The sequence below is a fragment of the Rissa tridactyla genome, chromosome 3 (assembly GCF_028500815.1).
Source record: "Rissa tridactyla isolate bRisTri1 chromosome 3, bRisTri1.patW.cur.20221130, whole genome shotgun sequence".
NCBI classification, from domain to species: domain Eukaryota; kingdom Metazoa; phylum Chordata; class Aves; order Charadriiformes; family Laridae; genus Rissa; species Rissa tridactyla.
Window position 1 is genome coordinate 75,153,368 of NC_071468.1, and position 243,793 is coordinate 75,397,160.

The window sequence follows — 243,793 nt, forward strand, 5'->3', positions numbered from 1 at the left end:
AACATCCACTGCCTGCTCTTACACCACTTCATTTGTTTTCTCTGCACCCACGAATAAGACTTAAAATATAAAGATCATACCTAATTATTTTTAAATGATTGGGTTTTTTCTCTGTCTTTCAAAACAATTATGAAAGCTTCTTTTTTTTTCTGGTTTGGATTCTATTTCAAGTCATGTAATAATCCTTCAATGTAAAAATCCTTATGCCCAAACTTTGAAAGGGATACAAAGGATCATATCTCACTGACTTTCAGTGTAAGTTCAGACACCAAATAACTCCAAAGGTTTGGGTCTTTTTCTGTGCACTCTCTTTATATCTGCATGGCTCTATCCTACATCTGCTCTGGAAACAGGAAAAGCAGCACAAAATCTTGGAGCACATTCAGGAGGTGGGAAGCACAGGCATCTGAGAGAATGCACCATATCCTCAAATCACAGAGCCTCAGCGCTGTCCCTGGCCCATCTGCACGTCCCTCCTTATGGTCTTGTTCCCAAGCATCTCCTCTGGGAACCATACTCCTGCTGGCTGACTTGGTTTGCAGCTGCAGAAACACAGCCCTGGGAAGGGGTTTTGGCGAGTTACCGACTGCTGTTGTTAATTCCCAGGGTAGCCAAGAGGCTGCCTACAATGACCTGAGCTGAATAGTCCATGAGCAGCATCTGTTCTCCATGGCAATGTCCTTCTCCAACCTGCAATACCAAGGAAAGAACAGATAGGATGGAGCTGGAGCGGGTAGGCTCAGGGAAAACAAGTGGAGCAGATAGGCTAAGTGGCAGGCAACGTTTGTAAAATTCATGTGGTTGAGTCCCATCCTACATGCCCTGCAGGTAGGCCGGTACCTCAAACACAGCACAGTCACCCAGCTTCTCTCTGCCACAACACAGTGGAGTCGTGATGCCCTGACTGGCCGCACTTTGAAGCTGGGGCTCACAGGGCAGACGGGGTCACTGATTTTCAGAGCTGCCAGGGATAAGGCACCTCGCACGTCTCACATAGGTGACCCCCCCAGGTGTCATGCTTCCCTTGCACCCCTTCCGCTCTCACGTGCCCAGATCTGCCAGGCATATCCTGCCAGCACAGTGCCAGCCATAGGAAAAAAACAGTCTTTGAGCGATCTGCCTGGGAGTGCCGATTTCTCATTTTTTCAAAGAGAGTAAAACAAGGATGGTAAATGCAGGGGATTTCTTATTGCTGGTTGCAACACACTTCAGATATTTTTAGGTGAAACACAGGCCTCAGTCTCCCGGAAGATGAGCCACATTGTCAGTTGGTTTATTTGTTTAAAAAGCAGCAATACCAAAATCTCATCTGAGAAAAGCAATTTGGCATCAAAATCTTAGAAAGCAGGAGGAGGCAGAAGAAAATGCACCAGAAAACTTGTTTAATTTTTCTCCATTGACTTAATTGATTGCAATAACTGTTTGATTCTGATGTAGAGTTTTCTATCCACATAGCTAAAGCATTTTATAAAATAGGGCCATATATAAGATGAAATGACTTTTTCTTCTTGTGGTAGATGGCTTAAACCCCAGTTAATTCCTACCCTAAGGCCCTATTCTCTGTGACTTGGTCTTAACAGAAGTACGTGTTGCCCTCCTCTCCATCTCCATGAAGTTGAAAAAGACTTTACCCGGGTTGCCCAGCAGATCCATGCTCGGTTTTGTACAAGCCCTGATTCACTCTGCCCCGAGTCATCAGGTGTTGCAGTTGCACATCGTTGTCCGGCCAGGCAGGATGTGCTCAGCTATGCATTTGGAGCATTGCACAGATCTGAATTTTTCTGCATTGAAAACAGACTTTCTCGTGATCTGAGGGGCGGAGCGACCCTGCAAAAGTTGGATGATCTTCTTTATTTATATAGAAATATAGTAAGCTGCTTACCAGATGGACTTGTTTGCAAGCTTGCCCACTTCTGACATGAATCAATTAATTTACAGGGAGATTTTCTGGAAACCAGTAAACCCAAAAAAAAGAAAACCAATGTGATACCAGTACTGCCACCTCGTGTAGGCTTTGACCATTGCAGGTGTTTTCTACAGGAGCTTTACATTTTAGTAGCATTGAGTAACGCAGAAGTTATTAACAGAGCAAATACTTTAGATGGCTGCACACAATATAAAGGATAATATTACCCTGTTACCCTTCCAGACCCTGTCCTTTGAACTAAGCATCTGCAGGAGCAGAAGTACTCTTGGGTCTGATTTATAAGTGGACTTCCCTATCATATAGTCACAACCTCAGTGTCAAATCGTAATGCCTTATTGGAAATGAAGAAATGAAACTAAACGCTGCAGGAAAATGGGGAAGACAAGGAGCTTTAGGGAGTGAGTGGTTCCCCCGGAGAAGAATGCCCGAGGCAAAAGGGGCAGAAAGCTAAAGCAGCAGGCAAGATCACCAGGCAAATGCACAAGCAAGATCAGCAAGTTCAAACCATACAAAATATCATACAAAAGGAAAATGGGAAAAAGCTTGAAAATTGCTTCATGTTACCTTTTGTTACTCGGGGGTCGACCTAGGCATTATTTTCTGCACTCAAGTAACACCCCTAAATTTTTGTTGCATTGTCTCTAACAGCAGAGATGATGATCAACAGTTAGTTGATCTTCCAAACGAAACGTCTGAAGACTTGTTTGCAAGGCCGAGCGCTGCCAAGGGAGACAAGAGGGCTGTGTCATTGTGTGGCCAGGGACATGCAATCCACATCAGGACGAGAAGGTCTGCAACCCTCCCACTCTCTCCCTGCCCTCTTCACCCACCCCACACACGCACAGGGGTGGGGATAACCATGAGCTCATGGAAGCTAGGCTCACCGCCAGCGTGGGGCTCTCTGGAGTACTGCTAGAACAGTGTAATCCTCTGTTTTGAGCATATCACACCAAAATTGAAACAGGCATAACCAATTGAAGAACTAGGGAACACCAGACCATGTTAGTAGGATCAGTGAAAACAGAAACCAATGAATCGCTCTGTCAAAGGATATTCAAAGTTTACAGGAGTTCAAGGGCAGACTGGAAAATATGGCAAGAAAAATCCCCAGAAATAACCAGAGACACAGGAAACATGCAGGACATGTGCGGCTTAGCAAAGCGAGTTATCACCCGTTCTCCATCTCAGCCAGTCCAACACTTTGACTCCAGCAATGTATAGGTGCCTTAAGCAGAACTCCCAGAAAGCCTAGCAGAAATCAACAACTAGAATCCAGCCAGTCAGTCCTCAAAAAAAATTAAGATGAATTTAAATTTATTTGACTTAACAGACACATGTTTTGTTCATGGGCTAATCTTTCCCATAAAATTCAACACAACCATCATAGAAGAACTGACTTTTTTCACTATGCTATTTCTGAATAGAAACTGTGAAAATTTTTTTCAGAAAATGAACCACTCTACCATACTTTCACAAAGCCTGGCTTGGGTCAAGCTTCCCAAAACTTCGTACGGATTGTGCCTGGAACCATCTCACCCTCCCAGGAACATCACATGCGGACAGCTGCTCTTCTCCCCCTTTCCATCCACCAGTCAAACCCAAGCGGCAGAGTTTGGGCAGCAACTGCCTTCCACTGCAGCTACAAACGTGATGCAACGCTCCTGCTGGCTGTGCGGACGCCAGTGTAGAAACAAAGAGTGAGAATCGTGACACCTGCAGTCATACACAAGGCTCAGACACCCAACAGTCACTCTTCTGCATGTCCTCGGGCAACAGCAAAAAAAAGCTAGGGGAAGCTCTCCGTTATCACAGGTTTAGCTTTCAAACCTGCTTTTTCGTCCTGTCATTGTGAAACAAATTCTTTTCTCTTTCACTGTGGGTCTTTTTTTTCTTACTACATTCAGTGTAATAATGATCCCCGTCACTTCAGTTTTGATTGATTCATGCTTTTATATCACGGTGCAGAATTTAATTTAAGCAAAGTTGTCGTGTTAGGTCTGTCAACATAATACATGGAGGCAAGGCTAACTGCCTGGCAAGCCTTAAAGCAGGCTTTTTCAACAATTTTGTTTTACCATACTTTTCTGTGGAAACCAAGGGAAACATTTTATCAGATAACGCATGGAAAACAGAAAATTGGGTAGAGAGAAAAACAGAGACCTACTAAATATCAGTAAGTGGCTTTGACCACAGCCCTTCAATTATGTTTATCTACATTGTCTATATCTCTGTCATTTCTGTTTAACAATAAAAGATAAAAGCTATTCTGGAAACAATGAAAAATCGTGCTTCGAGTTTAAACAAGTGTACTTCGTGTACATGTGTACAGGACACACATGACAGTGCTGTCCAGGGACATATGTTTGAATGACTCTTTACATTTATAAAATTATGGAAATTGATATATTTATTGCAAATGCTTATTTGTTGAGTGCTATTTGACATGTAGAGTTATAGTTCACATCGATTTGTTCAGCATCACTAATGTGTCCTGTGTATACGTTACCTGCAGAGCTCCTAGATCCATATAATGTAGCTGCATCAGTGGGCAGTGGATTAAGGAAACGAGATTAGCTAGATGCTAATTCTCAGTGTCTAAATAAATGACTTCAGCTTCAAGACATCAGATGAGATAACATCCCAGCCAAATTACATCACACTACAGTATCTGGCAGGCTTTTTATTGTAGGATATAAAAGGAAACAGATGACTATAGTAATACAATCTAAAAATCTCCGAACATCTATTCTTTAAAAATTGAATTAGTACCTCGTTTTCCCATTAATCAGTATGTCATATCTCTTTCTGATCCTATAAATCAGGTGAACAGTCAGACACGTTTCCAGATGTCTCTATCGCAAACACCTTTTTCTGTGGGAAATGCAGACATATTTTTCTCTCCATCACAGTCTGTCTTTAGAAATACCCTTGCACCATGTGGAATTACTTTTGTTTAAATTAGACATGCCAGTGCAGGGAAATACAAACACTACAAGCATCCGCTATGTATCAGCTAAATCTGATTGAACCATCATGATCAAAAAGAGAAAGGCATCCCGTACAGGTCTCAGTCATGTAATCAAAAACATCTTTAGGGGCACATCTTAAAGTGAGAGCTTCACAAAGCCAGTGCAGACTGAAGTATAATATAAAGGACCACTCACATTCTTTGCCGTTCCATCCAAGGAGCTAAGACCACTGCAAGAAGTAAAATTCAATCATTAGAGTACCACATTTGCATTATTCTTTCACCTCTCTATCTCCAGTTCTCAGGCACCTTTTGTGCCTCCTCACGCAATTTAAAACCCTATTAACACAAACAATTGCTGCAGCCTTATCCTAGGAGGATGGCATGTGAACCCGCTGCTACACCTGTATTATAATCAGCAAGCCAGCAGGCTGTGACTTAAACCAGCCCCCTGAGAAAAGGGTTTGCCTGTGGGTCTGTAGCCCACAGCTTCCAGCAGGATCAACTGGAGCTCTGTGTCTGTGCAGCCAGGGATGGAGAACGCTCTGAGTACTCTTCCTCTTGCCTAATTTTGGTTGTCCAAAAAGGAGACATTGAGTCTGAAGTTACTTTCCTAAGCTGCTTCTATAACCAGTGGAGAAGGACAGGCAATGTCAGAGGATGCTCCACCTCATCCTAAAGTGGAGGTTTGCTGTAAGTGACATCAACAGCTCTGTGGAGGTTGCTACTCTGACTATGGAGGAAGCTGAAGGCATTGTCTCAGATCAAGACTCTAACCCTTAGGATAAGGTGAGATACACCTTCTTCCTCCTGCTCAGCTGCCCCACCAGGACCTGCTCCTCCTGAAAAGAAGAAAAAGTTATCTACAAAGAAGTAAATTAAAAAGTGATGATAAACCTGCTAGACCTGCAGATCCTCATAACTTCCATTAGTAGGGTTGTATTTTTTTACTCTAGCTAAGGCTTGGTGATATATGCCTGACTGAGAAATGGCATTGCATCACGTGACTGTTTGAAAATTACTACATGAGCATTATCTATCTGTCAGTTTACCCTTTGGTTCCCTTTGGAACTGTTTATTTATGTCCTGTAAAACCCCACACAATGGATGGAAATACAGACTCACAAGTCCAAGCCTACAAAACATCCCAAGAGATGCCATTGGCTCCTGAAGTATTGTTACCAAATCGGTGCAGTTCTGCCCTGAATTCATTTTCTCTATGGAAAACCAGGGCTTGTTAACTGAGGCATAGTGGTAGGCAGAAACAACTCTTCCATGTTTTGGATTGAGATAACATCTCTCGGTATTGCACCGGATGGTTGTACACACACGTCTCATGTTAGATCCGGTATGAGTACATTTTTCTTTATTATAATGTGTAGAATTGCCCCTTGAAAGCCAGGATTTCCTTAGAAAAAAACCAAACCAGGGCTTGTGTCCAAGCAGTGCTGTATTTGAAGTCCTGCATATATATATTCTTCATAAGGAATACAGATGTAAAAATCATTAAATTGTGAAGATGTGAATTCTTAGGGAACAGAAGAATTTTTGTAGCTCACAGCAAACACTCTCCGGGTTCAGCCATCTTACTTAAATGTGTGCTTTAATTTAAAAAAAAAAAATATGTAAAACTAAATGCAAATTCATAGCAGGGAAACCAGATTAATGTTGCTACAAGAGAGCAGGGAGTCGTAGGAGAGGACAGGGAAGGAATGCATGATGGCAGACTGAGACACCACGCAGGCACTGCTGTGTTAGCTGGCTGCCAAGTGTTGCAGGGGAAAAGCAAAGGGAAGAAGTTGCTTCTGGCCCATCAAGCCACCAAGAAGGAGCCACGTCTGTGTAGCATGAGTGCAAAAAAAGCTGATGCTATAGGCAAGTTGTCAAAGGGTTATTAATTATTATGGCAACTGTTGGATCCACATAGCCTGAAACGGGGAATTAAAGCTCTGTTTTGTCTCCTGTGAAGGTAATTAGCAACCGCTACAGAATTCATCGCTCTCCTTTCTTCAGCCCCATTCCAGGCAGCACTGCATACGTTGCTGTGACTGAGCAGATACAGGGCCAGTGAAGAATAAATATAGTCAATACCTGAAGTCTTTGAATAACCAGCACTTCAGGAGCTGGCATCTGGAGCTGGAGCTTGTGCTTATATGTGACATCTTGTGACTGTAATGTCTACAGTTTCAGTCAAAGGACTCAGCCCAGATCTCACAAGGTATTTAAGTATCTAAATACTCCTATCATTAAAAATGCGAGACTTTGGCCCTCTGCCTATCTGCTCTAACAACCCCAACAACGTCCTGCAGGGACCTCTTATTACAGGAGAGCAAAGACTAACACTCCCTTTGCATAATATTCATGGAACAGTTTGTGAGAGCACAGGATCTGAAAAATACCAGGGAAAAGCTTGAAGCGGTCATTTAGCTCGCAGAGCAAATCTGTATGGCTTCTGGACTGCATGTTTCACAAACTTCTCAGGCTGTCCCCTAGATTTGAAAACACAGCCTTTGATTTTGTAATCTGGTCCTGGCACTTGCACAAATATTGGAGTAGCTTGGCAAAACATTAAGCATAGCACCATATAGTCAAAAGAACAGTTTCTAAATTAGCTCGTCTGCTCTGTCGAAATCTGCTGCTTCGCTGAAGTAAACATGGTTATTCCATGGATGGTACCTACATACCATTCTGCTGAAGCAGGTCTTCCTGTTAGAGGCTGAAGTAGAAGGCGGCACATCGTTACACACGTTGCACTTTCATCAGTTGAAGGTTACTGCAGAAACGGCAGTATATAAAATGTGTGTGACTTACTAATATTACTAAGTAATATAGATAATAGTAAGTCATGATATCAGGGAAAAATTGAACTTTACAGAATTACCAGAGCCCTTGGCACGCAAGTTTTAAATCCATAATTACATCCCACAGAACATCCTACATGGTGTTGGTGCATGAAGACCTAACAGATGTTAAGTTAAGCTATTAAACAGTTGATACGGTTAGTTACATGTCACAAAACTCGTAATTATTACTTGCTCTGCCAATGAAGTACAAGGGAGAGAAAATGACAAATTGAAATTAAAAAATCAGCAGGCATGTGAATTATGCATGTCTGGAAGGGAGACAGAGTGAATTCCCCTTCAGGCAGTGCTAATGCTGCTCAGGTTCTGTTATTCAGATTGTGTTGTCTCCTAACGTCAGCAGCACAATCCTTCCGTGTCAGATTACAATATTTTTAACTTCTTTTGACTCTTTACCCTCCTCTTCACCTTCATTTCCATCTGTTGTTGAGCAAGCACGTCCAAGTTAGAACTGCCCTGGAGATGACAGAGGGAGGAACACAGCAGACTGGAGAGATGCTTCCCTGGTGGGAGCGGAGCTATGCTGGCCCTGAGACCGACGCTCACGGTTCTGGCACTGGCTCTGACTGGCAGACGTTACGTAGCTACAGCTACAGAGGTGTTACACAGACACAGTTTTGGTGTCCAATCCACAGTCTAAAATAAAATAAAAATCACTGAGCCACTAATACTCCAAGGGCACAGACTTGCTCCTGTGTGTTTTGTGAAATGCTGAGAGAATTAAAATTCTAGTAGACAGGTTAGAATTATAAATGAAGTAAAAAATGATGGTGATGAGGTCATTCGTTATACCAAGAATATGTATGAAACTCTTATCTCACATTATTTCGCAGAGAGAAAGAGGACAAAGCTCAGGTGGTTTTGAATGAATACTTAAAATTTTTTGGTGTATTTCTGTTTTACACTAGTAAAAAGGTTCAAGGAGTTCTTCATTAAGTTAGCTTCAAACTTACTTTTGTTCATCTGCCTCGGACTTGTTCACCAGAATGCAAGAGCTTTGATCTCCTGATTGTTTCTAAATCCTACCAGGTGTTGAGATGGGGGAACTGAAGTCAAATCACAGCAAAAAAGCAAAGGTGTGGGTACCGCATTGTCAAATATGGTGAATAGCCCTGCTGCCCTTAGCCAGTCCAAGGAAAATCAAAGTTCGCAATCAGTGAAAACAGGAATAACCAAGGGGGGAGAAGAAGCAGGAATGATTCCCTTAAATTGCAACAGCGGCATTCCAGTGACCAAAAAAAACCCAAATTCAGGTCCACAAGTTGTTTGACTATCTAAAGCCTACCAGAACTGGTTTGAGGTCTGTGATTAGAGACCTAAATAACTTTACAGATTAAATTTTTGATCTTGTTCTCTAATTTTAATTATCCTTTGTACATTTTGACCGAGGATGTCATCTATGTATTTACTAGTGTCCTTCCTACAGAGCTTTTCAGTGCGAACGTGTGTGTGTGTGTACCCAGGTCTCTAGAAATGGGTACACTAATGTACTCTCTCTACACTAATGCTCCCTGTCACTGTTTTCTTAGTAGTTAGTTTGGCTGTGGATTCTTCATTGTCCTCAAGTTTCCTCCATCATTAATTTACAATACTTTCAAAAACACACAAAATGGATTCTGCACACACGCAACTGCAGCAATCTTATGCCTTCTGAAAGATCAAAGATAATTTTACATGGAAGGTTTGCAGCTGTCCTGGTTCCGGTGGGGATAGGGTTAATTTTTCCTGGTATTCCATGCCATGTGAGCCACGCCCACCCTGAGCTGCCGGGGGAGGGGGCAGGAAGTTGCCGCTTAAAAGCGGGCTGGGGCGTCCCGGGTCCGGCCGGCGAGCGGCGGCGAGCGGCGGGGGAGCGGCGGTTCCGTAATCGTGTTTGTATATTCCCCTGTCCGTGTTGTTGTTGTTGTTGTTTGCCTGTTCCCTTTGCTGTTCTGTTAAACTGCCTTTGTCTCAACCCAAGAGTCTTGCCTTTTCTTACGATTCTTCCTGTATTAGGAAGGCGCGAGCGAGCGGCACGTGGTTCTTTGTTGCCGTTTGAGGCTAAACCACGACAGCAGCTAAATTGCTTCCCTTCCAAATCCATGCTTATATACTTCACACTATTTTGACCATCATTTAAATATGATAGATATAAATTTCCTTTTGTTCTTACGATATGATCAGAGTGAAAAAATGCCCTTGGAAGAGATGTAATTCCAGAAGCAGTTAGACTGCACTCCTAAGCAGCTAGAAATGCACATACAAACATCCTATAATTATAAACTAGAAATGATAACATGAGTTATTTTTTACCAAAAAATACAACTTACGTTGAAAAATAAATGAATTATCTCTATGTCTAAATAGACACTATATACATCCATAAAATCCAGCAAAATGCATGTTCCCTGTCTGGATATCAACACTGCAGAAGTAATGAATAGTTCTTATATAGCCTGCAGCATGCTGAATCTGAGCAAATCTGACTTTATTCCTTTAAGGAATATAGCTTGACTTGGCTGTGAACAGGTGTCTTTCACACCTGCTCTGAAACAGAGCCTACACACAGCAAAATTAAAAAGTAATTTCTCAGCTAGAATTGCAGTGGCATCTTTGGAAAGTTACAGAAGGTCAGCTTGGGCCTTTTTCCAGAGTTCAGGAGCTCCTAGATTTCCTACCAAGCCCATCCCAGAACGCACAATGCTTTTTATCCCATCTTTTTTATCTCATCTTAGTAGGAGCTGGGGCTCTTAGCTCCTAAACACCTTTCTCTGAACTTCCTGGTGAGAGAACGTGTAAGGACATAGTTTGAGGTAGAATTTTTGCATTGTCTGCACTGTAGAATACAGACAGACTTGTTATCGCGTGAAGCCATCATGTCTTTTCAAATGTGCCTTAGTTCTGTTCTTCAGGGTGTAGAGGGTTCTCAGCTGTCTTAAGTTGGACAAGAGGCAGAACCAGGTATTTCTAGATGATATTTGTGAAGGCATTTTGGGGTAAGCAGCAAGACAAGGGACTGTTCAGAGGGGCTGCAGGGGAATTTCTGTGGGTGCTAGCAATATGCAAGTAGGCATGACTCCATTTTGCATGCGGCAGCTCTTCCTCACTTTGTTATGAAATTCAAACTGCAATGCTGTGCAGAAGTGGCTTGCACGAGAGAAGGGGGGACTGATGAGTATCTTGGCTGAAAGAACCTCCCTTTAAATTGCCCTGGACCTGCACAACTGCGAGTTGCATGGTGGCGTTTATGCGTGTTTACTTTGTCTGACATCACATTGTAAATTACAGGGAGCTGATGGGCAGCTCAGTCAAGAAGAAATGAATCACCATCAAAAAAAGTACAATAAATTTGCAAGCAATGAGCACAGACTTTTCCGAGTCTGGTTGTTAGTGACACTTATTTCTCAGGTTCATATTATGTTTGGAATATATGGTTAAAACCTACGTAAATTACCTTTTTATAGTGGTAATGGGAGAAAAATTGAATGAGTTTCGAATTAATGTCTCCGTGCATTAATTGCCACATGTGTCAGGCTTCTAGTTTTTCCTAGCTATAAAATGTTTTATGGTTGAGAGAGTACAGATTGATTGTTTTTGTTGTTTAGCTGACTAAAACAGAGTGGGAACATGGCATTTTTTCCTTTTATTTTTATAAAATTAAAAAGAAACACTGATGCTTCTTTTGGCACATTTGTTTCTTTTAATGATTCAAATTCTATTCAGGGATAGTTAAATTCTGTGACCTCGTATTGTGTTTGAAGTACCTTCCCACTGCTTGTTGATAAAGCTCCTGATGAAAGAAAAGCCCAGTACTAGTCATATCTATTGTTATCAAGGAAAAAGAGGGGGAACAATGACAAATGAAATACCAGATCTTATCAGTCAGAGACTTTATTTCCCATTGATACAGCTGAATGCATTAGTCTACCTGATCCTATAAAAGTCTGCCTATGATTCTAACCGCAGCATTCTTTATTGCCATTGCTGGAAAATATGGATTCACAACCTGAACCACAGATCCTGATTCAACAAAGCAAGTTAACACATGTTAGAAAACTGGAGTAAGTCTTTCTTAAAGATGGTCCTTTGCTGGAAAGTAAGGGCTTAAGTCATACGGTAAGCAGCAGAGCTGCATGCTCAAAATCAGACATTTCCAACAAAGAACAACTGAACTGATAAACCAGTGCCAAAGATTAGAGCCCTCCTTACTTTTACACAGGTGTCCTTGGCACAAGAAATTCAGTATCCTAAATGACAGGGAAAGAGTAAGAGTTACCTCACAACCAAACAGCTGCTCCAATCCATTTACAAAAAATACCTAAATCTCGGTGTCATGTTTCAAACACAACTTATATTCCTGTTCTCCAACAAATGTAACATTTAAAGAATTTAGCAGACAACTAAGATGTTATCAAATCTAATACATTTCTCTTTCTTCCACTCCCAAAAAATTTGCTATGAAAAAAAGCAGCAGAGAAAGAGAAACTACTCTTCTTCTGAAAACATTCATGCCCAACCACTTTTGTAGGTGCAGATGCTGGTACTGTTGGAAAATGTTGTCTCTCTTCTTCTTTGTCCTCTGAACTCCTATTCCTCAACCTATTTTTCAAACTTAAAGATGTCACACATTTCTTATAAAGTTTAAGGGTGGTTGGAAGGCATTACCTAATGAAATGGGCCTTCTAAAGATGGCACTGATTTTATATTATAAAAGTATTATTGTGTTTCTACCTGCTAGATGAATGACTCCAGGTTGTAGATGTGCTAAATATTATTTATATACTAAAAGAGTGTGTGCGAGTTTTATTTTAGGAAATATAAATTGAAAATAGAATACATATGCTCGGCTAAAATTGCAAAGCTTCAAAATATGCATAAAAGGAAGTGTGATACCAAAACTGAGGGAACTGAAAAGCCACGGAATTGAGATTCTTCCCAGTTCATGAATCATTCACAGATTATTTCTAACTGAGACGCATGGAGCCATACACTAGGAAGATACCTATTCACCGAGTAGCTTGGGTGGGTGCTTGTCAGCCAGCAGCACAGCAGGGGTGGTGGTACTTATTTGGTCATGGGACACGCTCTCTGTTCCTCAGCTGGAAAACTGAGGCTGTAATGGGAGTGAGGAATGGCAAAGGAAAAAGAAACACTCATAAATTTTGTCATCACGCTTCAGTGGATCAAATGGGGACCCCTTATAGGGTTCAGTGTTGCTGGGCCTGGTTCATTTGTGACCTTTTCAGTCTCACCTCCCTTCAGCATCTGTCATTCAGCCTGTTCTGATCTCGTCAAATTATCCGGGGTAGGAAAATTAGTACAGGAAGAAACATAATCCCTCATGCTGGATTCCACAAGGGTAACACACTGCAGGCCAGTGATGAAAAATAGGTATATATCACACACATCCCAGGAAAACTTCTTTGTCAGTAAAGTTGGTGGAACATTTTGACTAATGAGGTAGTTATGGCACAGGCACTCAGTAGCTTTAAGGAAAGGTCAGATGCCCACAATGAACCGAGTACCACAGGGTCCTCCCCTCCTCAATGCAAGGGGCTGGATGCGAGTAATGCCTTGATCCTTTCAATCCCATCATCTGTGATTTATCATTAAAAAGGCTTCCTCCCAGAGAGCTGACAGAACAGAAGTCCAGTTTTGTATGCAGGAGGAGCTGCAGGGACTGAGCTGTTATTGTTCTGTTATTGTCTAAGAAGCCTCTGTGTGCCAGTAGATATTTATAATCTGGTATGTTTTAGAATCAGTGTGTTATCTCCCAGAGAACAGCATGTTTGATATAATTCTAGTGGGATATGCGAAACACAAGTTTCACGTGCCAGGGGAGGTATGTGACAAGCCGCGTTTGCTACGCTCAGTCTGCTCAGAAATATGCTAGAGAAAACAACCAAACCGCCACCTTGATTGGATCTCTCCCTGCTAACAAATTAAACAAATAGAAATGAGAACATTAAATAGAGCTTTCTGGATGCCATGAATTGTGAGAGCACTAGTGTGCCTGTACACGCACATGAGTGTTTGCAGTAGCAGAATCGAGGCAGCTTAGTCAGGGCAGTGCCAGTTGCCCTATATAAATTTAATTTGTCGGGATCACATAACAAGTTGAGCTATCTCGAGAGCATAAAAAGATCCCTTTGAGGTCATTTTCCTACAACACAAGATTTGTTTGGCACATCCAATGCCACAGTCTCACTAGGTGTAAAATGTCACACAATGCACAGGAGAAAATTATCTGACTGTTTACAGCACAATCCAAGGAACTATAAACCTTGTAAAAAGGGAATCTTTCCCTTTTCCTTCCTCACTCCTTCCCCCGTATCCCTTACTTTTTCATACCATAATATGTATGTAAGGCTTTTGTTTTGAATGCCATATTTATATTTCCTCCAATAAACAAATGTGAGATCATGCTGTGTTGCTGGAAAAATGATAATTAGCTTTGCTGCAATATGAGAGCCTGGGGTGATGCAGTGATAGATTAGGGCACACATACCACCTCCCTGAGCATTTTTCAGCAATCAGATGAGGAAATTATGAGATTTACAATTGGATCAGCTACAGAAATAAAATCCCTCTTTGTAGCTCTCATTGCAACTAGAGCTCTGTGTATTTTCCCGTACAGTGGTGCTAGATTTCCTTGTTCCTGCTGCTGAAATGAGTAGCTCATTGATGCTGCATTTGGAGATTTCTCTTGAAATGTTTCTGTTTCGGTTAAAGCACACAAGCACTTTCAGATAAAGAGGGGTAGACACAGCAGTGAGCAACAGCCAAATGTTCATCAGATATTTGAGCTCGATGTCGAAGCAACAGGCCTAAATCAGTATCAGTTTTCTTGCAGGTCAGCAAAAGACCAAAGATAAAGGCAGCACTGAGTTGAAAGATAAAGTTCAGAACAGCTGGAAGCTCAAAAAAATAAAACACAAAAATCAGCAGGATGAGACATTTCTTCATTGAGCTTTGGTAGTCAAAGGAAGTGTCTTCTGTACCATAGTTTATTAGCTTCTGCAGAACTAGTTTATTAAAACATACAACAATGAAGAGATATGGGGTGGTATTTTCTTTTCTTTAAAGGTCTTGTTAGAGCCCTATGAAGATATAACTTAATGTTATATCCATCAGGGGTCCACAAAGGCCTTTTCAAAGGGGAGATGGATGTGGGTCAAATTTTGGCTAACAAAACCAACGGCATCACGTTATAGTTCAGAGATTGGGGCAGTAAATTGCATAGGCCTGGGATGATAATTTCATTACAAAATATCAGTATTGCCTAGTAATCCTAGAATAACATGCACAAAATTACCTCCAGTGAATACCAAGTTTCATTATACCTTCTCATCTGGTACCCGGGTACCAGCAGACATAACAGTGAGTGTGCAGCTTTGCAGGAGATATGCAAGCTGTTGGATAATACAGGAGACTTAAGGATTTCAGAGAACATTCACAGGATATATTATTCAGCTTCTAAGAACAAGTCTTGACCCTTCACTGAAGCAAACAGGCTTTGCACAGTGACACTCGAGAGAAATATAAATCAACTGAGATAAAAGCAGAGGTATAGTCACCATCATTCACTGACTTCTTAAAAAGAAATATTGTGCTGGATGCCCTCATGCCTTCTGTGGAAGTGTTTCCTTGTTCAAGAACGACTAACTGCATTTTTCTGTTTGCTTCATGGAGGTCTCACCAATTGAGTCAATTTTGAAAACCAACTAAGCTTTGACATTTTATTAGCTGAAGAGTAGGCATGATTTGACATCAGTGGTGGTCTTCAAAGTGCTGTCCTTATGCCCTTCAGAATGCTTAGATTAAAGGTCCATGAAAAGCAATTAAAAAAAGTAAGCCTGCCCTGAATAGAATCTGCTTGATCAGCATCTCCAGTGAAAATATTCGAAAATTCGATATCAAAAAAAAAAAAAAAAAGAACATGAAACTCACAAGCTTGCAATAAAATATAATTTGGAAGTATGCAGTGAAGAAATCTGTTCCTAACTTGTTGCAAGAAACCACTTCTTTTCATCAGACTCCGAGTATCTCTGCTCACGTCTGGCAGGCATATACTTTCCAGCACATACACCTTCTCCGATATGTATCAAGTGTAATCTCATTATATTTGTTGATCCCAGTGAACACATAGATGAGATTCAGCTGCCTTTCTGCATTATATATTCTCTTATACATACTTCTCTCAATGCTTTCAGGATTTTTGAGCTTTAGGATGAGGGGAAAGAGAAATAGCTGGAAGGGTATACCTTGGTTTTAAATTATCTTGTCAAATCTTTTTTGTTGGAAATTTTATATCCTTTATCATTTGTTCGTCACAAACACAGGAGTGTGAAAGAAATGCAGACCTACCCCAGAGCGACATTCACGTGAGTGTTCCACCCACCAAGTGTCTCTCCCCCACTAACTCAGTCTCTCCCTGTGTCACCCTGTCCTAGAACTGAGCACCCCTTGCAACAAAAGGTTTGAAGTTAATATGTTGCTGCAGACATTTCAGTTTCCACACAGCGATATTCCTCAGCAAGAAAAAATAAAAATAAAAATAAAAAAATGTTGCAGACTTTTTGAGCATCCCAACACCTCTTGTTCTTCTATGCTGGCAAAATATTGCCATGCCATTCTGGATAAAAAGATAGTTTCTTTCTCGGAGAAAGTTGCAGACATGCAGTTTCACTTGTACATGCAGAAATCTTTATGGAGCTGCTAGCTTTAATTTATTCTTTTATGCCAGGAGTTGTATTCTCAACATTGTTGATGCATGACGTGGCTGGTGCACACTGAGGTAACCCTGGCGACGCCTCTGCCTGTGTACGCTGAAGGATTTTTGCACAACCAAAAGCCTTGGATTTTTTTTTACAAAATTAGATAGTTTCTGAAATTATTTAATATCTTCTGGTATGGGCTTTTCTATATTTTCTGGATTGAATGGTGGCGCAGTGCAGGCCAATAGGTGTCTCATGGTTGGTACTTTGTAACCGTTTCCCCTTATTTCTATCCAAATCTGTTTCCCTGAGACTTTCAAGCTGCCAGGGAAGGACATGGTTGCAGCCCATCTGTCAGACCAGCTACATGTCCCTGCAACAGAGATTCCAAATGTGGCCAGAAAAAACTTCTTTATGCAGCAGCACTTGCCAAGATACATCTTCAGCATAGGATACTACTTTAGCAAAGACAAACAATTACAAGCATTGGGCAAGTAGCTCTCTTCAGTGCTTTACTTAAGTTGCTTGGGACCACACAAATGAATAGTCACTTTCTTATCCTTTCCCCTCATGCACTCAGGGATATTTTTCTGCAGCGTGCTGGTTTCTTCTCCTTTGTTGTTTTGCATTTGGTTTCGCACAGCGCTGATGTTGGGGTGTCTGTGCTCTCATTATTACCAACGCTTTATCTCTGAGACTGCTCCCCTTCTCTACATTTAGATGTGACCTTTCAATTTGCTTTATCTGCCAACAACTTTTGACAGCGTTAGCATGGGATGACTAGGTATTTCTCATTCAAACACCTGCATTTTGCGTTCCATTTAACAACCTATCCTGAATCAGCTTCAGAATGTGCTAACTGCATGAGTCAGGTCACCAAAACTCGAATACATTCTTTCTCCAATTCTTCATTAGACTCAATAAAAGACACCTCTCTGACTGCTGGTTGAAAATTCTTTTGGAATATTTTTATCACTTCACATATACCCCCTTTATCTGCTCCACACTTGGCCAAATGCTCTTGAAATAGAGAACGTATTGAAATGAAAAAGTTAAGAATCTGGTTGGGGTCTTATTTTCTTTTTTTTTTTTCCCTTTTTTTTCCTTCTTTTTTTCTTTTTTCTTTTTCTTTTGTTTTAGTTTACTAACCCCATCAGAGTAACACAATTTATCCAGAGTTATCTAAAGGAAGGCCAGCCTATAGGCACCTTCAACTCTACCTCCCTACATTCCCTTAAGGAGATGTGGGCATCAGAACCTGCCTAACCACCCAACACCCAACAGTAGCCCCTTCTCTCCAGTGGGGCAGCTCCTGCCATTGCTGTGGCCTAGGGGAGGAGAAGGGTGCCGGTGAGCAGCCAGGCAGAGCCTTCTTCTCTGGGATGGGTAGACTTAAGATGGAAAGGTGAGGACAGCTCTGACACAACCTTCAGCCTCTGCCACATGGTGACAGAAAGAGGCAAGGAATAAGCTAGATCTCTTTGATTGCTAGCCACCAGCACAAAGAGTGACAGGGGGACTGGCATCCAGGTCCTATTGCTGCTGACTTCTCTCCACCATGAGCTAAAGAGCATCCACTCACTGAATGTGTCCCCACCAGCCGCTCAGAGACAGGAATGTGACAAGTTGTTCAAACAGGCTGCTTTGATGAGGTAATTTTTTTTTTTCCTGCTTGCCTTGTTTTTAAATAGGTTTTTTGGTGGGGAGGGCTGGAGAGGTTTGGAAATACTCATTTCTGATTTCACAAACCTGCAGGAGCCAACTGACTTCTGATACCATAGTTGGTGTTCGAGAGACAGAGCAAGAAGGCACCAAGACAACACAACATCCTAAGACAACAAAACATCTTCATAGCCCTTTCTCCATGTGCAATATTCTTTCCCACCAAACCCTGTCCATTGCTTTCCCAGGCACAGGCCCCATGCAAAGTGAGCTCAAAAGCATTCTCCTTCCCTGCAGAGAAACCACCCTGGGCACGAGAGTGAAGAGGGGAAGTGGCGCTGTCAAAGAAGGCAGCAATAGCTCAGCTGCTCTTCCATGGCTTGCAAAGAAGAAATCCTTCCCCTCGCCCTGCAGAGATTCCTGTCGGGGCCAAGTGTGGACTCCTGGTGGAAGAAGGACAGTTGGATCCCCCAGAGGACACTCAGGGAAAAGGCTGGGCACTGTAGATCTCTGCTCTGTATAGGCTACAACATGACTGACGCAGTCACTGCTCAGCTGCCAAGCCCTGTGTCACACGTAGCACACGGCCTAAAGAACAGCCTATATAAATGATACAGTTGAAAAGTATGTCCCAACTTCAGTGGTTTAAAAGGTAAAAAATATTTACATACAGTAAGTGTCTGTATACTTAAAAAGCAACATCAATAAAATTTTGGTGAATGCCTGGGAACCTCAGGCAGAGGCAGCCTGCAGGAAGGAAGCAGCTCAAGCACCAGTATAGGAAATGGGTGACCATGGCGTGGATCCAAGCTTAGTCACTGTCACCTTCCTTGGCTCGCAGCTTCAGCAGAACTGTGTTTGGCATGGGCCCCTGAAAGGCTCAGGAAAATAAGGGCAAAGTTTATCAGTTCCTAAACATGAAAAAATAGGAGGTGGCTGGAGCATTTTTTTTAATCCATTGGAAATCTGGTTTTTTGTCTTTAATACAGGGAATATTATGCAATTCCTATTAAATAGGGTATATATACCTTATTTAAAATGTCATGCAAACTTGGACAGAAGGAGCATAACTTAGGAGAACTAAGGATAACCTGAAAGAAGTTTTTTTCCTCCTTTTCTGTTTCAGCTGTCTGCCTGAACCATTCCACTGTATTCCTTATTTTACAATCCTAAAAGCCAAGCATGGATGAAATACCTAGTGCTAGGGCCTGGAAGGTGCAAGGACAAACACAGGCCACTCCAGAGAGGTTTACCCAGACCAGCTGCTCCTGGCTTCAATCCAGTCTCAGCTGTGGGGGGCAGATAAAACAGCAGTTGTGCCTCCGCAGTCACACTGCCACGTCCCAGGCCCCTGTACCAAGGGACTGACCCCTCGCCCTTGCTTGTACTGAAAGCACACAGCTCCTCTTTCATTTCTTCCTCCTGTCTTAACTACTGCAGGATAGGACAGGTATCCATCCCCCCCCATCAGCACACCAAGGAGACCTGTTAGTAGAAGGAGAAAGAAAAAGTGCCTTTTCCCATCTCCGTCAGGGAGCACATCTCCCAGTCCAGCTCTTCTTCATCTCCTTCCCTCCTTTGCCAGCCACGCATTTGCTCCCATTTCCCTCCTGTTCCACTCCCAACTGGAAAAGTGCTGATCTCTTTCTTTCCCGAAGGGGATCACATAACATCCCTCTGGAAATAGCACCAATTGAGTGTGAAGGAAAGTAGTATTAGGAAAATGTTATGGAGTTTTACTTCTAGTGCAATTTAGAGCTGGAAACAATGAAGCAAGCTTGAATGAAGCACGTTGCCAGCTCCCCATGAACCAGCAGCCAGGGGTCCCAGGAGCCCTGTTCAGGAACTGGTGTCCCAAGGACAGGAGGGAGAAGGAGGGAGACGGTGAGGGCTTTGGAAAAGATTACAGCATGCACAGGAACTGACTTTCCAGCCCGAGAGCAGCCTTAACTGGTGCCAAAGGAAGAAGTAATGAAAGGGATTTGTACCCACACAAATAGGAAGGAGCCAGCAAAATGACATTCTGAGTCTAACCCCGAGGAAAGCAGTTAATGAAAAGAACAAAAATATGTGCTGAGAGGCCAAAAGGCCAGGAAGCCAAACTGGGACTGCTGAATGGGTCTGTCGTGTCCAAGCCCTCAGTACTCTCAGAGACTTTGGTAGAGTTACTTACAGAAACAGGAGGCATTAGTAACTTACATAAGATCTCCATGAACATAAATGAAGCGCATTTGGCTCTATACACTGACAAGCATACAGCTGGAATTCAGATTCGTAAAAAATGTCAGGTCAGAAATACCGCAATAAACACTGCCACAATTATCAGAAGGAGGTACACATGGAAAGAGAAACATTGCTCAGGATTCAGTGCCAGATAGCACATAATACCACTCAGTGATAATTTAAAAGTTAAGTGAGTCTGGTCTTGGTCATGGAAATACTCTTAGGTGAAGCAAGATAGGTCTGGGGACTTGATATTGAAATGGGTGCTGTTTTTTGTGCCTCTTCTTCAGAGTATCATCAGAAAAGCCTGGGAAGAATATGTTCATCCAGGAAAAATATTTTGGCAAGCCCTTTTTTTCAGTTTCTATGGCCATCAGAAGTCATGGGCGCATGTTTTCTCAGATGACCTTTAGGAAAAGAATTCTTTGTAATGGCAGTGTATGCTTTCAGTTAGTAACTAAAGGTATTCGTAAAATCAGGTAGTTTCCCTTTCTGAGATTTTAATATCAGCCAGCTTCCAAGATGTTATAGCTACTAATGTAGCATCACTCATAATTACTGTAGCCCTGACAAAAGTGATGGATCATATATACCAGACAATCCTTTTCTGTTGCAAGCTGTTGCGAGGGTAAAGCATGGAGTTATTTCCCATGAAACATAACTGCTTTCTGTGATAGATTATCTGTGTTTCATAGCCAGGGCTTGTGATTCCAGCATTGAGTTGAAACACTGGAAGTAAAACTCCAAAAAAATAGTTGAAATGCGCTCTTCAACTAGGTTTGCTTCTTATTTTTTCTTTTTTCCTTTTTCTTTTTTCTTTTTTCCTTCCTTCTTTTTTCTTTTTTTCCCTTTTTCTTTTTCTTTTTCTTTTTCTTTTTCTTTTTCTTTTTCTTTTTCTTTTCTTTTTTTTCCTTTCTTCTTTTTCCTTTTTCCTTTTTTCTTTTTTTTTTTTGAGCGAAAGCAGCTGAAGCTGTTGATATCTACACCTAAGCACGTAACCAAGATACATGACAAGGCTAACCCCTAAGCTGTTACTGTAAGAAATGAAGTCCAATTCACCATGGCAGATTTTGAATGGGAAAAGTCGAGACAAGTCTACAAGTTCATCAATATTTGTATTTATCTCTTTTCAAAATTGGACAAAAAGATGAGTTTTCCCCTCTAAACAGGCTTCTTCACAGTACTTTTAGGATCAGTATAAATTGGTTAGTCATCTCCAGCACAGACAGCCGGATTATGCACTCTCACTACCCCAAAAGCAGAGTTGTCCTTTTAGCTCTCTCCATCTTCCTCATGATATTAACTCAGATGACCATTTGGGACAGGGAATTCAGTGACAGATATACACTGATACAGCTCAGGAGCCACCTCAAGTGACTACAGATTCTTTTCTTTTTCTATGCCTTATCAAAATCAATTAAAATCACTTTAAACTTCTTTGTCATGATTTCAGGCCTAATGCAACTCAGTTCCATAAAGTCCTTGCAGTAGGAACAACAATTTTTTGATGTTCATAAATATCATTGCAAATATACACCAAACATTCATTTATCATACTGAAGTAGAACAAATGTGTGATTGCAAGCAGGATGAGCTGTAATAACTTCTGAATATGTTCCATATTTTTACACTCTCTGTAGTCCATGTTTGTCAATTTACATTTGCTATGCTGGAACTGGAATTTATTAAGGTAAATCAGGAGCAAGATGGGGATTCATATTTCAGATTTTTGTCCCATTCTCCCACGTAAAATCAGAATATAAGTGTATCATTGAAGCTGATCATTCCCACCACTGCTTTCTGCAGTTTCACTGATTTCCCATCCAGCTGAGAAAATATTTTGCTGTGAAACATCTGGCTAAGGAATGCTGGGAGCTCTGAAATGGCTGGTGCATCCTCTGAAGTAGACAGCTTTGAAGCAAAGTAGCATAGTATTATACATTTCCAACAGACTGAAAAATATTTAACAAAAACTCACTAGAGACTATCCAAATCCTGTAGCTGTTGTCATAGACTTCGTTGAGTATGTTGCCCTGGCACATGCAGATGTAACTGAAACTGTGAAGATATTATGGGAATAAAAGTACAACCACAACAGAAAAGCTGTGAGGGGATGCACATCGGAGCAAAGAAGGAACTGTAAAAATAGAGAGAAGTGGAAAATCAAAAGCAAAGCAAATCTGTTTTGTCCAGCTTGCAGTTTTTCTCTTGTGAATGTTTCTCGGAGAAGGTGAGAGCTACCCAGTTCTACTGCAGTTACCCCGGAAAGAACAGAATAGTGACATCTTTACCACCTTTGTGCTTAAATAAAAATAAATAACAGAAAACAGAAAATAAGTAATTGAACGTAACAATAAGTCCAGTATTGATTTCATTCATGATAGTCTTGGGCCAAAGGTTGGGGCAGCATTCAGCCCAGCACTTGACCACATGTATGGTTACAGCGCTGTCAACCAGGGATGCAATCATCTGCTGAACTTCAGGCACCTGAGCAGCCCCTATCAGTTAGTCAGGCCTGGACAAAAGAGAGCACTCATCCTTTCTTGAACTCAAGATAGTTATTATGATTGTTATTCAGAAAAAAATGAAGTTTTTCTGCCATTGTTCCAACACAGATCCCATTAATAGAAGCAGCAACTGAGCATATGAAGATCTTGCGGTGCAGTGGAATGATCACAGGCAAACCCCAAAGTCAATGAAGAAAGTCATAAAACTGTCATGTGAGGTCCCAGGAGAGAACAGCTCAAGAAGGAAAGGGGTTAAAAAGCAGGGTGTTCCTGGAAAAAGGTACCAACATAAACTACATCGCCATGAAAGAAACATATGAAGTGTTGCAAGGAATTAACTTGGCAAAGTAAGGAGCCTGTCATGTATCCTACACATCACAACAAAGTATGCAGGCAGGGGAAACAGGGTCAGATCACTAAGGACAAGCTTAAAAGTACAACACATTGAAACAAGAGTAGCAGGTTGGGACACATGAAATGTTCTATTAATGGTCAAGTTTAGAAATATGTTCACAGATAAGAGGAAGGACAAAGAAAAGATTGATCCACTAAGGATTTGAGACGAGAAGCTATTGAGACATTGCTCTAAGAAGGTATGAAAGTCAGCTGCAATCAGGTAGAGAGTATAATTAGTCCTAATAAACAAGCAAACACATCTACTTTTGGTAGGGAAAGAACAGGTTAAAAAGTATTTTGAGAAGTCAGATATTTTCAAATCAACTAGTCTTGACACAATGTCATCATAGAGAATTTTAAAAAGCTAGTAGAGTAAATCTCCCAAGTCATTAGCAGATACGTTTGAAAAGTAATAGAAAAAGGTGAGATATCTGAAAACAAATAGAGGGCAGGTACAGCATCTACCTTCAAGGAAGGAAGGAAAAACAGGCATCAGGGAGCTACAGACATATCTATCTAGTTCCATTTTCAGGAAAAATACTGGAACAGCTAAATGAATAAATGATTACAAGCATGTAAATGGAAACAAAATGTTGAATAATAACCCATATGAATTTGTCAGGAGCAAATGCTGTCAAGCCAATCTCATTTATTTCTCTGGCAGGGCAACAGGTCTGGCAAAGAAAGGAGAAACAATAGATGTGATGTATTTTGACATTAGTTAGGAGTTTGACTATTTTACACAACATTTTCCTAAGCGCAATAGGGAAATACAGCTGAAATGCCACATTCTGACAGTACTTCTATGCACTAAAGACACAAATATACAGCTACCCATCGACATGATCAAACCAACAGTTCAAGGGACCAGTGGTTCCATCTCATCTATAAAGGTGGACAAAGATAGATCCCGAGGGAAGAGCGGAAGAAAAAACAAAAAATACCGCAATGCTTTGGCAGAATACTCTCCGTGATTCAAACAGCTTTTGGCTCAGGGACTGTCTAAGCACAGGCTGATCTCTTTATACTTTTTCCTTGTGAATTGTTTGGTTGCTTTTCTGAACCGGCATATTTTTCTGGCATCCAAAACATCCTGTGGCAAGAAATACTAAAAGACTTTAATTTTGCAGTGCGTGACGAACCACGTCCCGTTGTTTTGAATCTGACTCTTGCTATTTAATTTGATTTCCCCTATTTGTTACGTTGCAAAAATTAATCTGTTTTCCCTTTTTCTATGGTACTTGCGATATGACAGATCTCTACTGTATGCCCACTTAGCTACTCTTATCCAATCTGAAGTTTCCTAATAGGATTAGCTGATTTTCAGAAGCTACTTTGATCATCTTCTCTTGAAACTTCTCCAGTTGTGATGTACCTTCATTCTGATGGCAGATTAAATCTCCTCTCAGTGCACAGAAGTGCTATCAGGACGTGTGCTGTTCTGAAGAAAAGGATTTGGGTCATTGTTAATCAGAAACTGAATGTGAGTGAAAAAGGGCCTGCTATTGCAGAAAAAGCAAACCCATACCAGCATGTATAAACAGAGATGTAGCCTGCAAAGCTTGTGAAGTCCATTCTGCTCTGTGCTGGTCAGGATGTAGCTGCAGTAGTATTCCACTCATCACTGGTCAATAATATCAGTGATGGAGAAAAACAGGAGGAAAATATGAACTCATTGGACAAGACTGAGAAGAACTCAATAGGAATAATTAGGGTCTACGCAAGTAAAGGGGAGGAAAGACTAGGGAAACTGGACTTGGTTATACTACTAAGCATAATCCAGAAGGTAGGCTGGAAAAAAGGTCTTCAAATACACGACAGAACAAGGAAGTATTCTTGTGTCCATTTCTGTGGCAGGCAGGACAAGAAGTAACCCCCTTGACTTCGAGCAAGGAGAAGCCCAGGGACACCAAGAGAAGCCCAGGGCTGTGGGACTCCCTGAAGACAGACCATAAAGATGTCTGTGTGGATAAGAACACTTGATCCTGCCCTGGGACAAGTGAATGGAGAAGACAGTCTCTCCATATTTCTCCCATCTCTGGAGTTTTCCGAAGCCCTGAAAATTAGGGAATTAAGAGAAAAGCTAATGATTTAGAATCCTTCTATTTAAAGCATTGCTAAATTACCTTTACATAAAATTTGTCTGTCTTATTTAGCCAACGTGTTGAGGGTTTGTTTATATCTCAGCAAAGACCCCTGAAACACTCACTGACCTAACTGGACATTTCCCATATTCTGGGCAGCAAAGGCAAATATAATCTTTTAAAATAAGTAGTATTGCTCCACTTGCCACTTTCTCTCTTGGAAGTCATTAGTCTGGGTTAGATTACATACCTTGTCCAGCAGTGTTTATGGGGCTTTGTGTGACTTGTAGTTTCTGCATATAACAATTGAGAATGATCCCACTCTGATATCTTGGCCAGCAAAGCCATCAGGCTTTGGGGAAAAGGCTCAAAAGCTCATTCTCAGATTTTCAGCTCGTATCTCTCTCTATTAATGCAAAATTGTTTTTGTTGTTTAGCAACCCAAGAGATAAAACAGTTTAGAAATGTTTAGTAAATCTGTTCATATTTTTATTTCTAATTTCCTCTCCTGAATTTAATTTTCCCTGAGGAAATCTGATACAGGATATGCTTATGCTTTCTTTTCACTCTCCAGACTGCTCAGCAAATTAATGTTTGGGGTTTTTTTTCTTTTCTACAGGATTTCCCACCCAGTGTATAGCCCATTAATAAAGTTTTTCAAGAAACGGGAAAAAAATCAGCAATTTGTCACACTGAAATCCAGCAGTTTCTACAGAGAAAGGGTTAATAACACAACCTGAGTTAACATTTCCTTTTTAGCGCTTGCAGGTCCTTGACCAGAGAACATTACAGCTTCATCCAGAAAATAAACACCCTTCGTGTTTATACAGTATTTTAAATATTCCAGTGTGGAGTGGTATTAAAAGGAAGCACGAGGTGAGGGCACAAAGGGGTTAATGGCCTTTCTTGGGGAAAGTGTTGCTTTGGACTTTTCCCACAGCGTTTGCCAGCAGTGAGAAATCTGTAGGAAGGGGCCTTCCCGCGGGGAGAGGGAGGGGAGGGGAGAGAGCGGAGAATAAAGACCAGGAGACAGGAGACGTGTCGGAAAGGAGTTGGAGATTTTTCTGGCTTAAGTGGCTACATAAAAAGCAGTGGGAGCGTAAGCAAACCTGCTCATATGCCCACATAGCCTTATCTCTGGTGTACAATAACAGTAACACCGAACTGTGGCAGCTGTGCCCTATCAAACCTGCCAGATGAATTGACAGATAGGAAATCTCTGTTTTAACCCCCCTTTATCTGGTTCAGCATTTACTTCTAGGAATTTGTAAAGCTATTTAGTCACAGTCCCTCCAGGCATATTTTTCTCGTCTGAAAAAACAGTAGTGGGGGAGGCATTTACCCTCCTCCTTGGGTTTATCATCCTGACAGGCATGTGTCAGTGGGGCGCTTGACTCTGCACCAGCCGCCAGAGCGTTGGTAGCTGCCACTGCTCCAGCTGAGAGCCTCAAAACAGCTCGCTGTGCTTTCCTCCTCGGGGCCCTGTGCAGCAGGGCACTCAAGGTAAGCACAGGTTATCACTATCTACTCTTTTATTTATATATTATTTTTAGGGGAAGGAAAGCATCTACCCTTTTCTCAGCAGCAGATTTGCCTGTATTGACACATACCCCCCACACCTGCCCTGACCTGCAGGTAGGGCCAAATTGTACCACCTGTGCAGCTAGATCCTTAATGAGATTTTCCAGAAAGCCTTTTCATGGCATGCCCATTGGGCTTTGTGAGATGGGCTTAACGTGCTCCACATCTAAGGTAGGGTCTTGAGGAGGTATGTCTGTACAGCTTCCAGCCAGGAGTGAGGAAGCTAAAGGGGGAATTACCTGTCTATTATTCCATTACACCGCATTATTGTGGAACTCATCCATTACACAGGATCCATTCAAAGCATCTTCAATTTTCATCAGATATTCACTGAACTTCAAAAATGTTTGAGCAATCAAATAGTCCTTAAAGGGAGAGGAGGAAGCCTATAAAACTAATACCCGGACTTTTAAAACAGCTTCCTACAGAGTGTTTTTGCAAGTACTAAAGGAAATGAAAGGGAGTCTTTCTGTACTAGGAGATTATATTTCTGCTTTTCATGGTTAAATCTGAAAAGACTGGCTCCAAGTAAACATCTGAACTTCATCTGGTTTTGCACTGAAAAAAAAAATTGAGATGTGGATGCATTTAGGCAATAAAGAACAAGTAAATCGTGCTCTTGTTAAAGGTTAAAGGTTTGGATTAATGTCTGAATTTGAAATGATCAGCTTTCATACTGCAAATAATATCTTTTGAAAAATTAGGGGTATTTTTCTTTTGATTCCTTCAAGTTAATTTAGTTCTGGTGAAAGCTGCTTGATTGACAGCCCTGGAAACCAGCACTCCGTGCTCATAAGCAGCCCGGGCAGAGGGATGTAACATGCATAGCAGCAGCACAAATTTTCACAAATTGCTTGTACACCTCAGAACAGACTTCAAGCATCTGGCTCCACGGGACACACTCAAACTGCCCAGGCAGACCTTGGCTTTTCAGGCCTGAAAACAATGGTGCCAGTCAAGCAACTCCCATTTTGAAGGATTTCTGCGGGAAGTCACGTGGAGATACTGCTGAGAAATGTGTCCTTCCAGGCATCAGAGAAGAAAAAGAAGCAAAACCATCCCCAATCAATTTTTCACAAGCTTTCCAAATTCCACTTTATGCAAACTAGTGACAATTTTCAACTCTGTCCACCCACCAATAATTCTTGTTTTGCAGAAGGGTGGAGGGAAGGGTAAGAGAGGCAAAGTTCATTTCCCATTTGCATCACTAGTGAAAAAATATTCCTGCAGCTTTTGTTATGATCATCCGTGCACGCTGTACAACTCAAAGGCAGATTCTGAACAAATTTAATTTACAAAGCTGCACTACATCAACACACAAATAGAAGTAGGAGTGGGCGGTCAACAGCTCCCGCTCTAAGGTATCACGCGTAGTTGCCAAACCTTTCTGAAGAAATTTCCCTGTGGCAGTGTCCCAGAGCAGCGTTTTGCTGACCAAAGCAGCGCAGGAAGGAGATTCTTTACATGTCCAAATTTCTATTGCTGTCCCAAAGGTGGAGCCATGTGCACCAGAGTTACTGCCATTGGACTGGTCTATGGGTGCTGGAGCTGGTCCTTACGCCCATGCGGAGACTTGCAAATAGTGCCAGATAGACACTGTTGTAGGAAAGGGCATGTAGGGAGGCAAAAGGTCTGGAAGTGCCCCTCTCTTACCATGACAGCAGTTGTAACACTCTCACCTGATCAAACATCCACGGGTCATCGGAAGGGGTTGTTACAGCACAGTCCAAACCCTTTAAATACCTAACTTTAATACCTAAAAACACTGCTTAGAGGGCAGGCAAACCCATCCTGCTCAACATAGCTTGTAAGGTGAGCAAAAAAGCTAGGGCAGAGCCAGGCTCTGTATTCTCCCTTATTTGCTCCAAACATCCAGGCATCCTCTCTCCAGAAGTGATGCTATGATATGAGCAACTCTCTTAATGGCCTGTGCCCTGTGCCTTAATTCTATGAGCAGGTGATTATAATAGGTATAAAACTAAGCATATACCTTACAATATTCTGTGCATGTGTATAAATATATACATATATATATATACACATATATACATATATGTTGTTGCATTGCAACCAAATTCTCTGTACTCCTCAGCTCCACTTCCTACACTTTTTGATGAAGCAACCAAATCACTGCATTGTGAATCAGGCTGTTGTTAGAACAATATCTCCCACTCTCCAGTTTTTTACACCTGCTCTTATGCTTTTGTAAACCACAATATTCTATTGTGTCCCCCTTCCCCCAGTCCACCAGTGATGTCCAGAACTGTATGAAAAAAATGGGCCACTTAAGATATGCAATGGGCCACTTAACAACATGGAAAGAATAATCATTTCAAGGCAAATGGGATGTTTTGTTGCCCGTAGAGCTACATATATCATTTTGTTAATTATATCACATTTAAAAACAATAAATGGGAGGAAAATTTCAAAACAGGATTATTGTTTCAACTTTGGTTTTTTTGAAAAATTTCAAAGTCAGTCTTTTCTGGCATCTTTTTCTTCCAAATTAATCACCAAGTTCAGGCCAAACAGATATACATTTCAAGAAGTATTCTGAGTTCCATTGCCCATTTTTCCATTCATATTAACAATTACATTACATTTTTTCTGTGTTACCCTTGATAGATGAAGCACATTCTTCAAAAGGGTCTATACTCTGGCCTCATCAATATCCACTTTTATACTGATGCTTTTAAGAAACTGCCAGTCAGGAATAACAAGATTCTCTGGTAAGCGAAGCGGAGACTGATGAAATTCTGTCCTAATTAAGTCAGTGCCAATGCTTTCATTAACTTCAACAGACTTAGAATTTCACCCATGACATTTCTCTTATTTCTGATGCAGCAGTATATGCTTTTATCATTGGCTCCCTTCTCATCTGTTTTTTATTTTAGTCATTCACTGCACTTATTTTTCTGCTTTTTGAGATGGGTTGTGTGCCAGTAGTGTCTTTAGAGTCCTGTTTGAACCCTGAAGACATCGGGACGGATGCATTTGCAGGATGAGTCTTTGGCTTGAAAGCAATTCAGAACGGGGAACTTTTTGCCTGATCCTGTACAGCACTCAGCGTTAAGGTTGCCAGACCTCATCAGGACTTGGTTACCACAAAAGAAATCATCTACAATAACTATTCTGAACAGAAGAATAGCGCAACGCATAATGCATAGCACATAGCACCTCACTAAACCATCTAATGGGTGGTGTGTACAAAGAGCAGGGACTTAATCAAAGAGAGTTTATGCCCTACACTTACTGGGAGTTCCTCATTCATGGGGAATAATTGCAATTCCCAATCCCCAACACAAGTGCACATGATGTGTACCGCACAACACATTACATTTCATTTTATCCAAATGCCCTACAAATTAGACTCATGCAGTATGGTACCTGACTTGTTACCACAAATGGCCTGAATGTTTCTCAATAATGTGTCTGCTGTCACTAGAATTTTCCTCTGTTAAAGCTGTTCCGTGATACAATTAACGACTTTAACTGTCAGATCAAACAAGCAAAAGGAAAGAACAGCTCTAGATCAGCTAATGCTTATACATCTTGCTATTGCTTTACTTGCTTCTCCTTGCAGTACTTTGTAACTGTCACCTCTTGTTTTTTCACTGGGAGCCTACTTAATAGATTTGTTTTCCTCTGCAATATTGAGCTTCCCATTCACTCATGATCTCCACCTGACCCCTCAGCTCTGGCTGCCAGCAAGGCTCCGATGCTGGGCTGTGTACCAGAACAAGTTGCCATGGGGGCAGACGGGAGAGCGAGGGATCACCAAGTCTGATTTCAGAAATTATCCTCTGTTGCTTTTAAAGCAAACTGAATCAATAGGTTCAGTCATCGTTTTGGGCTTGCCCATCTGAGACATTCTCCAATGAGCAGAGCGCATTTACCATTCAGCAAGAAGAGAGATTCATGTCTGTCGAACTTTGCTGTGGTTCAGTAGAGAGGAGCTTAATTAGTAGCAGTAGCAGGTGACTTTACTTTGATCAAGAGCAAATCTTACAGAAATACTTCATTGGTTTCAGTGGGATAACGTGCTCCAATGAGGTGAAAAGGAATTGGCCCTGGAATTGTAAAATAGACTTAGATTGACAACCACTTCTATATTTGCTTTCTGCCTTAATGAAAGCTAAATGATACTTTAATGAGATCACAACAGGGCAGGTCCAAGGGGACTGGCATGTAGACAGTCAGCACAGTTTAGTCATAAGGGTAACCTTGCCTTCAGATGTCTAAGTATCTACCACACATTATGCAACCAGCAATGAATCTTGGCTCCACATGCATTTCCATAAGAGATACCCTCAGTTTTCAAAATCCAGGAAGGAAAACGCATATCTACTGACAACAACTAACCATCCTATGCCCACTTTGTTGTAAAAGGACTAGTGTTTTTTGTTTTCTGGGGCCAGAGCATAATGCAATTGGCAAACCTAAGCTATTACATGGGAAGGACAGGCATTTTCAGCGAAACATGAAGCGAGCAGAGGCCTGCCTGAGGACAGGGCAGACTGTGAAAACTTGGAGTGGCACATGGAAACTAAAATGCAGCTGGATTCTGCACTCATCATGCACTGACATGGGGCAATTTGCGAAGGATCTCTTTTGGAGCATCTCCTAACAGATAACATACCTGAAAATCAGACGGTGTCAGAAACAAGGCATTTGGAAGCCTCACCATGGTGATGATGCAGTGTAAAAAGCTGTGCTACTGCAAATTAACTGCTTCTTACTGAGCTTGTCATTGCTGTGTGCTGTTCTTCAGGTCCTGCCGTGGAAAAGATTTGCTATCTCAGCTTCGCGTCTTCTCAGACAAGACGATACCATCCTGAAATGTGTCAGGAAAGCAAATCCCACCTATATTCCACTTCTTCCCTGTCACGTGCTTCCAGGGTTCATTTTCTCACTCATACAAGTGAATTGACAAGATACGATCGGTGAATCAGAGAAAGAAAGGTCTGAAAGATGGATAACTAACTAGATTTGAAGCCAAGGGTTGGCACAGCATGCTGGTTTGGAGGTCAAACGAGGCCTCTTTCCACTATAGTCCCTTCTTCCTCGATCAAGCCGTGCCAGTGCAAGCTCTCGCAAGTTCTATCTGAAATGGCAAACATTTTATATGAACGGAGTCACCAGCCTTGGGATATGCAAACCCCTTCAGTTGTGTCTGACATCTGACCCTGAGTATTAATTTCCTCGACCTTTGTATTTGGATATTTTCTTTAGATCTTCCATTCGGTATTAAGCACAATGCTCAGATCCTCCTGAAAACACCTTCTCTTTCCAGTCCCTTGAAAATATCAAGCTCACCACAAGTGGTTGCTTTCAATACCTCACAAAAAATAGCTCTTTTTCTGCCTACTCATTGTCCCATCAGCTACCTCTTCCTTTCCACTGTGCTACTGGCTTCAAACCTGTAATTTGCCTCCATGAATTTTTTTATTGGTAGGTGCTTTCTGGCACAACTGTGTGAAATACTCTGTTTGTAGCTATGATAATACTTTTTTCTTTCCCTACTGAATCTTTTTCAGCCCTTCCAGCATAAAACAGAAATTGATTTCTCATTTTAGCAGATTTTTTTCATTAGTCAAAGAAAAATTTTGAAGTTAAAAATGTCCATTTAAAGACTGTTGGAGGTCAGTAGAAAAATATATCTCCTATTTTCTGTGTGGGGAAAAAAGAAAAAAAAAACAGTTAAAAAAGAGAGATATAGTGAAGTAAAAACACCTATCTACATATCTGGGGTTTGTCCTCTATTTTTTTGTGGTGGAAAAAGATTTTTAAAATTAATGTATCCTCAGCAAAAGGAATTAAATTTTCTGAAACTACCTTGGATATTCCAAGAAATGAACCCTTTCATTGCGTGAAATTTCAGACTTGATAGTAGTCCGTATCTTTTTAATAAAAGAAAAAAACACCTGGGGTTGCCGAGACACAGCCATCCCTGCCTCTCCATTTAGATTTGCTGTGGCAGGCAATGAGGTGACAGTCCACATATTTGTACCTGCAAGTGCTGTCAGTTCCTCACAGCCATCAGTGGGAGATGCCACATGATTGCACAGACCTTTCTACTCTCCTGTATCAGGCTGGACCGATGGGCTGAGACCAATGGTATGAGGTTCAACAAGGCCAAGTGCCGGGTCCTGCACTTGGGTCACAACAACCCCATGCAGAGCTACAGGACTGGGGCAGAGTGGCTCGAAAGCAGCCCGGCAGAAAAGGACCTGGGGGTGTTGGTTGACAGCCGGCTGAATATGAGCCAGCAGTGTGCCCAGGTGGCCAAGAAGGCCAACAGCATCCTAGCCTGTATCAGGAATAGTGTGGTGAGCCGGACTAGGGAAGTGATCATCCCCCTGTACTCGGCACTGGTGAGGCCCCACCTCGAGTACTGCGTTCAGTTTTGGGCCCCTCGCTACAAGAGGGACATTGAGGTGTTGGAGCGTGTCCAGAGAAGGGCTACAAAGCTGGTGAGGGGTCTGGAGGACAAACCTTATGAAGAACGACTGAGGGAGCTGGGGTTGTTTAGCCTGGAGAAGAGGAGGCTGAGGGGAGACCTCATCACCCTCTACAACTACCTGAAAGGAGGTTGTAGAGAGATGGGGGCTGACCTCTTCTCCCTGCTGACAAGTGATAGGACGAGAGGAAATGGGTTCAAGTTATGTCAGGGGAGGTTTAGATTGGATATTAGGAAACATTTTTTCACTGAAAGGGTTATTAAACATTGGAACAGGCTGCCCAGGGAGGTGGTGGATTCACAATTCCTGGAGGTGTTTAAAAAAAGGGTAGATGGGGGACTTAGGGACATGGTTTAGAAGTGGCTTTTGTCAGGGTAGGTTAAAGGTTGGACTTGATGATCTTAAAGGTCCCTTCCAACCTCAGCAATTCTATGATTCAATGATTCTATGTTTTGCTCTTCCATCCTGAAGCAGCAAAGCTTTTTATAGCAGAGGTTGTGCTTTTTCCATGCGTTTGAAAGATGTTTAACACCGTCAATAAAACACATAGTTTGTTACATTTCAACAGACGATAGTTTAACCTGACATTTTTTGCACTACAAATTTCACTCTCAAGATCCCCAAAACATTTCTGTCTTTGCAAAGATTGCTTTTGTCCAAACCCCATGCCACTTGAAGCAAGCACAAAGGGTGAACGTTGCCTCACATTTCACTCCCTCTCTCTCTTACTCTTTTCACATTGAAATAATAACGCAATTTTCCCTGCTGGTTAGCCTTTCAAATTTGTACCTTTCTTAGAAATAGAGGGCAGAAGTTGACACAACAGCCCTCCCAAGCTTTACAGAGATCAGAAATTACACTGATGGGGCTCAGGAAATGCTGCACTCTCTGGCAGTGAGTAGAGATGTCTGTGGACCACTGCATACATGAGCTTGGGGCTTCTATTTACATTCCCATTCCAGTACAGAGCTCTCCAACCACAGAGACCCACTGAGAAGATGGTCTAGGAAGTTTGGCTTCTGTATCTGTATGCCTCATAGGCCCTTTGTCCCACTACCCAAAACTCACAGAAGCGTTTCCCCATCTTCTGTGAGGAAAACAACAATGAACAGAAAAAAGGCTACTAATTGCTTCAGAAAATCTGAATCCAGACTGAGCTCCAGCAATGAGATTTATGGGCTGTTCTGTCTCAGCGCTATGCTGTGTACTAGCCAATACTCAAATAAGCACATGGAGCTACAGTACCATTAGCCAATATATAAAGTAGAGCCTGCTTTCTATAACTTTATAATCTTTTTTTACACTCTTCATTTGAGCATGAACTCTTCTTCTTTCAGATTCAGGGTCACCTTTGAGGAAAGAGAGCAAAAAGAAGCAGCACTGGTCACACATGAAGGTATCTTCAACCAACGGGATTATAAATACTGTTCTTATGAGTTTTAAGCAGTAAGCTTGAGTTCTTTGTTTATCATCTCTCTCTCAGCTTGAATTTGGTGCCTCGCATGCTTCTGCCCAACATCTACTGGCATTGGGCTAAAATGAGCCCAAGACCATGCATTTCTGGATAGGGTCCTGTAACTGACTCCTTGGTAAGTTCCTTCCCAAAACAGCGACATTTTCCCTTCCATTATAGCACACAGAGAGAGCTACGTCCTAAGCCAAACATCAATGCCAGCCTCCTTATAGTCTAAAGCATTTCCCTCTTTGTGGCATTCAATAAGCATTACGGCATGATCCCATCCGTCTCTCTCTTCCAAAATCCTGCAGACACTTTTTTTTTTTTTCCTGAGTTAATACAGCATGATCCCAGGCAGAATATCCCACTGAAAAACAGTCATTTCAGCCCCCGCATATTGGAGATCTGTGGCTAAGAAGTCTGGTGTGACACAGGCAATTTGAATACATTAATCTCCCAGAACTGCAGAGGTCACATTAACCTACCCATAGATCTTTTTACAAACCCAGGAAGCTAAGAGTATACCTGTTATAACCTCTTTCTTTTTACTCCCTAAAGTGCCTGGGAGTTCCAGGTCTGTGGTATGACTACAGCATCCTTTACATACTTTCCAGCAGATGTCTGGGTTTTGCCTACATAACCCAATAAAACAGTTGAGGAGAACAGCAACACCTTCCACTACTTCTAGATGAGACTCATAGGAAATGTCTGCTTTTGGACTCCAAGCCCTTAAGCTAGTTCAAAAAGCAGGTCTTCTCATGACCTCTGCCTCGGTCAGTACCATGTGCTGCTCATGGCCCGCATCTTTTCCCACTAAGTGGCTGCTCAGAAGGTGAAGAGCAGGCTCCTGTGTCTGTCATCTTTATCTCCCACACATTTCACATCTTCCAGCACTGATTTCCAGTGCTCTGTCATTCGTTTCAGTACATCCTGCATATTCCCTGCCAGGGCAGCGGAAGCGCGGTCCTATACATACGCATGTGGCACTCCCAGCCAGCTCTGAACAGAATATACACATTCTTTCTTCTCCATATGTCTCCTTGTCATATTTGTTTTCACTGTGAAAGCAAGTAATAACGAACTGTAAACCAAAGTGTCGACCAAAACATGGAGGTTCCTGCCATTCCTCTAAAAAGACCATATTGTTCCAACTCTATTTTAAGCTGAAAAGAGACACTCTACTCTGTACTATACCCTAGAGGTGGTAGGACACAAAAACTGAGTAAGAAAAACTAATAAGATTTCCATGGAGGATTCAAGCATATCCCCTCTGAAACAGAAGAAAAATAGAGTTGCAATGAGTTTCTATCACTAGATAGGGCCAGAAGCAGACAACAGACAACATACCTCTAATAGGCTTCAGCTCTCAACTGAAAAACTAATCCAGGAGAAACCATATCTTTCCAAGTCTATAACACTATTTTCACTTAAACAAGCTTTTTAATAAACTGAGTTAGCATGTGAGATTTATGCATGCTGAATGGTAGGAACATTTTTTTTTTATGATCACAGCTAGATAGAGCTGCAGTGTGGTCAGGGATGGGCAGTGGTTAGTCATCCTGTGCCCACTGATTATCACCTTGTACGAAATTAAAACATCCGCGTTTTGCTTATGCACTCACTGTTAGCAGAGATACTGCAAAATGACTAACCCGCTTATATTTAAGATATTGTGTTGTGACCATTATTAATAAAATAAACAACCACATGCTCTTTATGACCCACGGCTGCACAAAATATTGATGTGCAGATAACAAAGTTTAAGTCTGGTTCAAAAATGCCAAGCCCTTTTTGCTGCCTTCGTTCTGTCTGTGTACTTTACTTTGATTGCATTTGCTCTGACATATTCCAGCTAATCGTTGTGCTTGCACCTGAATGGAATATAAAGTTACAAATACCATGAGATGATTCTTAAAGGTAACACATGACAAATACTGTATATTTGGTTTTAGCAACTATTTCAGAGAATTCTGCCTCTACCTAATTCATTACCAGTGATATCACTCCAAAATCAATTTAAAAAAAAAAAAAAAGGCACTCTAAAATTGCATACAAATTGCAGCCACAATTGAGAAAGCATATATTTCAGAGACAGACCGTATCTCTGGTTAAAATACACTCATAACTGTTATGACGTATGCTAGTAAATCAAGTTCACAAATGTTTGTGCTAAGATTTGAAATGCTTCCACGAATAAATCTATATTCTGTCTGTCTCCACAGTCTAGCTGCCTTTAAAAAAAAAAACTTCAGTGAGCTGACTGTCTCTCCTTAGGATCAGTTTGCTGAGGTGGGTAGAGGCCTTGGTCACTGCCTTGCAGCCACTGAAACAAGCCAGTACATCCATGTGTCTGAAAAGAAAATTGGTTGTTTCATCTCAAACCAAGCATTCATGAGCAGTCAATGAATGCAAGGGAGCTGCCTACTGCAAACAAAAACCTGGAAAGTTTTCTTTACATGTGATGCCATTGTGCCCCTGTACAATCTTGACAGAATCGGAGATCTGGGAAGAGCTGGAGATTTCAAGATGCGGGTTTCTGCTTCATTGCCTTGTAAAGCCATGTGCACTCAAAGTGTTTACCTTAGTACACAAATTTTCACTAAGGTCAGGAGTTTCTGCATAGCAAATTTTGAATTTGACCAGCATATACTTTTTATTTCTTTCCATTTACTTAATTCTCACCAATAAGTTACAGATTCAAGTGCCCTGAAAACTGTATATAGTAAGTGCTTGCTGGCACATTGAGAGAAATGATAGTTAGCGGACTATCACTGCAACTGGATCACAAGTGTAGATTTCCCAATAAAGGTGTGATTTTGCTAAAATCAAAGACAGAAGAGAGTTGATTTAGTCCTGCAAGCAGAGGAAATTCTCCTCTAAGGGCTGGGCCAAGTTTGGCCATGTATCAGGATTCTGGAAGCAGTGAAACAGACGATACTTATGTCTACCCGTGCCCGAGCCCGAGGGATCCAGACTGGTTGGATCTGTCCCTGCCACGAGGGATAAGGCAGCATGGAGTAAGCAGGACAGGACAAGAAACCCTGCAGCCCTGGGGGGTGGCAGCCTCTCTGCCTCCTCCCCATCACCTCTCACCTATGCTTTGGAGAAACCTGAAGCCACTTTTGTGATGTGACAATGGCCATGACAACGTCTGGTCTTTCGGATCCATTTAGGCAGGGCTGAGGAAGACGAAATGCCCCAAATAACATAGATCTGCAGTCACTCCTTGCGTGACATCCATGTCAAGTCAGCCCAGCTTTCCACTGGGAATAATAATCTGTAGCAGTTCTCAACAGCAGGCAGCCAGTCTCCATCTCAGGAAAAGTCAGACGTCTTTGAGGTTTCATATCCCATCAGGCACTAAGGTTGGAAACACTTATTAGCAGCAGGGTGACAACAATCAGAATAGCCTGGTTAATTAAAGGGATTTGGAGAGACTATCCAGCAGCTGGCTCTTAACTGAGCTGGGGTGTTTCTTCAAGGGTGAAAGAGTTATTTTGAGTACAGTTCTGCAAATACAGAGAGTAACGCCCTGTTTGCAGATAAACAGACTCAGTGTAGTCATAAGCAGTGGTTGTTAAGGTTTAGGAACTGGTTCTGTGATGTCTTATGTTAGTGACACTTCATGACTCTGAGGGACAGATGTAGTCCTGGCTGCCACTGCCATGGTTTCTGGGACTGCGGGGTCCTCGCTGTATACATGTCCGATGTGGCCTTAAACACAAAGCTGCATAACCCTAATTTTCAGGCATGAACATACACGAGAGGTGCTTGAGTTATCTGAAAAATCTCCCCCTTTGTACCATCTCAAACCAAAGCACCCCGAGTCACCAGTCGTCTGGAGAAATGGCATCTCCTGGACCTTCTGACAGATTTTTGAGCAAATACCCAAGGAATGAGGACACGTGTAAACAGCTGGCTTAGACAAATGAGCATTAAGGAAAACCTCTTAATAAGGCATCATCGTTCACTTTGAATTCTGTATGGTAAAGCATTTAGAAAATCAGTACTGCAAGTCAACGAGGTCCACAGTGAATCATGGCTGACAAATTTTATTTCTCTTTTCAAATAGCTTCTCCACACATATCCCCAATTTCTCCAGTGTATTTGTTATCCTGAATGTTTTATTTTGTTCGTTATACCTGATATTATAGAGGAGAAATCTCTGCCTCATTGTCTTGCTATGATAGTCTATGCTCTCTAGTTCAAAGAAAAACACATTTATTCTTAGGTTTTGGGAAACACTGTATTTAATAAGTAAGCTCATTTTCCCTAAGTCACATAAGTCACATTTTCCCTATGATCACAGGAGCATAAAACTTGCTTTCTATGATCATTCATGCTCATAAAATTCAGTCACAAAATGCTTGAAAGTAACAAATACTAAATGAGTGGAGACAAAGTCCCTGCAAACTCTCATTTACTTTCAGACAAATATTGGCAGAAATGCTTCGTGCCACAACTTCCATCACAGTATGAATATAAATTACTAGAACTGAACACATTTTAATTAAATTTGCTTTTGACCATGACTGTGCCTTGTTTGCTATGTTTCCCTGAACCTGTAAAATGAGAGTTTGTGTGAGCACATACAGGCCCTGTGAGCTCAAAATTCTCCTGCATGCGTTGCAAAAGCTGAAAGGAAATATTAGCTTATGTAGTAATGAACATAAGTAAAAATTTTCAGGTCGTATTTTTACTGACCTTTTTGATTACTGAGTGCCCATGGAGATATCAACCTCTCCAAGACATTATGCTGTAGTCAAACTGTCACTCATTAACCTGGAAATCTTTGGGCTCCAGAACCTTTGTTTGGGGGTTGAAACAATGCAATATTTGACTGCTAATTCTTAAATGTATGTGTCAGAAATTTGCTGCTGTTCTGCACTTGCTAATTCAGTTCCTACTGAGAAAACAAGAAAATCTGCCTCTCCAGCAAATCACTGCAAGGAAAAATCAAATACTTGGCTTATAAAACAGTATTACTTATTGATTCCTCTCTGACTTGGCTTGATCTCATTTACTGTTCTGTATTCAGGTCTAACTGCCTTCATATTAAATATACTTACAAAAAAGGAAGGCTACAGATTTGTCTTATCATTTGATTGCGTTAACTGCACATTAATAGATGAAGAGCAAAATATCCCCCACCCTGTGTGCATATGAGGCAACAACCAATTGTGAGCTGCCTCTGGGCTCAGTGACCTAGAAACCAGGAATAAGGCTCATAAAAATCAGATGCTGAAGAACAGCATCAGGGACAGCCACAGAAAGGGGGTGATAAATCATTTGACAAGGCCATAAGATGTAAGTGTTTCTGAAATAAAAAGCAGATAACTCTTTAAAAATATTTTCCAGCTCTATTTTTTTCCGTCATTTTTGGCTCTTTGAACATTCTCAGAAACCCCATCTTGTGCACAACAACACACTGAATGTAACATTTTACACCCCTTCTCCTAATTCACCTTCTTTCATTCACGCTACCAGGAATGGCAGTTGTTAATGCACAAAATCCACGAGAAAATAAAGATTGTGGAAGTACCCAGAAGGAAGACACTTAGCTGTTTTGATTCAGGACACCATAACTGGTTCAGAAGGCAGTTTTCAATGAGCGAGAGTTTCAAGTATAGGCTCCTGTCAAAAATCCTGGAAAATGGAGAAAGAAAGCCACTTGAATATGAGCAACAGGATTTTAGATTCCACATAAAATCTGGCTGCTCTTAACCAGTTTCATCCTCTGAGCTGGGTCAGTTAGAGACACAGTGTCCTTAGCATGGAGTCTATAGCATCCAAACAGTCATGAACCTCAACTAAACTAAAGCAGAAAAATGATACCATTTTGGTTCGTAATTCAGAAAGAGGCTTTTCTGCAAATACACAGGAAACACGAGGAAATTGATTTGGAGTTGTGGGATGGTTAAAACTCTGACAAAGGCTTATTTCTAGGCTGGTTTCACATTTTTGCAGGTGGAAGGTGTTTTGTGATTCCAAAATTTTAAACAATTTTAGATGACAGGCCAAGAAAGAATGAGGTAAAGGCATTATGTCAATACGTTGTGTGGGTACTTACTGCCAGTGGATTATCTCTTTAGTGTAAATTGCTTAGGCCTATTACACATGGATCATTCTTAGTACCGTCGAAATTTAAAAAAAACAGCTAACTGACAGGCCACAGAAATGATGTGGTAGTGACAACAGCCTTACTTCCCAAAGAGAAAAGCTAAGCGCACACACTTCATAACGTTTTAGATGTTTCACATACGGTGGTAGCGATGATGCTCGTTACCAGGAACCCCAGGCACAACTCGGGACCCCGCTGCACTGAGTGCTGCACAAGCACAGAATAAAACAAATTAAGTCATTCTTACACAGGAGGAGAAACACAGCAAAGCCAGTTTTCTATCAGATCTTAGCCATGCACATGTGTCCTTTCATGTCTGTGTATGCAAAAAAAAAATACAGGCAAGAAATAGCCAAGGATTTGGTGCTTTCAGTTTTAACAGCTTAACAAGCCAATTAGGTAGGTGCAAACCTCGGGCTTCTGGCACTTTCTCAGTGTGATTCGCATTTCTCACCAGCGTGTGCTGCCCTTAGCCTGAAAGAATCGAGTACATTAGGCCATTTTTAAAATGCCTTCTTTCATGGCTTTTTTCTGTGTGTTTTGTTTCTGTCCTACCCAGAACAACCTTGGCACCACAGGAGGTAAGTAGATAAAGGCTCCAGCAAGGTACTGGATAAAGGCTCCAGCTGTCCCAGGAGATTTGTTTTCCTCCACTCACACCACCTTCATCTGGGAAGGTCTCAACAACAGAAACACAACCAGCACTTGCCACCATCCCCTGCCATCTTTGTGATTTGCACTTTCATCTGCTTAGTAGTTAAATTTCCATTTTCTGGAATTTTTTAATGTAGACACTACTGTCTGTGAATAGGAAGGTGTGGGAAGGCACCCCACAAGCTGAACTTATGTCACCTTGCCTTGGCCACCTCAAATTTAAAATAAATAAACGCAAGCAAGAGGAAACAGGCGACAAGTGTAGCTACCTTCTCTTGTTTACAGTAATTGTTCTGTGACCCAGCCTGTCTGCCATCAGTTCCATGTCGGTGGCTGACAAGGATAATGAAAAAGATCAGGTCTGGTTTTCCCACCCAGTGCGGACAAGAAGTAGATCTCTGGAAAGAAACCCGATGTTTCTCTGCTGATGTCACTGGCTTTGTAACTGTTAACGACACTGGTGAAAGACGGGAAAGCAGGAGGGAGAACTGGAATGAAGGGTCCCTTCCTCTTCATCTTTCACTTCCTTCTGCATCTCCTGGCTTCTGTAACATCACGTACAGAAGTGTTTGCATTTCATGGGTGGCTTTGCCATGTGTTATTTTTGTCTTGACCAAAATCAGCAAGTGTACAGAGTTTTCAGAAGCAGATTGTTTCAGATTTTTCAGCTTGTTTTGCAGACAAAAGAATCAAAACCATTCGAAAGGAGGTCAATAGGAGTTAAGTATATAATCCGTTTAGGATTTAGCAAATCCTACACAGACCTTTCTACATTTCTAGGCACCTAACCACCTCCGTAAACTGGACCCTGTAGAAATTTCTGAAGTGTGGATGCTGAAGGGAATCAAACCACTGACCACTCCTGCCACTGCGGAAAACGTCCCACCAGACTGGGGTGTCTGGTGGGCTGTTGTGGGGAAAAGTTAGGGAGAAGGAAAGGGTGCAGAGACTAAGTTGTTTTTAATGAAGAAGCTGAAGCACCTGTTTCATTGTGCACATGTAGGATAGCACTGGCTACAGTAGAATATCATAACGTAAATGAAAGCAGGATTTTGTAAGACATGCTTGAGAAATAGGATGTTGTCATCAGTTTCACTGATCTCACAGTCTTCTCAAATCTTTTTATAAGATATTGGACTTGGCCAATGCAGTTGAAGAAAGTAAACATCTGGTCAAAATAACAGGAGTTTGCTGCATAAGAATTACTAAGGCACACTGCTGACAGCTGTTAAATACAGATGGCACTATCGTAATAACTATGACAGCATGACAGTAAGTTATGACAGTAGCTTAGCAGTTATGACAGCACAGCTAGGCAAGCATTTAATCACATTAAAGAAAATACAGGATAAAAAAAGGAGTGATTCCAGGCCAAAATGAAAACATTTCCACGTGTTTTCTAAAAATTCAAGACACTTGTACTGAGAAGTTAGTTAATACAGAGAGATTATTCTAGTTGTGAAACGGCAGCACTCCCCAAGAGCACTGATGAAATCACACCCCCTGAACCACCACGCAGGCTGTTGCAGAGGGCTGTTGGGATCTGCTTTTTAAGCAATCGGCGTCTCTTTCATTTGGGTGAAAAAAGATTATCATCAAACCCCTTGTTCTGGGCACCCATAGCCCAAATTTCAAGGAGTAAGGGGAAGGCGCCCATTTCTTCATAACCCAGGTGAATAGGCAGGTGTACAGCAAGGCTTTTCTTTTCTCTTAGGGCCATATCCATGCAGACACTGAGCAGCCCCAAGCTTTTCCGAAATGAGAGATGGGGTCCTTCTAGTAAACGGAGGTGGAACAGAGGAGGAAAAGAGCTGTGGTTACTCCTGCCCTGCCACTCCTCCCACTGGCTGAGCACCCTATCTTTATGCTTGACACATACTTTCAGTTCTCCCACGAAGGCTCCTGCTTTATCAGAGGACAGTGAACAAAACCTCTGTAAAGGTTTTTTAGGATGAAAACAGAGCAGAGCCACAGGTCCAAGGCCTGGGTTGGTGAGACACTGCAGCCTGGTGAAGGCGCACCAATTTGAGATCCTAGCCTGCCTGCAGTCCTTGCCTCTGAGGAGCTGTAGTTTATAACATGCAAGCAAAATGAGTCATTTGATACCTTCAGCTGCAGGTTACAAAGTGATAGCATGTGACGTTTTTTTCTCGGGTGAGATTAAAATGTGTCAATTCTGCTGGCCCTCCCACGCACACACAGTGGAATGTCAATCAGAAGATGAAAATATTGTTAAATGGGTCTTTTCACTGTACACTAAAAATACCTTGAAGAGTGATTTCTATTTTATTTCACCCTTCCCCCCCCAAAAAAAAATTCAAGTTTCTATTATTTAAAACTGCTTTTAATGTTGTGTGTTGAATGTACACATAAAAAGTTCACTCTGCTTGTTGCTTGGACACTGATAAAGGCATATAATTCAACATGCACTTGACATTTTTGAATGATGAAAGGCAACCCAGACAGCTGAAATGTGTCAGAAAGGAATCACAATTATTTTGAGTAGTGCCTCCACGGTATCTGAATGAATGAGCATGGCTACCTTTAACAATATATCTTTCTTTGCAGTATTCTACCCAGAAAAACAATCCCAGCTTTTAGCTGGTCCCATAACACTCTATAATTGACCTGAGCAGTGCTTGGGTCAAAGAGCAAAAATTAGGGCAAATGCAATATGAACAAAAGCCTGTAATTTGTTGGATTCCTTTTTTTCTTTTTGTATGGTAATATTGAATCAAACACGGTAGCCTGTCAGACCTTTCTTATTTTCTAGAGCTTTGCCATCATCTATCCTAAATTATTGCTCTGAAGTGAAAACAGAAGCCACAGTGGGAGCATGTATAAATGACCGCTGCATGCCGGGGAAAACATCTTGCATCTCTTCGCAAGGCTGGAGGCTCCAAGCTTTGCTACGGATGCGGGAGCTTCACTATTTGTCAGTTAAGAGAACAGGATTTTCTCTGTGTTAACAACTATATTGGATTTGCGTGGCAAGGTTTTGGTAGCAGTGGAGCTACAGGGGTGGCTTCTGTAAGAAGCTGATAGAAGCTTCCCCCATGTCCGATAGAGACATGCCAGCTGGTACCAAGAGGGACCTGCCACTGGCCAAGGTCGAGCTCATCAGCAACAGTGGTAGTGCCTCTGAGACAACATATTTAAGAAGGCGAAAAAACTGCCGCACAACAGCGTCTGGAACAGAGGAGTGAGAATATGTAAGAGAAACACCTCTGCAGACACCAAGGTCAGTGAAGAAGGAGGGCAAGGAGGTGTTCCAGGTGCAGGAGCAGAGATTCCCCTGCAGCCCATGGAGGACACCATGTGCCCAAAGGAGTCCAGGCTGGAGCAGGTTTGCTGGCAGGACTTGTGACCCCTAGGGGGATCCCCAGTTTCTTCCTGAAGGACTGTACCCTGTGGAAAGGATACAGGCTGGAGCAGTTCGTGAAGAACTGTAGCCTGTGGGAAGGACTCACATTGGAGAAGTTTGTGGAGGACTGTCTCCCGTGGGAGGGGCTCTGCACCGGAGCAGGGGAAGAGTGTGAGGAGGAAGGAGTGGCAGCGTGTGATGAACTGACCACAACTCCCATTCCCAGACCCCCTGTGCCACTTGCAGGGAGGAGGTAGAGAAATTGAGAGTGAAGTTGAGCCTGGGAAGAAGGGAGGGGTGGGGGAAGGTATTTTAAGATTTGTGTTTATTTCTCATTACCCTACTCCGACTTGATTGGTAATAAATTAAATTAATTTCCCTAAGTCAAGTCTGCTTTGCCCGTGATGATAATTGGTGACTGATCACTCCCTGTTCTGGTCTCAACCCATTAGCCTTTCATATTTCATATTTTCTGTCTCCCCTCGTGTCCCACTGAGGAGGGGCAGTGATAGAGCAGTTTGGTGGGCACCAGGCATCCAGGCAAGGTCAACCCACCACAACAACCAACTCCTAATTTAGCCCAAACTTTTTCTGCTTCTAAGTCCTTCTCAGAGGTTTGTTGTGGCCTGCTGATGACCAGTGGCCTAGAGGTCCAAATTTTTACAGCATCCATGTAGCAATTTGACTTCAGGATGTAGCTGATTGTGGCTTGATTGAATAGGAGCAAAGCAGTTAGCAGCTGCTTGTGCTTTGGATTTGGCATTCATTGAAAAAAACACTTTATAAATAGATAAATGAAATATGCACCCCAACGCTGGTGACATTTCTTCTTATCCCTGGTGACATTTCTTCTTTTTCTTGTATATTGTATTTACAGCCTAATCAAAAAGATTACTCTCAGGCCATGCTTTGTCAACACCCATTCCTTCAGAAATAAGACCACAATAATAAACAAAGAGTTAAAGCTCACGTGCAACACAGGGAGAGGTCCTGGTAGAGTGAAAGGGGTTTATCATCAACAAAGGAAACAGAGACATAAACATTTCTTTTGCTAGCAGCAACCAATCAGGTAAACTTTCTAGTAACAAGTTTTGAACGGAAAGACATTATTTTTAAAGTTTGCCAGAAAGCAAGGGCAAGCACAGCAGCTAAATTAGCTATCCACCTGTGTCTTTGCACAAAATTTCTACTGAACTTGAAATTCATTAATCATTCATGTCATTGTTAGCTTCTGTGTGGTGTGTTTGTATTTTTCCTATCAATATATGCATAAAATTCTTTAATTAATGCTCATATAAATGTTTAGCATGGGAAGGGAGAGACTGTATTACACTGTATTTCTATTTCAGCTAAACCAAATTCCAGACATCTTTCAAAAGAAAAAAAAAAAAAAACCAAATATTTTAGTCCCCAAAATTTTAGAAATGCTTTGAGCAAACACATTGTGTGATCTTGAGCATTACAATCATAGAGCTACCTAAAAGTTGTTTGACATCTTTGCAAAACATTATTCCTTTTGACGTGGAAATCAACAGATAAATTTGGTCAATATTATAAACATTTGCAAACGTTTAACCAGTTCTTTTAAGGATGAAATAGTATGACCAGGAGACAAACTCTCTGGGACCTTGAAGAGTCTACGTAGTCTGCTGCTTTAAAAATAATAATAAAAGCATATTCTGTTTACTGAGACTCCTAATACTGAAAAACATTCTTTTAAATATAATATTAAAATTTTAAAGCATTTAAGTGGCATAGGAACTCATACTCAGATTTCAAAAGTGAAATGGAGAATTTGTGTCTTTTTACATTTTTTGCCTGAAACTCTAATTTATAGGTTAGCTGTTTGACTTGAGATTATACACAGATATTACTACTTACTAACTGCTAGTTGTTTTCCTTCTGCATCCTGTTAACAGAGAGTGCCTCCCCTATAAGCAGCCCTGTGTAGCTCATACTGTGACATGAATTCAATAGACAGCGTTGCACTGTGTGTAATGCAAAATGTATTAAAGTTTTGATAAAAGTTAAAAGTAATACCTTATAAAATCTCATAAGAAACATTTGTATCATATCTGAAAGAAATAATTGCACTGCTGGTCTCACGGAAAGGAAAATATCTCTTTTTAATTTATTCAATAAGTAGCTATTCAACAAGCTTAAAGTATAAAAATGTTAATTTTAAACTGAATATTAAGTTAGTGTCCCCAGCATCTGGAGCACATTTTAAGGCTGCAATGAGGCTAACCAAGTGAACAAACTAATTCTTTCTGATATATTCAATTTGATTATGGATTTAAGAGGCAATAAATATATAGTTCACATTATCTCCATAAAACCGTTCTTTTCAGCTAGAGAAGAAAGTAATAAAGTTCAGAGTTATTCAGTTTAAGACTATTGAATAAACATTTATGCCCGTATACAAGGGCAGATGATGAAAAAGAAAAAGGAAATATTCCTTCCATTGTTCCCTAAAATGGACATGATGATCACTTTAAAACATTTCTAGTTTTACCAGAGGTCCATCTATTGCCTGGGAAAGCACACGTATTAGTTGCAAGCATCATTAGCTCTATCCACTGTTTTCATAGGACTTATTAGCATTAAGTTATTCTGTTGTTCCTCTAGAGCTCTCACGAGAGAAAAAGTACGTTTTGGGTTTTTTTCACATATTTGCGGAGGAGTCTTTTTAAAACAAAGGCTGTTAAGGCAATAGTATAGAATACTGCACATTAACATACTGTACACAACATTTCTAAGCAGCATTTGGAGATAGTGTAGTAAAAGCTTTAAACCTGCCCTTGTGTCTTATCCCACTTTGTCATCCAATGGTAAATACTGCAGGAATAACACCAAACCCAAAACCACAGTAGAGTAAACGGCACAGAGCGGACAGCCTGACCCTGCGTCCTGGGGTGGCTGCGGGTGGATGTAGGGTCCCCTCCATGCGCCAGAGCAGAGCAGGAGCTGCAGCCCCAGCCCAGCTCTGCTCTGAAACCACCACAGCACTCAGCAGCAGCCTTATGTGAGTTCGATTACTTGTCCATAACTTCCATGCTCTGGGTAGGTACATGGCCCAAATGCACAGTTTGGGTGCTCTCTGTCATCAAAAGCAAGAGATAAGCACACAAGGGGGCAAATCAGAACTACGATGTCAACCAGCTGCCTTATGCTGGATGAGCAACACTCTCGAGGTACCTATAAAGCACCCTGACAACCCATGCAGCGTGGAGAGACGTGTTTTGGACTGCTGAAGGCACCAGCAGCATTTGATGGGGCTGCTACTCACTCTCTTTCAGCTGCCAGCTCCTACCTAATAGGGCCAGTGGGGTAGCCAGGCCATGTGCTAGTGAACAGCATTAACATATTTTTACATAAATTTATCTGCTTCTCCTACTTGCTGTCTGGTGGCTGGTTTTGCTGCTCTCCAAGTGAGTGCGATTGAGAGGAGATAAGGCAATGTCTTGGTATTTTGTAATTTTGAAAAGGATCACTACGCCACGGGCAAAAATAATAACATTCTGTCACTTCTAGTCATGTCAGTCTTGTCAGGTCACCATGTGTGGCCACCCTGCTGTTCTCTCATTTAACCAAATCTTCTCACTCTGCCAAAAACAGGCTGCTGGGGCAGAGAATACGCTGTGGAGACCCTCCTATTCTACTGACGTCTCAGGAGTTGTTAACCAGCTCCCATCCTGCCTGCAGACTTCAAAAGATATATGTGGAGAGAGACCAATATCCAAATGCAGACCAATAAATGGGGTTCTGTAAGCAAACAGCTCTGCACTAGGTGTTAACCAGTATATATCCAAGGAAACTGGCTGCAGCCTAGCCAATGAGCTAGAAAAACGCCCTCTCTGATGCTGTATCTAAACCAGCAGACTGGAGAGCGGATGCAGACTGAGGTGCACACCCCAGCCGCATGCCGACTATATGCATGGGAGGGACCCAGGCAGAGATCAGTCCTCTTCCCTCTCGCGCTATCCCCGCTACATTGCTTCCATAGCAGGAACTTGGACACCTGGATCAGAAAGGAGCTATGGCATATCCCAGCCGTAACCCCAGTTCAGAGGCGAGCTGAACCCCAGGACAGCAGGGTGAGCTGAAGCATGCTGTTGCCACACAGTCTAGCTGTGACCTCCTGGGCCACCTCTGGAGCACCAGGAGATGACTATTAATCTCAGAGGTGTGCTGAACAAAGGAGCCACCATTCCTGCCCTCAAAATGAAAGTCAGTAAGGCAGTAGCTTGCACTCTGGGAACACTAACAGTAAAGCCAACCAACTGCTTTAACTACCTTGAAGAGAGTGTGATAAATTTTCCAGCCCTTCAACACCTTAACTCGGGAACATGTGTCTTCCTGCAGGGGCAGCTCTTGTTCTCGTTTCACAACCTGTTCCTGAGTAACATTTTGAGTGGGAATCTATGACCCACACACCGCAAAAAGTCAGGTCCTGCCTGGTCCTACCTTTATAAATAAATATATGGTTCTCAGGACTAACGTTCATCCTGAGGAGAAAGAGACTGCAGATAAAATAACATTTTAAAGGTGTTGGTTTTATAACTGCTCTTTCCTTTCCTCTCCACCTCCTGAGGTATCCTGGGGAGCTACATGTGGCTCAAGCAGATGATACATTTCATCGGGAGAGGTGACAGAAATGAAAAACACACCTAGACACCTCAGAACTGCAGAAAAAAGAAACCAAGCTCATTCCATAAATTTCCCTTCTAGAAGACACCTCTATTAAAATGTAGAAGCGAAGCCATGAAATATTGAGGAAAAACCAATGAAATGTGGAAGCTATCATAAATTGAGAGACATAAAAATCTTGGAAATACATAGTAAGAACAAAGTTCAAACGTTATTAATGCTTCTATTACAGTTTACTATACATTACAAAGTCTGATTTGCAAAATGTACAACTCCAAACCTATTTCTGTGAAGCTCTTGAAGATGGTCCTGGTAAATCAGATTCTCAGCTATTATGCAAAGTGGTTCGCACTGTAACAAATACAATTTTACAAGTATTTAGTCAAACCCTAGTATAGATGTAAAGATAATAACAGTCACATGATCACTTCCTTCGGCTGAATATATGGAAGTCAACAAATATTTGAAAGTAACTATTATTCTGTTGACTAATGCAGAATAATTCTTCCTTTTTAGTACTTCAGTGGATGATAAATATGTAACTGATGAGAGAAGTCAATGCTTCAGAAAACACAGGTATTGATGGAAACACTTGTTATTTTGTTTAAATTCTAAGACCTTACCACAATGGGTAAAAAAGAAATAGGTTATATTTGTACAGTTTGTGTTCAGGCAATTCCCTCACTACAATTACCTCTCTCCAAGTTGCCACTAAGGCTAGTTGCATGGGAACTCACCCCTGTGTGACAGTAAAGCACAGGGAAACTCCAGGAGCTAAAATAGCCAGTGGGGGCCCTGTCACTTTTGTTGTCAGGTCTATGTGGCACACACCCCCCCCAACAATTTAACGTGGCAATTCAACAGATTGATACCAGGCACTATTACCACTATGACAGCTAACCTTTCCTTTTTTAATTACCTTCCATTTGCTTTTTGCATTACGTCTTCCCTTACCTCATCTTACATGATTTCCCTGATAAAAACATGACAAGTCATTGTTCTGAATTAGCCACTGTGCTACAAATCACAGATTTTATCATTTATGATATTTTGACTACCTGAGCCCTCCCCAAAAAACATTTAAGACTTCTCATCTCCTAGTGACACATGCTTGTGAAATGTCAGCGTTTCCAGCATTTGATCACATTGTGAGAGGGGTTGTCTTGATAAGCGCTGGAACTCTTCAGTCGCTGAGGGTGTCAGCTAACGTCTCTCAGCATCATTATTTCAATTTCATCTGAAATTCCATCGTAACGAGTCTTTAAACACTGGCAGCGGGGAGGTAGAATAATGTAATTTGTAATTTAAAAACTATGTAAAATAGGACAAGTTGTAGAGTATTTGAGGGGATATTCTCATCTCGGTGCACTGGACTGAAGCAGCCCTTTCATTAGCGCAGGGGAAGGCAGAAAGCACGGGGCTGAAAATGCAGCATTTGCATAACGCAGCCATTCCCAGCTGAAAGCCAAAGGGCACCAGGAAAGACTTGAAAGCAGAAGACGGCGACGTCCTCACTGGTGGCACTGCTCCGTGTTACGGTGGTGCCAGCATGTCCTGCCAGCAGGGTAAAGGCACAAGTCTACAGAGCCCCCAAAGAGCAAGTGTCGGTGGCTAGTGGGCTGGGAGGTCAGGTTCCTCACCTCCAGGCTCATCCCGCTGCGCTCCACCTCTGTAGGTGTTAAGTGAGGATGGACTGCAAATCTGAAGCAATTTTAGATACATCCCCCCAGCCAGCTTCGACAGTAGTAAAACCTGAGCCCAGCACAACCCTACTGTTTCCAAATCGTGAAAGTATTTGCTCTCTGTTTTCATGTTTACCAGCTTGCCAGTTGAGATGGTCAAAATATTCATCATCTGTTTGACATAAATTAGTGAGGGGGAAAATGTCACCACAAAAACTTGTGTTTTTGACAAAAATTTCAAAACTGAAAAATGGCAGTTAATGAATATTAGAAATTGCCATGACAAAACCTCAGTTTCCAGCTGTAACTAGGAGTAATTGTAAGCATGCAGCATAAGTTGATGAATCATCTTCAATTAAATAAACAAATAAATAGAAAAAGTTCTAATTGGCCTTAAATCTATTCCACAGATGTCCGTTTAGGAATAATCATAGTGATGAGGCTATTAAACAATCTCTTATGAACTCCTTGATTCAAGATATTTTAAATACATTGGCAAAGCATCTTTGTAAACTGAAATGCACTTTTCTGTGGTGCCCTTTTCTCTGTTTATTGTGAATATTACCGGAAACAATACATGTGAAATCTTCACCTAAGACTATGCAGCTAAGGAAATGTTTAGTTGTGAGATATTTCAGTTTGGCCTTGCCTTACTGTGTCATTGTTTAAAGCATCATACAACTTACTATTCATTAGTATTCATGCATTGTTATCTCTTCAGGCTTATGAATATTTCAGCAATACTCTCTGAATGCCTGTTATGAACGAAGGTGATTGTGGGAGAAGCATCTGTTCAGTTTTGGATGCCCTTGCTCAAGAAAGATATAGTCAAGATTGAAAAACTCCAGAGACAGACAAATAAAACAGTGATTTAAGTTGCAATTACTTAGTCTAAAGAAAAAAACCAAGTCAAACCTGATCTATAAATGGGTGAATAGCTGACACCCCTCTCCTCCGACTGGACCCTCAAAACTCAGAACAAAACCAAGGGCAAAAGTAGGGTAAAAGCATGAAATAAAAAAGACTCAGTGCGTGAAAATAGGTCAGTGTAAGAAGGAGTTGTAACAAACCTGCCAATCCAGGTCCCTTTTGGTGAAGCAAAACCCCCTCCCTTAGTTTTATTAAACCTATTCATGTGCTAGGCAGTATGACCAGGCAAGACTTTCTTGGAGAGGTAACGCACACAGGCTAGCAGATCTACTTTTCTGGCGTTAGAGTAATAGAGATGGGAGCTTCACTTTTTCCTTTTGATTTTGCTTGTCTCCAGAGTGACTATTTGTCATAATAATTAACCAGTGCCCAGAGTCCAGAAGTAAACCATTAGTAGACAAATAGCAGCCAATAGCAGCATGTTCCAGGAAAACCAGGGGAATTTCACATGTTCCTTGGCTCAGTTTGGAAGGAAAATCACAGATTTCTGTGAGGGCTGCAGTGGAAAACCAGGACTCTGAAAGAATTTATCTGGCCTGAACGTCACAAAGCAGAAAACTCAAAGGAGACTTAATCGGAAGAGAAGAGAGGCAAGGCAGGAAAGAAAAAGCAGCAGCTCAGCTAAGTGGGAGAAAATTTTGGATTTCCTACTGTTCTTCAGCTGTGCTGCAAGGTTTCAGGTTTGCAGGAGCTCAGTTTCTCTCATTATAAGATATCCTGTTTTGTGGCACTATCAGTCCAAATCTTTTTTTCTGGTTACCCTATTTTCAAATGAGCTTAAAGAAGCAGCCTGTCATACTGGTAAAGGAATCACACCCCGTTTCAAAGCTTGCAGAAGTGGTGTCAGGGGCATTAAACTATGTCAGACAAAGTGAGACCTCGTTGAAAGTTAAGAACTCTATGTGGGATACTCTTGTGACTTTGTAGAGATTTTTCATTGATATTGTTTTGTTTCTTAAGCATGAGAACACAAGTGATTGTCTGTTCTGGAAAATTCACAAGGGTGGTGGCTATTGGTGATACGAGGACTGCTGAAAGTTAGCTATGTGGTTTAATAGCTGCTCTTCTTCTGAGACAAGCAGTAGAAAGATTACAGTCAAAATTTGCTTTGAGTTTCTAAAAAAAGATAAGGGTCTCTGAAGTGCTAATGTTACACATTATAAAATCCTAAGCTAACTCTATAAAGAGAATTTGAAACAGGCATTAGCTGCAGTATTCTTTTTTCCCAAATCATCTACTCTGACTGATGAGGTTCTTCACCAGTTCGCAGATGTGCAAATGTCCCCACAGTGCTTTTGACATTTCCGACCATTCAAGCCTCTTCTGGAGGAATGGCATCGAGGGAAAAAGAAAAATGCAGTCTTTTTGCTCATTAATCTTTTGGCCTTTCCAAGGTGAAAGTCAAAGACACTTTCTAAATGGATGGTCATGACATGGACAGACATCTCTCCCCCAGGAACGTTGTCCCAACAACACCCTGAGGAGCACAGGGCAAGGTTTTGCTGCACGCACCGCTTCCTGGAGGGATTCCCAACCTACTTCCCAACCAATGCTCCCTGCAGACCTGTTTGAGAACAGGCTTTCCCTTCTATTTAGTCATTCCTGAAAGAGAGCATGCAATTTAAGAAGCAGATCCTAAATGAATCTTCTTATCCTTTAACAGAAAGATCCTAAAGCAAACTTCTTGTCTTGCAATAGAAAGAATCAAAATCTTTTTCTACAGCTTCTGGTCCAAAATGATCCAGGCTAGAGGGTAAACAGTTCACGCTGAATAAGACCACTGACAAGAATAGTTGCTATTACTACACGGTTCCACACAGAACTTCCTACACGTCACTCATGTCTTTGCTTAAAAATAATAGTGACTCTTTCAAGAGGATTAATAAGACATTTGCAAATTTTTTTCATTTTCATTAAAAGATTCTGTCAGCATCTCACTTTATTGAAAACAATTGCTATTTTTTCCCAGAATGTTATTCTAAGTAACACTTTTGGTCATTAGATTTTTTTCTTTATTTTAGAATTTTCCATTTTTGGTAATTAGAATATTCGCCATATTAAGAGAAGAAAATGTCTGTCTCTCTTGATTGAAGAGAAAGAAAATCCAATCAAAAGAAAGAACAAGATCTTTCCTTCATTTGAATTCTAGGTGATGCAAGCATGATATTACCTGACTGCTACTTGCCCAGGTGCAACAGTGGTAATAAACAGAAGAGACAACCTCCTGTACTAACCTAGTGTTTCTGTCACTTCATGATCCATTTAAAAAATGTAATTCTGAAAAAAAAAAAAATAACAGTCAGCATATTTGCTGAAGTCTTTTGGAAAGTAGCACTAGGGTAGCAACTTAGGGGGTTCAAGAAGTCCTCTAGAATTTGAATACTGAGACCGTGTTGTCCATTGCCTGACACTAGTTTTCCAAGTGTAACTTCAGATATTGATTTTATCTAATAACGCTCCAAACAGTTATCAACAAGTAATCTGACATTGGAAGGCACCATAACATAAAATAATTGATGAAACACATCAGTACCTGATAAGGGACCTTTCGTTTAATGTCATCATTATTTCCATACCAGATATTAGTTCAAATGCCACAAAGCACCAAGAATGAGCACTCTAAGATTTACCCAAAAACAGAGCTATGAGGATAAATGGAAAAAATTAATCTGACATGCAAGTTGCCTAGATTTTGAAGCAGCAAAGCTATTAAGAACATGGATCAAGGTGTGGAAGACAAAAACATGGGTGAAAACAAAAATACCCAGGGATTGGCTTCTGCTGAAAGCCACACTCTGTCGGGAGGCCTTCAGAGTCTTGCACCAGTGATTAAGCTGCTTAAATCAGGGGCAGTTTCCTTTGCTGATTCAGCAGTCTTGATCCACTGAGCAAAAGCAATGCTCCGGAGTTGGCTGCTTTGCAGAAGCCTCCTCCTTTCTTCCACATGGAGCCAGGGAGCAGAGGGTGCCCTCCCGTGTAATCTCACAGGCTCTGGACAATTACCGCTGGGAACAGGAGTGTGCAGCAGAGGTAATTTATGTTACGCACTGCCATCTACCGTGTCTCTACTCGAACTACGACATGAAACTCAAGCCTTAAAAATATGGAACTTCGAACAAAATTATTACTGCATGTCACTCTCGTTGTGCTTCAAGAGGGCACTACGTAAGGGTATGGAGAAGAAATCCAAACCAATGCACAAATAAATACAAATGGCATATATATGGCCGCTAAAGGTCCCACGTTTTGCACAGTGAAGGAAACTGCACATATTTTTTCATTTTGAAAATAAGAATTTGACATGTATTATCACATTGATGAGTGACAGCATATATGAATAAACAAGAAAATTCTTCAGTGTCGTAAGATGCTTGTAAGAATATTTGGATGTCTTGCCGACTTTCATCCTATATGAAAATTTACGTTAACCCCCAAGAGTGAGCCTCAGAAAACCTGTCAAATACATATGCTTATATTACAGCTTAGAATCTCCCCAGGGCAGTAGCTATACTCTATTTATAGATAACCAGTTAGTTGATAATCTGAGGGAGCAGCTGGCCTTTTGAAGTGCTAAGAGCAGACCACAAAGTGCTATATGGCAATCGTGGAGAGAGAAAATACATAGACTTGGTGCAGTGCAGGACTTTGTGAAGGAAACATGAGATTTTTCCAGGAAACCTTGGCGATATTGGCAGTCCTGACACACTCCTACCAGCTTCAGTAGGATAAATCATGGCATCACATACTTCTCTCTGTAAAACACGTATAATCCAGTGGTACCTTGGTGCATTACATGGTAGCTCTCCTGTGGAAAACGCTATAAGATCTGTTCATTTAAAACACAGGCCTGTTTTCTATCCAGGTGCTGTATCTTCTCCATGCATACCACCATGGATCTATTCCATAACATGGTTCGTAGACACACCTAGGTTTTTTTTTCCTTCTTCATGGTATTTTTCTCTACCTGAACATTGTAATGATATACAGAGAAGAAGAATTCCTACTGGAAAAACAAAATTTCTTTACTCACACTACCCATTCCGCCTGATTGTGCCAGTCCTCAATCTTATTTTTGCTTCAGGGTAGCAAAGGTTAAGTGATGAAAGTTGTTTCAGCACGTGTCCAAGTTAGAGATGAATAACCACACATTCAACAACATATGAAGTCAGAATTAATGATAATTTTAAGGCTATTTTATTTTCATGATTCTTTCTAGTTTATCTTCATTATGTCTTGGTACCTCACTGCCTGAAGTCTTCTACGGCCTAAAATTAGTTGCCATTCTTACCTGGTTATAACTTAGTAGAGATGGTATTTTTTTCTTCAGTGCGAATCCTATGACTGTGTGTGGGCAATAATAGCGCCTATGATGTTGGTACTTTTTTCAGATTATGGCATATGGCATTCTCACACTTAACCTAGAGAAATATGAACTACATGAAACTGCTATCCAAGAGTGTAAAGTGGGCTGGTGAACCATACCAGAGGAGTTACATGAAGCTACTATCAGGACGGAGCTATGTATCGTATGCAGTCCCATATGGTATACCTGGAGTCCAATGCAACACAATTGCTCTGGGTGATGGAACAGAGAGTGGGCTTACCACATTTGCAAACACGGCAATACATTGAAAGATAGATATAGAATTCAAAATGATCATGACAAATCAGAGGCACAGTCAACAGAAATATAATGCTATTCAAAGAAGACGTGCATAATTTACTGTAGTTAGGTAAGGACAGTCAGCTGCACAGGTGCTGGGTGGCAGATGAATAATCAGCGGTTCTGAAAAAAAGGAGTTGGCAGTTACGATGGATCACAAGCTGAACATGAGTCAACAACATCATGCTACCGCAAAAAAGAGAAACATCATGCTGAGGTGAATAAATAGAAATGTAGTCTGCAGCACTGGCAGGATCATCTCTCCATCCTACACAGCACTGGGAAAACTTCAGCTGGAGTACTGCACCAGCTACTGCTCTTAAAGAAAATTCTAAACCTGTTGGTAAGAGCCTCAAGGAGACTGATGATTGAATGAGGTTTGAAAAACAACCTGGGAGGAAAGAAAGAGGGTATTTGACCTGTTCAGCCTGTAGCGGAAAAGAGTGAGAAGGAACACAAGAACAGCCTGCACATGTAAAAGACTGCTGTTAGAAGGGACAAATTTGTTCTTTGTACCCATGTTGGAGGAAACAGGACGTAAAGGGATAAAATTTCAGTAAGAAAAATTCATATTGCACACTAGAAAACTATATCTGACTGTAAAAAATAATGAAGCGCTGGAGAATTCTCGAGCCTCCCTCCTTGGAGATCTTAAAAAATCTCTTAGGCAAATCTCGGTTAGAGGGATGGCAATGGTAGAGTGGATGCTGTTTTATTAGGTCAGCAGGTTGGATGACATGACACCTTGAAGCTCCTTTGAGCCCTTCTCTGCAGTGGTAGCTCAAGAGAAAAGATCATCTCAAGAAGACAGTTGAGAAGTAGTTGAAGGTGGCACTGTCTTTCTGACCATCCATTAGCAGAAAAGAGAAACTGAGAGAAAGTAAATAGTCACTCCCATGGGAGCCCCATCCTTTCACATATAACGGAGGAGCAAACGCTACTGACCTTACAAAACTTTGCCTTTAAGGAACAGTGAGGAAAATGGGGTGTTTTGGTTTGGTTTGGTTTGGTTTGGTTGTTAGGGCTGTTTTCTGGGTTTTGTTTTGATGGGGTTTTGGTTGGTTTTTTTAATTTGGGAAGAGGAAAGTTGCCTCTGATGTTTAAGATGATTGGAGTATACGACATACAAGGAGTGGCTGAGGAAATCGAGTCTGCTTAAGCCTGGAGAGAAGGGAACCGTCGTGTGATCTAACCGCAGCCTTTCGCAGCTTAAGTGGGGTTGTAGAGAAGACGGAGCCAGACGATTTAGAGGTGCCCAGCAAAAGCAACGAGCACAGGCTGCAACGAGGGAAAGGTTTCACAGTGCTGGTAGTTAAGCACTGAGACAGGTGCTCAGGGAAACTGAAGTCTCCATCCTTGAAGATTTTCAACACTTGACTGAAGGAGGCTGTGAGTCAGCACGCGGTCCGAGCAACTTTAAAATCCTGCAAGACGCTGGGAAGAATGGCTCAATTTCTTTGAGTTTTGCATTTGTGGATGTTTGGTTTTGTTTGTTTTTGCAAGGTAGAGCGTTGTTTGGTTTTTGTTTGCTAAAAAAAGAGCTCTGGTGGCAGGAACAACTCCCTTGTCATACAACAGTGTTTGCAATAGGGATTTGAACCAAATTACACAGAGTGAAATCTGCAGCCACACCCCAGCCAGGGGTTTTATTGAAAGTGCTGACAGCAATGCACAAGAAATGCGCCTTTATTTCTACCTCAGGTAGTAACCAAACTTTGCAGTTAATGGCACCTCGGCCTTGATCTCTAGGACTTGACACTAGAAAGAATCCACCAGATTGGATTTTTCATTCCCTTCAAGTTTTTTTTTCCATGGGAAAAGCTCTATTTTGTCTTATTTACTGCTGATCACAATCTTTATCTTTAAAGAAATCTGTTTCTTGTTCCCAGGGTATTTAATTCCATTGTGTGTGCACTGCATTCCTTGTTGTTAAAAGTTTCTTCTAAGGACCCAACAGCTGGCATTGATTTTTTTTTTTTAAAAGCATTGCAAAAATATTTCTTTGGGGGCTGGGGAAAGAACATATGTGAAGAATTAAATGAACTTTAGAAAAATATCCAAAAGCAGTGGTCGCCCAGTGCTGGCATCATGCCAGCCTTGACACTATCTCTAACTCTTTGGCAAGCTGTTTGCAGGGATATTTCTGATATCATTTCCTTACATCCATTGCACAATCCCTTTTTATAAGGTGTAAGGTTCTATACTACAGATCTGGGAGCTATATTAAAGGATCTTGTTATAGGACAGAAACAACAAGGTAGCTAGAAAGCTGAAGTGGAAGCTGAAGCTAAACATTTACAGGGATTCCACAGAGATTGCATTTCAGTGGTTTAATGTATTGTGTATTTGTAAAAAAAAAAAATTCTGGCAAAGAATTCTAACAAGCATAACAAATACTATACCATAAGTTGGCTAAATAAAAAAAAAAAATAGAATGAAAAAGGCAAATTCTTCTGTATAAGCTTCCCTCATAGCTGCTACAAGTCAACAGCAAATACCATCCTTGCACTCTCTTGTTTGTGCCCAGATTCATCTTTCTTACTCGAGAGACCTATAGTACATAGTCACCACAGATTACTTAATATGAATGGGAAGAGAAAGGCAACCTCACAGGGAGATTTACTTGTGGGATGAAAATGCACATTTTCCTAGACCAAGTATAGAAAGGTCTAAGAGAAACATTATCTCCTGCTCTAACTGTTGAGTTAGATGCCTACAGGTGGTGAGAATAAATGCAGCCAACAGGCCTATCTACAACATATGGAACAGCCTTTAAGGAGGGAGGAAGTTCGTGTCTCAGTAAACCCAGCCTCTTGCACGAGCCAAGCTCTCAACCAGGTTTTAACTGAACCTGAAGGAAATAGGTTAAGTCTTCAAGACACTGTAAACTAGTGACAGAGAAAACAAGACACACATATTTTGGTCAACAAAAGAAAAATAACTGCACACACACCAAAAAAAAAAAATAATCCAGGCCTTTCTATACATTCAAAACAAAGTGCAAAGCAAAATAACTGTTTGCCTTTGGACTGTCAGCATCCTTCTTCAGTTGTCCAATTGTTTCATATCTGAGGAAGAAAACCTTCCTCCATTTATTTAGGTGGTCACACTGATGCCAGGACTTTCTACAAAAACTCTCCTCCTGTTGCCTCTGCATTCCACCTGGGTCTGCTTCAGCCCATTAGTGAGGAATGATACCCCACAGGGCTGTTCCCAGCAATGCTGGTCCTTTCCTCACACAGCACATCCAGCTGCTCTCCTGCATCCTTACCACGCCGGGGCATGCTACTGCTCAGGGGTGTGATGCTGAACTGGAACAACATAAGAGAGCGACGGCTCACAGTTTTGTCACTGGCCTCATTTCAAACATCCTCATCATGGACACAGCAGCCCGGCTCTTTACCTCTCTGATGTAGAAAAGTTGCTACCAACTCACATAATGCTCGTTTGGTTACTTTAAACCAACAGAACAAACGCTGAATAGCCTACTCTTTAGCACTGTTCCTGTCTCTCTACACTATAATTACTGTGATGTATACTGCAGAGCAACTGAAATTATGGAGACACCATAGGAGAAAATGGAATGAAAATATCAAAGTGTGCATTAAAAAAAAATTCCACTCGACACATTTGCAAATAGGATTTCAAAACTGTAACATTGGTGGTATTATGGCTGTTGATTATTATTAGCCAGCATATGTTTATCATGAGCAATATGATCAGAACAAAATAAGGCAGTTTCTAGAAGGGAAAATAAAATGTGACCACAAAATACACCAGAACAGACTGAACCTGTTTTCAGAGAACAATTTCAAAGAGAAAGGGCACGGACTTGCAACTGATTTTCCTCATACATGCTCTTATATGGTGGGAAACAGTTTTTTGATGTAGCTTGGTCTGTAATGGAAGAAAACAAAGTTCAGTCACAGATAAAGCACACGGCTGGACAGACATCACTCTTGCTCAAGTCAAGGCGTCAAGCCTGTGGGTCTGGGTCAACAAGGTGCAAGGCCAGGTACAGGCACAGCCATAACGCAGTTCAGGCAGGGACCAGCTCAAACACAGCTCCCAAGGCAAGGCGGGGGAAGCTGCCAACAAGATTTGACTTGGATGAAGCTGGGCCACATCTCCTGCAGCTGCCAGGCAGGATGCACCCCATGCAAGCCTGCTGTGACTGCTGAAACCTCTGCTATCGCGGTACACAGGGACAGATGGTAAGGATGAGCACAGCATATTGCAGCGGTTGATGAAGCACCTTGAGTTACAGCATAAAGGTTTCCCAGTGGCCAAATACTCTCAGCACAAAGATATTTTCGATATGTCTGAGCTAGCAATAATTCTTTTCCCTAGTTTCTTCTGCTTCAGCAAGAAATTCAAGTATTCTAAGATACTGCAAGGAAGACTGCTCTAATGCTTTGACAGCTGTGAAATATATCACGCTGTTTTCACAAATGGCTTGTCATGGCCTTTGCTCAGAAGATTTCCCAACTAAATTTTGCAAACTCATGGGTCATTGATAAGTATCAAATCACATAAGAGCTTATCTCTAAGGAGCAGACAAGCCCTTTGATATCAGCCAGTTTATTACCTGATGCAGGATTTATCAAGTGCTTCCACAGGGGTTCTCCACCCCTCCTTACTCTCAATGCATTTATATACCTTTTAATATATAAAATCTGGGGCATACTGCATAGGAAGTATTTGGCTGCTCCGTCTTAGAGAAAAAATTGCACTCTTCCAGGAATCCTTCTGCCAATCCTTCAGCTCGATCAAAAGCACACAGACTTTCATAATGACTGCTGCCCACCAGGAATCAAGTAGTTGCCTCCCTTCACATGTAAACAACAGTCAACTTTAATCAGCCTTTAATCTGTCAGTAGCCCTACAATAAGAAAACTATCCATTTTATACTTCATTAATCAAGGTTTCAGCAAAGCAGACCAGGATCTGCTATCTCTGTGAACAGAAAGGGATTTTGTTGGGGTTTTTTGTTTTGGGTTTGGTTTTTTTTTGAGGCCACAAAAAGGGACGAAGCAGGAGTATGTGAATGTACATGTGAGTGTGTGAATGAGTTCCACTGGAGTTAGCCAGCTGGAGCAGAGGCATTAATCTGCATTGCGTTACATCATTAATCATACATTAGAAAGCACCACTGCCCTTTTTTCTTAACCTTTCATTGCATCTCTTCAGGCTGTAGAGGACTTTACGCTTTCAGAAAACCTCAAGACCCAGGAACAGACCACGAAAATAGAAAAGCTTTCAAAAATCAGTTTAAAAAAAAGAAGAAAGGTTGCCTATTCTCATGGCTGTTCAGTTCATGCATCTACTCGGGTTTTGGGGCCTCAACAACCTAGGAAAAAGCAATCTTAGTTCTTCAAAAGATAGGATATAATATTAGATAGGTAAGTTAAAACTCCTAATTAAAAGATTAGGTGCAATTTTTCAGCTGGCCTCTAATCCATCTCAATTTTTGTACACCTATACCTAAAAAAAGAGAGTGATCTAATTGAACACACTTATTGTAGTGCAAAGCTCCCATAATTGTCACAAATATGTGTAATGACAAACTAGAAGGACCAGAAAATGACCCAGAAAATTAATTATGAAAAGCAAAATTGCTGAAAGGCTATAAAAAACCCAAACAAATTCAGTGCATCTCTTCTGCCCTTTGATCTTCCACAGCTTTCATGAGGGCAAAATGGAGACTTACATGTAAATACTGCTTTAGGTGACTTTTGAATTTTGGAAATACACGAAGAGCTCCCCATGTTTTCAGCTCGGTTTTGCCAGAGTCACTGCTGAGTCTTTACTGAAATGTCACTCTTATTTTGCTCTTGAAGCAAGTGGCACACAACCCAGTGACACCGTCTTTCTCTGCATTTGTCTACACAGTGCACTAGCAGAGTGGGTCAACTGCAACAACCTTCTCATTACTCTTCAAGCTACTGATAGGTACCACTTCGGTGCCTGTGCATGATAAGCTATAGACTTGGGATCAACAGAGGAGAAAAATCTCATAAAAAGAGAGTGATGTATTTCACCAGCATATTTGATACAGCTACTGCAGCATGGTGCAGACAGATTCAACAGGTCATTTCCACAGGCTGCTGCTGGTCGAGTCAGCTCCCCTAGCTCTGAACGCACAGAATACCAATATCTATGTCTGAGATGGTCATTAAGACCCTGAAAAACAGCTAGGTGCCTCCAGAGAGGAACTCACGTGAACCAGTTTACATGCTGGCCTTAGGATGAGATGAGCTGCTGCAGTTCTGTGAGATCAATCCCGCTCCATACACCTGAACACTTGCAGTCTTTCCCTTGCTGTACCCTGTGGGCTGGCAGAGGATCCCAGCAACCCTTGAACCACCCCAGCCACGACACCACTGCTTAACATGCAAACAGGATTTTGCGTGTCACAGACACCTTCCCCCGTTTTTCTCACTGCCAGACTCAAGCTAAGCTTGACAAAGCAGTGCTAGGAGAGGGATCATCTCTAGCCATACCACCCCTGGCTACCAAAGGTATCCACCTCCCCTCTCCCTGGCAGCGAAGCCCTTCAAAACAAAAGCCCACTCACAGCAAACCCAATAGGCATTCCATTAAGCATCAGGAATCATCAAAATCTCATATTTCCAGAGCTCATCTCTCCGTGCTAACTCCCCGCAGGGTTCAAAGGCCCGTTGCTGATGGCGTCAGCCCCGCAGGCAGCTTTGACAGCCCATCTCAGCGCAGTTTCCCTGCCAGCCCCCGGAGCTGTCAGCCCTCAGGGAGGGGAGGGATGGCAGCACCCAGGGGCGCAGGCTGCACGCGAGGCACTCGCTTCCAGACACGCATGGCCTCAAGCCGCAGCGCCCTTGCAGCAGCACATCAATCTCTCATCCCCACTGCCAGAAATCCCTGGCAATTTTTCTCTAAATGCTTACATCTTCACCCCCAAGAATAAGAAACCAGTAGCGCTCGGGAATCAGCAGTTAAAGTCACAGACTGTTCCTTAGCTGATGGTTAATGCTGTCCCCAGCAAGACCCCTTCCCTTCCGCAGGCCTCCTGCCCTGCCACCAGCTCAGCAGACATCACCTGCCCCTTTTCCTCCCCTGGAGAGGCAGGATCAGACCTCATGACCCCTCTGCCACAGCCCTCCACCCCCAGCTCAGCCCCTGGCAGCACCCATCCATGCTCGGGCAGCACAGCCATCAGCACCATCCTCCTCCCTCACACAGGTGAGGGACACCGTGGAGTTTCAGCCCAAACACCATGCTAGTATCTTTACTACTGGCCCACATGACTACCTAGCCCAACAGTACCTGCTCATGCTTGCCATTCATTTTCAGGCATCATTTCACATTAATTACTATTCTGCTATTTCATTAACAGCAGTAAAACACTTTGGTGAAGTCACTTCACACAGTGTCTGTTTCGGCAAAATCCTGAAGAAACAGAAGTCATTAAAGGTTCACAAGCATTAGCAATTCATGTCAGGGGGAAATAATATTTCCTCACCTTTTCCCTTTCTGCTGGTGTCTATTGCTGTTATAGCAGACCAGTATGGCATTACACCTCAAGGCAACGCTGTTCAGAGACCAGGGCTATCTCCAGTTGCAGCAGAAGCTAACAGCCCAGGCTGTGCACTGCGTGAGTTGAGCAGCTGGCACGAAGCAGGATGGCTGCCTGTCCTACCATGGAGGCAGTAGCTTCCAGCAGAGAGGCAGGGAAACAGTTGGGGACCACAACATTTTTAATCATGGCAGCCAGATTTAGCACAGCTGCCCTGGAAGCCAGCAGCGTAGAAAGCTACAATGTCATTTTAGAAGATAGTCAGGAACCGCACATGCTGTTGCAACTGCCTTTAGTCCTCCTTCTGAGAAAAACCCAACTAATTCGAAACTCCCCCCTAGCAAGCTAATGAAACCAGTGTTTTAATACTTTGCAGGATCTGGGTCGCAATTCATGTGAGGCACCATTTCAGTTCACTGGTGGTACTTCTGTGAAGGCGAGCAGCTCACACAACTCAGGGTTTGCAGCAATGGGTCAGCTGAGAGCTATAGACCTGCAGACAGTCCCACACTAATTGTGCATTACGGGAGAGGGTGAAAAAGCTCTGACATTTGCTACTACTACATCTAAGAAAAACATGTAAACTGATAGAAAGCCAAAGGAAACACAGATGGCTTCTGTTTAATATGATGCCATATTGCAATTTAAAAAGGTCTTGTACTGTGCTGTGTGACTTGCTTCACTTGGAAATGAAAACTTCTGGATTCTTCTAATTTCCTCTCCCCTAAGCTAATGGCAGCAAACATTCTAAAGAAATTGCTCCCACTAAGCTTCACTCACTATTAAATTACAGACAATTTGCAATGCAGGTCAGAGCCCTGGAAGGCTGTTTCCATGTAGACATTAGACCTGGCACCCCGCTGAAGCTGATGAATCAACAAAATTTTGTAGGATTTATTTTTTATTAATTTATTTATCCTTATTTTTTCTGGGGAAAAAAGGCTAAGTCCCTGCAGACCCTTTGCAGGGGGGACTAAATCCTTCCTAAAAGGCGTTCTGAGCTCTGGGAAAAAGAACAGAAGAACAAGTTTTCTAACAGGAGTTTCAGAACTGGTGGAAATACAAGAGCATTTGCCATGTTTAGAGATCTGTGCTCCTGTGCTCTCTGTAAAGTATGCACATTATTTCTCCCGATCATAGGCAGGATGCACAAGCCAGTTTAAAATCCTAATGATGTTTTAGTTGTCCATGTCCAAGAATTACTAGATACACTTAGCTACTGCCTAACCATCAGATATTGAAACTGCTTTCTCTGTACATTCCCTATTCAACATTTTGCCTTAAGTTTTGTTCATGGAGGATATACACCTTACCATAGATGCTGATGGTGTGGTTTGTACGTGACCCCCAGAAGGGTTTTCAGTGTTTGTGACCTCTCTTCTGTTTCCCAGAGTCCAATGTGCAAGGCATTTTTAGAGTATGACCAGCCATTTGGGACATGCCCACAACACACAGCAGGTGCTGTTGACCATTATTTCCACTGAGCAGTCCTGTTGATAAAGTATGGACACAGGTCAAATAAAACTCTAATGCCTCTTTTGCAGTAGGGATTTTAACAAAAAACTCTTTTCCTTAAATTATTCTTTCCAAACTAGTAGATTATTATCTGCTAGTTATCTACTAGTTGTTCATAGTGCTTCTCAGTCTTGCTTATTGAATAGTCACTGGGCCACAAGCGTGGAAGTCTAGAGCACAGTGGGGAATATGTTTATCAAAATCTTGGCTTACATTTAATTCAGCATTGAATGTTTTGTAAAGATGGAACATCGTCAGCTGAAGACAGTGCAGTAGGTCACCTTGAGATATGCAGCCAAACACTGCTTAAGAAAGGTCTTATGTGATGAAATAAATCCTGTTCCCAATCAGACACAAAAGGAACTTGAACTCATACAGTGTCATAGATGGGTTCTTTAATCCCACAGGTAAAGGAGGAAGATTTTCTTAAAAGACCAAATAGTTCTGTAGGAGACTATGATAGCATACCACAGAGACATGCAAAGCTGCGCTCCGGTAATTTAAAGAGTAAAGTCCATGTGACATTTCTTTTGAAATGAGGAGCAAAACTCAAGTAATAACAGAATTGGTGATGGCTTTACAAGTTACATTGGAGTTTTTATTGTTGGGCCTTGGGACGTTTGTACTTGTAGCACTAGTCATGATTCTGAAGCATCATGTTCAGGGTTGCAGAACTTCGGGCTGAGCACTGAGACCTAGAGCTGATCTGAGATCAGCCAGACATTAAATCAGGGGAGACAAATCAGACCTCCTACAAAATAATTCACAGGAAACTGATCTCAGTTTTTACGATGCTGCTACCGTTCCACTCATCCTCTTTCGTAAGATTCCAACCAAGTTAGCTTGGTCTGGGATGGCACAGAGGTTTATCCCAGCTCTCACTGTCAGCCAGTGACTTGTCTGCTAGGCTAACACTGACATCGACAATCCTGATTTACTGCTAGCTACAGCATGGAAACACGTACTGAGCCAGCAAAGTTGACTTAAAATAAGAGGTCCCTTCCTAACAGATTTTTTAAATGCTGAAATCTCTCTGAAAGGCAACAACTACATTTGTCAATTTGTGTAAGATTTGCAGGAAAAACAAGACACTGGTGTACTGAGACGTTTATAGAAGGTCATTAGGAGTTTCAGTTAGTGAGGAAGTAATTTGATTGTAAAAGTTTGAGTGCATTTCATCAGAGGCAAATAAAGAAGGAAGATTCAATATCAGATTCAAATCAAATGAGATTATTTCGCACCACATGAGTGACATTTGACTGCACTCCTAAACCCCTGCTGTGGGCAGTTCACCCAAAAGGAATGGCCATAAACCATAATTTACTGAAAAAAAAAACCTCTACAAACCCTATATGCAAAAATAAAAGAATGGGTTTTCACCCAGAAATGGGAATAATTTGAGAAGCTCCTCACAATGAGGAAAAGATGGCCCAACATGGAGGGAACAGTATTATGAAAACAACACATCTGGAAAACATTTACTGATTTGAGGCACAGAAAGGAAGGGTTACAGTGGATTAATTATGATAAATCAGAACAAACTGGATGACCTGGTCTTCCACTAAATGAAAGAGAAAGCTGGTAGCAGATGGCTTTGGGAAGGGCAATTCATTTAGTCCTTTTTTTTTTCTTCAGTCTCTCCTTCCGTCTTCATTAAGAAAGTAAACTGGGCTCAGATGGCTGACACAATTAACATCAGTGATAAAGTGGTAATGGTTCAGGCTAGAACAAAGACAAGTCAGAGATTACTTACCTACGTTACACACACATCTGGTCCCACTCCCACCATCTCTGGCATACTTAGGGACCCCAATGAACTCATCTTTGCATCTTTCAAAATTCATGGAGAAAAAGAGAAGTTCCAGAACAATGCAAAAGGTCTGTTACAGTGCCCATCTTCGAGAATGGCGGATGGACACCCCCAAAAAATTGTAGAGTTGCTGACTTAAATGCCATGCAAGAATAAATATTGGAAAATATAAACAATCTTTTTGAGGCAGTAGGGGGATAACTATCAAGCTGACATAAATTTTTCAAGACCAAACTGTGAAAAGCAACAGAACATGAATTCTCAGTATGAGACAGGCAAAAAGGATGGATGTGATTCTTGTGGTCCCTTTGTGTAAAGAAGGTAGTGAATACTGTAGTAAGTGATTTTATGTCTGCACACAGCATGTACAGAAATATTGCACATAGTGCTGGTATCCATATTTCACAAAGGATGGAGAAAAATGGAGAGGGCTAAAAATGAAAAACTAATAAAATAATCTAAGAACTAAAAAATTCTTTCTAGCAAGAAATCTAAGACACTGAATCTATGGAGCTAACAAAATTGCCCCAGAAGACTGAGTACTTTCACAATGATAAATAGCATATTGAAAGGCCTATGAACAAACAGAAAGGAAGGAATGAGAAGAATTAATAACTCAAAGTTAGATTATAACATTTTCAGTTAGATACATAACATTTTTAGGAAAGACTCTCCATCCTTTCACATCTTCAAATCAAGGCTGGCTACCTTCTGGAACTGCCACAGTTTGAAAATATTTAAAAGTATGCTGAAGCTCAGTAACCAGTACAGGGAAAAGCATTTTCATTGTGTAATTTTCTCTTCCTTTTGACAGAGTCTCCAAATAAGCTAGAACTATTTAAATAGGAACTTCGCTCATATATGCAAGCAAAACCTTAATTAATTTAGCAAGCACTTAAGGTAACATTTACTTGGAGATAGAGAATTCAACAATTAGAATATGAAACAATACCGTGCAGTTATCAAGGCATAAGCCGAAGCATCATTTTCTTGTAAAATAATGCCTCGATACAGCTTTCTCCTGGTCCTCAAATGTTACACCAAATAGTCTTTTATGCCCCAAAACCAAAAGAGCGTCATACAAGTTTCATGAAAGATCATAGGCATAAACTGACAGTTATCCAGTTGATACAGATAATGCTGTACTTGATTTGTAAAATACTGGTACCAGCTGCAGGTTTGGTGAAGTATAGTATTGCATAGAGTCAGAGCCACATTGTAATTCCACTACTGCTCATGTGTACATGAATACACAGTAAAAGATAAAACCATAATATAAACTAACAGCTGAACTTAAAATGATGATGCAGAGCCGATGGGTTGTAAGTGGCTTCCTCTGGTAAAAGGCAATAGAGGTGGTGTACCATTCCGTTGTACGTGAACCTCACACGCCTGAGGAGCACACACCAGAAAGAATGACCCTCCCCATGACAATAAACTACCTGTATGTAAGGTGGGGCTGAACGTGAAATGTGCACCTGACAAAACAGAGGGCATTCTTCCAAGCTCAGCAGCACCAGCCAGGGTGCCCCACGCCAGGGTGCCCCACGCCAGGGTGCCCATGCGAGTGGAGAAGAGGCTCTCCTCCCACCCGCAAACCCACACTGTACTAGTCGTGCAGACTTTCAAAGCACTAGATGCTCATGTGAAATAAAAAGTACAGCAGGGGTCCTGATAGAAATGAGGGAATTAACGTTTATGCTTCATCCACACAGAAAGGGCAATGTTCCTCTTGCTGCTCTGCCTCCCTACCTTAGCAGAAAACTGAGGAACCATCGAAGTGGGTGGAAAATGTAGTCCAGCCTGCACAGTTACACACATAAATCCTTCTACAAGTCATATAAAGACTGTTCAGCTGTTGTCATCGTGAGTTGTCTTTAGATTAATAAGCTGAATGTACAATAGCTCATTAAGAGCCTCTTGGGTGTTCATCACCCCTAAGAGTGACGCATGGTCTGAGGGTCATAAAGACACACCACTGTATGGCGCTTGCAGGTTTAGGAGGTCCATGTTCTATTCCTAGCTCAGACTTCAGTGTGTGCAGGCAAGAAGAAAAACATGGAGAAAGAGAGTAGCAAATTCTGAATCATATTAGTGATTTCCACCGTGTTAATTAAAGGCCATAAGTTAATTAAACACATTGGAATGAAATTATGCCATTTGCTTCAGGAATTATGTAATGCATAGTTTATTTTAAAGCTACAAAGATACAAAGCCAGCTAACCAACTGAAAGATTTCCATGTGGAAGCGCAACTGTTTTGCATTGTTATTATTAGTTAGCTCTAGTAGCCACACGACTACTTGTCCCTGGCGTGCTAACACTTCAGCATGGAGAAAGAGATCCTTTTCCTAAATTCAAATTCCCATTAGAAACAGTGAGTGGATTTGTTCCCTTTGACTCCTTTTCCTCATGAGCCCCACTTCTTGGTCCTTCACACAGCTGGGACATACGTGTGTAGGTCAGCAGGGGGAGTTCAGCTTCATAAATAACCCATTCCAGGTCCACTGCCATTCCCAAAGCATACTGGCTCTGCTGGCAATAAGCATGACAGTCGGGAAAAAGGCAATGTTTCATTGCACTATTTAAAACAAATGAAAGATGCTGTTAATTCGTAGTACCTACTTATAGGTATTTTAATAACCAACTATACTTGTAGACCACAGTGTCCTTCCTTCAGAGTTTGCAGAGGGGGAAATAACCTAATCCAGCTCACTGGGCAACGCAGACACAGCCTTTGCTCTGAACTAGAGTGGAGGAGGGTTATTGCACTGAGGGAACACAGCATGGTAGCACACATCTGACCTCCTTAGAGATTACCAGGTGTCCAGACTTCCTTCATCAAGGTCAGAGGAGACGCATACCTGGGCCTGGGATTTCTTAACAACCTGCAGCTCCAGGCTCACACAGCTGTGACTGGGCAGTTGGTCATATAGAAATATCATGTGGTTTATGGTATGCGTGAAGTACTGAATTTTCTGGATGGTGCTTCACAGTGGCTTCCACAGAGCAGGTTGATGCGCTTGTGTTGCGCAACCTGTAACTCTCGCACTCTCTCAAAGTTTCGTGTTGACTGTACATGTGCCACACCACACAACCTTCTGCCCAGGAACCCCCAACAAAGGAAACTGTCGTCAAGCCCCTCTCCCCCAGTAATGCTGTGCTTTGGTGTGAGTTACGCTGCAGATGGTAAATCATACAAATGCTGAAAACCCTCCCTCATTCTGCCCAGAAGGGATGTTTCCAAGAAGCTGAGCATCTCTCCAGCTGCCAGTCTCTGGATGAGTCTTTCACAAAACTACACACTAGTTCATTTTCAGCAGGTCTTCCAGTCTGCGCAGACTAACAGCTGCCTTCATGGTTCTTTCCAGCATGTTGCTAGACATATTGCTTTATTACATTATGCGCTTATTTAGACCCATACCCATTCCTAGCAAAGGGTTTCCACTGACTCCCCCAAGTGATTTCTTTCCATATTAATACCATTATAGCTAGCTAGCTAAGAAAGTATATGTGACAGACTTAAAATGTGTGCTGGTGTGCAGACCCATAAGCTTGAACCAAGGAGAAGAGCTGGTGACAGTGAGGCCCCAGCTGAGTATCATTCTGTTTTGTTTCTCTTTCCCCTCATTCATCCCTTTTGTGAAGCCAGTAACATGCTCTAGCCTGTCTTTTCAGAGCGTTTTTTCACACAGCTGAGGGGATGCTGTGAAAGCACTGCTAATGGCATGATTTGCCTGAAAGTGCCCACACAGATCATATATCATTTGGGGTAGTCTCAGATGAGCTAATATGGAAGACATGGATGATGCCTTAAATTGCAGTGAGAGAGGAATGTATTAACCCTTTGACACGCTCCAGCAAACCTCCTCAACAAGACTTTTGTTAAAATAATAAGGAAATAGGTGGGAGGGTGAGAAATCAGGTGGAAGGGCAGGAGTTTGAGACTAAACGTCATACAAGCAAAACCTCTGGAGGGTTTTCTCTGACCTGTGTGCCCAGCCCAGTACAAAAGGTGGGAAAGAAATACTGAAATCCAGTTGTATTAAGGAAAGTGCCGTTGAGTAGCAAAGGGCATAAATTGAGAGTTATTAAAAAATACTAAGAGAAGGCATGCTACAAAAATATCACCTGACAGAGCAGGAGAGACAAAACTGCATTTCTAACCTAACCACCATCGTTTGCATGTTCCCCCGTTCCAAGCTGCCCATCTGCTTTTTCAAAGAGAGGGTGCAGGTACAGAGCCAGTAGCACAGGCAGAAAGATCAGCTCAGCAGGGAGAAATGGCAATACCTTATTGTTTGGTTGGGCTAATCACCAGTTCAGCAAACAAGAGAGAAAATAAAAACAGGAAAAAAATCCTTAACACAAATGAAACAAACAAACAAACAAAAAATCCATAAGTATTTAGCAGTTGTCAATTGAAAGTCTTCACACTTACAGATGCAGTTTAAGGAGCTTAAAGAAGCTGCAGTGCAAAGAAATTCTTTGCCTACAGGTCCATGTCCGGGAGCTCTTAAACGAAAATTCAACCCTTGATAGCATAGAAATTAAAACACGCCAGATGTTACAGGGATTTGACATAGTCCAACAAGGGTAAAGTTACAAGTTTATTAACTTCACCAGCTGGTATTAGAGGATTTACGATTTTTATGTGACATATAATTAGTGCATGTAAGCACACAAGGGGCATGAAAAAAATCTTGTGGAAGACCAACAAAACGAGAACTCATAAAAAGAGAACTTACAGGAATGTAAAGCGTAAGGTGGTGTAATAAATTAAACGAACAGCAGAGGTCCTTGTTAAACTCCCTGCAGTCACGCAAAGATGAAGAAATGCAATAAAGGATCATTTATTCAGTCTGCCAGCAAGGATTTTTAAAAGCTTTTTTGAATTACAAAAATCTTTTCAAATTATAGTGCTTGTAATTAAATCCATCTCCTTTGAACTGAATAGAATACGGGTGCTGTAAAGCTGCCCCCAGCCCACATGTCTCCCCAGCAAAGGTCAGGCTGAGTCTGAGCTGGAGCTTTGTGAAGTGTGCGGGTGTGCGGGTAAGGACTGCTCTGCAGTCACGCTCTTGGGCCTGTCCTCAAACTTATTAAGAAAACATTTACATGGATGCCTAACTTATCTTTAAGTAACTTTATTAATTAACAGGGGTGGATGTAAGGAATTTGCAGCTTTAAAACTCACAACTATGCTTATCTAAAATCACACAAAACCACCTTATGACACCTGTTAGTTTCTTTTTTGCCTTGGGCACTTGAAAAAAGGTGTGTGTAGGGGGTAAGCAGAATTTTTTTGCTTCAGAGTGGGCAGAGTTTTTCAGTTAATGGCTTTTAGGGCCGGTGGGGTTTGCTGAGGTGTACTGCTGTGCAGATGGTGGCATTCAAAAAGTACTCTAAGTTAAATGTAAAGGGAAAAAAAGAGCATATCCTTGTTGGTACTACATAGACTAGAATATATTCCATCTGTCTGAATTGCATGTATATGCAGATAGATCACTTTTTCATGGAAAGGCATACATATGTAAATACATTCCTGGCATTAAAGCACATAAGCGTAGTACAGTACAGCAAATACAAGAAAATAACTTACTAGAAGTGTGTAATGAAATTATATCAGCCTGCTGCCAGCCTACAGCACTTCACATTCTGCAGCCTGCATTCCACTTCACGGATTTGCCAAACGATCACCATTTGAGGTTCAAATTTTACATGCTGGGTGGTAAGGCTTTAGGATTTATCCCTCTCAGGCTTCACTGGACCAAGAAGAGAAACAAGTAACACTCGGTCCTGGTAAATCCTGGCAACTAATTCTTCAAAATCCTGAACTTCAGAGCGTACACTTCATAGCTGGCGCTGACAGCACAGCTTGTCTGTCTGTTATGAGTTTTCCTACCCAGTGAAAACCTGAACAAATTCAGCCAGGTTACGGACTCTTCAAAAGTACAGTTCACACATGTCTAATAGAAACCACATTGACTTTTGCAGCTAAAACATCTGAAGACTCTGCGGAGTGAGGCACAAAACTGCAATTTTGAGCTGCTCTAGGTCCAGGCACCTTATCCGAGAGCCAGATTTCTGTATGTTTTCACTGGCCCCCTAGCTGGGTCTAAGTAGAGGAGAAGAAAATGCTAACTCCAGGATGCAAAGGCATCCTGAGGAAAAATGTTTGCCGTGGAAATATCAGAGAGCAAAACCTGAAAGCAAGGACACCGGAAGATCAAGCAGAGAGACTGGTACTACCCACCTCTGATTGGCCACTTAAAATCCCAGACATTTCCATTTCAACCTCTGTAGCTGTTTCCCATTTACAGATGAACTGGTTCATCTAGCCAGTTTGTAATAAAAATAAAGTAATTAACTCTGAAAAACCCACCTTCTTGAGTGATGAGCGCTACAGAAAGCCCCAGAGAAATCAAATGCTTAATAAACGTACAGTATGCATTTCAATGTCGTGGGTTTGCATGCAGCGCTTTCCATTACTGCGATGCTCTGAAGGGCTAACCAGGAGCAGACCACATTGTGCTGAGCGCTGTGGGTGGGATTCCTGGTCCCAGCTGGAGTTATCTGTGCCTTAGACACCCACCCAAAGCTAGGCTGGACTCGCTCTAGGGTCAAAGGAAAGAAAATAGGCACCTCCAGAAGGTTATTCATTTGTCCTGCCTCAGGCAGGAGGAATCAGTCCCTGAAGGTGCCTGCCTCACAGAAACAGCCTCAGGGAACTGTCTTAAATCAGACAACCATCTCTTTGACACCTAACAGAGGTGAGCTGAATCCAGCTCTGGAGAAGCACTCTGACAAGTCTTTTGTGTACATTTTGTCACCTCATAAAACCAGACAAAACTAATCAGCTTTTCCCCACTGCAGTCAACAGAGTCACCCCAGGGCTGCTACCTCCCACCTGAGACGCTTGGTTTAAATTTCAGGCTCAACGTTGTGATCATTCATGTTAGACGAAGTAGTGACCTCCCTTCATGTTTTTCTGGAGAATACCAAAAAAAAATTTCTATCATAACCATCTTTAAAAGTGGAAAACAGACAACATATATTCTCCTACTACTATTGCAAGCGCAGTGCCGTGTAGAAATGCATAAGGCAGACTCATACCACCCAGGGAGGTACAGCTCACAATGAGATGTATGAAACGGCAATTGAGCACACGGGCTGGACCTTACTGAGAACATGAATAAATGGTCTATGAGTGACGATGGGCTGTGGTAAACTAGATACACTGCAGTATGCTGAAAAAAGGCAGTGGTCCTCACATGGTCTGGAAAGGCAGCTACCTTGGCTGATGGTAATGGCACGTTGCAAGAAGGTACAGCGCTCAGCCTTTCTTACTAAATCTGATCTTGGTGCTACAGCTGCATCAACCCCACTATCAAAGCTGCATGCTTCAAAACCCAATTAATCTCTATGAGTTTGTCATCAGATAGTCTTTATCATTGTAAACCATATGTTAAGAGTCAACCAAAGGTCAGGCTGGAAATTCAGTGCAGAACTCTTCTGCATGCTAATACCCTCTTTCATAGGGCCACGTCTCCTTTCATATTCAAATGTATTTCAGACAAAGCTCAGCCACACAGATAACTTCTTCTGTCATTTTTGTAAGGGGCAAATAATTGGGCCATATGTGACAGCCAAAGAAAGGCCAGGCTGATGCACATCAACGTCCCCAGTTCCAACCAGTAGCCAAGCTAAAAATGTATTGCCAGTAGGCGTGCTTACACAGAGCACATCTGTGCATGTGTACATGGCTGGGCACAGACCAGACAGATACACAGAGCATTTACATGAACACAGACAAAACAAATGGCCTCATCCTGCTCCCCTCTCTGGCTGTGCAAGATGGAGGTCTGCAAGTGGGAAAATATATATATATATATATATATATATATATATATGCACACACAGATGCACACACCCACCTACACACAGATGGAGAATCCTTTGCCCAGAAAAAGGTTAGAAGACAATTTAGCAAGCAGACAGGACAGGCTGCACGGATCAGGTGCAGGGCTTGGCCAGAGAAGCATGCTGTCTACATGGACCAATTCTGTTTATCCTCTTATCCCTTTTATTTTCCCACATTTTTTCCTCCCCAAATCACCTAAATCCCTCCTTGGTTCCTCCCCTAAATGTCCTGTGTGATCCTGAAATGCTTTTCCATGGCATCCCCCAATGTGTCCCATGCCCCAAGACAGTAATCCTGTTCAGTCCCAAAAGTGTCCTGGCCTTGACTCATCCTGATGGGTGTCACACCTGGGCATAGGGACCAAGGCTCTCCTGGGGCAGCCCTGGGAGGGAGTGGACAGGATGTCCCCTCCTCTGAGCCTGCAGCTTGGGTTCCCACCTGCCTTCGCCCTGGTGTTCCCCCAGGCATCCAGGGTGGGCTGGTGCTATCAGGGCTGAAGGCTCCTGCTGTGGGCCTGGGAGCAGCCAGGGCAGGGTGTTATTTGGTGTCCCCCTCCTGCCTTTGACACTCTGTGTCCCTTTGTGGGTGTGCCAATGATCTTTTATTTAGCAATTACCATTTCTCTTTCTAGGCCCCTTTTTTCCTCATGTCTTCACTGCTTTCTAAAATATCACCCTGACAGCTGTAAATTTCATAAGGATGTTATTCACTGCTTTCCAGGCCAGGAAATTTAGAAGTGAGGAGCTAATCCTGACATCACCCAACTAGATATCTTTTCCCATTTAACACAGTGTTCTTTTTACAGCCTTCCTAGCGACAACTAGCCAAATTTTGATCCACATGATGATGTTCATACCACAGCTTTTTTGAACTGACTTTGAAACATTATCTAATACTTACTAAAAACCAATTACTTTTCATCTTTCATTCACTTTATCTATCAATTTTATCATCTTGTCATTAAACAGTACTGAGTTTACATGATAAAATGTGTATTTATAACTTCTTACTAGTTTAAGGCCATGATCCTTTATCATATTTATCAAAGCATCTCATGAAAGCGTATGCTTTTCTTTTTTTCCCCCTTGTAATATTAAAAGTTGGAATACTTCTCTATTGATTCCATGTTTGCCCTTCTCGTACCTTATATTCTAGTCCTATATTAATTTCAACATGTAGTATGTCACTGTATAAACTGATCATCAACTGATTCCATAACAAAATGCTCTCCCAACCTGTTCAGACACATTTATGCCTAGCTTTAGCAAAGTGTGCAGATCCAGTCCTGAAAAGTACATTTTCACATATGAAATTGAGCACCTGTGTTTTCAGGCACTAGTTCTACGACATGATGCTTCTGTATCACAGGCACTGATTATACCAAACTTGATAGAGATGAACAAGCTGAGGAGACCACCCTTAGCATGGATACTTTTGTGTACTTGAAGATGAAATAGGTACAAATTAATTTAACATTCTTTTTGTTTCATATCACTGGAGGGAGACAGAGAGAAGAAACATATAAAAAGTTGGAGTGATATTACACAGTTTTTAGAATATGTGTCAGTGGCATCCTCAACACTCACATGTATCATGCCTAAGTCCAGAGGGTGGTTTATATTCATCATGCTGTATGCTTTCCAGCATAGAAGTTATGGTGAACTGCCTTTCTGAAGTATCAGCCTCACTGATTACCCAGTCAAATGAGATAGGATTCAGCACATCTCAAGTATAACTGCATCTCTAGTAAGCACAAACAGGTAACAAAAGGGTGGTGATGCTCCATCTTTACTCTCTGCGTATCCTAACTGTTGCCATTGTTTCAGTCATTGGTGTTTTCTGTTTCCAAAAGTTCTGTCACTCTGCTTTTATATTAAAATCTCACTTAGAAGAATTCTCAAGTTTCAAAGTCCTCCTCTGATACTATGCAAATCCAGTATTACCACATGAAAACACTGCCAGTGAGTTTAGCCGTGATGCAGAGAAAATACGTGAAAACAATTACCCTTTTATCAATGCTTTATGTAACCAAATGATCAACTGATTTTCAATCGAAAAACTAAAGACCGGTGAGTGAACTGACGATCTTTGTTCCACATGCTGCGCATTTAGTACTGGTTTACCTCCCCTATACCCATATATGCTCTGCTAACTAATCATACAGTGATTTATGGCTGTTACACTTAAACATCAGAAACTTGCCACGTAAACTATGTAACCTAGAAAATTACAAAGAGCTTCCAATATAGATTTGTGGCTTTTTTTCCAAGTAGTTTGGGATTCTTGAGTTTGGAGAAAGCTGAAAATTCCCTATTTATCCCATACACGAAGGTTTTGCAGAAAAACTTCATTTGTAACAAATAGCTTTCTTTTAGATTCCAGTTTTGCTTTTCAGAGGTAGACCCATTTTTATACGCAATGACATTTTCCATACCCTCATTTATTCCTGAATGTTGAACATCACTTTAGCACCTCCCTTACTTAATGTGTGCGAGGATGCATGGTGTCACTTCTCCTGTTTCCAGGATGACTGCTGGAGTTTTCCCCCAGCTGGACCAACGGGAGGTGACGCATCCAGCCCTTCCGGGAATTGAATCCCATCCACTGAAATATTTGCTGCTCTTTGCCCCATATATATGGTATCCTCCAGCCAGGGCTGTCTTCTGTAACTATATATCTGTCTAGTAAATCAAGGGTCTTCATACGAGAGACTGCATTTATTACTAAGGAGAATCGTTCACAAAGGCAGAAAATTCAATTTGGCTTGTTTTTGCTTTTGTTTTAATCAGGATGCACTGCCACAAATATCAACAGCAAGACCTAGATCTGAATTTCTCCTTACTGTGTCATTTTTTCACCCTTAAAAATAATCATGTAACACATGGTTTCGGATTTAGTTACACCACATTGCCAGAGAAATTATGGGAGAATTGTAATGTTAACTAGATACTAGATAATTAAGGGAGAAAAAATTATTTTAGCAAATGTCATCTCACTCATTCAAGCAACTACACATTTATTAGTATTGCTGCTTTTTCTGAACTTAATTAAATCAACAAGTCCCCATATAAGCTTTCACAGCTGTATTGCCTTTCTGCAGTTTCAAATATTTTTATAATCTTGGGTGGAGCGTGGGATACCAGGTGCTTCAGTAACTAACTCTGGAAACAGCTGAATTTTTTTTAAAGTATGTTATACTCCCAAAGTGGAAATAAACATCTCTGCATTCCCATGACTAAATAATCCTCTCTTATTATTCACCAAGCAGCAATCAGAATACAGATTATTAACAAAATAAATAAAACAAAACAAAACACACTGCAGGGTAGGGTAGGGACTTCTTAATGTTTCCTGGAAATAAATAAGCTAGCATTTCTTCCTTTCTTTTTCCTATGTGAATAAAAAGAATGCTGAATTTGAAATTTTTATCATACATCAGCTTCCCCCTTGATGTTAAAAAGTGACACAAGGATTTTAAAGCAAGTAAATATGCTTTCATTTTTAATTAGATCACTCTTGGAAGAGCTCAGTATTTTGGGAAGGGAGAGGAGGAGAAACAAATGAAAGATGGGGAAATGTTAAATGGTTTGTCAAGCTGTTTAAATCTAAATGTTAATCACATATACCCAGATGGGTTGCAATACCCAATAATACACTGGGAAAGCACCTCTAGAACTCACTTTTCATTTCTTGTTATTTTCTCAGGGATCTCCCATTTAATATAAATGAGTAACCAAAAATGAATGAAGAAGAACTGCTAGATACCAAATAGCCTTTTGCACAGCGTGTGGTAGTAGGGATCACTGTGATGATGGAAGAGAAGATGACACCTTTGGTAACTACAGCAAATCGGAAAATTTGAGAAGCTCTGCCAATGTTGGGAGTTAGCCACCCGTTTGAGAATCTTACTGAGATTCCCTTCTCAGTAAGGTCCATGACCACACTGCCAGTGTCTCCCACAGTGCACCGTGTAGACCTCCTGCCCACGAACGGTCTCTCCTGAGCAATTTTTGGCAACTCAAATACACTCAAAGCCCAGCTGCCAAAGGCTGCTTCTACAGCATCATGCACGCAAAGCTGCAGGGAAAGTAATGGAGTGAGTTGTCCATAATTTCTTTTGATGCTATTCTTACCACCCACCTTTGACATGTTCTGTCTCAATGCCAAGCAAGATCTCTCATTACAAGCACACACACCCTGCCCAAGTTAGCATTTCACCCTGATGCGGGTGGCAGGTGAAGAAGGAGGCATTCCCTGACCGTGTGGGAGCAGGTGAACAAACCGTCCCTGCCGGATGACTTTGCTGGTTGGCAGCCAGCGCTGGCTCCATGGCTTTGCGCTCACACTCACTGCAGAAAGCCAGAGCGTTGGTGCCAATGATGGCTGTGCAGCCCCAGGCCAGCCTGGAAGGAGGTTTATAGCCTCATTTGGAGAAGCTGCCAGTCACTGGTGATTCCAAAGTTCTGCAGTTGCCATCAGCCCTCAGACTTCCTCCGCTTCCAGATACCCACAGCAAAATTAGTACTAACACACTGCCAAAACCAGAGCCTCACAGACTGCTGCCGTCAAAGCCAAGCAGTGGAAACTGCTGAGGGAGGCAACATTTTACACACGTTGGAGCCAAAATTCATGTGCCTAATATCTAGGAATGGGAAAGTAGTCTCCATTTGCTGCAGAATTAGACATCTCAGAAGGGCAACCCCAAAAACCTGTGTGCCTCTGCCTGGAGAGGATGCCTACCCAACGGTTGTACATGCGGTTTGCATACAACTGTCTCAGGGTAAATGAGCAAAGAGGCGAGGGGAAGTGACCACACAGCAGAGTTCCTTTCCCAGGAGGCCCCCAAAGTCATACGCTGTCAGCGGTTTCTCCTTTTGGCTTCACGCACCCTCCCTTGCCTTCCGTATAACCAAACAGGGCATTTGAACGTACAGCACAGACCTGCAACGCCCTGCATCGGTAATGCCACAGCATGGATATATGAATGACCTTACTGCTTACACTGCACCTCGCTTCTGCCTTCCTCAGCATGTGCAGAAGATTACACCTCCTGCAAGAAAGAAGTTATGGAGTAATCACTATTCGTATTAACAGCTAAAAAAACAAAGCTGTGAGACTTTGCTTTGGCTCACATCAGGTTTTCCTCAATGTATTCCCTTGTTGCAGAGAAGGTCAGATTCTGTCACTAAGACATTAACTACACCACATCTTCAGCTCCAGGTTGTGGCCTAATAGTAATGACTGTAATTACTTTGGCTGTGATGCAAATTTAACACCGAAAAGCCACCTCCAACCCAATACCTCCTAGTCTTTGACATATGGCTGGCACATCTTCCTATGCCTATGCTGGGATGTCCAAAGACTGCTTTATATACAGAAAACTTGAAACAATTGATTTTTTCAGTTTATATTTACTTAAGTTTCCTTCACTCGCTCCCTTTTCATCTTTACATTCCCTCGTATTTTAATTTTAAACTGAAAAGTGTTTCTTTCCTATCCTTTTTCAGTGTGGCCACACCAGACCGTGGTGGAATACTGCCCCAGTTAGTTGCCAGAAGGTATGTATCATAGAACACAGGACTATTGAATTTTCATCTGTCAATTTCATCTCATCAATCATTTCATGTATTTAGCTTCCACCTTCACTAATACTAACTTCCACCACTACTCTTTTGCAAGGTCCCGTGGACCACTGACAGCTGTGGAACAGTAAGACCTTGCTTTACCCGTAGGAAAGCAAGACTTGGGGAGGGAAAAGGCAATCTTTCAAACATCACCAGGAAGCTTATGTCAACTCTAACCCAGAGGTAAACCAGCTGGCAGAGTCAGAAGAGTTTACTTCAGAAATCCATTTAGACCTCTTCTGGTTCTGTTCACTCCTGGCTCTTTGCTAAGACAGCTGGACAGCGGGCATCTGTATTTGATCCTTTCCTCAATAGTTACAAAAATATTTCTTGATTGTAAATGTCATAAGATACTGCTTTCAGAGATGTTCCTAAATCCATCCTTTTTCTATTTACCAGCCTGGCACTTCTGGCAAACACCCTTCCCTATACAAAACCCAATTTAGTTGTATATGGGAACTGCTAGCTATGAAAAACTCGGTGTGACTGAAGAGCAGCTGGTTTTTATTACCAGCATGAGCCTGATAAACACTCCAGTTAACCTTAGCACATATGATCTATACAGGTCACAGTAGTTATCAGCGGTCTTTTTCATTTATAGAAATAATATTTGCACTGGCCTATCCGTAATGCAATGGGTAGGATGTGAAATGAAATTCTCAGAAAAAAACAACTCAGCTGTTCTCAAAACTGAATCTCTTGTGTATTTTAGAAGTTAACAAGAAAAAATACAATATCAATTTTTAATAAGCATCTGTCTCACTTTAAGTGAAAGGTGTTACCTCTGACAGGGGACATGCATATGCACAAGCTACGCTGAACCAACTTTTTAAGACTGCGAAGTCAAATGTGAGTCACCTGAATTTGGCTCATTTCTGCTTATATATTAGGACACTGCTTCTAATTACAGAAGTGGATAACAAGTCTGTCTATGCTGGTCCAGTACACTAGAGGAGAGTGTTCACTTAATGAGCATCTCACTAATAATTTGTTTTCTCCTCATTATTCACTATCTGGGCCTCAGTTTCATGTGCAGCATGCTGTTCAGCTGTTCATTTTCCCAATGGGTTTTTCCGCGGGCTTGGCACAGCATCTCAGTGATTCATAACCAGCATCCTTACATGCTGTGGGAACGTGGCTGTATTTTACAAAGAGGAAGCTGAAACAGAGAGATATCCACAGACAAAGTACCCTTTTTGCAACACTTGTGATCGGAAGGTAGTTGCATAAATAATTTTTAATGAAGAAATCCCCTAAGAATCAGGAGGCATCAAATGTCACTGGCTGGTGGCAACAGTCCTTTGGCACAGGGCACTGGGGAAGCAAAAAATTAAGATGAGTTCAAAATTTCACCAGAAAAACTGACGGAAGAAAAATCCATTGAGGACCATTTGATACAAAGACGACAATGCTGGCTCAAAAGATTGTTGAACACTAATTTTTGGAGCCTGGGAAAATACCAGAGAGAAGTATTACTACGCGACAGTTTTGTTCCTATACACTTTCCAACATGCCTGTTCTTGGCCACTGTCAGACACAGGATACGGGGAAGATGGATTATTGGTCCTGGTCTGGCACAGCCATTCCTATCTCTACTCTTAAATAAAACCTGGCTTAACAACAGTTCTGAGTTTGACCTAACACTCCATGTGGCTTCATAGAGCAGTATCAACCTTTAGGAGGCTTTTAGCAAACCCAGGAGCAATATGTTTGGCAGAAGGTGGATGGTGTACTTTAACACGTCACTGTAATTCAAAGAGGCAGCCAAATACTTCTGGTTGTTAAGGTTTTGGCCTAAATGAGATAGGTGATTAACAGACTTGGACTTTCAGAGTTGCTCAGTTTCCCCAGTGACACCTCTGCTTTTGAAAATATTAGCCTTTAGCTTCCTACAAAAACTCATAAAAATGCGGTGGCTTTCAATCACATAACTGGGAAGTGGAACCAAAAAAGGTATACATGAAAATGTCAGCAACTCTTCATGCTACCGACACACCTTTTAGGTACCCCTAAGAAAATAAAATTAATGGTTACATATGTAGCTTCTTTTAGATAGGTCATCCTTATCTCAGATTTTTCCTGTCAGAAGTCACTAGATGATTGTTTTTATTGTTATCTTTTATTTCTTTGTTTGTATGCAGCAAAGACTTGACATCTAGCTATCAGAATGAATCACATAAGGTACTGAGAATCCATCATCACATACTGGCAGAGTGATCTGTTGCCATCCTCTTGGAACGTCAGCGTGGTGTTTTGTGTTTAGGGAGAGATTATTTTGATGCTAAATCTCTTAGTCCACTTTGAAGCATATATATTTAGGAAAAGCATCTATGTATTTCTTTGTCATACATCCTCAGACGCTTTGAAAAACAAGGACAATAGGAAAATTTTCCACCAATAGCTCTCTACTCTCTACAGATTCCTAAGTACAACGCAATAAAAGTCTGACTTGAAGTGATTTTCTAATAACTCAGTGCTGTTTCTGTCACTGCTGGGAAACATCACTGTCAAAAGCATGTTGAAGGAAGGATCTGCTGGCTTTGAAAAAGAGTTAGTCCGAAAAGGTTTATAAGATTCAGAATCAGATTTCAGGTCTGAGAAATCTCCATCCCAGAATAACACTCTCCTGGGAGTGAGGAAAGAACAGTAAGGAGACAGTAAGGACAGTAGGGAGTAAGAACAGGAAGGGTCCCGTATCCCGGGTAAGACCTTGGATGTGATTACTGCCTATGGAGCCTTCTCTCCTTACAGCAGCTCCATACTGTAGAAATCAGTAAATAAGCATGGGGCCGAGGAGGCACACAGATGTTACAGCTTGCTGGTTCCAATATGGAGAACCTGTAGCAAGTCCCAGTTCCTGATCACAAGGGGGAAAGCTAGAACGAGGGCCTAAATTTGGCATTTAGGTGTCCCAGATGAGCGCCTTGACCACCAGCAACTTGTTGCTTTCTTGAATTGATCTCAGTAAGCGAGAGAGATTTTGTGGAAAGGGGCTTGGGAAGAGTTGATTTCTTTTAACTTTTGAAAGGCTCTGAACTGTTCCTGTTTCATCCATCTCTGAATGGCAAACGTTCAGAAACCACAGGAAGTCCTGCAAGATGATGGAAGCATCCCCTGCTTCCGCCAGCTTCCCTCCTGCCAGATTTCCTCTTCCCTCCTGCGGTCCAGCAGGGCATGGCAGCTCCATGCAGGTTTACACATACAGAAACCTCTTTTTCTTGCCTGGAGTTCTGATGAGCGGGTACATGCACACTCATTGCGGGCCAGGCTTTGAAACAAATTATAACCCAGCCTAGTATCTTTCACATAATTTCCACCTGAAAGGACTGATCAAGACAAGCCTTTCTCCACCGGTAGGAAGAGTCTCACCTTCTCATGTTATAGCCAGCAACTGTTTCATTTAAGCAGTTTTGGGACAAAGGCAAGAAACCAAGTCTCCTCATCTGGGCACACTAAACCCCAAGGACCCAACTGTACCAGTAAAGCGAACAGACCCAGCCTCTGCAGCATGATCATTCATTCTGTTAAATTATTCTAATGGTTCATGGTTCAATTTTTATTCACTTGGCGTGGTTTGGAGGATAACACAGGAAAGGACTGCTTTCAATAAGCATTTTTTATGCAGTCTCCTTATTCAAAGGGAAAAGACAAGTCTGTGAATGCAAACTTTTTATTATACTACTTTGCTTTAGGGACAGGACTAAGCCCAGGACTGTTCTTTTTTTTTTTTTTTGGTGAGATAGACCATGATCCATGTGATTTGGGGTGAGGGGAACAGTTTAGTACTGGGAACAGTACTAAAATCTCTGCACCATCTGACAGTTAAGGCATTCTCCTGCAAAATGGGACCTTCAGATACTTAATCAGGCACAGGAAAGATTTAAGCTTGGATCTGCTGTGAAGATAAATTCCCTGACGGAGCCAGGGAGCCTGTGCACATACAGCCCATGGCTTCATTTCAAATGTCCTGCAGTGACATTTGCATTGGATTGTGCCGTGTTGAGCCTGAATGCAAGGGGGTTTGACAAGCGCTCCCTCCCGGAGTGGCCAGCATGGGATTAAAGCACACAAGCTGGTGCAAAGACAAGTTTACATCAGGGCAATATAAATATGTTAATGACACATTTTTACTGGCTATGACAGTGAATCTTTATTGATGCTGGAGCCTAATGCTATTACATTACGACCAGACAGTGTCAGGCAGTCATTTAATTTTCTGCCCACATCACAGACCAGAGTGGATTGCTAAAATGGAATATGTTACAGCTCTGCTTATGAGTCCTATGGTCATTATTCCTCAGCTTATCCTGGCATTTGAATGTAGCCTGAATATCCCAATACTTCTGATATATGACATTCATAAACTCTGAAGAGCCAAACCGTGGGCATAATTCCCCCACCTACTATGCTCTTACACACATGTTGGGGAAGAACTTTCTTTTTGTTGGTACAATAATCCACTTCACAATTACCAGCAGCACAGCAGGCTTGTCTAATTGAAGAGATAATGTCAGCGGAATAGCTTTCTGCTGTAAAATATTGTGAACAGAACTGTGTAGAGAAAATAGTCATTCTGACACTTTATTTCTGACAGCATTATATGCCAGTAACTCTGCCACTGCTGCATTAAAGTATCGGCATAAAGAAACAAAGAGTAGATGATGCTGATTTGTTTTACAAATTGACATTTTACTGAAATGCTGAATCTCTAATAAAAAAAATACATAAATTATTTGTGCTCATGGTATCCCTATCTCCAATAAATTTCATTTGAAGAAATAAAAAAGATCAGCAGAATAAGACTTTGATCCTTCAGAGCTTAAATATATGTCCTTATCTTACTTCTTTATTGTCAATAATACTATTGAAATCAACAGTAATCAACCTGAGCCCAGGCAAAAGTTTTTGCAGGATTGAGAAGAGGGTACAATTTAAGGCAGTTAGCAGTATCAGTCCGACTCCAAAAGAGCAGATGTCATCTGTTTTTATTAAGCTTTGGCCAATTGCCAATCTTTGCCTTGATTTCTGAGTTATGTCAAGCTTGTGGAAACACACAGTAATGCTGTCACTTTACGTAATTTTGTCTTCCTGAAAGTCTCATGTAATCCCATTTTTACAAGATGTTAGCCACTGCATTTCAAAAATAAATCAAGTTAGTTCTGCATCACAGAGGCATAGATGTAAGCATCTGAGAAAGCTTGTCCTTGGTAATTACGTAAAAACACATTTATTTAATTGTTCACTAATTGTCCTTTTGCCATCTGCTTTCCCATCTACACATTTCTCTTTCTTTGTTAGGCATCTCAAATGCAGGTTCTCTGAGGTGAGCAGGTACAGGCATTGGTCTCACAGGAAAAACACCATTTAATGATATACAAGCTTAAATTTAAAAGCTGATCTCTATGGCTTGTCCCTCTTCTTAGTATTGTAACCCATCAGTGACAGAGACTTCTGCTTAATGCAAAATATATGCATGTAATGCAGCAGATGAAAAATAAGAACCCATTCATTATCTCTGAGTGTTGCCCATCTACATCTCTTCAGGAGGAACAGTGGAAGGAAACGTTTACTTAAGTGTCTATAACTCTTCCTTGCTGTTCTGCACCTATTATGGTCACTGCCCTGCTGGGACTGTATTTACAGTCACATTACTATTAAAATTTCCTAAAATAAAGGCCAGGTCCTGAATCTCGTCATTGCAAAGACCCTCCCCATACCCTTTTTATGCATGTGTGGACATGTGTATGTGTGTTCAGATGTATTTCACGACAATACTGTAGAATCACATAATCATAGAATAATTAAGTCTTGAAGGGACCTCTGGAGGCCATCTGGTCCAACCTCTGTCCAACACTGGTTTACCTACAAAGTTAGATCAGACAGCTAAGGACAATGCCCAGTTGAGTTTGTAACACCCCCAAGGATTCCACAGCCTGTCCTGGCAACGCCTCCCAGTGCTCGAACACCCTTGTGTTGAAAAATGTTTTCCTTATGTATAATGGAATTTCCTTTGCTGCAGCCAGTGCCCACTGCCTTTCACTCCTGGCACTGAGCACCTTTAGGAAGAGTCAGGCTCCGCCATCACCATAAAATCATCTTGACAGATGAAGACAGCAGCCTGCTTTCCCTGGCAGAACAAAACCTTACCCCTCAATCTCTCTTCTCATGCCACATATTCCTCCTAAACATCTTCCTCAGCTAGACTCGCTCCCATTTGACAGTCTTTCTTGTACTGGGAGCCCTAAACTGGACACAGTATTCCACATGCAATCCCATGAGTGTCAAATAGTGGAGAAGGGGTAGTAGTCATTCCACTCAATCTACAGCCTGTGGTAATATAGCCCAAAATGCAGACAGCCCTCACTGCCACAAAGACTGACTCATGTTCAATTTCTTGGCCACCAGGACCCCAAGGTCTTCCGCTGCAAAGCTGCTTTCCAGCCAGTAAGCTGCAATCCCACCTCCTTGCAGCTCCATGAGGAGCTCAGCATTGCTTGATGTCACTGGAGGTTTGAGTGACAGACCTGGGGAGCAGGGCCAAGCTGCAAGACGTATTCCCTTTCTCTCCGCACCATAAGCAATATCACAGGAGAAGCCAGGAAAAATGTCTCCTTCTGTAGATGATCACAGCGCTTTACAGAGGAATTTGTAAGACCATGGGAAGACCTAGTAAAAAGATTTCCTAGCACTGAGTTAGGAATTCCTCAGATCCATTCAGGAGGAACCTGCTTCCCAAAATCCAGAGGTCTTGGGGGTAGGAGCTGACCAAATCCATTCGAAGAAGCTGACACTTTTCAGCACTGATGTCTCCAACATTTTTTAGGTGGTGAGAATGTCAATAGACTACTTTGTAGCAGACGAGTGCATGTGTGACTGTGTCTTTGTGTGCACACACATATTTGTAATGCAACACAGGTTTAAGAGAACAATATCAAACAAACCAATAACAGCATAAGTTATTATCAATATACTACTAGCAAGATGAGCATATTTAATTGCAATCCATTGCAAAACAGAAAAACGGTCATCGCTTTGTAGAGGACTTACCACTTCCTCTGATACTCCCTTTTTGGGCTCAGCCCAAGTTGTTACCTGCCCATCTGTGTACAGATGGGAACAGCCAGGAAAATCCCCACCCTGTAAACTTCCATTTCCAATGTATGGTGCTTCTAGACTGGCTGCTAGCATGTGCACTAGCCATACTAAACACAAGAGGGAAATAAGACCAAGAAAGATTTTACTCAGAGTTATAAGTTCTGCCAGGGAAAGACCCTACTACCTGTAAGAGGCATACAGATTTTCCAGCCTAAGGCATAATTAGTTTCAATCTGCTTATATTTGCAATAATCAAAGAAAGGTTATTGCACTAAAAGGGACAGAAGGCACATCTGAAATAACTCATCTGAAGCCACATGAGACCAGAAAGGACAAAGAACTGAACCACTGCAAACCCACGCGCTAACTACTGCACCGTCTTTCCTCCCAAATTCTTTTGCTTCCCTTCCACCAACTTCCCTCTTCTGTGTTTCATGACTTGTTTTGCTCCTCAAGAGAAACAGTTGAATATGCTGATAGAAAGGTCAAGGGGATGATGTTTTTTCTTATCTTTTTTTCTCATTGACATTCTTTGATTTTTTTTCCTCCATAAATAATGAAACTAAAAATCTTCTCTCTCTCTGCCTCCAAACCCTGAGAAGGCGAACAGAAACTGCAGCTTGTAATGCCCATATCTTAATGCAGATCATATTTCCATTTCTCTTTTCCTGTCCCAAATCAATCTCTTTTTATAGCTTCTGACTTCTGTGCAACTTGACTTATCAGTACTAACCAATCACTGAAAATTTTCGAGTTCAAAGGCACACATGAGATGCTTCACAAAATTCATTTCACTGCAGCTTTGATATTGTCTGGTCCATTGAGCACTCACTTTCCTCAACAGAATGTTAATATAGTAATTCCCCTGAAGCCCCTTTCTAGAGTTTCTAACAAACTAAATAAAGAAGGGGAAAAGTACAAAGAACAAACAAGTTGGCTATAGTATCTTTTAGAGCTTTTCTCTCTAAGACTTGAATTCTACTTGCTGACCGGTAGACCAGGAATGTTTATCAGTAATGACAATAACGTCACCAGTTCAGAGTCAACCCCATTGCTTCAGGGTGCTGCATATAAAGAGTAAGAGCTATTCCTGACTTTGAAAAACTCATTTGCTCATTAGGACCAAGAGGCAAGAGCAGGAACAAGAAAGGAGTATTACTCTACTTTCCAGAGGCGTATGGTTTGTATTTTTCAGAGAGCTTTTAAAGTACTAAATAAATTACTAAAAAATAAAGTACTAAATTTAGTTTCAAGTACTAAATATGGAGAGTTTCTGAGACATTCAAGAACTGAACCCATTCAGTTCCACAGCTGTACATAAACCCCAGAGATCGGGGTGCCTAACAGCTGGGGCGGGTTTGCGTGCAGCCAGGGCATAGACTGTCACACAGCCAGGACTGAGCCACCGCTGCTGTGGCTGAAGTTCTCTCAGGGTGTCTGCTGAGGTGGTGGGGTCAGCTTGTCTGCAAACATCGAGCAGGGGTGTGGGGGAGGGATTCTGGTGATCATTCACAGGGGTATGTTTGTCACAGGGCGCACAGCTTGGTATCTCGGATGCAGCTACACAGCTATCTGCACAGTGGTGTGAACCGAGCAGCAGCATCCTTGGTCAGGCTGTCACCATGGCTGTTGCACTAGCGAATGGCCTTCATGGCACAAACACATCACACGGGCGTAGGCACCTTAGGGACCTCAGGGCAGCTACCTGCAAGCACTGTTGTGATGCCAGTGCAAGCCTTTCGTACTCTCATATATATGCCGGTAGCCAAAACATGAGAGAAAGCACAAAATTGAAGCTTTCAGTTCATTGGGAAGTATTTGCCCTTTGACCAGGAGCACATCACATCCACGAAAGGCATGTACCCTTTGCCTGTTTGGGTCTGACCTCTGCCTTCATGGCTCTTCCCCAGACCCTGCAATTGCAGGCAGCCCTTCCTCTTGGAGCAGAAAGGCGTCTCAGTGCTGAAGTCTTCTCTTTGTGTGAAGCTAATGGAGTCTTTCTGCACATAGTCCCTGGGGTCTGAATGTCTACCGAGTAAGGAGCTCTCTACCAACACAGGAAAGAGAAGTGAAGAGCCAACTCAAAGTCTGCCAACCTAGAAGAGAGAGACATAAATCTAGTGAAAATACCTTTGTCACTACCTTTGGGTGAACAACGGAAAGCTCATCGTGCATCCATGTGCATTTCTCCAGTTAGGAAAGTGTTACAGAGGTGGTAGTGTGCTGGTTAAGAGGGCGATTCACCCTCCAAGCATTTTATATCCAGTCAGGAAAAAGACTTTAGCCAAAGATACTGAAGGGAGAGCACTTTATACCAAGTTCATTTGTGTCAGCAGAGTTTTTTTCCAAAGGTGATGCTGTGCTTCTTTTGTCTCCAAAGAAAAGTCTTCTCTTGTTTTATACTGCCTGTTTTTTGTGTTATGGGCAGACTCAGTGCACAAAATCAAGGAAACTTGCCTGTTAAAGGTAATCAGTAGCCCTGGGGCCGTTCTGGGTAAAGTCTAAAACGGATGTGGTTTTTAATTTTAAGAGCAAACACAAGGTATCTAAACCAAACCCCTGATGCTGCCAGCACTTTCTACTATCAGAGTTAGACAAAGCAATGAGATCTGCATTACACAAGGAAATAAACGAGCGAGTACATGCTATGTTTCTATTCTTTCCTTCCCTGGCTGTCTACCTCAGGAATGAAATACAGTATTTTAGCAAACATTTAGTCAAAGATGTCTACAGTCAGTATATTTGAGCCCAAAGATTCCAAAATTGGCTTCTTACATGGCAAAAGAAGAACATTTGTATCCTTTAGTAGGACATATAAACCAACGTATTGGAGAACACCCTATAAATTTATGTTGGTGTTCCTCTCCCTCACAATGCAAATTAATAATTAAGGAAATACTTGTCAACACATTCCTCATTTCACTCTTCTTACTACAAACCATCTGAAATGGTCACCTTGTAAAGGATATTAAGAAACCTTTGCCAAGCAGAGACAAGAAGGAGCCAAACTACACTCAGCATCTAAAAGCCAGTCTGGAATTGCATCATCTTGGAGCTCCAGAAATATTTACACTACCTACAATACAATCACTTCTAGATTATTTTATCATGCTGGTAGTCTCTGTGAATGAGACAAAATGTTTCCCTTCTGCATCTCCACTCAACAGAGGGGAATAAATTCAGAAACATGTAGAAGAATGGCAGCTTGGGAGGAGTAATCTCTGTATTTCCCATGGTTTGGGGAGTGTGATAGAATCACTTTTGCCTGAGAGACGTGAGAAAGATGTTTCCAGCCAGTTACTGCTGCTCTTTACTGGTATAAAGGACTGCAGCTCCACTGACTGCAGTGAAGCCCATCGTCCTATATCCCAGCATCCCACGTACATCTAATGACAGCCATTGAGGAGGAAACCTTCACTAAAAGGTGATCAATTCCAGTTTCTTGACAGATCTACTTTCTCTGAATTCATCAGGGACCAGAGAGGAGTAGCAAAAAAAGTCCTAACAATGAAGCTACCACTGAACTTGAAAAGGCCAAATTCCAAGCCATGACGTGATCCTTAAAAAACTTTAGAGAATGTTTCAAAGGTCATCGTGTGGGGATAATTTGGGCCTTGAAAGAGCTATTGTGCTTCCAGACATGTGAAGTATCCAAATTACATCCATAGCATTTTTATGTGTTGACTTCTTCTTCTTCTTCCTTCTCCTGCTTGCCCCTCTCCTTTTTCTGAGGGAATTAAGTCACAATGCTGTTGAAAGGAACTGAGCGTGTTCAGGTGGAGGTGGGAAAAAGACGTAAACCCAGATCTCCATGACTCTGTACATGGAGCCTACAGTACAAGAAAAACAGTTACCAAATACTAAGCCTTTTAAAACTGCAGTGTTGTGTACTGGCACAGTCTCTGGCGTGGATTAATACAGGGTGGAGACCGACAATACTCTCTGCTAAGTACAGCCAGTGTTAAACACCATCTTTCTCTTTTCTTTCTGGGTTTTTTTTCAGTAGAATCACATGCATTCTGAGGCTCAGTTGTGCTCTGGCTTTCAGTCTAGACTGCCAAACATCTCGTAGCTCTGAATCTTCCTCCATTATTTCAGGTTATAGCTTTGACCTTTGAGAGCCTTTCCCAGATTAAGTGATGAGAAACATTACGGATATTCAAATTGACATAGTTATGCTGAAAAGGTTGTTTTCCCTCTGTCCAAACAATCAATGCTATGTCAGAATAATAGCTTGACCTTGACAATGTCCCATCTGAGAAAGAGATCAGCCACCATATCTGCCCTGTTGCCTTGTAATCTCTTTACACATCTTTGAATCTTTCAGTGATTTTTATGAAGAAATAAATGTAAGAATTTACAGGAACAGGAATGCAGCTTCTGGGCCTTCTCACCTGTATTGTAATGTATCCCAGTAAATCACCTGGTAAAGTTTCTCACTGAAACAGGCAATTGATTTAGCAGGTAAAGAGTAACACTGGATATTTCACAGTGTCACAACTGCAGATATCCCACTACAGCGTATGGTATCAAGGCACTACACTGAAAAATCAAGATTTAGTAAATTAAATTAATTAATATTAATTAAATGCTTACTAAAGCAATCTTCTCCTAAATATCAGTTGTTTTCTTGGACTTCATATTGCAATGATAAATATATATATATATGAACAGTTCAATAGTCTCTGATCTGATTCTAGATGTTTATCCCCTCTTTTCTGTTTTAAATGAAAAAAAAGATAAAACAGGGGATAAACATCTAGAATCATCTACAGCTACACAGACAGTGGATTGAGTGCACCCTCAGCAAGTTTGCTGATGACACCAAGCTGTGTGTCATGGTCGACATGCTGGAAGGAAGGAATGCCATCCAGAGGGACTTGGACAGGCTCAAGAGCTGGGCATGTGCAAACTTCATGAAGTTCAACCAGGCCAAGTGCAGGGTCTTGCACCTCGGTCAGGGCAATCCCAGGCACAAGTACAGGTTGGGCGGAGAATGGATTGAAAGCAGCCCTGAGGAGAAGGACTTGGGGGTGCTAGTGGATGAGAAGCTCGACGTGACCAGGCAATGCACACTTGAAGCCCCGAAAGCCAACCACATCCTGGGATGCATGAAAAGAAGTATGGCCAGCAGGTCAAGGGAGGTGATTCTACCCCTCTACTCTGCTCTTGTGAGACCCCACCTGGAGTACTGCGTCCAGCTCTGGAGTCCTCAGCACAAGAAAGACATGGACCTGTTGGAATGGGTCCAGAGGAGGGCCATGAAGATGATCAGAGGGATGGAGCACCTCTCCTATGAAGACAGGCTGAGAGAGATGGGGTTGTTCAGCCTGGAGAAGAGAAGGCTCCAGGGAGACCTTATAGCAGACTTCCACTACCTACAGGAAGGATGGGGAGAGACTCTATCAGGGAGTGTAGTGATAGGACGAGGGGTAATGGTTTTAAACTGAAAGAGTGGAGACTTAGATTAGATATTAGGAAGCAATTCTTTCCTGTGAGGGTGGTGAGGCACTGGAACAGGTTGCCCAGGGAAGTTGTGGATGCCCCATCCCTGGCAGTGTTCAAGGCCAGGCTGGATGGGGCTTTGAGCAGCCTGGTCTAGTGGGAGGTGTCCCTGCCCATGGCAGGGGGGTTGGAACTAGATGATATTTAAGGTCCCTTCTAACCCAAACCATTCTATGATTCTATGATTCTATGAAATCCACCCTGCATTTCTGCATCTGTGAGCTCCCTTTTATACGAACAAATATATTTACATATTCAAATATGTGGCCACTGTAGATGCAGGGAGAGCAAATGCTGATTTTTTGCTGTAAAAGAAAAATCTTTGTGGTCAAATCCTTTTTCAAGTAAATCAAAACTCCTATGGATTCCAGAAGGGTCAAGACTTCACCTTATCTGCTTGTTTGGCAGAACTACGAAATGACGCAAATGACCTTGTTAACAAATTGCAATCTTGTTATATTTTGAAATATTCTACTTATATGTTTTCTTACTGGCATGTGTATGCCACTCCTAGATCCATTAAGTCAGTTCAGTTATTTATTTTGCATTTTATTTCATCAAGGTGTGTCCTGATGAGTCACAACAAACTCTGCATTTAGGAAATAGAAAAGCAAGTTATTCTAGTGAGGAAATTGATGAATCCTGATTTATGTTAGCGAACTCCATTCAGAAGCCAGGGATCAGGTACGATTTAGGACACCAGCTCCTGAAGTATAGCTTTTTTTCCTGGAGTATGCATTAAACTTGCACTAGCACTGTCACTTGCACTCTTAGCAATCAAGCTCAGGGAGGCAAACAAGTTGCTGTGTTCTGTAAGGTTGGTTTTCTTCCTCTTCAGCTCCCTGAACTGGCTCACCACAGGATCATAAAAATGCCAGTGCTAGCACATGGACTTAGACCAGCATAAATTGGAAGGGACTTGGAAAATAGGGCTAAAGGCAGTTAGGTAGAAGAGTGAGAGCAGCACAGTCACATTTGATGACTGTGTTCAATGTTTCGTACTCATCACATTCATGTTTTGGACAGCACTATTGGAGTAAAATAGCATGAAATTGTCAATAGGCCTACATAAATATGTAGTAGGTTTGTCCAGAAATTATTCATGAAATGACCTGCCAGAGCAATCTCCCTTTTTTTAAACAGTCTTGGGGACTTTTACTATCCCATATAATTCTATAAATGAGGTAGTTATATATGTCATTCTTTAAGAGATTCTAAAGAAGCTTATGGAAAGATTCTTTTTTACTTCATGACACCTTTTTCTATTTCTGATGGCACCATTTGCACTACATTGCAAATTTGCAATGAAACTTTAAAAGCTTGATGGTATGAGTTTGCTTGCTTGCTTTTTTTCTGCTGCCTAGAGCAATTACTTTTCAGACTCCCATAACCCAAACCCAGGATAGCCTAAATTCACCATCAACCAACAACAGGTAGGCAACAAGCAAGAGGTTCCAGAGCTGAGCTTCCAGTGCTAATCCACGAGTCCAAAAACTGTGAAATCTAGCCTAAAACATCTAGCCTGAAAATCTAGCCTAAAAAATGAGGCAGCTCATACAAGATAATGACAGTTCAAACTCCATGAGTTTAAAATCTTAAAATATTCAAACTTTCTGTTTCTGCTGCATCAAAGAAAGAGAGCTAAGGGAGCATCTTAGCACAGAATAATATCCTCAGATCAAAGCGGTCACATGCTGATACGCAAGGAGGTGAGGGGGCAGGTACCACCAGCATCACAAGAAGGCAAAAGAATCAGAAATTAAAGGATATCTTGTATGATGAACAATGTTAAAATCATCTGCTCTGAGAGAGGAGTCAGGATGGAATGTGTCAGCCCTGGAATCTGGCAAACAAAAGATTTTTAGATATCTTGATTTAATCCACAGGAAAAGCCCGCTCTGGCCCAGTAAGCATTGAGGACCCACAGTATGAGGCCCACAGCAATTGTTTTTGTCTTTCTGCAAACACAACCAAAAAGGGAAATTTCCTTTGTTTAATTTGATGGTCTGTATGAACAATCAAGCCTTTCATGCAAATCCAGTGTTCATCAGGGACTGTTTCCGAAGCAGTCAAGTGTGATGTTGGCTGCTATGGATACAATAAGTTCAGTCACTGCAGCAGCCATGAATTCTCCCATCACACAAATAAAATTTAAAAGACTGCTGTGTTGTCTGATTCAAGCATTTGCCAACCTCAATAAGGTCTGGATCTAGGGATAGAACGTCATAAAAGATTGTCACAACAGAAAGCAATCTAAACCTCTACCTGTCGTCAACAACTAAGGGAAACAGAGAATAGAAAATAGGAGCTTAAAGACAGCTTTTGCAGCTAGAAGTAAGAATAAAACCTAAATGGGAAAGAAACCTTTCTGGCAGCTAGCAGTAATTTCTCAGCTATGGAAACTTGTGATAGTCGCTAAAGAAAGTGGTTGGTTTTCTTGGAAACCACAATGGGAATGGTGTCAAAGTGTTAGTGCATTTACTGTTGTCTCCGTACCAGGAATTTTGACAGGGTGTATTTTTTGCCATTAGATTAGTGGTAAGCAAAAATTTATAAAGTGCTTTGTATCCTGCAGTTTTGGCAGGAGTTATCAGAATGATACTGGCTACGCAAGCCTCATTTGGACTTCCCATCAGTTACCAGGGTAATGGGTGATGCTATGGAGACACAGTGTGTGTGCTGGAATGATATAGCAAACTCTGAGTCAGGAGGACTGGGATACATCCACTGGCATTGCTTTTAAAATAAATATAGATCCTGAAAAGTCTGAACATACCCCACTGTGTAGAATTAAATCACTGGTGAAGTGGCTGGTTTGTTATTTCCTTGCCTCTGTATAGGTGAGTCAGTTGGTCCTGACTCCATCTACACTGCAGGTGGCAGCTTGACTGGATTGCTCCATTCGCACAGCACACAGCAAGGAGCTCTGTGGGAACAGAAGGGGAGCACTGAAGCTGGAGTCCTCATGACATCCATCGGTGCTCATCATTGGTTAGAAGGCTGTTATCCCAGCCAGCCAGGTAGCGTGCAGTTACAGATCCACATGGCTGACCCATTTATTAGGGTTGTTAAACACTTTCAGCTCAGAAACTAAGTATTGTTTCATCCTTCACCTTAATTATGAAGCGTGGTTTCTCAAAAAGGTATTGTCAGCTTAGCCAGAAGAATCATCTAAGCTTAGTGCAAGGCTTAGAGAAATCCAATTAAATATTTCCAAAGGTATCTAAATACTCCACTCTTTCTCCAAATATCAGGTATCCAGCAGTGAGATCTTCCCAGGAGGCCTGAACTTCCAGTGCACAATTGAGGAGATGTAACAGGGATGGTTTTCCCCCAAAGCAATAGCTTGTACCATCAACACAACCTGCAGCAACTTGCAGCAGATCTGCCTTTAAAACGCACCACATCGTTTTTTTCATCATCCTGGTCGAAGTTAGTAACTTTCTACTACTTGAAAAAGCCACCAAGTAAAGCTTCTGATTCTTGTTAAAGGCAGGTGGCTTTTCCTGTTTCAGATAAAGTCTGCCTAAGACATCAGAGAAGAAACAGCTGCCTCTGGTCATCCACACGGCGTGTGTACCTAAGGGCAGTTGCCTCCTAGCACTGATCTGTTTGGAGTTTTACACAATGCCTGTCCACATGTGTACACATTCAGATCTCCGATAGCTTAACAAAAGTGGACAAAGCAACACAGATTTCCTCACCGCTATGAAAGCAAGTGTCTAAAACTGAAGGGACTGGCTTTATCTGGAGCTGCCTGACTGCATAGCTAACAGCTTGGCAATTAGGGAGCTACCAGGATTCGTTTGTACGTGTGGGGAGGCAACTAAATCAGCCAATTTTCAACATGCATGCACACTGCTCTGTCTATTGGCTCCATCGTGGCTGGCTGCTGTCGTAGCAAAACACTTTGTGCCAGCTGAAAGATGCTGGTGTCTCCTAAACTCTTTTTCATTCTGCTTTACCTGAAAACACAGCATGGCTGATGTGTGCGGTCACACCAGGGAAAGTCACTGCGGACAAAGTGGGACCTGCACATTTGTAACGAAACTTTCAGTGGTGCAGGGTCTCTCCCAAAGCAGCTGACATCCCAAAGCTGCTGTTCTTTTTCCTCAGATCTGGACAGATCTGGGTAGCACTTACGCAATTCGTTAGCCATCAAGACTCGCTGTGGAGCCGGTTAGCAGCTGAAATGGTGAAGCTGTTGCTGTCAGCGTTTCCTGGCAGTGGGACAGGGGCCAGCTGCTCAGCCAGCCCTGTTGCTAACAGACGAGCCGAGTTAGCCGGTATTGTGCCTCCTGTCAAAGGGAATTGCTTTGTTATTCTATTGAATCCATCAGTTGGCCAGGGTGAAAATCACAGAAAAATTACAGAAAAGAAAACAAAAAAAAAATCTGAAAACCGATGTTTACTGTATGTGAAAGTGACATTCATACACCCTTGCTGTCAAGACAAGACAGGAAAATCCTGTAAAACTGTGTGAGAATTTATTTTTTTGCCTTATTACAGGTCTTAGTTTCATACAAGTACTTTCAGCTCATTATGCAAATTAAAACTCTTTTTGATTGAAGCGAAATCAACAGTACAGTTATGTTCATTTGTGGTCAAGACATAAATGTCAAGGACAAATGGGAAGTATAATAAACACAACAATTTAAAAAAAAAATCTAATTAACTGTCTTAGTTCACTGCCTTTCTCATTTAGAGAGCTTCTATTATTCTGATGGCTTTGATTAAGCTCTTTCGGAAAAACCCAGAGAGCTCCAGCTGTCCGTCATAATCGATGAGCTCAGCTAATTGCCTCATACTAGCCAGTGCCCTTCATCAGATAGTCAAGACTTTCATGAGCATTTGTTTAGTGCCTGCAGACTTGACATTAACAAATTAAGCTGTCAGGAATACAGGTGGCATAGCGCAATCGGAATTTATTCCTCCTTCTTGCTTACTGGGCCATTCAGGAGAAATAATTTCAGCATCCAAAACCAATCAGCTAAAACAGAGCACATTCACAGCTCCCTCCACTTAAATGAACATAAATCAGTAGTAGAGAAACCAAGGGTTTGAAAAATTCCCCATCAGATCATACAGCGATAGGTGTGCTACAAAAATCTGGACTTAAAAATGTTCTGAATCTGCCTTGCCAAACTGTTTATGTTACGGGGCAACATTTCTCTTTCCCATCACAGTAGAGAAGTTTTCTACTGCATTTTAGGCTTGCTCTGCAAGCCAACTAAGGCTGTTTTCAAGCACTGCTGGCACAGAGCAATTTTACAACTTGTGCAATGCTTAAAAAGGGAACGACTGAGCAGACAGAGCTGGCTGGTGTTGAGATGCCCTCCTATGGGACATGCAGGGTTGGAAAAGAATGTTCTTCCAAGTCCAAACTGCTGTCTCTCTGCTACATCTAGCACAAGGGGACATGGCAGGGTAAGTTCAGAGATCAGTGGAAGCTATAAAACCCACCTCACACGCCAGAAGACAAGCTGCACCGAGTGCTTTGCTGCCCTGGTTAGACTGCTAGTGTTTTCAGTATTACTTCACTTAGCTCTCTTAGATTACAATTTTGCTGTCGCCTGTAGGTGACATACTCCTTTCTGGCCACCAGCACACCTTTGGAGTGCGTAGCATAAACTTGAAGGGATCTGAGACAATTCCTTCTTTGTACTGACTGCACAGGATCCATGGGAAGCCTTTTGGCAGTGAGCTGGAATATCTACTTCTGTGTGACTTCATATCCAAGGCTAAGTTAAGCACTTATTGGATTTGGGAGAGTTGTTAGCCAATTTTCCAGGGTTTGGATTTTTGGGTGGGGTTTTTTTTTTCAATTTTGTAAAGGTTTTTTATGGGGACTTCTAGAGGGGATGTGAAGTTCAGTGTGGACTTTTATGCAACTTGTTTTCTTTAGCCAGTGTTCCGTTATTATGATCAAACGACGACTGATGAGGAAGGGTGGGGAAGGTTCCCTGGAGGGAGAATGGAGAATTAAAAAAAAAAAAAAGAGATATGCAACTTGAATCAGACAAACAAGCTGGGAGAGAAAGGGAAATATCTGAAGACTCCAGACGGAGAGGAAAGCAGCCAGTGTAGGTCAAAGCATAATGCAACAGGAAATGCTGCACTGTGTAGGAATGCAATAACTAAATTTGCCAGTTTTTCAGGGTGTCAGTACCAAAAACAGGTCGAGGATGAATGATTAGAAAGGAAAAAATCGGGCTTTTTTTGGCTTTAATCTTCTTTGTTGTTGTTGTTGTTGTTAGAATAAACTCTTCCTGACTTGACCAGGAAGGGAAGGCAGCCCCTTGTGCCCAGCGTTTCAGTGAAGGACCCAAGCTAAAATCAAGGAGAGGACTCTCTAGACTAAGAGGGCAGCCTCGTAAAGGAACTGTTACAGCTTTGAGGACTCTCCCAAAAAGGCAGTAAGGACATGAGTGAAATCATGAAGGATAAACAAATTAAGAAGTATCTTTCTGGAGATTTGGAAAAGATCTGCAAGGAGAATAGCAAAAGGAAAAAAATATTAGGAAACTTGAGGTTGGAATAGGCCTCCACTTTAAGGGAAGGATTTATCTGAACTGGGTCATTATTCATAATTAGTCTGAACATGGTTGAATTGTGCAAAATTATTTTTCTTTTCCTATGTAATCTTTTTCAGAAGTAACTGAGTACACAATTAACAGCATCCACATCTTAGGCTTTCTGCATTATGCAGGAGTGCCCAGTGATTTCTGCCTTCACCAATACCCAGTGCAACTTCAGTCACTATAACAAGACAACTATCTGCCTATAAATAAGGTCAAAATATGTGTCTATCTAACAATTAAACTCTGAGTCTGATTTTGAAGCCTATTCCTATTGATTTCAAAAGAAGTTGTGACACTTTGTTAGTCAGGGCCATCTACTCTCTTCTGTATAATGAGTTGCTGTTATGAATAAGATCTACCAGTAACCCCAATAAACAGATTCTTGCTATGCTACAATGCCACATCTTTCTCCATCAATGTATCTATTGATATTAAGCATCATCATCATCTATGAGCAAAATACAGTTTTCCTGTTCCCTCCTAATCAAATTCCCTCCAGACTCACACAAACCTACTAGTATATTTTATAAAATTTCCAGTGTAGAAATAACATCTTATTTTTTGAAATTTCTCACTTAACATTTAATTTTGTTCTAGCAGAAGGTATCCCTTTCCTGGCTATAGCAGACTGAATTGATTTGTCTTGGCTTATTGTACCTTAAAAGATAAGCAGACATGCCAAGAACTTATATGGGAGACCATCTGGAAATATCAGGTGCTGGATGTGCAAGCCAAGGTGTCAGAGCCAAACACTGGGTCATCACAAGAAACTGATTGGAATATTACATCGGTCCTCTTGCCACAGCTGAGATTGGATGAGAACTGTAACAGGAAATGAAAAAATTGAACCATTCATCCACAGAAGACAGGAAGCACAGTCTCCATCCCTGCAAATACTCACTCACCCTCATCTCTCCAGCCCCACCTCCTCTAGTTCATTCTAATTCACTTTTTAAGACCACTCTTTGCTATTTATGCAACACTACGTGTCATAGTGTTTTCTGTTCTCATGTGTCCTTCTATAACGGGAGTTGTGCTACCACCTCTTACCCCCCTCTCAGTAATTTGTGTAGAAAACCTGTCTCAGAAGCAGATGGAATCTTGGGATCCATAAGGAATGAAGTAAATAATGTCATTAATGGTAGTATAGCACCTCTATAGTTCAGGCTATTCAAGAGGAATAATGATATATCAAGAGTATTACCAGGTTCAGATATTGGTGACAAAAATGACCAGAAGTACCTGGTCGGTAGATAGACTACCAGACAGAGGACTTTCATATTAAAAAGGTATGAAAATGGTGTTATTGCCTATTGATTACCATTGGTGAGAGGATACTGGATTGGGAAAACCGCTATTCTAAATCTGACTGACTTTTAGCAACCAGCATAGATTGGAATTTTCAGCTAAGTTATCCAGCGTTACCTGGTGCTTTTGGTTCATTTTGAGTCTTACAAGGTCTATACAGTTCCTGAGGACAATGCTTTCTGCAGGATAGGCAGCTGTTTCCCCGTTGCACTTTGGAGGCGAAAACCTTGAGAAATCTCTCTCAGTAAAAAAGCTTGCCTTTAAAACTGTAGTACTAGAGAATAATGGCATTTTCATCAGACTTGCAAGATTTTGGCATGCTTAACTGAAGAGTTTTATAGAGGAAAAAATTGGGCAGTAACAAATATCAAGGCAGAAAAGAAACACTATGAGGTTAGTTGAAAGCAGCTTGGAATCAGCCAGATCCCAGTGTTGCCAGTAACTAATAACATGAAGGATGAGAGCTGTTGGCTTTAAAGTGTTGCCATGTGGGAAATTCATTAGATGATGCCATTAACTAGTACAGCGAAGAAGCAAAGAACATGCTCATGCTTCCTTACACCAGATCTACAATTGAAGGCTTTGAAGGTATGCCATCCTTTAATCCTACAGCATAAATTCTATCTTCTACCTGCAAATTTAGACTTTTCCCAGTACGACATAATCCAAAACACATGAAATAAGTTAACAAAAGTGCCTTTTTGCTTGCATAACTGAGATTTTATTATCATGTCTGTCTGGCACAAACTGTGACAGACAAATTATTGCTTGTTGCCCCTCAGTTGATATAGGTTTCTATTGCAGATTGTAGATTGCTAATTCATTTGATGATACATAGATATGCTGCCAACGTCTTCTAACCTTTACGAAGGTACTTTGAACACTGGCTCCAAAACGTTTTGGATCGCAAACATCAGTCATCTGTCAACATTTCCATTGGACCACCATGCAACATTATCAAATGTTTAACTGGTAACACTTGGCACTAGAGCTCGACAGACTGCTTGCAGATCTCCCACTGGGACCTGACAAACCACCAGTGGCCCACACACAACAGCTTGAGATTGGTTAATTTGGAATATGTTATTTGTAATAAGCCTTCCACTGGATTCTTCCTTTTGTCTTTCACTAATCCTACTGTCTATCACAGTGAATCAAAACCAAATGTTAAAGACGGGGGAAAGAACTCGTAAAAAGAACAGAAGATGATACTGTGAAAACAGAAGGAGAAACTCCTGTTTCTGTACCCTGCCATATTGAAGAACTCCCGTTCCAAATCTGAGACTGCTCATGTAACACACCCACATCATCTCTGCCAAGGATAAAGAAACTGGAAGTCCATCACAGCATAAATTCACATTCAGACACTTGTATTTTTACGGGCACCCTATGCACCATTTTAATTTTTCTGAATTTCTACACAAATCTGCAGTTTTTGAAAAGGAATGCAATATTTTGAAAGATTTAAAATTAAATGCAGGAAACAGATTCTGTAAGCAGTTGTTGTTAAGCAAGCTATTCCACTGTATAGCAATATTTAGGGAAATTAATATATATATAATATTTTCTGTTCAAAAGATTTTGCTTATAATTTTTCTGGTATGGGAGTAATATATATTTGTGGTGATATTTAGATCTTGTGATCTATAATGAACTGTGTCTTTCTTGATTCCTTGTCTTTCTTGTATTTCCTAAGAATAAATTGTTATTTAAAAATTCTCTTATTTTAAGTTACCTGTATTTCCTTCCCTAAATAGATTCTTAACATGAGATTTTCCAGATTTTTAATGCCTTGGGCCAGTCTGAGATTTTTTAAAGGATCTGCTTTTCCAAAGACGTTAAGCAGACATCTTCCTCCTTTTAAGATTTTGATCTGAGAATAACAACAATCTTAACTCTTTCAAAGTGCTGTAAATTAGCATTGTGAACTCTTTTACAGGGATATGGATATCTTTGTCCGATTTTACATAAAGGGATGTAACAATGTAGTTTTCACTTGGTATCTTTTGCCCATTTCAAGAATGATATTTTCTGTTTTCTGTAAATGTGTTTCAGGGTTTTTGCATTACTAATAACCTACTAGGTGGGCCGTCTTCATCATACACTGAGGTTCATTTTGTTACCTGCTACATACGTGCAATAAAAGTGTAAAGTAAAAGCAGATGCATACTTGAAGAAGAAATCCCTCAATGGAATGCCCAGGGCGCAGATGGTCAGTTTGCTGTGCTGAGCAAGGCTCATGAAGCTCACCGTTGCTCTGGTTGAATACATCTCATCCAGCACCTCATTCACAAGACTTCCACATGCACTACTATCGCAGGCAAAACAGTCTTGACTCAGGGCATTTAACATAATTTAATTTATTGGAAATAAATAAGCGGAGATGTTTAATCACTTGTTCAGGTATTGAGAAATGAGCAAGAAAACAAACTATTAAATAAACACTCCAAGAAATACCTTCCTTCCCTCTCCCCAGGCTCAACTTCTGTCCAACACCTTCCTAGCCCCTTCCTAATCTACGCCCTCAGGGCTGTCCCTGACCTGAATGGGTCACACACAGGCTGCACTCCGTCAGGGTGTCCCTGCCCTGGTGTGGGTCACCCTCAGGTGGGCACCCTACCCAGCATCAAGTGTGTCCTTCCAAGGCTTCATCAAATGACATGTCCCAGCAATGTCTCCTACCACTTCTTGTCCATTTTGTTTCTCAAAATGCATCTCTTGACATTTCTCTTCATGAGTCCCCCTTTTGCGTCTTCATATCTTTCCTTTTGTGCGTCCTCAGTGCACCATTGTGTCTCTCCTCCAGCATCTCCTGCCCTAGCAGCTACTGCCCTTTTTAGCATCTGTTTGAGCAGAGGAGCCATGTTTTGGGGTACTGTGGGCATCCACTGTCAAGCCAGCTGGACCGGCTCAGGGCACCCTGCAGCTGCTGCCCCTCGAATGCTGCTACTGGTTCCCAATACAACTGCTTAGTTAAGCCCAATTGTGCAAACATGTAAGCCCTAAACTCTTCAAAGTCATTACGTTACTTATATGCACCACTGCAAGATCTTGACCTAAATTAAGTAGCATGAATACACTGTTCAACTTCCTTTCACCATCCCTGCAATAAGAAGACTTTAAAAAAAAATCTAAATTGTCAGGGTTTAATAATTCAATTCATTTTAATTCCTTGAATTAATTAAATTGTCAAAACTACGAATAGCTCAGCATAATGACGAATACTTACCACAGGTCTCCAGTTCCTCTTACATATTGATACTTCTTGTGACATACTCCCAGTCCTAAACTGTACCCAAACCAAGTCACTGGGCAGATGAAAAGACACAAAAAAACCCTTATACACTCTGGAAATGACCTTTTGGAAAGGAGCTCTTTTAAAGAGTCTTCTATTCCGAAATTTTATTTACTGAAATTCTCCCAAAATGTTCTGGAAGGAATCTTGTTCTTCATTGTTGCAATGTGATCCAGAAAAAAAAAATAATCAATTGTAGAAAAACAGTGCTACACCTTATTTTTGTTCCACTCTAATTAGAAGTCTTGTTCTCCAGAGCCAAAACCATAACAGCAAATGAGTTCCTAGGAAAACTAAAGCTCCCTATATGACATCTGTACAGCATTTATGGGCCCAAAGCTGCGCCTATAGGTGTCTAGGAGTTAACAGATCACCAAAACACTTTATTTTACCCTTAATCCTCTACTGACTGCTTCCTTGGTTCATAATATCTTCAATCAGATAGGAAATGGAGGAGGGAGGGAAGGAGGAAGAAAGAAGGAATCCGCTCCCAGAATGAAGCTTGATAAGCTAATTTATGTTAAGAATCAAGAATGAAGTCTGACAGGCCAATGGTGCTACAAACCCCTGCACACAGGATAGCTGAGGGATGAGGTGCTGACCACTTGGCTGGAATGGTGAACATTAGTATAATTATACCCTGACTTTGTCCCAAAACCTAGCAAGGGTTACAGCGTTGTCTTTTTGAGATTATAGTCATAAAATTAAGTCAGCTGTGGGCAATATATTCAGCTCGCTTTCATACACACACTGCAAGCCTTGTTACCAGGACCTCACAAAGCATCTCTTGAAAAAGGAATACAAGATGCTCTTTGTAAATAAAAGTTCATGAGTCTGAGTAATGAAGTCATTTTCCAAAATCGCAGTGAACGATATTCTTTTTCACGAGCCGACGGGAAGCTGAGAGGTGGGCTTGAGGAAAAAGATCTGAATGAAGCATGTTAGAGAAGCCACTTAGCCCTATTAGCCCATGGCACAGCCAGGCAGGCTCCCTCCTCCTCCTCCTCCTTCTCCTCCCGCCCACAGCTTCCCCTCCCCCATGCCAAAAGAAAAGGTTGGTCTAGTGGTTTTTTTTAATAAATTTGGCACCTTTCTGCCTTCCACTGAATAAACTGGAGATGTTAAAAAAAAAAGCCAGTCACGAGAGTCAATGTTTCGTGTGGAGCAGTTGGATGGAGTTGTGGGGGGGTGGTGTGGGGGGCGGAAAGGGTGACCTCACTTTCTGAATGGCAAAGTTTGAGTGGGAGGGTCTCGACACGAAAGGTAAAAAAGGGAACGATGTGAACATGTGAAGGAAGCCAGAGCACCGAGTAGAGCGTCAGTCTGTATCCTGACAGGGGGAGATAAGGTGGCTGGGGAGCCAGCGGTGCTTTCCTGGAATACAATCTCTGTTTGACACTCTCTGCTTAAGCACTGCCCATCTGTATGTTATTGAGCTGGAGCCTCTGGGGAAAAAGAGGAGCCACAGGCACAGAGACTGAACGAGGGAGGCAGCAAAAGCGCTTTTCTTCCCTTCTTTTCCTTTTTTTTTCTTTTTTTCTTTTTTTTTTCTTTTTTTTCTTTTTTTTTCTTTTTTTTTTTTTCTTTTAAATCAGGATCTGGTTAGACTGCCTTGAAGTGCCACATCTGGAAACTGAATGCTGAAAGAAAGTTAAAATAACTGAGGCACCACTAAGCCAAGGGGGGCTGATTGCAGAAGAGGGTAAACAATTACTGAGACGCTAGAAGACCACTGCTGGATGTAAGGGGAGGAAATGGCTTTGATCTCCGCCTGGCCCCTTGTTTCTCCTATATTATTATTTTTGAGATGCTTCTCCTCCAGCGCAGCCTCGAGTGAGGGAGGCGTTTTTCAGTTTGACTTTGAAGGTAGCTCAGCGGTCAGCGCGCAAGAAGCCACTGTTATCAGAGGGCAGCAGCAGGCAGTAGCTACTGGAAGTTGGGTGCCTTTTGCTGAGGTACAGTAACTCCCTTCTCTCTCTAGTGTCTGCGCTTTTCTGCTTTCATCTGTCTGTGTTGAAGCTCCCATCTGGTTAACGTTAGCTTAATCATTCGATCCTTAAAGTGATACCGGAGGATTTTTATTTTTTTTTTGGGGGGGGGGTGGTCTGCAACATTGCATTTTGGGACTGGAGAGATACAGTTCAGACTTCAAAATGTACACATGCCCTGCCTGCTGTGAGCAGACAGCTGCTGTACTTTGCAGTGAGGCTGGCTTAGCACGTCTCTGACTTTCCTGCCAACATAACTAAACAGGCCTGTCCAAACAGAGCTATTTTACAAGGGTTAATTGTCACAACACTTTTCTGCTTGCCTTGTTGTAGTTCCTGCAATTGTAATTCACTTAAACTTCCAGAAAGAGTCTGTCTTTCGGTGGCAAACACTGTATTGTGTAAGTTTTTGCTTTTGTCTCTGAATGCCACAATCTGAAGTTCCTTTTCGCGATGAGAGTGGCGATAATAAATTAAACACGTGTAGGAAACAGCCTGCAGAGAAAACACCTGCAGAGATTTTAAGACTTCCAAAAAGCATGAGGTTGGGACTAGTGACAAATGAAATTAGAGAGATCTGAGAAGCAATTCGATGGTGTAAAATTTTCCAGCAACCCCTGTGTTTTGCAATTGGTTGATATTCCTATTCTAGGAAGGCTGTGACCGGAATGGACTACTCAAAAATACAGCTTAAGAAAACAATAAATTACTCCAGCATACACTGGGAGAGGGGGACAGTAATGTCTCATGCGTGGGAGACGCAAAGTAGGAGGCAAATTGAGTTACATAAGGTCATGGGAAGGGAAAGAGTAGTTCTTCTAGCATAACATCCAAAAATGAGGTGAGATTAGCACGGCCGTGTCACTGTGACAATATCAAGATCGCAATCTCTGATACCACAAGGCTAATTTTCCCCCTACACTCCAATTGCCGGAACTAACGGCCATGCACAAGCCCTTCAGCCAGTCGGGGTTACCGTGGGGCTGGGCAGAGCTGGTTCCCCCACTGCAGTGGCTCCAAGCAGCTGGGCAGCCTTGGGAAATGCCTGCCCACCCTGCCAGGGACTAAGCACGAAACATGACCTGTGTGAGAAAACTGAAGGCTAAACCCTGCTCTGCTCGGCACAGGGGCTCTCGGGAGCCATCCCAGGCTTGGACAGGCTCCATGACGTGGGATGTCTTCTCCCCTGGCCTGGGATCAGCCCTGGGAAGATGCATTGCCACCTGTTGCTTACAACATGGAAAGTCCCTCAATTAAATGCCTGATTTAAGAGCCGGATGAGTTTTGTAGCTGCTTTTCATAGAATAATCAGCATAAGTGATAGGTAGCCTTTCTCGATATGATTATGTAGCATGGTTTTCCCAAAGATACAGTTCACATTGCTTCACTTTAGTATACTAGACTTTACCTTGGGAAAATGCTGTGAGATATATTGGACACTGCAGAGGAATGACACTTTAGTCTCCTTTACCTATTTCAGTCCTCTCTAAAATTTCATTTGTACACTCCAATCTAATAGACTCAGTAACCGGTGTTTGCTCCAGCTGTTTACTTGAGCCCCTGCAATGGCAGCATTTAGACTCTGGATCCCATGTTATGAATGAATGATGCTGCCTGCTATCGCCATGCCAAGGCCCTAGGCTGCAGGATGTTATGGTTTCATGAGGAGAGTGCCAGGATTTCAAGACCCTTTGCTAGCTGTAGATTCACCTTACTAATGCATTTCAAGGCTCACCTCCATGGCAATTTCCAAGGAAGCTCAGTAGGATGCTCTTTTGGGATAGGGCTGATGGCTCTGTAACAGTGAGAACCTGCTTACCCATTGATCCACGCAAGTAGCTGGTAACAGGAGCTGGCGAACTGGCTCTAAGTCTGGAGGTTGATGTAGAGGCCAGAGTGTGATGGTTTGGTAGTCTCTCAGCCGAGGAAGGAACACGTCCCTTGGTCCTGAGAGAGTTTCCCCCTCCCACAGCCCACCTCCCCTCCCTCAGCCCGGGAACAGGGTTTATCCCAGGAGGTTTGAATTAGCCTCTTTCGATGACCAAGTTCTTAACCCACAGCTCACAGTGAACCACAGAGTAAATTCCCTTACACAGCGCGGTTTGATTCAGCTCCTTCGTCTAAATATTGACTCAGGTCTAAAGCTCTCCCAAACAGACAGAGGCTGTTAGTCACATTGAATAGTGCCAAATTATACAAAGGGGGCAGATTTACAAGGCAGAGTTACAGAGCCACAGATGGGGCTCCGTGGTGGACTGTGGTGCCAGTCAACCACAATGTGAAACATGCCGCTGTAAAGCCGGAGCACAGATCGGGGCAGACAGAAATCATGATGTTTCCATGTGTGGGGCAGGTGCTGGTCAGCCTTTGCCCCACACATGATTCTGCTCTACACAACATCTTCAGAAATCTGCAAGGTTTGAAACTGTGCTGGTAGGAGTTTCCAAGCTATAACTGGTGGGATGCTCTTAAATCTTGGTAAGAGTTTGGTAGAATTATTGAATAACAGGAGACCCCAATTAATGTAAATACATATTAGTGAACATTTCTCAGTTTTCCACTCCTCTTCCTTTCCCATGTTTGGCAACCTTAAACTCAGTGGAACAGGGATAAGGGGTTTAAAAATTAAGAATTAATGTTAATGTGTAGCTTTTCTGTGCCTTGGATTTGAATGAAAGCCTCTTGAAGGCAGAAAGAACAGGAATAACTACATTTGCAATGCTATGCTAATACACTGTACCCACTCACAGAGCAGATCATGGGCTTGAGTCAGACCTCGGCAACATCTAGTAGCTTGGTGCCCTAGTTGTTAAACAATATGAGATCCAATACACCTAAATTAGGCACATAAACTGTGCCTAAACTTTTTCAATCCAAATCAGGCACCGTCTTCAAGTATAAACCCAAATTCCCCATACAGTACTGGAGACACCAGGTTTTCTAAACCTCTAATTCCTATCTGTCTTCCCTGGAGGCCCTCAAATGAGCCTCTTCCTCTGTAAGGACTGTGTTGGGTACTCACTTCAGGACAACTTTAGTAATCAGCTAAAGGCTGTGGCACAAAATGTAGATGTTTAAATTAAATGGACTAGATTCCACCCAATGAAATGTCATGTTACCTGCATAATGAGCACTCATAGTGACCATCATGGAATAAGGTATCTAGCCCTCTGCCTCTGTTTCAAGAAGAATGTTTATAAATTGATGAAAATTATTCAGAAAAGTATCTTGAGAAGTTTTACAGCGTTAGGAGTTGGAAGATAGCTAAGAGACTCTACAGTCCAATCTGCTCAGCTCAGAGGGAGTTTAAGAAAAAACTTTGAACTTATTGTGTAAGCACATACACATGCAAAAAAAAAATACGTTCACTAGTCTAACAAAAGAAGGTCTCATTATATGAAACAACTGGAAACTGAAGGTGACCCACTTCAGACTATAAGTTAGTTACAAATTTTAATTTCAAAGGTAATTAAGCACTGGAGACTTTAACCAGTTGTGTTGGACTGTCTATCAAGAGGCAGATCAATACAAAAACCATGCTCAAGTACTCAGTAGCTTGTGTGTGCTATTTAGGATGATTAAGTTCCTTCACCCATAAAGACAATAAGGGGACATGGGGGAGATGTTACAGTGCCTAATCCTGATGCCTATGGGGAGACAGCGAGAAAGAGAAAGAGAGTGAGCACAAAGTGCTGGATCCAGCTCATCAGTATAACCCAACCGCAGTTGGCAGCATTAAGTCAGAGACTGATTTTTCCAAATAAGGATAAGGTTAAAATATTTTACAAGGAAGATTCACCGAGATGGAAGCAGAGGATTTAAACTGACAGACATATCAAATGAAAGCAAACAAGTGGCAAACATCAGAAATCTTTGTTCTGGGGTTCCACTCATTAGCTTGGACACAGCAGAAGGAAAGGGGGTGGTGAGACACCTCCAGTTTTGGTGAGGCACAGAGTTAAAACTGAAAACTAGAAGTAACTTCTGAGAACAGTTATATCCCACTGTCAAACACATGCCTAAAGTAAGAGGCAGGTCATACATTACCATTTGGGTTTGAAGCCTGCCACTGTCAACATCTGTGTTTGTAAATTCCACTGACATGGTGGCTTTAATTATATAGGCGTAGCCTTTGTTCCCCAGTAAGAAGAAAGTTCCTTACAGAGTCTAAGGTGAGAATAAACAATGGTACAAGACTTCAAATACTAGAGAGTATGGTAAATGATGTCCTGTGATTCACGTTGTGCAGTCACTCACTTTAATGCAAAATTAGTATAAGGTGACATCCAGAAAAAGACTCATTTCATTCTGCTGTAAATGACTATGTGAGGTCAAAAAAATAGCAAAGAGAGACCAGTACAGGAGACAAGTATGGGAAGGATTAGTGAAAGAAAGGGCAGACAGACATACTATGGAGATGCTTGCCAAGCAAGAAAAGGTAATTTCAAATGTCCTCTGTGGAAAGAAGTGAAGCAAATAGTGGGAAAGGAAGCAAACTCAAGCAGGAAGAAGAAAAAGGAGAGGAAAAAATTAGAGCAAGAATGAGATAATCAAAAGCCCTAAGAGTAAAGAAAAAAAACAAAATAGTTGGGATGGGGCAGGAAGCCAATTCCCAGAGTGAAGGCAGGCATGATATTGTTGGACAGATGGAAGAGGAAAACTGTTTCCAGCATCAGTGTTTTTGGCTCAGAGGAAAGGCAGAAAGGCAAAAGAAGTCCTTTAAAGGAAACAATTATCATAGTCAAGGCAAAATTAGCCATTTACTGTAAGAGATATTAAGAGGCAGAAGTTATCTGTTGGAGCTTGCATGTTAAAGTGACATGTTTGACAATCATTTTTTATCATCTGACTTCTACCAGCAGATGCTGATCTAAATTTTCAGAAGCAATAGAGAGTATTTGAGGTGCTTTCTTTCTGGTTCTGTAAAGCCATAAGCAGTAATTAGCACAGGACCTGTGACAAACTCACCTCTCTAAAATGGTTCACATTAAGTATATAAAAAGAGAGTAATCATAAGTCCCAGCCACTTGTTAACAAAGACTCAAACTATCACCGAATCACCTTTGCCCCTTCACCCATAAAGGCTGGAAGAGAAATTCTTGCAGACTGTTTAGAGAAACCACAATTTGATCCTTACTTGTGCCATTAATCTGTTCAAAACAAACTAGCACTAAAAGAAGAAGCAGAAGACCTAATCCTGAGGTGTGAGCCAAAAAGGGTTTTAGCTTGACAGAAACCTTTATATTCTTTTAAGCTAATGGGAACTGCATCTACCTTTAAAAAGGCAGATCTTTAAATGAATTCATTGCAGACCCTTGAGGTTATGTTAGGTTAACTCCCATAATGGGCAATTTGGATTTCTAGCTGCTGGTTTTTTCTGGTACAACAAGGTTATGTTCTGAGAACGTCTATTAGTGGGGAGGAAGTTTTACTGCAGATGTTTGTGATTCCAGCTTAAGTTTCTCATCAAAGTTTTAATGAAAATCAGCTGCTTGGAGTCGAGCCACCAGACCCCAAACTTTTTAAATCATAGGAAGCTGAAGCAAATGGAAGCACAGGACAGAGCAGATGGATAGTGGGAAATGTTCTCCATTTCAAGAAGGTGCATAAAGCACCCGCCATAACAATGCAATTTAAACCCCACTGCAGTGAGTTCCCACAAAGTTTTGGGCAAGTACCAGCAAAGTGCCCCAAAGGTTATTCAGGGCTGTGAAAACCAATAAAAAGCATTTCATGCCCACTCTTATTCATGACATGGGAAGCAAGGAAGGAATTAGAAGTCCGTTTTTTCCAGGGAGCATGAGAAGCAGTAATAGAATTGGTTTCTGAAGGAGAACTTGTCCTGATTTAAACTGATAACAATTAGAGCTCCTAGTGTTCAAGAGATGTGTAAAATAGGTCTAGTTTCTGCGTAATATTTAACCAGACACTGATAATTTACAATTTGCTTCTGGACTTAGGTTTCAAACACCAGACACACTTGGTTTTTGTATTTTAATTGGTCCTCTTGAATGTTTGGATCCGATCCCAGTTCATTTTCAGACACCACCATGAGCTGGGGATGTTTGGGTTATGCATCCTAATGCAAGATTCAACAATTGCTGAATAGTGCTGTATACAAAGCTGTTAGAGCTCCATAGTTTTTGAAATCTAATTCTTTGTCGTTAAATGATCTCAAAGAGGTTTTCCTAACCATCAGTCAGGATATGCAGTGTGTAGTGTGCATTTGGCAATGCAGACAGAGATGGACTAAAATGCACTAAATATGAGCTGGCTTTGTCATTGCTGTTTAGCTGTATTGTGCAATTCTTTAGATGGTTATTTTCTTAAAATAAGTACTTCAGAAATACTAGAACTTCTTTTTTTCTTTTAAGACAAACCAGCAAGAAACAGTGATAAAACACCAGCATTCAAGAGTTATTACAATACCTATTATGACCCAAAGAATAATAGAGGGTGGTGGAAAATATTTTAGAAATTACTATTCCAAGTTTACAAGACTGTAAGAAGTAAAATGTTATTTTTTTTAAGTCATGACATATGGAAGCCAGGGAGCATGGGAAGAACTCGCACACTTGGTTAATTTGAAACATAATTTAATAATTACTGAATAAAAAGACTCTACCTGCACGAACACCTTCCAATATGATCTATAAAAATAGCCATTTTAGCTGAAACTGTGAGGATCTGAATCATTGTTTGACTCTGTTTTCACAAAAAAAATGAATAAAAATGAACTCATTCAACCTTTCACCATTGGTGTCAAGTGGAAGAAAAAGCACACAGAACCAGCAGCTAAACCAGATCATTTCTGGGCTGCATTGTATCCTGTTACCACCCTACAATGCATCCTGCTGCTGTTGTATGAAAGACCTTCTGAGCAGCAAGAGATGAGAAGACTTCTGTTCTGCCAAGGCTAATGCAAGGCCAACACATCCTAGGGTTTCCCACTGTGGTTTTCCACCTTGGAGTCTGGATGATAGCCCGAGGAGAACTACAGAGAGCCTGCCGTTCGTGAGTCCCTTATGCTGTGCTCCCTGATCTCCTGGCTCCAGGGACCCTTCCTCAAAAGCACTCTGTGGAAGCAAGCATTTGTCCAGAGAAAATCTGCTCTAGTATCCAAACAAAAAAAAAAGAGCTGTCAGGGCAAAACACTGCAGAGGCCTCCCTACCCCACCTATTCAAATTCTACATACCAAGGTGCCCCAGAGAAGCCACCACAGCCTGGCCCATTGAGAGTTGGCAAGGTCTCCAGAGCACCGGTACCTGGCACTGATCCATTCAAGGGGGGGAGGTGGGCAAGTGTTGAAGGCCTAGACATGGTTTAAGGTCCACAGGGCTTTTGTGTGCCATACTCAGCTTTTTGCAGGTTTGTGGTTTTCTGTGGCTCCCTACTTCCCATCAATGGGGAGGATTGCCTGCAGAGGCTCTACATCATCACTAAAGTACCAGCTAACTACTTTTAAGTCAGCTGGAAGCAGAGGTTCGAGCAAGGGATTTTTGTGAGGCATGAGGAAAGAGACTGGATGGGGCTTTCTTCTCGATGCATCTACTCTTTGCCTTCTTTGAGCCAACAAGAAACTAATTTCTTCATCATCACACCATGCCTGTGATGAAAAAAGCCACGGACCGAGAGGCAGTGAGAGATCAGGGCAGGTTATCCCTTCTCCTGAGACCTGGGCTTTCCTCTCTCCTTTCAGAGCAGAGCCTCTGCCCACCTCCATGCTGGATGTTACAGATTGTAGTACAAATTTAACTATGCTGAGCTGTTTCCCTTCCTTCCCTCGCATTTGCAAAGCACTGGCACTATCAAGGGGGAACAGCTCAGAAACATGGCACCTTCCCATCAGCCATACCTAATAACTGCCTATTTTTTCCACAGTTGGGCCACCATTGGGATGAAGTGATGGATGAAAGCTATTTCTCTTGATCTTTCAAGTTTTTCACACTGTGACTTGTGTTTCATGCTAAAAGGCTTTTAAATTGATGCCTTGGCTATAGGTCAAGTAGATCATTGTATGTCCCCATTGCAATTTCGACATGTCAAAGATTTGCAAAATCAAACCAGTAAATACTAAAAATCTGGTGTGTGAGGAAATTGCTCCAAAAGAAAAATCAAAGGAGCTTCGGATTTATCCTCTCAGTTTTAACTGTCCCACGAGCACTGTTGCACCTACTTTAAAGGCCACTTTTATTTTTTTAACCCTTGACAATTTTTGTCTCTATCTGGAAATCTCTCACGGAGATTGAGTTTGTCAGCTTATTATGTCTCACTTATTTGGGGGACTCAAGAGGAAAAAGTATGACTCAGAACCCATATCTCATGTGAATGTTTTATGAGGACTGGGTGGAGGGTGGTTAACGAGGAAACAATGCAAAATTATTTATCCCTTTTCCTGTAAATTGCCCTCCTTGTAAAAATTTGGCATTTTGTTTGAAAAAGGGAAATCAAATAGCTACCTTTCCAACTTCAGATTTTCTTTTTCCAACAGCGAGCATCTAAGAGTAAGTATTTTACTTAGTGTCTGTAGTAATAAGTACATTAGAGCAGAGGCCGGTATTAATCTCTAATCCTTAGCCAGCTTGCAGACAGCTAAAACATTTTAGCCCTCCCCCTTTTTGGAGAGGAATGCCTTTTAAGCAGAGGCTTTGTCTTTCCCACTGTATATGGAAAAAATGACTATGCACTTCTATGGAGAATGCCTAGCTGAGAAATGTTTATGTTGGAACCAACCCCATCTCTGTTGCTGAATGGCATTTTGTTTTCCACTTGGACTGGGGAAGGGGTAACAGTCTGGAAACATTTTCAACACAGGAAATTTTTTAAAAATTAAATACAATTACTTAGTCAAGGTAATAGATCCTGTTGTTGCTCTGCATAAAGCCATCTGGCTTTCAGCTATTGCTTTTTTTTTTGCGGGAGTCACCGTTATTCTGCCACTGCTACAATGGAGACGTGCACAAGTCCACTCAAGGAACAAGAATGCAGATGACAGTGGACAGAGAAAGGAGGGTTCCTTGTCATTTTTGTCTGCTGCCCATGCCCTGCTTTGCCTATTGGTTTGGGGATTACCCATGTACCATTAGCCATATGCACTCTCCCTCCGACTCCTAACTCTACTATGCAACAGGGAGAAACAGAGGTAACTTTTGTCCTGTATCTCCCCCATCAGCAGGATTTTACCTAGAATTGGAGCAACAAGTTTCAGTCTTGCTAGTTTTAGTTTTAGCAGTCTCTGAGCTCTTTGTCTAAAACTTCAGGAAGGCGGTTTCCATCAGCATCATAATCTGTTCTTTATTATCATCACAAATAAACTGCTATTTTGAAAGGAAATTTTGGTAGCTCCTCAAGTGATACATAAATATTGCCAGTTGTCATGGATAATTCAGCAAGTGAAGTTTTAAAATTAGGCTGTTATTAAATTAGGGTGTTGTCCCATCTCAGTCAAGGCAATCACAATCTTTTTCAGAAAATTCTGAGGACCGTTCAACCCCTTTGTATATATAAATGATGGAAATCTTATGGTGTTAAGTTGTTGCTTAACACAGCAACAGTTGGAAAACCAGATTAAATTCTGTCATCAGATATATTCTTTAGCAGCTGCAGAGTGGCTGGACACAGTGTGCATGGCTCCAGACCAGCTATAGCCCTGTGCCCCCAGGTGAGAGCATCACTGGGGGTGATAATATTGAGATCCACGCACAGAAAGGACACTAGTAACAGAAAATAAGGCTTCATTTGTTTCATCACTCATTGAACAGTTCATTTACTGAAAAATATTACAGATTCAAAACCAGTGTCACTGATTTATTTATTTTATGTTTGAAGATTCCAATTACTGAGCTTCACCAAAACACACCACTGCAGCTTTAATGAGCATTTTGTATCACTTACTTACCTAGATAACCCCATTATTATATTAATTTGCCCAGATCTATGGAAAATGCACCCAGTGAGACTTTAATTGTCATTGAATCTACCAATCTCAGAATTTCATTTAAAAAATAAGAAAATGCAACAATATTGAAGGTTTTCACTGAATGACTATTTCAGCAAGGAGTTTGATTTTACATTTGCAAGCTAAATAACAAAACAGAAAGCTTGTTATTGTGTAATTGACATAATTGCTTCAGTTTTTAATCACATTAAGTGCAATTAGAACTGAGATACCTGTGAAGATAAGTGGATAAAAAAAGATTACCAGCATTGTGCCCAAAACTCTTCACCAACTTCTGGTTAATTCCTAATTTGCAACATCAGTGGAGCACTGGAAGTAATAAATATTTCACAGTTAACAATGTCAGAAATTTAAGAGAACAACACAGGAATTTAATGTACTACACTAGCGTACTTCTTATAAAACTATCATGAATATTGATTTGGAGACTAAAAATGTGTTCCTCTCAGAAACGTTTACAATTTTAAAAATAAATTTGAAATTGCAAATGGCCAATTTGCACGAGGTTTCTGCCCTTGAAATGGTAAATACTATAGAGTGGCTTTTTGCATGCAGACAGTTCTCTAACAGCTGTAGTGTCCTATTAAATGGGGCAATTAACTGTCTAGCTATGATGTCACACACCAAATTAATTTCTCCAGTAATAATAGTGAGAATGTGACCTTTCTAGTTCAGAAGAATTTGATACTGTAGACCAGAGGTAATGAAGGCTTATAGAAATTATAAATAGAGCTTGGAGGCCTAAGGGGAAGCTGGTGAGCAAGCTTGTTTGTTTTTAATTCCCTAGGTTTGTGAGGCTTCAAAGCTCAGATAAATTTAGCAAAAATTGATGGAGAAGAAATAAAATTGCAGGGCAGATGTCTGCTTTTTTTTGCATGTTGTGGAGTACCTCACAGTGTAGAGCAGGACTTCTGTCCGTCTCTCTTTATGATGGCTTTGGTGGTAGAGCATGTCTGGCCAACAGGTTCGCTCTCCAGAGAAAGACAAAGATCCCTCTGAAATGTCACTTCACAGGAATTTATAGGTTCAACCAGAAAGGTAGTCTTGAATTTGCTATTACTCAAGGCCTGGGAATTTGAAATCCATTTATTTCTTCAAATGATAACTTAAGCTGAAGTGAAGTATGACAGCTCTTGGAAAAGGCACCACCAGGGCATTTTATTTTTAAAATTAGTTATAGTTTAACTCAGTGGGCAGAAGAACCCACAGCAACCTCTTCCACAGCCAAGACCTGGTCTGGGAAGATGCATGTAGCAAATGAAGAGAAATGAACAGGGGAGGTTAAAAGGGTAAGTTATCAGCAGAAATAATGTTATTTGTACCTTCAGTAAGAGCTCCGGCTCTTCATTTGTTTTTTCAAGAAGAGGAAAATGTTTTAATCATTTTATCTAACAAAAAAAAATGCCCTGAAAGACATTTTAACAAAAACAATTTCTATATCAAATAATTTTTCCATATTTATATTTCCTTCCTCTTATGAATTGAAGAAAACAGATTTTCCTTAATTATCTTAAAAGCTCTCCTACAAAGTTATTTTCAACTTTTCATGTGAAATTTTAACACTGAAATGCAATTCTTTTTTTTTCTCCCTACCCTCTTTGACTAATTCTTTTCATATATCTGGTATGCTTTGGCAGTAAATCCTTGCAGGTCACTCATAAAAATTGCCCTCAAATACCAGATTGTGGTCTATCCCTTAGAAAGGATGGAGAAAAAAACCGGGAATGACAGCACAGTGCCAAGCAGTGATGTGTAAATATGCAAATGGCTTTAAAGTATGGCTGTTTAGCTGGAAGCCAAAAAAGTTCTTTCAGCACTGGATTAAAAAAACTGGAAGTTTTGGGTCCAGCAACAGCTTTATATTCATTGCAGGCATCTGAAACAAGCAAATCACAACTACCAGAAATGTCTGCCTCTGTGGGGATATTCATTATTCCTAGTGGTTCTGAATAGTTCTCTTAAAAGACATGAAGTTGTTGACTTGTGTCACTGCTGCGGATTACATTGGGTACATCTGGAACACTATAATCTGGGATTACATTGTGTACACCACTGCTATAGGTTACATCATTGGGTACATCTGGGCATGGTTCCAGGCATCCAGCTCCAGGTAGCCGTGTTTGAGCAGGGGGGTTGGACCAGGTGACCTCCAGAGGTCCCTTCCAACCTCAACTATTCTGTGATTCTGTGTGACCATGGTCATTATTCCACTTTACAGATGGAGAAACTGAGTGAAAAAATAATGTTCATGGTCACACAAGAGATCAGCGAAAGAATGTGTTTTCCTGAGTCCCAATATTGTTATGAATGTAGTTAGGGACAGAAGAGCTCAGGCATAGAAACAAGGTGGTGATCTGTCCAGGGAGAAGGAATATTTTTCCTTACGTTAATTTCAAACAACACAATGAAGCCATTGCTGTGAAGATGTTAGTAGATTAGAGGTGAAGGGTATGTCATGAAGTGGGTGAGTGACTAGAACCAGGTGCAGGGAAAGGCAAAGTGTAAAAGAGGAGTAGGAGGACAAATGGAAAGGAGGACAGGGAGGACACCAGCATGAGTAGAGAACAAGGCAGCAGCAGAAGGGCTGTGGGAGCCAATGGGGGGCAGGTGGAGATCCACAGCCCATAAAGCCCATAAGCGTAATGTTCAGATGATCCATTAATAGAAACAGCCCAAGAGAAGTACCGAGGCCTCCCCCAAGAAGGGCCAATGAGCGGCCATCTCATCTGGTTGGCATTTACTGTAAGACTGTTTAAATGACATTCAAGCCTCATTGCCAACAAGAGAGATATATAATATAGACAAGACTAAAAGGTAACCTATAAATAAAGACTAGAGTGAATGTCTGCTATAAATATAAACTGAGGAGCCATGGATTTAATCAATGCCTCACTATACATAAAGAGAGCTATTGGAACATGCTGTCTGCAGCAAACCCTTTATTGCTACAAGTACTCACTACGCTTTTGAGGAAACTGTAACTACACAAATCTCTATCCATATGATTATTCTTTCTCCTTTGGCAAATTCAAATTTTAGAGACGCAAGAGTCAGAAGAAATGGATAAAAAATTATTTGCAACTATATAGTTATATTGTAAAAAAGGGGCAGGGACATGAACGACTGTTAGGACAATACCAGAGCTATCAATAAGTACTTGTTTATGAAGAGCCCAAGGACACCTTCTAGAAATATTTTTCTCTCTCGCCTCAAAAAATCAGAACAAAAGCAGAAAGAATTTAATTAGACAAATTTTACCCCAAGTCATACACTTTACATAGGATCCATCAGATCCTTTGTCCACATGGCATACCATAGTTAGATCAAATGTAGTTGTAGAGATGGATCCTTTTGGAATGTTGGAGGAGTAAAATAATCAGTGTTTAAATACTGCTATCTGTTATCTCACCCATTTCAGCTGTCGAGAGACAGAGACCACCCTCTCTGCCATAGAAGGTATTATGGTAAAAAATGCAAAGAATTGCTCTGCATTTCTTGGTTACACATTGTTGGCGATCTTGTGAACAGTCTAGTGATCATGTGGGGAACAGATGAGGATAAAAGCTGTGAGGAAGAGTAGCAATGCCAATTAATATTCAAAGCAGCAAATAATATTAAAAGCACTGTTTTAATGCAGTTATCGGTGACTGTCTTATGCATTTAGGAAACATTAATCAGGAGTCTGATCGTACAGAGGCATTTGGCAGCATGTGATGCTGTGTTCAGTGATTTGTTATCTCCTAGTTATGAAATGTAGCAAGACAGTCTTTCATGGTTAGCTATGCTGAACAGGAAAGGCAGATTATGGGCTGATACACGCTTCTCAGCTATCTTACATGAGCTACTGTACCTGCAAAACATGTACTGTTTCCTGGGGACAGACAAAACCAGTATAGTTCTAACCTTTATCAGTCAAATTAATCCCAAGACTTACTTGACTGTGCTTCTCATCTGTAGTTAATATTTGGTACAAAAGCATTTCCAGCAAGAGCTGATGAGCCAGTGAGTTCCTCAACCACAAAAGTGGAAAAGTCTGGGTGGGGAGTATACCAGAGCATCACACGCTGCCTGAATGGGCAGAGCATTGGCTGGATAAGACATCAGATGGGGATAAAAGCTTTTGGCAGTTCATCCTCTGCCAGAAATAGGGCTTCGTCTCCACAACTTAAAGGCATGTCCATGTAGACCATTCAAACCAGAGCATTAATTAATAAACACCCTATTAGACTGGTAAACTCAGTCTCTGATGGACCCAGTGCAGCTGCCTATGCATTCAGAAAAGAGGGAAATACAACCAGGCATTTCTGTCTGCTGGCTCTACACAGCCAGTGCAGTTCATAGGTTTTTTAGTGAACGTGCAAGTCCATCCAGTCCCCTGGCACCAAAGCAGCAACCAGCATGGCTGAGGCAACACCAGGGTCCTGCAGAGCAAATATAGTTTATCCTTTCCCCTCACTTAACCCTCATCCATTCCCATACACACACACACATGCTTTTGAGACCCCCTGTAGTCACAAGATACTCCTAAATACTATACATGCTGAATGCTCGAGCAAAAATGTAACCTCCAGCAGCTAAGCACCTTTTCCAGAGTCAGCAAAGTGCATGGTGGCTGTGCTCTCTTACAGAACCCCCAGGACTCCTGAGCATGCTGGTCACCTGCAGCATGTGCCGGCACCGAGCTGCAGTTGCACACAGTGCTTACCGTAGGATTTTGTGATGGATTTTGTGTTTTGGCAAAAATGGAGAGGGATTTCTCCTGCGGGTCACCAAAGGCAGGAAGGTCAGGACAGTGGGGCGCAGTGTTATTGCAGCTCTTTCTGTTTGCATGAAGTTTCCCAGTAGACTGAAGAAGAACTAAATCTTTGTGTCTATGCTTATGAAAAACACATTTTTGACCTGAAGAATTTGAAACGTCTGTTACTGTGCTCCCAGGGAGCAAGAAATGACCAAAAGTCCATCAGTCTACAACTGGCAGTCTGGATTTTAAAAGTCCATGTTTAAATGTACTGGAAGTCAACTATGTCCTGAGCTGAAAAGCAGATGTAGAAGTCATGTTGGTGCCTTCACTACTTTCTTGCTGAATGAAACACCAGAAGCAGACTCATATATCTATCCAAGGTAAAGAAGATTGCTTTGTAGTTAATGCTTTCCAGGCATGATAAAAGACACACAATTTGTGCCTACCCAGCGTGGTCTTAAGCTAGGATGTCTGTGGAGTCAAACACTTTGTTTCTTTACATTCCAGTTTGGCAAAGCAGTGTTTTTAGTGCAGCAAAAAGTGTGCATTTTGGAGGGAACCAGAAGGTGTCCTTAGAATGGGGTCATGCTCCTTTCTGTGCTAGAGCTTAGCTGCATAGTTATTTGGGGAGTTTTACTCAAGTCACTATCTCTGGAGATTGTCAAAGTCACTCACAGCATCAGAGCTCTTCTTCCCAGCTGTATCTACAGTGCTTAATTGCAGCTTGAGTCAGGAATGAACATGACAGGCAGGGATCAGTTTTGTTCTTTGTAAAATGGGATAATCTTGTATCTCACAAGCATGTGTTAGAACTAAAGCTTGCAGTGAGCACCAAGTATTTCGTATGACAATACAAAGTTTTAATAATTTCTTACAGATTTCTTTCCTAAATATCTTCTATGCTGCCCAAAGCCATCAAGTTGAAGTGGGACTGAACTACTATCAGCAATAAAATTAATTTCCAGAGAGCAAATGTCCAGTGGCATTCTAAAACTCTTCTGAAGAATTATAGTTTTACCAGAGGTGCCAGCATATATACATGCTTTGTGCCCCCCAAAGAAGATAAGCATATGTCAGAGATGGGTCAAAAAGATTTTGTCTGCAGATTTTTGAATGCACAAGTATTCAGTGAGGAAGGTAGCATCGGTGCAGGGTAACTTGATACACCTCCTTTGGAGAGCTACCTGCAAATATCAGAGGAGACACTATCAGGACAAAGGGAAACATCCCGTGATTACACTCTGAACTGGCCAGAATCAGCCTAAACTTAAATGTAGAAACAGGATCGTTTGGGTCTGTCAGACATCAAGGTTTATCTGCTTTCTCTACCTGAAAGTACTGATTGGTGGCGCAGACTGTCAAGAGCTTTTGCACTTCTCCAAAGGTACAGGGTGTCCAGCAGTTTGGCCAAGTCTGTGGCATAGCAGCCATAACATGAACACTTCTACACAGCACAGCACACCTGACATGGGCAATAGGCTTCATCTCCACAGACTTCAAATGCAGTAGAGAAGCCTACCCATGAACGAGCCCTGCAAGCCCCCCTTTGCAGTCAGTAAAGAGCAACAGGAACAGCTGACGTACTTTAGATGCATTTTAGTCTAGAAGGAATTAAACCATACACAGGGTGTCTAGCTGGCTTCTTCCCATGTGGATGTCTCCATGTTGATGACTCCCAGCCTGCTGTGGTTTGGGCTTCCTACACACGCAGTCCCGCCGCCCAGCTGTGGAGGCTGCTGGCCAGCATGGCCCCGCACTAGCACGGCCACAGCTGTGTTAGCACAGCACTGCACCTGGGGCACGGAGGTCCTCTGGGGTCCAGCCTGGGACTGTCTTCATGTCTGACATAGACACGTCAGGTTGGGGCCTGCTGAATGCTGAAAATCTGGTGTGCTTTCTGTGAGCGCTTGGCTGGGGATTGAGTATTTCTGAACATGAGGACCCTATTGTAGGTGAGAAAGGAATCTCTTCAGAAAAGAGTCCTACCTATTCTGAGGAGACCAGAGAAATTGGAATTGTTTCAAAGTAGAGGACTGCTTTCTTGGAGTTGTTTCTCTAATGTTCTTATTTATTACCTAAATTAAAGTACTGGGAGATATTCAAGCAGGAAAACATCTTTATTTTTAGGAAGGGCAGTAGCTATTTATCTCAAGCTGGCCTAAGCAAACAATCTTCAAAAATGCCTCAGAACGGTGGCTGCCAATTGCAAATACTTCTCATAAAAAAATAAACAAAAGCAAGCATGTTTGGGTAGGGTTTGGAAACGTCCCCAAGGAGCAAAGGGCTGTTGTTTCCATGACAATGCCATGCACTTCCAGCAGACTGGTCTCTCTCTAAGATCCAGGTATTTAAAATGGGTGGAAGATGTTTAGAGTATTCATTCATCCCTGTATGGCAAAAGATGGAGCGCTTCAGGAATATAGTATTGAGTCCTAAACTTCTGTTTTGCTAAACCGTTCCTTGCAGAAAACCATTCAACCTTGATGGGAAACTGTCAAGAAGGGAAGAATCCATTGCTCCACTCAGTTCGTCTGATTGTTTTCATCAATGCATTAAAAACTTGGGCTTTATTTACTTGTGTCCTACTTTGACAGATGTCTATGGCTGATATGATGCCTGTTATATCAGAAAGAGGAGCAACATTTTTCTCTTTTCTTTTCTCTAGGCTCTGAGGAGAAGATTGATAATATTCAAGTAGAGTTTGTTTTCTTCTTTTCTTTCACTCCGTAAGAGACTGTGAGGACTTTTGAGGGTCCCACAGTTCTGAAACCGTTGATCAATTGATGTCAAGAGATAAACATTATTATGCAAATAATTCACAATATGTCTCATGATTCTCCATAGATGTTTCGATTGAGAGATAGCCTATCACACCAGACTTCACAGTTCTCAGACTGACTCTCTTAGGTATATATCTTCTGACAATATTTTTACCACCTTTACAGAACAGGTCAGACTGCAGAAATATGGAAACTTGAATGCACAAAAATCTTTTTAAAATGAAGTTATATGTCCAATGAGCTTGCTACACTATCAAGATAAAGCAGGTGAACAAGCTGTGGTATGTCATCTTAGACAGAGATAACTATCTGTGTATGTTCTTGACCATCACTAGATGACAGGTAATGAGAATTAATTTAATTCTCTTCCACCAAAGTCTAAAAGAGCATGATCAGGAACAGTTACTATGACTTGGGTAGCGTACCAGAAATTATGCTACAGTCAGTTGTTTAGCCTCTTGGCATATGAAGAAGTTGTGTGTGAGAACTGCCAGAAACTAAAAAACGTGCACTTTTTTCTCCTGGCATCAAAAGTCACCCTTCTCCAAAAATACAGGTGTTTGTGACACAGAATATAACTACTTTGCATTTTTGCAGGTAGATTTGGGATATTAGCTTAATTAAGTTAATTTTCATTTCATCACAAGCACATGAGTTCACAGGATTCAACTTTGCCCATGCTGCACTCACTTTTACTATCCTGAACCAATCTTTGAAGTGAGGATCTACTAAGTAATACTGTAATGTTTGATTTTTGCCCTCATGTCTGAACATCCATGCAGCCCACTGAGGATCCTTCTCAGACCTGGAAGGAAGCACACCTTTTGACTCTATCTCTAGCAGCAAAGAGCATAACTCTGGTGGCCAGCTACAACCACGTCTCAGCTGACACTGAACTTACTTAGCAGTGACTTGGCAGCTGATGTGCCATGACTGCTACTTTGAGTGCTGCTTTTCACTTTCAGTTCCTCAAGTTCACCAGCTGTCTCCTTTTTTACAATGGTCCTGGAGACAAGCACCGTCTTTTTCTTCTGGGTTTGTTTTGGATCAAACATAAATGAGATTCCTCGCCCAAGACTGGTAGGCATGAGTATAATGAATATAACAAAGGCTGAAATGTCTTAATGTAGACCATTTAACCCTGAATCGCATCCCTTCTTGTACCCCAGTACTCAAGAGAAAACTCTGGAAATAACAAACACTGGTGTGGATCCAAGGGAACCTTTTATTGTAGAAGAAAGAGACCCTTTGTGCTTTTATATATCCACAGGAAAGTCACAAGTTCCAGTACTAACTAAAGAAACATACCATGTTTTCTTACCATTAGATGAGCGAGTCAATGGCTACATCTGAATTACGGAATAAAGAAGTGTGGGGACCTCCTAGTCAAGTAGCGTAACACAGCCCATGTCCACATGTTGAAGCTCTCTCTGTGTTTGTCCAGAAAAGAGCAGTCCCATACAGACTGTCCTAACAGAAGCCTTGCTCTGAGCTGTGCCTGGACACTGCAGGGAAAATCACAATCTGTCAAAAAGCAAAATCAATGCAGAAAGTGAACCGTCAGTCAGTATGGATGTACCTGAAACCATGCCTTGCCCTTCTTCAGCTGGCTGATGCAGATGTAACCACAGAGAACACTCTGTGTGTGTTACCAGCACAACACCCTTGGGAAAAGCAAGACAGAAGAGGCAGGGTCACAGCAAACATACCTGCCCCGGCACGGCTGCACCACTACTGCTAGATGGCAGCAGGGAAGGAGCAGGGACCTGATTCTGCCCTCAGTTACGCAGGCACAGATCAGGAGCAGCTGCACTGAAACTGGTGGAACTGCTTGAATATAATATGGGAGTAAACTCATACCCTGTGTATGTGGGTTGTATTCCATCTTCAGTCCCATCTTGCACCCATACCAGCAGAAGGGTCTGAAGAAACAGAATGACTACAGGCTCCACAGCGCTTTCAGCACTGCAGCTGGTTCTTGTTTTTAAGAAATGTATTAATTAAATCCAGATGCAAGGGCAGGGGGGAAAATAAATGCACCATGGGTGTAAAAGATTTTCAAGAGTTCAGCAAGATCCACATTAGATTGGACTTTTCAGCTTGAACTGGAACAAACGTGTCCCTCGGGAAAAAAAAAAATCTAATAATTGTGAAGACATAATTGTTAAAGCAGACCTAGCATTTTGGCCTACTAATTGTCTTCACCATTCAGAAACAGACAGTGGACGTAAATGTTCCTCACTCAATTGCCTACATAACAATTTTTCAGGGAGGATAGTTCCATTTTGTTCCAGACCTGTTTATGCTTTGTGTGCATAATTTTGTGCTCCCAGAACATTTGGCCATTTGAATCCCTCAATTAGCTCAACACTCTGACACTTCTTTTTATAAATATGATGTTGGCTCATGCCCTGGAACAACTAACCGATCACTCCATTATCACTAGTAGGGCAAGGAGCAACAAAAATATATCAGAATAATTGAGAATGCCTGAGAAAACTTCTGAACCCAAAGGAAACAATCTGGATCCCATTTTCCCCTCATTCCCACTGCCCTCATAGCATTGATTGTCAATACCTCATTTCTGGTTTTAATTGATGCAACCCATGGTTTAAAATACTGTACTAAAATAGTGAGCATCAGCACCTTCCAAGTTTTTGTGATGAATGGAATAATGAGGGGAAAAAATGTTGCCAAAAAATACCCAGGTGACTTAGGAGCCTGCAACTCAGGGGGCTCTGACCGCGAGAATAGCAGAGGCACCCAAAACTGAGGCAGATGTCTTGAGGAAATGAGAAGTGTGTCTGCTCAGGATAGGGGGTAAGCTGGTTCCCAGTGGACTTCAACAAAGACTGTACAACCCTGCCCGTGCAGCTGGAACCAGTGACATTGCACTGAACTGCACCCAACTTGTTCCTGCTGAGTGAGTGGACTAGATGAAAGCTCACTCATGGCTGGAATGCATACCTTTAATTGAAGTATACGGGAGATGATCTTTATGGCTGACTGAAGGATTGTCATAGACACTTTTACACACACTCAAACATTTCCATTGTCCACATTCACCGTTGCAAGTAAAAAATTATTCTGCTTGAACCTGCAAAACCAAGAAAGTCTTTGGGCAGACACTAATGGGCCATCTAGGACCACCCACTAGCTGAGGGGCACCAGAGAATATAACATGCCTTAGATCTATATGAGTGGAGAGAAATATTGCCAAGACAGACACTGGGATAAGAATCTGTTTTCAATTTAGAAACTAACTGTCTCCCTTCCACAGTGTGTGGCGTAATCATTCAGCTGAAATCCTTAGTCTGGTGGGAGCCAGTCCTACAGCTCTGTGTTATGACTAAACAACTGAAAGAAACAAGCATTACAAATAGACAGTATTTCTGCTGTCCCAAAGTGGCTGTGGTATGAAGGCTTTTACTCCTAGGAGCTATTATCTAAGAAAGTGTTTCCAAAGCAAACTAGATAAAATATTCTGTGTAAGAATGGTAAAGGCAACTGAGTTTTCCATTTATGTTCATCTCAGCTTCTCAGAGCTCTCTGGGATAAGACTGGATTAATGATTCATTTGTAAACCTCATTTTTAAATCTTGTTGTGAGTCATCTCGTAAGATACATTATTTTCTAAACAAGCAGCTCATCTGGCTGGACAGAAATACCTACCCACCCTTGAGAATGGAAGCTAAAACGCAGATGAATCTCAGGGCTGCTGGCTCTTGCTACCTAGTGCTCCACAGCTGTATCTACAGCACCGTGCAGATGTACGGGTTCAGGTCCCAGAAGCAATACGGCCATAGCACTGTGCTATGTGTTAATTAGCCACTGCCACCATCACAGATAGTTAGCAATACTACTCATAGGCTAGTTTTTGCAGCTACTGGACGTATCACTGCTCACAGTGGGCATGAGAAGCAATGGTTAGGCCAGTGCAGAAAATAAACCATCCTTTATTTCAGGGCAACCCAGGAAAATGAGTAAGAGGGAGATACAAAGGAAATCTAATCCTAATTAGATGGGTACAATATAATAAGAAGCCTCATACCTCATACAAATGCAAGCTATGCAAGATCATACCCTTCTGATTCACTTGAACCTCCCAATTTTCCCACTTTTTGCAGAAGTGACCTCAAGAGACACAGAATACAAAAAGTGCTGCAGAGGCAGCCACAAAAAGTATTCCAGGAGAGCCTGGCATATGTCAGGCTCTGACAGACACCTCAGGGATAGCGTTTGTAAATGCTAGCAGAAACAGGGTGTGGTAAATAATTTCTGGACATCTAAATGACATGCTAGGGCCTTCACATCGGCTCTGCAACAACATTGCAAGAGTTAGGCAAGGGTGAGAGATTTAGGATCCAAAAATTCATGAGTCTGCATGGATCTAACACCATACATGTGACACGGGGAGGCTGCACGGGGTGAGCAGGTGCTGCCTGAGTAATAGAAGTTACTCCTGAGGTCAACCTGTGCGTGGCTCACCAGCTTTGCAAACTGAGATAGAAGTTCCCCAGTGGAGAACAAGAATTGACACCATGACAATAAATATATAATATATCAATATCAAGTGAAAGCTATCCTCTTCCTTTTTATTTTCCAGTCTTAATGGCTTTGTTTGTGTTTCTGATTCCTCATATTATTGCTCTAATTAGTATTTGAAAGAAGGTGATATGGATATTTACAATCTTCTGTTTTGTTTTGGTAAGTTATCAAAAGTACTAAATTATATACACCTGGCACAGCCTCACATTTTAGAAATAACAAGAAAATTGTACCTTTCATGCAATCTCCCCCCATTTATTTATTATGTCACATGAAGAATGACTGAAGAACTGTTGTATCTCCCAGGAACAGCTTGCTTCCTGGAATGACAACAGATTATTGCTGGCACATCTCACCAGCCCCACAGCCAGAGGGACAGCCCTGCTTTGGTAGCTTCTCACAGCAGCCAGCCACCTTCCATCTTTGTAGATACGCATCTGTCTCCTCTAGGCTCTTCATCCGAAGCTCAACAGACCTTTGATGTAAAGTAAACTTTCTAAAGCTTTTCTTATTTTAAGTAAAAGCTATTCCTTTCCTATAAATACACCCTTCTTTACCGAATAAGGATCATCATTTCTAGTTAACTCATCCTCTAGTACAAAATGCAGTAAGAATCTGCCGGCTCCTCACCCGCCGGCAGGCACCCACTGCTGGCCAGGGACAGGACACAGGCAGGAATGCTGACTGCTTAGATACTGTAAGGCCAAATAAAAAAGCAGCACCAGGGCAGGGAGTGAAAGAACAGACTCGAGTTCAGCAGCGTGTGTGTGGTCTGCTACGGTGGGGTTGTGCAGCGCGCTCTGGGGAGACCTGACGGTTGTAATTCTTGCTTTCCCCTGCCTCTCAGCCAAACCTAACTCTCTGAATACGTATGCATTGGAAATACTTTATTTTTATTTTTTCATTGCAGGAATGCCAAGAAGGATTTTACCGTACCAGCTCAGGAAAATGCTCTCCTTGCAACTGTAATGGCAATGCAAACAGATGCCTTGATGGATCTGGAATCTGTGTGGTAAGGAATTCCTGTCTTCTCTGCTGGTCCCTCACTGAATAACAGTACCATTTTCATTCTTTTTAATGATAACATGAACCCTTTTACCTTCTTTCACTCTTGCATGAGGCTTCACATTGAAGGAGATATTTCCCAAGCAAGAAACTACAGGCTGTGGTTTGACTCTTCTATTAACACCAACGCTCAATTTCAATACACAGCAAAAGCAGTGTCTGTACCACAGGAGCTTTTTGCTGAAGGGCAATCTTAAGTAGGGCCAAGATCAATACATTAATAAGATTATCCTGGCCAGATTTCATTCTCACTTACTTAAATTATCTCTGTAGATTCAAAACACTTCCTGCATGCAGTATTTGTGAGAGTCAGTATGCTGGGGAAAATTTTTAGACCATCAGAAATGTGGAAAGAGTTTTGTATGCCCCTGGAGAAAAATGTATAAATTCAAACACATTTCATTCTCCCCTTTATGAATACAGTGCTGTATATCATATAAACAATTTACAATGGTGAGTGACCCCTGTGAGTGTATATACATGTGTTATCCATAGTAATTCCGCTGCATGGCAGCCTCCTGCTGTGAAGGAACAACACTAGGAGGTTGAAATAATACACCAAGGGAAGAGCCTGTTGAACTCCGAGGTAGTATTACAATTTCCCATATGTTTGGTCGCACTCAGTACCAGCTCATAGAGAAAGCTGTGAGTTAGTATTAGTAGTTGGTCACTTGTACCTCCAGATCAAAAATCAGTCCAGTAAAACTTACCCCAATTACAAGTGGGCAATCAAAGCAGTAATACACTAAAAAAAAGGGATGGAAGTTAATAGTGCAATGTATCTGAACCACATAGCAAAAGCTAGGCACTAGTCTACCCTTTACAGGCTTGTAAAGCACGAGTAGAGACCAAGCTCCTTGCTCTGCCATGTGTTACTTTTGACAAGTCATAAACCTTTGCCCTCAGTTTGTCTCCTCATAAAATGGCCTGATAATATTCACATACTTTGCATCGTTGCAGCCTCTATCAAGTTTTCAGTTATACAAATACGTAAAGCCATGCTCCATGGCATATTTCCTGCCATTTTTATTCCTGTGGGAGGAAGACAGTGCAGCTGACAATTATCATGGCTTGGCCGTAGCAATGTGCTTAGGATTGGCTACTGTCTGCAGAACACATATTGGCTTAGTGTTTTAATATTAAATTTTTAAAAGTGGTTTTACACTGCCAGGCATTCTGTCCTGGTTTGAGTGGCCAATCTAGCCCAAACCATGACACATTCCCAGCTATTCTCTTTTACATGGCTTTTGCTCATGGGATGATTATCCCTTTAGTGACAGGTGACTATGATGACAAGAGGGAACTTCCTATGGAAGACTTGAGAACAAGGGAGTGAGCTCGACAAATGTCTGCTTCTGATGACTCTGGAAGCCAGAGAGTTTCTGGAGTAGCATATATGATATAGGGAAGTGATTAGATCCTCAGTTTACAAACACAACAGAAGACTTGTTTCCTATCTGCTACAAAAATAAGGCTGATGTCAAGGGTTGAGGAAAAAAAAAACCCAAAGAAAAACAAAGTTACCGTATCAGCAGGAAATAATCTGAAAGTATATGTGCATTCCTGACTGGCGTTTCTCCGGGATACTAAACTCTCAGAATTCATCAGGTAGTAAAGAACAAAACTAAGAGCTGAACTCCAGTTTACTGCTTGAGTTCAAATAAGCCATTTGATGGCTTATCTGAATGATTTAATAAGCCATTAAGCTCAGGCCATTTACTTCTGAATAAAGAGGAACAGTGAAAAGGCTTAAGTGAAATAAGAGCGGAAGGGAGAGGGGAAGAATACGGTACAAGGAAAGAGCAGAATGAAAAGGGGCTTTGAAGGTTTGATAGCATAAAACAGAACTAGATATGCCCATGGGGACTGCAATAAGAGGACTTCCCTGAGGATTTGGAAATTTCCAGGGAAGATCAGAAGACTGATGGAATTGGTAAACTGCAAAATGTGACTGAGAAAGCCTGGTAGAAGAAAAGCTTAGAGAAGGAAAGATGTAACTTGAATTACAGCAGGAAGAAGCATGTTAGATGAATGAAAGCAAGTAATTTGTGAAAAGGAGACTTGATGGTTGATAATGTGATTTGTATTAGAATCAGTGGACAAAGCAGCCCTCCCTAAGGACCAATCTGGAGAAGTCAGGAATGGATTTGGCCAAAGCCTGCTGCGGGCTGAGGCTGGGGCAAATACTCCGATATAATACTTGAATAATTCTTGCACCACCACACCTGACAGTAAAACATAATAGGACTTTCTGCATTCAGTTACCTTTTAATAGGCTGTTAAAAAAAATATAAAATAAGAGATTCTGTATTTATCCCATATTATTATACTTGTCATCCTCCGTTTCTATCAGTATAAACCTGCTATCTCCCTGCTTCTGAGATGCAAGAGTGCTCTAACATTTTATCACTTATGGAGTCTCCAGTGGCACCACATAGCATAGATGTGACCGAATGTCCTTAGCAGAAGATCTTTAGAAAAGCTGATGTTGCCCAAAGCAAAAAGTTTCTATGTCCACATGTTTATACACACAATAGAATGATTTAAACATGAAAAAACCCCACTTTTTTAAAGCTAACTCTGCTAACAACAACAGAAGACAACATGAAAGTAATAATAACACTGAGTTCAGTTGGTAGATCATGATTTTTTGCAGTTGAAGTAATAACTAAGCTATAACAACTCAATAAATGAACACGGCAGTATGAAAATGAAAAAAGTACTCTACGTCAAAAGGGATGAAATATAAGGGTCAGACTCCATACGCTGCTCTAAGACCATCATATTATGCAAATCCTCCAAATCAATTTGGCGAATGTAGTTCCCACAGCATACAAATTAATGAAATTTTCTTTGGCCTCTGCCCCGAATTTGAAATCAAATAAAATTAAACCCCTATTAACGATACCTTAGGGTAAAGTACTCACATCTTTAATTTCTGCTGACATAAGTATCTATCTTAGGGTTCTGTTTCAAACCTTCTCTCAGCTTACTCAGAGTGTAAATCAAATCCACAAATCTTTAAAAGCTTATTGAATGACACTATCAATGAATCAACTATCTCATTAAGTAACCAGACAGAATAAATTATTGCAGACAGAGCCTTTCTTGCATAGATGCCCACATAAAACTGGTGTAGAAATCAATTATATTGTCCTGTGATTAAAACTGAAGAGCCACTCAGTCCATTTTTTCAGTATAGAAAATCACCCAAGTGTTAGAAGTAGAGCAACCAGCACGGTGTAAACTCCATTTATGATATAATACAATATAGATGTCAAATAATGCTTCATTTCAAAGACATTATCTGGTGATGCATACCAGGCTAGTAGAGGAAGATAAACCAATTCTTTGTACTGATTTTAGACTTTTGACTTTTAATGTAACTTTCTCAATCCTAGCTAAAAGAAGAAAAGGAAGTCACTTGTGGACCCTCTAGCTTTTCATTTTGGAAACATGCATATATGTGATGTTACCTGGGTGAAATTGTAACAGCTGGAAGAGGCAGTCTGCAGACAGAGTGATATGCATTTCTCCTGCATAAATCCCATCGGGTTTTACTGCTAATAAGACATGGAAATATGAAGGGAATGTTTTGCCTCCTTTACCATCCCCAGACCCTACACACCAGCGACGCACAGCTGAGCCATTCCTTTACAGCACCTCCATTGAGGGTTCAACATTTGAAAATTCAGACATGGGAGTGGGCTTCAAATGACTCGATAGCTGAGTAGAACATCAGAGCAGCTGTGATGGTCAGCTCTGAAATGACTGGTATATGGGGGTGAACCAGCTTGTCTAAAGCAATGAGCTCTGATACCATATGCAAGTAGTATAATGGTCAGGGCTTTACCATACTGAAAAATATGACTGCATACACTAGGGAAGGAAGTTGGTTGAGGTGACTGCAACGTACTATCGTAATGACTACACAACACAATAAAACGGATTGGAAGGTTGAAAGGATTTAAAGGTCACAAAGCTGGATATCCAGGCAAAACATTTGTTGGACTGAGTTATCGGTGTCCTTCTTGATGTTTCTACTGTTAATGGAGGCTAAGTCTTCATAAGTACATGAAAACACATAGAGTAGAAGAAGCAAGTCTGGAGAGAGCACCATAGCAGAAGGTGAAGGGTAAATTTGTTGGTGTCTACCTAAAAATCGCTAAGTGTTTTGTTATCAACTCAGTCCCATATTTTTGATCAGTATGTATATAAGGCATCCAAAGATTACTTGGAAATAAATAAATAAATAAATAAATCCTTTTTGGAACAAGACCAAAGGATCATAATGGTGGAGAGGATAAATTTGCTGATATCCTTTCCAGCCTTTTATGGAATTTTTTACAATGGAGAGTATTGTCATGTAAGTGATTTGTGTTTAAGCGTTTGGGTTTACAGCTGAGTGGAAAGGTTGGAACGGATTTGGCAGTTCTGCCCGAGAGGATAATATGTTCCGCATGATTGCCAAGGCAGGTCTGGAGAATCGCCAGTGGATCTACAACCATCCATCAAGCACGAGTGAAAAGCAGCAGGGAGCTAGCAAAACTCTCCAGCTTATTAGGTACTTCTGGCTTCACAAAAATCCTTGCAGCCTACAGCTCACTGTTTCTTTCCATAAAGATGAACTACAACTATCTATAGTGACCTTGGTGATACATGTTTGTAAAGCCAACCAGAGCTACAACGGTCTGGGGCTGAAATGCAGCCCTTCTCCAGGGTTTTGGTATGCAGTAGTTGTCAAAAGCATTACTGTTAATAGTGTCAGTGCCTCAGCTGTAGATATATCTCTCCCTTTTAGCTATGTTTTAACTTAGTAGTTGTTGTCCTAACTGTTCTACTATCGAAAACTTGCAACAGTGACCCCAACACGCAACCACTTTGTTTCCACTCCCTGTGCAGCCGGTAGAAGAGGCACGTAGGAAGTAAGGCCAAGACTGCAAGGAAGGGCTGCCTTTGCTCTCACACCTGCTCAGCTGCATTTCCCACAGTAACCTAAGACAAGTGATGGACTTAGAAAGTAGAGGGCCAGGTGGTTCTGGGAAGACATCAACTCCCACTTCACTCATTCATACAGGACAAGCTCTAAAACAAAAACTTTGACATAGAGGGCGTATGTTGACACAAACTGGATCAGAAACTGAGTTTTGTTGCTATTCTCATTATTTTAGGTTGACAGTTGTCTTTATTTTAGTAAAAGTTGCACAATACTTAGTGTTTCTTTTTAGTGCCTCATCTGCCATAAGGAATTCTGAAAACTAATACTGCATCTCACCCACAGTGGCTGGAGAGACAAGGCTTGAAATCATAAACCTTAAAGAAGAAAAAGTTAAAACATGTAAATCTCCTGGCTTTCAAGTCATTATGGTGAAGTACTTTTTTTTACTACTAGTATTTTCAGACAGCAATAAGTTCTGGCATGCTGGCATGGGCAATACTACACAGTTCTATAACCTCAGATAGGACGACATCTCCCAGATTTGAGGAAGTCTGAAACTACATCCAGATATTATACCTCAGGTCAATCTCTACTGGCCCAGCAATAAATACAGACAGACTACACAGCAACATAATGTAAACCACTTGCATCTCTTTACCTATATAATTTATCTATTCTTGTGCAATCTTTCTTCATTAACAACCGATACAAGACTATCTCTCAGAAGAACAATAAATAAGGGGGAAAAAACCCAGTTCCTGCTATATTGTAAGAAAGACTGGTTTCAGCTGCAAAGGAATACTTAGAATTCTTGACCAGGGCCTGAGGACACTTCCAGATTTCATAGACAATATTTCAGAGCCTAGGATTTGGGGCGTTTTTTTGTTGTACTAACTTCACTAGAAGCAGGTCTGGGTATTAATTTTTTTTCTCTGGAGAATCCCCATACTGCCACTGCCCAGCATTAGGTGCCTAGTGCAGGTGCTCTGCACCACTCTGTAGCATGTCCTGTCTTTCTCCTTTTAACTCCAGAGGGCAGACAGAAAACTGGTTTGCTATCTTAGTTTCCTAAGGAGGAGGTCCAGTCTACCTAAACTGCACTTAGCCATCCAGTGAAATAATCTCTCTAAAATAACTGCCCAAATGGCACATTTAATGAAGCGGGTGCCTTTGAAGACCATTAGAAGGAGCTCTTCTCTCTTAAATTCAGGTTCCAAAATAAAGGTGGGACAGATTCCCATCTCTTAGATTTTCAGTTTTCTTAATTTACAGAAAAACATGTTTGTCTTTTTGGTGGGAAACTACTACCATTGTCTGAAGACAATCAACAAATTTGTCATTATTTCTGCACAAGCATATTTACTGAGTAGTATTGCATCACACGAAGTGCTCTATGGTCTCAGAGTAGTGGTTCCAGCTTTACTTTCCAAACAGATGAGTGCAGGAGCTCAGTGCTGACAAGCATTTCCAAGCATCCCCCGATAGCATCTTTTCATGAGCTTTTCATGTGTGTAAAGTATAGATAGTTACAGTAAGGGCCAGGTAGAAATGCTCACCCTGATTGATGGTACTTAGTGAGAGCAGAGTAGTAGGACCAGCTAAAGCTAACGTAAGAAACTACACTCCAGCCACTCTCTTGTGTGACCAGCTCCTGCTGGTGTACCAACGGATGAATGATTATATGCTGTATCCTCACATAGAAGCTTTTAGAAGCCAGGCTGCTATTACTTTAGATTACTTCCTCTGAAGCTGAAGTGTCCACGAAGAAGGCACATCTCTGCTTTGCCTTGACTTTTGCTTTATGAAAGTAAAGGCTGTAATAACATGGGCATATGGAAATAATTTAGCTTTATTTCCACTTACTGTAATTGAAAACATAGTTTACCAAAAGTACAGTATTATAACACCTAGTTGCAATACTTTTAACTGCATGGTTGTATCTGTTTTTGTGACCTTTACCATGTCTCACTCTGTTCTGTAAAAAGACAGGCAGCAATTTTCTGCTAGCTTCAGTGTTTGATGTCCTAAGATACATATCAGAGTATTTTCTGGAGATTTTTATTTCAGTCTTCCTTGTTTTTCAAAGGAAAATGAAACAAAAACTGTACACTGGATTTCTTTATTGAAAAAGTAGACACCAATATCAGTAAATGTTTCCGCAATTTTGTGAGTACATTTGAACAAACCACTGAGACAGGGAAGGCTGTGAACAATCACGTCCGATTTATGACATGAACTGTAAATGATACCTTTCATTCTAAAGTATGTATGAATACCAGGACCAAGAGTAGCCCTTGGAACTCCTACAGCAAAGCACTTCTTTAAAATCCAATTTCAAAAAAATTGTCATAAATGGAATTCCATTTTTCCCCTCATCATTACTTCTCCATCAGAAGTGATCCATTCAGAAACAAAACACTTTTCTCAAACTACCAAAGCAGTGCCTCCCAGCGCTGAGAATCACCCATGAGCTGCAGGGAGGGTGTCCTCCCTGCTGTCAGAGATGTCTCATAGCCTTATTGCAGTCAGCAGTTTTGTTGAAGACGCAAGATAATGGAACATAAAATATAAGGGCACTTTTTTTATCACTGTAAAAATATGATTCTAAATACCCACAGGACTTTTGACTTGCGAAATACATAATCACTAACCAGGGAAAACTACAGAAGTGCCTCAAGGTCTCAGCTAACAGGGTCTTTGGGGTAAAAGGGCCTTTTAGCACTTCTCTTCAGTTTAGAAGATGAAAAACACTGCAGATTTAAGGAGCAACATCAGCTCCCCTGCTGCCCTGCTCTCTTCATCACAATAGTATCTGAGCTTTGGAAACCAATAATGGATTTATTCTGATAACGACCATGTGCTGTTTGGAGAGATGAGGACAGGAGAGGTGAAGAGAGTTGCTCAGAGCACAGATGAAGAGTGTGATGAAGGCTACAGCTGCATGCAGCCCACCTGAGGTCTCCGCCAGTGCTTCAGATACAGCATTGCTCTTTCTCTTTGAGCGCTCAGTGCCACGCTCTCATCTCTCTCTTGTGGTACATTAAAATCACTTTTTCTTTGAATAATGACAAATGCAAACTATTTTTAAAACTGTGTTAGCCTTCCAGTGCCTTCTGGCTCACACCGTGTGCCTCGCAGTTAGTGCACTCTTGCAAAAGAGGAGTGCAAGATCTGGACATCTCCCCAGCAGCTGCCCGACGCTCTGCCGTCGTTTGCTCTCAGCTTCTCTGCTCTCACCAAGTTTCATTCCTCTTCCTCCTCCTCCTCCTAGTCAAGCTTTCTGTATTTTAGAGGCTTTTAGTTAAAATTATATTCTGGTTTTCTGTATACTAAATACTCTCTTTACAGCAAATACTACTATGAAAAACCACCTTTAGCTCTAGGACTATTGGTGTTTAACATATTTAAAGATCGATGGTAAAAGAAATTGACTTTTTTCCTTTCCTTATCATATTTTACCTGCGGTAGAGTTCTTTGGCCAAATCACAGCTTTGCAGAAATAAGTAATTGCTGTGCAGTAGGTTCTGTATGACTATAGAAAATGCAGCAACATAAGCAAAGAATCAAAAGAGAGAATCAAAACCAATCTGAACTAAATTAATGAGTCCTAACTGGAGGCTTTAATGGGATTCAAATGAGGAATATTGGCTAAAAAAACTTCAGATGTGCTTTCACAAGCATGAGTGGCCTTTACTGAAATTATACTTTTCAATGCAGATTGATGATATCTGGACACAGACTTGGGGGCAGGGGGGGAGGGGAGGGGGCGGAATCTATGTTGCCAGGACAAAATTCTGCCACTAAATCAAAATTACAAAACTTGGATTCAAAACACATTTAGCAATGCCTATGCAAGTGAAACTTGACTATTTGTTTTCATTAAACGTCTTCTCTAATCACATTTCTCTCTCTTCATACTCTCTTCTTCAAAGTACACGCCATGGTTGGAGTAGAAAATGAGTTTCAAATCTGTAGGGACTGGCTCAGATGAAAAATTAGTAAACTGAACTCACCCACCCCCAGGCTGGTGCTGCTGAAGAAGCTCTGACCACAAAGAGGTCAAGGCGCCCTTTGCCCTGGGTGGGGGGAGCTCCCTCCTGCTGCAAGTGCTCCTGAAATCCCACACCCAGCTTCCCTGTTATTCCAGGGACTGCCAGCTGCTGACAGCACAGCAACTTCTGTGATGGGATTAAATGACGACTGGAGAATAAACTGGGGCACCGCGGTCATTTCCTCGCACCTGCGCCAACTCCGAGCTTAGCACACGAGGCTCCCTGCAGGGCCCGACCAAAGGTCTCTGCAGCCCATATTAGGTCTCTAGCAGTGGCATGGGAGATGATGTCTGGGGAGGGCACCCAACCTGGCCCACTTCTGAAGTCTCTGCTCCATACCCCACCAACATCCATTTCCTGAATCCTTTCCGAATCCACTTATGAATCTGTGGCCCATTCATTTCTCTAGGAAACCCTTTTTTGCCTCGGCAAACAGAAGTTTCTCACCTTCTGTGTAGAGAAGTACATTTTCAAGTCAGTGCCCCCCAGCTCTTGTATTGCAGGATTCAGGTGAACGGTTGTCTTGCGTTCAGCTTACTTACCAACTTTGTAATTTCACGTAACCCAAACACACCCTCCTGTCAGCTTTCCATTCGTAAAAGAAACTTTCTTCAGCTGCCCTGAAAACTTAGCTGGCTTTTTTGAAAGTCCAGATATGTTATGTCCTTCATACACTTACTTATTTGCACCATTATACAGCAGGTTAGTTTACTGACTCAGATGATGCTTAGTCATGTACTCAGAGATCATCTTCTTTATTATAGACACTGTCGTCTTACCAGGGATGGAAACCATATCCATCAGTCTGCAGTTTTCATGATCCACTGTTTGTAGGTCAGAAGAGGAAAGAATCAAGCACGCTAACCCAAAACCACAGCAAATATGCACTGACAGAGTAGTTCTCCACATATTTCTGCCACAGAGCTGACTCCTTGCTGCCTCAAGCCCTGCATAGCTGTTTGCATCTGTACTGTATGGGTACAAAGTGGTGTAAATGGAGAGTTCTGATTCAGGGACATTGTAAAATTCATTGAATAGTTGCAAGAAAGAAAAGCACTTCTGCACTCGTCCTACTCTTTTAAACTAACTCGGTGAGACAGATAGAATTCGGAGGTTTGTGGTTTTTTGATGACAACTTGTTGGTATTTGATGAAGTGGAAAGGGGGATGGGATTCTGCAGGAGTCCTGCAGTGTGCAGGAGCACTGTTCATGCACTCTGCACCAGTCACCCACCGCCTTGCCACGTGCCACGGGGAAAGCCCACATAACCTGTGGGATCTAAGTGCGTCCATTTGTAAATCAAAAGATGTAACAATGCTTACTTAAGCTTGCAGGACTTACAAATTCTATTTAGAATTGTTTACAGCAAACAGTGACATCTTTTTGTGATTGAAAATATTATCTGAGAGGGACAATTTTCTACCTAGCATCATGAAATATTTTGAGACAAATATTCTATATGAATTACCACAGCTTGATTTACTTTCATGGAGCCCCAACAAGATCAACTGGTGGCCAATTTGCCTCTGCATGAGGAAGCATATTTCCTCACAAACATTAAACTGTGGGGATGAAACTTGCTTATAAAGTGAGTGACATTTTGCACAGTTGCTCTGTATTTTATGAAAGGCCACTTATAGACAACTCCTGATTCCTCCCTCCATTAAGAGGACCTCCTTTAAGGCTGAGAACAAAGTGTAGTGATAACACATCCCTTCATGCTGTAACACTTTTCATCTCAGGAGAAAAACGTCAGAGACACTGGTGTATTAGCCACCATTTGCAGGCAGATTCCCCCGATGCTCTTTTCCAGTCATCAAGTCCAAGAAGCAGCCTCGCTGAAACTTGTATCTAGGCTAAAATCTCTTGATAGTATTTACCAGCAGATATTTTTCATTTTGTTTTGGTGTTAGTAAAAAATTGCACAGGCAATTCAAAACAGGGCTGCCGGACACACCTGAGTACCCCTGACATCTCTCACAACAGGCAGTGCTGCTTTTGCTCCAGCACCTGGCAGGCACATATGTCCGTTTTGTCCTGTAACACACCTTGCCAACACTTGCTGGCTGGCCAGTGTAATCATTTATAGCACTTTTATTTGCAGCAGTGCTAGCTGGTTTGGCTGCATCTGTCAGCTCCTTGAAGGGTCGGGGTCTGGCATCAACCCCAATTCTGCTTGGCCGGGTCTTCAGTTAAATGATTTCTTTCTGAATTAGGCAGCACCTCCGTTTAACTTTCACCACTCTCTCTCTTCCCACTGAAGGACTGCCAGAGAAACACAACAGGACAGCACTGCGAGCAATGTCCGGATGGCTTCATCGGTGACGCCGTCAGAGGAGTGCCCACGTTCTGCCAGCCCTGCCCCTGCCCCCTGCCAGCACTTGCCAAGTATGTAACGAGTGTTTGTTTCTCTTTGATATTTGGGCTGGCTTTGGCCCTTTCCAAGGTGCGGTCAGCATCCCTTCCTGCATGCAGGAGACAAAGGCTGCTGCCTTTCTCAATCAGGGGAAAATAAGAGGACTTCCAGCTGCTCAGATTTATAACCACAGGAAACAGCATTTCATTTAGAAGGTGTGAAATATCCTTAAGTGCTCATATCACTTCTTACCAAGAGGGAGGGGAAAATATCTGAGCAAATTCAAGTTTGCCCTCTTTTATGTAGAAGAGATTACTCAGCTGGCTAGTTACTTTTAAGAAAGCCTTACAGACCAATTCCCAAGGAAGGTGCCATCAGGGATGTATGTGACTGATACAGACAGGCAGACAGAAAGATGAAACCACGACCTATGGAAGATAACCACAAAAAGCAGAGCCTGGCAGTCTACTGAGTCATCAGCAGATGGATCTGGTTAGTACAGTAACAGTTAAAAGGGCTGGAGGACCCTGTGGCAGGTACGGTGCCCCTTCAGCTGATGCCCAGCTACCTTTGGGCAAGAAACTCTGAAGCCTGACAGAAAACCAAGACCAAGCCAAAGAGCTCCAGCTGTTATCCACTTTGTGCCTTCAGAAGAAACAAACAGCTACAAACTATGACCAGTTATTAGAAACTGTTAGTGGTACGCCAGTAATGCAGGTGAAAGAAATTATCAGCTTCCTCTTGTTTGAGGTCCGTACTCTGGGAGAGGCATCTCTGCAAATCCCACTGTCGTGCACAGAGGAGATGCTAGTAAATACTTGCCAACGGGTTGAAGCTATTTTTTAGTGAGCTACATACTCCCCTTGTGTTGTTTCCTATTTTGCTGTCAGCCGGGCTTCTCAGCAAAGGGGAATTTCCTCACTGTATTTGTTTGCTGTTGCTATAGGATTACTCATACAGCCTTAAAGTGGGATGAGCTGCATTTTGCTCAGCTGCTCAGTGGCACAGGCTCAAAATGGCAATGAAGCAAAATCACTCAGCCAAACTCACGCAGATCACCTCTTGGCTTTTGCAGTGAGCTGCAGATATGTGAGGAGGGCCATGGGGTGGAGAACAGCCATTGTTGAAAAACTGCAGCTTTGCCTGGATTAGAGAGAAAATCCTCCAGAGACAGGGAAAGAACCTGGCTTTGCTCATATGTAGAAAGGTTTAGGAGTGAGTGAGCTCACAGACAAAGCCGATCGCTTCCTCCAGTTTCAGTAGCATCTGTAATGCCAGAAATAGTAGAAATACAACAGTCGGAAGCAGTGCTTTTTCCGTAGCAAAGGAAAGTGATGGTTTTTTTAACCTGTTGGGCACAGAGCAGTCACTTGAGAGAGAGAGCAGCTCTCTCAACCACAACCTGGGCTGCATGTGCCTGAGGCACTACCGCGGGATGAGACCCAGTCCCTACCCAGCACAGACAGCCAAGCGAACATCTAGGCTGTCCTCCCTATGGTGCGATTTGACAGACCATGGCCAGACTTGCATTCACCGAGTCCTACAGCCCACAGGGCTCTGCAGCAGTGCCACCCAGCTGCAGGGAGCCAGCCGGCCCACCGGCCCAGCAAGGCTAGGTGCGGTGGGACCAGCAGGGACCTGAGCTACAGGCCGTCTGCCAGTGCTATGGGAGATGGGCACAGAGGCCAAGGAGCATTCCCTGCTTCAACACGCTCCTTAGCCCTTGTGCTAGGGACATACGCCTCTCCTATTCGAGACCACTAGAGATAAAGAAGCCCTGAACCCAGAAGGACAGCAGCATGGGATTGGGAAGGGGGAACAAAATTGCAAGGAGGCTGAATGCAGATGCTTCAATATTAGCAGTAATACAGGAGTTGGACTTGATCCTCATGGATCCATGATCCATGGATTCCATCTCAGAATATTCTATGTTCTGTCAACACTTTAAAACTACCTCAGTAAAAATCCACTTAAATTTTTCAGGGTTTTCCCTCGGGAAAGTCCTGAAGGCAATAGTTAAAGGAATATCTGATCCCAATTTGCCTCATTTTGAGGCAAATAGCATGCAGAAATTGCTTGTTCAGCTTCTTGCATGAGAGACAACTGACCACAGCAATAGCCTTCAGCTGGGGCTGGAACAGGCAAATAATAATGATTGAGCAACATTCAGCCTTGCATAACTAAATTCAAAGAACAACCATTCTTTCTTAATTTTTTCATTTTTCCTCCATTAATCCTACTCCACTTATATTAAGGCAAAACAGTAACTCTACCAGAAAGCAGAGAAGCATTAAAAGCCTTAAATAAAGAACATCCAAAGGATGTTGTTTTGTACTCTGTTTTACTTTGGAAATAACCAGCAAATTCATAATAGCTAGACAAAGTGACCAAATCTGTAAACTGACAGACTCATCAGACACATACTTTTTCTTGGGACTTATCTGTGTGTTCCTAGATTTTCTGGCCAGACTACCATCATATCTGCTATCCTGGGAACTTTTGGAATAACTTTTGGACATTACACATCTCATCTCTTTGGAATAAAAGGAGGAGGGAGATTGCTTCACAGTCCAGCAGATGTTACTTCTTTTCAAACCTGAGGGAATTTTATAAACTTTTTTCTCCTAAAAGATAACAAAAAATATAAAACCTCAGGAAGGCTTCTGTCTTAGTTCATAACTTAAATACACAATGTTGGGTTTTTTCAACTACGTGAAGGAATTAGCCTCTGTAAAAGAAGAGGAAGGCTGCCAAACTGTTAGGATTTTCTTGATATGTTCTCAAAAAAGCTTTACTGAAGTTAATTTGCGAATTCTGTGAGAAGAATCTCATTTTATGTTCTCTCTGGTTATATGAAATAGTTGGAGACAGCACAGATCCTGACACAGATTTATTTGACCCTGGTTGTCCCACCAGCCGAGAAATGCTGGTGGGAACCGAAATTATGCAGGAATTCTTGTCACCTTTCAATGCTGCTTGTTCTTGGAATAAGTAGTGTGTGGATCATGCTCTTTCCCATCACTCTGAGTCTTTTGTCCTTCTGTGCAAATGGGATGCAACCTGGCCACAGCCGCCCAGCACTGTATGACGTGGGGCCTGTGTTTTAGCAACCACGGGCCTGCAGCTGGCAACTGCTGCCACTCACTACTTTGGTTGCATTCCAGTGCTGGCAGGAATTTACTCACACATACTGCAAAATAACTGGAAACATCTTTAGGACTGTATGTCTTTTTCCTGCAAATGTATTTAAGCCATGTCTACCACTGTGTTTGAAGAGTATACAATTTGCACTTTCCACATCTGGCTGCTGCTGTTCCTTGGGTCTCATTTTTAGTTAAACATTTGTTAAATCCTGAAAACATAAGGAAGCAAAGGAATCCATGATTTAGAATCATGGCAGTGAAAACTGCAGCCCAAGCCATTACTGCAATCAGTATCCCTGTGTGGCATGTTGGTCTCAGAAGAGGCCCCAGACCCTTTCAAGCTTACTCAGAGAGATGGCAGAGCAGCCTCAGTTACTGTAAATTAGGCTGGCGTCACTGAGGTGAGTTTTCACCACTAAGTACTTTCCAGATCGGATTTGAGGAAAACCGTAGGATTTGCATAGGAAAGTGATGCGCTCATTCCAGAATCTCAGTTCCTGAAGTGCTCACTGTGGTGTCTTTCAGAAGCAATATTTTACCCCTTAGAATAAGAGACAGGAAGCCATTAGGCTCACATGACATGCACATTTATCCTAAGTCCCTTATCTAAAATGTGTGCATCAAAACCTGCAGGTGTGTCTGATCTACACTGCAAGACAAGAACTTATATATATTTGTATTTATATAGCCCCAGAGCACTAATTAATGCTTTCTACACTAATTAAAAAGACTAAACGAGGGGTATAATGTGAATAACATACAGAGCCTAAGAATACCTACTCAGCAACGCGTAACCAAGAGCCAGAGCTCACACTGACAACAAATGTCCATAATGTAATAAAGAAATACTGCCAAGTGTTTGCCATTGCCTGCTATTCTAACTATTCATTCTAATGAAATTCCAGCTTTGCAGTCTCCTGTTACAGAAAAAGTGGAAGCGTGCGCTGTGTCTGTAAGGAAAACTATGCAGGACCCAACTGTGAAAGGTAAGAAATTAACAGGATGACTTACTGTCATGACTTCAGTCCACTGTCATTAATGGGTAAGTAAGTCTTGAATTCAAATGATACTTAATGTAACTATCGGAGAAGGGAGAAACAGGATGCTTAAGATGCAAAGAGAAATCAATATGAAAAAGGTGAAAAAAAGACTGAAGGCTTTTGCCCTTACAGATGATGCAAAAACATCAACATATTACCTCGGCATCACTAACATGGTGACAGCAATAGTGAAAGCCCTTTAGACAGATGGCACAAAAATAGAAAAACCCACCCTTGTTTCCAGGCCTATGGCTGTATTCTTTTGTTCTTCCAAAATGTCAGATATATACACAAAAGATAATGCAGACAATTAAAAGGTCAGTGAGGTTTCTTAATGGTTATTAAAATGTCAACCTAAACTACAAGCAATTCAAATCCTATGAAATGAGTAGCAGATGCATAGTAACAGCAGAAAATAGCATCAGCTTTGTTTTCTAATAGCCACTCCCCAGCCTGACACAGTGCATCTGTCTCAAGAAAGGCAATGTTGCGTACATGGGTTAGAAAAAGCTACAGAAAGAAATCAGCCTGTCCTGGTCACCTTGTTAAGTCCTTGACTAACTGCTGGGGTAAGTGGCAAGCAGTGACAAATGGGACTTTCCTTAGCGTTTCAACAACTAATGAGAAATGCATTGCTTGCTCCTGTCCGCTTCCTAAAGAGCAACTCCCTACCTCACATACGCTGCTCCTGGGCACTGCCACCACCCCCTGCTCCCACCGGCAGCTATCGTGCCCTCAACATGCTGGCAGGAGGACTGGGGGATCCTGAGCGAGAAGGGGCATTGCCCCTGTCCCTCCCTGCAGCCCAAATAGCAACTCCTGTCCCCAGGGAGAGGACAGCTACATCCTGCTCACCTCCCTTCCTCCCAGCTCTCCGCAGGGGTGGGTGACGGGTGTCATGGGGCAGCGAGCTGCAGGACACTCCTCCACAGGCAGTGCCTGGGATCTCCAGAGCAGCGCACCAGGAGGCAATCTGCTCCATTTCCTCTGGCATTCGTGTAGGAGGCTTTCTTGTGCTGCTCCAGGGGCTTGGCACAAACCTATCCGGTTTATGTTTGCCAGAAAACGGTGTTGTGATATCATGGAGACCTTTGCTAGGAACTAAGAAAACAAGCTTCCCTATTTGAAATTTGGGAACGAATCATTTTACTCCTAGACTTCAGCAAAGAGGCATTAAGGTGGTGGCAGATGAAATCCAGGATTTGTTAATGCCCAAATGTTAAAAAAAGATAACTGAAGAAATGATACTTTAGTGAATAGAGGAAAAAAGTTCTTTTGGCATTGCCAGGGAAGAGGAAGTTAATTTCCTACTCACTAATAATTACAGGAAGCAAACATGGCTGTAAAATGTAACAAAGATAACGTAGCAGCTTTATTATGGGAGAGGAAATATTCTTTTCTAGCAACAAAGAACCATTTATTGATACAACTGAGGGAAAGACATTTACCGCAGGCCTCTACCTTTTCAGACCATAGAGATGGAGCTGTACGTTTCCATCCAGCTGTCTCTGCTCTTTTCACTTGCTACTGACTATTCAAAAGAGGCCAAGCGCAGCCCAGCCCTATGAGATGCACTGAGTGGTAAAGGGAAGGGGATAGTGAAGGTGACACATTTATTTTTAGCACTAAAATTTTCAATTTGTTTTAGACAGCTACTCCAGATGAGGAGATATGGCTAATAAAAGTGAATTAGATGGTCATAAAAAGCAGCACTTAGAAAATATATCTGTGAGGATGTGAGGAACTGTCCACTAAGTTTCTGGCAAGTGAACTGAATGGTATATATCAGAAAAGAAGAAAAAAAAATCACCTTGCCCTGCTCAGAGGACAGACATTGTGGGCCTGATGGGAATAGCATGCAGTCTTTGGTAGATGCTGGCTGAAAGCCAGAGAGGGATAGCGGTAAGCAAAATGCTGGTCTTGCCCCAGCTTAGTAACTTTTGTGACTTGGTTGCCACATTAGACAGACAATCATTTGGGAAATACTGAACTAGAGAAAATTAAAAAGCAACTCTGCAAGATTTTGAGAGTTCAGAATAAATCAAATTGTTCTACATATTTTTAAAAAAACAAAAAAAAACCCAAAAAACAAAGCGTTTTTTTGTTGTTGTTGTTCAAACATCGTAAACACTGAAATTCTCAAATTTGGGAAAATACTACAATCTCATGTTGGCTGAAATATTAGGAAATTATAGCAAGACTTTTGGCATGACTAAATAGTAGCATTACACATTACTTCCTGCTCTAACTCCCATGAGAATGGGGAGTGATTCCACCAGTGTCAGCTAAATCACACTCATTATGCTCCATGTCACATTCACAGTCCTTCAAGGGGTGCACAGAACTCCAGGTCACAATTTTATTCTTTACATCTGGGTCACCCAAATGATAAGATCTGCACCAAAGATTCTGGCAGTGCTGCAAAGAGACAAACAGAGTCTTTGCCATTGGCAAAGGCAGTATTTGATGCAGCCAAGTGGTTTATATTAAGATGCTTAAAAGTTTATGTGTTTTTACTGTGGGGGTTCAGGACTGGAACATGAACAAAGCAGCACTGAGGAAATTACTTTCTTTATTAAAAAGAAAAAAACAACGACAGCAAATGTAGGAACAGATCAAAACTGGAAGGTCTTATCAGATCTCCCACATTTTCATCGTTCAGACAGAGCAGAACCTGGATTTGACTGTGTTCAGATTTTAGGAGACAACAGACCTCGGCTCAGGTTCCCAGCCAGAAACCTGCAAAAATTAAACTAAACTGCCTAAGAGCTCACCCTTCCCTCCCACAAACATCAGAGCAAACAGCATCTTAAAACAGGACTTTATGGATGGGAGAAAAGACAAGGACAACAGGGTGATAAAACAATAAAATACAATAACTACTCCTTACCTAAATCACTGCAACAACTATTTAATCCTCCAGTTTGTTCAGTGAGCAATTGCTGCACCAGCTACTTGTTCCCCTCCCCACAGTAATCCTTCATTCCCTGTTTAGGGGTGGGAGTCCCTGATCTCTGTGCCCCAGGCTGCTGGGTCATGGATCCTCCTGCCACCCCACAGTGACACCGTGAAAGGTGTGGGTTGCCCCTGTCCTGCCAGCTGTCCCCTCCGGTCTATCAGCCACTGCTCTGCGTTGCTCCGGCCACCAGCTACTCCAGCGATGCCCTTGCTCAAGGATTTGCTCCCACAAGCTGCTCCATGCCCACTCTGGTGCTGGCTCTGTTCGCCTTGCTGGTTGTTTTGCAAAAGTTCCTCTAGCTCATAGGATTAAGCACACTCCCTGCAACCAGCAGAAACTCCTTTAACTGAAACCCTCTCCTTTCTTTCCAAATGATGACACCAAATCTATTACCTCTTGTCTTAGCTTAGGGTCACTGGTGACCCAGGAGCATTAGGTATTACCAGTTTGTCTAGACTTTCAAATCCACTACAGTTTCAACATCTCTTCCATTTTAAGGTGTAGCAACTTTTCAACTGAAATGCTTCCCAAACGTGACAAGACATGAAAAGCAATTTAGATGCATTTCAGGCCTCCCCTGGAGTGCTTCTTACCCACCTCCCTCTCTCTTTCTGCAAGCCAACAGAGGAATCCTCCCCTCCTGGGCTGGTGGCTTCTCTCAGCCTTTTGCCCTCAGCCAGCAAGCTGACATTGAACAAATCTGAAAAATGGAGGCTGGCTCAGTGCCTATTCTGTTTTGCAAAATCCGAATGCCTCACCGTAGAAGTACTTATATAAAACTTTTCTGGGCAGTACTTTGTGTTACATGCATTATAATGGAAATAAAGTCTGAACTTCCTCCGAGTTTCAGCATCATGAAATGCAGTCTCTTACTCCAGTTTCCTATATAACACAATATAGTTGGTAAGATCCAAAGCTGAAAGAGACCAAAATAAACACTAGAGCTGCCTCTCTGCCAAGGTCATTCTGTCATAGATTTTAAAACAATGGGCAACAAATCATTTTACTGCTAAAGATATACCAAAAAAAAAAAATAATGCAGACTGGTGTGATTGAGATACCAGGAGCGTTCAAGAAGGGAAAAATATATAACAGTACAGATTGAGATTAGAGCACAAAACAGCCTCTGCAGGAATACAGCTCCTCATTTGCCTTCTGTCTGCTAGTAGCTGCAGACCATCATCAATTCCTGGTGACACAAATAAGGTCAAAGAAAAAATGGTACTGAAGATGGAAATGTCATTGCTCGTCGTCATTGAGCTTGCTCTTCCTTTCAGGTGTGCCCCCGGTTACTATGGGAACCCTTTGCTAATTGGAAGCACTTGTAAAAAATGCGACTGCAGTGGCAACTCAGACCCAAACCTGATTTTTGAAGACTGTGACGAAGTGACCGGCCAGTGCCGCAACTGCCTGCGCAACACCACTGGGTTCAAGTGCGAACGATGCACTCCGGGTTACTATGGGGATGCCAGATTCGCTAAAAACTGTACAGGTATTGTCTATAGTTCAGTATAGTTCATAGCAGAGCCGAGGAAAATGAAGGACACCATGGTCTATGGATGACCTCCCAGAGATCAGATATGCCTGAATCAGTCATCAGACACCTGTGGCCCTGAGAGGCAGGGGGTCTGCCCGTGGGATAATTTGGATGCCCGTTCAGTTGAACCATCCTAGGCACAAGCACTCTTTCCACTGCCCACAAGGAAGTCTCAGACCCCAGACTCCAGCATCTGAAATGAACGTAGGCACTATTGTGTCCTGCATCTTGTTTTAAATAAGGGTCTGTAATCTTTCTTTGGGCAGGGACTTCACCTTTGTGTTTGTTCACACCACATGCTGCCCAACATGACCCCTCAGACTGAGGGCACTTAAAGACTTGAAAACATTTTTTATGGGAAGAGGATCGTCCTTCCTGTCCTGACCTAACCCCTGCTCAGTGTCTGCTAGTTTTCACACTGATATCCCATGTGTCTGTGTAATCTTGCTGGTTACTGTATTTCCACACCAAAGATGACTGTACTTTCAGGGCCTGATAAAGTGTTACCCAGAGGATCTTACCAAAACTAACATAATTATTCTCTAAATTTACATGGAGTTCAATCCAAATAGGACTCATGCCTTTTGTCCTTGCTTTGGCTCTGGGAGACAAGATGACATCCTCTTTCAAAGCACCGAGGAATAGCCCCTGCTAAAGGCAAAATGCAGATGCTCAGAGCAAGGACCTTGGTGCTCCCTCCCAACCTTTTTGCCAGGGTCCTTCCCTCAAGGACCAGAACACAAATAGAGGAGATGGATCACTCCTAGCTCTCAGCCTGACTTGAAGGTAAGATACAGCCAAAGCACACACCCAACCCAGACCTCTGAAGTGCTCCAGGATCTCATGGTAGAGAGCTACAGGCCTTGGGCCCTTAGCAATGTCTTGATCAAACCTACGTCCTTCTTGCAACTCATTGTACTCTTGGACTTTTCTTTTTACTAGCTTACTACATAGCGCTAAGGTGTGTTTTGGGACCCGCAGGATGGAGGTTGTGAGGATGCTCTGTAGTCAGGTGCCCTTTGTGCTGCTGTCTTCATTTGTAGGGGACCATGTATGATGCCACTAGTGGTCCCTTCTGGTTTTATGTTACCAGCTAGAAGTTGAGTGTCCAACTCCAGGATGTAATTCACATTGCTGAGTCACGTGCTTAAATTCCCTTTACGCTGAACAGGGAGAGATGGTGCTCACACGCAGTAATCCCAGAAGCCGATTACAGGTATCCAAACCAGCCCAAAAAGACAGTGGCTGTAGGGAACAGCGTGCCCCAAAACTCGCCTCCTGCCTGGATTTAGGCACCCAAGACATGCCTGAAATTCAACATCTCTGTGATTTTGAGGTTGCAAAAGCAAACCTTGTTGATGCACTTCAGTGCCTAATTCAGTTCACCAGAGATGATTTAACTGCAACTCTCCCGTAAGGAATGACAGGATCTAGTTTGTGGCTCCTGAATGCCATGAGGCAGGAGAAACACACCCAGCACAACATAGCAACCCGCAGCAATTGTGCCCTGGCCATGTACAAAAGCAGAGCCTCAAACAGCTAAGAGTAGCTTTGCCAGAAGTTTGAGGATTATGGGGCATTCCAAGTGTCTAAGCAGATTATGCAAGACATAATTTTGGAAGGCATCTGTGAACATAGAGTTTCTAAACTGAAGTTAAGTCAAATTTTCATCACCTCAGTATAGTTTTGGTTTGCACCCTTAAGGAACTGCAGGAATTAGAGGCAGAATGCCTCAGTATTATTTACATTTCTGAGGTACAGTTTAAGTGGGATTTCATGGTGCACAGGACTTCTCTGTACAGGTTTTTCATGCAGACTGTAAATCAGCTTGGTAATTCTCTTGGTTAGCAGATTTCCTTGTAGCGTTTGATCTTTACTAAAAATAAAAAGTGCCTGGGCCCTTGAATATGTTGTGAGAGGTACAGCTTTTCTCTATTTAGGAGTGAATTTAATCTTGTAGTTGACTCTAGCAAATCCTGATTTTGAAGTATTATGTTTCAGAGAATTACACACTTCTCGTTTCATCTTTAGTTTTGCTGAACACCACAACATGCTGTACTTGACAGTGCTGCGTAGATTGTGTGCACCGCTCAATACATCCATGATTTCTAAACTATTTGGGGAGTTTGCAAGGCAAGCTTATACCCTGTTTGGCATTTTTTAGCAATTAGGAACTCTTATTTAGAAAAACATTGATTCTGAAATAAGACAAATACCTTCTTTAGAATACAAAAACAAAGAACAGAAACCAGTGTAAGAAAGAAGAGAGTCTGCATACATGGCTTCCACAGAGCACCTCGAAGGGTATATAGAACAAAAAAATGCCAGAGAACTAAATGAGCAAACAGGTCTATTCAGCTAAGATAATCTTTTTTACTTTTGAGCAAAAGAAAAAATCTGTGTAGCTGTCAACGGCAGTTTTCAGCTTCTTTTTAATATTTTTTTAACCACATGTCCTTTAGCCATACTTCAAAGGTTTCCACAAATGACCTTCAGAAATAAAGGTAAATTTAGAAGCTTTCTTCACCAGTAAGCCACAGTAGCATTGAAGAGTCTTAAATCTTAGTTCCCTACTAAAAATGTGGTACCCCCCAAATAAGTAGATGAAAAATTGCCAGGACCACTTTTGAAATTAATTTACTATAAGCATCTGTGTAGTGAATTAAGAGTTATCCATTTAAAGAAGATGACACAATTTTATTTTCTTGAGCGCCAATCATCTCATCCAAATTTTAATCTTGTAACTGTAATCTTGCAATGTGGGGATAGCCTAGATCCTGTGATATAGGTAAAGAGAAATCTCTGTTTTCAACTCAAACGTTTCTTTCACTTCTTAAGAAATAAAAAAATCTGGGAGGCATCCAGTTCGTACAGATTGTGGTGAGGTCAAAAAATCAACTGCCCCACAAAATTCATAACAAAATTCTCTTCTACATCACTACCAAAAATTGAGTAGCTCTTCTAACACTGGTTCACTTACACAGAATTATTCCAGTGTTAGAGCACCATGTTGACTTTGAAGCTGTATTACACATTTTCCCTGACAATTCCTCAAATGTGTAATGTGGAATGTAAATAAAAGTTTAATTCATAGAGAACAATGAATGGGTTGCATTAAAATGGCAGTAAACAATTTTGTTATATGAGATTCTGCTGAAACCATGAATCACAAGAGCAAAACAAATTCCAGATAAGTCGCTACTCTTCTCATGTTCTGCTTGAGTTTTTATTATTTTATCGAAGTGTTCCAAGAATATTTTAATCTTTAAAATAATATATTTTTAAAGGCAAATTAAACCTTGAAAGAGACACTTGAGATTAAAAATTATACTTTTTGAAAAGCCACTTGTGCTGGCAATAAAAACATAGCTTACTCAAGTTTAAAAAAATTTAAAACCTCATTATTCTTTGTTCTAAGTGGTAGGAGATATTTACTTTTTGATATGCTCAAGCTGATGACGGAATTGGAGTCCACTACCAATCCCTGATAGCTGGAAAGCTTATTTAGAGGCAGCCTGACACAGCGTTGATAAATTCCACAGGGCTGTGGAGAGATTGGTAACTAATAATTAACTTTAGCTGTACCGCTTTTCTTAGCCCATCCCCTAAACGTCACCCTCTCTAGAGAGTGATGCACACTGGCCCAACTGGGCAACTCTGGCCTTGCTGCCTCTGCTTGTGACCAGCTGGGAAGCTTTGAACAAGTCATTTCAGCAGGGGATTTCTGGTTCTGTTTCCCACCTTATATTTTTTCTGGTACAATTTGACTGCAGTGCAAAAACCATCTTTTTCTACATACTGAAGGAAAAATCAGCCCAAGTCTTTGACTTTGGTTTGACTATCCATGCACAGTCCAACATACAATCATTTCACTGGTCTTGGGAGGGGAAAGGCGAGTTGTACATTTTGAAGATTCTTCTTTCAAAAAACCTTTCTTTTTCCCCCAGAATGTAACTGTGGAGGGAGAATGTGTGACAGCCAGACTGGAGAATGCCTCGCAGACAGTCCTGAAGTTTCTACTGGAACAGACTGCCCAACCATCAGTAAGATTATCATGAGAACACCAAAAATTAATATCGCTCTTTTATTTAGATGCTTGCAAATACTAACTTAAGAGCTTGGTTCTCCAGTGAGCTCAGCACTTTGACATGGGTCCCACTGGCCACTTAAACATGTGAATATGCACAGTGCCCTGCTGACTGAGTAAACATGTTCTCACTTGCTTGACTGAGTACCTGCATACGTCCAACTCTGCGATACAGATGGAACGTTTAAGTACAAACTGAGGAGCCGTAGGGAAGTATCACCAAAGCCACTTTTATAGACTTTGAGACACAGTGCCTGCAAAATAATATTCTGGCCCTAAAAACTGCCATCACACAACTTATCTGTGCCATCTTGTGTATAATTTCTGGTTTTCTAGCTGTACATCTAATATAAATTGTTGCATTTGACAATTTGACATATATCCATCAGTCAGTTGCTTTTCCACTATCATCTCCCCTGTTCTAATGACAGGAAGCCTGCGGAGTTTGCAAAAGCACTATGTTGTAACTATTGGTAACCACTGATATTTTTATAAATGTTAGTATAATTATGCCTGTGGTATAATGCAGACCACGTAGCACATGTGCGTTCCTAAACCAACTCCCAAGAAGAGGGGTCGTGTTCCCGGAAGTGCAACCAGAAGGAAAACATTTGGGAGCTGCTGCCATCAAGAATACAAGCAAAAGTTCCTGTAGGAATCTGTATTTCACGTTCACCTAAGTCCCTTGCATTTAGTGGTGGCATCAATGTCACTAAAAACAAGGTGGTATTGCAAGCATTCAGCAGGGACAAGGATATAGTTTTGTGCAAGCATACTCCAAACATGTTAAAACTGCATTTTTAGAAGTTGCCTTCCTAATCAAATAGGCAGCCAAGACCCCATCTGCTGAACATCCTACCTTCTCATACCACGAAATTTTAAATACAGAGTTTTGAGCTCTGACAAAATGAAGCTGGTTTTTTGACCCTCATCTGTTGTTCCTCCCACCACAAATATGCCGAGACTCTAGGGAATAGCCAGGAAATACCTCGTCTCTCTCCCTGCTGATTACGGAGACGCTGTGGCAGCCTCTTGGAGCAGTCCCATCTGTTGCTGCTCAGCTGGAAGCGTCACGACTGTACTGTGGGACCTTGGAAGTGGGCGGATGGAGGTGAAAGAAAAATGGGTATCCATCAGGATCCATCAATGACAAAGAGAGGGAACACCATGGGGCAAGAGCACTATAACGTGAATTTAAGATATTTGCTGCTAATTGACTCAAACACTAAAGAAGAATGACACTCTCTCATTTTCTTATCAGGCTGCGATAAATGTATTTGGGATTTGACAGATGACATCAGATTAGCAGTTCTGGCTATCGATGAAAGCAAATCAACTTTACTGAGCATTTCTACAGGTGTTGCAGCTCAAAAGCGCTTGAATGACCTGAACCTCACTACCAACCATCTTAAGGTACAAACACTGATGACATTTTATTTTTTAATGTGATATTAATCTATGAATTTCTACTCCATTCCTGTAAATTTCAATCCCTGCCCTCACTAGAGAAATAATTTGTTTTTTCCCTCACACACAGGAAGCAATGTCCAAAAAAAAGAACCATGCTGTGCTTTGGACCATCCAGGTTGATGATGCTGCAGATGAAACGAATGATCTCCTGAGAGAGGTGGCAACACTTGATGAACAGGTTTGTTTATAGCCCCCTTGCGAGAGCTCTGAGGGTTTGTGGTTTGTCATATTTGCATGATGGCTTAAGAGGTTAGTACAGAATAGTTCCGTCTGGAAGTGACTTACAATGATCATCTAGTCCAACCGCCTGACTACTTCAGGGTTGACCAGAAGTTAAAGCATATTATTAAGGGCATTGTCTAAATGCCTCTTAAACACTGACAGATATGGAGCATCAACCACCACTTGATGAAACCCATTCCAGTGTTTGACCACCCTCTCGGTAGAGAAATGTTTCCTAACATCTAGTCTGAACCTCTAGATTCACCAAACAAGACTGGTTGTGTCCTGAAAGACAGTTGGGAGGACTTCCTGTTTTCTATTTCTAAACTTTCTACTTTACTTTAGGTCTGAATTAAAAGCATAAATTACTGTCAAGTCTTCTTCCCAGAAAAGGAAAGGTGTAGGGTCAAATTCTCTTGAATGTGGTTGGAGGTTTGTCACCAATCACAAAAAGCCTCCTCTCAGGATCGGAATTCCCACCTACCCCCCTACACAAAATGTTTGATCTGAGATAGACATGCTGCCTTGCTATTTCACATTTTGATTTCTAATTAAGCGAAGTAACCAACACTAAACTAATTCAGATTGACTTTGGGAGTATTTGTACTATATCCATTTTACATGTATGCTGTCATAAAATTAAATTATCCCCGCTTAGGCACTTCAAAATACATTACAAAACTGCCAACTTAAAAGGTTTTTCACGTACCCACTGAGAAGGGAGCCTGATTAGCCCTCAAGCTATGTTTTAACACAATTGTAATCATAAATGTTGCATCCACAGTCAATTGCTAGGCTATAAAATTAATGTTATCTGTTCTCAGCTCACGCAACACTTTCATTGCACTCTAGAATAATATTGATATGATATATGTTAAGAGAAGAAGTAGGGTTCAAAATTGCTTCTCCTCTATTTTAAAGAGATATTATTAAACATCTTTCTGTTGCTAAGATGTATATATATATTAGTGAGATACATCATTCTATGTTATCCTCAGAGAAAACCACAGCTGTAGTAGGACTAGAGCTTATTTCATGCTTATTGCAAAATGACAAACCATATATTTACTTACCAAGTCCTTCACAAGACAAATTAAAATTATACCTTAGACTAAAACTTAAATACAGGAGCATGTAGGAGAAAAAAAACACAAAGGAAGAGGAGAAAGGACTGTATAGAGGTGGAAGAGAAAATTCGGGTTTGTGTGTTCTTAATCAGCACTTAGCAGAAAGGGCACTGTGGAATTACACAGACTATGCCTGTGTTCAAGAGAGGTTTGATTAAATGAGCTCACACACACACACACACACACACCCCCCTCTGTATCTGGGAAAATCCAGCAGAGCTCACACACCTCAGTGTCCCTCTATGTAGTCAGCAGGCAGGATGATTACGGCATTAGGTTTTCTAGGAATATTTAGTGAATTTGGATAATAATGTTTTTGTCATCTTCAGTACTACGTGGGGATTTCTTAGCTCATTCCTCAGTTTGAATGTCCCTGAACCAACAAATTCAGCATTTCCCCTGGTCTTTTCTCCCTGTTTTTTTTCTAATAGTTGCTCCACACGAATACTTGTAATTGCTTGTAAAGGCAGGGAAATAATGGCCCCAGACTCTCACACTGGAAGGAAGACCACAGTAGTAACTCTGAATATGTTGAACTTTTTGCTTTTTCAAGGCACTTTTATGGAAAACCTGTGCTAGGGCCTTGAGTGGGTTTTGCAGACGTATGTTGCATCTTCCATTCAGAGGATTTCATGTGCATGTCTCCATGTCTGAAGGGTTGCTGCAGATTCTGATCTAAACCCCAAAGGCAGGATGAACGCACCAACTGTAGGCAAATCCTCCTGCTACATGAGAAGAATAAATGTGACCTGTAACTCTCTGATTCTGCTTGGGATGAGCTTAGAGTAAAACAGCACATAGCTCAATCCTGAATGTTTGGCAGAGACTTGGGGGAGTCAAGCGCCTTTCCTTCCCGGGCTCTTAGCAAATTTCAGGATGAGCATCTGTACATCAGCAGGAACCTGAGTGCTCATAAGAGCACCCCTCACTCACACTGCTGTGTTTCCCATCAATCTCATGGCAATCAGCAAACCTGTCTCAGCAATTCCGTGTGTGTTCAATAGTTAAAGAAAAATCTGTCAAAGAAAGAGAAGCATGTAAAGGCAAGCATGTATAAAAACAGTAACAGGCTGCTTAAAATAAGCATGAAGTGGTGATCCTGAGCAAGAGAGCATCCACAAGAAACCCTGACAGCAATAAAGGAATACAAACAAAAAACAAAGTTCTTGCCCTTCAAAGACTAAAAAAACCAAGTAAATAGAAATGAAATTAAAACCTTTCTATAAACCCTCGTAATTCTTCTGTTCGGGTGCCTTCAAGCGCCACCTGGTGCCTCTGCAAACCCCGAGCGAAAAACGTGTTTGTGGGTGAGGGCAGCTGCCGGCGCCGAGCCTGCAGGGCTGGAGGAGGCCAGATGAGTCCTCTGCCCTTCTTGCAGCATTAAGCAAGTATGAAGACGTGAGCACAAGAACAGCCAAAAAATGTCTTCTGGCACCCCAAACACAGAAACTAATTTTACAGTGGGAATTTTTGCCACTGCAGCACCAACGGGGACTGTGAATCAAACACCTTACCACTGGCAAGCGTGTGCTGCAGACTTAGACATGTGCACACACATACACACACAGGGTCCAGGAAATGTTGATGGCACAGCAGCCATATTTTTTTCTCTTTTCTGGGAAATACCAGTGAAAATTAAATCTAAGGAATCCCAAAGTGAGAGACCTTCTCAGAAAGATGGTAACTATGACATTGTAACTCTTCATTTCCCTTACATGTAAGGGAACACAACACAGAGTACAGCTTCCAACTTAATATAGTATAGGAGGGTGGCTATGCTCTTCAGAGTATTTTGAATCCTCATCATTTTTCTTAATTTTAACAAGTTGCAGAGCAGGGGACCTCACTTGAGGGAGACACTGATCTAAAAATGGTTGTGAGCTTGGCACCTTACTCTTCAGTCTATATGCTTACTCAGAAAACGCCATACCCAGCAAAATGAGCCAGCCCCGCTGAATGCCTAGGAGACTCAGCAGATGGGAGTTTTACAGCTGTACATAATTTATGGCAATTTGATTGCAGCAAATGATGGATAAATATGGGACATATTTTAATCTCTCACTCCGCAATTCTGAAAATACTGACAAGACAGCCCTTGACTTCAAACACCTCTGTAAATACCACTTTATAAGATAAATGGACTTTCACATGCTCATCAGGAGAAAGCAAAATGTGTGTTTACACTGCTCATCCTCACACATGCATATGGATCTGAAAAGAAATCTAATGTCTAGCTAACATGATTTATTCATAGGGAAGTGAAGCATCCAGCAAAGGCCTACTGGTACAGAAGGAAACCATGGAGACCAACAACCGTGCTACTCAGCTTGTGCAGCAGCTCAGTAATATGAGGGATAACATTCAAGGTAAATAGATTTCTTTCTGGTTCAGCTCAGTGTCAAGCATGTATTAATGAAACCTCCAGCAAAAAAATGTCATAGCACCTGGGCACTGTCGCAAAGGAACCCGTATGTAAGGCTTTTGCAGCCTACAGTGCCATGACAAAAACTTGTCTCTCTTAAAAGACAACTGACACCATGGGCTGACTTGGTCTGACACCCAGAACAAGAGCTTCTCTTTCCTTTTTCTCTCTTTGACAGGGCAAAATAATAGTAAATAGGTTTACATGAAATACATCAAGACAATTCAGCCTGTAGCCTTTGTTTGTTTGAATAGCTGGTATTTATATACACTTGTGGTTAAAAAAAGAGCCAGTATCAGATTGGGGCTGGATGAAGCCACAAACACATGCATAGGATGGGTGATGAGGGTGCTCTGTGTCTTACTTGTCAGCAGATGCATGCAACCGCACTCTTCTCATCCTGCTGATAAGTAACGGAGGCCATATGAATAGCTAGAGAGATTTTTTTTTCAATTGTGCTTTCCCTTTTGAACCCATGGCACTCAGTTAGGTCTGAATAACTCTGGTGATCGCACCAGTGAGTGTTACTTTAAATTCAGTTTTTGCCTTTTAGCAAACTGTTGCTGAGTAGGATTGTACTGGTTCACATAACTTCATGCAGATGCATCTAAAAAGAAAAGGAAGCTGAATAGTAAATAATTTGGTGAACTTACTGGTTCCCCAAACTCAGTGTGGGAGGCGGTGGTGATTTTCTTTTCAAGCTGCCTATTGCTTCATCTGACCAGAATTTCCAATTGAGTTTGGGTCCAGGCACATATACAGAGCATTGCAGACTAGCTGTTGTCTTCTTGTTCTTTTTTATTCTGAAATACAGAAGTAGAATTGGAAAACTGCATTCTCATTGCCTTCTTTTTCCACAAAGAAAGCACTGCCTCTAGTAAAAGTGAATTGTAAACCATGGGGCTAGTGCAGACCATCCAAAATGGTTATAGTGATGCTGTTTCACAGTAGGAGAGGTAAACATGATGATGATGGTGTCCCAAAATTAGGAAAAAAGTAAAACCAAGAGATTTTTCATGTTAAAATGTTTGGACAAACTGTAACCTATAGTCTCAGTGTCCTGCTCATCTGTCCATATGATGCGAGGGGATGGAGATAAAACTTATAAAGTCCGTCCTTGGGCAACATGCTAGAGCAATAAAAGCATCTCTAGAACTATCATAAATTTCAAAACATAACTTCTCTTCTGACTGTACACTCACCCAGAAGATTTTCTTCATTTAGAGCCTGCAAAACTTCTTGCATCTTTTTACTGTCCTATATATCAAAGGATAAATGACCACAGTGAACACCTTACTAAGCACAACTGCACTTAAAAAAGGTTTCCTAGTCAGAGATAATCATCTTCACCTGGAATATCTATGACATATCATTATCATGCTGATGTATAAAACTGAGATTAAACCAATTGCGGCCTCTTTTTCAGTACCTACAGAAAGCAATAAACCCCAAGTGAATGTACTCAGAAGCATCCTCGTCCCCTGCACACCTGCATCATGAAAGCCTCCATCCTGCTACTAATTTCCCCTAGTCGTTGGAAAAGCCAATGGTATACAAAAGCCGTCTTATATAGCACCAGAACAGAAAGGCTGCCTGGCAGCTGAGGTTAAAGAGCCTTTTTTCAATAGAAATACTCAGTTAACAGACCTGAGTAGTCTGTCTTAGAGGAATTATTGCAAGCTCTGTGGCAACTTGTGTAAGGAAGAGCGGTTACATATCAGCTGGTACCCTTGCTTATCCTTATCTCCGTAAGTACTTCAACCAGTGTTTTATTTCAACATAGTTAAGTCAACATACCCACACACACAAAAGAGGCAGGCTGAGACCAGGCTCATAGGATGTTACATTGGTACTACCTTCTTATACCCGTGATGCTAAATCACCTTTAACTGTCTGGCCATCCATCACATTTTATTTCTACAATTATTGAGCAAAAGGTCAGCATGAGCCTCATTGCATGTCACCAACAATAACTGGGGGACCTCTGCAGATCATCCTTTTGTATTATTAATTCCTTTGGGGAAGGACAGGAACCACAGAAGGCAGACATGTATCTAGTTTGGCACACAAATAGCACAATAAGGTTGAGCTACCAACCAAGAACCAACACCCATGGCTGTGAACCAAAAGAGAGCGCTTGTTCACCCAGAAAGCAGTTGGAGACTAGTAGGTGAAAATTATTTCCACCATGCTCAAAACTATTCTTCTACAGGGGCATCAACCCGGTAGAAGGCAAACTCCTCTTTACTGAAGGGAAGGTGTATGTGTGCACGCATGCACATGTGTGTGCCAGCATAAGAAAGAAAAAGAAACCCATGGAGCTGCTGGTGGTGATTGGTTACTGCCCAGTATGAGCCTTCAAAGCTTCACTAATGAGCTCAGGAGCCAGCAAGAAACTGCATACGAAGACACTCTGTCAAACAATCAGTTGTGCTACAATTACACATCTACTTTTCATAAAAATCTTACAGATGCATAGTGCTGGCTTTGCCAGCTCTGGTTATCCACAAAAGTAGTGATGAACGCAAGCCAAAGCTACTTGCATCACAGGGCATAAAAGAGGTGATTGATATTCAAGGCCAGGGAGTAAGCAGTGGGTAAACTTCGTAATGCCTACACTGGGGATGGGTAAACTCAATTTCAGCTGTAAGAATCCAACAGTATTTTTTGAACTGAGACCAAAACCTTGAAATAGCATTGATCTCCGAACCAGCTACCACAGTATCAGCACAGCAGCCATATGTTATCTCTTTAGGGTGCCTCAAACTTCTTCAGATGGAAAAAGAGGCTACTTCAGTCTCCTTGCCATTGTTGTTATTTAATAAACATAACATTTTTGCAGCAGCACTTAAAAACCACAGTCCTGGACGAAAGCCCCAGCCTGCTACACACCACAGAACTCGGAATAAAACGATGATCCCAGCCTATAAGAACTGCCAAGTCAAATAATGCACACAACCTATGCCTACTTAATCTCATCCTTTTCTGATGAGACCCCCACATATGCCAGAAAGTGTGATTTATTTACAGGTTTAATTTTAAGTTGGATTAAACATAATAATTATCTACTCTAGAGTTGGAAGAGAATTAAAACTTTCTTTTGCCATCAGCATGATCTGGATTCACAAAAGCAAAAGCACTCCACAGTATTTACTTCTCTGTAGCCATGCTGGATTGACCATCTGTTCCTTTTTCCCACAGAAATCAGCAGCAAGATGAAATACTATGCAGTTCAACAAGAGCTGAGCCCTCAAGAAATTGCCCAGAAGCTGAGTGTGGCTGAGGAGATGCTGAAGGAGATCAAACGCCGTAAGCCTTTCACTAATCAGAGGCAACTTGCAGATGAGGAGGAAAACGCAGCAGAGAAGTGTGAGTTTTAAGCCTGTTTTCCATTCATCCACATGTTGATGCACAGCTGGCTCAGGCCGGGCAGCTCTGGATGTATTGCTGAGCCCTGGGGGAGGACCAGCAGGCACTTGGCAAGCACCAACTGGTGTGCTGAAGATGCTGCTGCTTCCGATTGCCTGCCCCAAGTCTCTACTGGTGCTTGCTGCCCGCAAGGGCAGAAAAATATGTGTATGTCTGTGTGTGCCTGTGCATGGCAGCACCTCAGCGATAGCTGCTTAGGAAGCTTTGTGCCCGGGTTAGAATTGCTCATGTGAACATCTTCCTTCCCCCCTGCCAGCTCTGCCATGGGGACAGTAAACTCCAGCAGAGAGAGAAAAACTGCTTGCATGGGAAAGAGTGGCCGCCTAATTCTCACAGCTCGGTGACCATGAGTCAGAGCCCCAGGACAATAAGGACTGTCTTCTCCAAAATAGCCTGGTTAGCTCTGACAAAGAAAAACAAATGAGGAGCAAGGAAAGCCAAACCTAGTTTCTTTTAGGAAAAGCTGCTTGAGAGGGGGAATTAATGGGATTAAAATGAGATAATAAAGAGAGGCATCTTTCCTTTTCAAAAGAGGGAAAATTAAAATCCAGGTTTAAGATCTCTCAAGTGAGCTTTTAACAAACGTGTCCCCTGAGTAACAGCAACAAAAATTGTTGCATTGGTAAGTTTTGTGAGAAATCCAAGCTTTGGATTAATCGGTAGCCTCTGATTTTTCTCCCAGTGCTACAGCAAGTTGAAGCATTTCACGAGAGGTACAATGACACCAGATCTCTAGTATTTGATGTGCTGGAGCAGCTCAGCGAACAGGATGTGAAGCTGTCAGACCTGGAGGAGGCATTAGACCAGGCACTTGACTATGTTATACAAACGGAGGATATAAATAAGGAAAACACAGACAATCTCCAAAGTCGTGAGGTACTGCGCGGTACATTTATCATAACTGTTGTCTGTAAACACTTCATCTCTGCCAGTGCCTAAAATAATAGATTGCAAACAATTTAGATTCAGGAATCACTACACCAAAAAAAGAATTTCTTGGACCACTCAGTGGGATGAGTTTGATGGCAGTTCTAAGAAACAAGTTGTGGATGTGCAAGGTACTATTATTTATTCATGGAGTGACAATAAATGACAAGTTTTGGCATGGCATGTCTCAGCAGACCAAGGAAGAGATGAATACTGATGCCTAAACTGGGAAGATGTATTACAACAAAACCCAAGAAGCTTAATATTCCATGTAGCATGGCTGCTATAAATATTGTTGGGATTGTGTCACCTATTATGTACTGATTTATAATGTGGAAGGACTTCATGCTCACAAAAGTAATTTTATTCTATCAAAACAATTATTCATAAAGACTCTGCTCTGCATTCATGCCCTGGGCTGAGTGCATTCATACTGTCTCGTCCAAACATTCTCTTTGGTCCTCCTTAAACAAAATGCATCCCCATTTTTTCAGGAAGAGCAGACAATTGTCCTTGCATCTTCAAGCACAAATCCATTCTTTAAATGCTCCACAACATATACCTTGAAACTGGGTTTCCTACTTGCTGGGTGAACAGCCTAGCTATAAGGCTACAGCAGTTTTCCCTTATGCTCTGTTCAAATGAATACTTTCAGCATTTTGAACAAAGTAATCACCCCAGAGGAGAGCTCAGTGAAGACCTGTCCCCTACAGCACAGAAGCGGGCATGTTTGCCTGTAAGTGGTGGTATTAGGTTCAAATCCCATATGACTGATAAAGGAAATTGAATTTTCAGGTTTCTTATCCCAGAAAAATACCCAATCCATCAGCCATACAAAAAGACTATTTTTTCTCCTCCCAGCAGTTTTGTGACTCTTTTGCTGTTTTCTTTAGTTTCCTTTAGGGATGCAAAACCAGAATGTCCCACCTAAAACTTTTCTCTTCATTTATTTTTTCAGCGAGGAAGAAAATGACAAAGGGAACAGTTTGGAACCGTTTGAAGTGAACTCTTTTCATTTCAATGGCTGAAACTGTTTGGATTCTGGAGGAGAGGGGTTTAGGGAGCAATTTTGTGATTTGAAGAACAATCTTGCAAATTCAGGCCAACCTCCGGCTTTCATAGCATCAGTGGCTGAGTTTTGAGCTCTTGAAATCTGCAGAGCTAGAAGTTCATGCTGATGTGGAAGGTCTAATAATTCAATAGAGAAATCAGGCGTTCTGTTCTTGTGAGTTCTTCAATAAGCAGCTTGGGATCCTTATGTACAAAGCCTCTTCTGTTGTTCCATTGTTTCATAATTACAGTGCCAAGCTGCAGCTCTCTCACATTTATGAAGCAAAGCCTGAAGTGTGTAGTCGCAATTGTTCACTGTGTTTAACCAGTTCCATCTTCATTATTGCTCACAATGAAGGCAGATGCTGTACAAAAGAGATAGTTCACATTAGCTTTACTATTGACAAAGAAAAGAGATCTCTGTAGTGTATATTTAAAAAACCTCCGGAAAATAACTAGTCTCCAGACCACTATGAAAAATTCATGTTTAATTTGTCTCTGCTGGCAGTGCACTGAATAATGCTTCATTCTAATAAATGCTCATTTTGTAATATAAAATTAAATTAATAAATTAAAAATCCCAACATTTCTTTCACAAAGACAAGAAAATGCAGAGTCGTGTTATAATATGCAGCTATTAGATATGTCTGGGAAAAACTTGGACTTCAAATTTGTCTAAAATCTATTTAGTTCATCACTTTATCTTTTGAATGAACTTCAATAAATTTACCAAAAATGGTAACAGTGTATTTTAGCAATGCACAGATGGTTTTGGATGTGATTTAAATTTATTTTATGTTTTTGTAGAAACAACATGAGAAAATAAAAGAGCAAATAGATGAAGTGAACGACATTCTGCTAAGTGCCACAACTATTTTGGCAGGACCACAAAAAGTCAATTCTGAGTTAAGTGAGGTAATAAAGGTAGGTGCCTATGTCCTGATTTTTTTAACTTTTAAGTCATGTGTTTAGACCACTAAATAAAAACCTCTCATTTTTTATACTGCTTCAATGAAATACTGATGAATATTGCCCAAAAAAAAGTATAAATCTTCCTGGATTAAAAGCTCTGTAATTACATTTTACCACCTTGGAAAAATAGTTCTATTATAAGGACACCTTACTGTAGGCAGAGCTGAATGAAGGATTTTGCTGTAGAGTTCTCAATCATTTCATTACAGGCAGCTGCCAAAAGATGCTCTGGTAAAAGACTGCACTATATGCTAAATTCCTTTTCTCATGCCTGCAAGTAAGCATAGGAGAAGGCTAAAGATCACAGATATCGGTGTTAAAACCAGTCACTGTCAGAGTGTAAAACATATATAAACAGATTGTCTTACAGAAGTCCTCTTCTGGAGGTATCCAGTGTTTTGAATGAGACACGGTGTTGTAAAAATTTTTAGAAATCTTAGGGTTTTCGACTTTCTATGAAGAAATGAAGAAAATAAAACTGGGATTTTGCTAACTAAAATATTTACTAAAGCTGCTGTTGGTTGGGGTGTTTTTTATCATGTTTTATTTTAAGATTTTGAGATAATGTAAGACAAATGAAAATTCTCCACAATCATTGATTTTGGTCATAGCTGCCCACTTTTCTTAACACATAAGCAAATATCAAAAGTCATTAATTTTTCTTTGAAAAAGTAATTTGAGAAAACAGAAAGAAGACAGCTTGCTTTATAACCATCCCTAGGTGATCAAGTATGATTTTATTTTCTCCTTTGTTTTGTGCAAAACAAATTGCTGCAGTTTATCACTTCGGGTCCCCGACTCGTGTGGATAAGTTTACACATAGGGGACGTTCACACTGCAGGGAAGGAAGCAGCATGCAAACATCATACATCTCTCATCCTCATCAGTAATAAGTATTTCCACGCTTCACTCATTCATACTTTTTCTCTCCCTCTGTTCATCCTTTTTTTTGTCTGTTTTGAGGACACATTTATAAACCTCAAACCTATCAGCAAGCTTGTGTATTAGAGAGAAGGTGAATGCAGGCCCATTTGGTCTTCCCCACATGTATTTCATATAAGGAAGTATGGATAAGGCAAAAGGATAGTACTTCTCCTTGCCTATACATACATATAGGTAGTATTTAGGTGGACTGATTTACAAATTAGACTAACACAGGATGTCCTAGCATGAGGGATGTCTTTGTGCAAGGAGGCAGAAACGGGCCAGCACCTGTTTTTCACAACGTGGCACAGCTCACAGCAGTACAGCTAAACTCCCTGCCCCTCTCCAGCAATTGCCAAATTGCCCCCGGGGCACAGGCACTACCCCCTGCTATTCTGCAAGGAGGCAGGTTTGGGAGAATGGCAGCAGTGTGCCAGGGTCCACACAGTAACAGGATGATGCATAAGCCCAACCACTACAGCAATATTTAGTTTACTTGTATAGGTATCGTTTGGAAGTCCCAAAAACTAATTTCTCGCCTACAGACTTCACAGAGAAGAGGTAAAAGAAAAAAAGTAATTATGGGTCCCACCTCCCAATTTAAGAAGCAACACAATGAGGGGAATTTTGCATAGATCTGCTTTAGTTACTTCACCTATGAGCACTTCACTCTGAAAGACTTGTCATTGGCACCATTCTGGAGTAAATATAAAAGACAGTAAGACATTTCTCAACTGTCATTCTTTCATATTTTAAACATGTCTCTCTAATATCTTTTTAAGGGATTCCTGGAATTTTGCTTGATTTCTATCTTCCTGCATTTGTCTTGCTGTATTGACATTCATGGGACAGACTCTTTTAGATCATTCCTCTTTTTTATCTGTTAAAAATATAACATAAAACAAATAGAACAGAAAACAACATCATAATAATATAAAGGGTAAAATAAAACATGATAATCGAAATACAGACTTGATTTTTTACAATTTTCATCTTCTTTCCTTCCTTCCATATTTTGTTCAGAACGTGTCAGGGTTCTACGCAGAAATAGATGGAGCGAAAAAGGAATTGCAAGAAAAACTAGCCAATCTGTCTCTGTTTGATGATGATTTGGTAGAAAAGGCTATGCATCATGCACACAACCTAAGAAGACTTGCTGATGAGCTGGACCGGTAAAATTTAACTTCAGCAGACTCTGTTCATACAAGTGCTACTGACTGAACAGCTGAACGAACTAAGAGACAAGCAGAAACACAGTGACATTAAATATCCTATATCTGTAAATAGGCATTAAACAAATCACTGCAAAGTCATGTATGGAAGGACTTGTCATGGTCCAGAGAGAACAGCTGAAGTTGAGCTAAGCAAAATCTATTAATCTTTCCAAAGAATAAACATACATCTTGCACGACATTCTCCCCTTTCTAATTTGGCATGTTCTTCTCTTCCCATGGCAAGAGAACAGGGAAGGTAGATTAGTGAAGAATAAAATAATACAGGCAGATTAAATGGGGTTTGCAGAAACACCTCATGTCAGTAAATCCATGCACATTAAAAAATGTTTAATATTATGGGCCATAAAATGGGCTTTGGGATAATTTTTCTTCAGGAACTGGTTTACAGATGGAGTAGTTCTGCTACTCAATAGGTTGTGTCCCAGTGAAACTGTCCCACTGTAACACCAAAAACTTATTGTAAGACTTCCTATTTTGCTGAAAGATACTAGATGCATCAGCTTTCCCCCAATTTACTAAAAGGTCACTTCTAGACAGATTTGAAATATGACTTCATTTGCAATTGGGACTACCCATGGAAAAATCACTGCTGCAAATGAATTCTTAAATAAAATATTTCGCCAGAATTGACCTTAAGTAACATCATGGACATATGCTTTTGGAAGATAAACTTAAAAATACTCCTCAAGTATATTATCTAAATACCAGTTCTTTCTTAATATTAGTATGCCCTAGATAGGAGATTAAAATAGAGAAAAAAATAACCAGATGGTTTTCTTTTCTACAACTGTAGAAAGCTGACATCTGAAACTCCATTCTATAATGCCACACAAACTACAGACAGCCTAAAAACCAAACAATATGTTCAGTCTGAGATCAGCTAACTGGGGGCAGCAGAATCACTTGAAAGAAAATACCCCATATGGCTAGCCTTTATCCCTTACCAAAATAATTTAAAAATTACTACCAAGTCCAACACATTAGGAATTTAACAGAAAGTAAACAGAAATAATTACGAAATATCCAGATGGAAATGTGCTGACTCTTTTATTTGTTGAGAATATTGTCCTGCAGTGAAACTTTAATCCTTTAAAACATTTAGCCTGTCTTCAAATAATTTTGGTTTTATGGGTTTGCTTTATAAGCCTGTTAGGCTTTTATTTGGTCTTAGGTCCCCTTTTGTCTTAGGGGAATATAGTAGGAATTTCTTGCAACAACACTGAATCTGGAAATTTAATAATCCCTCAGTGTGCAAACACTTTGAAGGGAATACACACATGTGTAAATATATGTGTGCATATATAGTCTATATCTAACATAGATTCTGAAATCTGTTTACCACAAAAATATTAAAAGATAATATTTATTCAAAGTTGCTAACAGCTGAAAGTTGAGCCCTGAATCAACTGCTATTTGGAATCTCCCCTGCAGGCCAGTTATTGCCTAATATGCAAATCAAGCTCTACCATGACAGCAAAACTATCTTGTGGGTTTTTATATCTAACTTTTGCAAAGTTTCATGACCATGAGCAGTTCTTTATCTGGTCCTCCCCTTTTTCCCACCTACTTTTGGAAAATACAAACAGCCCAGTGATAAAGCTGTCCTGATCACTGGCACACACAGGTCTTTCCATTCGTGGCCAGGAGTTACCCTTAAAGAAGGACAACTGATAGATCTGTTATTCTGTTATTTACTCTGTTAAACTAGATTTAAAAAAGATAAAAGCTTGCTCAGTAGTCACTTGTTGCTGCTCATGTAGATGTTACGGGCAAAATTCCCAGAGTTAAACCACTGGGAATTACCTTCTATCCACATAGGTTTCACTTGCTTCAGTTTGATATAAATGGTCATACACAATGACGAGAATACTACTTAGGCCAAGTATATTTATGCAGGTGATTATATAGTCAGAATTTGCAGAAGGTTAAGAAAATTATTCAATTTGAAACTACTTTGATTCAATTTGGTTTCTTCCTCCTTTGACTCTCTTTTTAACAGGAATTTGTATGGTGTTGATACAAACGGTTTGGTACAAAGGGCAATAAATGCTTCAAATGTGTATGAAAACATTGCCGGTTATATTGAAGAAGCTAATAAAGTTGCATTGCTGGCACTGAACACAACAAACCGGATCGATGATGTAAGTAATTTTCATAATATCGGCTTTTACTTTGCAATGCTTCAGAGATTGCAGACACTTAACTAAAAAGAAAAAGCAAGATTTAGCTTAACTGTCAGCATTGAACTTCTCACTGCACATTTTGCTATATCTACTATTCCCTGAATTAAATCCTAGGTGGTTAATTATTCTGCCAGCCTAAAGTCCCCTGGTATTCAAAAAGACACAACAGGTTCTTCTGTCCCTATGTACAGGGTGATGCTGCACTGTGTTGTCACTCAAATCAAGGCATTTCTGTGAAAGTCCAGACAACACCCTGGCCCTGTAGGAACCTGAGCTGGCATCTAGTGCCCGAGTCCTCCTACTGCACACAGCACCATGTGGCAGGAAAGGTGGTCAAGACATCTAACAGACAAATCACTGCTTCTCATAGAAAGTCAAGTTAAAACGAGGCAAATAGCTCACTTAAACACTCAATACAGGGATGACAATACTAATTTTGTCTCTGGCCTTGCTGTTCTAAAATATTTCATATGTATTTTTGTATGTATATAGTTTCTGACCTATATACATGCTATTTAACAGCAATTTGTTAGTGGGTTGGCAAGAGGATTTGGTTAGATTATGGGGGCCTGAACCCCAGAGAGCTGTGGGATTTCGAGTCCAGCCCTCTGCTTCCAGCACGCTATTGAGGACTGCAAGGCCAGACACACGCAGTGCAAGTGTTCATCACCCATCTGAGATGACAGTAGAAATGAAGAGTCACAATGCCTAACTAATATGTAGCATGAGTATCATGTTGACCACACTGGAGCTGATAAATTAAGAGTACTTTTGTGCTTTCTGCACCTTCGTTATTTAGTGTTGTTGTCTGGAAAAGCATACATTTTTCTAAACTTTAATTGCAATCTACAGAAAATTTTGCTTTTCAGACTTCTTTCACCAATCCAACTCCCAATCTTAAATGTTAACAAAGCAAATGAAACTGCAGTGACTTTGCAGTTGCATTTATATGAAGTAATATGCAGTCCACAATTAAGCACAGATAAGCATTATTCTGATTTTCTTTTTTGTAACATCCTTGTAGGCTGCAGTTGGAATTGATACTCAGATCACGTATCATAAAGGTAAAAGCAAAGAACTTCTCAACAGAGCCATGGAGCTACAACGGACAGCAGCTGACAGTAAATATACATCTTTTCTACTTTCCCAGTCAGCTTATAAGCATGCATGTCAAAATAAATTTCAAAAGCACATCACTAAGGCAGAACTACTGCTGTAACAGAATAGTGTATTGATCAAAGTTACCACACAAAGTACTCGAAATGGCCGCAGGCACAGTTTGAGTAGTTCATGTATTGTCATCCTGCCAGATGCTGAAAGTTTATTCCATTCACAAAAGGACCATTTCAGATACAACCACTGTTTAAATATGTGATCCTGCAAACAGTTGTTCACAGGTAAATATACTCAATCAAGTAGTTCAACTGAAATCAATTCACAACAGTTTAAGGAGAATGGCTTAAGAGCAGCCCTGAGAAGGACTTGGGGGTGTTGGTGGATGAGAAGCTCGACATGAGCCGGCAATGCCCACTTGCAGCCCAGAAAGCCAACCACATCCTGGGATGCATCAAAAGAAGTGTGGCCAGCAGGTCGAGGGAGGTGATTCTACCCCTCTACTCCACTCTGGTGGGACCCCACCTGGAGTACTGCATCCAGCTCTGGAGTCCTCAGCACGAGGACACAGACCTGTTGGAATGGGTCCCTTCTAACCCGAACCATTCTATGATTCTATGATTCTATGATTTTATGATAAGTGTTCAGAAAACTGGATTTCACCGTGAAGCATAATAATAAATGTTAAAGGATTTTGGCCTTTTTTCACTAAAAATGAAAGAAAGTTCTAAAATTACAGAAGCTATGTCTTCATTTTTTCAGGACCTTTTGAGTTCCTTAAAAATTCTCCTGTATGCTTGTTGCAGCTATTCTCAGCAGTTTTGGGAGAGCAAAGAGAGATAGTACTGACTGAAATACGGGTCTCCAGATTCTTCTGAGACACCCTGTGGCAAGCAAATAATGGCTGGGAGCTGCAAGGTTGCTTTTTCCTTTAGATTATGTGAAGTCAAGAGTGCTAGTATGCCCTATACTAAAAGAGGCCATAGTACGCTGCCTATGGTGTATTAAATGCTTAATAACATACCTCCATAATATAAAATTTACCTTTTGAAATGCCGCTTTGATGACACTGAACTGTACCTCCTATTTTCTCCCTACAGATAATGATTTAACCATTGCAGACACCAGCCAGCATGTTAATGGCACTTTTGCTAGAATGAATGCTCTGCGAAGCCAACTGATGAGAGTCATCTCAAAAATGCACCCAGCAGAGACAGGTTGCAAAAGGAATTTCATCTTTATGATGCTTTATCTTCATATATTTAAGAGCATATTTTATCTTTGCATATGGCCTATAAAGTTGGTATTAAGATTTCAGTCCAAGGGAAGCCTAAAGGAATTTGACTGAAACTACAAGATCCAGCTTTAACAACATTCATAATGAAATTATATGGTTTTCCATGTGAACTTTTTAACGTTCTTCTTGATCCTCTTTACTACAGTTGTCCTCTCCCATGTTACTCGATCTTTTCAGGTCTTGGAGAATCTACAAGCCTGTGAATTTATTGTATTGATAGTAAAAGTCTAATTCACATACACATCACACCTGGCAAGTAGAGTATTTGGGAAGTAATTACTGTCAGTCTTGACTGATAAAGGATCACCTTAGTTTTTCACAACACAGACATCATAGAGCATTCAGCAAGTATATCCAAAAGAGTTCAAAGTTGACATGGTCAAGATTTCTTCATTAATTTCACCTAAAAATGGCTGAGTTTTACTGCCAAGACATTATCATATGCAAAATGCCACAGGTTTTACAAATGTAGTAGTTGGTAACTCCAAAAAAATAAAAACCCCAAAATGATAGGTATGAAAAAACAAAACCACTTTAGTGTCTTGGGCTTCTCTCCTTCAAAAACAACTTTCATGAAAAATATTGAACAAATACATGCTTTTCTTTTAAAAACTTGATGAAAAACAATGTATTCTTTAATCTGTTCCAACTTCCTTGGCTATATAACACTCACCAAAATCCAAGTACATTGAAAATTTCTAACAATCTAGGATGGAAATGAGAATTTGTTAAATTTTAAGAATTAATATAACTGTCAACCAGCCACAGGAATTTTTGAATATTCCCTGTGGAAATAAAGAGAAAACCAACTGAGCAAGGTTGGGTCCCCATTCTGCAGAAGTTAAAATCCCTTTAGCCTCACCACTTTCTAAGTACTGGTTATAACTCGCTTGGATCTTTGAAAGAGTTAATTTCTTCTCATCCTCTATTTATTTTGTAGTGGAGGCCAGAGAGCGTTTGGAGCAAGCTAAAATGAGGACTGCAGAAGCTGAAAGTACTACCATGACAGTAACACAAGCTACGACCCCCATGAATGAGAACGTGAGGTTGTGGTCTCAAAACCTGCAAGACTTCCAGCACAATTCAGCAGCACATGACAGTACTGTGCATTCAGCTCGGGCTGCAGGTATGGTGACCTGAATTTTGCCATTCCTTAACATTAAAAGGTCAGGGAATCATTGCAACATCATGTTATATGAATTGTTTATATTGCATATTCATTGCATATAATCTCCTAGCATTTTACCTCCATGAAAATATTTCAAAAATTAGCAGTTCTCTAGAGACTTGACTATACTTTCTAAATTTGGATACTTGTGAATTTCCAAAAATGACTTAAAACACTTAAGGGCTGAACTCTTATTGGTTTCTAAGTCATTTTTATCAGGGTACCAGGGTCACACTGAATGGTAGACAGCTTGTTTAAACACTTCTTGCTATTATGATTGGCAGTTAAGTTTGTTTTTTTTTAACATTGGGAGGCATTTGAAAACAGGGTCCTTTTGTCCTTTGTAGTACAAACATGAGGATAAATGGTCCCTGACTTGATGAGCTTGCAGTCTAAACAAAGGAGGCAAAGAGGATTACAGAGGAAATATAATATTTAAGCAGGGTGGTTGCTGGAAAAGCTTGTAAACATCACATTAATTCCAGTTTTATTATCAGGGGGAGGAGGAAGAGTAGAATAAAAATTGGAAGATTTGTTATGAAAAATTTAAAATAAATAAAAAGACAAAAAAAAACCTGAGGCAGGCTACAAAATTGAAATGAAGAGGATAGGAAAGCGTGGAAAAAGGAGCAGGGAGAGTGAAGCTGAAATGAAGTGACGGGTGAAAGAAGGAAAAGAACAATTAGGAAAGAAAAGAATCCATCTAGAATTATTCAGAATAAAAAATTGCTGATAAGCACCACTACTTATTGCTCAATGTACTTCTGGTTCTGGTCAGGATGCTCACTAATCCCAAGTTATTTATGGCTAGGGAAGCTGAAAGTCCAGAACAAGAAACTTCCTGCATATGTTTGATGTTATGTACCATCACCTGCAGCACTGTTCAGCTATGTCTTGCCTCCTGAAAGTGCCTCACAGAACGTCCATAACTCCATTGACTCTATCTCCAGAAAGTCTGAATTTCACATCTACTGCCCCAAATCCCTTCTTCTGCCAGAAGCTTTGCAACTTGAATGCCATTTTACTGCAAATGGTGTTACGAGTACCAAAGCCAACATTGCTTCCAGTGCCCCAAAGCCACAGTCTTCCCTCTAAACTAGGGAAACCCAAGGGTCATGTTATTTCCAGAATTTAGTAATGGATAAGAACCCTGCACTAATATTTTTGGTTGAGTGAGTACTCCCAAGAACTGGTATAAAAGTGGTTTCCTCCGCAAGGAGAAATTCAGTACTATTCAATATCCTGAATTCTGGGTCCAGCACTGGAGGCAACTCACATTTCTCCGAGCTTTTCATCCAAAGAAACACTGAGCCACTCCCTCTGGGAATAGGTAAACTCACTACTAGTCACTGCACAGAGCTGCATAAGGGTGTAGTTAATAACAGTAGTTGCATTGCATTGCTGTAAAATGTTTTTGATCACCACAGAGCACAGTTTAGGCTGTGAGCTATGGGGTCCAACTCCCACTTAAGCTAATGTAAATGTGGATATGATTGGCATCCAGGAAGGGAATGGTATGAGGAAAAACATCTAAGAGAAACACCCTGTTATAGCTTACACATGAAGGTTTTTGGTTTTATTCACCTTTACACTTGATTTACATTTAACATTTAGTAGTGCCAGCTTAGCAGATATAGAGCAGTAACACAAACTGCATTTGACTCTTCATGCTCAAAATGTCAGCAGACATTCAGAATTCAAAAAATCTGCTCATACTAGCTGTGATGCTGGAAGAAGTTATTTCCAGTAGCATTTGAGAGGCTTCGTTAAGAGTGGATAGACCTAAAATGGCCCACCTCTCCTAGTTGGTTATGTTCCTAAAAAGGCATACGTGATACATTCACCACAAGTTGTAAAGAACAGCTCAGCTCCTATGTGCTGTGCCTGGCAAAAATGTCTTCTCTGTGATAGTGGTTTTGCAGGTAGGGAGTCACTTTGAAAGTATTGTGATCATATCAGAGTGCTCGGAGGGCCTACTGACCACAAACTAATGCTCTTATGCAAAACTACAGCAATGTGTGCCCTACTACATTTGTAGAGGCAGCTTTTCTGTGGCATTTTTAGTATGAAGGCATTTGTTTGTTTGTTTGTTTGTTTGTTTGTTTTAAGGCACAATGATTTTTTTGCCAGAAAGATTAGGTGGAAACGGCTGAGAAGACAGATCAGTGCTACAAAGGAGGCTAGCATGCGTGGTGATCCAGTCAGATGTGACTGTGATTCACAGCTTGGGAAGACAGATGTAGACATGCTGGGGCATGGTGGAGTGTTCTCAGATCAGCTGAGGATGTTGCCAGGAGAGGTTCATGTGGCAGGAAGAATGTCCATCAAAGTCCAAAAGAAAGTCATAAAAAATGTTCAGACAGGTGCCTGAAACACCAAAACACCTGATCATCATGCCAGTAACACTACCATGGTAGCTGAAGCCTCTAAGCTGGCATGTCTGGACTACCTTTGAACAAAGCTTGCCCTTGATTTTTAGAAGGGTGAGAACATATCTTGGCTGTGCAGTTTGTCTGAGAATACTCCCTGTGTTGCCATTGTGCAGGGAACTGGTGAGCTTCAGCAGAGAGGATGAAGGACAGTTTGGGAAGGGAAACACAAAAGGAGAAAGTGTCTGGAAGGTTACAGTTAAGGTATTTCCTCCTTGACAGTTTCCTTTGTATATTCTTTTTTGGGAAAGACTAGTTCTCCTTTTTCGCTCTCACCATCACCTCAAAGACTAAAATAAAAAATCAATATTCTTCTGTGTTGAAGAATGACATTATAAAGGGCAAGAGGAAGAGATTTATGGTGAGATTTTATATTAGTACTGGTAGTATTAGATGTTAGGTTTGTGTTTTCATGTTACAGTTGTGTTTCAAGTTTAATACCCCAAATTTCAAACTCATGAAAAGCGAGTTTTTCAAGGTATCAGATCAGACACAATTCCAATTCAGTTGCTGATTATTAAAAAAAAAAAGATTGAAATATGCTAAATCCCTTTTTGAGCTTGCATTTTTTTTTACTTTAAGAACAATGTGGACATTTTTCCAATGCAATAGAACATTCATTTCAAAAGGCAGAGCAAACTTTCTGTAAGTTGATTATTATACTAGTTATTTTTTTAAGTACAGATTTTAATGCATTGTGGAATTAATGTATTACCCAGAATTCATTGTAGTTCTTTGAGGATTTGCTAAAATAATGGTATTTTAATGTACAGTAAACTTTATACCAATTATCTAATTACCGACCCTCCAGCAGATAAGGTCTTTCAGGACTTAATGGGAATGAATGGAGAGTCTAAAGCTCTATATGTCCCACTTCTACATTGGACTTGGAAAGTAAAACACAAGTGAAAAGAGCCCAGCAGAGTGAGGGCAGGACTGTGGCAAATATAGCTTTTCACTCTATCCAAAGAGAAGCGAGACTTGTAGGACTCCATGGGATCTTCTCATGCTCTGGGTTGCTCTGAATGAGGCTGAGAGCTGCTTAAGTCTTTAGTCAACACTGAACTGGAAGCAGAGAAAAGTGATTGGAGACTATGCTTCCTTCTTTCCCTTCTATACAGTCTCAGTACATCTCAGGATTAGCTCCTCCACCTGTCTCTCTGCCATCTTCTCAGATAAGAGTAAAAATAAGAGGGGAAGAACACACGATCACGCAGATGCAAGTTGACAACCCCTAAAATATAACTGCAAACCCTACAAATATGGTCTTAACCTTTATAGTGAATCCATGTCATTAAAAATTAACTACGAACACCGGATCTTTCTTATACCCATGTAGCTTGTGGCTAAAATCGCCTTTCATTATACTCAGCTAGTTGTACCTACGTCTAATTAAAGATGAAAAATGATGTGATGTGTAAATATCCTTCAAAGGGCAGCATGTCATTGGAATCTGATGTGATGAAATTAGACTATAATTAGGGGCAGTTATTTTTCTTTCTCAGTAATTTTTCTGTCTGCTTATCTTTCTGGGAAAGGACTTCTCTCCCTTTGAACAGAACAAAGCACCTGCATTTCCCTTTGATAACAATCCTACTTGCACATAGAATCATAGAATCATAGAATTGTCTAGGTTGGAAGGGACCTTTCAGACCATCAAGTCCAAGACATAATAGTGAAAGACCAAAGGTCCAGGACTCTGATTCATGACCCCTAGAAAAACTAGGCAGGAAAGATGAAGAGGTTACTACTCACAAGGGCTGGGGCAGGCAGTAAGCACAGTTTAGGTGCACATGCATCCTTCAGCTAAGGATTTCTACCATTGCACAGTACAGGCCTGTTACCACAGTCTGAAAGCAGCGGTGTTTCTGTTAGCAGTGTGGGCTGTGAACCACACGCAGACACATCACCTGTGCAGCTGTTGCTGATATCTGGGTGATAACCTTTGGGAGAGATGCACAGCTGAGAGCTGAGGGAAACAACCTATTCATCTCCCCTAAAATGAATTTGAAGAGCTCATCAACCATAGCTCCTAGATGCAGCTTCCAGGTCAGCCATGGATATCCAGTGAGATGCTGAACAAATAATCCTTCTGCTCCAGTTGCCTATCTGTAAAATTGGGTTTAACATTTATTTGCCTTGAAGGAAGATGAAAAGGTTAAAATTATTAACATTTGCAAAGCTCCTCGAGGAAAGTATTATGGAGGTGCTACACCACAGCAGTTCCTAGGAGTCCCATAAAAAGTAGTCTCCTTTGTGCAAACTTGTTTCCAAAGACTTTTGCAATACTAGATTATGATAAATCACTACCGTTTCTGAAATCACTGCATCTCACACACCACAGTTAGGCTTTGTTCTTAAAGCAGAAGGAGACAGGTGAGTTAACCTAAAAGGGTAAGGAGAAATTTTCCTGGTGCGAAACCAGTGTTAGAAAGAGTTAAAAAACAAGCTGTCACTTCTTTTCTAACTGCAGCGAAGAAACTTGCAGAAGTCCTCCCTCAACTCATGGGTAAACTGCACACAGTAGAACAGAAGGCACCAGCAAACAATATTTCTTCCAACATTCAGCGGATCAGAGAGTTAATTGCTCAGACCAGGAGTGTAGCAAGCAAGGTAAAACTTATGAACGGGATTTTTGGTTACTAGTGCTAATAATCAAATGCATCTTACTAGGATCTCCACTTTCTTGGGCTATGTTAGAAGCCCAAACCTTGACATTACCACTTCACAACAACTGGATAAACAAAGTACCCTGGAAGTCATTAAAATATTTACAGTTGATATTTGCAAGCAATTAACATTACCATCGTATTCATGGTAGATGACTGTTGCTGCAGTAGCAACTTTAAGTAATTGGCACAGTGTTAAAAGATGGGCACAATAACAAAACCATTTAAAACTAAAACTGATAGATCATTACTTAGCTGGCAACATTAGTTACAAGCAGTAGTAATTACGGCAATTTAATGCAAACTTTTCTAAGATGACAGTATTTCTTTTTTTTTTTCTTTTGAATTAATTTTCTGCAAGGTAAGAGCATCTTTGGCTCATACATATTTAATAGAGAAAAATACTTTCATTATCATACATAAATTATGAGGGATTTTTCTGTAATAAGAACACCAAGGTCAAAAATTAAAACAGTATACTTGAATTCACTCAGAAAAATCAAAAATTCAGTGCATTATTGTATGTTGACAATGCTGGAATATGCTGTCCACATACATTACTTCAAAAAAGAAAAGGAAAAATCAGTTAGTATGTGTGCAGTGCTTGACTGTTCTTTAAATGCATTTCATCATTCAGGCATATTGTGCTTAAACTTGAAAACATTTCAGTTATGTTGAAGGCATTTTGAACTAAAATGAACATGTTTTAAAATTTTATTAACATCTCATATATATCAAGGTAACTTCAGTAATATAACGGGATTACTCATGAACAGAAAATTGGTCATACTACTCCCAAAGCAAAGAAATAAATTATGGGTAGAAGTTTTATAGCTATGTAAGAATTCCATTATGTGCCATACATAATGATGTAGCCCAGATTCAACTAAGCATACATCTATGTCCCACTGAAATCTAATTTACTTTATGAATATGCTTAAGCACAGTTAATTATGAGCTTTAATTAATTTTAAAATTAATTCCCTTCGTCTTCTTTACAGTGTCTTCCAGAAGTGATTGTTATAAACATACAATTTTGCATGGCCAATATATAGGTGCCAATTGCGCTCTTGCAGTAAGCAAGGCTGCTCGCTAAGTATTCTTGCACATTTACCTTAAGTAATGTCCCCAGGCGGCAATAAGGTGTCTCATTTAGCACACTTACAACTGCAGGTCCAAGTTTCTATGATGTTTGGAGGCCAGTCAGCTGTTGAAGTCAATCCAAAGATCAACGTGGAGGAACTGAAATCTTTCACTTCCATGAGCTTGTACATAAAGTTTCCGAAAGACAACCCACAACTGGCAGCATCTCCAGACAGATTTATTTTGTACCTTGGAAACAAAAACGTAAGAGAATAACCTACTTAATTTATATTTTTCATTAAAAAAATTGAAATAGGTTTGAAGTTTATTTGCCCTTGGTTTTTCCTCTCACTATTTCTCTGTGTTTCAAAATAAGAAGTGTCTATTATATGACTGTAATTGATTTTGTGAAAAGCAAAGAGCAAGGGTTCCTGAGACCCCTGTCCTTGAAACTTCTCACTCCAAACAATGAAGGATTCCCTCTAAGAAGCAAATTAGACTGCCCATGCAGCGTGCTGCTGTGATTGTCAATGCTGTGAGTCACACTTGCTATCTCCAGTGCCGGTACTGAGGTGCTCTGAAGCGGTTAATGTCACCTGCCTGGCTTTTGCGGGCCATGTTTTTATCAGGTTTATGCTGCTGACAGTGCCGATTCCAAATCTGTGAGGTCACAAGCCCACAAGATAAGCAGGATTCTTCACCTGTGGCTTGTGCTGCTGTTGTACACTCCGTACACCACTACTTTGAAACACTTAGAGAGGGCATATAGTCTCTCCACCCATAAATGTTGTGAAATAATTGTTCTTTAAATTGTGGTTCCTCAAAGAAAAAACATCACACCCCACAAGCCAGGTATAATCCTGGCAAGCTGTTACTTGGGAAGGGTAAAGATGCAGGCTTTTCTTTTTAAGCTTTTCTAAAAAGACTGTCTACTGAATATAAATCAAGTGAAACCCCTCTTGGCAGAATATTTAATTGCAGCATAATACCTTTCAGGTATTATATACTAAGGCTTTAGACAAATGTTCCTATTTCCTGCATATGACACTGCACACTAAATACTGATGAACGGCTTCTGATTGAACATGACCAATTTACAGTCAGAAGACTTCTCATGACCTTGTATTTACCTCAGTCAAAATGACATAAAGTAAAATATCACAAACTTTTTCTGTACAGTTTTATCTGCTGAAAAAACGCCATTAAAGAATGAAGCTTTTATTTATTAGTTATATTTAAAAGTGTCATATAGTCTATCAAAGCCCACCCTTTACTAATGTTCTGCATTAAATCTCTTTTGATGTTGTAGCTCTGACATCTTTCTCCTTTGGTGTTTTAGGCAGAAAATTACATTGGTCTCGCAATTAAAAATGATAACCTTGTGTACATCTATAATCTGGGGGGCCAAGACGTGGAGATACCTCTGGATGCCAAGCCAGTCAGCACCTGGCCTTCTTACTTCAGCATCATCAAAATTGAGAGGTAAAGCATGTCCCCCAAACCAAACAGTTAATAGAAAAAAAAAATCAAACAGAAAAGGCTGGGTTACAACTTCTCATCAGGAGTCTTCAATGCCTGGCCCTCCTCCTGCTGAAATAAATGGAAACTCTCTTTGCTTTTAGAAAGCTAGGACCCAAGGGGCCACAGGGGGGAAGAGAAAGTGTCTGTGGTTTCTCTCTTTCTTTTCCCCCAGAGTACCAGTCTTCTAGTAAGGAAATAAAAACTCTTCCTGAAGTTGAAGGCTTGTTTGTTCTTTTAAGTCTAGCCAACACAACTCTCTTCTCTTAAAATTCCCTTCTACAGGATTGGAAGACACGGCAAAATGTTTTTAACTGTGCCCAGTCTTAGCAGCACAGCTGAAGAAAAATTCATCAAAAAGGGAGAGGTTCTCGGTCCTGGCTCTCTCCTTAATTTGGAACCTGAAAATGCTGTTTTCTATGTTGGCGGAGTGCCTCCAGACTTCAAGGTTGGACAGATAAATACTCTATATCCAAAATTAAATAATGAAAACTTATCTTGCTGGCCTTCCCTTGAAACACAGAAATGGTTAATAAATTATTAGACATTAATTAATAAATTAATTAGTCATTTAACATCTTAGGACTCCATCTTCTAGCCATGGTGGAAAACACTGTTTTCTCTAACATATCATGTCATACAGTAAGATGATCAGATTCTTGTTAGCTGTTATGCAAGTTTTCTGAAATGTGATAATAAGGAAAAAGCTTGCTAGCTGTTAAGTAGCATGCATAAATTAAGGCCTATTAGCCCAGCTTAACAAAGTTTGCAGGCTACCAGGTTTTCTCAATGATAATGAGTTCTTGGTGCTTACAATTTCTCTTTTACAACTGCCACAAAAATGAACAGTAATGTATTGTTAGTATCACAGAAGTGTGGGAAACTAGAAATACAGTGATTTTTTTGAATTTAAATTATCATTGGTTTAAATGCAGCCTTACAACAGCATGAAGGCTTGCCTGTGCAAAACATGTCTGAAGATCTGCATGAGACAGTTGCTTCAGTCTAGTTCCTAATAGTTAGCATGAATTAGCACCTCACTTACCTGCTTCTGTGAACATATCAGATCCTCTTTTTGGATTTAGAAATGGTTATGAATGATCTTGGCTATGAAAATTGCATGGCTGAATGAAAATGTACTTAGAAAGACTTCAGAGAATGCTAAATTATTTAACCTAACTGTAATAGGTACTAAAAACATCCAATTACTGTTCCACAAGCAGCCCTCCTACCAATATAAAAATGAAGATTAACTCAATACACTTATGTATTCCTGAGCTTTTGTATTGCTGTGACTACCAGATATATGCCATGGTCTAAATTTTAGATTACTGAGCCCTGAGTGCAAACTGCCTGGGAACAGGACTGAGGAGTGAATAATAGTTGCACACACACACACAAAAAGTAATCCAGCAAACAAACCGTCCAGGTCTGTTCCAGAGCAAGGCAGAGGAAAAGAAAAAGAAAAAAAGTGAAGGAAAATGGGAAGGAGAATGGGAAGAAATGGATTCATGAAATTATTTGATAAGCATATGGTTCTTCTCTCCCTTAGGAACGGACACCTCACATTTTCATTTATTAACATACAATCTTATTTGCTAAAAGCTTTTGCCTTTGCTTTCCTCTTACATACTTTGTAAATAGAAATGTACCACTTAACCATCAGAAGACTCACACTTAACATAATTTAACAGAATAGTAGAAGAAACAAAGGAAAAAAAGGAAACATGATCATTTACCAAATGTACCTGTGCTGCAGATAAGAATCTCATTTTCTCTTATAGCTACACACATTCTGCATTGCTGTATTACCATTATTATTATGTCCCAAGCAAAATGGAAATAATGAGAAGCTGAAGAAAAGTTACTGGCAGTGATCAGACTCTGAAGTGTTATCAATATCACACCTGTTTCACAGGGCAGAGTATTTTAATATTCAAAGAATGATTCACTTGCTCAGTCAGCTTTATTCTTTTGTATTTTTCCCCTCACCAATGTGGCTATTTAAATTCCATTTGCAGTGACTTTTGTTAAAAGAAGGAGTTTCTGTATCCTGCTAACTGTTAAAAAAAAATACCTACTGAGGATTAGCCACTGGTACAGACTTTGAAACCAAGTCTCCTGGGTTTAAAGAGCTCTCTTATTTTTCTCTCTTTCGTCACAGTATGAAGTTATTTTTCTGACAGTGAAGGATGAAATATCTACTGAGAGATTCAAATGCATTAACCAAGATCTGCAATTAGTCAAATCTTAGCCCTTTTAGAAGAGTGCTCCCTTCACAACTACAGAAGTAGTTTTTGTTTGCAGTTGCCTTACCTGGCCTATTGTAGTCACTGTGAGACTATTTATGTGCTCCATTTTAACTTACAGCACAATGGCCATATCATTATAAGGACTGCAAAGACAATTCCAAGGTAGCATCATCCCATTTGTTTCAGAGCCAAAAATGACCCTAGGCACAAATGATACCCAAATAAAGAGTATGACCTTTCTCCTTTTACCTTTCCTTGCCCTCTGCACAGCTCCCTCCTAGCTTAAACCTGCCTGGCTTCATCGGCTGCCTGGAACTGGCTACCCTGAACGATGATGTGATCAGCCTATACAACTTCAAGCACGTGTATAACATCGACACCACCACATCGCCACCTTGTGCCAGGTAGGGGACAGTCCCACTGTTACTCTGCTACTCTGGTTTGTTGCAAGTGCCAGTCCTGGTGGGTCATTCCTGGTTTAGATTACAAACGCGAAGGTGATATTGAGTTGTCCAGAAGGAACTCAGTCACTTTTAACTCCTAGTTGCATCAACAAGTTGAATTTTTATATATATGGAAGTTGGACTCGATGATCCTCGTGGGTCCCTTTCAACTCAAGATATTCTGAGATTTGCTGCTGTCTCCATTAACACAACCTTGTTCATGACTTCAAAAGGGAAACTGGGGCATGGTCCAGGCTCCCTCCTTATCCCCACTGCTTGCCTAGGACAGGAAAGCTCCTGACTCGAATCCTGTTGCTGCAGGCGATACAGCCCCAGCCAGTTAGCTCCAGGGAGCTTGGTAAACTTGAGTGCACTCCCACCCCCAGACAGCAAAGCCCATACGGAAGTTATCTTTCTGCCATACAGTCTTAAACCCACAACAGGAATACCTCAGATAAGCCATTCACAAACTGGGAAATGCAGCCCCTAAACCAGAAGTGAACATCAACTACAGCATTCCTTTTGCATAGACACAGCAAGCATTTTGTTCATACAACAGGCAGCAACAGTAGAATCTCTCTATACAAAGAACAGGAGATGAACTTGCAGCTCTCACTGGAAAGAAATACAGGAGGTGTTGGGACAGAACAAATGATGGTTTCCCACGCCATTCCCACAGGGAGCAGGAGCTGCTGCTCTCCAGGACAGTGCACGCAGGCCACTCCCGAGCTCCCCAGCAGAGCCCCATGCTCGGCAAAAGGCCTTGGAGAATTCAAATGGGTTTCTGCACAAACTGGGCAAGTTCTTAATAGAAATATATACGTATCCTTACAAAGAGGAGATGATGTGGGCCTGCTAATTTACAAGGATGAGCAAAGAATTTTCCTGTCCTCTAAATACAACACAGGATAAAAGCACGATGTAATGAATGAAGGAGTTAGATATACCTTCAAAGCTACACACTACTTTTCAGAAAAAATTCCCAGAAAGAAATTGAAAGAAAGTCATCAGTCTCACTGCTGCCAGGAAGAAGCAGCAGTTCAGAACAATTATTTCAAGAAAGTATTTTAATTGTAAAGGCCTTGAAATGTCCCCAAATTAAAATGGGGATATGCCAAATATTACTTCCCTGCTTGTTTTTTCATAGAAATAAGTTGGCTTTCACTCAGAGCCGGGCTGTGAGCTATTTCTTTGATGGCTCTGGCTATGCCTTGGCAAGAAACATTGAGAGAAGGGGAAGATTCAGCCAGGTGACTCGGTTTGACATAGAAGTTCGAACACCTACAGACAACGGATTGATCCTGCTGATGATTAATGGGGTGAGTACCAAACCTGCTGGTGCCCTTTATCTGTGAGCACCACAAGTTCCCCAATACTTACAATATCATGGAAAATCCAAAATGCTTATGTCCTTACATTTAACTTCTGGAATGAGGAAATATTTTGTGTTTGTCTGATGCATGTATACATGAGGAGGGAACTGGAACTGGCTTTGCGAGGACCCAGGAAGCGAGGGCCCTGAGTTGGACTCTGCTCTCATCCAGAGACAGACAGGACTTCAGACCGCTGATACCCTTGTGATGACACTTTGAGAGAGACTCCAGTTAGGCCCAGTAGTTGCACCTTTATTTAAATGTGAATGCACAATCAAAGAAATACGAAATTTCTGTGAAGTAACTCCCATGAAGCAGCCACTTTGTGGTAGCTGACACGTATCTCAGGGTGTACTAGAGTTAAATATTTAAGTTACTGAAAATAGAAAGTAGTCCAAATAAAATGGCTTTCTCCAAATACCACCAGCTTTTCAGAAGTTTGCGGGTGATGCAAACCCTGTAAGGATTTGAAGAAAATAGATTTCACATGCAAATATCTTCTGAAGACAAACTTGCATGTTTTTATCTTTGGGCATCTCCACATCAAGCTCACAAGTCCTCTGTGGATTATAACTTGGTAATATAGAGATTTTAATATGTAGATGCAGTCCACAGACATACACTTTTCTAGACACCTACGCGTACCACCAACACCTACATGTACCACCACATTGAGCATTTAAGAAGAGAAAAATCCACTCTCATTAGAAAAGCTACCCTCTAGTGTTTGCTTTTAGGGTAACTTCCAGAGAAGAGTTGTGGGGAGCAATTTGCTGCGCAGCGTAGCATGCCACCACTAACCTTCGCTCTTAGGAGGTTTTGGACTAAGCAACTACTGTTAACAGCCTCTATTGCAGATCAGTAATTTTTCTTCCCAGCAGACATGCCCAGAGGTTTGTCAGAGATACATGCACTTTGTGTGTTATGGCGGAAACTGCAATCAAGCTGGATGTTAGCTGTGGAAGTCCATGCCTGCTCACAGGCACTTTTAGACAGACTGTGTAAGCCAGTCCATTATTCAGTTCTGCTAAAACAGCTCATAAATATATTGAATGTAATCACCATTTCGCTTTCAAATTTAAGCTGTTCAAAACAAAGCCAAGCTGCAGTTTCATTTAAAAGTACTAGATTAAAACCTACTTTTACTACTTTAAGTAATGACTTCTGAAGGTGGACTCATTTATGTCAGTGACAGCAGTTCTTGGCCTGCAGTAGTTTTTTTGACAATTATTGTTCCCATGTTTGCATTAAGCATGGGAACAACAGCATGAACACTAGGAGAGAAGACAAACTTTAGCATTAAAAGCATTAACCCAGATGCACAGTTGCTATAAACTGTCCTTTTTGCTTCTTTATGTTCACTTTTGGAACAGGACTAATTCTATGGTACAGATCTTCATTTCAAGCACTCCGAAAGATTTTCTAAAGTAGAGCTCCTGCTTATAAAGTTTAGGTCACCCAGCCACAGAACAGAAGCCAAACCATGAAGAACCATGAAGCAGAAACAGTCAGGAAATCCAGAAACTAAATACACAGTAAATACACTCTATCTATTGCTCAGCCTTCAGTAAACACATCAGTGCTCATCAGGGCTGTGAAAAAATAACAATCCTCAGCTATTACAGGCATCGTGACAGAAGCTGCTAATGCAGATACAGCCATTCCAGCACAACATTGCTTTTAGCAGTATAACATATTTCTTTTGGGGCATGTGGTTATTACTTTAACAGTAAATAGATGTGTTTGCATTAGGAATACTTTGCTGGTAAAGAATATTGACATTACTGTGCTACCAAATACTATTCCTACAGGGAAACAGTTCACCAAGTCTTCAAATAAGTGCTGTTTATCAAACAATTATGTGTGTATGTGTATATATACACGTATATTATATATCTTAAAAAGTAATCCAGAAACTGTGTTATAGTTTTGCAAATAAAAATACCTTATCCCAGCATGCTTTTCACAATATCAGACACTCTCATAACACTGCTTATTTATTTTTTTTTAATTGCTGCCACAATCATAGTGCTTTTCTGACTGCTGTTTTGTTTTATACAGAGTATGTTCTTCAGTCTAGAGATGCATAATGGTTTCTTGTACCTCCGCTATGACTTTGGCTTCAGCACCGGCCCTGTGCTGCTAGAGGACTCCATGAAGAAGGCTCAGATTAATGACGCTAAATTTCATGAGGTAAAGATATGGTTACAATCACAGCCATTTGATCAACTATCCAACTGCTATTTGGTTGCAGTCTTTTATATATGCATAGTATTTTAGGGACTTTGGTAGATATAAAATATCTACTTGTATTTTGTTTAAGAGAATTTGCTTTAAGCCAGCGTAACTGTGACAGTGACAGTAGCAAATCCCCCTCAGTGGTTTGCTTCTCCTGCCATTTACTTGATTTAAATTCAAAGTCTGATTCCTTATCCACAACTACAGCTACAGTTCTGTTCAACATGTTTAAGCAGAGCACAATTAAGCTTTTTATGCTATGACAATGAAATCAGTTTTTTAAGAAGTACGCTCTAACTTCTTGGATAAATCAAGAAAGCACTCTGAAGTTAATGGAGCTTATCTGTTTGCCGCAGTGTAGAATTTGACATGGGGTACTTACATGAACTTACAAAAGATGACATTTTGGACACTTCTAAGCACATGTTTCTCTTTACAGATTTCTGTTATATACCACAATTCCAAGAAGATGATCTTGGTAGTAGACAGGCGACATATAAAAAGTGTGGACAATGAAAGAACAGCAATGCCATTCACAGACATCTACATTGGAGGAGCACCTGCTGACATCTTGCACTCCAGGTTAGTTTACAACTGGGATTCAATCATTATCTTCAAGTAATCACCATATTTAAGTTACGTTATGCAACCTGTGCTGAAAGGCTTACAATAAAATGTATTTCCCAGCCTCAACACATTATGTAAAACAACCCCTCAGACACTCTTCTAAGTGTCTGTCAGAGCTCTGAAGTACCAAGGATTAGGTTTGATCCAGCACAAGTAAATTCTGCTGGAACTGGTCTAGTTTTAGTAAGGGTAACAGAAACTGTTGTCTTCTAAAAACAAAAAGGCATTTTCAAAGAATATATGAATACACAGAATCACTATTCCTCCTCGCTCTGCAAAAGGTGATCTTGGTAAAATAGCAATGCACTAGCTAAAGGATCAAAACCCTCTACCAACTGCATTTTCAAATCTAAAGATGATATTTTTCCTACTACACACTTCAGTTCTGATCTGTCTCAGGTTCTCTCTAGACCCAAATTAGCTGGCTCTGTGTAGGCATGGGAAGAAAAGAAAAAGTCTCATTTTCCCATCGTACCATTTGACAGAAGCCAAGTTTAATCTCAGTAGACTGTATAACTCTCATTTCCTGCAGTGGGAATCTGCTGGATCAGGGTTGCACTCTGCGCGAGCAGACTGGCTGCTTGAAGACGAGTATGCTCTTCTGACAGGCAATATTCATTCCCGGGGTCAGACAGCAAGGCCAGTATTTTCAGATGGGCTCCAGCTGCTGTTTCAGGTGTCACAACTGCTAACAGAAATACCATCTCTCTTTAAAATGTTTTTTAAAAAGGAAGATAGCAAATGTTGCACAATAGTTTCTAGGAATTAGTGATAAATCTCCTGAAACCTTATTTTGTTGTCAGGACAGCTTGTTGAATCGATAAATTATGTCTGAGATATAAAATACTTACAGATTAAGCTTTTAAGATAGGGACAAACTTAATGCAAATGAAAATGCTGCCTTTCAATCCCACAAAATTAATTGAACATGCAAACAAAATGGTGGGCAAGGGAGAAGCAGAGTATATCATTTATCTGGCCTTTCTAATAGTTCTTTACAAAGGTCTGTCATAAGGAGCTATTAAGAAAACTAGTGGGGTGGAGAGGGGAAAGGCTACAGTGGAATAGAAAGCAGCTGGGAAAGAGAAAATAAGACATAGTAGTAACTCTTCAATTTTCACAATATAAAAAGTCTACAGCACATGCCCAGAGGATTTCTCTTAGGGCTGGTATTAAATACATTAATGATCTAGAAACAAAGGACAAAAGGATGGTGAAAATTACTTTGGTTAATCAAGCCTAGAGAACACTGAAAAACCTAGAAATCTAGGCAATTGAACAGCTCAATTGCAGATGAGACTTGTTCACAAATGTGGGATACAAGATGAATCACATAAATTATGCCTGCAGTTTTCTGAATGAATTGTAGTTATTCTGCAAACCACCTGGAAGGTACTGTCAAAGCAGGAAAAATAGCATCTCAATAAAAAATCTGTATCAGAAAAAATCCATAGGCATTGTAAAAATACAATCAATTATAATATTGAAAAATGTAGACAGCAATTATTTAAGCAGGGCTACACCTTTGTTATTGTATACAGCTTTGGTTGTTATGACAAGGTTGAAAGCAAAAAGTACGGTCCCAATGTGGTGACATCATTCCATTTTTATCAGGAGTGTAAGTCAGAATTATATCATCTAGTGATGATCTACTATCTCTCTACTACAGCTATCCACTACTGATATTTATGCTTCCCTTTTCTAGACAGACTTACATTTAACGGATATTGGAGGGCAGCAGCGGAGGGCGGGGGGGCAGAAACTAACTCTAGTCTTAGAGGAGGAGTTTAATATTCTTTCAAAGCAGCGTATTTTTATTCACTTCAACAGCACTTTTCCTCTGTCAAGCGCCTTTTTTCCCAAATAAATGAATCTGCAAGTACCACTATATGTTATTTTTTTCCCACATAAGACACCGCATAAATCAGAAAGCTAAGAGGAGGTAAGAGCACTGAGCACTGGGAACTGTTAAGAAACAAACTCAGAAGCCTTTCTTTAGGTTAAAGCCTATTTTCTATAGTTCTTGTTGCTCCTAGAAAATGTTAAGTTAATGGCACTTAACAGAAAGGCATATTTGTGGCATCCAGCCAGTCACATGGTCAATCAGAGTAGAGCTGGTTGACTGATACCCCACACTTTAATTCAAATCCCAGTGAGGATGGCAGGAGCCTTCCTGTTGATTTTCTTTTCCTGCTGATTTCACTGAGGAGCAGATTAAGGCCCTGCAGTGCTCCTCCCCTCACCTTATTTCAGACATGTACATGTACATCTGCGCTGCTTCGCCTGATGGTCCATTTTTGCCAATGTAGAAAAATAATCATTTCCAGAGCCTGATTCACCCATTATGTTTCCAACGTCTACCTTACAATGAGATAACTCATAGACAATTAGCACAGAACCAGATGTCAACACTGTCAGTATCATCACATGTAAGGTGAGAAGAATCCCACTGCTAAGGTACATCCTGTTGAAAGAAGGAAGACTGTTTACAGGTAGCCAGGTCAAAACTATGGATTTCACATTCACTCCTTCAGTGTATTCATTCCCTATTTATCTCCTGGACTGGTACCCAGTAGATCCCATGTCATTTCCTTGCCCTACCACAGACCCTCTGTGATTTTAGGAAAATTACTTCTTCTTCATATACCTTGAGTATTGTGAGGATAAATTCAATTGTATTTGCCCAGTGCCATAATGATGTGGTATCTTGGTGAGGGCTGGAGTTGGAAAACTTGGAGCAGTGAGTAGGAGCAGTTGGGTCACACTGCTGTGCTAGCTACCATAAATCTGACATAAAAAGAATCCTGGCAGCCCACCTACTGCTCTCATTTACAATTATGTAAACACACTCATCAGCAAGAAGAATTTACTCTTACTTCCCTGATCTCTGTTACTATTGTTTGTTAAGAAATAAAGATCTATTTGCTTCCAAAGGCAAGAATGGAGCTTGCTAGTAAAAGCAAGACAAGAAAAATAAACCAAAACTTTTCTAAAATGATAAAAAAATGAGATAGAAATCCATTCTATTTTAAAATAAGTCTTTTCATTTCAGCAGCTATTTATGAAGTTACACTATATGGATCTCCTCTCTGAATTCTCATATATTTCTCCCCATAACATTTATTACAACTTGTGCATCTAGACTTTTCAAAGCACATAACGTGGTTAATTAGTTGTTTTACATAAAGATGCAGGAATTGTGCACTAGTGAGGCAAATGATTGAGGCTCTTCCAAGTTTTTTAGAACACCTTGGTGATAAAAGTCAGTTCAGAATGGCTAGCCTACCTAACTGCAGCTTGTTTGGCATTGTTTTCCAACAGCATTAGCTCACATCTGGCAGGAAGTATCGGCTTTAAAGGCTGTATGAAAGGTTTCCAGTTCCAAAAGAAGGATTTCAACTTGTTAGAAGAACCAGGAACCCTGGGAATCAGCTATGGGTGCCCAGAGGATTCATTGGTAAGCATAACATCATTTGTGAGATAATAAGAAAAATTTGGTAATGGATACAGCAGTGAGCTTGAGTTTTACTCCAAACAATAGAAAGAACGTCTTCAACCAAGGAAATGACAAAGCATTCATTGCCTGGCAGGGGTGTGGGGGGGGTGGGGGTGTATGTAAGTCTGCTGATATTACTACCCAATTTTCACCCTGAATTACAGCACAAGGTGTTTCACTTGATATTCTTACCATATGCAAGATCGCAATGTGAAAGCTGGATCTGAAATAAATTTCATGTTGTATTCATAAAGGAAATATTCCAACATAATTTGTTTTTTCTTAAAGAAACAAGGAGAATTGTCCTCACATGCAGATGTATGAAATGAAAAAGACAGCAAGATATTCATCCTTCAAATGAGTCGTCCCCTTAAGTCAGGCCAGCTCTTCCTCTGTGAAACACAAACCAACTGCACCAGCATGAACACTGAGAAAATTGCCATTTCATTTCTGATCCCTTACATGGTTATTCATTTGTCCATTACAATGCATGGCTGGTAAAGCTAAACGGTGTTTGTGGTCTTTATCCTACAGCCATGTCTATCCAAAACCATACTGTGAACCTGTGGAGATGAAGGAGCCCACCACTTGTAGAACTCATCATGCAATCTCACCCCCTGTCAGCAAGGAAGCTAGCTGCAATTTGTCCTATCTTGGACCCAGTTTTACTCCTGAGACTCAGAGGGCTATAGACCACCATGTCAACACCCTGCCACCCTGCCCCAGCACTCAGTGCAGCACGCAAACTAATATATCACATGTTGGGATGGTGACTCAGTGCCACACAGCTCAGACAGGGGCTTGAGTTCCCTCTGCTTCTAGACTTCATGCTCACTAACATCAGCAGGCTTAGGATCATAGAATCATAGAATCATAGAATTGCTGAGGTTGGAAGGGACATTTAAGATCATTGAGTCCAACCTTTAACCTACCCTGACAAAAGCCACTTCTAAACCACGTCCCTAAGTGCCCCATCTACCCTTTTTTTAAACACCTCTAGGGATGGTGAATCCACCACCTCCCTGGGCAGCCTGTTCCAATGTTTAATAACCCTTTCAGTGAAAAAATATTTCCTAATATCCAATCTAAACCTCCCCTGACATAACTTGAACCCGTTTCCTCTCGTCCTATCACTTGTCACCAGGGAGAAGAGGTCAGCCCCCATCTCTCTAAAACGTCCTTTCAGGTAGTTGTAGAGGGTGATGAGGTCTCCCCTCAGCCTCCTCTTCTCCAGGCTAAACAACCCCAGCTCCCTCAGTCGTTCTTCATAAGGTTTGTCCTCCAGACCCCTCACCAGCTTTGTAGCCCTTCTCTGGACACGCTCCAACACCTCAATGTCCCTCTTGTAGCGAGGGGCCCAAAACTGGACACAGTACTCGAGGTGGGGCCTCACCAGTGCCGAGTACAGGGGGATGATCACTTCCCTAGTCCGGCTCACCACGCTATTCCTGATACAGGCTAGGATGCTGTTGGCCTTCTTGGCCACCTGGGCACACTGCTGGCTCATATTCAGCCGGCTGTCAACCAACACCCCCAGGTCTTTTTCTGCCGGGCTGCTTTCGAGCCACTCTGCCCCAATCCTGTAGCGCCGCATGGGGCCAAGAATCCCAGAAAACTTAGAACAATTTGACTTACACTGTCTAAAATGGCTACACTTTGTGAGATTTTCACAGGGTGTGAGGGAAATGCTATATAAATTAGGTTAAGACACGCAGGAAAAACTGAAGGCTTTACAGAACTGAACTGGTTGCATCTTTAAAAACAAATAAATAGCCTCATTCTTTTTATGATTTGAATGTTTCCTGAGGTTTACTTGTAATTTTGTTTTATTTAATACACAGATGTCCCGCAAAGCATATTTCAATGGAGAGAGCTTCATTGCATCAAGCCAAAAAGTGTCTCTCTTTACTGAATTTGAAGGAGGCTTTAATTTCCGGACATTGCAGCCCAACGGGCTGCTGTTTTATTATTCTGAAGGAGTGAGTATATATTTCTCTACAGTTTGTTTTATTTTACCCTTGCACTGTTTCCCAAGAGAATACTAGAGGAATAATACAGTTTTTACTGCAATATAGAAGCATTCATTGATGACCTCATTTTCACAGTTTGCATTTGATCTATAGATAAAAACCAGCAATGCTTAGATATTATTTTCATGTTAAGAAGAGAATTTGATCATATGCCTAGAATTAACATGCATCCATTTGTGCTCAATAAAGTCCTTAGGGCAGAAATGCACAGTGGATCTTGCCGAGCTCAGCAGCATTGCAATCCCTATTTGGACCTCTAGGTGCTACCAAAGTACAAATAATATTGAGGGCGTGACATCTTCCATCCAGAGACAATCTCCTAAAAGCAAAGACAAAGTTTGTTTGAATAAGTGGGGTGGTATTTTGAGCATTGCTGAGTTGACAGAAATCAGTCAGCTGCCTATGTTCCCAGATGGTACTTAGGCCTCCATGTGTGACTGGGAAAAGCTGCACTTGAGAATGGCTCCTTGCAGCTATGGGAAGCCAGACTGCTCTAAATGCCCCCTCAGAGGTGTGACATGGGCAGAAATAGAGACTTGCACTTTCAAAATGTTGTGTGAGCCAGAGCGATTCCAAGATCCTGCAGGCTCAGACTGACATCTGCAGCAAGCATGAGCTGAGATGACAGAACATTTGCAACCACCCCCAAGTGTCTGTTCTGCCATACTCGCAGAAGCTCATCAGCAGTGCAGCAGGGAAGGCTGTATGGCACCGATAACCACTCCTGAACTTTTACAATTTACAGCTTGGAGTATTACCTTAAATTGAAATCAGTAACCATGTCAGTTATCCACATCGTTTGCATAAATGAGGCCTTATACACACCACTTCTGGTTTTAACTCAAAAGCTCTAATCCTATGAGGTGGCAAGTGCCCTACTTAACAAATGGAGGTTCAGCTATTTAGCACTTGACAGAATGAGACAGGATGTTTCCTAGGAGCACACAGTGGCAATGCCTGCTCTAATGGAACAGACAATTCTCCTGCTATGTGGCACGGTATCACCTTATGCCTGACCCAGATAGCAGATCTTATATCTGAGATAATTTTGAGTGATTGATCTGAGGGTCTGATCACAGGGAATTTGGAAAAGAAAAAAAATGTATTAGTCTTATGACAGCAGGAATCTTGCAGTAACAGCTGCTCTATACAGTACCAGAAACACAAACGAAATGTAAACATCATACATCCTTGCTAGACGGAAGGAGCTCATGTGACAGATACATGAGACATAATCAGCAGCCAAATTCTCAGAATTCAGGCTTAAAAAACAGCAAGAATATCAATTCTAATGAGATCATCTCCTGTTTTGCTTCTCAGTGTACCTTTCTGCAAATAAAGCACAAATGGGGAAAACAGCAGGAAGGGAAATAAATAAACCAGGAAATGTACAGAACTGTTAATTTTTCTGTGTTACCCTTGCTTATGAAGATGGGTTTATTCTGTATTTCAGTCAGATGTATTATCCATCTCCATGGACAGAGGTGCTGTGGTTTTAAATGCAAGTGGAACCAAAATTCAATCACCAGACCGAAATTACAATGATGGAAAAACCCACTTCATCATGACTTCTGTCACCCCAGAAAGGTAAAGCTGTCAGGCATCTTTCATTCCCTATCTTTAGAATATAAATATTTCTTGTAAAGCATGTTATCATTCAATATTCACTTTCAAAGTGATGTTTAAGTGGGGGTTTTTAAGTGATATTTTTAACTGATCAATTCAGTTAAAAAAATACAAAAGCCAAAAATCGATGTGACTGAAAACTGGCCAGCTTGGCCTGAGCACAAGATGTTGGGAATTTTTAGTAAAACTAAAATAATAGTTTTTCTAAAAGCTTAGTCCTTTTTTTGTCCTCAGGTATGAAAGCAGTTTAATATAATTTAAGAGTAGCATGAGATTAATTTTTCAGCAGGATTGATTGTTCTGATTTGTCAAAGCAATCCCAAATTGACCCTGAAGCAATTGAGGCATCTTCACAAAAAGCCTTCATTTGGGATATATGCAGTGGAACATGTTCAAAATACTTCTAGTACTGACAGACAAAAATGTAAGACTAAATACAGCAGTAGGAGATAAGTCTCTCTATGTGCTTCTTAAAAAAAACTGAAAGCATTGTTTTATTGGTATGTTTTACTGTTGTTTTCTAAGTTTAAAATTTTCTTAGAAGGTCAAATAACGAAAGCAACTTTCTTCAAGAATCTTGCCTACACAGATACAACCAGGTCATTCACAGTTTTCTAATGCAAACAGAGGTTTGTACCTATGACTTCTAACATCCAAGAAAGATAGTTTGAAAAGCTGAAGGTCCAAAGAAGTGCCTTGGAATAGTCTTGGGGACGGTCATGTTTCCCTGAGTGTGCTGAATTATGAACTTGCCAAACAAAATCAGTGTCTGATGATTTACTTATACTCAGTTTCTTATTAAAGAAATAGAATCCTTCCTGACTTCTGCAGCAATTAATGAGTTGCAAAATGAGATTAGGTAAAAAACATTGTATAAGCTCAAACATCAGTGTACTGTGATGAAAGAGACGGAAAAAGGGATAAGGGCATAACGAAAAAACGATTAGAATGTGCTTAGATCTTATTTTACCCAAATGGTGGCTCCATCCATTTATTAGCAATGCTTAGTTTCTGTATTCTTTGCTGAATAGACTGTATTTTTTTACTTTACAATTAACCCCAGGGTATTATGAAATCCATGGGCCTCTGGACTCAACTTTGCAAGTGAGTTATTGCACTGCTACTTGTTGCACAGCTGGAAGCAAGAAGGTCTTCTTATGACTTTAAGCGTACCATTCAGTGATGTATACACTGAGTGGAGCATTTTGGGCTCATGTAATATGCTGTCTAACCACCATTGACATTTCCAAAACTATCCTACAAAATGGATGTTTTGCCTTTGCAGATATGAGCTGACTGTTGATGACAAGAAACAAAGCAAGAAGAACCCAGCAAAGGACAGAGCAGGGAAAAGCCCAGACAGCGTCAAGAAGTTTTATTTTGGCGGCTCTCCCTTCAGAACGCAGCAAGCCAACTTCACTGGCTGCATAAGCAACGCTTACTTCACTAGGTGTGTAGCATCCTCCCAAATGCATTACCAGACAGTCACTGCCTGACAGCTTGAATAGTAGCTCAAGAGAACTGATTTATTGTCACAATAAAAATCCCTGTCTCATTTGGTGAGATGACAGCATGTGTGAATGAGTTTCTTACCTTATTTTCCATGGAATATGTTGGCACAGACCTGCTAGGTTAAGATATTGTTAAAGTGAGAATAACTTGATGTAAATCAGCTTTCAGTACTGCACCTGCTAATGCTGCTGGTGCAATGTATAATTTTCATAGCTGTAATTTGCATTTATATTATGTAGCTTTCAGCTCTGCCTTTGAAACAAAATGATATTACAGCATCTCACAGAAGCTGGGGAAGTTAGGAGTTTGGTCATGTGAAAATGGTCAGAATTGGTTGATCTTAATCGCTTTATGAAATGTTCTTATATAGAAGATTTTAAAGCAAATTTGATGCTGCAGATTGATACTCTCTGCTTATGCAAGCATGGATACAACAGGCAGAGGTAGTATAGGCTGTCCACATTACCCAAACATTGACTTATAAATCTGTACTTTTATCCATGATCCAAGAATTAAAAAAAAGCCCATCCAAACACCATTTAAACTATAAATTTAAAATTCTATGATTTTTATGAAGACAATTCCAACACTTGGAAAAAAGCTGTTCTTGTCATCGTCTCTTTGAAACATAGGTTGGATCGAGAGGTTGAAGTGGAAGATTTCCAGCAGTACTCTGAGAAAGTTCAGGCTTCGCTGTATGGATGCCCTATTGAATCTCCTCCGGTTGCTCTTCTCCACAAGAAAGCAAAAAACTCATCAAAAGCCAAAGGAAACCGTAATAAAAAGGTTTGCTACAAATTGCCACAGTACCACCCTAGAGTTTTCCAAAGTTGATACATACTGTGCCATGACTGGGAATTCTTCAAATCACAGATCCAAAATGTACCACATGAAAACTGTTTGAGATATATGAAGAAAAGGATCCTGTTCCTTTACATACTCCATCACTGCAAATGACTGCCCTGGCCCAACCTATCTAGCCTTGTATCATTCTCTTGCTAGAACCGTTAAACAAAATTTATGACATCTTCAAAAAAGTACTGCAGAAACAAGCCTTCTTGATTTCCTCTGTATCCTAAAGGCAATAAGCTTGCTTCTGTTCTCGGCAACTTCTGTATGTCTCTCTCTACTGGGTAGAATTAGTACACATTAATATAAATGTGAAAAAAAAATTTCTTCTAATATGCAGAACTTTTAGTCCAAATATGTCCTCTCATGCTTACAGTATAGCTGATATCACCAAAAGCAGAGAGGAAAAGATTCAATTGGAAAAACTGCAAAAGAACTGAATTGTAATTATGTTAGCTACACAAGTATTCTGTTTATCCCTTCTTTTGCCCTACATCAGCATCTACAGTAGATCTGTCCACAGAAAATTTGACTTGGAACCATTCCTGGTATTTTTGTAAGGAAAAAATACATTACTAGCTTAGATAGAAATTATACTGTTATTTTATTATGTCCAATCTTAGTTACCATTTCTGGTTAATGGTTATCTTTCTATGAAGGTGGGAAGAGATAAAGACAAGATTTCACAGCCTTCAACTGGCCTCAAAAAACTGTATCAAGAAGTGAATATGCAAAGAGACCCTCAGTGCCACTTGTCCATGAATCCCAAGGCAACCGAACATGCCTATCAGTTTGGAGGAACAGCAAACAGCCGGCAAGAATTTGATCACATACCAAAAGATTTCAGTCAAAGGTAAAGGGACCTTAGAAATAAAAATTAAATATATGGGGGAGGAGAAAGATATATTTAAAATTTTTTAAAAAAGGACACATTTTTGCTGTTACCCTGGCTTTTCCCTATATATCTTATGCCAATTTTTGTATAGAGCATGTTGTTAGGATATATTAAAAGGTGTTTCAGTTGAGTAAGGGCAATAGAAAGAATCTGTTTGCAGTCACATCCCTCTTGTGGAGTCTTCACCTGCATTGTATATTAACAAAATGTGTCTCCTTGCCTATTTGTATGAAAACTCTGAGGATGTTAGTTCTATACAAGCAATGCTCCTTTTGTCTCTCTACACAAGAAGCAATGGCATTAGAGCAGAGATGGAAATTAACACAACAGTTCACCAAGAAATTAAGCGGTTACATGTTGAGTGGACCTTGTCAGCTGTTTAATGGTTAGGAATCTACACAGTGCAGTAGGACATAAAGCTATGAAAACCATGTCCAATTCAAGCCATAACGGAAATGTAAGTAACTAATAAAGAGTCCAGATATTGTGGGGATTTAATTCCCAGGCTCTCACAGAATATGCCATATGGTATGTTATGACCAACAAAGGATTTTGGTTTAATACTTTATGAATTTATAAAAGACTATAAATTCAACAACACAGCACTTCCTGGAAGCATACCAGACCACTAACTCAGAAGAGAAGAGTGCTATTTCCTGATTTAAATAAAAAAAAGCATTACATTTTTTTTAATTAAATAGTGTTTTACTTAGGGCAGTCCTGACGGTGCCCATATGAAGAAGGAAATCCCAAACTCTTATATGTCTCTTCATCCCTACAAGACATACTTGTTTTACAACTGTTATTACAGCTTCATCATTGTAATGTCCATTTTAAAAAACCAATGACTTGTGGTGTTTTAAAACAACTGATATTGGCAAGGGCTTAAGTGTGTGTGAAATGTACACACACATGCAATGGGGAACATATAGATCCTTCAGGCAATACAAAGAATGGAAGCTAGGCTAGTCACCTGACATGAGAGGCAGGAGTAATCAGTTCCGGCACCGTCCTACACCAGTACAGCTTTGCCATTTTTTAGACCCAAAGTAATAATACCAATCACTCAAGAAATCTTCACTGTTGGCAGTCTCAAACTAAGTCAGTGTAACTTGCCACGTTGTCTTGGATTTCACAAGGAACCACAAGGAAGGAGAAGCTTAGCTGGCATAACATTAAAGATTTGTGAACTGTTGGGCCTCCATACCATCACAGTTAAAAAGTCCCCCGATGTTGATGTTCAACAGGAATGAAAATGTGGTGTATATAGTGTTAGTTATATGTGGTCTGTGTTGATTTTATTCACTCCAGAGATTTTACTTTTTGAAAACAAGTTCCTTGCAAGGCAGCTTATTCTCCAACTTTGACTTCTACTCCAGAAACCAGTATGGAATGTTTCTTAGAAACACCACTTCCATAAAGGAAATGTATATTCCTTTGGATGAGAGGAAAATCTCTGTTTTCCTTTGCCTGCAGTTTGATTTAAGTCCATTACATCTGCTCTAATTTTAATATTCTGTTTCTGTGTGCCAGAGCTCAGTTCTCTATCAGTCTGAAAACTCACTCATCTCATGGAATGATTTTCTACGTCTCAGATCAAAAAGAGACTAACTTCATGGCCCTTTTTGTTGCTCATGGCCGACTCATTTTTATGTTTAATGCTGGTCATCAGAAGATAAGGATTAAGAGCCAAGAGAAATACAATGACGGCCTTTGGCATAATGTAAGTAAAACAAAGCAATCATTATGATAGCACATGCTATCAAGGCTGCAGTAAAGACATGGCTGATGCGACAGTTTAGAGAGTTTTCATTCATGTCTTCATAACCACACCTATATGTTAAGAAACGACTGCCAATATTTTTGAATCTTCTATGCAGCATTTTATCAAGTCATTAACTTGGAACAGGAAAGTGAGTCAGCTATAAAAATCCAGCAATTCCCAACACTAACAGCTGAACAGAAGTGACTGAAACAAGTAGAATAGTGAGGCAATTAAGAGTTAAGTTAGCTAGAAAAGGAACGACTAGGATAACTTTGTTCAGCAAATTTCTTTGAAGTGCCTAAGCAAGGAGCACAGCTGTCTTAGGCTCCCTCTGTGAACATAAAAAGACAATTTTAGGGGTCAAGGTGAATTTCCCTCTGTAGGTACCTCTCTCTCCTCAATGACTACAGAGAAAGTCTACAGTTACTAAGCTCCTAACTTGGGCACTTAAGTGTTTAAAGCAGGCTGGATGAATCCAGACCATAAAACTGGCAAAGAACATGAAAATGCTAACAGTGATAGCTCTGTAGCAATGAATCATATATGCTAATATAAAATGGGCAGATCCCAGTAGACCTTGTGACACCTTGATTACCTCTACCTTGTACACCAAAATGTAAGAAAGATAGCAGTTTTACTATCTAACCTTTGCATGAATGTGAAAAGAGAGGGTTGTCCAGCAAAGAATATAGGCAGTTAATAAAACAGGCTTTGAGAGTATCACTCACAAGCTTTTCTTCTCAAACTTCTTATCTTATTGCACTGCACAGGAATGTTCCTTCAACAGATGAAACTGATCTTCCAAATTTTTCTTCTTCCTTTCTAGGTGATATTTATTAGAGGGAAAAATATTGGTCGCTTGATAATTGATGGCCTCCGAGTACTGGAAGAACCTTTCAGTGGTAATGCTAATAACTGGCAAGTCACCGAACCACTCTATATTGGGGGTGTAGCTCCCGGAAAAGCTGTAAAAAATATCCAGGTAAAGCAAATATCCATTACATCATCCCATACCTTTATGCACAGCTAATGCAAAAGCTGACTATAGGGATGGATTCAGGAAAAAGCATTTTATGATATGAATCCTCAGCATGCTGAGGAGCACGCAGCTCAGTTCAAGTGGATAGGAAAGCTCCCACAGGTCTGGGCTGGCAGCAGCTGGGCTAGACTTCCATAGACCTGAGGAATGGAGAAATCCTAGTTACATCCGAGCTTAGATAAGACAGGTAAAGTTAGGTGAGATTAGTTTCACCCTAAGGTCTGAGATATAGATGAGTTTCAGAAAGATTTTAGTGTTGTCTTAGTATCTCTGTTTTAAGACAGTACCTACAAGTCAAGATTCTACTCTATATCTTGGTACTGAAGTGTATGGAAAGGAGAGTTAAAGCAAAAATGAATATAACCAAGTCTCTTTCAAGGTAATCTTTAGTGTTATATGCCTTACACAATAGATACACTACTCAGAAAAAGTAAACCCTTGTCTTGCCTTGAGGGTATGAGAGTATGAGCACTGCCTTGCGCTAGTTGCACATTGTTTCTCACAGTTAGTAAGGATTGTTTGAGAAACACAAGTTGGAGTTACCTTGAAGTCATCAGAGAGATATGAGCAGCTACAAAAAGCATCTGTCCTGCTTCTCTTCTCTGGAAACTGGTTTTTAATTCAAAACTGACAAAACCAGACAATCACAGTCTTACGGCTCATAAACAAATAAGGACAGAAGAATTTATTTCCTTCCACAAGCACAGTATCTACTTAATTATGCTTTTTTTCCCCCCTCAGATTAACTCTGTCTACAGTTTTAGTGGTTGTCTCAGCAATTTACAGCTCAATGGAAGATCAATTACTTCAGCTTCGCAGACATTTAGTGTAACGCCATGCTTTGAAGGACCATCGGAAGCAGGAACATACTTTTCATCAGAAGGAGGATATGTGGTCCTCGGTAATATACTACTAAACAAATGCATCCCATAATAAGACTGCAGTGTTCACTGTGCTTCAGAATGGCATATTTTACTAAATGATGTGGTAATTTCTGAGGCTATGAGTTGTAAGGATTATTAGATACAGATCATTATTGTGGTAAGCAGCTGATGTTGACAGGTCACAATTACAAGTTGTTACATAAATACATCTGTATGTATGTATTTCAAATAATTAGAATAATTTCACAAGGGAACAGATTATACCATGGTAAAAATTATCATAGACATATAGAAGTCAATGTGGCTAAGACAAAGTATACCAGCAAATGGTCATCCTTTATTTTTTTAATTAATAAAACAACATGTAATTCAAAAATCCTAAGGAAAGGCTTTCTGCATGTCTTGATAATGAACAGCATGACAGAACACATCTTTTCTGTCATTTAGGCCTGCTGTGTTCCAGGAAGTGTTTTAGGAGGGTTTTTTGGTCACATAGGCTCTGATCTGAACAGAAAAGGAAACTGCACAACCCTATTCATTGGCAACACCAAGAAGAATTAGACGGTGTTTCTAATTTGCTCCCTGGCCTGCCACCAGATTGAAAAAGGGAGTTTCTTCTACTGAATCATCAAAGCTCAAGGGAACTCCCACTCACTGTGGGACTGCTGAATTGCACAATAAGAAACTGCCAAAAAATACAGATAATTTACTTTCTGCTAAGAAATATTTTTAAACAAAATACATTTTTTTAAATAATGAGAAAAATAAAGAAAGCTTTATTAGTACCCCAAGCAAATATAATCAAAACGAAAGTCGAAATGGGTCATTGACAGCACACCATGCCATCTCTTCAAGTATGTGTACTGGCACACATTTCAATAGTTTTAAAGACAGGACAAATAAGTTCCCCCCGGGCTTTGAACTTCTATTTTGATTTTGAATAAAAGTCCAATTTCATCACTAACTCAGTACAAAAAGAATGTTCTTCTTTTTACCTTGCAGATGAATCCTTCAGTTTAGGCCTGAAATTTGAAGTTGTTTTTGAAATACGTCCCCGAAGCAGCTCAGGAATTCTACTGCATGGTCACAGCGTGAATGGAGAGTACCTGAATATGCACATGAGAAATGGACAGGTATAATGAAGGTCACATTTCCTTCACTGCTTTGACTGGTTCCTCTCCTACATACTTGGGCTCTGCTACGTGCAGCTTTTGTCTTACAAGTTTGCCATTAATTGATTCTTATTTCTCTCCTAAACATACTAACTGCTTAGATTAGGCAACCCAGATATTTATTTCAAAATACAAAAAATAACACCTAAGAGAAAATCAGATCACTGTACTGATAGCAACTATAAATATTTAATGAGCAGTTGAACAGAAGCATGAACATTGACTCTCTGGTGCTGTTCTTTCATCCACACATTAAAAATGTATAACAGTTACAAGTAAGGTAACTGTTGATGAATTCTATTTCTTGTTTGTTAAAAGAGAGGTCTGAGTTGTACTCAGTCTATTCTTCCTTTAACATATATGTGTGTGATGGAAAGAATGAGGGAAAGTTCTGATTGTCTGTTGATCTGGTTTCTAGAGCCTCTGGATTTTTGTAAGGCTGTCAATTGAAAGAGGGAAGTTTGAAATAAACTTATCAGACAGTTGTTGCTGTTGCTTTTTATTATGTTCATCACTAAAATCTGTATCCCTTCATGCTATGCATTGCCTACATACAGTTCTATGTTGCAGTCTAAGCAGACAAAATAAGCAGAGGTTTAGACCAAGGGAATTTTTGTTTTGTTCTTTTCCTTTTTGCAGTAAAGAAACTCAGGGCAAGTTTTGTAGTAAAGAAACTCAAATCAATAGATTAAGCACTGTGGATATTCTTTAACCATTACAATGCACTACCCAGTATCTAACTGTCAACCAAAGTGGACGGGTATTCAAGTAAGGCTGGTTGTACCTCAGTTAGAAATGCAACACCTGAGGAAACATGCTGTCACCTCTCTTGCAAGAGCAGAAACCTACAGTAGAGTGACCGTATGAACAGTTTTAACAGTGTTTCATCCTATCCTAAAGCAGGTGTCTAATATAGGTGACTAAATGAGCTGTCATTCAGAGAATCTATTTTTCTGTATTGACTATAGAGAGAACAGGTGCTTCAGCTAGGCACCTAACTTTTGACTAGCTGTAGCTAGTCCTTGGCAAATTAACAAAGAACTTCTTAAAGCACATTGCATTGCTGTGTATCATACCACACTTAAAAGTTACATCTTTGTACAACTCGTCCAGCCTACATACCTCTTATGTAAAAATCTAATGGAAGGGTTGCACATCCAGAAACTTGACTGGTTTTCCAACTTTAACACCTCACTTACTGCTTCAAACCTCACTTCCTGTGTAATACATATGCAATTCATAAACAAAATTCACCCTGGAAAAGCAACTCTTCCCTGCTTGTCACTGCAACAGGTACATCAGTTACCTTCTTAGTAAGCATCTGCGTTTTTTTACCATTAACTATCTGCTCTCTTTCAGTGCATTATCAAAGACCTGTCTTGTGAAAACACTTTTGCTTGACAAATAAGAACCATCAGCACCTTTAATTCATTTTTTTAATGTACGCATCTCTCAGTACAGCTTGTCTGGGTGATTTACTAAGGAGCACTTTCTCTCATAATTCTGTACTTGCTTTAATTTTTCCTATATATTTTGTCCAAAGGTGGATAAAAGAGAATATGAGGATCATTTCATTTTTGTTTCCTGGTGCCCTCATGGAAAAAATGTTTAAAAGTTTCTCAGTTAGAACTATACTGAAACAGATATCCTCTAAAATGTATAAATTGTTTCCTTGCAACTTTTTAAGTCAACAAGGTGTCAGCATTATCAGGGTCAACTTAGACGCTTGAAAAGCCTGAGTGGCTGGACTCAGTGTTTGGAGTTCTCTGGCAATCACCACTGGGAATCTTGTGCCCTGCAATAGAGACGCAGTGCTGCTCTGCCGCTGCTGTAACATTTCCATGCAGAAAGATATTAATCCATGTAACTAAAGCAGAGGTGAAAAATTCAGAATTAGGTTCACTTTTTAGCTCTGCCAGAGATTCACTGGTAAGCTTGAACAAATAACTTAAAAGTCATTCTTAAGCTCCCTGTCTATTCCTTTCTCACATGTTGTCTGTTTGTTTGTACTTGGGTTTTTCATGACTGTTTTCCTTATTAAGTGGCTAGCAAGATGCCAAAGCATCATATGATGCCTCTAAACACTAATTTACCACGCAGAAAATTATAGAGTAGCAGTACTAGAAAATCTGAGTTAAATTAGCTGTTATTCTTTAATCTTTTTTTTGAACTCTTCCTTGAGTTCAAATCAGAAATGTTGCAGAACTATTGAATCTAAAAAAACCCAAAAAACACCTAAATCCATGAATTAGAAAGGTGCTTTATTTTAAAGAATTTAATGGAATTATGTTTTTCTTTCACTTACATACCAGACATGTTTTGAGTAGGGAATACAGCATTACTACAATGGAAGGAAAAAAGAGAACAGGAGGGAGTTTACAGTGATGACTGTGTTATTTTCCCCCAGGTTACTGTGAAACTGAATAATGGAATCAGGGATTTTTCAACTTCAGTGACACTGAAACAGAGTCTCTGCGATGGCAGGTGGCACCGAATTGCAGGTCAGTAAAACATGATCATCCCCTAAGTAAGGTGACAGAGCCCAGTTCTCCCTCCCCAGGTATTCATCTCCATGGGCTTGTGCACTGGGAATGGGGCCATATTTCAGTTCTTCCTTTTCACCTATCAAGACACAAGTTTGTGTGAAAGACACAGTCATATTAATCTCTCAGAAACAGGAATTGTAGAGCTTCCCAGGAGGACAAGCACAAGTTCCTATGAAGAAAAGCAAAGACAGAAGTTCCTTGTTCAAAGAACACAAGACAGCCTAGCTGAAACGCTGACAACTTTTCCTAAGTCATATACCAGCTGATATTCTTCTTTTCCCAATTAGAGATTAAATAAGTTGGTAGAATGTAGAAGGCACAAGTATGTCCTGTCCTTAAAGGTCAAATAACAGGATAGATCTGGGGAGCCCCTCCCTCACACAGAGTGATGTCTACAGTCAGGATTTTGCCTCTGTGCTAGACAGCCATCCTTCTTTGTTGGGTTTGAAAGTCAAAAAGTACTTCTAAACCTCAGGTACTTTGAACTCCCTTACCCTCCTGTCTAGATGCTGACTTGGGATGTCTCCCAGCATCACATCCAGAAGAGATCTCAGTGTGCACCCTCTCCCCATGCATTCTGGGGTCCTTCTGAAGGAAGCCAAGGCACACAAGCAAGGAGGAAACCTCACTACATTCTAGTACATCCCCTACTGGGAATGATTTGGCCAGCAGTTTTTCTAAGCCACACGCCATTGTATGCTCATACCCTGCAGTCTAGACACAGCTGCCAGCAATCAAGAGCCCCACTCAAAAGCACCCTTGCTCCCACACTGTATCTTCCATTGGTCCTGCTCTGTGCCAGAATCTGCCCTATACTGTCACTCATGGCTCACACCCAATCTAGCAAACACTAAAACAAACTACTCAGATCAAACAGATAACTCCTGTCACAGAAAACTCTTACAATCTTCTTGATTCCTGTTCCTTCTCCTTTCAGTTATTAGAGATGCTAATGTGGTGCAGCTGGATGTGGACTCTGAAGTCAACCATGTGGTAGGGCCACTAAATCCAAAGGCAATTGATCACAGGAAGCCAGTCTTTATTGGAGGTGTACCAGGTAAGTTTTTGGCAGCTTTGTGGTACATAGTTCTCAAATTTCAACATGGTTTCCAGAGAAAGCATACAGACTTAGTTTTCATTTCAAAAAAAGAACAAAACAAATCTCACATGAACAACCTGGTAAAATTCAAAGGCTCAAGAGCTGATCAGAAATGTTCTGATCTCAAGTTCTCAAAGAAAAAAAAACAAGTGCTGCTTTGTTGAAATTAAAATATTCACAGTTGCTGGAGGGTCAGGTATGGACTCAGTAGAGAAGCCAGCCAGCTAGGAAAAAAAAAATCACTTTTTTTCCATTTTACTTTCCAGTATGGGCTTACTAGTTTTTCAGAAGTGATTTATTTATTTATGGTATTGGAAACTCACTGTAACTGGAGTCTCAAGGTTTTGTTGCTGGTAGGCTTCTTTTCCCTTCTTCAAGCAATGGCGTCTTTGAACACAAGAGAAAACATGGAGATTCTTTTTCTGACTAGTGATTTCTATTGCACAGATGTCTGCTAATGTGAATTTGTGACTCACAGACCATCTGTGTAGCGTGGGCCAAGATTACTACATTTACTTCCCTTATTCAACAGACAGAACTACTCTGTTGGGGTTCATATACAAACTGTAATCAACACTACGTGATTCAATTTTTAAGTAATCTCCTATACGTTTCTCATTGAAAACATGCAGCATTATTTCTCTGTGCCTTGCATGTCAATCATGAGCAGCTCTAACTACAAAATTTATTATATTGCTTATCTTGGATTAGTGGCTTGAGTGCATGATGTTCTCATCCATCCCACGCTACCAGGAGGAAAAATGAGCCTAAAGGGAATAACAAAATCTATGTGCAGATGCCTGTTCACTCTTTAAATGCAAACTGGAATTTTATTAGGACAGAACTCTTTCCAGAGAGGTACTATAAAGTGATAATTGCAAATGCTGTTCTGCTTCATAACAGAGCCTTCTATTTCTACATTAATTATAGAATACTAAAGTAATGCCATATATTGGCTCTATAATGCTATTATCACCCTGGCACAGAAAAATCTTACAAAGAACTTCATGACAACAAACAAGATATAATACTAACTAATAGCATGTAAATATAGTAAAGTAAATGCAAACTAACAAATCAGACACAGATGACAATACATGTAAGATTAAAAGAAATTGCAAACACGCACCCTGGGCTTCATCTACTGTGTTACTTAAAAGAAAATGCAGCTGCCAAAAAAATATGAGATTAGGCCTCTATTAACTATGTAGTATCAAGAGTTTTACATAAATGTAGGTAAGTTCCCATACTCACTCTAATGGCCTCTAGGACGCTGGCAGTAGACCAGATATTTTAAAGACCCACAGAAGATTCAGCAGAGCTGCAGTTAGCAGCAAATTTAAAAGATTCTGCCACTAAACTGATTATTTTGGTCATCATGAGCTCTTATTTTTTCTTTTTTCTTTTTTTTAAATCTGTTTCTTCCAGAGTCTCTGCTAACATCCAGCCTGACTACACGCAACTCCTTCATTGGCTGCATTCGTAACTTTATGATTGATGAAAAACCAGTGAGTTTTAGTAAAGCAGCTTTGGTTAGTGGTGCTGTAAGCATCAATACCTGTCCAGCAGCCTGATAGTGCACTGCATCAATCCCAGGAAGTTCCTTAGACCACAGAAGGAAAAATAGAACAGAAGAAACCATGTTCATTGAGAGAAGAAGAATGAAAATATCAAGGATCCATCTACAGAAAGCAGTATGTTTAAGGGTCACTTCTAATGTTCATGTGCAAACAACAATCACTGCAAAATAAAGGGCTGTTGCTTCTGCACTTCTCTTACTATACCACAAGAGTGAGCTTTACCACTTCTTATAGCGTATGCGTGGCCAGTCTGTCACATGAAAATGTGCGATTATAAAAGAAATGAAAATTATATTAAATATATTACTTTCAAGATAGATCTTCCACATCACTTCATTCCATACTTTAGTCACCTTTTGTTTCGCAGGAAAAGATCTGCTAATGCACATTAAAGAATAAAGCTAGATAATACACTTACATCGCAAATAACCGTGTTCAAAGATTATTTTTTTTAAATTTCCATACAACTCATTTATATATTCCTCAAAATGGGAGGCAGAGAGCATACCAATTATGTAATCTTACAAACAATGAAAAACTAAAATTTTTATTCTGCTTCTAGACTTCATGGATATGTTCTAGCACAACGTGGAGATAGAATGTGTATCTTTTAAGACAGACACTTGATATAACTGATCATTTACCTAAACTAGGTGATTTTAGAGCAATACTTGCCTTATGTAGGAAGGGAGACAAGAGACAAAATTCCAGATTTCAAGTTTTTTCTCTAAACTTTTAAATGCCCACAAACATTTTAAATAGACACAGCACTAAATCCACAATCTCATTGTGATCTCATTTGCACTAATATAACACATGCAAACACAAAGCGTAGAAAGAAGAATCATAGCCACAGTTTCAGGCAAATCCCTTATCACATAAAATCACCACTTCCTTGTGAGACTGCTGCAGGATTTCAGTTTACAGCAGTAATCCTCAAACTAGGAACATGTTCCTGTGGAATGTATCCTGGAAGATATGCTGCTGCAGAGGAACTGGGGGTGAAACAGGAAGATGTAAAAAGAAGGCAAAAGGCTGCAAATCTGAGCTACGTTAAAACCATAGAAGGCAGATGGAAGTTAATACAAGGCTTTAGTTCACAGTAGGCTTGAACACCAGACACAAGTCACTTGCAAAACTTAGTCTCTTCGGTGATAACCTAAAAGGCATCAAAGCCATTTAGGTTTCTTTTCTTTAAAGAATAAACTGATGTTGACAGAAAGTTTTATGATTGTTGGGCAAATTATTGTTGGAACCAACTCAAAACATGTCCAGCCACAAAGCAGGAAAGTATGAAAGGTGAGAATAAAGGACAACACCCTACAGACTAGAAATTAGTAGGAGCTCATCTGGAAAATACACAAGTGACAACTGGAATCCAAAGATCTTGAATCTATGGACAGCTGGAGGAACCACCAGAATAAGATACATGTGAAAGCACTAATCAGTAGCTTCCCTACTACTCTCTCAGTAGGAAAAGAATTTTGACAGATTGAAGTGGTCTTGGCTTACTTTGGATAAAGAACTGCAAGCTCTGGACAGACCAGCACAGGAACTCTCCGGCAGCTGGGACCCCGTCACTGCCTCTCCACTTGTCTCTACAGTCCAGTGTTGGGTGGTAAGTGGATGAGAGAAGATAGCATGGCTCCAGCGGCCACTGTCTCTCCTTCCACCAGCCTTGTCAGCTCTGCTCATGCTTTCAGCCCCATGCCTGTTCTAACTGCCTTTTCCTGGACACGTCTCCCATTCTGTTTCTTGCAACTCTCAGGCAATATGCTCCCAGGACTGATTCCCTTCCCAACCCCATAGGGAGGCCCCTTGCTTCTCAGACAGGTATATAGCCCCTTCTTTTTGTCACTCCATAGCCCACTGTTCATACTTCAGAAGCAAGCAGTAAGAGTACCCTTCTGCGGTCTCTCCGAATCAAGCACATCATGGGTTCCCAAATCCAGTTGCCTTCAAATGCCATCTTTGTCTTGGAAACGAAAACCAGTATGCCTGCTCAACTCTTTCCTGCTCCCAGGTACTACCCGGTCGCTGAACAGAAAAAATGTAGCGCTTTTGGTTTGGTTTTTTTTTTTTAATAATTGGCGTTGAGGGGGAATGTCCTCAGATCACTGAGCTGGGTTTCCAGTGGGTACCAGCAGCCATGCATGGTGTCAGGGCTGCGCAGCTGGGAGCAGGGTTAAAGAAGGAAGTTTCTCTCCTTCCAGTGGCAGTGAGTTGTTAGATTGGCTCAATCAATCTGATGACACCACAACCTGAGCTAAGCTTCCTCAGGGCCTGGTCTGCAGGACCCTATAGCTGGAGAGAAAAGAACAGCAGATTCCCTGCTTAGATAGGTTGGTTACAAGGATTACTGAAATTCCTTTCAAGTTTGTCTGCAGCTGCTAAGCAGAGATATCCAGGAATAGCATATCCTTGTGCCCCCTAAGAGCATCACAGTTTAGTGAATACTAGTATTAAGTGGAGCATTGTATGTTAACTGGTACATACATACTCATAATGCTTTTCTGTCTTACACCTACTTCAAACTAAAGCGTATTTTCTCATATCCACATCCAAGCTCTGTGAATAAACAATATTTTTCTTAGCCATATTTGCTGGAATGAGATTTGGGTTTGTTCAGTGGATTTACATTTAAGAATGACTTTTCTGATTAATCAGTCCTTTGCATACTTTATATATGGAAAACTAAAAATACAGTAAAATAGTATGTGAATAAAAAACACATTAAAATTCATAAACTGCTACCATTCAATTTACTTCTCTTTACTACATCACCAGCTCATCAAACACAACAGTATTTATGGAGGATACCTTCCTCATTTTTCCTTTTTAGGCCTCAGAGATGTAGGATTTCCCTCTGCAAAACAGGGTTTCCAAAGAAAAATACTATAAACCAGAGGATACCTCCAGACTCAGGAGAGAGCAGAGAATAATGCAAATTCCCCTACCCCCAACATCCACATAGACCTTGAAATTACCATTCCATATGCACCAAAGAAAGTCTGTATGTGATGCATTACTTTACACACACCTCCAAATTAATTCCAAAGCTCCTGGTGTTTAAGAGAAGGCAACTGCCTAAGTCAAAATCTTCCCAGAATTCAATTTGTCTTCTGTATCTACCTTAAGAATTATAGCTCCAAAGTACAAAACCCTTCATCTATAAAGATTTAGGAAAAACCTCCAAGTTCTGAGGTACATTGCCAGATTGTCCACTTGCATTTTCAATATTAACATAACGACCTCAATTCTGCAGGAAGCCTACAAAAAAATGAATGCTGACCCTAAGCAGATTATAACTTTTCTCTGCCACCTTCAAGGTTTTAGCCAGTGTTGTTATAGCCATCATCTAAATCAGGGCTACAACTACACTGTTATTATATCATGGAATATTCTGAAATTTGACATTTGCATGGCTATATAAGAAAGAATCCAATTTCAATTATTGAAATACTCATCAAACTGCTTCAAAATAGGGTATTTAATCAGGATTTCTGGCCCCTTTATCTCTTATTTCTGAAGATCTGAAGAGATCTCACATAGTTAAAGGCTCTTACCAACCTTTACTTCTCCTCAAGGACCACGAGTATGGACAACAGCCTGAAAAGGAAAATGAAAGATGAAGGATTACAGGTCTGACAGTAATTCCCCAAAAGCCACCCACTCTAAGTGGAGAAAATAAACAAAAAAACAAAAAAACAATAAACCTTCATATGTGAATTAAGCTGTGATACAAATCAAGGAATAACATTAGTTCAAATTCCAGCGTGTTCTTCCTACAGCAGCATGTAGCATAAATAGTCAAATGACTGTCATTAAAAAGATGCTGAAAGCATAACACAACGTGTGATGTACATTTGACTCTTGTTATGGTTGGGATTTAAGGGTTATTCACAGATTCACACAGTGGTTTATGTAAACTCATTTCCTCTCAATAACATAGTAAGTTATTCCTACAATTCAATTATTCAATTCGTGTTCCAAAGCTGTGGAACACTATTACTGTATACCATCAACAACAAAAAGTTCCTGAGAAAATAAGTGTAAGAAACACACATTAGCATAAGACTGTTCATTAAATTATTAACATAGACAAAAAGTCTCTGAGGGGACCTAACTAGATTGATGCATTTATACTATGGTAGATGAAGTAGAGCTTCATCATCTACAACGAAACAGAAAGTCAGTGTGTGATTATTTGTTTCACATAGTTGAGCTGCTCATTTCATTAAACCTCTGAGCACATGCATCAAGCCAAAATGGTTATTACACATCCACTTCCTGCCCTTGGACCTCCTTTGGAAGCTAAAAAATATTCCCACATGAATATGAATCTCAATTACCTCTCTGATATACAGTGTTTCCAAGCTCAGTGAGAATAATCACTTCACATTTGCCATCACAGACCTCTTAATAGCATATTGGAATCCAAAGCACAGAGTTTGTTGCTGCAGTCTCATGTTCAATGGAGCGAATCCCACTAAGCTGAATCTTGATGGGACATAGAACACAAAAACTACAGCTAACTGAAAGAACACGTAGAAAGTGTAGCTGACTACACAAGAAGAAAGCAAGATATGGTAATATTAAGACATTTCTGTAGACTTTAACTTAAGCTTTAAAATGCTTACAAGCAATGTTGTACCGCTTCTAGCCTAAGTAAGGTGAAAAAGACATGTGAAGGGAAGCTTTAAGGACATGACAGTAGGCAAGAAGAATAGAAACAGTTTCACACCTAGTAGCTAGAACAGACCACAGCCAACAGGTTCGGACCAGTTCAGATAACCACAGTGAACAAAATTAAGCTATAGGTTACATCTAGTCTGTCCAGAGAGAGATAAGAAATTACTATCTGCTTTCACGATTAGTATTCATGTAGTTTTACACTGGTGATTAGTTTATAAAAGAAGTGTTTGAGGCAGTATTACTCTATTCATGCTAAACTTTACACCTGCTTATAACACTGAAGCCATTGGTCTTTTGCAACTTCAAATGTGAAGCTTGAATGAGCTTGGGCCACTCATTACTTTTTTCTTAAGAACAATATGAATTTCAAGTAGATGGATTCTTCCCTTTCAATTAAGTTTTAAAAAATTAGTCTTGATATGTATTTCTTACATATTATATTGTATTGTACAATATTGTATTTGCAACAATACATACTTAATCTTTCCAAGAAAGTTTTTTTAAAATAGTCATTTGGTATAACGTTATTTTCCTGGGGACTTATAATTGGTCTCTACAGGATCCTAGGCCATGTCCAGGAATCAGCACCATGGTTTCTCCAGAGCAAATAAAGGATTAAGATACACTGAACTTCAGATTTCTATTAAGAATTTCATTTAGCAAATTTTGTTTGCACACCAGCACTAGAAATAATATATTTGGGAAAAGCATATTTTGTTGGGTAGTTTTAGCCATAAAACCTAATGAACTGGGTTGCATGGAAGCACTTTTGTTCTCCCACAGGAAGCAGAAATGCCATCTGTGTCACATAAGAGCTTTCTGCAAGGGGCTGGTTTGCGTATCACGCATTCCTTACATGATTTTGCAGTGCAGCTATGCTGTGGACCAGTCTTAGCATGCTGAGACAATGGCATCTCTACATTTCTCGTCTCTCATTTTCAGTCCCAAAGTTGCCATGTTCAACACAGGCAAAAGCACCTCCTAATTGCACTGTGGACAATTACTTGCATAAGAAATGTCAAACTGAGCTTAAAGGAAGATAGTTTGCAAGCCTGATGGGAGGGTACATCATTACAGCATTTCCACATGACCATTTTTTCACTTAATTTTTAATTTGTATTTTTGTATCATTTGGCACATTTCACACCATCACTCTGAATGATGTATTTGGGGAAAATAAAACACATCATCTCACCCGTTTTTAGCCGTAAAAGGAAATGAACTGTATCGTATGGAAATATTTCTGTTCTCCCACAGAAAGACTTCATTTGAGGCCTTTGCCATGTCTCCCGTGCTCGGGCTTTAGCAAAGACCCTGTAGCCCCTGACAGGTTCACCCTCAGGCCTGCACCCAGTTTGGTGGTACCTCACCGCATCCACCGTTTCCCTATTGCCAAACAGGAGACGGGCACCTTACTACTCCCTCAGCTTCTTTCAGTGCACACTTATTCTTACACCAACCCTTGAATCTTACAGCAGCAGTCCCGGCGGTCAGGATCAGCACCCACACGCCGCTCCCTCACACTACCGCCCGTCGGGCCCGCCGGCCTCAGCGGGGCCCTCAGGAGATCCCACACACCCACACCCCCCCGCCCCCTAATGGAACGTTCCACTCGCGATGGGTAGGCGGCGAGCGCCCGATGGGACGTTCCACCGCAGGAGGAAGAGGGGGGAAGGAGGCAGAGCCGTTGGAGAAGCCCGCCCGCCGCGGCCATTAAGGGGGAGCAGCTTCCGGGCGCCGAGTTCGAAAGAGGAGGCAGCCGCCGGCCGGTCAGCTATGACCCAGTCGGTGGTGGTGCAGGGTAAGGGTGGTGACCGGAGCCCCGTTCACCCCCCTGCGCCCTTTCCTGTGCCTGATCCGTCTGTCTATCCCCGTTGCAGTGGGCCAGTGCGGGAACCAGGTGGGCTGCCGCTTCTGGGACCTGGCGCTGCGGGAGCACGCCGCGGTCAACAAGGTAACGGTCCCGCTTCCTCCCCGCCTCCCGCTTCACCTCACCTCAGCTCCCCGCGTTGCTGGCCGGAGCGGGGCGGCGGTTGGGGCGAGCCGCCTTTCGCTCTCGCCCTCAGGGGGCCAGCGGTGGCCCTCGCTTCATTCCGTGTTCTTTACCGGGACTACGAAGCACAGTGTTTATTTGGTTAAACCCAGGCCGCTTCGTTGTGAGCAAAACTATCCCCCAGGGTTTTTATACCGTTTAACTGATCATCTCTAATTCAGATCTGCTTTCTCCAGCCTTTCCACCTTGAAAAGCCCAGGATGTCACCCCGGTTTGAGGCAATGAGTGAAAAGAGAGCTTTGTTCAATGCAGGTTCTTTGCCCCGGCGTGGTAAAGTACAAAAGCGGCCCACCAAAGCCCACTTTTATGTTAGCAGATGCCGTGCAGTGACTCACTGTACAGTTGTGCAGACCAAAATAGCAGCATAAAGACGGCATAGGGTTGTGCTGGGTACCTTCAACAAAAATGCACCCTTCTTGCCATGACGATAAAGATACTATTTCCTGGTAAACACCTTATGTTAACAGATAATGATGAGCAGTCCTTCTCAATGCCTTCTGTTGGAGCAGCTGTAAAAAGGCAATGGATAAAGTTCATAAGCATATGGAGAGTCTGTTGGTTTTAGTTTTGTAGGGAACAGTGACTTCCAAATTCTGCTTCATCAGGTCTTTAGGAGTATGGTAAGCAGTCTGTAAAATAATAATCTTAAAGTATTTAAACTTGACAGGTCTCTTTAGCTTTATAGTGGAGTAAGTAATTTCCACGCCACCCGTCAGCAGGGAGTTTAGCAATCACTGATACAGTGTGATGTACTTTCCTTTTCACAGAACTTCCTGGATGTTGGTGTCATGGAAATGGAGCCCATGGTGAACTGTGTTGTATCAGTGAGGAACTGAGTTAGCTATTCAATTTAATAATTGCATTGGGATCGTCACTAAAATCCTAAATCTTTAAAAATGAAGGAAGAGTAGTTGTTCAATCATGTGCTGAAAAATTAATTTCCTAGTTACATCCTCCTGTCAGTTTTTAATATCAAGCTGATGCTTCAATGAAATGTTCTTTTTAGTGCTGACTACAGCTAGTTGGTTGCAACATAGACTTTCACTCTTTTTTGAGTGGGGTGGTTTGACAGGTGACCTTCAGAGGTCTATTCCAACTTTTAAATTATTCTATGAAAAAGCACTGAGAATTTCTGATGTTACGTATCGCCTTATGTCATGTTGTTTTCTTTTAGAAAGGAATTTATGATGAAGCATTAAGCAGTTTCTTTAGGAATGTAGATACAAGGTAAGTCTTTTTATCAAGCAGCTCATGAGTTTAACACAGTAGATCAAGGATTCTAGTATCTTAACCTAAGTTACAGTTTTCTTAGTTTCAGGTCACATTTAGTTTGTGCTAGAAAAAGATTTTGCTTTTTTGTATTCTCCTCAAAACACTATCTTTACATTTCAATTTCAACTACGCTTACTTCAGTAGTTAAATGTGTTGAAAGTGTTTGGATTTGTTTTCCTTCCCCTCTGTCCCAAAAATTGACAGTCAGGATCTGATAGCTTTTTCTGTTGCAAATCATGATCAGAGTGCAAGCTTACTGAATACCAACTTAGCAGCATTTCTTGTTGTATAGGAGTTGTAAGAGGAATTGTATATAAGGCAGTCAGAGAAGGTCATGACAGTTTTTAAATCCCTTTTATCTGACAAGTTTGTTACACAAAGAGTGGTGGCTATGGGTCTGGCTTTTTTAGAGTTAACCAATTTGTACCTCAAGAGCATTCAGTCATCTCTTATCTATCCAGTTACAAAAATCCCTGCAGTTTGCAAGAATAAAACAGTTGTGCACTTGGATATTGCTGTTGCATTTTAGTTAATTAAAAAGCATTTGGCCATCATCTGTTTCCTTCCATCATATGGCAAGGCTGCAATGCAGCATGCAATTTTAACTGAAATAGTATTGAAATACTAATTATTTTGTCTCAAATTTTACCTCTTTGAAAGCACATGCAAGTGCATTGGAATGCATCATTGTCATTCCTTGTGGGCATTTCCTAGGATGCTTGGCTGCAATAGAAACATCTGTTTTCTCTTTGTAAAGAGGAAGAACTTATCTCACTGAATATTGTAGAAGTTTCAAGCAAGATTCCCCTACCTGTGAAACAGAAGAATGATTATTCAAATCTCGTCTTTTTCAGGAGCTGAAACAGTCCCCTCTTCTAACTCTATCCTTGAACCATAATTTAGTTAGGGAGAGTGGTTTCAAACTCTGTTGCTCATGTTGTGAGGTCTTGTCCTTTTGTTATTGTTGTGGCGTTTGTTTTGATTTTATCAGGAAGAACTAGTTCACCTGCCAGGTACTTGCAGGCATAAAACCTGATGTCACAAAAGTGACAAACTTCAGTCTTCTATGCTATGCCATACCATTGTTCAAAATAATTAATCCAGGTGGGTTATCCTGTCAGAAATAGCTATGAACAACGCTCTGGAAGAACCAGACAGACTTATTATCGTTACTGTGGTTATTAAACTGTGTAATATTGGAAACGTGCTTACACATATGTATGGTTTTATATGCAGAAATGCATGTCTCAAGCTTAGGGGTTTCTAGGGAACGTGGGGATTTTTTTCAGCAATTGAATCAAAGTGATTGAAAGTATGGGTTGGCATGAAAGACCACAAAGGAAATAGTAAGTAAACGAAGTGTTGATTTGGTGGGTTTTTTCTTCTTTGAGTTTTGTTAGTTCCTGAAGAGAAATAGAACTTTTCTAGATGGATTTGCTGGTACTATAGTGGACTCGTATACAGAGTTGTGTAAGCTAGAGGAATCACATGAGTACTGGAGGCTGATGTGAGTTGCTCAGCTAACGAGAAGTGTCCGGAGAACTTTGAGTGGGGGGCTGGAAGATCCTTGAGGAATGCAGTGCAGCCCCGTACTCTCTTTCCCTCATTTCTGATGGGACAGAACATTTGATGCTGTAGTGAATTACAGCTGATGTTTTTGGAATATTATTGTGGTTGACCGTACAATGGTCCAAGAGATACTTTAAATTTCGGCTTGACCATCCCCCAAAGCAGGTAAATAATTGAGGGGAGAATTAGATCCGTCTTCCAGTATCCCTGCCTTTTTTCCCTAAGTTGAATAAAGTTTGGTCTGACTGGAGTATCTCACCCTTTGAGTGCAGAAGCACCAGCATTCATTGTGGTGTGGAAAAAATGTAATTGTACACAATGCGTAATGCCCTAGGTTGGGTCAATGCAAGCAATTCGGCGGGGAGGGGGGGGCGCGGAAATAAAAGGAAAATTAAGCTATGTCATGATTTCTGGACTGGTAAATCTTAATGTCAAAATAAGTCAAGCACAGTGCTGTGCTAGTGCAGTTATACAGCTTTCACACCTCAGGCAGTAGTACAGTACTGTACCACCCCCCATTGGAAAGCCTGTGGTGCTATTTGGTGCACTTTGTTCCATTATATGATGCAGATATACCACGTGCTGGATAAAAGATAATCCTTTGAAGTTTTGGCAATGCTTGTAGAATTGCCACAGAGCAGAGGCTGTATCTGAGAGTAAACTTTAAGGGCTTATGTTATCAGCTTCCTGAAGTAACTGCTTAGGATGATTCTGATTGAGATTGTGTCCTGTAAGTCTATTGCTTTAGGGAATTATGAGGTCTTTCTTAGCAAATATATATTGCCTTATTTTCTATTACAATTCTGAGCTTGGATTTTTTTTTTTTTCCAGAAGTGGTGGTGATGGTCCTGATATTTACAAAGGAAAAATCTATTCTTTAAAAGCACGAGTAAGGCAATCTATAAAGGTCGTTCTTTTTACATCGCATGTTTACATCCAACTGTGTATGAATTTTCATAAGGTCCTTATGTTTGCATAGGTTTTCAAATACTACTTTGAATAGTAAAATTTCTAATAGTAACTTTTATGGTTCTGTGGAGTAATGCAGGTTGCTTCAGTCTGGTGGGGTAATTTACTTTATAATTTTAATAAAATGATTGCAGATATTACCAACCAAGTTTTTATTTGAGTTTTCTAAGGAGTGGATTTCTTTAAGCCACTTGAAGTGATTAAGAAGCAAGAAAACTTGAAACATAAAAATGCTTTAATTTCTTTATTCTGAAGTATTGGGGCAAAATATTATAAAAGTTTAAAAAAAATTGCATTTTTCTGAAACACTGTCCTCTTGAGCGACTTCTAGCAAATCAGACAAGGTGAATCTAGTTGGTCTCCTAGTTAACAACTGAAAAAAAATTCTCTGTAGCACAGTAGAAACAACATACCTTTTATATGGTAAATCATTTTATATTTCTTTGTGTGACTATTTCGAAGGGTGGTTTGCTTACTGACTGAATTTTAATTCTTTCCTTTCTCAAAGGCACTGTTGATTGACATGGAGGAGGGTGTGATAAATGAAATTCTGCAGGGACCATTGAGGGATGTGTTTGACAGCAAGCAGCTTATCACAGATGTTTCTGGTTCAGGAAACAACTGGTGAGAACCTCTTAAGAAAGCATTTCTTAGCAACTAATTAGATGGCATTTGAAAAGGGAAGCTAACAGTAGCTTTCTGGTTCATTCTGCACCTGGGGAGCTGCAGCATATTGCCAGTAAACTTTGGAGCCACTGTTGCCTGGAGGAGGGCTTTGAAAAGCCCTTACAGAAGGATAATTCTGCTGATACATCATTTTGTCTATTTTTTCTTCCTCTTTTTTGATTTTCTTTTTCAAAAGAACACGCTTTTTATTTTTGTTTCTTTGGTATTCAGCTGCTTCCATTGCTAACTCAAAGCCATAATCCAGTTTGAGACTGTGCAACTAGTGTGGAAATGAGATTATGAACAAATGCACTTCTGATTTCTAAGCACCACAGAATCTGGCTTTGTGCATAGAAACTATATTGCTAAAAAGAGAAATTCAGAAAAAGGTTGATTAACATACTCAATTCCAAATTTTCACTGAGACCTTAATGCACCTCTGATAATATTCAGTGCAGTACAGACTGGAAAGCATATCATCAGCAAATGTACCAAAAGAGAGTGCAGTACATGGAATAAAGCATCCTGTAACTTCACCATCTAGCAGGCAAGTGTTTTGAAAATGAGCTGTGTGGAGTATTTTTATTACTAGTAGCAATTGACTCGCATAGTACTCAAAGCAAGATCAGTACATGTATTACATAGGGATATCCTTAAGGAGTGTATAATTTTCATTTCATAATTACAATTTGATCATCCAATATGGGAGTTGATTTCCGTATTGGTTCAAAATAATAGTGCACACTCCAAAGCTGCAAACTTAGTGCTGCTTGCATCCTCAAAATTAAAACCGTATCTTGATTCCCATGTTCACATGATGTAATCACAGCTTAGCAACTCTCACAAATTAGGTGTTGCACCCAGCTCTGGACTCTGAACTCTAAAATGTCAAATCGGAAGAGCTAAAATAAAACACTGAAAATTGATTGTTGGATTTTTTTTTTAAGAGGACTTCTTGTCTCCTCAGGGCTGTAGGTCATAAGCTGTATGGTTATCAGTACCGGGAAAACATTGTGGAAAAGCTAAGGAAAACCGCAGAACATTGTGACTGTCTACAGTGTTTTTTTATAATTCATTCTATGGGAGGTGGTAAGTAATATTTTGTGGTTAGTATAATTACACTAGCCACAGATGAAAAAGAAAAACTTGGATCTTGAAAAGAAGATCAATGTAATAGTCTACATCATTCAGAATGCAGAATAAAAAATTTAACACAGTCCAATTACGTGGACCTGTAATTATTTATTACTTGTTTTGTTAGAGCACTGAGGAGCCTTAATCATGAACTAAGTGCTACTCAGAATAAAAATACAGATAAAATTTTAAATATGAGGCGGTGGGTGGATCAAGACAGATACCAAATACGAGGAAACACTGAGGTATTACTGGTCAGAAGAAGGGACAGTGGCCTCAGAACACTGATATCATTGTTGTAATCAAGTTATTTTTAATTGTGGGGAAAGAGTTTTCCCAAAAGGCTTGGAAAGGAGACTTCTAATGTTACCGAAGTTTAGAAGAACATTGTTGTTCTGTTTTCTTTCTACGTAATTCTCTTGAATCCAGTCTAGCTACTTTGTTAATAAATCAGAAGGGCGAATCCCTTGCAGTGACAATTGTGTCATTACTGTATTGCCACTAAGTCTTCCCCAGAAACACGGGGAGAGCATGTATTATAACTGGTTATGATGTGGAAAAAGACACAGAAAATAGCTTTAAATATAAAGCAAGAGTTTTGTCAAGGGGTTTTTTTGTGGCCGTTTTCTTAATTTGAGAGACCCTGCAGATATCATTTCTGTTACTGCAGAAAATCGCTGTCTTGTTCATAGATGGAATTGTCTGCTGCCGAGAATGATAGCTGTCCAAGACAGAAAAACCACAGTTTAGTTCTCTGATCTGAACTCAGTGCTATGTGCTTAGTGCTAATGAGGAAAAATGTGTGTGTGCTGGGGGAGAGGGGTTGTTCTGTTTTGGCTGGCAACGAGAAGACTTTATAAAGAAACCCCCAAAAGGAAAGTAAAGAATTGTTTGGGGCAGTTCAGTGTTTATAAACAAATGTTTTATTTCAAAATTCAAATTAAAGATTTTAAAATAGATAAAAATAGAAGGTCAGAAAAATGTTGGTTACATAATAGGAATTTTTGGGTTGCAGAATTTTTTGGGATTGTATACTTCATACTATGGGAAATGTTTTTATCACTTAATTATTTTCCTGTCTGGGAAAACCCTCCTTGCCTTAATTTACAGCTGAGTAGCCTCCACTGTCAGCAAAATGCTTCAGAAAATATTCATCAATATTGAAAAGTTGTACATTTCCAACATATGAGACTTAAGGCTTAAGATAACGTGGGGAACCTTTTATCTTCTCATTCTGCCTTCCTTCATAATTAGGGACAGGATCTGGCCTTGGAACTTTTGTACTAAATTTGCTTGAGGATGAATTCCCAGAAGTATATAGATTTGTTACTTCGGTTTATCCCTCTGGTGAAGATGATGTTATTACTTCTCCATATAACAGTGTTCTGGCTATGAAGGAACTTAATGAACATGCGGACTGTGTGCTACCAATAGAGAATGAAGTAAGAAATAATATTCTATTTCTGTCAATTTCTTTTTTTATTAGACCCCACATAGGAAGTGTTTCTTCCTTCTGTGTATTGATTTTGAGTGCCAAGTCTTTAAAAGCGTAATTTCATTTTTTTTAAAGTAATAATTGAACTCCTAAGTCACTTGCAAACTTTTGGAATTAGTATCAGTATCACTAAAAAGCTGCTCTGCACCTTCAAAGTAGTCTACAGTGAATTTCTTAATGTCTATTTCAAGGTAAACAATGAAAAGCTCCTATTTACTGAGGCTGAGAGTCTTCTATATTTTTTTTTTTTAGCAATCAATTTGTGCATAGTATTAGTAGACTCCTGCAAGGGAAATGACTAACCACTCCAAATTCCAACAGATATGGGCATCATAGGCATAGTTAACCATGCAAACCACTAGACTCATTTGTATGTAACTTCTATGACTCTCTCGCTGTTTGCTTATGAAAAAAGCAAGAGAAAGTGAAATATATTTAGAGAATATATTTTTGCTTTCACAGGAATTATGAAAATTTAAAATGTAATTTTAGCAGATGAGGATTTTGAATAGTTGAATAAAATTCAAACTTCTGAGTCAAGCTCTGGACATGTTTGTGTCGTGTAAGGAACAGACTTTTAGAAACACTTCAGTCAATTGGGTCAAACGGTAGACTTACATGTATCAAAGGTATAATATTTGACAGTACCATGTTTTAGCTTTTTCTTTAACATTAATTGAAATGAAAAATTGGCATACTGAATTTGAAAGCTCTGCGCTCAAGATTTCTTGTATGCTTTTTTTTTTTCTTCTCTCAAAGTCTCTGTTTGATATAGTTAATAAAATTCATCAGATGATCAATTTTGGGAAACTAGGGTCAACTGTGAAGCAAAACAGCTTGGTAACATCAAGTGCAGGCAGTGCAAAAACTGTACAAGAGAAGCCGTTTGATGCAATGAATAATATTGTAGCCAACTTGCTGCTGAACCTGACAAGGTAAAGTTACAGGTTATTTCTCTGTCAAAGTGGTATTGCTGGAGGTGGTGTGTGCTGCAAATATGCAGGCCTGCATCAACTCAAAGAATATTGTTTTCCATTTGATATAAGTCTCCTCTTTTTAAGAATTAGTTACTAAATGTTAAAGCATTTGGAAGTATTCAGATGGCAGTGGTGTTGATCTAGCCATGATAGTCTTAGAACTGAAGTAAGACAAAGTTTATAGGCAGAAGGATATCATCTTCCATTAATGCCTAATGGAGCCCAGGGAGGTTTGCCTTTCTAGGACAGTTGTATTATTTTATAAATACCATCAGATCATTGTTTCTCCAAAACCTTCTATAGCTCCAAGAAACTCCTAGTGAAATATGCTTCTGGAATATTGGCCTGCTTTTCTTTTAAGCAGCTTGTTAGGAATGCTGGGTCACATGTGTTTTATTACAGGGTATTTATTAAAACTGGTAGTCAGCAGCTATGTCCACATACTGAAAAACAGTGCTAAAGACTACAATCGGGAAAGAAGGTCATATTCTTGATGATTTATTGTTCTGTAATGGGAAGTGTAAGCAAATAAGATATAGCACCAGTACTGCCAAATGTGAAAGTGTAGTAATTACACGAACAGTTTCTTGAACGCTGTGTTGTTTTACTGCTTTATTGTACAGAACAGTTGAAAAATAGATTTAATGAATGTTTACATTATAAAGGTAGTTTACTTAGTTTATAACAGTTTGTTAATTTTTCAGTTCTGCTAGGTTTGAAGGTTCCCTTAACATGGATCTTAATGAAATCAGCATGAATTTGGTTCCATTTCCTCGACTTCATTACTTGGTTTCAAGCTTGACTCCTCTGTATACGTTGGCTGATGTTAATGTACCTTCTAGAAGGTAAGAAAAGAATATTATGGAATCTTTACATTTGAGGCTTAATTTCTGATTCTTCCCTAGTTTTCATTAAAAAAATTCCATCCTATAGTAAAACTAAGGGTAGAAGTTCTAAAACTTTTAAGTCTGCCACATTTTCAAATTCGTCCTGCTGATTTTTAGGAACAACCTTCATCCCTTATCTCCACAATGCTTGAGCCAGTAAACTTGAAATGTATTTTTGTTATCTCTGCTGGGAAATATTTCTGTTGGAAAAATGTATTACTTAGATAGAACCCCCACCACAAGTTCTTTTGCACTCGACTCACAGAATACTGTAAAGACAAATGAGGAACTGAACTAGATTTGCTGGAAAGCAATGGCATCTTCAGTCTGGAGATGCAGTGAGACTATTTAAGAGCTTATTGTAACAATAAGCTGACACTTGTCAAATTTTGTGAGATTATTTTTCTGCCGTTGTCAGTGGGATAAATAACCAGTTAGAATAGATTTTACTGGTTTTAGTGAATTAAGTTCAGTCACAAAAGGTCCAAGTAGCAAAAGAGGCAGCTAAGGGTAAGTGGTGGAAGTGTGCAAAGTGGACAAGGGGGCAGGACCACCCTTTTTTTGTGATAGCAAGTTGTGATGATCAGTTGAACCTCTTGAAGCCATAGCCTGCAGAGACGATACAATGCTGGAGGGAAGGTAGTAGATTATGAGGAGATGCTTAGTCGATCATGTTTCACAATGAGGTGAGAACAGTAATATCTTTGTCTCCTTTATTCAGTTATTTTTTTAATAGGCAGATTGTGGCAGAGGTGATTAAAAAAAAAAAAGAAGTAGAGATGATAAATGGCAGAGAGTTTGGAACAAATGGAAAGAATAGCTTAGATGTTATGCGTCCATAGAAACCACGTCAAGACACCATTTTTGCTATCCCACAGTTCAGTGGAACTTGTTTAAAGAGGTGAAGAGAGAAAGAATATGAGCTGCAGTGTCATCTTTCAAAGGAGTCATACATGATTGTCCTAGTTTAGCTGGGATAGAGCTAATTTTCTTCCTAATAGCTGCTGTGTTTTGGATTTAATATGAGAATAATGTTGATAACACATTGTTTTAGTTGTTGCTAAGCAATGTTTATATTAAGTCAAGGACTTTTTCAGCTTCCCATAGAAGCTGAGTGGGAGCATAGACAGGACAAGCTGCACAAAGGAATATTCTGTACCATAGACGTCATGTTCAGTATATAAATGGGGATTGGCCATGTGGCAGGAATCGGCATTCGCTGCTTGGAATGGGCTGGGCAGCCAGTCATTGGGTGTTGAGAGTAGTTGTATTCCATCACTTTATTTTGTATATTCTTTTACCATTATTTTTTTTTCCTCTTCCGTTACTGTTCTATTAAACTGTCTTGATCTCAACCCACGAGGTTTTTTTTCTCGCTCTTCTCCCTACTCTGCTGTGGGCGAGGGGGAGTGAGTGAATGGCTGCATGGCCCTAGTTGCCAACTAGGGTTAAACTGTGACAATGACAAAACTAAAATAAGTAGACAAATATGTATAGTCTGTCTTTTCCTAAATCATTGATCAAAATTATGCGCTTCTGTGATTCGTTGATCCTTTTAAATAATGAAGTGTAACAGGCAGATAATCAGTTCTGTAAGGGTCAGCAGCACTTTGGTATTCTTTGTCAGATCCTTCACAAGCAGTGAGATTGTCCACTCAAATTGTCATATAACTGGAACGTCAAGTATATGATATATATATATTATAAGTATATATAAATATATATATTAAATATATATAAAATGTATATATTTTATATATGAGATATATGTATTATAAATATTTTTCCCTTGTGTTCCTTTTACATATTTTTAATACTTTGTAACCATAGACCTAAATTTGCAGTAATAAGGGTCTCTTAGTCTGTCCACTTCTCTGACAGTGGCTTGTAACATGAGGGAGAAGAGAGGAAAAAATGTATCTGGTGTGTTTTTAAAAACTTATAAAGCCATCATATGTACATATAAAGGTTTAAATCGTTTTCCTGTCATTCATGGTCCCAGGTTAAATGTATCTTTACCTCCAGAATTTTATGAACTTTTAAACCCTGAAGGTGGGCATTCTGAAGAACTTTTGTAGCCTGCTTTAGTGTAAGAGCAGATAACTGTTTTCTTTTCACCTAGGTTGGATCAGATGTTTTCAGATGCTTTTAGCAGAGATCATCAACTAATTCAAGCAGATCCCAAGCATAGCCTCTACCTTGCCTGTGCACTTCTCGTTCGAGGAAATGTGCAGGTTTCAGACCTTCGCAGAAATATTGAAAGGTTTGTAATACCACACAAACTTGTTATTGCGACTGTTGTCAGTTGTCCAGGGCACTCTAACTTTTAATTTGAAAAATTTTGATACCAAATCAGTTTACTGAGAAATATTTTTTCTTAATTTTGGAAGGGAAGAAAGTGTTATTAATTTACATTATGAGTTAGAATAAGTCACAGCATTCTTGGATTTCCAAATAAAGGGGAGCTGACTAGGTGTCCCTGTGCTGCTCCTCGTGTTCTCAGAAATGCAAAAGAAAGTAAAGCCTGACCTTCCAGAGGTTTCCTGCCAGTAAAAGATTTTGGAGGAATAAGTTTTTAGTAGAAGTTTGTTTTTACTGAACAGAAGGCCCCTCTCTTTTATGGTTACTTTAATGTACATAGGGAATCATCCTTATTTTAACAACTCTGTATTGTTAGCACTCTGTTTTTACCTTTTATACTACTGATCTATATAGTAATAACAGGAAAGGCAGGCAAGCTTTGCGTACAGAATGGAGTGTACAGGCAGCCAGGGGTGCATGGGGAAAATTTCTGACAATCTAAAGCATTTTAGTTATTTCTAAACTACAGGTAGACTGATTGTCCCCTCTCCTAAATCTCAGAGTGCTTGCAGTCCCTTTTATAGAAATGGGTGCTTTTAACTTTACTTTTCAAACTCTGACACATTAAATTAACAAACAAAAACCAGTGTTTGCAATTTAAATTTAAAATAGACAGTGTTTTAGTCTGAAGTCTAAAATATCTTATTAAAAATGATAGTTGGAACTGTCTTGCTTAGTTGTGAAAGCTTAAATGTTAACCTTCTCAGACTGTTTGTTAGCAAAGGAAACTTAAACTTTGTGTTGTTAACGTTCCTTAGGTAACTACATTTTTGTGTCACAGGTTGAAGCCTTCCCTGCACTTTGTCTCCTGGAATCAAGAGGGCTGGAAAACTGGTTTGTGTTCAGTACCTCCCGTGGGCCATTCCCATTCCCTTCTGGCTTTAGCAAACAACACCTGTGTAAAACCAACTTTCATTGAACTCAAAGACAAATTTATGAAGCTCTACAAGAAAAAGGTACAACTCTTATAACATCCGTAGCCTTTAATCATGAGCATCTTGCATTATTGGGGAGCAAAATGGACAATGTCACAAATGGACAGCCTAAAAATGTCATAAATGGACAGCCTAAAAGTAACAAGCCAAGATTTTTATTTGTGTTACCTATCAAGGAATCATTCCAACAGCTGCTGCTTGAAAAGCATAAACCCCTTATTAATCTGTACCTACCAGGCAATATACTTACTTTCTTTAGCAGTGAGGCTGTATCTGATGGATCTTCCCAGCAGTTTGTGGTAGGTTGACCTTGGCTGGCTGCCATGTGCCCACCAAGCTGTTCTCTCACTTCTCTTCCTCAGCAGGACAGGGGGAGAAAATAGGATGAAAAGCTTATGCGTCAAGGTAAGGACAGGGAGATCACTTACCAGTTACTGTCATGGGCAAAACAGATTGACTTGGGGAATATTAGTTTAATTTATTGCCAATTAATAACAGAGTAGGATAGCAAGAAATAAAACCAAAAGTGAAAGCACCTTCACCCCACACCCCTCTTCCCAGGCTCAGTTTCACTCCTGCTCCTTCTTCACTGATCTTGGTGTCTACAGGGCAGTTTCTCTCACATTTTTCTCATTCCTTTCTCAGAGCTATTGTACAGTATTTTTTACCCTTCCTTAAAGATGCTATCCCAGAGGCGCTACAAGCATCGCTGATGGGCTCAGCTTTGGCCAGCAGCAGGTCCATATTGCAGCTGGCAGGAGCTAGCTGGGTCTGACGTGGGGGTAGTTCTGGCATCTTCTCACAAAAGCAACCCCCGCAGCCCTGTGCTTCCCCCGGCTACCAAAACCTTGCCACATAAACGCAATACACAATTTGGTCAGGTGTACCCAAGAAGGCAGAATATGAAAAGATGGATGTGTAAGAAATCAGTAATATTAACTGTGATTCCATAGGGGATTGTTACTCAAGTTGACAAGTATTTAAATGAGGGATGTCATGATATAAGTGTTTAAATCTAATTTCTATGTTGCTTGCACCCCCCTCTTTAGTGCAGGCTAAATGATACTTATGGAGCCAAAGGAATTAGGTGCCAAGAAAAAGGATAACACTGACTTTATTTTTTTTTTTTATTCTCATAGGCTCACCTTCACCATTATCTGCATATAGATGGGATGGAGCAAAGCTGTTTTTCTGAAGCCATATCGTCTTTGTCTGATCTAATAGAAGAGTACAATGAACTGGATGCCACAAAAGGTGGGCCTAGAATAGATCCATCAAGACTGCAGATAGCTGTTTAAAGAAAGAACAACTGATTTTTTTTATTAAAAAAAAAAAAATTCCCCAAGCATCCAGCCACTTCAGTTAACCAGAATGAGTTGCAGCATGCCTAGCTATTGTGATTCCAAAGTGAGAGTGGGACAATGGCTTCCTCAGCTCCGAGAGGTGTCATATTAAGTGACAGGCCCAGCCTGTAAGAAAGATTTGAAGGCAACTAATTACGGTGGGTATCAGTAAGAGCAGTCTTCCTAACTGTAGAGTAAATTGACGTACCATATGCTGTAAAGAGAAGAAAGAGAGATTGTAGCAGCCAAAAATGTAGTTCTTTTCTCAGACTTTCAGCTTGTGGTAAACTACAGGCAGGCCTTGCTTCAAAGAAGGATCACCGTTGCTAGATTTTTTTTATTTTTTTTTAAACAAGCGACTCTGAAGAGAAGAAAAGCCTGCATAGTCTTTTCAAAGATGAAAGCGAGTCTGTGAGGAAACTGGTTTCTTAAATTTTGCAGGAGAGTAGTCACTTCAGAATGCTCTAAGCTATGTTCACAGTTTTAATATTTTTGCTTCCGTGTTGTACTTAGCTGTATTAGAGCAGTTTGAGTTGATACCAAAATTGGCAGTATCAGAAAATTCAGCAAAATAAATTTTGTTTCAAGTATTATACTTGGAGTATTAATTAATATATTATTTTAATGATTCATATTCATGAATACTGAGTTGCACTTGATAATGAGATAATACAATATACCTCTGAGTGAAACATGCAGTTATAATAAAGTTATAATGACTGTTTGGAGAACAAAGTTTATACGCTTAAAAGAATGCAAGTAAAATAGATGTTTTAATATTTATAATTACCAGAGTAAATAGATTTTTATATTACAGTAAGAACTGTTACAAAACAGAATGTACAGCTTGCTTGCTGGCCTTGGCTGTCTTAGAACAGCCACAGTGGTGAACTGTTACAAATCAGAATGGATCAATACAATGATTTCTTAAAGCTTGAAGTCCTTCTAGCAGAGTCAGAGTGAGTGTGCAAGGGAGCACAATTCTGAATGTATACGTCCAGAAGTATTCAATAAAACATTGTGATAACATTTGTTGAGAGCATTTTTTTTTAAACATTCTAAAAATAATCATTTCCTTGAAATTTTGCATCTACTATCTGCAGGTGCCCACTTATTTGTTCCTTCACAAGTGCATTGTTTATATTCACAACACTAGAGAAACATTATCTGCTGCAAAAAGCAACCTGAGCTTAAAATTGACTTCTGTTTGAAACAGTACTGATGTGTTTTACTATTGCAGATACATAGTAGAAAATGTTCATTTGAGAATCAAAAATGATAGAGGAAGTATTACAGGGTAATTTTTTTTTTTCTAATAGGTTAGTCAGAGCATCTGTGAGTTTACATATGTTTGTCTTTGTGGGCAACAACTTGTTACGGTGGGGTATAAAGATGTGCCTTTTTTAATTACCAAAAGTTCTCTTTTTGACAATATAAGTGTTATATATATCCTTCTCAAGAATGTATTTCCACATATAAAAATAATTGCATTTGAAAAGATGTGCTTTTACTTGCATTTTCCAGGTGCTATTTAAAAAATGAGTGTTTACATACGTAGTTTCACCATAAACATCGCTGTGGCAGGGGGTTATGCTGACTCTCCAGGGTGGGAATGTGCTGTTGCACTCTCAGTATGTTACAGTCAATGGTGTAATTTGTCATAAAACTTTGAGTTCAGAAAATATATCCCCTGGAGCACTGCAGATCCGCTGACAGACGCATGATGTTATCCACATCATCTTCCACTTAAAGAAGCCTTCATTGGGACACTCGAACTGGACAGTGATCATTTTGGACTTATTAGGTACGCAGCACCTCTTGTCCAAGCACACCCCACAGAAAGTCAGTTTGTAGCTTTGAGTAGTTGAGCATCCCGAAAAAACAAGTTTCTCTGCTGTAGGGAGCTGGAATGTTGGTTGACATGTTTTTCCTTTTGGAATCTTTAATATAAAACCAAAGAAAAGCCTGAGCTTTTTACACATTGAAAACAGAAACATGGAAGAAAAAACTGCAACATTTACATAGAAATATCTTGAAAATTACTCCTTCTGAAAGCTCTCTTATTTTTGCTTATCAGTCAACAAATAGAAAACATTTTCCGAGTGACTGAGCACTAGGACGGCACAAGCAGCACTTAGATTTCAGGACACTGTATTTTTTGTTTGAAATTATACATCTGTAGTTTACTATTGAAAGCTGAAGGTAGAAAACAGAGAAGGTAGAAAACACTAACAAGTTATTTTAAAACCCTTAGGAAAAGAATGAAGTTGTTTTATATTAGTAGTTACTAACACATCCATTTTTTCATTACTTCCAATATTTGCATTTTCTATTAGGAAGTTACTTTATATTAGAAAATACCTTTATTGTCTTCGGGATATTGGTCAGACAAGGCTGGATTAAGCATAATCTCTTTTCTTTTTTCATTTCACACTTTCTGTTCTCATTGGTCACTCGGCTGGATATGCCGATGCCGCAGGTCCTGGAGCAGGGTGTCCAGGGAGTAGCCTGTACCAGGCACTTGTTCTTCAAAACTAGCGGCAAGCTTCTGTAAGCTAAGACAGCAATATATTATTTACGCAGCAGAACAGCCCCAAAAGGATTAGTTGAAAATAAAAGGATGAGCGTTTGATTTCCGTTCATGAAGGCGCTTTTGTAGGTAAGTCTAAAAATGAGGTGTAAACAAAGTTATACAAAGCCAGCTGAGCTGCCGTTAAACTTTCTTGACAGTGGATACGCAGATCCTAGCAAGGACTATGAAATTGCATGTGTTGTATGACCCTGCGGTTTAATGGGATGGAAATGTTATGTGGAGAGAGTTATTTGTGGAATTTTTATGAAATGTCCATAATAGAAGAGACACTGGAAATTATTGGAAGCCAAGCATAGCTTGAAAAGGGATGCTGCAAACATTAGTGTTGGTTTCTCTGCAGTTATCGTGAAGGCTTTAGGTTTTGTATCGCAGCGTAAAATTCTCCAGTCACTTCTAGATAGCACCAAAAAGTCCATTTTCTGATGGATTAGGGCTGGATTAGGTGGAGTACACTCAAAAAAGAAACACAATTGCAGTGCAAAAGTTCATCGTGAAACTGCAAAAAAAAACCTGACTATGTGGAAACTGCATTTAGGTAAGAGAACAGGCAGAATTGCAAGGATACCTGGAAAGTAGAGAGCAATTTAAAGATCTCGTTGCAGCAAGCAGGCTAAAAGCCTGTCACAGATCTGCAACAAATAAAGGGAAGTTAAGTGTTTGTTTATACTTGGTGTGTTTTTAAAGTATGACCTATGTACATCCCTATATGTCTAAATTAGGGAAATAGACTTGACAAGGAAAGCCAGAAAAAAGCAAGGGTAGTGAAATGAAACTTAGCGCTTGTTGTTCACACCAACAGAAAAAAGACTTTTCAAAATAGGTATTGGCCCTTTGAGCCATCCATGCAATTCATGCACAAGTTGACAAGATTCTTCTGCTGCCCTGGGAAGGGGATGGGGGAAGGTCTCGCCCAAACAAAATTTCAGAGCGTTTTTCTTCACCGGGAGACAGGGTTCTTTTGGGGGTTTTGCACATTTGCAGTTCCTTGTTTTCTATGTCTGCTGTTTTCAAATACCCCCTTTGGCCCAGAGCTTCAGCTTTGTTGTCTTTACAGAGCTCAGCTGATTGTAGCTTGAGGTATCTCACTGGAACAGCCATGCCTCTCGCCTGTCTGGAGCACTGTCCTAGTTAGCTGTCCTTCTCCATCAGCTGTGTCTTGGAGAAGGAACAAGTCAGTGGGTTTGTATCACCTGAAGAGCAGCAACCTTCAGCACGTACGGCCACCACAGGGATAGACCATTGGGTCCCTGAGCCAACTCAGGCAGGAAGTCTGCTTTGCAGGCTGGGTAGCTTGTCTCAAGGTTGTCTTCTGCAGTTGGTTCAAATTCTTCAGTAAACGCTGTGAGGTGCCAGTGCTGCGCTCTGCTCACCAGAGGAATTACTGAAAGTTGGGCTTCAGCTTTTGGATCCGCTGAAATGCTGCAGAGTAAGTGGTTTAATGCTGTTCTCCAGGTAGCTGAATTACCCCCAAATCCAATTGATGTATCTCATGGGGTCGAATAGTTTAGTTGCCATTGTTCTCAATGCGTTATGTTCTCTCTTTGATCAGATTAGCATTTGAAGTCAGTTGCCTTACCGAGTGCATTTTTATACACATCATTAAGTATATTTCTGTAAAAAAGCTTTAATACTGGTTATAGGTATTATATCATAATTTTGAAGTAAAGATGAACTTCCTTTTTTACTTTTGCTAACTTGTGTAACCACTGCTAACGTGTTAGAACTTGTCCAAGCTGAACTTCAGATTTTGTAAGTGGGTCTGTTTATCTGCAGGTTGACATATGTGCATCTACCTATTTAGTCAGCGGTCTTTTACAAAGAGTTTCTGATAAGTTTTGAGATCCTTTTCTTTTTATTTTATTGATCCATGACGATGATTCAGGCCGTAATTCAAGCTGCTACCAAATAAATGGCTCAGCTTTCTGGTACCCACATTAGTTGTAATGAAGATGAGTTTCACCATGGGAACTTGCGCATGCCCAGGGAAGGAGACCGGCACAAAGGGCAGGGAAGGGCCAGGATGGCTGCTTCTGGCAATGGTGCTTCCTTAAAGTGGAAAAGAGAGCTACAGTGTTAGCAGCAGAGCAAGAGTGAGGTTAAAGGGAACATCAGCCAACATCCAGAACCGCCTGGATGACTGTTGTATGGTTTTGATCAGGTTGAAGAGAGAGGAGATGGGGGAGGCTTGTCCTTGCGGTGACCTGAAACTTTGTGAATCTATTAAAGCTGCAAGGCAGTCCTTATCATTTTCTGCTTTCTATTGAAAGAGGGCTGCAACATGCTAATATATGTGCGTGGGGGAAAAAAAAAGACTCCCCACTGCCACAAAGCAGGAGAAAGTGAGACAGCTCCCAGGCTGTGAAATGGCTGCCCACCAGCAACCCTAATTGGTCTGATCGGGCGAGCAGTAAGCTTGTGCAGAAAGATGGGTCGAAGGTAGCTTTGGCCAATTCCCTGGTGACAGCAGCCAAAAGGCTTTTTGCTTTTCATATTCATCACGTTTAGAGAAAAGAGTCTGTGACCTAAGAGTAAGAGGGGTAATTGGGACAGACCAGTCACCCTGGCAGTGGCCTTCAGCACGAGCTGAGAAGTTGCCAGGGTGCTGCCTGCCTGGCTGCCGGAGCCAGGGACACTAAATGCAGCAAGACTCGAGTAAAGTGCTTGTAAAGAACTTTACTTCTTTACAAGGTAAAGAAAAGTTTACCAGTGTAGCCAGGCACACCTGACATCAGTCTGTAGTTTGTTGATTGAAGCTGCTTGTGCTGTCCCGGGTCGCAGGTGGATTGTCCGGGCTTCTTTCTGCCCGTGACCCTGGCGCAGGGACTTGCTGCTAGTTTGGGGGTGAATACAGGCGTACATCCAATTGCACCACTGACACACAGGCACTTATAGAGTGGGTTAGGTTGGAAGGTCTGCCCGTTAAGATAGTAAACTCCATTGAGCTCACATCCTACAGCTACCAGATCTGCAAATGGTAAACAACAGTTACTAACGCAGGAGGAGGAGGTGGTTCCTGCTTACAGATTGCTAAAATGCCATCAGCCCTTTACTGCACCCACAGCTTCCAGTTTTCCCCAGCCCAAGCACATTTTTTTTTTTTTATTATTTATGCCCAGTGATAACTGCAGCCGTCTAACTTTAAACCAGTCATCAACGTGTCAGCAAATAACATCCTTAGGCGCAATGAACTGGTTTCACTAATGCATACACGGGTAAGTTTAAAGTCAGCCCCAGCCTACTCAGATTCTCCGACTGAGCAGTCGGGAGGACTAAATTTGGATAAATTGCCTGGCACAGAGCTGTGGGGCACCAGCAGGCGGAGTTTTCCTCCAAACCCATCTGCCTGCATGGTCCCACCCTCCTGGATTTGATGAAGGGAAGGTGAAAAACAACTTACATGCACACACGCCTGTTTCGTACCTAGGCCGGTCGGCCGAGTAGTCGCAGTAGAGGCCTTTGTGGGGATCGCAGATGTCTGCTTCGTTGCAGGTCTCTCCCGACTGCTTGGCACAGACCTTACAGCAGCCGCAACCGTCCTTCACCAAGCTTACCCCAGGAGGGCAGGCCGGCACCGGCGGGCATCTGCATGGCCAGTGACAAACCTCCTTGCGCTGGTGGATTTCACTGGTTTCGGAAGGTTTTTCTCCAGGTTTCACTGGTGGGCTGTGGAAAAACTTACACACAGTGGGATATTTTGGGAGCTGAATGCATTGTGCATAGCTGGGATAGGATAAAATGGAGTTGGGATGGAAAAAACTGTGAAGTTATAGGAAGACGCTTAACATTTCTCATTTCACAGGATCCAAAAAGTAAGAGGCTGTAAGGTTTAGGTAGGAGACAGAGGACCAATTTCATCAGTCGCTGCCACTCACTGAGGTGTTGTTCCACCAGTGAGCCTGGCCTACTGCTTGTACAAAACACAATTCATTGGTCTTTCCTTTGCCTTCAATAGAACAAGAGCTGTAGTGGAGCCAAAGTAGGAAAAAAGTGTTTTAAAGTAGCAGCTCTGTGGAAACAGACCTGGGAGTCCTGGTGGACAACAGGATGACCATGAGCCAGCAATGTGCCCTTGTGGCCAAGAAGGCCAATGGCATCCTGGGGTGCATCAAGAAGAGTGTGGCCAGCAGGTCGAGGGAGGTCATCCTCCCCCTCTACTCTGCCTTGGTGAGGCCGCACCTGGAGCACTGTGCCCAGTTCTGGGCTCCCCGGTTCAAGAAGGACAGGGAACTGCTGGAGAGGGTGCAGCAAAGGGCTACCAAGATGATTAGGGGACTGGAACACCTCTCTTATGAAGAAAGGCTGAGGGACTTGGGTCTCTTCAGTCTGGAAAAAAGATGACCGAGGGGGCATCTCATCAACACTTGTGAATACTTAAAGGGTGGGTGTCAGGAGGATGGGGCCAGGCTTTTTTTAGTGGTGCCCAGTGACAGGACAAGAGGTAACGGGCACAAACTTGAGCAGAGGAAGTTCCACCTAAACATGAGGAGGAACTTCTTTCCTTTGAGGGTGGCAGCGCACTGGAACAGGCTGCCCAGAGAGGTGGTGGAGTCTCCGTCTCTGGAGACATTCCAAACCCACCTGGACGCGTTCCTGTGCAACCTGCTCTGGGTGACCCTGCTCTGGCAGGGGGGTTGGACTAGGCGATCTCCAGAGGTCCCTTCCAACCCCTACCATTGTGGGATTCTGTGGAAGTAGGCGGTGGGTTTATTTTAAATATTCCTTCCCACAAGCTTCCTATCAAATTAATTAGCTTTTGATTCCTCCCACTGTTTGATAGCCAGCCACTGCGCTTTGTGCCACCTGCTGATGGCAAAAGCCTTTTAAAATAGTGAAGCTCTTTTGAGTGTTACTTTTGCTCCAAATTTTGAGTGGCTGTTTGGGAAGGAGCATTATAGTATTTACAAAGTCTCTTGTGCTAGGCCAAAAACTGAATCCTAATAAGGGAGGCCAGTAGTTGTACTGAAATTAATAGGCCGTTCTCCAAGAGTGTATCTATTTGTATGCGTAAGTGTTCATTAAATCCAAGGCTTACAGGGCAAAGACCTCTAAAGAGATTTGTATCAGCAGCAGGAAGGCAAGATGTAGTCAGAGTTTACTGTTTTCTAGAGTCTGTCTCAGAATTCGTGTCTTTTTTTTTTCTTCTTTTCTTTTTTTTTATTTTTAAGAAAAGGAAGTCCTAAGTAATTCTTGATGGGTTTATTTTTCCAAAGATTAAGTCAGCCCAGAGCGTGAAAGGATCTATTTGAGATCTCTATGTTCTATCTGCTTTTCTGAAGAACCGCATCTAAAACCTAACAGTTTAGATCTTAGCATTAAATCTTTTTGTGCTGCTGATTTCAGCAGAAATGCAGAGATTGTGATATAGTTATTGGTCGTGGATGACTGGGTCCATAGTGAAGTGGGGGCACACACAGCGCTTCGCCACTAGCACAATGTAGGGCTTGGGAACTGCTCTCATCGGGGAGCTCTGACCGCCCGAAGAGCAAGAGGGAGAGAGAAGATCCAGCCCCTCATCAGGTGCCAGTATCACCATCTAGCTTGTAGAAATTAAAAAAAATATATATATAGCCTGTATTTTTTCCAGGCACATCAAGCCTCGTCTATCAGTTTCTCTCCCTTCCTCCAAACTGGGCTCTACTGATGTAGAAACCAGCTCCAGCGCAGACACTAAGGGAAAGCTGGGGAAGGGGTCGTTTGTCTGGGTCTCCTCTCAGTTCAACTTTCAAATGGGAAGTATCTGCAGAATTCAGCATTTCATACGTCATATCCCACAAAAGCTCGCGCAGCATAATTGAGCTGGCCTAATTGCAAGCAGCAGTAAATGACTTTTAAAAGGCTTTTTTCTACCACTAATTTCCATTTTTCATGGTCATTTACAAGTACACTTAAGATATCTTAATCCACAGCTACTAATGAAGCTCCAAAGCAGTAGCTTTCAAGTTCCTTTGGCTGAATGATTTTTAAGATACATATTAATTCACAGAGGCAATTCATATAATAAATGAATATTAAGCAATGTCATGTGGTATTCCGTGCAGCATGCGGGAGATACTCTCCTGAATGTGTTGTTTTGTTAATCATTTGCTGATAGAGGATTTCTTCTAATCGTTTTTACCTAAATGCAGCGATAATATAGAAACAACTATCTTAAGTATACTTATTTTAGGCAGCTAAGCCTTTCCTGTAAACCGTAGTGTTAATTTGATGAACATGTGCATTGGAGTGTAAACCTTCTTAAAGGCTTGTGCTGGAAACAAGACACACAGGTGTTCCTACACATTTAGCAGCGTTCAAGACTGCGTGGTTGTTTTAGCAGACACTTTTTTGCTGCTCTTTTTCTTTTAAAGCAGGGTACTAGCATTATTATTATTATTATTAGAAATTTGGCCGTGTGCCAGCTATATGAGGTTCTGTGGCTTAAATCAGCTATCGCGTTTCAAAAGGGGTATGTGTAGCAGGAAATAATCTGTGTCCTTCAACCAGTATGTTTAATTTGTATAACAAATTAAAACATGCTGCAAACCTACAGAATTCTACGTAAGCGAGTGATTTTTCTCTCCTATTTTTAGGGAAAGATGTCAACCGAAAGGTGTGGGATTACAAACTTTCCCAGCAAGAAAAACACCATCAGGCAAATATCTGACGGGTTTAACTGTGGAATTACTGAGAAGCTCGGTCTACCTGAAAAATCTTCAAAAATCTATTAAGTTACAAAGAAAACTTAAAGTTTGCTTGTAAAGTTTACAGGCCAAATATTTTTCTAATTCTTGTTTCCCAAAGTTTCTACACTGAAGCAATCCACACCACACAAGCCCACTGCATATTTTTCCTGATCCTATGGGCAGATCAGAAAATGAGACCATTGTGTAGGAGCCCTTCATGTGTTGCTGTTTGTTTTCATATGTTTTAAAGATTTAACAAGGTCTGTATGGCATAAATAAGCAAACAGCAAAAGTAGGCAATGTGTTATTGCAAATGTTCGGTTATCTTAGTCTGGCTTTAAACGCGCAAAAAGCTAGCAGAGCGAGGCAAGCATTTGAAAATTCTCCATCTGACATTCATCTTATCATAAAGGAAAAATAGACTGGGCAAGGATAAAGTGGATTTTCAAAAATAAATAAATAAATAAGGTAACTGGCCTTTGACACAAATACCTTCAGCAAAGCTATCACTTAAAATTTTCTCATGAGAGACAAAGCTGTAACACAGCCCAGGTGCCTTTCTCATTTGCAAAACTAGCGTTAAGTCAGACCACTGTGTACATATATATATATATATATTTATATAGAATATGAGCATGGACAAGATGTTTACTTTCTTATTGCATCAGATAGCCATTTGTGGGGTTTTTTTACTTTTTTTTAATATAAAAATGAAGGTCACTGACAATTTCAGCTTCCCTAAAACCTTTTTTTTTCCCACCAAATCATATTAATGTACAGATTAGAGAGAAAAAAATACCAAAATCAGGACTGATGCAGTAAATAAGCTGCCAATGAAATTTACTCAGGCGTAGGGAATGGCTCCGTATCCTTTCCGAGGAATTTGCATCTCTGAAATTTATTTTGTCATTAAGCAAATAAAAACTTTAAACCGGGACAGGGTGAGGGAGGGAGAAATCTTTTTCTTCTTTTTAATGAACTTACCTGTTGCGTACAAGAGATGATGAAGATGGTGGGAAAAAGGAGCCACCGCATGTTCCTGCACATTCAGAAGTGAAACTGGGAGATAGGGAACAGGCTGAGCTGTGGCAGAGGAAGCAGTGAACACAAAGCTCTCCTCTGTCTCCCTTGCCAACCCTACTTTCCCCAGCACATGCACGAACACATACACGCATTCACACTTGAAATTCTCCACTTCATACAGAACCAGCTTCACACTGAAATTTCCAACCGATCTTCTTTTCGCTGCCCAGCGCTACAATACAGATTTTCACACCCTGCTTGAGCCCATCCAGCTGCTTCAGCAGATTCTGCCTGACTTAATTGAGGTCGGGTGGGGTGACATCTGATTCTTAAAATCTTGCTGCTGGAAATGCAGTGTTATTTTTAACTTGTCTTTAAGTCCATATTACAGGAATTTCTGAAATCTGAAGGGCAGAGCCCCAAATACGTCTATTTTTTGAGACAGAGAAAGCAGAGTTTCTCGAAATTTCTGATGTATTGTGCCTAGCAGAATCATAGTGTAAAATTTAACACTGTCAGTACATGCTCTTTAAATAGGGAAAGAGATGCTATAGCGTGTTATAACGCTAGTACATATTCTGCACTGCTTTCTTCCATGGAATCCTAATGGGGAAACCCAATCTATAATGTACTTTTCCCTGTAGTATGCACCTTGTCTTACTGCCGTGCCACCCCGCTTAAACACAAGACCATTCAAATCTCCTAATTTCCTCCTCCCTAAGGCTATTGAGGTGAAATGCCCGATTTTTAGGCTAACAAGTGAGGGTCTCCAGGGTAAGGTAGAAGTTCCAGCCCTGCAACAGTGGTGTTGGGGGTGCCCTGGTGAAAGTTTGTCCTCACTCAGTCACCTCCTGTGAAGTCCAAGAGTTGCCAGGGGATGCTGCCAAAGCCCACGCTCACACAGCAGCCGTGCGTGGACAGAGGCGGTGGTGGGAGTATCAGATTGAATCCAGTCCAAGCAATACTTGTTTGCTCCCTGACTCGGAGCATCGCGTGCCCCTTGCAGTTACAAATGAATCCCAAACTGCCCTTCAAACTCTTGCGCAGTCAGCTGTAAACCACTGAAGAACTGCTCTTCTCTAGCACATCTGCTTTGTCACATACTTCAACATAAAGTCCAAACTATACCTGAGTACCAAGTGGGTGCCACAAATCAGTTAATTTCAGTGACGTTACTCTGAGTATGCATCCGTGCAGACCAGGTCTGACTCGAGCCTTGTGTTTCCCATTAAAAGCTTAGGAACATAGCACCTAGGTTTCTCAAAAGTCTCTTCTGTATAGTTTCAAAACATAACTTGATTCATAGGATCAGAGAACAGCTGCGGTTGGAAGAGACCCAGGAGGTCTCTAGTCCAACCAGTGCTCAAGCAGGGTCAGCCCTGAGATCAGACCAGGTTACTCAGGGCTCTGTCCATCTGGGTCTGGAAAACCTCCAAGGGTGGAGATTGCCAGACCTCTCCTGGAAGCCTTTCGGAGTGATAATAATGAGCAATGCAGGCTGTCTGGGGAGATCCCAGGTACAGTTTTCTCCTGCAGATCCAAAGACACCCTTTTCACTTTCCAACCTGGAAGAAGTGAGGGAGGTCAGAGGAGTAGAACATCCATTCTCCTCCTCCTCAGGCTGCAGGGGAGCACACAGCATTCATTTGAACTGTGTTCTTCCTCTTTGCATCGCAGAAATAAAGCATGCGGCCAGTGCAGGGCTGGGAATGCTCTGTGTCAGCTGGCAAAGACTGGTCTGCTGTGGATAACAGCCCGTGTTATCGGGAAACAGGAGAGAGATGTAGGATTGTAGGATTGTCCATTTGTTTTATATGGTGTATTTTGTTGGGATTCACCTGGAGACCACAATGTCTTCAGGATCAGAGAGTGTGAAACTGTGATTTGAGTATAATTAAGCTGATTGATTGATAAAAAATGTTGGATTTGGGAGGGATGGGAGGAAGGTTCCTCCCCGAGGAAGACATTCTTGTGGTATAACACATTAAAATGTGATTTTATGTCTCTGGATGGTTGCCCACACATGTGCAAATCAACCAGCATGCTTCTTCAGCCCAGGAAGGGCCTGCTGCTAGGAGCAGCACTCCTACTAGTAGGACTCAGCTCTCCAAAGCAATAATGTGCCTGCATTGCCTCTCCCTAACAAATGCATCGACTGAGGCTGTCTGGAGCTTGCGGTACCTGCAGTACTGAACCCTGAGTGAATTTAATAGGGAGCCATAAGACCAGAAAGACAGCAACACTAACTCCTTTGCATAAATAATGCACCAACGTTTTGACTTAGTGTTAGAGTCTGTGTCTCTGCTAGTATTGGCTCTGATCTAAATAAATGGAGGCCCTGTGCCCTTCTCCTCTCCTGCGGATCTTTAGTGATCCCCCACAACTTAAAAATTAATGTTCTTAATACCATGTCCAGACTCAGCAATAGTTTGTCTGCATGCATCCTTCTTGCCAAATCTCCCTTGCAGATTTGATTACATAAAGCATCATTCATTTCCTGAACTAAACCTGCTCTGTTATCTGGTGCCATTCTAATACTACCCTGAAGGAAAATGTAATTTAGCTATATATTCAGTGATCTCTACGTACTGCACGCATTTCGTTGGTGCCGAAAAATCATCTTCCTGTCTGTGAAATATGCCATGTAAATCCATTGTCTGAAGGGGTGGAAAAGTATGGGATATAAATAAATATAACCGTGTGTTCTAACAGGATACCCTGACTTAGACAAAATGCCAGAAGTATTCATTATTGATATTTGTTATGGTCCAGGATTTTCAATATTCCCTACTGGGCTTGGTGCAGTTATTGTGTCTAAATCCAGCAAATCCAGGGCTGAGTTCAGTCATTCCTAATAACGGGGCGTCACTCACAGACACACACCACAGAGCTGGGGGCTCACCTTTTGGCAGGAAGGTTTTAACATGTTGTCCTGTTCTGTCACTCTTCGTGCATGGATGTTACAAAGAGACTCCTCTATTTCAGTCAGTCAAACCTACTGTCTGTGGCTCTCTGCTCAAAAAAATAAACAGATGAGTAAAAAGGAATAGGCACGTTATGTGACAGCTTATTGCCCTTGGCTCGCCCTGTCTCACATGCTGTTTGCTCACTTGGGCTTTGCAAAGAAGCTGCCTTCCTCCAAACAACTGTTCTCAAAGAACCACCAATGGACTTCACCAACGTTTGCTATTGATGGCAGCTTGGCCACACCAGGGTACAGACATCTCACTGGTGGGAGCAGCAGAATTTGCTCCCGGGCAGCATGGAGTAGCCAGGTCCCAGGCTCAGCCATGCTCAAATGTGCAGTGAAGTTCCCAGCTGGGTCACTTAGGCCGGGCACCTTGATGGTCTTTGCAGAGGAGCCACTCGTCCACCACCAATGAGCTTTGTGAGGTGTCTCCCTTCTCGGCTGGTCAGCAGCTCAACTTTTGTAAATTTGGGCCATTTTTGCTCCTCTTCAAATGGTGTTTCAGGCATGAGGTGCACTCAAAAAGGCTCCATACCTCTCCTCCTGGACCACCACCACCAACAGCATGTTCCTCAACACAGCTGAGTAAGGAACTCCTCCTGAGATGACAGGGGTATCGCCAATGAGAGGGTAATTCATCTTGTCCTTCCTACCCACTTCAGCAAGGCCATGTGCAACACTGAGATCCCTGTCAGAGGGACAGAAATGCTTTGTACAAGGGTGGCTATAATACAATACCCACAGTGTGCTGCTGTTTCTCTTTCAGCTGTTGTCTACTTTTAAACTAATTTATAAAGCTTCTCAGAGCCATAACATGCTACCTGATTTATGAAGATATTTACACGCTGATTTAAGATGTCTAGGTCCCATTTTCAAAACTGACTTACACAGGTATTTGTCTATATCCTGGGTTTTTCTAACAGGCCTTAGACACAGATAAGATGCCATAAAGTGCCTGTATTCCTAAGGACGCATCTCTGAAATGTTTCATCTTTCCATGACCGTCAACCATGTGAAACAAGAAACTCTCAGAATTGTTTAAGTTGAATATTTGTCAGTAAATAGAGGCTGAGCTTTCATTTTTCTTGTTAGCAGATCATTTAAAAATATCTGTACATGCTGAACAGGCTTAGCCTGTGCTCTGCCCAGCTCTCTGAAGCAGAGTCTGTGCAATCAATCCAGAGAGGCACAGGATATAAAATGCAGGCCAGGAAGAGTGAAGGCAGAGACAGGAATAAA

At 40.9% G+C, this 243,793-nt stretch overlaps 3 protein-coding genes across 5 annotated transcripts; 2 read left to right on the forward strand and 1 right to left on the reverse strand.

Annotated features, from left to right (window-relative positions):
• Positions 1 to 106,400: 106,400 nt before the first annotated feature.
• LAMA4 (laminin subunit alpha 4) lies at positions 106,401 to 209,381 on the forward strand. The gene is made up of 38 exons (XM_054195025.1): positions 106,401 to 107,049; positions 130,021 to 130,122; positions 141,430 to 141,554; positions 145,571 to 145,651; positions 149,942 to 150,156; positions 154,149 to 154,244; positions 155,550 to 155,701; positions 155,826 to 155,936; positions 159,362 to 159,473; positions 162,731 to 162,898; positions 163,641 to 163,834; positions 165,743 to 165,859; positions 167,855 to 168,003; positions 170,066 to 170,207; positions 171,274 to 171,370; positions 172,463 to 172,579; positions 173,600 to 173,785; positions 178,730 to 178,869; positions 180,099 to 180,272; positions 181,348 to 181,490; positions 181,812 to 181,974; positions 184,049 to 184,182; positions 185,369 to 185,540; positions 187,656 to 187,787; positions 188,272 to 188,414; positions 191,781 to 191,916; positions 193,797 to 193,934; positions 195,439 to 195,572; positions 196,897 to 197,061; positions 197,756 to 197,909; positions 198,632 to 198,825; positions 200,401 to 200,590; positions 201,459 to 201,614; positions 202,413 to 202,572; positions 203,558 to 203,688; positions 206,135 to 206,228; positions 207,211 to 207,330; positions 208,801 to 209,381. The coding sequence occupies exons 1-38, from the start codon at positions 106,849 to 106,851 to the stop codon at positions 208,944 to 208,946; spliced, it is 5,484 nt and encodes a 1,827-aa protein (XP_054051000.1). The 5' UTR covers positions 106,401 to 106,848; the 3' UTR covers positions 208,947 to 209,381.
• Positions 209,382 to 215,350: 5,969 nt separating this feature from the next.
• On the forward strand, positions 215,351 to 238,575 carry TUBE1 (tubulin epsilon 1). Of its 3 annotated transcripts, none has more exons than XM_054195026.1 (13): positions 215,351 to 215,448; positions 215,528 to 215,601; positions 216,875 to 216,927; positions 219,373 to 219,430; positions 220,019 to 220,134; positions 221,144 to 221,265; positions 222,565 to 222,752; positions 223,565 to 223,740; positions 224,487 to 224,627; positions 226,792 to 226,932; positions 227,812 to 227,986; positions 229,105 to 229,219; positions 238,471 to 238,575. In XM_054195026.1, the coding sequence occupies exons 1-13, from the start codon at positions 215,424 to 215,426 to the stop codon at positions 238,542 to 238,544; spliced, it is 1,458 nt and encodes a 485-aa protein (XP_054051001.1). In that variant the 5' UTR covers positions 215,351 to 215,423; the 3' UTR covers positions 238,545 to 238,575. The 3 variants fall into 3 exon arrangements, with proteins under 3 accessions (XP_054051001.1, XP_054051002.1, XP_054051003.1); XM_054195027.1 differs by having other exon boundaries at positions 224,496 to 224,627; XM_054195028.1 differs by lacking the exon at positions 216,875 to 216,927 and having other exon boundaries at positions 215,393 to 215,448.
• On the reverse strand, positions 230,967 to 239,675 carry CCN6 (cellular communication network factor 6). Its single transcript, XM_054195029.1, has 5 exons — positions 239,548 to 239,675; positions 235,299 to 235,575; positions 234,624 to 234,866; positions 231,670 to 231,863; positions 230,967 to 231,248 (listed from the first exon to the last, which is right to left on the reverse strand). Exons 1-5 carry the CDS (start codon positions 239,608 to 239,610, stop codon positions 230,967 to 230,969), a joined length of 1,059 nt encoding a protein of 352 aa, XP_054051004.1. The 5' UTR covers positions 239,611 to 239,675.
• Between the last annotated feature and the right edge of the window lie 4,118 nt (positions 239,676 to 243,793).

Coding starts and splice junctions, on each gene's coding strand:
- TUBE1 (XM_054195026.1), top strand. CDS start 215,424: ATGACCCAGTCGGTGGTGGTGCAGG. Junction 222,753..223,564: donor TGCTACCAATAGAGAATGAA/GTAAGAAATAAT, acceptor CTTCTCTCAAAG/TCTCTGTTTGATATAGTTAA. Junction 227,987..229,104: donor TGAAGCTCTACAAGAAAAAG/GTACAACTCTTA, acceptor TTATTCTCATAG/GCTCACCTTCACCATTATCT.
- CCN6 (XM_054195029.1), bottom strand. CDS start 239,610: ATGTGCAGGAACATGCGGTGGCTCCTTTTTCCCACCATCTTCATCATC. Junction 235,576..239,547: donor TCATCTCTTGTACGCAACAG/GTAAGTTCATTA, acceptor ACTGTGTGTAAG/TTTTTCCACAGCCCACCAGT. Junction 231,864..234,623: donor AAACTACAGACTGATGTCAG/GTGTGCCTGGCT, acceptor TTGCTGTCTTAG/CTTACAGAAGCTTGCCGCTA.
- LAMA4 (XM_054195025.1), top strand. CDS start 106,849: ATGGCTTTGATCTCCGCCTGGCCCCTTGTTTCTCCTATATTATTATTT. Junction 150,157..154,148: donor ATTCGCTAAAAACTGTACAG/GTATTGTCTATA, acceptor TTTTTCCCCCAG/AATGTAACTGTGGAGGGAGA. Junction 191,917..193,796: donor GGTGCCCAGAGGATTCATTG/GTAAGCATAACA, acceptor TTTAATACACAG/ATGTCCCGCAAAGCATATTT.